This window comes from Hevea brasiliensis, chromosome 11 (assembly GCF_030052815.1).
Source record: "Hevea brasiliensis isolate MT/VB/25A 57/8 chromosome 11, ASM3005281v1, whole genome shotgun sequence".
Classification (NCBI taxonomy): Eukaryota; Viridiplantae; Streptophyta; class Magnoliopsida; order Malpighiales; family Euphorbiaceae; genus Hevea; species Hevea brasiliensis.
Window position 1 is genome coordinate 29,871,559 of NC_079503.1, and position 288,358 is coordinate 30,159,916.

At 35.7% G+C, this 288,358-nt stretch overlaps 1 non-coding gene across 1 annotated transcript; it reads left to right on the forward strand.

Moving 5' to 3' along the window:
• Positions 1-127,248: 127,248 nt before the first annotated feature.
• On the forward strand, positions 127,249-127,355 carry LOC131170976 (small nucleolar RNA R71). Its single transcript, XR_009141736.1, has one exon. It is a non-coding gene; the product is annotated as a small nucleolar RNA R71 (small nucleolar RNA).
• Positions 127,356-288,358: the final 161,003 nt, after the last annotated feature.

The following is a 288,358-nucleotide window of genomic DNA, read 5'->3' on the forward strand; positions in this document are numbered from 1 at the left end:
TTAAGATTATAAATTTATGAAATTGAATTAGGAAAAGAAAAGAAAAAAAGACTTATGAAATTTTTAAAATTTAAGTACAACATATATAGAATATATAAATACCCATAAGAAGACAAAACCCCACCAACTCATCTTCTTCTTCCTCTTCCTTTTCTCTTTCTCATTGCCGGCTCCATGTTCTTCCTCCCTCCATTTTTGTTCAAGCTTTGACCTTGATTCTTCCCTCTCTCCCTCACCAAAACCTTTAGCCCTCTTCACTAAAAGTCATCTCCACCCCATAAGCAAGCTTTAGATACCCATTAGAAGAAGGGAAATTTAAGTTTGTGAGTTGGGTCACAAAGGTAAGTGCAAGGTACCACTTTCTCTTCTTTAAATCTTATAAGAATGATTAGATGAGTGAGTATCACATGAAAATGAAAACAAATGATAAGAAAATGAAATGCCTAAATTTCGTTAGCCATGGAACCCTTGAGGTTTGATGCTTTTAAATTATGAAAAATGGTTCCATGATGATGTTTGAATAGTTGATATGATTAGAAGTGTAAATGAGTTGAGTTTGTGTAAATTGGGTGATTGGAATTAGGGTTTAGTACATGATTTGGGGACTTTATGTAAATGCTTAAAATTGAACTAATTGAGTTGAGATTGTTGCTTATAGAAGTGTTATGCATGCCAATTGAAGTAAAAAAGTTAGAGGAAATTGAAAATTGGGAGTGCTTGTTTTCTGTAGGTTTGGGACTCAATAAGTCCAGTGTGTTTGATGAACTATAACTGAAATTGTGTGACTCCAATTGGTATGAGGCTAATTGGAGGTGAAACTAAACCCAAAATAGCCCATTTTTCATGAAGAAACTATGCTCGAATTCTATTCAAAACTTGACCTAAACACTGCCCAAATCCGGATGACCCTGCACAAAACCCAGAAAATGACCAAATGAACAGTACATATTCATTTGGTCATAACTCCCTCTATACTGGTCCAATTGACCTGAAATTGATACCATTAGAAAGCTTAGATATAGGGCTACAATTTTCATGAAGACCACTAAACCCAGAAATGCAAAAACCAAACCAAATTGCTGGCCCAAATTGGGTCGCAAAACTGCCCAGAATTAGGTTGTCCAGAAACTGCTGGACATAAGCTCACCCGACCAGTTTTGGCAAAATGGCCATAACTTGGTTTACAATAACTCAAATGTAATGAGACCAGTGGAAAAATGTCCACAAGACATAGGCCTTGTTTTTTTACCAAAACCCAAAAATCAAGAAAACTTGGTCAAATAATTAGAAAAATTCATTGTATCAAAACTTGGAATCTGACCAAACTTCACTTGATCCCAGAACAATCTTTTAGTCATAACTCCCACTAGAAAAATCCAATTTGGATGAGTTATACCTTTCCAGAATCCTAAGAGATAGGGATACAACTTTGTTTTAGGAACCTTCCTTAAATTATGAATTTAAGAGCCTCAAAAAGTGACCTACAGTCACTGACCTGAACTGAACACTTGTTGGCACAGGGGACATGAGTCTAGGTCAGTAAATTTACCATAAATAATTCCACAAAACTTGAAAATTTGTGATTGAATATTCTAAGTGACCACAAGACATAGGGCAACAATTTCTATGAAGATCACTATGCTAAAAAGGGACTGCCACATGTTCCATTAATTAGGTAAACTTTAAGTCCAAAAGCTGCCTAGTTAAGGAACCAGAAATTGGAAATGAGTCAATTATGGTTATTTGACCATAACTTGAGTTCTATAAGTCAAATTGACATGATTCAAAAGGAAAAATAAAGATAAGACATAGGGGAATAACTTCCATGAAGGAAGTGTGGCCAAACAGTGGCTACAAGCAGATCAAATGGATAGGTAAATCTAAGACACAAAAATTGAACCTAAACAAAGGTTTATGAGATAAATTATCTTATGATAGGAATTAAACCCCAACAAGCCATTAAACACTAAAACGAACAGAGCTCCGACGAGATCTGCCATCGTCCAGAGTCACCTCACCAGTCTTTTATATTTTGGTAGGGTCCATGTATAAACTAGTATTTTGGTTCATTGTGTATAATCATGATGTATTTACTAGTTTGTGATGTAAATAAAAATTTTAATTACATATTTTGGATTGTAATTAAACTTTGAGATTGTAAGTAAACTTGTAATTTATTACTATGAATTTTTATATGAATGCAATAGATGATACTTTTTGAGATCTTATAAATAATTGTGAATGATATGATAAAAGAGAATATGATATGGAAATTTGTGAAATGAAAATGAATATGTTAACAGGTGGTTAGTGGAACTGTTAGATACGAAAAAAACAGAGGAGGCTCTGTCCGGGTGTCCACAGAAACAAGTTGCAACAAAAAAAAAAAAAAAATTCTACACATGGATTACCACTTTTAAATGATATTAAAAGTTTACAACAGACATGATAAAATAAGATAGGGTGCTCCGGCACCGAATGTGGCACTTCTTGCTCGGCTATATAGTGGACGGGTGCGGGGTGTCACAAGTAGCCCTAAGGTAAGTACCAAAGAGAGCATTTGCGTGGAGTTTACACGGAGCTAAAGCGAAGTAAGCCAAGGATATCATTGCCATACTAGAAGAGAAGACCCTTTTTTATGTGTAGCTTGCCCCAATGGCAACTGGAATTACTAACAAGTAATCCTAAATTCTTAGAATAACTATTAGCATGAATTATAGTAATAATAAGATTTTTATTTGGTAAATTAAAATTAACTTTATTTTTAATTTAATTAACTTTTGCATGTAATTAATTTAAATAAATACTTTGCAAATTAAAATTAATCTTGTTTGTAAATTAAACTAACATAGGCATGTAAAATAAATTTAATTTAATACTTTGTAATTATAAAATAAATTTACATGTTAGAAGTCTTTATTAGGTTATGTTTGTTTGGGCCTTATGTGATATTAGAATAAATTACATATGTACATAATTAATTTAGTTTAATTATCCTTAGGGTAACTTGGTGAAAAATTAATTAATTAGGTTAAATAGAAACTTAGGATTATTTGAAATTGAATTTGTTTGTAAATTAAATTTTCAATAATAAATTAATTTTAGTCATCTGGTAAATATCATTTAAATAATTAGCAAACCCATAGATAAGAATTACTTGTGTATGAAAATTATTTATAAACAATAGCCCTTTTATGAATTACTTGCGTGTGTAGGATTAGAATTGCATTTTTAGGATAAAGTTTGATAAAGGAATAATAAACAAGACTTCTACAAATATTAGTAGAGGACTGGCACTCAAATTAACGAGGTTAGACCAGGCGTAAGGGGTGCCTAACACCTTCCCCTTATGTACCCGCTATCCCAAACCTTGACATTGGGCTATGCTAATGATGGTTGTGGAAACTCTGCAAGGAGTAAGTTGCCATCCATGACCCTTAGAAGAAACACTGAATATGTCTCGGTTATTACCTGGGTGGTGACTCTTGTCTGTTTATGCCTTTGTGGCATAAATCCTTATTACCGTGGTAGTGTTATGGGAAGACGGTACTTACCAATGGTTTGATTCTATTAGGATTGTATGAAGTGCATGTCTAGGAAATGCTGTCTAAGGAGGTGATACTTAAGTGAGGCTATTGTGACTCCACCATCTTTCCTGGGCATTACCTAATACATTTTATATAATTCTAGTGGATGATATTTTGCCTCACACCCCCGCTCTACATAACCCTACAGTGAAGGATCCCAATACCAATGGTAATCAAATTCTGCCATGTCATTTAATAAGTGAATGGCATCCTTGTGGTTTCTTTGAAGAACATGATCACCGGTAGCCCAAGACCCATAATTTACCCAATTCCTTACTGCTTAATCCAAACCATTGTAGAAATTGAGAGTGAGTTCATGATTTGAAAGGTTATGAATGGGAAATTACTCTACCAATTCACTAAATATTCTCTAAGCATTGTAAAAAGGCTCACTGTGTTATTGAATAAAACTTTTTGATGACTTGTTGATGAAACATCTCAATGTACCTCACAAGAAAAACAAGTAAAAATAAAATTAGACAAGAAATAAACTATAAAAGAAATAAGAATGTCCAGAGTAATCAAATCATTAATCATTTGATATCAAGTATCGATCCCTGGCAATGGCACCAAAAACTTATTTGCTTGGTTTTACAACCACCACAAGTTCACGGATTGCTAACAAGTAATAAAGTGATGAGTAGAGTATCATTCCCATGAGGATCATGTTGAATACCAAACTATAGTGATTTTAATCATGTAGAAGATCGAATTGTATAGAAATAGTAATCAAATCTAAATTGAAAGAAATAAATCTAAACAATTAACTAAACTTGAATATTAATGGATAAAGGCTTTCTAGAGTTAGGGGTTCACAGTTCAATCAATTATAGAATCAATCTAATTCATTCAATAATTGAGAGATTATTACCTTGATGGAAATTAATCCTAAGTTATCTTAAGGCACTCAATGTGTATTTTAATTAACCTAATCCTACTTTCATGGTGATTAAATTAATTAAAACCCTTTAAGATCTTTGATTAATTTTGGAACTCCACAAAGGTCATCAGCCTATTTCTAGGTCAGATTTTTTGGGTTCAAAAATCTTGATTTTCTAATACTGATATTCACCTTTCAGTTCTTCAACTAGTATCTTAGATCATAACTAAGTGGGTACTAACACATAGCATGCATTAAGAACACAAGAGATTGAATTAAAGAACAAAACCCCCAATATATTAAATAAAATCAAATCAGATCCATAATTAAATTAAGAGTGCTACACCCTAACTCTAGAATAAAGAGATTACTCACACATAGTGAGTTTTACAATCAAGTTTATAAAAAGATAACGAGAAGATATGAGAAGAAAATAGAGTAAAAGAGCCCAGAAAGAGAGTTGCAGCCTTGGACTTTTGGAATTTCAGCTGAAAATCCCTTCTAACAATCTTGCAGATCTTGTGACATCCTCATTTTAGGTGGTTCTGTACGTTCTATTGTTCCGATGACTAACGTCTGTCTGGACAACTAGGATGTCTAGAACTACACTAAACTAGAGTGAGGAGTCATAAATTGATCAAATAAAGACCAAGAAAAATTTTTAAAAAAATAAAAATAAATAAAGTGCAAATAGTTTAAATGAGCCGAGGTTTCAGTGATGGGTAACCCTAACGAGAAGCGACTGTGAAGACAGTTGCCAACCCTAGACTCATGGAAAAATCCTGTGAAATAAATATTTGGAATGAAATTGAAGAATTTATGAGGATTAATGACAATCCAAATGTCAAAGGAATGACAAGAAAATTTATACTGATCAGTAAAGACAATTATAACTCGATGAGCACAACGAAGGGCATTTTGGTCATTTCACTCTCAGTGTTGAATCTTGACCTAAATGTCAATCAAAATGAGAGAGAATAAAACTTTAAAAATAAATTAAAGTCATGAATTTGTATATTAGAAAAGGGAAAGAAAGAAGAAAAAGAAAAAAAAATATAATGTTAATTATGACCTAAGCATGACATCAAAATGACATCATTAAAATTTATATCTAATAGAAATTAGACAACCACATATAAATAGAGACAAATTAATTTAATTAGCTAAAAAGCTCATCATATTCTTCTTGAATCCACCATGGCCGAACCCCATGAAAGAACCTCCACCATTTTTCAAGCTTTCAAGCTTTAATTTTCTCCCATTTACACAATAAAACCCATACTTGTCTTCACAAAAACTTGCTCCTACATCTTGAGGAAGCCTTAGGCAGCCAATAATTGAAGAAAATTTAAAGTTCTAGTAAATCAAGTTAGTTACAAGTGAGTTTAGTGCACTATCTAAGCTCTCTTTCTTCTCTAAGTATGGTTAGCATGTTAAACTAAGTTAAAATTTCATGAAATTAAAAAGAATACCATGAGTAAATAGAACCTTAAATTTCGGCAGCCATGGGGATAGTGATGGTTTAATGGTTTTAATTGTTTTAAACTTATTAGTGATGGCACGTGATGAGTATAAATGAGTTAGATCATGAATTACATGTGTAAAGTGAAATTATGAAATTGGAAGTTAGGGTTTTGACCTAAATTGGGAATTTTGTGTTGTGGCTTGAAATTGATATTGTTGAGGTTGATTGTTGACTATTTGAAGTGCTATGAATGTGATTGAAGTTTGGCAGTTGGGTAGATTTAAGATTGGAAGTGTTAAATTTCTGTGCAGGATTCTAGACATAAGAGTTCAGCAGGGTTATGTGGCCATAAGTAGAGCCACATTGCTTTAATTGGTGTGAGGCCAATTGGAGATGAAATTTAGTGAAGGAGCGGAAGCATGAAAATTATTAGATTAGAACATTAAATTCAAAAATTTTTTTCTAGGGTCTCATGCATCATGCAAGATTCATGATATACCTAATTGATTTCAATGTTCAATTGCATATTAAAACCCTTTAAATATGTATTAGGATCTACATTTGCCATTTAAGATTTTAGAATTAACAAATTAATTCATTAGAACCCTAGATTATTACAAGAACATGTGCACTAATATTTTGATACATTGTAGATGTGATTGGTACCCTTAGGAAGCACCTAGGACCCCAAATGTTGTCCCTCTAGTTTGTCCACACCAAGATCACCAATGGCAGCCCCTTGAACAGCTTCTCAAATCTTGCTAACCAATTAGAAATTAGTGATTTGCCTTTAGAAATGTTGTAGATGTACATAGGACACCAGAAAAAAATTTCTAGCAATTTTAATTCAAGAGAATATGGGCAATTCTCTTTGAATTGATAAGAGAAAAAGAAGAAGTGAGGAGAGGAGCTTAATGGGTAGCGGCGCCTTTGAGAAAAAAATCAGAATGTTGTGTCTTAGTTTTCATTCTTTCCCTTTTACTGCAACACCCTCACTACAGCCATTCCGTACATTTTACTATTCAGGTGACCGGTGTCAGTCTAGACAGCTAGAACATTTGGAAAAAAATATTTAGACTAAAGTGATGAGCCATAATTAACTCAAATATGAATAAAAAAAATTTGGAAAAAAATTTAGAAATAAAATACAACTAAGTTAAATGAGTCAGTGCCCTAGCAATGGGTAACCTAGTGAGAAGTTGCGGTCTTCGCAGCTAGGAGCCCTAAACTCGGGAGAAAATTCATAAAATAATTTTTGGGACTCTAGAGAAGAGTCATTGAGGTTTCTATGACATTAGAAAGCCAAGAAAAAGCTTAGAAAAGTTTTTCGATCGGTACAGATGATTTTGGCTCAATAAGCCAAATGGAGGGCATTTTGATCATTTCGTCTTCAGAGATGATTTTTAGCCAACTTGTCCAGTCAAGTAAATAATTATTATGATCTAAAATATGAATAAATATTGCTAAAAATTAAATTAAAATTTAATAGAAAAGAAAAGAAAAGAAAATGAATTAAATTACAATTTTGACGTCATGCTTATGTCACTAAAGCACTCCCACCCAATCACATTGTGATACATGTCTATAAACCACTTAAAATGAGTAAATGGGCAGAAATTAAAGAAAAACAAATCAGTTTCATCTTCTTTCTTCAACCAGCCGATTCCCACTTTCTCTCATTTCACCATTTTTATTCTAAACTTCTCACTAGAAATTGCTTGAAAAATCACTACAAAATCAAAAGCTTTCTTCACAAAAACTCTTCCTTACACCTTAAATTATCTCTAGGCAGCAATTAGAAGAAGAAGTTAAGGAGATTTATAAGCTAAAGTTAGCTCCCAAAAGAGGTTTGTGCCTAGTATTTCACCTTTCTTTTTAATTTCTTGTTTAAGAAAATGATTTAAGTTGAATTAGTAAGAAAAGAAATGAAAATTATGTATATATATATATATATATATATATATATATATATATATATATATATATATATATATTATGTCCCATGATTTCAGCAGCCATAGATGGGTTAGGGTTTGATGAATTCCTTTGAATTAAAAATGGCTTCATTGCTGCCCTTAACACTATTTTCATGATTAGAATAATGAAATGTAAGTTAATGCATGAATTGAAATTGTAGAGTTAGGGTTTAGGCCCAAATTTGAGATTTTGTTTATATATTGATGAAAAGAAGTTATAATGGTTAATTAGTGACCATTTAGTTATGTTTGAGTAGGAAATTGAGTGAATGGTGCCAAGGAATGGAAGTTAGGCATGCTGCCCAATGTGCCCTGCAAGTCTAGATGTGAGTCCAGCATATTTGGACAGTTATAATTTGAGTTGTGTAGGTTCATTTGGTGCAAGGCCAATTTGAACATTAAATTAGACATATAATGGCACAACTTTGATGAAGGAACCCTGTCCAGAAACTAAACTTAGGATGCCCAAAAAATTGACGAAATCTAGGTAGCACCAATTTTGCCTGGGCAAAATGACCAAATGAACAGTGTTCATTCATTTGGTCATAACTTAGTGTAGAAGTGTCCAACTGACCTGAAATTTATATCAATGTAAAGCTGAGGAAATTTAGAACAACTTTCATGCTGAACACAAACTCAAATTCTGAACTTAACTAAATGAAATTTGTAGCCAAAGTTGGACTACAAAATCTAGCAGAACCAAAAATTGCCCAGAAATTATGGGTAAAGGTAATCTGGCCAATTATGGTGCAGTAGCCATAACTTGTACTAGAAAACTCCAAATGGGGTGATTCAAAAAGTGAAATGTAACTAGACACAATAAAGAACAACTTTGATTAAGAACACTTGGCCAAATTCTCACTGTAGAATGGCTTGATGGAACAGTGAACTCTAGCACCCAAAAACTAAAATTTTGATTTATTCTCCATTGATTAGAAATATGGATTGGCAACTAATGCCAACACTTTTGGGAACGAAAATGTGGTAAATCTATGTGATTAAAACTCATGTAACTATTATATATGAGAAAGTTAATATTTTGACTTAAATAATCAAATGAATAGTAACCTTACATGTTAAGGACAAATATTTAAGAAATAACTTTGTAATATGCCCTAGTAGGTTTAGCATGATTGGTTTGGATAGGTTGGCATGCCAATAGGGTTTTGATGGCAGTACTGCGTATGATTTTTGCCATTTTATGATATGATAGCCTATGGCTATACTGATTATGATATTATACTTGGTTTTATTCCTTATTGCTTTTATGGCTTATTAGCCATTCTGTCTGTATACTAGGAAACACATTGTGACCGATGGTGTGATGGCCCGAGGTACATGGTATCCAGTGCTAGTTTACCCATTTATCCAATTCGGTCAATTTGTATAGGTTACTTGGGCATGGAAAAGTATAAAGGTAATTGAATTGATTATTAAAGGAAGTAAGAAAATTAAATATCAAGATAAAGAACAAGAATGATTTCAATAAAAAGAGGCTCAAAATCATAATGAGAACGATTAATAAAATGCTAGGAAGAGTTAATATCATAAGGTGCAATTAGCCTTCAACTAAACAATGAATTAGTAATTATTTATTTTTTTATAAGTACAAATACTAGGAAATTTTTACTTTTACTTGTATATTATATTTTATTGTATTATTAGCACCACTAAGCTTTATGCTTAACGTGTCACTGTTTGCAACGTGTAAGTGAAGATTTGGCCAGAGAACCCAGTAGACCATAGACAAGGAGATTAGAAATTTTGATCTGCATTTGGGTCCCAAGTGTCATCTCCTCAGCGGTGCATATTTTGGTAGTTTCTAGCAGCTTGTATTTTATTTTTTATCACTGTAATTAAATTTTGGATATGTAATGTAAATTATGTATTTTTGTACATTAAATGTGCATATGATGTAAATTAATACAGTTTTAAATTTCAAATTTGAATTGTGTATGTATGAAAATGATTTGAATTTCTTATATATTTATATGAGTAAAACTTATTGATGTTCTAAATGAGAAAACAAATTTAAGAATATATATAAAGATAATTGTAATTGTTTCACATAGGTGGGAAATCGTCAAATTATTAAGAAATGAGGGGAAACTCCGTCAGTTTCTCCACAAAAATTTAATGAAAATTGTATGTGATAATTAAGAAGTAATAAATTGAGATAAGATAAGATAGGGTGCTCTGGCACCGAGTGTGACATGCCTTGCTCCACTACGCTATAGACGGGTAAGGGGTGTCACATTTAGTGGTATCAGAGCACGGTTTAGGCGTTTTTGGGTCTAGATAAAGTCCATACCATGCATTCCATTTGTAAGAGTCGAGGTGACACTAATGCAGATCTGTTCGGTTTTCTTATTTTGATTAGGATATGGACCCCATGTCGCAGAGAGTAGTAGTTGAGGAAGTGGAGAGTCATGCTCCACCTGTAGCTGTGACTGGAGGCAGGGGAGAACCTGCTCCACCAGTACCAGAAGTGCCTATACAGCCTCCACAGGCCATGTTTTAGCAAATGGCTGAGTTTTTTAGACAAATGGCAGGGGTAATGCCACCACCGTCACCTCCACAGCAGAAATCCCATCTAGAAAAACTAAGAAAATTTAGAGCTGTGGACTTTATGAGTGAGAAAGAAGATAACTCGGTGGCGACTGAGAATTGGCTAGACCACACCATAAGGGTATTGAAGCAACTGCATTGCACCCCATAGTAAAACTTGGAGGGTGTTTTATCCCTACTTCAAGATGATGCCTATCAGTGGTGGGACACCCTATCTAGTGAGGTCTGACCAGAGTTGATAACTTGGGATTTCTTCCTCGCTGAATTTAAGAAGAAATGTGTGGGAAGTGTGTACCTGGAAGACAAAAGAAGAGAGTTTATTAGTTTAAGGCAAAGGCAGCTATTAGTAGCGGAGTATGAGAAGGAGTTTTTTAGACTAAGCCGCTACGAAAGAGAGATAGTGCCCACAGAAGCAGAGAGGTGTAGAAGGTTTGAAGAGGGGCTAAATGACAACATCGAAATAATGATCACTACCTTGGGGATTATGGACTTCACAAAATTAGTTGAAGCAGCACTAAAAAGTGGAAAGGGTCAGAGTAAGTGAACAGAATAGGAAAGATAAGCAGCGTGAGAGGGAATTTGGACCAGGGCAGTCAATTATACAGACTGATAAAAATAAGCATAAGGGTTCTAGTTCACAAGATCAGACACAGGGTTAGAGATGCCACATTGGGATATCTATAGCCAGCTCCCCGGGCACAATAACAAGGGGATTAGCCCCAGTGCCTGAATGTATGCGTTGTCGTAGGAGACACAGAGGGGAGTATCGACTGTTAACTGAAGAGTGTTTCAAGTGTGGGGCTACGAATCATTTCATAAGAGATTGCCCTTACAGGAGTGGTTCAACAACTCCAGGATAAGTTGATAGATCTGCCCCTACAGTTCAAAGGGGAAAAAGAATGGGTAGAGCAGAGACGGCTGACATTTCACAGAAGATTATTTCTGAGAGAGTCGAAAAGCCCGAAGTTAAGGTGGCACCACGGGTATATGCTATGGAAGCTCAGGAGGAGCCAAACGTAGACCTTTATGAGGCGATACAAGGAAGAGAAGAAGCAAAGAGGTAGCAACTCCACGATTTCTTAAGTTAGGTAAATTTCGAGGATGAAATTTAAATTAGAGGGGAAGAGTTGTAACACCCTCACTATAGCCATTCCATACATTATACTATTCAGGTGATCGGTGTCGGTCTGGATAGCTAGAACGTTTGGAAAAAAATATTTAGACTAAAGTAAGGAGCCATAATTAACTCAAATATTAATAAGAAAAATTTAGAAAAAAATTTAAAAATAAAATACAACCAAGTTAAATGAGACGGTGCCCTAGCGATGGGTAACCTAGTGGGAGTTGCGGTCTTCGCAGCTAGGAGCCCTAAACTCTGAAGAAAATTCATAAAATAATTTTTGGACTCTAGAGAAGAGTCATTGAGGTTTTTATGGCATTAGAAAGCCAAGAAAAGGCTTAGAAAAATTTTTCGATCGATACAGACGACTTTGGCTCAATAAGCCAAACAGAGGGCATTTTGGTCATTTTATCTTCAGATATGATTTTTAGCCGACTTGTCCAATTAAGTAAATAATTATTATCATCTAAAATATGAATAAATATTTCTAAAAATTAAATTAAAATTTAGTAGAAAAGAAAAAAAATGAATTAAAATTACAATTTTGACGTCATGCTTATGTCACTAAAGCATTCCCACCTAATCACATTATGACACATGTCTATAAACCACTTAAAATGAGTAAATGGGCAGAAATTAAAGAAAAACAAATCAATTTCATCTTCTTTCTTCAACCAGCCGATTCCCACTTTCTCTCCTTTCACCATTTTTATTCCAAACTTCTCACTAGAAATTGCTTGAAAAATCACCATAAAATCATAAGCTTTCTTCACAAAAACTCCTCCTCGCAAGTTAAACTATCACTAGGCAGCAATTAAAAGAAGAAATTAAGGAGATTTATAAGCTCAAGTTAGCTTCCAAAAGAGGTTAGTGTCTAATATTTCACCATTCTTTTTAATTTCTTATTTAAGAACATGATTTAAGTTGAATTAGTAAGAAAAGAAATGAAAATTATGTGTATATATATATATATATATCCCATGATTTCAGTAACCATATAGGTTAGGGTTTGATGAATTCCTTTGAACTAAAAATGGCTTCATGGCTGCCCTTAACACTAATTTAATGATTAGGATAATGAAATATAAGTTAATGCAAGAATTGAAATGGTAGATTTAGGGTTTGGGCACAAATTTGAGATTTTGTTTATGTATTGATGAAAAGAAATTGCAATGGTCAATTAGTGACCATTTGGTCATGTTTGAGTAGGAAATTGAGTGAATGGTGCCAAGGGAATGGAGGTTAGGCATGCTGCCCAATATGCCCTGCAGGTCTGGATGTGAATCTAGCATATTTGGGCAACTATAACTTGGGTTGTGTAGGTTCAACTAATGCAAGGCCAATTGGACATGAAATTAGATACATAATGGCACAATTTTGATGAAGGAACCCTATCTAGAAACTAAACTTAGAATGCCCTAAAAATTGACCAAATCTGGGTAGCACTAATTCTGCCTGGGCAAAATGACCAAATGAATAGTGTTCATTCATTTAGTCATAACTCAGTGTAGAAAGGTCCAATTGACTTAAAATTTATATCAATGTAAAGCTGAGGCAATTTAGAATAACTTTCATGTAGAACACAAACTCAAATTTCGGACTTAACTAAATGAAATTGCAAGCCAAATTTGGACTACCAAATCTGGCATAACAAAAAATTACCCAGAAATTATGGGCAAAGGTAATCCGACCAGTTATGGTGCAATAGCCATAACTTGAGTTAGAAAACTCCAAATGGGGTGATTCAAAAAGTGAAATGTAACTATACACAATAAAGAACAACTTTCATTAAGAACACTTGGCCAAATTCTCTCTGTATAATGGCTTAATGGAATAGTGAACTCTAGCACCCAAAAATTGAAATATTGATTTATTCTCCATTAATTAGAATATGGATTGACAATTAATGCCAACACTTTTGGGAACCAAAATATGGTAAATCTATGTGATTAAAACTCATGTAACTATTATATATGAGAAAGTCAATATTTTCACTTAAATGATCAAATGAATAGTAACCTTACATGTTAAGTACAAATATTCAAGAAATAACTTTGTAATATACCCTAGTAGGCCTAGTGTGATTGGTTTGGATTGGTTGGCATGCAAATAGGGTTCTGATAGCAGTACTGCATATGGCTTTATGCCATTCTATGATATGATAGCCTATGGCTATACTGATTATGATGTTATACTTGACTTTATGCCTTATTGCTTTTATGGCTTATTAGCCATTCTGTCTGCACACCGGAAGACACATTGTGACCGATGGTGTGACGACCTAAGGTACCTGGTATCCAGTGCTAGTTTACCCGTTTATCCAGTCCGGTCAATTTGTATAGGTTACTAGGGCATGGAAAAGTATAAAGGTCATTAAATTGATTATTAAAGGAAGTAAGGAAATTAAATATTAAGATAAAGAACAAGAATGATTTCAATAAAAAGAGGGTCAAAATCATAATGAGAACGATTAATAAAATCTTAGGAAGAGTTAATATCATAAGATGTAATTAGACTTCAACTAAATAATAATTAGTAATTATTTATTTTTTTTATAAGTACAAATACAAGGAAAATTTTTCTTTTATTTGTATATTATATTTTCTTGTATTATTGGCACTACTAAGCTTTACGCTTAGCGCGTCGCTGTTTGCAATGCGTAAGTACTGAAGATTTGGCCAGAGAACCTAGTAGACCATAGACTAGGAGATTAGAAGTTTTTATCTGCATTTGGATCCCGAGTGTCACCTCCTCAGCAGTGCATATTTTGCTAGTGTCCAGCAGTTTGTATTTTATTTTTGATCATTGTAATTAAATTTTGGATATATAATGTAAATTATGTATTTTTGTACAATAAATGTGCACATAATGTAAATTAACACAGTTTCAAATTTCAAATTTGAATTGTGTATGTATCAAAATGACTAGAATTTCTTATGTATTTATATGAGTGAAACTTATTGATGTTCTAAATGAGTAAACAAATTTGAGAATATATATAAAAATGATTGTAATTGTTGCACACAGGTGGGAAATCATCAAATTATTAAGAAATGAGGGAAAACTCCGTTAGTTTCTCCACAAAAATTTAATGAAAATTGAATGTGATAATTAAGAAGTAATAAATTGAGATAAGATAAGATAGGGTACTCCGACACCGAGTGTGACATGCCTTACTCCGCTACACTGTAGACGGGTAAGGGGTGTCACATTCATAATTAGGTTATTTTTCAAAACCCTAGTCACTTGTCATCTTCTGATTGCATGTTAGTTTAATTGACCTAATCACATTCAGCCAAGTGTCAAAGCTAGATTTAATCTTGACTTTGATCATCATGCATGATTAGAAGAAAAATGGCAAGCTTCTATGGTGCCATGTGTCACCATCTCATGGTGCCACATGTCACCTTTTGAAATGACCAAATTACCCTTGTGTTGTAATTTTGAGTTCTCAACCCAAAATAATTATTTCTTCTCTTCTAATCAATTTATATCAAAAATAAATAAATTAATTAATGTCTATTAATTAATTTCTCATAATTAAATTCATATTTAAGCACTTTAAATATAAATTTAACTTATATTATACATCCAATAACCTAGATTTAGTTTCAAGCCATGCTAGGGACTTTGCAATCTTATTGCAAACTAAACCCATTTAATTAATCAATTAAACTCTTTAATTAATTAATTAAATTACATTAAATTTTGTGTGTGACTCACTAAGCTCATTACTGATTGGCAATAAGATATGATATCAACTCTTAATATCATTAAAACTTTTTCTTACCATAAATGATTTCTCTAAATCATTTTAGGCATCTCATATACCAAGGCTAACACCTAGCATAGCATGCCATGGCCACTCAATCAGTAATAACGAATGCCTTAAATGAACCTATAACCATATGTTACCATGCACTAGAATCTCTCTATTACAAAATCCCAATTCGAGCCAGAGTAATGGTTTATGTCAAACTCCATTTGCTATGAATATTATGTTCTCTTTTAATTTTAATTCTTGATTAAAAAGATTTTCTCATCAGAAACTCTTTTCTGATTAAATCTGTCTGTCCTGCTAGGAACTTGAAATATCAAGAACAATTAAATGAACATAGGATTTTATCCCTATTTACTTAGGATAACAGATTCCATCTTGATCAACACCTACCTCCATATATAACTAGTAGGAGCCAACACATGCCCATATACCCATACATAGTACAAGTATGAAAGCAGTATAAAACTCAAACCACCTATACACAAGATAACTGTGCTATCTCAGGTTTAAAGATTATATGCACTGATATGATTTACGATAATGTATTAACAAGAGTAAACTTCCATGTGATTGTCATAAGTGTCACTGGTTTAGCCTATTTATCATGCATAATTGCCTATCATGTTTCTTATATGGCATGAGACTCATCATTCCATCTTATTTACATCTCTTATAAATAGCTTGTGAACAAATATGATTACAATCTTTCTGGATAAGTCATGTCGTTATTGTGAAGTATCCTCAATTGTGAACCAATTTATGATCCTTTGTGCTAGAAATACTATCACTCATATTCTTAACAACTTAAGAATAAAATTTCTAATAAAATATCAATGGACCTTTTTTATTACACATAAATATATTATGTAAATAGAAAAGTAAAATTTCCTTTTATTAATAAAACATGTACAAGATACATACTAAATGATATACTCTAGGGCATACTACTAAGAACCTTGGACCCATCTTCTCAAGATGTCGGTCTAACTGAGCTTGTGACATAGGCTTAGTGAATGGATCAGCTAGATTTTCAGCTGATGCTATTTTCTGCATGGCTACATCACCTCGTCCAACTATCTCTCTGATAATCTGGTAGCGCCTTTCTATATGTTTGGATTTCTGGTGAGACCGGGTTTCCTTAGCTTGTATGACTACTCCATTATTGTCACAGTAGAGTGGAACTGCTAACTCAATAGAAGGAACTACTGCAAGTTATATCATGAACTTCTTTATCTAAACAGCTTCCTTTGCAGCATCTGATGCAGCAATATACTCAGCCTCTGTAGTGGAATCTGCAGTAGTACTCTGTTTGGAACTCTTCTAACTGACTGCACCTCCATTACAAATGAACACATACCCAGAGGTAGACTTTTTATCATCGATATCTAATTGGAAATCAGAATCAGTATAACCATCCAATTGCAAGTCACTACCTCCATATATCAAGAATAAATCCTTAGTTCTTCTCAAGTACTTAAGGATATTCTTGACAGCTATCTAGTGTTCCAAACCTGGATTGGATTGAAATTTGCTAGTCAAACTAACAACATATGTGATATCCAGCCTAGTACACAACATTGCATACATCAAACTTCCAATAGTCGAAGCATATGGAATCCTGGCCATTTTATCTCTTTCTTCAGGTGTTTTTGGAGACATCTCTTTAGAAAGGTGGATACCATATCTCACTGGTAACAATCATCTCTTAGAATTAAGTATGTTAAACCCCTTTAATATCTTTTCCAACTATAGACTTTGGGATAAACTAATTATTCTTTCTGCTCTATCTCTATAGATGCGAATCCCAAGAATATAGGTTGCCTCCCCTAGGTCTTTTGTGGAGAATGCATTTGACAATCATACCTTTGCAGTTATCAACATACCTGTGTCATTACCCATCAATAAAATGTCATCCACATATAAAATAAGGAAAGTGACAGCACTATCACTAACCTTCTTATATACACATGGCTCATCCTCATTTTTGATAAAACCAAATGACTTAATGGCTTCATCAAAACGGATGTTCCAACTCCTCGAAGCTTGTTTCAACCCATAAATTGATCGCTTTAGCTTGCATACTTTGGAACTATCTTGGGATTCAAAACCCCAAGGTTGTTCCATAAAAATGTTTTCTTCAATTTATCCATTGAGAAAAGCTATTTTGACATCCATCTGCCAAATCTCATAATCATAGTATGCAGCTATTGCTAATAGAATCCCAATTGATTTAAGCATGGCAACAGGCAAGAATATACTTCTTTATAAGTAAGTGGATTATCTCCATAATCTACTTCTTCATGAGTAAACAACTCTTGTTCTTCTTCATGAAGAAAACCATATCTCACTGGTGGGTCAAATATCCTGGTTGATCTGCGAGGAACAGCTATAGATTTTTCATTAATAGGTGTAGGTTGACTAGATGGATCTATATCCATATGATCTGTTGGTTGGTCAAAATTCTCCAATTCTAACTCTATTTTCCTTCCTTTGCCTCCTTCTAGAACAAACTATTGTTCAAGAAATGTGGCATCTCTACTTACCACAACCTTTTGTGATGTAGGCAAATAAAAATAATATCCAAAACTCTCTTTTGGATATCCAACAAATCGATCTTTTTCTGATCTGGTTTCCAATTTATTAGTGTTTAGCTTTTTGATATAAGCTGGACAACCCCAAATCTTAACATGCTTAAGACTTGGTTTTCTTCCATGCATTCCTATTTAGTCATATGGAAATTTGTCACAAAATTCCCAAAGGACTCAGGAAGGGACTGAAGGATCAAATCCGTCTGTAGTTGGAAATCCATATTGAAGTCAAGATGTTCCAAATGCTCAATTAGCCGAATCATCTTGTGGACATGATCCCCAATATTCTGTCCCTCAGACATCCTCATGCGGAATAGCTGTCTAACTATCTCATACCTAGCATTCCTACTGTGCTCACCATACAACTCTTGTAGGTGAAGGAGGATCTCACTCGCACTCTACATGTTCTCATGCTGCTTCTGTAACTCATTACTCATGGAAGCAAGCATGTAACATTTAGCTCTCATATCATGCTCCTTCCACTTGTCCAAAGTTTCATATTCCTCTTGAGTGGCCTCTGGAGGTAAGGGACCAGGAACATTTGAATCTAGAACATATTCTATATGTTCAAGGTTCAGGACAAGTTTCAAATTTCTCAGCCAATCAGACAGATTAGGTCCTGTCAATCTATTGCGATCAAGTATGCTTGCAAGGATATTGGATGGTGGTAGTTGTTCTGTGCTCATTATTGTCAAAAAATTAACTGCAGAAAATAACCAGATTAATTAGTAAATGTATCATGTATTTAACCAAAATGATTATGGTCTTTTAATGAAATTGGTCCTCCCACTAACTTAGCGAATCCTACACTTCCCAAGTAGAAAACGAAAATCCTAGTTGGATAGATTTCTAGTGGGTGATTGAATTCTTATAATTCTATTGATCATCCTCAGGTACATCCATTATTGGAATTACAATAAACTATAAGTGAGCAACTCCTTGCCCATCACATCTCATGTGAGGTTCAATCCTTTACCTAGCCCCTAATGCTCAAAATCTCAGGTACATCCAATATTGACTTATCTTGCATTAGTTAAGTTGATCCCATTAAGCCAGTAATTATGCAAACAATTTTAATGTCCTCAGGTACATCCAGTATTGGCCACCAAACCATTTACATATTTACAACATCTCATGCTTAACAATTATTCTTAAGAAAATCTCTTAAATTAATTGCATCTTATGCAAATATTTAAAATTTCTTAAAATAATTACCCCAATGGAGGGCCTATGTTATAATTAGTTTAATTATGACATTTCCAACTTAATCATTTGTTTGGAAGATTTTGCAGTCGTCCTAATTACTATTAAGGTCTCACTTTGCACATTATCCATTTAGTATGCATATATCATATAGTTGCATACATTCCCATACATCTCATGTATTCATGGATAAACAATAAATATGGTATGATCATGGACTTTCTAAAGGATTCAATTCTGAGCCACCAAGAATTGAATTAGGGCATTCCTAGGTGTATTTCATTCATTCATATTACAAGAGTTGCTGAAGGAGTATATAATCAACACTTGATATTGAATTCCTCCCACTGGTCCCACCAATGCTCTTGACCTCCTTGATCGTCTTGCAATCCAATATTACATAGTAATCCTTAGCATACCAAGGCGAATTTACAAGAATTAAATAAATGAAATTACAATCCAAAAAATTATTACAACCTTAATAATACATGCCCAAAATAAATTAAATAAATTAATTAATTTACAATCTCAAAGAAACATAAAAGAAATAAATCCAATCACATTTGTCTTTTACAGTCCATGATCATCCATTATGCATATCACTATTTAACAATTAAATAAAACATACTACTTAAATTAAATTGAATATCTCATATTCAACTTAAAAATGCATATTTGAATATGTTTCAAACAAATTTAAAAATTCAGAATCGAATCACATTCAAACAACCTTAAAAATTTATATTTGAATCACATTCAAATATTTTTTAAAAAATTAGATCTGAATATTATTCAAATAACTTTAAAATTTCAGATTTGAATATGATTCAAACAACTTTAAAAATTCATTTTTGAATCACATTCAAACAACCTTTAAAATTCATATTTGAATCACATTCAAAAAATTTTTAAAATTCTGATTTGAATCAAAATTTAATTATGTGATTATAACTCTAATTAAACAATTTAATTAGACATAGGATTAGCTTTTAGAGCATACAACAATTGCAAAATAAAAGGCCAAACCTTGCGCACACCATGGGAGGAGCCAAACCATGCACACACATGGTGCACTCCACCATGCCGCCACCTTGCTCATTCCAACCAGCAATGATTTTTTCATCTCATGATCATACCACACAATTAAATCATATAAACAACAATCTAAATGGCAAATATAGTGGCTGTGGTACCAATTGTAGGAGCGAAAGCATGAAAAACATATGTTTATACCATTGAATTCAAAAATTTTCACCTAGGGTCACATGCATGATGCAAGATTTATTTTTAACTATTTGATTTCAATGATAAACAATATATTAAAACTATTTTAATATGTTTTTGGATTTGTATTTTCCATTTAAGATTTTAGAATTAATCAGATTAATTTTAGAACCCTGGATTAGAACAAAAATAAATACATTAACCTCTTAATGCACTGTAGCATATTTGCACCTTTGGGATGCGTCTTTAGGACACTAGATGTTGTCCCCCTTGCTTGTCCACACCAAGTTCACCTATGGCAGCCCTTGAATAGCTTCTAAAGCTTTTTCTATTAATTAGAAAATCAAGTTTTGCCTTTTGAGAGATTAGAGATGTAAATAAGACACTAGAAACGATTTCTAGTATTTTTAATTCAAGAGATTGTTTGCTAATCTCTTGGAATAGATGAGAGATGAAGAAGATGAGAAGGAAGAGGTAGCCTAGGGGTGGCGGCACCTTTGGGAGCAGCAGCTTGTATGTTTTATTTTTTTATAACAATACTTATATAGCTAGGTCACCATTTAAACCCTTACCACATGTCACCCTTTGATTGGTTATAGGTTTAATTGACCCAATCACATTGTGCCAAGTGTCAAACCTATATTTAATCTTGATTTTAGTCATGTTACGTGATTAAAATACATTTGGCAAGCTTATGTGTAGTGTTATGTGTCACCATCTCATGGTGTCACATGTCACACTGTGAAATGACCAAAATGCTCCTGTGTGTTAATTTTGAGTTCTCAATCCAAAATAATTATTTCTCTTCTTCTAATCAAGTTATATCAAATATAAATTAATTAATTAATCTCTATTAATTAATTTCTCACTAATTAAATTCATATTTAAATACTTTAAATATAAATTTAACTTATATTGTACATCCAATAACCTAGATTTAGTTTCAAGTCATGCTAGGGACTTTGCAATCTAATTGCAAACCAAACCTATTTAATTAATCAATTAAACTCTTTAATTAATTAATTAAATCATATTTAATTTTGTGATTACTTGTGTATGTGTGTGACTTACTAGGCTCATCGCTAATTGGCAATGAGACATGATATCAACTCTTAATATCATCAGAACTCTTTCTTATCATAAATGATTTTTCTAAATCATTTTATGCACCTCATAGACCATGGTTAACACCTAGTATGGCATGCCATGGCCACCCAATCAGTAATAAGGTTTACCTTAAATGAACCTATAATTATATGTTGCCATGCACTAGAATCTCTCTATTATAAAATCCCAATTCGAGATGGAGTCATGGTTTATGTCAAACCCCATTTGTTATGAATATTATGTTCTCTTTTAATTCTAGTTCTTGATTAAAAGATTTTTCTCATCAGAAGCTCTTTTCTGAATAAATCTATCTGTCCTGGCTCGGAACTTAAAATATCAAGAACAATTAAATGAACATAGGATTTTATCCCTATTTACTTAAAGAAACAGATTCCATCTTGATCAACACTTACCTCCATATATAACTAGTAGGAGCCAACACATGCCCATATACACATACACCGTACCAGTATGAAAGCAGTATCAAACTCAAACCACCTATATACGAGATAACTGTGTTATCTCAGGTCTAAAGATTATATGCACTGATATGATTTATGACAAGGTATTGACAAGAGTAAACTCCATGTGCACTGGTTTGACCTACTTATCATGTATAAGTGTCTATCATGTTTGTTATATGGCATGAGACTCACCATTCCATCTTATTTATATCTCATATAAATAACTTGGGAACAAACATGAATACAATCTTTCTGGATAAGTCATGTCCTTAATATGAAGTATCCTCGATTATGAACCTATTTATGATACTTTGTACTAGAGATACTGTCACTCATATTCTTAACAACTTAAGTATAGGGTTCAAGAGTCCAGGTCAGTTAATTAACTATAACTCATCCTACATAACTTGAAAAATTGTGATTTTTGAACCTGAGTGACCCTAAGACATAGGATAACAACTCATATGAAGGACATTAGGCCTAAAAATGACTATAGTATGCCCAAATGACTAGATAAAAATTGACTCCAGAATTTGCCTGGTTCTAGAATAGCTAAGAGTCAATGGACTAGTCTTGGAAAATTGACCATAACTTGAGTTCTAAAATTATGAATGACATGATTTAAAAAGGAAAATAAAGATAAGACATAGAGGAACAACTTCCATGAAGGAAGTATGGCCAAAAGAAAAATGCATCTTGACTAGATTGCTAAGGGAAGTAAAGACACAAAATCAGAAATTTATAAAAACCTTATGAATGACTTAAAATGTGATTTATACTTAACATATATGGTTTGATAAACTTATAATCCATATGAATACATCCATATGAATACCTATTTTGAACTTAGATTCCCATCATGAATGGAAGGAAAATGCTTTGAACATGAATAGTATAATGAATAATATATGAGTGAAATAATGGAATAATGGGAATGCTTAAAAATAGTAATTGCTCTAGCATGCGTAAACTTTATATATGGGTTGGATAGATTGGCATGCTAATAGGGTTCTAATTTATAGTATTGCTTATGGCTTCATGCCATTTTATTGTTATGGCTTTTAGCCATTTTGTTGCATGATGATTGATATGGCTTTATGCCTGATTGCTATCATAGCATTTTAGTCATTTTGTTGCATACCTAGTTGACATTATGTGTCCCATGGTATGACGGCTCGTGGTACAAGTGTGTCCACTTCTAGTTACCCACTTATCCAGTCCAGTCAATCTGTATAGGTTACTTGGGTTGTGAAAAGTATTAATGAAATTAAACATGCATTGAAACGAAGTAAAGGAATTAAACAATAAGACAAAGAAGGAAAAGAAAGATTTTAATAAAATAAATGTTCCCAAAGTTCAATAAAACTTAAAATAGTGTTTAAGATTATTAGAAGATCGACCCATAAAATACTAGGAAGAGTTGATACTATAAGTCTTAATTAGCCTTCAACTAATCTATAATTCATTAGTTATGCATTTTCCCTATAAGTATTATGACCTTGAAAATTTTAATGTTATTTTTATATTATATTTTCCTGCTATTATTGCACCACTGTGCAGAAATGCTTAGCGCGTTGGTTTTTCCATCGCTTAGGTACTGGAGATGGAGATAAAGCCCAGTAGACATCAGACTGGAATCTTAGAGTTCGGATCTACAGATAGTGTTCAATGTCACATCCTCAGAGCTGTGCATTTAGATAGGGTCCACAAGAGTCATATTGGCTATTTCTATACATTGTAAATATTCATTAAGTTGTAATGTAAATTATGAGATTGTGTAAAAGTTTGTATATGATGTAATTTAATAAAATTTGTATTTCATGTATATTAACAAATGTGATCATTTCTTGTATAATATTAGTGTGAAATTTGATATGAGCTAATATGAGGAATTTATTAAGATTATGCTACCAATGATTCAATGATTTGAATTAGAGAATGATAATGAGATTTTGAGTTGGAAAATATGATTATTGATGAGATACTAAATAGGTGATTAAATTAACATGTCACAATTTAATAAAACAGGAGAAACTTCGTCAGTTTCTCCACTTAAATATATTGAATATTAAAATCTAATGGGATTAAAATCAATAATAAATAAAGTAAAATAAGACAAGGTGCTCTGAGACGAAATATTGCATTCCTTGCCTAACTACACTGTAGACTGAGTAAGGGGTGTTACATTTAGTGGTATCAAAGCACGGTTTAGGCGTTTCTGGACCTAAATATAATGCATATCATGCATTACATTTAAAAGAGTTGAGGTGACACCAATGCATATCTGTTTCTTTTTTTGTTATAAGTTGAGGTATGGACCTAGAGTCCTAGAGAGCAGTAAAGGAGGAGGTGGAGAGTCATGCTCCACCCATGTCTAATGCTGGGGACAGGGGGGAACCTGCTCCACCCATGGCTGAGGGGCTTGGATAACCCCAATAGGCTTTGTCTGAGCAAATGATAGAGTTCTTTAGATAAATGACTGGGGCAATTCCAGAACCCCAACCACAACAGAAGTCCCCTTTAGAGAAAATAAGGAAGTATGGGGCTATAGACTTCAAGGGAAAGAAGGAAGATGACCCTTCAGCTGCTGAGTACTGGTTGGAAAAGACAGAGAGAGCCCTTAAGCAATTTCACTATAATGTTAGGGAGTGTTTAAAATGTACAGTATCTCTGCTCCAGGAGGAAGCTCATCTGTGGTGGGATACAGTCTCACATGTTGTTTAGCTAGAGCAGATCACTTGGGATTTCTTCTTGGCGGAGTTCAGGAAGAGATATATCGGTCAGATATATCTAAAAGTTAAAATAAGAGAGTTCATCAGTTTGAGATAGAGACAGTTGTCTGTAGCAGAGTATGAGCTTGAATTCATTGGATTGAGTAGATATGGCAGAGAAATAGCCCCCACTGAAGCTGAGAGATGCAGAAGGTTTAAAGAGGGGCTAAATGATAATATCAAACTTGATAATAGCCTTGAGGATCACAGACTTCACACAGTTGGCTAAAGCTGTGTTAAATGTGGAAAGGGTCAGAAATAATAAGTAGAGCTGGAGAGATAGGTAGCGTAAAAGGGAATTTGGATTAGGACAGTCAAGTATACCGACTGATAGTAAGAAGCCTAAGGGTTCACAGGACCAAACGCAGGGCCAGAGAGGCCAGTTTGAAGTATCTGTGGCTAGTTCCTTGGGTGCAATAATAAGGGGATCAGCCCTAGTGCCAGAATGCACACATTGTGGTAGAAGACACAGAGGGGAGTGTCGACTGCTAACTAGAGGGTGTTTCATGTGTGGGGCTACGGATCATTACATAAGAGATTGCCCCCAAAGGTGTGATTCACTAACTTTAGCCCAAGCTGATAGACCTACCCCTATAGTTTAAAGGGGTAGGAGACTTAGTAGGGCAGAGGCAGCTGATACTTCACAAAAGGCTACTTCTGAAATAGTTGAGAGGCTCAAAGCCAAGGTAGCACCATAGGTATATGCCATGGAGGCTCAGGAGGAGCCGGATCCAAACACTGAAGAGGCAACACAGAAAAGTGGAGAAGTAAGGAGGTAGTAAATCCTCGATGTAGACCCTTATTTTGTGATGAGTATGTGCATTGAGGCTGTGGGGAACCCGATGATGAAAAATTATATGACTATAAGATGTAATTGTAGGCATGGAGCTGAATTATTAATTCCGTGGCGTGATCTTGAAAAAAAAAATAATAATATGTTTTTTTTTTGTTGGAAAGCGAATTTAATTAAATTTAAATAAAATTTTGTTTTGTTTAAATTTAATATGGGTAATTTTTAAATGTACCTAATTAAGTTTAATTGGGCCCCATGGGCCTAAGAAAGAGTAGTTAGGAATTTTAAATAAAACTTATTTAATTTATTTTTAAAAATTTAAAATAAGAAAATATCTTTTTCTCTATCCTTCTCTTTCTATTGGTTGGAGCACCTCAGCCATATTCCAGTCTCACCCAAATTCCTTGATCCCAGTTGTTTAAGTTATCTGAACCTTATCACACTAAGACTTCAAACCCTACCACACCTCTTCCTCACTCCCTATTGGTGCCTTTCCCTTTCCTTCTCTTCCCATTGGTTGAAACACCTCATCCATATTTCAGTCTCACCCAAATTCTGCAATCCTAGTTGTTTAAGTTATCTAAACTTTATCACGCTAGGACTCTAAACCCTATCACACCTCTCTCCCAAACCCCTATAAATACCTCACTGATAAAAAATAAAAAAAAGGAGGAGAAAAAAAAAGGTGAAGGAGAAGACAAAAAAAGAAAAAAAAAATTAAAGAGAGGAATAGCCAAAATTCTTTCAGTTCTTTTTTTTTTTTTTTTCTAGCGATATTTCTTAAAGGTTAGTTCTTCTATTTTCTTTTCAGGATCTATGCCATGTAATGTTTAATTTTATATTCCTTGTTTTTAATTTATTTTATATGTTCATATAGATCATGTAATCATGTTTAATTTGAGGGGATACATAACTCTGCACATATTTAGTTTTCTGTCTCTTGTATTTTTATTATTTTTCGCTATTTTATGAATCTGTAAAATTTTTTTATAAATTATATTCATATTCTACACGAAATTATGTTAATTTTAAGATCAAGAATCACTAAAAAAGCTTTAATATTTTATAAGTTATGGCTATTTGAAGTTAGGGTTCCTGTAAAATCTGATTTGCAGGATACCTGATTTGTGGAGCCCATATCTCTCTTGTTTCTTAATATTTTTGTGTAAATCTAGTGTCTACAATTAATTTCAGAATCTTATGAATCTTTTCCAATTTGTTTTGCATTCATATCTATTGTGGTTAATGAGTTAAGAATTTTACAAAAAAACAGTACAATTCTGTCACATAGAAAATTTACGATTTATGTAGATCATTCGGCTAGGGTTTTGTTTGATTTATAAATTTTATGATCTTGTATGATATGTAGGTTGTCTTTTGTAATTTTTTTTTTTTATGATTTTTAGGCATGTCTAACTATTTTTAAAAAATCGGATTTCTTGCTACCATTAATATGCTAGAATTTGGAAATTATATATTTATGCATGTTCTTATATTTTCTTGGGTTTTAATTGATATTTGATCTATTTTTCTGTGTTCTTTTAATTTAAGAAGTGTTACGAAGTGTTTGGATCATGTTAAAAGACTTAGACCATTAGGTAGTTGTTAATAATTAGGAATCATAACCCTTTAGGAGACTAGAGTTAGAATCCAATATAAATTGTTATTAATATTTTCTTTTTTTCTTTTATTTTCTTTATTTTCTTTATTTTTTTATTACAAATAAAATTAGTAAGTAGCCCTAAGGTAAGTATCAAAGAGGGCATTTGCGTGGAGCTTACATTGAGCTAAATGAGAGTAAGCAAGGGATATCATTGTCATACTAGAAGAGAATACCCTTTTTTAAGGGTAGCTTGCCCCAATGGCAACTACAATTACTAACAAGTAAGTAATCCTAAATTCCTAGAATAACTATTGGCATGAAATTGTTGTAATAATAGAATTTTTATTTGGTAAATTAAAATTAACTTTTTTTTTTTTAATTTAACTGACGTTTTCATGTAATTAATTTAAATGAATGCTTTGTAAATTAAAATTAATCTTATTTGTAAATTAAACTAACATTGGCATGTAAAATAAATTTAAATTAATACTTGATAATTGTAAAATAAATTTGCATGTTAGAAATCTTTATTAGGTTGTGATTGTTTAGGCCTTATGTGATATTAGAATAAATTACACATGTACATAATTAACTTAGTTCAATTATCCTTAGGGTAACTTGGTGAAAATTAATTAATTAGGTTAAGTAGAAATTTAGGGTTATTTGAAATTGAATTTGTTTGTAAATTAAATTCTCAATAATAAATTAATTTTAGTTATCTATTAAATATCATTTAAATAATTAGTAACCCCATAGATAGGAATTACTTGTGCATGAAAATTGTTTGTAAACAACAAGCCTTTTGTGAATTACTTGCGTGTGTAGGATTACAATTGCATATTTTAGGATAAAGTTTAATAAATGAATAATAAACAAGACTTCTAGAAACATTAGTAGAGGACTAACACTCGAATCAATGAAGTTAGACCAGTCGTAAGGAGTGTCTAACACCTTCCCCTTACGTACCCACTATCCTGAACCTAGACATTGGGCTATGGTAATAACGGTTGTGAAAACTCTGTAAGGAATATGTTGACATCCATGACCCTCAGAAGAAACACTGAATATGTTCCGATTATTACCATGGTGGTAACTCCTGTCTATCTATGCCTTCGTGGCATAAATCCTTAGTACCGTGGTAGTGTTATGTAAAGACGGTACTTACCAGTGGTTTGATTCTATTAGGATTGTATGAAGTGCATGTCTAAGAAATGCTTTCTAAGGAGGTGGTACTTGAGTGAGACCATTGTGACTGCACCATCTTTCTGGGGCATTACCTGGTGTATTTTATATAATTCTAATGGATGATATTTTGCCTCATGCCCCCCTCCCACAGTTTGGAAACTCCACTGGGAACTAAATGGATAGTTACTCCAACATGTTTTTATTAGTCTAATATTATTCCTTTGTTAAACTTTTTGCATTGCACTACACTACCACACAGATCACCCTTACCCTTTTAGCCCCATTAGTACCAGCCAAGGATACCATAGTTCTACTCAAGCTATGATGAATTAGTGAATGCTAGCACCCCATGCCTGTACCTTCGAGTATATAAAAGAGCCACAGTGCCAGTCGTTGTGCTTAATGGACAATCTCTCGCATGGGTGACCCTTTTCCTACTCGATGAAACCCATAAGCCATAGATTTCAGCCCAAGATACCCCATAGATTTTTATTGTGCTAGATTTATAACCTTATTGTTGAAACCATAAGTTCTAGTGGTAGTTAAAATTAACTTAGGCCTATGCATAAGCCCAATGTGTGTATAGGCCGAAGTCCATTTCAAAACCCATGTTAAGCAAGAGGATGCTTACTTATGATTACACTTTAAGGATATAAATCCTTTGTTTGTGAGGGAAGGACCATCCTGGAGCACCCCCTATTGGTGTGTCCAGCGTACTGTAGCCTAGGATAGAATTTTTTCTTACTCTGTGCGTGAGGGTCAAAGGTATAAGGGGGCGAAGATTCAATTTACGAGATTTTTTTTTTTCAATTTTGATTCAGTCTTTAGTCTAATTTTAGTTCAGTTTCTATGGTCTGGTTTTAGTTCAGTTTTGGTTCTATTGGTATGGTTCAGTTTTGGTTTTGTAAAAGTAAAGGCAAAAAAAAGAAAAAAAAGGGTCCATTCATGCATTGCATTCATGTACATAGCATACTTAGGTTAACCCTTAAATCCTATTTTTTTAAGCAAACATAGCCTCAAAACACACCAAAGAGACTTCCAATCAGGTCAATTAGTTTAGGGAAGGGAAGAAACTGGTAAGGATTTCACCTGCACTACTTAAGATGGAAGAAACTATGGCGATGCTTGATGAAATATTGAACACCAAGATGTTTAAGCTAGAAGAGAAAATTTTGGTCAACTTAAGAAAGAGGCCTCGAGGTAGGCCAATTAAGTGGCATTAAAGTTATTGAGATTCAAATTGTGTCTCACACCCAAAGGAGATTTTTTCAATTCAACCAACCCTTATCCGAAGTTTTGGAGTGTCTCAAAGCTCAAGACCTCCTACAGCTGTTAGCACCCAAACCACTACCAAATCCACTCCCACCTAGCTATGATATCAACCAATGTTACTGGTTCTACCAATGCCCACAATCATGACACCGACTGATGCTTTCAACTTAAGCATGATATCTAAGACCTAATTGATGCCAAAAGGATAATTGACCCAAAAAAAAAAAAAAAAAACCCACACTAGCCCTATGCATAACCAAAATTTCCACGTACACCAGGTCTCTACATGATCTCCATCAGCCCAAATAACCCTAACAGAATTATTAACTTCATCCAACCCATCCAAAAGCCCAATGAACCTATCCAACCCATCCAAAAGCCTAATAAACCTCAGTTTATAATGGCTGTTGACATTTGTCATAATTCTAGCTATGATGAGGGTCCTTTAGATATTTGGAACAATTTTGATAAGGAGGTAGTTGCATTACAACTAGATGGTTTAGTTCCACTAGTGTCTAATTTTCAAGTTATTGGGATCTATAAAAACTAAATGGATCTAAAAGTGGCTACTATGAAGAAAGGGATGAAGTTTTTTCTTAGCATAGGCCTAGGAGAAAGTATAGATGGTCTGGTGACTTTTCTTGAGATGAAGGGGCAGATCACGAGTCATGGTTTGGGCTATGAGCCAACAAAAGAGGAAGAAGAGCCAAAGCCTCCTAAGTTCTTGAAATAGGGGACAATTACCTTAACATAAGATTAGGGGTTATCACATGTGAAAGAATTAGGGCGTAAATCAACACCATTGATCTAAAGACTGCATGGAAGCCAAGAACCTAAAGTTACACTCCTAAGTTTGAGTTTGTCTCTTGTAATGCTCACAGTAGTGATACTGATGTTTCCATTTCTGATGTACTTCATGAAGATTTCAAGGCAAAAATTACAATTATGACTAGTCCTTTTGCTTAATTATTTGATGTTTATTCTAATAGGCATATGCAAGGCATTCATAACCATTTAGAATAAATTTCTATTAATGCATCAAAATTGATCCCTATTAATTTGGGTACACCAAATAATCCTAAAGACATTGAGTTAGCTAAAGATTTAACTAAAGAAGAAAGAGACAAATTTATAGCCTTGTTAACAAAGTACCAATAATCATCTGCCTCGAGCTTAAAATCAGATGGCCGATTACCAAGCCACACTGGTATCCCCATAGGAAAGGAGTGATCAAAAGTTAACTTAGCTAGTTATCCTAATAAGGAGTAAAATTTCGTGCTATGAAGGATTAGTAACAGCACATGTGGACCTAGAGGAGAAGGAAAATGATATGAAGACATAAGGAGGTCTCTGGAAGTGAGAGAATACTCACAATAAGCTTATAAAATAGATAGAGCAACAATTCATTGATTAGCCACTCAACTTACTGTAGCTGGCGAGCAATTCTACAAACTCTTATGTGTGATATAAAAATAGGCTGAGCAAATAATGAAAGAAGTACATGCAGAAATGTGTGGTCCCCATATGAATGGAAAGGTTCTAGTTAGAAAAAAAAAATTGAAACACATAAGGATTGGCATGAAAAACTCCTTTATGTTCTTTAAGGTTATTGTAGTACTATAAAGAAATCCACGAGGGCAACCCCATTCTCTTTAGTGTATGGGACTAAAGTAGTGCTATCCATTAAGCAAGAGGTCAAATCCTTAAGAGTGATGCTAGAAGCTAAGATCCTAGAAAATGAGTGGGCTTAAAAGAGATATGAAGAACTAGCTTTGATTGATGAAAAGAAATTGTGAGCCTTGTATCATATGCAGGCTTATCAGAGGAAGATAGCTAGGGCCTTTAATAAGAAGGTGAAGTCAAGAAAGATCAAAGAGGGAAACATGGTTTTGAAACAAGCTCAGCCCATCTCTTTTGATTAAAGAGGAAAGTTTAACCCAAGCTAGGATGATCCATACATAGTCAAAAAGATCTTGCTACTATAAGAATATCAGACCTGGATGGGAATGAATTTCAAGAACTAGTCAATTTAGATAGACTCAAATGGTACTTTGTGTGAGACAGGCTCGCTAGGCTGAAAACCTATAAAAGGCAGTCTAGGCAAAAGTAAGGAAAAAAAAAAGAAAAGAAAAAAATGCTAGATTGAAAACCTGCAAAAGGTGGTCTAGGCAAAAGGAGAGATGAGAGAAGATCTGGATGGAAAACCTGAAAAGGCCATTCAGCAGGTTATAAAGCTTATTTCTAACTTTGGAAGATTGAAAATTTAGCAAAATTAAATGTAAAAGGGAGTAATGGTGTACCTGAATAAATAAAAAAGTTTTTATTGCATTAACTAGGAATAGATTTTATTTAATTATGATTGTGAATGTTTTGTGTCTTAATGGATACATAAAATGATTAGGTAATTGAACAGCATTGTTTTGATTTAATCTATGTCTTGTGAGCATGACAGAATAGGTGCTTGATATGACTGCCCTGGAAATTGTCCAATTTTTTAAAAAAAAAGAAAAAAAAAAAAGGAGCTTGCTAGGCAGAAAACCCAAAAGGGCCACTTAGGCAAAAGTTAGAGCAAGCCCGCTGAGATGAAAACCCAAAAGGGCATTTCAGGCAAAAGTTAAGGCATAGAGAATGGAGTTCATGGAAGAGAAATAAGTCAAGGCAGAAACCATGGGGGGAGAGAAGAAAAAGAAAAATTAGAGGGAAATTGTATTGTCACCTTAAGGAATTCTTTTTTGGTGAAAAGTTCTAAAAAATTTTGAGGTTATAAAAAAGTTTTTACAAAAAGAGGTCCCTAGAGGACTAAGTTTTTTTTAAAATCTCTAGCAAAATCAGCATGCCCATGATAGGAAGTAGCATACAAGAAGCACAAAAATCAGAAAAAGAGTTTTGAGACCCAGTCATATCAATTTTTTCAAATCATGAAATAGATATTTTTTGGTAAGTCCTTAAACGTTGTTTAGGGCGCACAACATAGTTGTGTAAGGCATAGAAGAATATGCATCAACATGTCACCTGTAGGTGTGTAAGGCATAGAAGAACATGCATCACTATACTTTCAAGTGTCGTACTACGAGGGGTTCTGATTCTTCCTCAGGATAGTGAGGGGGATACGTAAGTAGTTTAGGACTGTGGTCCTAAATATGAACGCATAACATTTCATGACAGATGTTTTTTGGCAAGTCCTTAGATGTTGTTTAGGGCATATGGCATAGTTGTGTAAGGCATAAAAGAACACGCATCAACATGTTACTTGTAGGTGTGTAAGGCATAGAAGAACATGCATCACCACAGTTTCAAGTGTCAAACTACGAGTGGGTCTGATTTTTTCTCAGGATAGTGAGGGGGATACGTAGGGGTGTTATAGTTGCCATTGTTATGAGACCGTAGCTAGTCTCATGACACAGAGTGTATCGACAGAGCTAGATGCACTCAATTTTCACATGACATAATTAACATTGTTATGAGACCGTAGCTGGTCTTATAACGCATAGTGTATCGACAGTGTAACACCCCGAAGTTCGGTAGTGCATTCTACTGCTCCGGTGACCAGTGTTGTCTGGACAGTTAGGATGCCTAGAACTACACTTTGACATGAGGGAGGAGACATAAAATAATGAAATACAAGAAAAGAAAATACAAGAAAAACAAAGGAAAAATAATAGCAAAGAAATGTAACCAAGTTAAGCGAGCCGGGAACCCTAGCGATGGGGGCCATAGGGAAGTCACGGCGTGGACCGTTGACTAGCCCTGGACTGCGGGGAACCCTGAAAAACATTTTTAGGACTTAAATAGACCCTTATTGAAGAATAAATATCATTAGAAAGATCAAAGAAAAATTAAATAATTAGTACAAAGAAAAGTGAGAAATCGAAAAACGGACAAAACCCGGTGATACCGAAAAATCGGGAATGCAACCCGAACAGGGGCATTATGGTCATTTGAATTTCCGAATTGTCTTTTGACCTAAATGTCCATTAAAAATAAATAATATTACACTTAGAAAATAAAATGAAAAATTAATTTGGTGGTACTTAAAGAAAATAGCAAAAACTATGGGTTTAATGTGGAATAAATGAAAATTAAACATATAAAATCAATTTCTTATGTGAGTGGACCACTAAGGGATTATAATATTCACTAATGGGCAGATTTAAACCCACCAAATACTTCATCATCTTCATTTCTTCTCCCATGCCGAAGTGAACTCCATTAAAGACTCCATAGCCAAAATTTGAGAAAGCTCCATTAACTCCTTTATTTCACCTCTAATCACTTAGGTTTCTTCATTAAGTTTTATCCCCACATCACAAGGAAGAGTTTGATACCAATTTTAAGAAGTTTAATCAAGGTTTGGCAAGTTTCAACCATAAGGTAAGTTAGTATTTTTGAAGATAGCTTTGTTAAGTTTTGTGTGCATGTTATGGGTGTTGGATTTGTGAAGAAAATTTTTGAGTTTGAAGAGTTATTGTTGTGTTCATTTTGGATAGCCATGGAGTCATGTAATTGATGAAATAATTGTGCATATATTTGATGAGAAATGATGTTGATCATGATGATTTAATAACCTAGTGAATTACTTCACATGTATATGGTGATTTTTGGCACTTGGATGGGAATTGATGAATTGTAGGACAATTTGGTGTTGAAGAAGATTTTCGGCAGCTTGGGGACACTTGAATAAATGTACGTATTTATGGAAGTGTTGGCAGAATATTGACATAGAAGGATTGATGGATATGTATATGAACTTGTTGTGTAAAGAGTATGTAAAAACTAGTAATGTTATGTGTATGTGTAATTGTGTTTGGACTTTGGGAATTACAGTTATATTTGGTGTATTGAAGATAATTGTAATCTGCCCAAAGTGATGTAAATGTAAAGTAATATATAGTTTTGGTAATGTACCAAAACAGATTTGGTAGGGAAGTAAACATATTGCAAGGTAAATGTGTGTAATTGATGTGTGTTAAGCAAAGTAACCAAGGGCAGTGTACATTTTAGCCAATAAGTTTAAATGTGTAACCTCAATTGGTATGAGACCAATTGGAGGTGGAACTAGGCACAAAATGTGCCAACTTTCATTGAGAAAACATACCAAAATTCTGCTTGCAAGGTGACCTAAGAAAATGACCAATTCGGATTAGGTACAATTAGGACCTGAAAAATGACCAATTGGGCAGCAGTGAGTGTTTAGGCCATAACTCACTCAAAACAGGTCCAATTGACCTGAAATTTTAACCATGAATAGTTAAGACCCATACCTACAAGTCTTATGAAGACACCAAAATCCAGAAATGACCAGAAGCAAGTCAAAAAGCTTGCACAAGTTCGGGTCCAAAAACTGGCCGAACCAAAGTTGACCAAATTGACCTAAAATGGACCTAATTTGATGCCATTTGACCAGAAATAGTATAATGAACATAACTTGGTCTACTTAACTCGGATTGACCTGAAATTTTGCCCCGCGTGCAATAAGACATAGATCTACAAGTTTGTAGTTTTGACCGAAACCCGAAAACTGAGGGAACTAGGTCGTTCTGCTAGGTCAAACTAGTATCCCGAAATCCAGCAATTTGCAATAAAATGCAAGAAAACGCAATATACATAGAATTGAGTTTGGTAACATGTACCAACCCTAAAACCCTATCGAATGTGACATATTAAGGACACCAAAACCTAATTTACCTTAAACGCATCGAGGGTCGGTATATTAGGTAATTGAGCAAATAATAGCCTTCAGTGAATTACTTATCGAACATTATCGTTAGAGACAGTTTAATTTAGTACTGAAACACTTCAAATTGTGTTTCTCAGTTACCAAAGACTCAGGAAAAGGGAAGGAAACACTGAGTCCAGACCAGGAGACAATTATCAGAGGTTTGTGTACAACTAGTTTTTAACTGATTTTGTTTTGAATATTTCATATGATTAAATGACATATTTTTCTTATGTATTATGTTCAGCAAGCATTGGATTTAATTCAATGATTATTGAAAATTGTTATAGTATGTATGAATTTAGCTTTGTGAAATGGTATTTCCACAAGTATTAAGCATTGTTATGGATTGAACAAAATATGTTTTGGAAAATTGTGATAGAACATGTTTTGAATTGTGATGGTAATTTTCATGGAAAAATGCAAATTTATGATTTGAATTGTGATGAGCATAAAAATTATTGGATAATAGAATTGACTTTGAATCGAATTATATTGTGATTTATGCTCACTAAATGGATTGTGATATTGTTTTATATCTCACTATAGATGCTTGACTAGGTTATTACCCGTCTCTCTCATTTGTTGAGAAGACAATGGAGTTAGTTGTGTTTTGATTACCATGGTACGTGCACAGGCTTAGATTTTCCCCTGATTTGAGGTTAGATCTAAGTTTATTTTATCGTTATGGCCCTTGCGGAAGATTCATTATTGTGATGGTACTGTGCACGATGATTCGACCTCCCCGACCATAGGGAGTTAGAATTTGATTCGACCTCCCCGACCATAGGGAGTTAGAATCACATCGAATATGGCCCTTTCGGATTAGTCTTGCATATTAGTGAGATAAAGATTGATTTTTGAGATACAGAATGGCTTTTGAATGGTAAGAAATTGTGATTTCAATTATGGTTTATGTATAATTGATTTTGTTAAATTACTTAAATGGTTAGTCATGGTTTGATGAATTGAATTTTGTGATCAAAGTCATTTATACAGATGATTTACATTATTGGCAACGAATATTTTGAGTTTTGAAATTTGATGAGTATTCAGATTCTAAATTTATTTACTGTAAATTTTGTCAATGTATATTGTACTATGTTTTGAATTATAGTTGTGCACCATTGAGTTCACCACTCAGTGATAGCTTTGTATGCTGTCGCAGGTAAGAAGAGCATAGAGCAGTAAGTAAATTTCCTTGAAGATATATTCAGATCAGCTCCAAGTATATCATAGGTATACCCATGTACATAGGTTTTGATGTATGCATGTAATAATATGTATGTAAATTATTTGAGCAGTTGTATAGAAACTCTTGTAAAATATTTTGGTATGTAATTAAATGTAAATTATTGTAAATGTAAATTTGAGATTTCATTTACTTGAATAGTTTTGTATTATATTTCTTGTATCTCAGTCTTTGAAAAATCACTGCGGATTTGAGTTGAGAAAAATGTTGTGTTGAGAAATATGTTAGAGTTGAGATTTGCAAATACATATTGAAGTGTTTTTTTTACAGGTTTTCTGAAGAACTGTTTTATCCAAAATACAGAGGGCACTCTGCCAAAATTTTTACAGAAATTCCAAATAATTCAAATGTGTTAATTCTATCACTTTAGTTCAAAAAGGTTTTAACACCTGTAAATAGTGCTCACCACTGTAAAAGAAGTAAGAAAAGTTTTGAAAATCCCTTGTAGTGTATTTAATGGGTTATCAGTAGACGGAGTTGGTAATTCATTAGGTATACTACGGGATCATGTTATGCCTTACAGAGGGGTAGGGTGTGACAGACAGAGCAAGATACACTCATTTTTCACATGACACAGTTATTACTGTTATGAGACCGTAGCTAGTCTCATAACATAGAGTATGTCGACTGAGCAAGATATACTTAATCCTTATAGCCAATGTCTCATAGTTATTAGAAATTGGAGTTTCACTTTGACCAAACTTGAGCAATGCTATCGCATTGATTTCAACTTTCGCCAAAGTGGGGGGCAATTGTAAACCCTTATTTTGTGATGAGTATGTGAATTGAGGCAATGGGAAACCCGATGATAAAAAATTTTATGACAGTAAGATGTAATTGGAGACATGGAGTTGAATTATTAATTCCATAGCATGATTTTGAAAAGAACAAATAATGTGTTTTTTTTTTAAGCGAATTTAATTAAATTTAAATAAAATTTTGTTTTGTTTAAATTTAATGTGGTAATTTTTAAATGTACCTAATTAAGCTTAATTGAGCCCCATGGGCTTAAAAAAGCCTAGTTAGGAATTTTAAATAAGACATATTTAATATATTTTTTAAAAATTAAACTGAGAAAATATCTTTTTCTCTATCCCTCTCTTCCTATTAGTTGGAACACCTCACCCATATCTCAGTCTCACCCAAATTCCTCGATCCCAGTTGTTTAAGTTATCTGAACCTTATCACACTAGGACTTCAAACCCTACCACACCTCTTCCTCACTCCCTATTGGTGCCTTCCCTTTTCCTTCTCTTCCCATTGGTTGAAACACATCATCCATATTTCAGTCTCACCCAAATTCTGCAATCCTAGTTGTTTAAGTTATCTGAACTTTATCACGTTAGGACTCCAAACCCTATCACACCTCTCTCCCAAAACCATATAAATACCCCACTGATAAGAAATTAAAAAAAAAAAAGAGGAGAAAAAAAAAAGGTGGAGGGGACAACAAAAAAAAGAAAAAAAAATTAAAGAGAGGAATAGCCAAAATTCTTTCAGTTCTTCTTTTTTTTTTTCTAGCGATATTTCTTAAAGGTTAGTTCTTTTACTTTTTTTTCAAGATCTATGCCATGTAATGTTTAATTTTATGTTCCTTGTTTTTAATTTATTTTATATGTTCATATAGATCATGTAATCATGTTTAATTTGGGGGGATACACAACTCTACACATGTTCAGTTTTCTGTCTCTCGTATTTTTATTATTTTTTGTTAAAAAATTTGTAAAAATTATATTCATATTCTACACGAAATTATATTAATTTTAGGCTCAAGAATCACTAAATATGCTTTAATATTTTATAAGTTATGACTGTTTGAAGTTAGGGTTCCTATAAAATCATATTTGCAGGATACTCGATTTATGGAGCCCATATCTCCCTTGTTTCTTAATATTTTTGTGTAAATCTAGTGTCTAAAATTAATGTCAAAATCTTATGAATCTTTTCCAATTTTTTTTTTTCATTCATATATGTTGTGGTTAATGAGTTATGAATTTTACAAAAAAGTAGTACGATTCTGTCACTTAGAAAAGTTACGATTTATGTAGACCATTCAGCTAGGGTTTTCTTTGATTTATAAATTTTATGATCTTGTATGATATGTAGGCTGTCTTCTATAATTTTTTATGATTTTTAGGCATGTCTAACTAATTTAAAAAATCAGAATTTTTGCTACCATTAATCTGCCAGAATTTAGAAATTGTATATTTATGCATGTTCTTGTATTTTCTTGAGTTTTAATTGATATTTGATCTATTCTTCTATATTCTTTTAATTCAAGAAGTGTTACAAAGTGTTTGGATCATGTTAAAAGACTTAGACCATTAGGTAGTTATAACTAATTAGGAATCTTAACTATTTAAGAGACTACAATTAGAATCTAATGTAAATTGTTATTAATATTTTCTTTATTTCTTTTATTTTCTTTATTTTCTTTATTTTTTTATTACAAACAAAATTGGTAAGTAGCCCTAAGGTAAGTACCGAAGAGGGCATTTGCGTGGAGCTTCCATGTAGCTAAACTGGAGTAAGTAAGGGATATCATTGTCTTATTAGAAGAGAAGACCCTTTTTTAAGGGTAGCTTGCCCCAATGGCAACTGCAATTACTAACAAGTAAGTAATCATAAATTCCTAGAATAACCATTAGCATGAAATTGTACTAATAATATGATTTTTATTTGGTAAATTAAAATTAATTTTGTTTTTAATTTAACTAACGTTTGCATGTAATTAATTTAAATAAATGTTATGTTAATTAAAATTAATCTTGTTTGTAAATTAAACAAACATTGGCATGTAAAATAAATTTAATTTAATACTTGATAATTGTAAAATAAATTTGCATGTTAAAAATCTTTATTAGGTTGTGATTGTTTGGGCCTTATGTGATATTAGAATAAATTACACATGTACGTAATTAACTTAGTTCAATTATCCTTAGGGTAAGTTGGTGAAAATTAATTAATTAGGTTAAATAGAAATGTAGGGTTATTTGAAATTGAATTTGTTTGTAAATTAAATTCTCAATAATAAATTAATTTTAGTCATCTGGTAAATATCATTTAAATAATTAGCAACCCCATTGATAGGAATTACTTGTGCATGAAAATTATTTGTAAACAATAACCTTTTTGTGAATTACTTGCGTGCGTAGGATTAGAATTGCATCTTTTAGGATAAAGTTTAATAAATGAATAATAAACAAGACTTCTAGAAATATTAGTAGAGAACTGGCACTCGAATCAACGAGGTTAGACCAGGCGTAAGGGGTGCCTAACACTTTCCCCTTACGTATCCACTATCCTGAACCAAGAATTGGGCTATGGTAATGATGGTTGTGGAAACTCTGCAAGGAGTAAGTTGCCATCCATGACCCTCGGAAGAAACACTGAATATGTCTCGGTTATTACCGGGGTGGCGACTCCTGTCTATCTATGCCTTCGTGGCATAAATCCTTAGTATCGTGGTAGTGTTATGGGAAGACGGTACTTACCAGTGGTTTGATTCTATTAGGATTGTATGAAGTGCATGTCTAGGAAATGTTGTCTAAAGAGGTGGTACTTATGTGAGACTATTGTGACTCTACCATCTTTCCTGGGCATTACCTGGTGCATTTTATATAATTTTAATGAATAATATTATGCCTCACGCCCCCCTCCCAGACTCGACTACTTACATTAGGTAAATTTTAATGACAAAATTTTATTTAGAGGGGAAGAATTGTGACATCCCCATTTTAGGTGGTTTTGTACATTTTATTGTTTCGATGACTAAAGTCTGCCTAGACAATTAGGATGTCTGAAACTGTACTTAAACTAGAGTGAGAAGCCATAAATTGATTAAATAAATACCAAGAAAAATTAAAGAAAGATAAAAGAAATGAAGTACAAATAGGTTAAAGGAGCCAAGTTCCCGGCGATGGGTAACCCTAACGGGAAGTGACTGTGAAGATAGTTGCCAACCCCAGACTCGTTGGGAAACCCTGTGAGATAAATACTTGGGACTAAATTGAAGAATTTATGAGGATTAATGACAATCCAAATGTCAAAGGAATGCCAAGGAAATTTATAATGATCGGTAAAGACAATTATAACTCGATGAAGACAACGAAGGGCATTTTGGTCATTTAACCCTCAGAGTTGAATTTTGACATAAATATCAATCAAAATGAGAGAGAACAAAACTTTAAAAATAAATTAAAATCACGAATTTGTGTAATGGAAATGGGAAAGAAAGAAAAGAAAGAAATAAAAATATAATGTCAATTATGACATAAGCGTGATGTCAAAAAGACATCATTAAAATTTATATCCAATAGAAATTAGACAACCACACATAAATACAGACAAATTAATTTAATTAGCTAAAAAGCACATCATCTTCTTCTTGAATCCACCATGGCTGAACCCCATGAAAGAACCCTCCACCATTTTTCAAGCTTTCAAGCTTGAATTTTCTGCTATTTACACACCAAAACCCATACTTGTCTTCACGAAAACTTGCTCCCACACCTTGAGGAAGCCTTTGGCAGCCAATAATTGAACAAAATTTGAAGTTCTAGTAAGTCAAGTTGGTTACAAGTGACGTCAGTGCACTATCTAAGCTCTCTTTCTTCTCTAAGTATGGTTAGCATGTTAAACTAAGTTAAAATTTCATGAAATTAAAAAGAACACCATGAGTAAATGGAATCCTAAATTTCAGTAGCCATGGGGATAGTGAAGGTTTGATGGTTTTAATTGTTTAAACTTATTAGTGATGGCATGTGATGAGTATAAATGAGTTAGATCATGAATTACATGTGTAAAGTGAAATTATGAAATTGGAAGTTAGGGTTTTGACCTATATTGGGAATTTTGGGTTGTGGCTTGAATTTGATGTTGTTAAGGTTGATTGTTGACTATTTGAAGTGCCATGAATGTGATTGAAGTTTAGCAGTTCGGTGGAATTAAGATTGGAAGTGTTGAATTTCTGTGCAGGATTCTGGACATATGAGTCCAGCAAGGTTATGTGGCCATAAGTGGAGCCACATTGCTCCAATTGGTGTGAGGCTAATTGGAGATGAAATTTAGGACATATAGCTACATTTTTCATGTAGAGACGCTGCCTAGAAACTGAACCTAACATGATATAAAGTTGGCTTGAATTCGGGTAACCACTTGTTGGACCTGGAAAAATGATTATATAAACAATAAATGTTCAAATGACCATAACTCACACTAGGAAGCTCAGAATGACTTGATTCTTGAACCATTAGAAAGGTTAGAAATAGGATCACATTTTTCGTGCAGAACATAGAGCCCAATTCTAACTCTAACCTAACCAATTTGCTAGAATAATTTTGGTTAACAATTCAAACCAGAACCAAAATTGACCTGGATTCTAGACTTAGACCTACCAGATTAGCTTTGGCAAAAATGTCATAACTTGGTCCACCAAACTGAAAATGCAATGAAACCAAAGCTAAAATTTTTATAATACCTAGAACTACACTTTTGGTGTTTTTACCAAAGTCCAGAACCTAATGGAACTTGACGAAATTGGTAGGAAAACTCAGTATCCCAAATCCTAAAATTGAGCTAAATAGCCATTTAACCCCAAAATAGTATTTAAAACATATATCCCACTAGGAAACTCTAATTGGGATGAGTCAAACTATTCTAGAAACCAAAGAAACAGGGCTCCAACTTTATTTTTGGAACTTTGCTCAAATTTTGAGTGTAGGAATCCTAAATTGGGAATCAAAGACACTGACCTGAACCTGAAATCCTGAAGGCACTGTGTTTAGGAGTCCAGGTCAGTTAATTGACTATAACTCACCCTAAATAACTTGAAAATTTGTGATTTTTTAACTTGAGTGACCCTTAGACATAGGGCAACAACTCATATGAAGGACATTAGGCCTCAAAATGATAGTAGCATGCCCAAATGAGTAGATAAAAATTAACTCTAGAATCTGCCTTGTTCTGGAACAGTTATGAGTCAATGGACCAGTCTTGGAAAATTGACCATAACTTGAGTTCTAAAATTGCAAATGACATGATTTAAAGAGGAAACTAAAGATAAGACATAGAGGAACAACTTCCATGAAGGAAGTATGGCCAAAAGAAAAATGCATCTTAACTGGATTGCCAAGGGAATTAAAGACACAAAATCTGAAATTTATGTAAGCCTTATCAATGACTTGAAATGTGATTTATACTTGACATATATGGTTTGATAAACTTATAATCCATATGAATACCTATTTGGAACTTAGATTCCCATCATGAATGAAAGGAAAATGCTTTGACCATGAATAGTATAAAGAATAATATATGAGTGAAATAATGGAATAATGGGAATGCTTAAAAATGGTAATTGCCCTTATATGCCTAAACTTTATGTATGGGTTAGATAGATTAGCATGTCAATAGGGTTCTAATTTGCAGTACTGCTTATGGCTTTATGACATTCTATTATTATGGCTTCTATCCATTTTGTTACATGGTGATTGATATGGCTTTATGCCCGATTGCTATCATAGCTTTTTAACCATTCTGTTGCATACCTTGTTGACATTATGTGTCCCATGGTATGACGGCCCGTGGCACAAGTATGTCTAGTGCTAGTTACCCACTTATCTAGTCCAGTCAATCTGTATAGGTTACTTGGGCAGTGAAAAGTATTAATAAAATTAAACATGTATTGAAATAAAGTATAGGAATTGAACAATAAGACAAAGAAGGAAAAGAAAGATTTTAATAAAATAATTGTTCCCAAAGTTCAAAAAAACTTAAAATGATGTTTAAGATTATTATAGGATCGAGCCATAAAATGCTAGGAAGAGTTGATATTATAAGTCTTAATTAGCCTTCAACTAATCTATAATTCATTAGTTATGCATTTTCCCTATAAGTATTATGACCTTGAAATTTTTAATATTATTTGTATATTATATTTTCCTAGTATTGTTACACCACTAAGCATAAATGCTTAGCGCATTGGATTTTACATCGCGTAGGTACTAGAGATAGAGATAAAGTCCAATAGACATCATACTAGAATCTTGGAGTTTGGATCTGCAGATAGTATTCAATGTCACCTCCTCAGAGCAGTACATTTTAGTAGGGTCCACATGAGTCATATTGGTTATTTCTGTACATTGTAAACATTCATTAAGTTGTAATGTAAATTATGAGATTGTATAAAAGTTTATATATGGTGTAATTTAATAAAATTTGTATTTGATATATGTGACATCCTTTACACGTCTACAGTATAGCCGAGTAAAGTATGTCACACTCGGTGCCGGAGCGCCTTAACTTATCTTATTACATTCCTAATTATCACATTTTATTTTATTAAATTTAAATCCAATTATTTTATCAGAGAAATTGACGGAGTTTCCCATAATTTATTAGTAATTTTGATGATTTCCCACCTATTAAAATTTTGAACAATATAATCTCAAAGGTATAAATTTTTCATAATCTCAATATTTCAGATCATTTATCTCAAATTCGCAGTCTTCATTCATACATAACAAATAAAAATTATGTGCTCCTTCATAATAAAATATTTAATTTCATTAATTTACATAGATTACAATAATTACATAGATTCATAAATTACAAAACAAAATGATAGTCTAGCTACAGAACATAAAATACAAAATATTTGATAAAGCCTGGTGGTCCTACCAAAATACCCTTCGTTTTGCTTATTGAGCTAAAATTATCTATACCGATTGATTTAATTTTTCTTGTATTTTCTTGGTAATCTATTGTCATTTAAGCCTCAATAATTCTTCATTGGAGTCTCAAAAATTATTTCACAGGGTTTCCCATGGATCTGGGGTTACTAATTGTCTTCACAGTCTCTTTCCATTAGGGTTACCCATCGCCGTAGCTCCTGCTCATTTAACCTTATTGCATTTCATTACTAAAATTTTTTCTTGATTTTTCTTATCATTATTTGGGTTATTTATGACTCCTCACTCTAGTTTAAATATAGTTCAAGACATTCTGGCTGTCTGGACGAACATTAGTCACCAGAACAGTAGAGTGTATGGACTAGCTAAAGTGAGGGCATTACAGCTTTTTCCCTCTAACAAAAATTTTGTCCTCGAAATTTACCTGATATAAACAGTTGAGGGAACTATTGCATCATTGTCACTTCACTTTCCTAGGTTGCCTCTTCAGTGTTGTGGCGCCTCTAAAGCAATTTCACCAGTGGAATCTGCTTGTTTCTCAATTCCTTCACTTCCCGAGCCAAAATTCTTATTGGTTCCTCTTCATATGTCAAGTCTAGTTGTATTTAAATCTCTTCCATGGAGATGACATGTGAAGGGTCTAATCTATACCTTCTTAGCATGGATACATGAAACACATTATGAATCTTGTACAGCTCTTGTAGTAAAGCTAGCCTTTAGTCCACTGGACCCACATGTTCAATGACTTCATATGGACTAATGAACCTAGGGCTTAATTTACCTTTTATTCCAAACCTCAATACCTTCTTCCATGGTGATACTTTGAGAAACATCTTATCACCAACTTCATATTCTATATCTTTTCTTTTCAAGTCAGCATAAGACATTTTTCTATCTAAGGCAACTTTCAAGTTAGCTTTTATCAACTTCAACTTTTCTTCAATTTGTTTCACCAGGTCTAGTCCCACAAGCTTATATTCTCCCAATTCAGTCCAGCACAATGGTGTTTTCCACTTCCTCCCATATAATGCCTCATAAGAAGCCATCTAAATGCTACTCTAGTAGCTATTGTTGTAAGCAAATTTTGCCAGCGGGAAGTATCTGTCCCAACTTCCCTCAAACTCAATAAGACAACTCCTCAGCATATCCTCAAGGACCTATCACATATTTCATGGTGTTATTATCATTTCAATTTAATGTTTACAATAATTCAATAAGTTTTAAGTTTTACCTGAATTACTCATGCTGACTGTCTATCCATTTGAGGATGAAAAGCTATGCTAAAATGGAGTTGTGTGCTTAAGGCTTCTTGCAACTTCTTCCAAAATCTTGATGTGAACCTCGGGTCTCTATCAGATATGATAGAAAGTGGGATTCCATGCAGTCTAACTATCTCACTAATATATAATTCTGCTAGCTACTCTAGTGGATAGTCAGTACTAACTGGCAGAAAATGGGCTGACTTGGTTAATCTATCTACTATCACCATACTGCATCATGTTTCTTCTGGGTGAGTGGTAGACCACTAACGAAATCCATGGTGAACCAGTCCCATTTCCATTCAGGTATGTTTATGGGTTGTAACAAACCTGATGGAACTTGATGTTCTGCCTTGACTTGCTAACATTTCAAGCATCTAGTCACATAGTTAGTTATATCCTTCTTCATACTAGGCCCCTAGTAATGAGGTTTCAGATCATGGTACATTTTGGTACTTCCTGGGTGCATAGCATAAACACTGTGATGTTCCTCTTTTAGAATGTTTGTCTTCAATGCCCCATCATCTGGTACACACTCTTCCTTTGCAATACAAACACCCAATCTCTTTCACCTCATATTTAATTTCCTTCCCCTCTATAATTCTGCCCATGATAGCTATCAGCTTTTCATTTATCTTTTGCCCATCCTGTATCTACTGTAGCAGGCTTGGCTTTTCTTACAACTCAGCTAAAATAGCTCCATCGTGAGCTAAGGACAAACGGGCATTCAAGGATCTCAATGCTGCAATAAACTTTCTGCTCAAAGCATCAGCAACTATATTTGCCTTTTCAGCACGGTAGTCTATCACACAATTATAGTCCTTCAGGAACTCAATCCATAACCTCTTTTTAAGGTTGAGCTCCTTTTGGGTTGGTAAGTCTTTCAGACTTTTGTGGTCTGTGTATATATAGCACTTTTCACCATACAAGTAATGCCTCTATTTCTTCAATGGGAAGATGAGTGCTGCTAACTCTAGGTCATCGGTAGGGTAGCTCTTTTTAAGTGGCCTTAGCTGTCTGGAAGCATAGGTGACCACTTTCCCCTCTTGCATCAAAACACACCCTAACCCATTATGGGAAGCATCACTGTAAACCATAAAGTCTTTTCCCAGCACTGGCTGTGTTAACACTGGTGCCTCTGTCAACATAGCCTTTAACTTCTCAAAACTGGCTTGACACTTGTCATTCTAGTCAAATTTAGCATTCTTATGCAGCAACTTAGTCAGTGGAGCAGCTATCAGAGAAAACCCTTTAACAAACCTTCTGTAGTGCCCAACTAGCCCCAAGAAACTTTTGACCTCCATTGCATTTCTGGGAGGCTTCCATTCCATCACTGCTTCTATCTTCTTGAGATCCACTCTTATCCCATTAGCTGATACTATGTGTCCAAGAAAAGAAATATAACTCAGCCAGAATTCACACATGGACAGCTTAGCGTACAGTTTCTCCTCTATCAATGTCTGCAGAATAATTCTCAAATGAACATCATGTTCCTCTTTGTTCTTGGAATACACCAGTATATCATCAATGAAGACCACTACAAACTGATCTAAGTATGGATGGAAGATACAGTTCATAAGGTCCATGAAAGCTGCTGGCGCATTTGTCATACCAAATGGCATCACCAGAAATTCATAGTGCCTATACCGGGTCCTAAATGTAGTCTTAGGCACATCTGCATCCTTTACCCTTAGCTGATGATATCATGATTTGAGATCTATCTTAGAAAATATGCTTGCTCCCTTCAATTGATTAAACAGATCATCAATTCCCAGCAATGGGTACTTGTTCTTCATAGTCACTTTGTTTAACTGCCAATAATCAATGTATAGCCTCAGTGTCTCATCCTTCTTCTTTATAAACAGCACCGAAGCTCCCCACGGTGACACACTGGGGCATATAAACACCTTATCCATAACTCCTACAGATAGATTTTTAATTCTTTCAATTCAGAAGGTGCCATTCTATAAGGGGCAATTGAGATCGGCATTGTACCTGGCCTTATCTCAATAACAAATTCTACTTCCCTTTCTGGTGGCAAACCAGGTAATTATTTAAGGAAGACATTGGGGAAATAACTTACAGTAGGTATGTCACACAGGTTAAGCTTAGCCTACCTAGTATCAACCACGTGTGCCAAATAGGCTTCATAGCCTTTTCTTATCAATTTCCTTGCGGTAGTGGTTGATATGACATTAGACAGAAAATCTGTCCTTTCCCCCATAACTGTTATCTTGTCATTCTCAGGAGTTTTTAATGTAATCCTCTTTAATATACAATCAACAATTGCTTGATGATGTGATAGCCAATCCATTCTAAGGATGACATCAAACTCGTGGGAGGGCAATTCAATTAGGTCTGCCAAGAACTCATACCCCTGAATCCTCAACGGGCAACCTTTGTACACTTTATTTACCACCACCCTGTTGCCTAATGGGTTAGTGACTAGAATATCTTCGTTACTTTCCTCTACTTGAATTCCCCTCTCCACGGGTAACTTAATACAAATGTATGAATGTGTGGATCCTAGATCCACCAATGCATGCACAGGTATGTCATAGAGAGAGAATATACCCCTAATGACATATAGAGCATTCTGCTCCTCCTAAGCCCTCATAGCATACGCCCTTGTTGGTGCCCTGGCCTCTAGCCTCTCAGCTGACTCTGATACCGGCCTCTGTAAAGTTCCAACTACCTCCGATTTACCCGGCCTTCTAACCCTTAAAGCTGCAGGGACAGGTCTATCTGCTTGTACTGAAGTAGCTGTAGCAGTCCTCTTTGGGCAATCTCTGATCTGGGGCTCAGTAGACCCACACTGGAAGTAACCCCCAGTCACTTGCTAACATTAACCTTGTGCCACTTATGGCAATGTGGACAAGCCGAAGAGACTGCTGGTGCTGGTTTCCTATACACCATCCCTAGAGAGCTGCCCACTGATGGTGTGGACTAGCCTCTCCTCAGTGTGAACTGAGATCTGGGCCTCTGACTGGCCCTGACCTTGTGGTTGACTAGAACCTTGAGTAGGAGGACCTTTAAACTTCTTACCATGTGCAGAGGATGAACTAGTCTAATCCAAACCTCTCTTTTACTGTCTATCCCTTCTGCTCTGCTCTTTAATTCTGACCCTTTCTACTTTTAGTATAGCTTTAATCAACTGAGCAAAGTTCGTGATCCTCAATACAGTAATAAACAATTTAATGTTGTCATTTAGCCCTTCTTCGAATCTTCTACACCTCTCAACCTCTGTGGGTACTATTTCCCTTCCATACTGGCTCAGTCTGAATAATTCACTCTCATATTCTGCCATTGATAACTGTCTCTACCTCAGACTGATGAATTCTCTTCTCCTCTCTTCCATATATACATTACTGACATACTTCTTTCTAAACTCTGTGAGGAAGAAATCCCAGTTGTTTCAGTCTAATTGCACCTCCCTGGATACTGTGTCCCATAACTGATAGGCATCATCCTGGAATAGGGACACAACACCCTTTAGGTTCTACTTTAGGGTGCAGTGAAGTTGCCTTAGTACTTGTTCTATTCTGTCTAGCAAGTTTTCGGCTGTTGGAGGATCATCTTCCTTCTTTCCTAGAAAGTCCGCAGCCCCATATTTCCTTAACTTCTCCATATGGGACTTCTATGGTGGCGTGTTTCACTAGTTTTGCAACCCCACAAGTGCACGGATCGCTAACAAGTAATAAAGTGATGAGTTGAGTATCGTTCCCATGAGGAATTTAATTAGTAACTATCAAACTATACAGTGATTTTGGCTGTTTAGGCTATCGAATAATGAGGGAATGAAAGTTGTTTATTTTAAAAACTAGAGTGATAAACTTAAAATGAAATAGTCTATTTTGAAACAATTTCGAAATTAAGATTTCACAATTGAATCTTACAATGGATGTTATCTTGTTTATTTATTAGATTGATAATCGTTTGCCTTGATGGAAATTAATCCTAAGGTATCCTAAGTCCTCTCTCAAGGCATCTAAGGTGTATTTTAATTAACTTAAACCCAACTTTCATGGCGTTCAATTTAATTAAAACCCTTTAAGGTCTTTGACCAATTTTGAAATTCCACAAAGGTAATCAGCCTATGTCTAGCTTAGAATTCCTAAGTTCAAAATCTTGATTTTCTAATATTAATCTTCACCTTTCAGTCCTTCAATTAATATCTATAATCAATACTAGAGGGGTAGCAACACATAGCATGCATTAAGATCACAAGAAATTAAATCAAGGAATAAATCTCAAATCTACTAAATAAAACTTAATGTTTATTCATAATATTGATTACAAGTATTACTCTCCCAATTTTAGAATATGAAAGTTACTCACTCATGGTGAGTTCAGTAAACATAATAAAAATGAAGTAAAGAACAATAAAAATCCATTTAAGAAAATGGAATGAAAGAACCAAAAGGGGTTGCAGCTTTGATTTTGTGGCACTTTAGTTGAAAAACTCCTCCTTGATACTGATATTCTTCTCCTCAAGATGGCTGAAGAAAGTGCAGAAGCGAGCACTCTTCTGAAACTCCTAAAAAGCTCTGCAAAAAGGTTGATCTTCTTTTCTTGATATTTTCTGCTTCTATTTATAATAGCTGCTCTAGCGTTAGGTCATTTTGAGTCCAAAAAGCCTTAGGAGTCTATTTCGAATGTGTAAACAAGAGTAGGAATTCGAGTTAGGAAACTGGCTGCTGCATGATACACGGCCCGTGTGTCGCTACATGGCCTCGGGTCGTGTAACTTATTGGAGCAGAATGGCAGAGTCTTTCATTAGCACAGAGGTTTACATAGGTCCATGTTGGCTACACGGGCCCAGTTACACTACTCGGGTACTTTTGTTCCCAGAAAATTCTTCAAACTTGTGCCCAGCAGAGACTTACAAAGGTCCCTACAGATTACACGGGTCCAATTACACAACCTGTGTACTTTTGTTCCTCCATTGGCTCTCTGGCTTTCATCTGGCAGAAGGTTACACGGGTCTATGGCTTTGTTTACACGACCCGTATAAGCTGTATCAGTAGCTTTTCTCAATCCTTTGACCTTTCCAAGTTTCCTTCCGGACTCATATGCCCTGGGGTTCACCAAAACACCTGAAATGATGCAGAAAACATGAAATTAAGAGCTTGATAATAGAAATTGCAAAAACTAATGAAATCAACTACTATGCATGAGATTACTTACCTAAATGCTATGAGATAGTATACAAATGTGCCTAAAAACATCTATACAATTCAAGTGTATCAAATGCCCCCAAACTCAAACTTTTGCTTGTCCTCAAGTAAAACAAGACTTTGTTTTAGAATGCACTTTAGGGAAAAACTCAGGAATATAACCAATAATTCGATAAGCGCATAATTGAACTCCTCCAATCCTTCATACCATTTACCCTCTTTAAAGGCATAAGGGTTCTAATAGCTACCTGTTTGGAACCTCACCTCCTTTCATGGTGTTTCGACTAGTTATTCCTCTCTGCAAGGCCATTAATAAGTCACAAATAACTTATTTTATTAGGATAAATTTGAGAAACACTTACTCCTCTAAATTTGCCTCTATTATGGATAATTGTAGTGAGTTTAATTTAATTCCACTCCATAGGCATATCTTAATTCTCTATCTCCACTAATGTGCCTACACTTTTTAAAAGATCGAAAGGTTTTTAAAAGGGTTGTAATAGGGCTAAAGGGATAATGACTTAGTTGTCAATGAAGGGTTTTTAGGGAATGCAAATATGAGGATAGCATGCATGAATAACATACCAAGTATACTAAGTTTATTCTACTGATTTTGTATGGAGAAATGGGGCTTTTGATTTTTTACAGTGCCAAGCATGCTTCCATGATACTTATCTTGGGACTTCTTCTCTTTTTTTTTTTTTTTTTTTAAATGTCCCTTTTGTTCTCTCCCACAAACTCATTGCTTTTTCTGGGTTAGAAAGGCAAATTTTGATTTGATTTCAATTACACACTTGCACTTTGAGTTCTACATCCTCTCTCCATTTTTTTTTTTACACTTAATATACTTTTTACTTATGCATTTAGCTTCCTCAAAAGGGTAAGGTATGTATTTAGGCTAGGGGCTAGGTCAATAATTATGGGTAAACAAGGAAAATCATATAGGTAAAAATATAAGCTCAAGTTGGGTGCAAGGGATATATTGTGACTAAGGGTGGCTAAGGCTTAATTAAGCTATATCAAAGAATGCCTTAATCATTTCTTCATCAAGCATATGCTAGGATTTTGCCTTAATAGGTCTAAGAGATATGTTCTAAAGCTAGTGAGGCATTTTCAGGTTTGTTTATATTTCAAGAAATTTCTCCTAACTTCACAAGTTAGATGTGACAAATTAATAGTTATGAAGTAAGAAAAACTAGTCTAGTTCCACTAAAGAGATTAGGTTTTTCATAGACAACATGCTAAAGTCCCTTTTTGCCTATCTAGATACATTCATTCCTCTATCTCGTGGAGTCCAATTATTAGATTACTAGGAATTGGTTATAGTTCTAAGTTTCACAATTCAAAGTTCAAATTTTTCAAAAAATTTTTCTGGAATTTTGATACACAAGAATAATATAGCTGAAATTAAGTAATGTAATGATATGCAAGACATGAAATACACTTGTACCCCCCCCCCCCCCAAACTCGAATCGGACATTGTCTTTAACGTCAACATAATATGAAAATTAAAGAAAACCGTACAAAAATAATAAGAAAGCATATTATGTATTAAGCATGGACAAGTTGGACAAAAAGCAAATAAAAGAGACCTATAATTGGAGTTTAGGACTAAGGTATGCAAGATTTTACAATAAAAAACCTATCCTATAGTCCTAGCACTAAAAGGTTTCTGATGGTAATGGTGGTGACGATTCATTGAGCCTCTCCATTAGCATGTCTAGCTTATTGTGGGCTTCCTAGAGGTTATCCTCGATTGCTCGCATCCTATTGTTGATGGTGGTCTCCATACACTGTAGGTATGCGAGGACTGAGTCTGTGGGTGTTGGCGTGTATAGAGGCACTCGAGTGGGGGACTCATGAAAGAATGGCTCTTGGGCTTTTGCCTGTGGTTGCGAGGTCTCGCCAGGCACTTCTTGTGCTTTATCTCTCCGAGAGATGCCATTCCCTTCAGCATCAAACAGGTAGCAGGTATTGCCGACCTTCTTACATATCTCCATGGATATGCAGATGGTTTGATCGATTTTTAATGTTCTGCTGATGGAGTGCAGCCTGTGATATCCTAGGACAAATCCAAAGTTGAGGACGATGGTTATGATGAGACCATTAAGCACGATGTGGTTCCACAAAAAGAAGCAGGTGCTACTGCACTTCCCAGTGACCATACACCACAGGAAAAAGAGCTCGTTGGCGTTTACCATGCCAAGGCTATCACCACGGCCCATGATGGTGTGGATGGCTAACCGGTCCAAGTAACGCAGCGCTGGATTAGTGATACCTGAGGATTTTGACTTGCTAGAGTTATAAGGCTCCATGTTCAGGGCTGTGGAATGCTAGAAGTCAATGTTGTTATAGAGCATGCGTTTTCAAGGGATCTCTTAGTGGTCGGTGCTGTCAAAGCCGAAGATGGCTTTGAACTCATCTACATTCATTACCTGGTCAACACTAAAGAGGCAAAATTCAATTATGCCTCTATCTTTCCTGTCAGTGGGCCATAAGGTGGCCTTAAAACTGCCCAAAAACTCTAGTGTGGTGTCCCAGTATGCGGGGAATTAGAGTTGGGGAAACCTTATCCACCCGATGCTATCGAGGAGTCCGTTGATCTCATCTTGTAGCTCGATTTGCTCCAGTAGAGTGAAATCCATGTATTTTGTGGAGCTAATTTTCTAGGTGTGAAGCCTAGTGCACATGGCCTTGTGGGCATAGTCACGGAATCCCTAAGGAATGGAGATTTTGGGTTATGGAGCGCCTTGTGGCTGGGGTTACAGTGGGGCTAGTTGAGAGGGTTGTGGTTGAGGAGGGGCTGGTTGAGGAGAGATTGCCATTGTTCTTGAGCGTTAGGGTGTCGGCTGAGGGGGAAAAGGTGAGGATTCTGCTCCTTGCCTCGAGGAAGACCACATTCTTCATGTAGATCATTTTGCAGGAGCCATTGATCAGTTTTGGGAAAGAGAAAACTAGGGTTTAGTGCAGGGAAAAGAGATTTGAGAGGTTTTTATAGGCTAGGAGAGGTGGAGATGGAGGGTTATGTCTTTAGGAACAATTTCAAGGTGAGGGGTGTATTTAAAGAGTCATTAGGACTATTCATTTCACGGGTTTCATACCCCAAGAGTTGCGTCTGTGACATGAAACACGGGTCATGCATCACTACACGGGTCTAGACATGTTGGGCCGTGTAATTTTTTGCCCGAAATGTCGTCACTACTCCTGAGTTACACAGGCCGTGTAATTTCATTCGGGGACCCATGTAACTTATTACCCAAACTTTTGTTACTCATGCTAAGATGCATGGGCTATGTAAATTGGCTCAAGGACCCGTGTAACCTACTGTCCTCCAAGTTACCTTGTTAACGATGTTACATGGATCATGCAATTTACCCGGGAGACCCGTGTAATTTCCTGTATCCTTTTTCTAAGTTTCAGAATGTTACATGGGGTTTGTAAATTATTACACAGGCCATGTAATTTTCTGGCTTTTCTTTTCTCTCTTGTTTTAAGTTCTTGATTCATACTAGAGAATTCCTATTTATACGAATGAGATGAATGCAAGGATTAAGTGCATGGTTACTTCCCTGATTGTGTTCAAATTCCTCTAGTGTGGAGTTGACTTGATGTTTCCTCTCCTTTCTTATTCTCTTCTCCCCTTTGCTTTTTCTGGATTTGAGATTTTTGCGGTTCCTACAATAGAAAATGTGCACAAATATTAACAAAATTAAAATAAGAAAGAAAGAAAGAAAAATTAGAAATTTTGGGTTGCCTCCCAAAAAGCACTTATTTATAGTCATTAGCTCGACTCTGCCTTCATTCTATCATGGTTTGTCTAGAGGATGGTCAAGGGTGCAGTTGACTCCCTTTTTTATGGGTTCTCCTTAAAAGTAAGCTTTAGCCTCTGCCCATTGACTTTAAATGCTCCTGAGGTTTGGCCCCACACTTCTACTGCTCCATCCGGGAAGACTTGAGTGACCTTAACAGGTCCAGATCATCTTGATTTTAGCTTCCTTGGAAAGAGTTTCAATCTAGAGTTGAATAACAGGACATGGTCTCCTTCTTTTATTTCTTTCCTTGCTATGCACCTATCATGCCATCTTTTGGTTTTATCTTTGAAGATTTTGGCATTTTCGTATGCATCCTGTTGGATTTCTTCCAACTCATTCAGTTGTAAGAGTCTTTTTTCACCAGCAGCTTTGAGGTCAAAGTTTAGGATCTGAATTCCCCAGTAAGCTTTATGCACAAGTTTGATAGGAAGATGGCATGATTGTCCATAAACCAGTCGAAAGGGTATTGTGCCAATTGGGGTTTTTTGTGTAGTGCGGTATGCCCACAGTGCATCATCTAACTTCATGCACTAGTCTTTCCTGGATCGATTTACAGTTTTCTATAGAATCCACATCAGCTCCCTGTTTGAGATTTTTACTTGGCTGCTAGTTTGAGGATGATAAGTTGTGGCCACCTTGTGAGTCACTCCATACTTTTTCAATAGTTTTTTGAATTGTTTGTTGCAAAAGTGACTTCTTCCATCGCTGATTATTGCTCGTGGTGTGCCAAATCTTGTGAAGATATTCTTCTTAAAGAACCCTGTGACCACTCTAGCATCGTTGGTTGGTGTGGTTATTGCTTCGACCCATTTTGACACATAATCAACACCAACCAGAATATACTTATTTCCATGGGAAGAGGGGAATGGACCTATGAAGTCTATCCCCCATACATCAAACAATTCTACCTCAAGTATACCATGCAGTGGCATTTCATTCCTTCTTGAATTGTTACCTGTTCTTTTGCATTGATCACAAGCTAGCACGAAGGATCTCACATCCTTAAACAGATTAGGCCAGTAGAATCCAACTTGTAAAATTTTAGTTACTGTTTTTGTGGTGCTAAAGTGTCCTCCATATAGTGATGAATGCAGTACTGGAGGATCCTTTCTATATCCTCCTCTGGTATGCATCTTCTTATTAGTCCATCATTGCATCTCTTGTATAGCAGAGGTTTATCCCATGTGTAGTATCTCACATCATGTAGGAATTTCTTCCTTTACTGGTAAGACATTGGGTGGCAAAACCCTAGATACAAGGAAATTAACAAAGTCAGCATACCATGGAGCTTGGGAAAAGTGCTAGTAATTGCTCATCAGAGAATGAATCATTGATTGGCAAATCTTCAATGTCCTCTATGTTTTCCAGTTTCAATCTGGAGAGGTGGTCAGCTACTATTCGAATCCCTTTTTGTCCTTGATTTCAAAGTCAAATTCTTACAGAAGTAGAATCCATTGAATCATCTTTGGTTTTGCTTCCTTCTTGTTCTCAAGGTACCGGATAGCAGTATGATCTATGAATAAAATAACTTTTGACTCAATTAAGTAGGATCTGAATTTGTTGATTGCAAACACTACTGCTAGGAATTCCTTTTCTGTGGTAGCATAATTTATTTATGAGTCATCGAGTGTCTTGTGGGCATAACAAATGGCATGGAACTTTTTATCTTTTCTTTGCCCGAGCACTGCTCTAAGTACATAGTCATTCGCATTGCACATCACCTCGAATGGTAGCTCCCAATCTAGTGGCTGCATTATTGGTGCTGAGATCAGGGCTTCTTTGATCCTGTTAAAAGAGACAAGACAATTCTCATCAAAATCAATGGGAACATCTTGACTTAATAGATTCATCAATGGTTTAGCTATTTTGGAAAAATCTTTGATGAATCTTCTATAAAAGCTTGCATGTCCCAAAAAGCTTCACACTTCTTTGACCGATGTTGGTGGTGACATTTTTTTGATGATTTCAACCTTTGCCTTGTCAACTTCGATCCCTCTTTTTGATATCAGATGACCTAGGACTACTCCTTCTCTTACCATAAAGTGGCATTTTTCCCAATTTAAGACCAGGTTTGATTTTTCACATCTTTGTAACCCTTTAGATAGATTAGCTAAACAACCATCAAAAGTAGTTCCATAGACAAAAAATCATCCATAAAAATTTCCATGATGTTTTTAATAAAATCGGAAAAAATAGCCATCATGCATCTTTGAAAGGTAGCAAGGGCATTGCAAATACCAAAAGGCATTCCCTTATATGCAAAGGTTCCATAAGAGCAAGTGAATGTGGTCTTTTCTTAGTCTTCTGGATGAATAGGAATTTGAAAGAATCCCAAGTACCTATCTAGATAATAGAAGTAAGAGTGTTTCGCTAACCTCTCTAACATTTGATCAATAAAAGCGAGAGGAAAATGGTCTTTTTTGGTGGCACTGTTTAATTTCCTATAATCTGTGCACATTCGCCAACCAGTGACTACCCTAGTAGGGATCAGTTCATTGTTTGCATTTTGGATAACAGTTGTTTCACCCTTCTTAGGAGCTACATGTACTAGACTAACCCATTTACTATCAGAAATTGGGCATATGATACATGCATCTAATAGTTTCAAAATTTCTTTCTTGACTACTTCTTTCATGTTTGGGTTAAGTCTTGTTTAGTGCTCGATAGTGGGTTTACTATTTTCTTCCATAGGTATCCTATGCATGCAAATCAAGGGGTTAATCCCTTTTAGGTCTTCTATTTTATACCCTATGGCCTTGTAATGGGTCCTAAGTCCTCTTACCAACTTTTCCACTTCTATCTTAGACAGGCTAGCATTGATTATAATAGGATATTTAGAGTTTGAGTCCAGAAATGCGTACCTTAGTAAGTAGGGGAGAGGTTTAAGCTCTACCTGTTCAGTGGTGCTCTCTGGTTTTCTTTTGGTTTGTTCCTCCTTCAACTTCTCCATCTCGGAAGCTTGAGCTAAGGGTAGGGGTGGATGAGCTGCTAACTATTGTGCACAGGCTGTTATTTTTGTGTTTTCATTATTCGCTATGTGGTTCTGCACAATGCACATAGGATTTTATCCCTATTTACCTAGAGGAACAAATTCCATCTTGATCAACACCTACCTCCATATATAACTAGTAGGAGCCAACACATGCCCATGTACCCATACACAGTACAAGTATGAAAGCAGTATCAAACTCAAACCACCTATATACAAGATAACTGTGCTATCTTAGGTCTAAAGATTATATGCACTGATACGATTTATGACAACGCATTGACAAGAGTAAACTCCTTGTGCTTGTCATAAACATCACTGGTTCGACCTACTAATCATGTATAAGTGCCTATCATGTTTGTCATATAGCATGAGACTTACCATTCCATCTTATTTATATCTCATATAAATAACTTGGGAACAAACATGAATATAATCTTTCTGGATAAGTCATGTCCTTATTGTGAAGTATCCTCGATTGTGAACCTATTTATGATACTTTGTACTAGAAATACTGTCACTCATATTCTTAACAACTTAAGAATAGAATTTCTAACAAAATATCAGTGGACCTTTTCTATTATATATAAATATATTATGTAAACGGAAAATTGTAAATGCCTTTTATTAATAAAAGATGTACAAGATACATACTAAATGATATGCTCTAAGGCATACTACTAATAATCTCCCACTAGCACTAGAGCCATTCATTATAATATCTTAGACCAATCTTCTCAAGATGTCGGTCTAGCTGAGTTTGTGACATGGGCTTAGTGAATGGATCAGCTGGATTTTTAGCTGATGCTATTTTCTGCATGGCTACATCGCCTAGCCCAACTATTTTTCTGATAATGTGGTAGCGCCTTTCTATGTGTTTGGATTTCTGGTGAGACCGGGGTTCCTTAGCCTGTATGACTACTCCATTGTTGTTACAGTAAAGTGGAACTGCTGACTCAATGGAAGGAACTACTGCAAGTTCTGTCATGAACTTCTTTATCCAAATAGCTTCTTTTGCAACATCTGATGTAGCAATATACTCACCCTCGGTAATGGAATTTGCAGTCATACTCTGTTTGGAACTCTTCCAACTGACTGCACCACCATTACAAATGAGCACATATCTATAGGTAGACTTTCTATCATCGATATCTGATAGAAAATTAGAATCAGTATAACCATCCAATTGTAAGTCTCCACCTCCATATATCAATAATAAATCCTTAGTTCTTCTCAAGTACTTAAGGATATTCTTGACAGCTATCCAGTGTTCCAAACCTGGATTGGATTGATACCTGCTAGTTAAACTAACAACATATGCAATATCTGGCCTAGTACACAACATTGCATACATCAAACTTCCAATAGCAGAAGCATATGGAATCCTGGCCATTTTATCTCTTTTTTCTGGTGTCTTTGGAGACATCTCTTTAGAAAGATGGATACCATATCTAACAGGTAACAATCCTCTCTTGGAATCAAGCATGTTAAACCTCTTTAACACCTTTTCCAAGTATAGACTTTGGGATAAACCAATTATTCTTTTCGCTCTATCCCTATAGATGCGAATCCTTAGAATATAGGTTGCCTTCTGTAAGTCTTTCATGGAGAATGTATTTGACAACCATACCTTTACAGTTGTCAACATACCTGTGTCATTACCCATCAACAGTACGTCATTCACATATAAGACAAGGAATGTGATAGCACTGTCACTAATCTTCTTATATACACATGGCTCATCCTCATTTTTTATAAAACCAAATGACTTAATGACTTCACCAAAACGAATGTTCCAACTCCTCGAAGCTTGTTTCAACCCATAAATGGATCGCTCTAGCTTGCATACCTTGAAACCATTTTAGGATTCAAAACCCCTAGGTTATTCCATGAAAATGTTTTCTTCAATGTATCCATTGAGAAAAGCTGTTTTGACATCCATCTGCCAAATCTCATAATCATAGTATGCAGCTATTGTTAATAGAATCCTAATTGATTTAAGCATGGCAACAGGCGAGAAAGTCTCCTCATAGTCGATTTCTTGACTTTGGCGAAACCCTTTTACTAATAGCCTTGCCTTATAGGTCTCTACCTTTCCATCAGAACCAATTTTCTTCTTGAAAACCCATTTGTTCCCTATAGGTACAATACCTTAAGGTGGGTCAACAAGATCCCAAACTTGATTCTTATACATGGAATCAATTTCGAATTTCATAGCATCAATCCATTTTGAATAGTCTATATCTGATATAGCTTCTTCATAGGTAAGTGGATCATCTCTATGATCTACTTCTTCATGAGTAAACAACTCTTGTTTTTCTTCATGAAGGAAACCATATCTCACTGGTGGGTGAGATATCCTAGTTTTTCTACGAGGAACAGCTGTAGTTGTTTCATTAACGGGTGTAGGTTGACTAGATGGATCTATTTCCATCTGATCTGTTGGTTGGTCAGAATTCTCCAATTCTAACTCTATTTGCCTTCCTTTGCCTCTCTCTTGAACAAACTGTTGTTCAAGAAATGTGGCATCTCTACTTATCACAACCTTTTGTGATGCAGGCAAATAAAAATAATATCCAAAACTATCTTTTGCATATCCAACAAATCGACCCTTTTCTAATCTGGTTTTCAATTTATCAATGTTCAGTTTTTTGATATAAGCTGGACAACCCCAAATCTTAACATGCTTAAGACTTGGTTTTCTTCCATGCCTATCCCATAAGGTGTGGAAGAAACTGATTTTGATGGAATCCTATTCAGAATATACAAAGCTAATTCTAATGCAAATCCCCAAAAGGAGATTGGCATATCAGTATAGCTCATCACACTATGTACCATATCCAATAGCGTACGATTTCTCCTTTCAGATACACCATTCAACTGTGGTGTTCCTGGAGGAGTCAGCTGGGAAACAATGCCGTGCTCGCTTAAGTATTCATCAAATTCAGTACTCAAATATTTACCTCCACGATCTGATCGAAGAGCTTTAATACTCTTTCCTGTTTGATTTTCTACTTCAGATTTAAATTCTTTAAACTTTTCAAAGGATTCATGTTTGTATTTCATCAAATACAAATACCCAAACCTTGATTTATCATCAGTAAAGGTAATAAAGTAATGAAAATCGCCTCTAGCCATTTCCTTAAATGGACCACATACATCACTATGTATTAGCTCTAAAATATTTTTAGCTCTTAGCCCTTGTCCAACAAAGGGTGATCTGGTCATTTTGTCCTGAAGACAAAATTCACAAGTTGGAGTAGGCTCAAAGCTTAATGAGGATAGAATCCCCATTTTCTCTAGTTTTGCAATCCTATCTTCTGCAACACGATATAACCTTAAGTGCCAAATATACTTCGAACTTGAGTTGATTTTCACCATGGCATTGCATTCATTTAGATCACTTACATTCATTTTGTGTTTGTCATTATTATCCAAATAACAAAGACCATCATTCATATAACATAAACCAACATATTTATTTCAAAAATAAATATTGCAAACATCGTCTGTGAACTAAAATTCATAGCCATTTCTAGTCAAACTAGATATAGAAATGATGTTCTTAAAAGCATCAGGTACATATAAAATATTATCTAAACACAAAATATGTCCAAACATGTAAAAAGATTTAGATCCTATGGCTAAAGCTTTAACAGTTGAGCCATCGCCAATCCGGAGTCTAACATCTCGAAAACTCAAGCTCCTACTATTTGCTACTTCCTACATATCATAAGAAATGTGAGAACTGTAAGAACGAAAGCGTGAAAAACACAAGTTTATACCATTGAATTCAAAAATTTTCACCTAGGGTCACATGCATCATGCAAGATTTATTTTTGTTCTCATAACAACACTTATATAGCTAGGTTAACACATTAAACCCTTGCCACATGTCACCCTTTGATTAGCTCTAGGTTTAAGTGACCCAATCACATTGTGCCAAGTGTCAAACCTATATTTAATCTTAATTTTAATTATCTTACATGATTAAAAATATTTGGCAAGCTTATGTGTAATACCATGTGTCACAATCTCATGGTGCCACATGTCACCCTATGAAATGACCAAAATGCCCCTGTGTCTTAATTTTGAGTTCTCAACCCAAAATAATTATTTCTCTTCTTCTAATTAATTTATATCAAATATAAATTAATTAATTAATCTCTATTAATTAATTTCTCATTAATTAAATTCATATTTAAATACTTTAAATATAAATTTAACTTATACTATACATCCAATAATCTAGATTTGGTTTCAAGTCGTGCTAGGGACTTTGCAATCTAATTGCGAACCAAACCTATTTAATTAATCAATTAAACTCTTTAATTAATTAATTAAATCATATTTAATTAGGTGATAACTTATGTATGTGTGTGACTTACTAGGCTCATCACTAATTGGCAATGATATATGATATCAACTCTTAATATCATCAGAACTCTTTCTTACCATAAATGATTTCTCTAAATCATTTTATACACCTCATAGACCATGGTTAACACTTAGCATAGCATGCCATGGCCACCCAATCAGTAATAAGTTTTACCTTAAATGAACCTATAATCATATGTTACCATGCACTAGAATCTCTCTGTTACAAAATCCAACTCAAGCTGAAGTCATGGTTTATGTCAAACTCCATTTGCTATGAATATTATGTTCTCTTTTAATTATAGTTCTTGATTAAAAGATTTTTCTCATAAGAAACTCTTTTCTGAATAAATCTATCTGTCCTGGCCAGGAACTTGAAATATCAAGAACAATTAAATGAATATAGGATTTTATTCCTATTTACTTAGAGGAACATATTCCATCTTGATCAACACCTACCTCCATATATAACTAGTAGGAGCTAACACATACCCATATACCCATACATAGTACAAGTATGAAAGCAGTATCAAACTCAAACAATCTATATACAAGATAACTGTGCTATCTCAGGTCTAAAGATTATATACACTGATATGATTTATGACAATGCATTGACAAGAGTAAACTCCATGTACTTGTCATAAATATCACTGGTTCAGCCTACTTATCATGTATAAGTGCCTATCATGTTTGTTATATGGCATGAGACTCACCATTCCATCTTATTTATATCTCATATAAATAACTTGTGAACAAACATGAATACAATCTTTCTGGATAAGTCATGTCCTTATTATGAAGTGTCCTCGATTGTGAACCTATTTATGATACTTTGTGCTAGAAATACTATCACTCATATTCTTAACAACTTAAGAATAGAATTTCTAACAAAATATCAATGGACCTTTTCTATTACACAAAAATATATTATGTAAACGGAAAAGTGGAAATGCCTTTTATTAATAAAAACATGTGCAAGATACATACTAAATAATATACTCTAGGGCATACTACTAACAATTTCCCATTAGCACTAGAGCCATTCATTATAATATCTTAGACCCATCTTCTCAAGATGTCGGTCTAGCTAAGTTTGTGACATAGGCTTAGTGAATGGATCAACTGGATTTTCAACTGATGCTATTTTCTGCATGGCTACATCACCTCGCCCAACTATTTCTCTGATAATGTGGTAGCGCCTTTCTATGTGTTTAGATTTCTGGTTAGACCTTGGTTCCTTAGCCTGTATGACTGCTCAGTTGTTGTCATAGTGTAGTGGATTTGCTGGCTCAATGGAAGGAACTACTGTAAGTTCTGTCACGAACTTTTTTTTCCAAACAGCTTCCTTTGTAGCATCTAATGCAACAATATGCTCAGCCTCGGTAGTGGAATCTGCAGTCGTGCTCTGTTTGGAACTCTTCCAACTGACTGCACCTCCATTATAAATGAACAGAAATCCAGAGATAGACTTTCTATCATCGATATCTGATAGGAAATCATAATCAGTATAACCATTCAATTGCAAGTCTCCACCTCTATATATCAAGAATAAATTCTTAGTTCTTCTCAAGTACTTAAGGATATTCTTGACAGCTATCCAGTGTTCCAAACCTGGATTGGATTGATACCTGCTAGTCAAACTAACAGTATATGCGATATCCGGCCTAGTACACAACATTGCATACATTAAACTTCCAATAGTCGAAGCACATGGAATCCTGGCCATTTTATCTCTTTCTTCAGGCGTCTTTGGGGACATCTCTTTAGAAAGGTAGATACCATGTCTCACTGGTAACAATCCTCTCTTGGAATCAAGCATGTTAAACCTCTTTAACACCTTTTCCAAGTATAGAATTTGGGATAAACCAATTATTCTTTTTGCACTATCTCTATAGATGTGAATCCCAAGAATATAGGTTGCCTCTCCTAAGTCTTTCATGGAGAATGTATTTGACAACCATACCTTTATAGTTGTCAATATGCCTGTGTCATTACCCATCAACAGTATGTCATCCACATATAAGATAAGGAAAGTGATAGCACTGTCACTAACCTTCTTAAATACACATGGCGCATCCTTATTTTTTATAAATCCAAAGGATTTAATGACTTTATCAAAATGGATATTCCAACTCCTCGAAGCTTGTTTCAACCCATAAATGGATAGCTTTAGCTTGCATACCTTGGAACCATCTTGGGATTTAAAACCCCTAGGTTGTTCCATGAAAATGTTTTCTTCAATGTATCCATTGAGAAAAGTTGTTTTGACATCCATCTGCCAAAACTCATAATCATAGTATGCAGCTATTGCTAATAGAATCCTAATTGATTTAAGCATGGCAACATGCAAGAAAGTCTCCTCATAGTTGATTCCTTGCCTTTGGCGAACCCCATTCGCTACTAGCCATGCCTTATAGGTCTCTACCTTTCCATCAGAAAAAATTTTCTTCTTGAAAATCCATTTATTCCCTATAGGCACAATTCCTTCAGGTGGGTCAACAAGATCCCAAACTTGATTCTTATACATGGAATCAATCTCGGATTTCATAGCATCAATCCATTTTGAAGAGTCTATATCTGATATAGCTTCTTCATAGGTAAGTGGATCATCTCCATGATCTAATTCTTCATGAGTAGACAACTCTTGTTCTTCTTCGTGAAGGAAACCATATCTCACTGATGGGTGAGATGCCTCGGCTGTTCTATGAGGAACTGTTGTATATGTTTCATTAACGGGTGTAGGTTGACTAGATGGATCTATATCCATCTGATCTGTTGGTTGGTCAGAATTCTCCAATTCTAACTCTATTTGCCTTCCTTTGCCTCCTTCTTGAACAAACTGTTGTTCAAGAAATGTGGCATCTCTACTTATCACAACCTTTTATGAAGTAGGCAAATAAAAATAATATCCAAAAATATCTTTTGGATATCCAACAAATCAACCTTTTTCTAATCTGGTTTCCAATTTATCAGTGTTCAGCTTTTTGATATAAGCTGGACAACCCCAAATCTTAACATGCTTAAGACTTGGTTTTCTTCCATGCAATATCTCATAAGGTGTGGAAGAAACTGATTTTGATGGAATCCTATTCAGAATATACAAAGTTGATTCTAATACAAATCCCTAAAAGGAGATTGGCATATCAGTATAGCTCATCATACTACGTACCATATCCAATAGGGTACGATTTCTCCTTTCAGATACACCATTCAGCTTTGGTGTTCTTAGAGGAGTCAGCTGGGAAACAATTCCATGCTCTCTCAAGTATTCATCAAATTCAGTACTCAAATATTCACCCCCATTATCTGATCGAAGATCTTTTATACTCTTTTATGTTTGATTTTCTACTTCATATTTAAATTCTTTGAACTTTTCAAAGGATTGATGTTTATATTTCATCAAATACAAATGCCCAAACCTTGATTTATCATCAGTAAAGGTAATAAATAATGAAAACCGCCTCTAGCCATTTCCTTAAATGGACCACATACATCACTATGTATTAGCTCCAAAATATTTTCAGCTCTTAGCCCTTGTCCAACAAAGGGTGATCTAGTCATTTTGCCCTGAAAGCAAGATTCACAAGTTGGAGTAGGCTTAGAGCCTAATGAGGATGGAACCCCATTTTCTCTAGTTTTGTAATCCTATCTTCTGCAACATGACTTAACCTTAAGTGCCAAATATATTTTGAACTTGAGTTTATTTTCACCATGGCATTGTATTCTTTTATATTGCTATGCTCTGGGTAGTTTTTTTTCCAGTGCCCATCCTTTTGGCAGTGGAAACACTATCCTTTGCCCCTATCAGCTTTAGTCTTCCCTTTCTGTTTAGCTATTTTCTTAGAAGGACCAAGAATCTGAGATTTCTTTTTCTTATTTCCTTTCTTCTTGTTGGACTTTCCAGTAAAAGAAGATGCAATCATAACTACCTATTTTCCTTTATTGCCCGGCATATTCTTTTGGGCAATAACCAGCATGTTGAGTAAACCAGCTAAGGTGCATTCCTATTTAGTCATATGGAAATTTGTCACCAAATTCCCAAAAAACTCAGGAAGGGACTGAAGGATCAAATCCGTTTGTAGTTGGTAATCCATGTTGAAATCAAGATGTTCCAACTGCTCAATCAGCCGAATCATCTTGTCGACATGATCCCCAACATTCTATCCCTTATACATCCTCACGCAGAATATGTCACACCCTACCCCTCTGTAAGGCATAACATGATCCCGTAGTATACCTAATGAAGTACCAACTTCGTCTACTGATAACCCATTAAATACACTACAAGGGATTTTAAAAACTTTTCTTACTTCTTTTACAGTGGTGAGCACTATTTACAGGTGTTAAAAACCTTTTTGAACTGAAGTGATAGAACCAACACATTTGATGTAACACCCCCGTTGCATAGCCTGGTAGATTTCACTGTTCCGGTGACCGGTGTCGGTCATGAAAATTAATAGGATTAGGGCCACACTTAAGACAACATGAGAAGCCATAAACACAAATAATTAGTAATGTTTAATTAGTTAACTATAAATAAGAAAAACAGAACATAAGAGGTTAAACGAGCCGAGAGTCACAGCGATGAGTGACCTCCTGAACGCATCTGAAGTCGTTTTAAACTCAAATTTCGAACCGTAAAAAGTGACGCTGCGGTCCTTAGGACCCTTATGGACACAGTGGAAAAGAGAAAATCACGAAAAAGAACTGTTAAGTCAGTCAAATAATTAGGTCAGGGAGCCGGAAGAACTATTGGATTATTTGCAAACCGGGATGAACCGGCGAGGGGCGATTTGGTCAATTGACCCCGAGAGCTGACTCTTGACCTAACTGTCAAATAAAATCGGAGAAAAGAAAATTTTGGAATTGAGAATTAAATTAAAGAACTAATCAAAAAATAAAAAAAAAAGAAAGAAGATGGAAAAGTCAAAGTGATGACATCATGTATGATGTCATAAAGGCTTAATTGATTTATTTTATTAATTTGGGAATTTTGGTCTTCCTAAGACATAAAAGAAAAGAAAATAAAAGAAAAGAAAATATAATAAAGTCATCTTCTTCATAAAAAACGTGACTCTCTCTCCCTCACCCTCTCCCTCACCCAAAACCTCCATTAAAGCTCATTTTGAGCTTGATTAAATCCCTAATTCCACCATAGAAAAATTAGCCACCATAGTTAAAGCTTATCTAGGCAACTTGAGAAGTGGATTGAGCAAGAAAGAAAGAAGGAAAATTTGAAGAAAAGGAGGAAGAAAATTCTGCTCAAGGTTGGTAATACAAGCCTTAATTTTTCTTTGTTTTATTAGTGTTTATATGGCATTAAGAGCTTGTAAATAACCTTAAAATGAAAAAAAAATGTGGGGAAGAACAAACTGAATTTTGGGGCAGCTTGAGAGGAGTATGGTTTGCATGAATATGATGCAATTGAATGAGTTTAGAAACCTTACTTAGTTAAATGATTAACATTAAAATCATTAGAAGTAGTTAAATGCAAGAGTTAGTGAGATTAGGGTTTCAATGCTAGGGTTTATGAACCAAAATTTGGAGAAATGCATAAATGACATGTTGGACCTATTGTGAAGTGAAATAATGGTTAATTATGACCAAATAACTTGTGTGGGAATGATAGGAATGAAAACTAAATTCGGAGGTAAATGGTCATGCTGCTGGCAGCATGACCAAACCCACTTTGAAGGACCAAAACTCAAATTTTACAAGCCTAATGGATATGCCACCAATTGGAGATGAAAATAGACATAAAAGAGCACAACTTTCATTAAGGAACCATGACAAAAAACTGACTAAAACTTGGTGAAACAATTGACCAAAGTGAGTTGATAGCAGTACTGCACCAAATCGACCAAATGAGCAAGAATCGCTTCATTTGGTCATAACTCGAGCTAGGTAGGTCAAATTGACCTGAAATTTTACCAGCAATTAGTATGATATAGACCTAAAACTTTCATGAAGAACATCAACCCAAATTAGGCCATTAACTCATTCAAATCATTGAGCAAAGTTAAAATTTATGTACTGAAATTCTGCAGATTTTTAGTTGAGCAGTAATGTTTGGATAGCTATAACTCTCTCTAGAAAACTCGGAATTAGGCGATTCTTGAACCGATGGAAACCTAAGACATAGTACAACATTTCATATGAAGAAAGTGAGACCAAATTATGAACTTAACTTGATCAAACAATTGACCAAAGTTGGACCAAAAATCTGCCAGCACCTAAATTGCAGTATGAACAGTGCATGTGAACAGTAAACTTATTTTGGCCATAACTTGAGCTACAAAACTCCGATTGAGGTGATCCAAAAATAAAATACACTTAAGACAATAAGGAACATTTTCTATGAAGGAAGTTTTGTCAAATTCCAACAGTAGATCGACCAATGGAATAGTGCAACTTCGGAGAACCAAAACCGAAAATTGGCAATTTTGCCAATTTGACCTAAGCTTTAAACAAATGACCAAAACCAACAAGTTTGGTGACCAAAATGTGGTATGTGGGTGAAGTTGAAGTTCCCATACCTATTAAGCCTTAGAAAGTCAATAATTTGACTTGAATAGTGCAGTGAATAGTAACCCGAAACACAAAATTTCGAGAACGTCGAATTTAACACGTTAGAGCTAGCTAAATGTGAAGTTAAGTTTATTTTGGATTTATTTTAAGTTCTAGTACTGAAACATTGTAAAATTATGTGTTTCAGTTGAAAAGAATATCGGGAAGGAACCCGAGGAACCGAGTCGAGGCTAAAGGACGACTCGTTTGAGGTTTGTGCACAACATATACTTTTATAATCATCTTTTGCATAATGTTTTGAATAATGTGAAATATTGGATTATAGCATTTTTATGATGTTTGATTTAAATTGTGAAAGTTATTGTGTATATTTAAAATGACAATGTTTAGCAAATTGTTAAGATAATTTTTGAAACCATAGTGTCATGACCATATATTTGAACGCCTCACTAGCACGACTAGTGGGGGTAATTAGTTTCGAATTTTGATTCCTTCTCTGGAGAAGTGTTGAGGTGTGCCAGTAGAAGAGGATGTGAATGGATATCCATATATTTGAGCTAGCTAGCCTGTGATATGATTTCTCTTTAGCCTCTGGCTATTGAGATTCATGTGATTTCTCTTTAGTCTCTGGCTATTGAGATTCTATTTGTTTCGAATGGCGTGATCTAACTGTGGGTTTTATGAAATGTGTTTTGATACTTTGAAATGAACTTGGTTTACATGTAAAATCTTACAATGCATAATTGTATTAAATTTTCATGTTTAGCCAAATTTTTGAATGAATGTGCTTTAAGTTTTGCATAAAGATTATTTTAGTATATTGTGCACCACTGAGTCCTAGTACTCGATAGCTTTATATTGCCGCAGATACAGAGACTAGAGGAGCAGCAGATCGAGTCACTTGAGGTGTGAAGCTACTGACCTAAAGTTTTGGGTATAATTTATACCCTAATCAGAATACTTCTTTTGATGTATATATTACACATAAATGTATGGACATGTAAAAATGGGTCTTGAGCAGCTTGTACACAAATTTGTATGAAGTTTGTAATAAAGTTTAGTTTGTGTTTCTTTTGATATAAATTTGTAAGGTTGTGTATAAATTATTTTGTTTTTAATGAAATATGAATGATATTGATTGACAGTATTTTGAGAAATTGATTGAGTTTGATTGTGAAACCGAAGTAGGGGTTGAGAAAAACTTTTAGAAGTGCTTTTTATAGGTATCTAAAGAACGGTTTTCTCAAAATACAGAGGAAACTCTGTCAAAATTTTTACAGAATTTGCGGAAAACTAAAATGGACCAAAAATATTAACTAGTTTTAATTTTAACTAAATGTTTTAAATACTTATTAGAAATGCTCACCACTTGTCAAAGATAAGAAAATTGTTTTAAAATCCCTTGTAGGGTACTTAATGAGTTATCGGTAGGTGAAGTTCGGTAGTTCATTAGGTATTCTACGAGATCATGTTACGCCTTACAGAGGGGTAAGGTGTGACATGTTTTAATGGTATCAGAGCAAATTTTTGAATTATGTTTTAAATTGTGAATTTGTGTCTTTTCTTTGTTAAGTACAACTGCTCAATGTCCATAATTGTTACATACAGTGCATTACATCATGAATGTGAACTAAAGGAGGGAAATCTCCTTGTGTTACTTGTTCAGGAGATACCCTAACTTCAGCCTGAAATGGAAGAAGGGGATCGCTCAGTTGAGCAAATCAAGCCGAGGCACAAGGAAGCCCCACTTACCGAATGTCGTGGGTCAAGAGCACCACAAATGCCCCATACAATGCAGATGGCTGCAATGTTTCAACAAATGGCTGGGGGTATGCCTGCTCAAGCTCCACCCCAACCACCTGTGACACAACCACTGCCTCCAGCCAGACAGTATGATAAGTTATTAAAGTATGGGGCTGCAGAATTTAAGGGTACGGTGGACCCTTTAGAGGCAGAGCAATGGCTTGAAAGGATGGACAGAGTGTTTAAGAAATTGCACTGCCCAGATGAGCTGAAATTTGAATACTCTGTGTCGCTACTGCAAGGGGATGCGTATGACTGGTGGAAGACCATCCCCCACAGCTTGGCTGAACCACCAGTGTTGACCTGGGATGACTTCATTAGAGAGTTCAGACAGAAATACATCCCAGATGCATATGTTGATCAGAAGTTGCAAGAATTTTTGAGTTTGAAACAAGGAAATCGATCAGTGGCAGAGTATGAGAGGGAGTTCTCCCGCTTAAGTCATTATGCTGAGAGTCTCCTTACTACCAGTAAGGCAAGATGCAAGAGATTTGAGACGGGTTTGAAGCCCAGCATAAGGATGCAAGTTGTGGGATTTCGACACAACAACTTCTCAGAACTTATGTCTCAAGCACTTGAACTGGAGAGAGTTGAAGCAGAAGCAACCCCAGTGAAGGAAAAAGCTGAGAAATTAGAAAAAGACAAGGGGGAAAAATCAGTTGAGCAGAGTTTTGGTGCTACCTCTGGAAAGAGAAAGAAGTTTAGTGGACCTAGCAGGGGTCGGGGAGGAAGATTTAGTAGAGGCAGATTTTCCGGACAGAGACCCCCTAGGTCTGGTCAGCAGTCGAGCAGGGGTTCACAGTCTGCCCGCCCCTGTGAGACTTGTGGCAAGATTCATGGAGGGGAATGCTATTGGGCCACTGGACCCTGTTTTAACTGTGGAGGCAAGGGCCATATAGCTAAAGACTGTACTAGTGCTCCGAGATATGGTCCAGCTCCTACTACTGCCGAGGGATCTATTCAGAGTCCTGCTCCCAGAGGTTCACGCCAAGGCGAGGAAGAGGCAGAGGTAGAGGCACTGCTTCAGGCAGTCAGGGCACAATTGGTCAGTCAGGACAAGGAAGTGCTTCAACCAGAATCTACGCAATGAGACAGCGTGAAGAGGCTGAGACTTCTGATATGGTAGCTGGTATATTCTTTATCTCTGATCAAGAAGTATTTGTATTGTTTGATCCAGGTTCAACCAATTCATATGTTAGTGCTAGCATAGTCAGTTCACTTGCTGTTCCATGTGTGCAAATGGGTTTTGAAGTGCTAGTAACTAGTCCGTTAGGACAAGAGGTCCAGGTCAATAGAATTTATAGAGACTGTCCTTTGGTAATCCAAGGACATGTTTTCCTGTCAGACTTGATTGAAATGCCCTTCAGAGAGTATGATATCATCTTGGGCATGGATTGGTTAGCTAGGCATCACGCCATGATTGACTGTAGACTGAAGACAGTCACTTTTGGTCTCCCTTTGTACGATGATGTGGTAATACATGGGGAGAGGCATTTATTGCCATCAAACATCATTTCGGCTGCATTAGCCTGAAGAATGATCAGAAAGGGGTGTGAAGCATACTTGGCACATGTGATAGACACCCAAGTGGGGAGTCCAACACTAAGGGACATACTTACGATATGTGACTTTCCGGATGTATTTCCTGATGAACTACCAGGATTACCTCCAGAAAGAGAAGTGCAATTTGAGATTAATGTTATGCCTGGTGTGGACCCAATCTCCATAACGCCATATAGAATGGCACCTGCAGAATTGAAAGAATTGAAAGTGCAGTTGCAAGAATTGCTTGACAAGGGCTTTATCCGCCCTAGTGTGTCACCTTGGGGAGCGCTAGTGTTGTTTGTAAAGAAGAAAGATGGCACTCTCCACTTGTGTATTGATTATCGGCAGTTGAATAAGGTGACAATAAAGAATAGATATCCATTGCCCCGCATTGATGACTTGTTTGATCAGTTAAGGGGTGCAGTTGTGTTCTCCAAAATTGACCTGAGATCAGGTTATTATCAGCTGAAAGTTCAAGAGCAGAGTATTTCAAAAACTGCCTTCAGAACCCCTATGGCCATTATGAGTTCTTGGTCATGCCATTCGGGTTAACTAATGCTCCGGCTGCTTTTATGGATCTGATGAACACTATCTTCAGACCTTACCTCGACCAGTTTGTTGTGGTATCCATTGATGATATATTGGTCTATTCGAGGAATGCAGAAGAGCATGATAGACATCTGCGGATTGTACTGCAGATTTTGAGGGAGAAACAGCTATATGCCAAATTGTCGAAATGTGAATTTTGGCTGAAGGAGATATCTTTCTTGGGGCATGTAGTATCAGAAGAGGGCATCAAGGTAGATCCAAGTAAGATTGAAGCTGTCCTTAATTGGAGGCCACCCAGAAATGTCACAGAAATTCGTAGTTTTCTGGGTTTAGCTGGATACTACCGTAGATTTGTGAAGGGATTCTCCATGTTGGCATCTCCATTGACCAAGCTGCTTAGAAAAGATGTAAAATTTCAGTGGACGGATAAATGCCAGCAGAGTTTTGATGAATTGAAGAGATGTTTGACTGAAGCTCCAGTCCTAACTTTACCTACTCCAGGTAAAGAATATACAGTATATAGTGACGCTTCTCACAATGGGTTAGGCTGTGTATTGATGCAAGATCGAAATGTCATTGTCTATGCATCACGCCAGCTAAAACCGCATGAGAGGAACTATCCAACACATGATATGGAGCTTGTGTTTGCTCTTAAAATCTGGAGGCATTATTTGTATGGGGAGAAGTGCTACATCTATACAGATCATAAGAGTTTGAAATATTTGGGCACCCAGAAAGAGCTGAATTTGAGACAGAGGAGATGGTTAGAGTTGATAAAAGACTATGATTGTCTGATAGACTATCAGCCAGGGAAAGCTAATGTTGTGGCTGACGCCTTAAGTCGCAAGACTATGGCAAGTCTACGAGTTACTCCTTTGTCTTTGGTACATGAGTTGAGATCATTACATGCCAGTTTAGAGATTAATGATGATGGGCAGACAGCAATTGCATGGCATGTACAGCCAGTGTTGATTGATCAGATTAGAATGGCTGCTCAGAATGATCAAAAGTATCAGAAGTTGATGGAAGAAGTCCGACAGGGTAAGAAACCAGAATTCTCAATCAGAGATGATGGTCTATTGCTACACCAGGGCAGAATATGTGTTCCTAATGATGTTGATTTGAGGCAGATCATTTTGAAGGAAGCACATGAGTCTCCTTTTGCCATGCACCCTGGTGGCACAAAAATGTATAGGGGGCTAAAGGAGCATTACTGGTGGATGGGTATGAAAAGAGATGTGGCAGAGTTTGTATCCAAATGCCTAACTTGTCAGCAAGTAAAGGCAGAGCATCAAGTACCCACTGGGTTGTTACATCCACTACCAGTACCAGAGTGGAAATGGGAGAGAATAACGATGGATTTTGTAATGGGACTTCCGAGGACACAGAAGAGTCATGATGCAGTTTGGGTCATTGTTGACAGACTAACTAAATCTGCTCATTTTCTGCCAGTCCGGATGGACTACAGTTTAGAAAGATTGGCCAAGTTATACATCGATGAGATTGTGAGATTGCATGGAGTGCCAGTATCTATCGTGTCAGACAGAGATCCTAGGTTCACTTCTAGATTCTGGGGTAGTCTTCAGAGAGCCCTAGGAACTAGATTGAACTTTAGTACTGCATTCCACCCACAGACAGATGGCCAGTCTGAGAGGGTAATTCAGATTTTGGAGGACATGCTACGGGCTTGTGTGATTGAGTTTGAGGGTAGTTGGGATACACACTTGCCTTTGATTGAGTTTGCTTACAACAACAGCTACCAATCAAGCATTGGGATGCCTCCATATGAAGCTTTGTATGGCAGAAAATGTAGAACCCCGTTGTGTTGGGATGACGTGGGTGAAAGAAAGATGATTGGACCCGAAATTGTTCAACAGACTGAAGAGAAAATCCGGGTGATCAGAGATCGACTTAAAGCTGCATCAGATCGTCAGAAGTCCTACATTGATCTGAAGAGAAGGGATATTGAGTATGCAGTGGGTGAGAAAGTTTTCCTCAAGGTTTCTCCTTGGAAGAGGATTATGAGATTCAGCAGAAAGGGGAAACTAAGTCCTCGTTTTATCGGGCCATATGAGGTTCTGGAAAGAGTGGGTCCTTTGGCATATCGGTTGGCACTACCTCCAGAGTTGGAGAAGATACATAATGTCTTCCATGTGTCCATGTTGAGGAGGTACCGATCAGACCCATCTCATGTACTACCAGTGGAAGAAATAGAAGTGAATCCAGACCTCACATATGAAGAAGAACCCATAAAGATTCTGGTTTATGAGGTGAAGCAGCTACGGAATAAGCAGATACCGTTGGTAAAAGTGCTGTGGAACCATCATTCGGGCCAAGAAGCTACTTGGGAACGAGAGGAGGACATGAGGAGACAACACCCACAGCTGTTCAGAGATTGATACCAGGTAAAAATTTCGAGACGAAATTTATTTAAGGGGGGGAGAATTGTAACACCCCCGTTGCATAGCCTGGTAGATTTCACTGTTCCGGTGACCGGTGTCGGTCCGGAAAATTAATGGGATTAGGGCCACACTTAAGACAACATGAGAAGCCATAAACACAAATAATTAGTAATGTTTAATTAGTTAACTATAAATAAGAAAAACAGAACATAAGAGGTTAAACGAGCCGAGAGTCACAATGATGAGTGACCTCCTCGGGAACGACTGCGAAGTCGTTTTAAACTCAAATTTCGAACCGTAAAAAGTGACGCTGCGGTCCTTAGGACCCTTATGGACACAGTGGAAAAGAGAAAATCACGAAAAAGAACTGTTAAGTCAGTCAAATAATTAGGTCAGGGAGCCGGAAGAAATATTGGATTATTTGCAAACCGGGATGAACCGGCGAGGGGCGATTTGGTCAATTGACCCCGAGAGTCGACTCGACCTAATCACAAATAAAATCGGAGAAAAGAAAATTTCGGAATTGAGAATTAAATTAAAGAACTAATCAAAAAATAAATAAAAAAAAGAAAGAAGATGGAAAAGTCAAAGTGATGACATCATGTATGATGTCATAAAGGCTTAATTGATTTATTTTATTAATTTGGGAATTTTGGTCTTCCTAAGACATAAAAGAAAATAAAAGAAAAGAAAAAAAAATATAATAAAGTCATCTTCTTCATCAAAAACGTGACTCTCTCTCCCTCACCCTCTCCCTCACCCAAAACCTCCATTAAAGCTCATTTTGAGCTTGATCAAATCCCTAATTCCACCATAGAAAAAGTAGCCACCATAGTTAAAGCTTATCTTGGCAACTTGAGAAGTGGATTGAGCAAGAAAGAAAGAAGGAAAATTTGAAGAAAAGGAGGAAGAAAATTCTGCTCAAGGTTGGTAATACAAGCCTTAATTTTTCTTTGTTTTATTAGTGTTTATATGGCAATAAGAGCTTGTAAATAACCTTAAAATGAAAAAAAAATGTGGGGAAGAACAAACTGAATTTTGGGGCAGCTTGAGAGGAGTATGGTTTGCATGAATATGATGCAATTGAATGAGTTTAGAAACCTTACTTAGTTAAATGATTAACATTAAAATCATTAGAAGTAGTTAAATGCAAGAGTTAGTGAGATTAGGGTTTCAATGCTAGGGTTTATGAACCAAAATTTGGAGAAATGCATAAATGACATGTTGGACCTATTGTGAAGTGAAATAATGGTTAATTATGACCAAATAACTTGTGTGGGAATGATAGGAATGAAAACTAAATTCGGAGGTAAATGCAGCATGACCAAACCCACTTTGAAGGACCAAAACTCAAATTTTACAAGCCTGATGGATATGCCACCAATTGGAGATGAAAATAAACATAAAAGAGCACAACTTTCATTAAGGAACCATGACAAAAAACTGACTAAAACTTGGTGAAACAATTGACCAAAGTGAGTTGATAGCAGTCGTCAAGATTAAATCGACCAAATGAGCGAATCGCTCATTTGGTCATAACTCGAGCTAGGTAGGTCAAATTGACCTGAAATTTTACCAGAAATTAGTATGATATAGACCTAAAACTTTCATGAAGAACACCAACCCAAATTAGGCCATTAACTCATTCAAATCATTGAGCAAAGTTAAAATTTATGTACTGAAATTCTGTAGATTTTTAGTTGAGCAGCAATGTTTGGATAGCTATAACTCTCTCTAGAAAACTCGAATTTAGGCGATTCTTGAACCGATGGAAACCTAAGACATAGTACAACATTTCATATGAAGAAAGTGAGACCAAATTATGAACTTAACTTGATCAAACAATTGACCAAAGTTGGACCAAAAATCTGCCAGCACCTAAATTGCAGTATGAACAGTGCATGTGAACAGTAAACTTATTTTAGCCATAACTTGAGCTACAAAACCCCGATTGAGTTGATCCAAAAATGAGAATACACTTAAGACAATAAGGGACATTTTCTATGAAGGAAGTTTTGTCAAATTCCAACAGTAGATCGACCAATGGAATAGTGCAACTTCGGAGAACCAAAACCGAAAATTGGCAATTTTGCCAATTTGACCTAAGCTTTAAACAAATGACCAAAACCAACAAGTTTGGTGACCAAAATGTGGTATGTGGGTGAAGTTGAAGTTCCCATACCTATTAAGCCTTAGAAAGTCAAAAATTTGACTTGAATAGTGTAGTGAATAGTAACCCGAAACACAAAATTTCGAGAACGTCGAATTTAACACGTTAGAGCTAGCTAAATGTGAAGTTAAGTTTATTTTGGATTTATTTTAAGTTCTAGTACTGAAACATTGTAAAATTATGTGTTTCAGTTGAAAAGAATATCGGGAAGGAACCCGAGGAACCGAGTCGAGGCTAAAGGACGACTCGTTTGAGGTTTGTGCACAACATATACTTTTATAATCATCTTTTGCATAATGTTTTGAATAATGTGAAATATTGGATTATAGCATTTTTATGATGTTTGATTTAAATTGTGAAAGTTATTGTGTATATTTAAAATGACAATGTTTAGCAAATTGTTAAGATAAGTTTTGAAACCACAGTGTCATGACCATATATTTGAACACCTCACTAGCACGACTAGTGGGGGTAATTAGTTTCGAATTTTGATTCCTTCTCTGGAGAAGTGTTGAGGTGTGCCAGTCGAAGAGGATGTGAATGGATATCCATATATTTGAGCTAGCTAGCCTTGTGATATGATTTCTCTTTAGCCTCTGGCTATTGAGATTCATGTGATTTCTCTTTAGCCTCTGGCTATTGAGATTCTATTTGTTTCGAATGGCGTGATCTAACTGTGGGTTTTATGAAATGTGTTTTGATACTTTGAAATGAACTTGGTTTACATGTAAAATCTTACAATGCATAATTGTATTAAATTTTCATGTTTAGCCAAATTTTTGAATGAATGTGCTTTAAGTTTTGCATAAAGATTATTTTAGTATATTGTGCACCACTGAGTCCTAGTACTCAGCGATAGCTTTTATTGCTGTCGCAGATACAGAGACTAGAGGAGCAGCAGACTGAGCTGCTGAGGTGTGAGAAGCTACCAGCCTAAAGTTTTCGGGTATAATTTATACCCTAACTGTAAATACTTCTTTTGATGTATATATTGCACATAAATGTATGGACATGTAAAAATGGGTCTTGAGCAGCTTGTACACAAATTTGTATGAAGTTTGTAATAAAGTTTAGTTTTTGTTTCTTTTGATATAAATTTGTAAGGTTGTGTATAAATTATTTTGTTTTTAATGAAATATGAATGATATTGATTGACAGTATTTTGAGAAATTGATTGAGTTTGATTGTGAAACCGAAGTAGGGGTTGAGAAAAACTTTTAGAAGTGCTTTTTACAGGTATTTGAAGAACGGTTTTCTCAAAATACAGAGGAAACTCTGTCAAAATTTTTACAGAATTTGCGGAAAACTAAAATGGACCAAAAATATTAACTAGTTTTAATTTTAACTAAATGTTTTAAATACTTATTAGAAATGCTCACCACTTGTCAAAGATAAGAAAATTGTTTTAAAATCCCTTGTAGGGTACTTAATGAGTTATCGGTAGGTGAAGTTCGGTAGTTCATTAGGTATTCTACGGGATCATGTTACGCCTTATAGAGGGGTAAGGTGTGACATTTGAATTATTTGGAATTTCTGTAAAAATTTTGGCAGAGTGCCATCTGTATTTTGGATAAAACAGTTCTTCAGAAAACCTGTAAAAAGCACTTCAATATTTTTCCAAATCTCAACTCCAACATATTTCTCAACACAACATATTTCTCAACTCAAATCCACAGTGATTTTCAAAGACTGAGATAAAAGAAATATAATACAATTTTTACAAGCCAAAAATAACTCATAATTATTTTACAATTTCAATGTACAATTTTAATTTACAACTGCTCAAAACCAAAAACAATATGTACATACAGTGGTCATACATTACAGTACAAAATGCAAAATGTTGGTATACTCATTATACCCGGTAATCTCTCGCTGGAGGTACTAGCAGCCTAGTCTGCTGCCCTATCTGTCTGTCTACCTGCGACAGCAATAAAAAGCTATCGCTGAGACAATGTCTCAGTGGTGCACAACATTAACCAAATACAATTTAAATCACAATTCATAAATGATATAAATAATGGATACTTAAAACCATAGTAAATTTCAAGACAGTAATTGTCCACAAGAATTTAAACTCCATTTCTCAATATCACAATAAATTTCAATAAGTCAGATCATGGTTGAATTCAAAAGACAGTATATGCCAATAAGAGTTTAAATTCATTTCACAATCTCACAATACATATCAATAAATCACACACAGCTTAATCATGTTCCAAAGTTCAATTCGTCCCAAAAGCCAATGGCTAATGAGGTATTCAATTCGTCCCAAAAGTCGATGACTAATGAGGAATAACATAGCTAGCCAGCAAAAATATGAGTACTCATCCAATTCGTCCTCAACAGGCACACACCTCAACACTTCAGCCAGAGAGGGAATTCAATTCGTCCCACTAGACAAGCTAGCGAGGAATACAATCAATATACATGATAGCTGTGGTTTCAAACCATTTCCAATACTTTTCAATCAATAAGTATCCATCAATATCATTCAAATAATTTCTCGCAGTTTTCAAATCATTTACAATGCTTTTCAAGCAATAAATATCCATTCAAACACATTTCCATAATTTAAAACAATAATGTACAAATAGTCATAATTCATTTCAATTGAAAAATTCAAATGAAATAGTTGTTGTGCACAAACCTTTGATGACTGTCTCCTAGTCTGGACTCAGTGTTTCCTTCCCTTTCCCTGAGTCTTTACTAACTGAGAAACACAATTTGAAGTGTTTCAGTACTAAATTAAATTGTCTCTATCGATAATGCTTGATAAGTAATTCACTGAAAGCTATTATTTGCTTAATCACCTAATATACCGACCATCGATGCGTTCTAGGTAAATTAGGTTTTAGTGTCACTAATATGTCACATTCGATAGTGTTTTAGGGTTGGTACACGTTACCAATTTCATTTCCTTGTTTAGTGCATTTTATTGCAACTTGCTGGATTCCGGTATACTAGTTTAACCTAGTCGGATGACCTAGTTCCCTCGGTTTTCGGATTTCGGTCAAAACTACAAACTTTTAGATCTATGTCTTATTGCACGCGGGGAAAAATTTCAGGTCAATCCAAGTTTTGTAGACCAAGTTATGGTCATTTTACTATTGCTGGTCAAATGGCATCAAATTTGGTCATTTTAGGTCAATTTTGGTCAACTTTGGTTCGGCCAGTTTTTGGACCTGAACTTGTGCAAGCTGTTTGACTTGCTTATGTTCATTTCTGGGCTTTGGTGTCTTCATAAGACTTGTAGGTATGGGTCTTAAATATTCATGGTTAAAATTTCAGGTCAATTGGACCTGTTTTGAGTGAGTTATGGCCTAAACACTAACTACTGCCCAAATGGTCAGTTTTCAAGTCTCAATTGTACTTAATCCGAATTGGTCACTTTTCATGCTACCTTGTAAGCAGAATTTTGGTATGCTTTCTCAATGAAAGTTGGCACATTTTGTGCCTAGTTTCACCTCCAATTGGTCTCATACGAATTGGAGTTACACATTTAGAGTTATAGGCCAAAATGCACACTGTCCTTAATTACCTTGCTTAAACATGTAGCAATTACACATTTACCATACCATAAATCCACTCCTCAACCCAATTCTGTTTTGGTACATTACCAAAACCATATACCACTTCACTTTAAAGTCACTTTGGGCAGATTACAAACATCCTGAATACACCAAATAAAACTCCAATTCATAAAGTCCAAATAAAACAATAATACACATGGACATTTCTAATTCTTACACATACTTTACACAACCAATTTACATACACACTCATCAATCCTCAATGTCACAATTCTGCCCATATCTTCATGAACACATACATTTATCAAAGAAGCCTCAAGGCTGCCGAAAAGCTTCACCATGCCAAAGTGTCCATAATTCATCAATTTCCATTCCAAGTGCATAATCACCATTTACATGTGGAATTAACTACTAGGACATCAATTTACCCTATTCAACATGAATTCCTATCAAACATATGTAAAATAAATCATCAAATATACAACTCCATGGCTGCCCAAAATTGATATATCAAGAAGTCCTCAAACTTGAAAATTTTCTTCACAATTCAAACACCCATAACAAGTATACAAACTTTAACAAAGCAAAGTTCAAAAATACAAACTTATCTATGGTTGGGGCTTGTTAAACCTTCACCAAACTTCTTGATTTTGGTATCAAGCTCTTCCTTGTGATGTGGGGACAATTTTTTATGAAGCAATCTAAGTGATTAGAGGTGAAATGGAGGAAAGGATCAAGCTCTAAGTGAAATGGCAATGGAGGATTTTCTTCCTTCTCAATTTGGCATGGTTGAATCTAAGTGAGGAAGATGAAATGCAGATGGGATAATGGGTGTACACCTGCCCCATTTAGCTTTTAATTAATCCTTTAGTGGCCCACTCACTCAAATAAATCATATAATAAGTTTAACTCCCACTTATTCCACATTAAACCCTTAATTGTTGCTATTTACTTTAGGTACCACCAAATTAATTTTTCATTTTATTTTCTAAGTGTAATATTACTTATTTTTAATGGACATTTAGGTCAAAAGACAATTCGGGATGTCAAATGACCACAATTCTCCTGTTCGGGTTGAATTCTCGATTTTTCGGTAACACCGGGTTTTGTCTGTTTTTCGATTTCTCACTTTTCTTTGTACTGATTATTTAATTTTTCTTTGATATTTCTAATGATATTTATACTTCCATAAGGGTCTATTTAAGTCCTAAAAATATTTTCCAGGGTTTCCCGCAGTCCAGGGCTAGTCAACGATCCATGCCGTGACTTCCCGGCACGGTCACCCATCGCTAGGCTTCTCGGCTCGTTTAACTTGGTTACATTTCTTTGCTATTATTTTTTCTTTATTTTTCTTGTATTTTCTTTTCTTGTACTTCACTATTTTATGTCTCCTCACTCATAACCAAGTGTAGTTCTAGGCATCCTAGCTGTCCGGACAGCACTGGTCATCGGAACAGTAGAACGCACTACCGAACTTAGGGGTGTTACAGAATAGCTGCCTAGATATCTCATACCTAGCATTCCTGCTGTGCTCACCATGCAACTCTTGTAGGTGAAGGAGGATCTCACTTGCACTCTGAATGTTCTCATGGTGCTTCTGTAACTCATTACTCATGGAAGCAAGCATGTAATACTTAGCTCTCATATCATGCTCCTTCCACTTATCCAAAGCTTCATGTTCCTATTGTGTGGCCTCTAGAGGTAAGGGACCAAGAACATTTGAGTCTAGAATATATCCTATATGTTCAAGATTCAGGACAAGTTTCAAATTTCTTAGCCAATCAGATAGATTAGGTCCTATCAACCTATTTCGATCAAGTGTGCTTGCAAGGATATTGGATGGTGGTGGTTGTTCTGTGCTCATTATTATCAAAAAATTAACTGCAAAAAAAAAAAAAACCAGATTAATTAGTAAATGATTCACGTATTTAACCAAAATGATTATGGTCTTCTAATCAAATTGGCCCTCCCACTAACTTAGCGAATCCTACACTTCCAAAGTAGAAAACGGAAATCCTAGTTGGATGGATTTCTAGTGGGTAATTGAATTCTTATAATTTTATTAATCATCCTCAGGTACATCCATTATTGGAATTATAATAAACAATAAGTGAGAAACTCCTTGCCCATCACATCTCATGTGAGGTTCAATCCTTTACCTAGCCCCTAATGCCCAAAATCTCAGGTACATCCATTATTGACCTATCTTGCATTAGTTAAGTTTATCCCATTGAGCCAGTAATTATGCAAATAATTTTAATGCCCTCAGGTATATCCAATATTGGCCACCAAACCATTTACATATTTGCATCATCTCATGCTTAACAATTATTCTTAAGAAAATCTCTTAAATTAATTGCATCTTATGCAACCTTTTAAAATTTCTTAAAATAATTGTCCCAATGGAGGGCCCATGTTATAATTACTTTAATTATATCATTTCCAACTTAATCATTTGTTTGGAAGATTTTATGGTCATTCTAATTACAATTAATGTCTCACTTTGCACATTATCCATTTAGCATGCATATATCATATAATTGCATAGATTCCCATACATCTCATGCATTCATGGAAAAGCAGTAAATATGGTATGATCATGGACTTTCTAAGGGATTCAATTCTAAGCCACCAACAATTGAATCAAGGCATTCCTAGGTGCATTTCATTCATTCATTTTACAAGTGTTGCTAAAGGAGTACATAATCAACACTTGATCTTGAATTTCTCCCACTGGTCCCACCAATGCTCTTGACCTCCTTAAACTTCTTGCAATCCAATTACATAGTAATCCTTGGCATACCAAGGCGAATTTATAAGAACTTAAATAAATGAAATTACAACCCAAAAATTATTACAAACTTAATAATACATGCCCAAAATAAATTAAAATAAATTAATTAATTTACAAACCCAAAGAAACATAAAATAAATAAATCCAATCACATTGGTGTTTTATAGTCTATGATCATCCATCATGCATATCACTATTTAACAATTAAATAAAACATACATACTTAAATTAAATTGAATTTCTCATATTCAACTTAAAAATCCAGATTTGAATATGATTCAAATAAATTTAAAAATTCATATTTGAATCTCATTCAAATAAATTTAAAAATTCAGATTTAAATCACATTCAAACAACCTTAAAAATTCAGATTTGAATCACGTTCAAATATTTTTTAAAAAATCGGATCTGGATATTATTCAAACAACTTTAAAAATTCAGATTTGAATTTGATTCAAGCAACTTTAAAAATTCAGATTTGAATCACATTCAAACAACTTTTTAAATTCAAATTTGAATTACATTCAAATTATTTTTAAAATTCTGATTTGAATTAAAATTTAATTGTGTGGTTAAAACTCTAATTAAAAAATTTAATTAGATATAAAATGGATCTTAGATGATACAACAATTGCACATTCACCATCCATTTACCTTTGCGCACCATTGTGGTGCATCAACCATGCGCACCATGGTGTTCATCAAATATGCTGCCACCTTGCTTTGCAACCCGCAATGAACTTTTGATCTCATGATTAAAACACACAATTAAATCATATAAACAACAATCTAAATGGCAAATATAGTGGCTCTGAAACCAATTGTAAGAATAGAAGCATGAAAATCACAAGTTTATACCATTGAATTAAAAATTTTCACCTAGGGTCACATGCATCATGCAAGATTTATTTTTTTTTTTCTCATAACAACACTTATATAGCTAGGTTAACACATTAAATCCTTGCCACATGTCACCCTTAGCTCTAGGTTTAAGTGACCCAATCACATTGTGCCAAGTGTCAAACCTATATTTAATCTTACTTTTAATCATCTTACATGATTGAAAACATTTGGCAAGCTTATGTGTAATTCGAAGTGTCACCATCTCATGGTGCTACATGTCACCCTGTGAAATGACCAAAATGCCCATGTGTCTTAATTTTGAGTTCTCAACCCAAAATAATTATTTCTCTTCTTCTAATTAATTTATATCAAATATAAATTAATTAATTAATCTCTATTAATTAATTTCTCATTAATTAAATTCATATTTAAACACTTTAAATATAAATTTAACTTATACTATACATCCAATAATGTAGATTTGGTTTCAAGTCATGCTATGGACTTTGCAATCTAATTGCAAACCAAATCTATTTAATTAATCAATTAAACTCTTTAATTAATTAATTAATTAAATCATATTTAATTAGGTGATAACTTTTGTATGTGTATGACTTACTAGACTCATCACTACTTGGCAATGAGATATGATATCAACTCTTGATATCATCAGAACTATTTCTTACGATAAATGATTTCTCTAAATCATTTTATGCACCTCATAGACAATGGTTAACACCTGGCATAGCATGCCATAGCCACCCAATTAGTAATAAGGTTTACCTTAATTGAACATATAATTATATGTTACCATGCACTAGAATCTCTCTGTTACAAAATCCCAACTCAAGCTGGAGTCATGGATTATGTCAAACTCCATTTGCTATGAATATTATGTTCTCTTTTAATTATAGTTCTTGATTAAAAGATTTTTCTAAGAAGAAACTCTTTTCTGAATAAATCTATCTATCCTGGCCTGGAACTTGAAACATCAAGAACAATTAAATGAACATAGGATTTTATCCCTATTTACTTGGAGAAACAGATTCCATCTTTATCGACACCTACCTCCATATATAACTAGTAGGAGCCAAAACATGCCCATATACCCATACATAGTACAAGTATGAAAGCAGTATCAAACTCAAACCACCTATATACAAGATAAATGTGCTATCTCAGATCTAAAGATTATATGCATTGATATTGTGACACCCCTTACCCGTCTACAGTGTAGCCGAGCAAGTTATGCCACTCCGTGTGTCGGAACACCAATTCATGTTTCAATTTCAATTAATCCCTTTTTATTCATTTATTTATAACTTTTGATAAATCTAAATTTTTTTGCAAATTTTTTATAGAAAATCCGGCAGAGTGCCGGCTATAAATTGGAAAACAGTTCTTCTGAACCTGTTTAAAAACACTTCCAATATAATTATAATCTCAATCTCAGTCAACCACCAACATTTTCAACAATTTCTCAAATCAATTCAGTATCTCAAAATTCACATTCATCTCATATCACACCCAATTCAATGAGAAATACTCATACTTATTTCTGAACACAGCTCATATGTAATTACAACAAAAATATGATTACATGAGTTTATAATATACATAACAAAAGTTTACAAATACAAAAGACTTAGGTAGCCCAATGTCCTACCAATGCACTGCAATTTGCGAGGTGACTTTGAACTCTGAGTGAAGATCTGAAAACTCACCCTGTATGAGGTCTGTTGGACTTCCCAGCTATGTCTCAAGTACCTGCGCATGGCAAAAGCGACGCGCTAAGTAATTCTGCTTAGTGGTGACAATATAAAATAAAATAAAATAAAATAATAATATGTATGCAGAATGTATGTTTACATTTTTGGGTAGACTTAATTTCAAATATTCATTGCAATATTATTCAATTAAAGTTTGGTAAGATTTATTAATATTGCTCGAGTAACCTATACTAGTTGACTGGACTAGATAAACGGGTAAACTGGTACTGGGTACTAAGTACCTCAGACCATCACACCATCGGTCACATAGTGTCTCCCGGTGTGCAACAGAACAGCTAATAAGCTGTAATAATTATCGGGGATTAAACCCGAGCATAACAACTCAATATCATAGCCAAAGGCTATTATGTCACAGAACGGCATGGAAAGCCATGAAATATAGAATGGCATTAAGCCATATGCAGTACTGCTAACAGAACCCTATTGGTATGCCAACCTATCCAAACTAATCACATTAGGCCTACTAGGGCATTTAAGACTTTTCATTTATGTAATTCTTTGAAATTGAATTTTTATGATTACTATTCATTTTATTGGTCAGCCAAAATGTTGACTTTTGCATTGGCTATAGGTAAATTAGTTTAAATATCATCAACATACCATATTTTTCATTTTAAACTTGTTGGTATTGGTTGCCAATACCATCTCTAAGCTTAATGTGAATTGGACAACATTTTCAGTTTTCAAGCTTTGGGTTTACTATTCCATTAGTTACTGTTGCAGTGGGAATTTGGAAAAATGATAAACATGAAAGTTGTTCCTTATTTCGTCTAGTTGAATTTCTTTTTTGAATGACTCCATTTGGAGTTTTGTAGCTCAAGTTATGGTCCAAAAACCACAACTGGCCGGATTGAAATTTTTCTGGACTGACCATATCTACAGTGCAGTGATCAGTTATTTCAACTCACTTGTTGGATAGGTTCTGATCATAATTTGGGTTAGGTTTCTTCATGAAAGTTGTTGGTATATATCTCAGCTTGTTGAGGGTAAAATTTCAGGTCAATTGGACCATTCTATACTGAGTTATGGCCAAATGACCAAATACTGTTCATTTAGTCATTCTGCAGAAACAGATTGCAGGTCATCCGGATTGGGGCAAGCTTTTGGTCCACTTGGTTTGGTCTTATGGGCATGGTTTCTTCACCAAAGTTGTGCCATTATGTGTCTAGTTTCATGTCCAATTGGCCAAACACCAATTGAACCTCTACAATTCAAGTTATGGCTGCCCAAACCTACTGGACTCATGTCCAATTCTGGAGGTCACCTAGGGCAGCCACACTAAACCTAAATCCCATCACTCAACACACTTCATTTTTGGTTTAAACAGAACTAAATGGTCACTAATTAACCATTAATACCCATTTTCATCATCACATGGTCAAAGTCCCATTTCTCCACCCCAAACCCTAACTCAAACATTACCATTCATGCATTTTCATTGCATTTCTTCAATCCACTTACAAAATGCACATTAAGGGCAGCCATAATAACCTTTTAACTTCATTAAATCATCAGAAACAAACCCTAACCATAGCTGCTAAAAATTTAGGGCTTACATACAATTGGTATTCAACAATTTTTCTTTGTAATTTACACTCATTTATACTTACTCAACATAAATTTGAAGAGAAACATAAGTTTAAGTCACTAACCTCTTTTAGCTCAAATCCAAGCCAATCAAAACTTTAATTTTTTCTTTAAAATTTTGCTGCCCAAAGCTTCCTCAAGGTATGGGGTGAATTTTTTGTGAAGATAACTAGGGCTTTTATGGTGTGTAAGCTAGGGAAAATCAAGCTTTAAAAAGCTTGTCCATGGAGGTTAGGAAAGGAATGGTTTACGGCAAGGAAGAAAGAAGAAATAGAAATCTGGTTTTTCTCTCATTTTTCAGCCCATTTGTCTCTTTTAAATATAGTTATGCAATGTCTCAACATTGGGTTGGGTGAAGGAACACTAATGACATCATGTGATGTCATAAATTCCCATTTAATTTATTTTTTTTTCTTTTCTTTTCTACTCATTTTCAATCCAATTTTTAGTAATATTTATTCACATTTTATGTCATAGTAATTATTTACTTAACTGGACAAGTCGGCCAAAAATCACCTCTGAAGGTGAAATGACCAAAATGCCCTCCGTTTAGCTTAACGGGCCAAAATTATCTGTACCAATTGAAAATTTTTTCTAAGAATTTTCTTGGCATTCTAATGCCATAAGAATCTCAATAACCCTTCTCTAGAGTCCCAAAAATTATTTTATAATTTTTCCCCCGGGTCTAGGGCTCCTAGTTGCAAGAACCGCAACTTCTCACTAGGTTACCCACTGCTAGGGCACCGACTCATTTAACTTGGTTGTATTTTATTTCTAAAATTTTTCCTAAATTTTTCTTATTAATAATTGAGTTAATTATGGTTCCTCACTTTAGTTTAAATATTTTTTCGGACGTTCTAGCTGTCCAGGCCGACATTTGTCACCGGAATAGTAAACTGTACGGAGTAGCTAAAGTGAGGATGTTACAGATATGATTTATGACAATGTATTGACAAGAGTAAACTCCATGTGCTAATCATAAATGTCACTTGTTTGGCCTACTTATCATGTATAAGTGTCTATCATGTTTGTTATATGGCATGAGACTCACCATTCCATCTTATTTATATCTCATATAAATAACTTGGGAACAAACATGAATACAATCTTTCTGGATAAGTTACGTCCTTATTATGAATTATCCTCGATTGTGAACCTATTTATGATACTTTGTGCTAGAAATATTATCACTCATATTCTTAACAACTTTAGAATAGAATTTCTAACAAAATATCAATGGACCTTTTCTATTACATATAAATATATTATGTAAACGGAATAGTGAAAATGCCTTTTATTAATAAAAACATGTACAAGATACATACTAAATGATATGCTCTATGACATACTACTAACAATCTCCCACTAGCACTAGAGCCATTCATTACAATATCTTAGACCCATCTTCTCAAGATGTCGGTCCAGCTGAGTTTGTGACATAGGCTTAGTGAATGGATCAGCTGGATTTTCAACTGATGCTATTTTCTGCATGGCTACATCACCTCGCCCAACTATTTCTCTGATAATGTGGTAGCGCCTTTCTATGTGTTTGGATTTTTGCTGAGACCGGGGTTCCCTAGCCCGTATGACTGCTCCATTATCGTCACAGTGTAGTGGAATTGCTGACTCAATGGAAGGAACTACTGTGAGTTCTGTCATAAACTTCTTTATCCAAACAGCTTCCTTTGCAGCATCTGATGCAGTAATATACTCAGCCTCGGTAGTAGAATCTGCAGTCATGCTCTGTTAGGAACTCTTCCAACTGACTGTACCTCCATTACAAATGAACACAAATCTAGAAGTAGACTTTCTATTATCGATATCTGATTGGAAATCAGAATCAGTATAACCATCCAATTGCAAGTCTCCACCTCCATATATCAAGAATAAATCCTTAGTTCTTCTTAAGTACTTAAGGATATTCTTGACAGCTATCCAATGTTCCAAACCTGGATTGGATTGATACCTGCTAGTCAAACTAACAACATATAAGATATCCGACCTAGTACACAACATTGCATACATTAAACTTCCAATAGCCGAAGCATATAGTATCCTGGCAATTTTATCTCTTTCTTCAGGTGTCTTTGGAGACATCTCTTTAGAAAGGTGGATACCATGTCTCACTGGTAACAATCCTCTCTTGGAATCAAGCATGTTAAACCTCTTTAACACCTTTTCCAAGTATAGACTTTAGGATAAACTAATTACTCTTTTCGCTCTATCTCTATAGATGCGAATCCCAAGAATATTGGTTGCCACCCCTAAGTCTTTCATGGAGAATGTATTTGACAATCATACCTTTATAGTTGTCAACATGCCTGTGTCATTACCCATCAACAGTATGTTTTCCACATATAAGATAAAGAAAGTGATAACACTGTCACTAACCTTCTTATATACATATGGCTCATCCTCATTTTTGATAAAACCAAAGGATTTAATGGCTTCATCAAAATGGATGTTCCAACTCCTTGAAGCTTGTTTCAACCCATAAATGGATCGCTTTAGCTTGCATACCTTGTAACCATCTTGGGATTCAAAACCCCTAGGTTGTTCCATGAAAATGCTTTCTTCAATGTATCCATTGAGAAAAGCTGTTTTGACATCCATCTGCCAAATGTCATAATCATAGTATGCAGCTATTGCTTTAGAATCCTAATTGATTTAAGCATGGCAACAGGCGAGAAAGTCTCCTCATAGTTGATTCCTTGCCTTTGGCAAACCCCTTTCGCTACTAGCCTTGCCTTATAGGTCTCTACCTTTCCATCAGAACCAATTTTCTTCGTGAAAACCCATTTGTTCCCTATAGGCACAATACCTTTAAGTGGGTCAATAAGATCCCAAACTTGATTCTTATACATGGAATCAATCTCGGATTTCATAGCATCAATCCATTTTGAAGAGTCTATATCTGATATAGCTTCTTCATAGGTAAGTGGATCATCTCCATGATCTACTTCTTCATGAGTAGACAACACTTGTTCTTCTTCGTGAAGGAAACCATATCTCACTAGTGGGTGAGATACCCTGGTTGTTCTATGAGGAACAATTGTAGATGTTTCATTAACGAATGTAGGTTGACTATATGCATCTATATCCATTTGATCTATTGGCTGGTCAGAATTCTCCAATTCTAACTCTATTTGCCATCCTTTGCCTCCTTCTTAAACAAACTGTTGCTCAAGAAATGTGGCATCTCTACTTATCGCAACCTTTTGTGAAGTAGGCAAATAAAAATAATATCCAAAACTATCTTTTGGATATCCAACAAATCGACCTTTTTCTGATCTGGTTTCCAATTTATCAATGTTCAGCTTTTGATATAAGTTGGAATACCCCAAAACTTAACATGCTTAAGACTTGGTTTTCTTCCATGCCATATCTCATAAGGTGTGGAAGAAATTGATTTTGATGGAATCCTATTCAGAATATACTAAGCTGATTCTAGTGTGAATCCCCAAAAGGAGATTGGCATATCAGTATAGCACATCATACTACGTACCATATCCAATAGGGTACGATTTCTCTTTTCAGATACACCATTCAGCTGTGGCGTTCCTGGAGGAGTCAGCTGGGAAACAATGCCGTGCTCTCTCATGTATTCATCAAATTTAGTACTCAAATATTCACTTCCACGATCTGATCGAAAAGCTTTAATACTCTTTTCTGTTTGATTTTCTGCTTCAGATTTAAATTCTTTAAACTTTTCAAAGGATTCATGTTTGTATTTCATCAAATACAAATACCCAAACCATGATTTATTATCAGTAAAGGTAATAAAATAATAAAAGCCGCCTCTAGCCATTTCCTTAAATGGACCACATACATCATTATGTATTAGCTCCAAAATATTTTCAGCTCTTAGCCCTTGTCCAACAAAGGGTGATCTAGTCATTTTGCCCTGAATGCAAGATTCACAAATTAGAGTAGGCTCAGAGCCCAATGAGGATAGAATCCCCATTTTCTCCAGTTTTATAATCCTATCTTTTGCAACATGACTTAACCTTAAGTGCCAAATATATTTTGAACTTGAGTTGATTTTCACCATGGCATTGTATTCTTTTATGTTGCTATACTCTGGGCAGTTCCTTTTCCAGTGCCCATCCTTCTGCCAGTGGAAACACTTTCCTTTGCCTCTATCAGCTTTAGTCTTCCCTTTCTGTTTAGCTATTTTCTTAGAAGGACTAGGAATATGAGATTTCTTTTTCTTATTGCCTTTCTTCTGAAGGAACGGAAGCGTGAAAAACACAAGTTTATACCATTGAATTCAAAATTTTTCACCTAGGGTCACATGCATCATGCAAGATTTATTTTTATCTATTTGATTTCAATGATAAACAACATATTAAAACTCTTTTAATATGTTTTTGGATCTGTATTTGCCATTTAAGATTTTAAAATTAATCAGATTAATTTTAGAACCCTAGATTAAATCAAGAACGATTACACTAACCTCTTGATGTCTGCAAATGTCTGCGCTTTGAGATTCATCTTCGTGACACGGATGTTGTCCTCTAGCTTGTCCACACCAAGAACACCTATGGAAGCCCTTGAACAGCTTCTAAAGCTTTTTCTATTAATTAGAAATTCAAGTTCTGCCTTTTAAGAGATTAGAGATGTAAACAGGACACTAAAAACAATTTCTAGCGTTCTTAATTCAAGAGATTGATGGCTAATCTCTTTGAATTGATGAGAGATGAAGAAAAATATATGAAAACCCTCAAAGTGGCGTGACAAAGGAGTGTGGCTGCTGGTTGTGTTTTATTTTCTCATAACAACACTTAAATAGCTAGGTTAACACATTAAACCCTTGCCACATGTCACCCTTTGATTAGCTCTAGGTTTAAGTGACCCAATCACATTGTGCCAAGTGTCAAACCTATATTTAATCTTAATTTTAATCATCTTACATGATTAAAAAAACATTTGGCAAGCTTATGTGTAATCCCATGTGTCACAATCTCATGGTGCCACGTGTCACACTGCAAAATGACCAAAATGCCCCTGTGTCTTAATTTTGAGTTCTCAACCCAAAATAATTATTTTTCTTCTTCTAATTAATTTATATCAAATATAAATAAATTAATTAATCTCTATTAATTAATTTCTCATTAATTAAATTCATATTTAAACACTTTAAATATAAATTTAATTTATACTACACATCCAATAATCTAGATTTGGTTTCAAGTCATGCTAGGGACTTTGCAATTTAATTGCAAACCAAACCTATTTAATTAATCAATTAAACTCTTTAATTAATTAATTAAAGCCAATTTAAAGACGTGATAACTTGTGTATGTGTGTGACTTACCAGGCTCATCACTAATTGGCAATGAGACATGATATCAACTCTTAATATTATCAGAACTCTTTCTTACCATAAATGATTTCTCTAAATCATTTTATGAACCTCATAGACCATGGTTAAAACCTAGCATAGCATGCCATGGCCACCCAATTAGTAATAAGGTTTACCTTAAATGAACCTATAATCATATGTTACCATGCACTAGAATCTCTCTGTTACAAAATCCCAACTCAAGCTGGAGTCATGGTTTATGTCAAACTCCATTTGCTATGGATATTATGTTCTCTTTTAATTCCAGTTCTTGATTAAAAAATTTTCTCATCAGAAACTCTTTTCTGAATAAATCTATCTGTCCTGGCCAGGAACTTGAAACATCAAGAACAATTAAATGAACATAGGATTTTATCTCTATTTACTTAGAGGAACAGATTCCATCTTGATCAACACCTACCTCCATATATAACTAGTAGGAGCCAACACATGCCCATATACCCATACACAGCACAAGGATGAAAGCAGTATCAAACTCAAACTACCTATATACAAGATAACTGTGCTATCTCAGGTCTAAAGATTATATGCACTGATATGATTTATGACAAAACATTGACAAGAGTAAACTCCATGTGCTTGTCATAAGTGTCACTGGTTCGGCCTACTTATCATTTATAAGTGCCTATCATGTTTGTCATATGGCATGAGACTCACCATTCCATCTTATTTATATCTCATATAAATAACTTGGGAATAAACATGAATACAATCTTTCTGGATAGATGTTTCATTAACGAATGTAGGTTGACTATATGCATCTATATCCATCTGATCTATTGGCTGGTCAGAATTCTCCAATTCTAACTCTATTTGCCATCCTTTGCCTCCTTCTTAAACAAACTGTTGTTCAAGAAATGTGGCATCTCTACTTATCGCAACCTTTTGTAAAGTAGGCAAATAAAAATAATATCCAAAACTATCTTTTGGATATCCAACAAATCGACCTTTTTTCTGATATGGTCTCCAATTTATCAGTGTTCAGCTTTTTGATATAAGCTGGACAACCCCAAATCTTAACATGCTTAAGACTTGGTTTTCTTCCATGCCATATCTCATAAGGTGTGGAAGAAACTGATTTTGATGGAATCCTATTCAGAATATACAAAGCTGATTCTAATGCAAATCCCCAAAAGGAGATTGGCATATCAGTATAGCTCATCATACTACGTATCATATCCAATAGGGTACGATTTCTCCTTTCAGATACACCATTCAGCTGTGGCGTTCCTAGAGGAGTCAGCTGAGAAACAATGCCATGCTCTCTCAAGTATTCATCAAATTCAGTACTCAAATATTTACCTCCACGATCTGATCGAAGAGCTTTAATACTCTTTCCTGTTTGATTTTCTACTTCAGATTTAAATTTTTTGAACTTTTCAAAAGATTCATGTTTGTATTTCATCAAATACAAATACCCAAATCTTGATTTATCATCAGTAAAGGCAATAAAATAATGAAAGCCCCCTCTAGCCATTTCTTTAAATGGACCACATACATCACTATGTATTAGCTCCAAAACATTTTCAACTCTTAGCCCTTATCCAACAAAGGGTGATCTAGTCATTTTGCCCTAAAGGCAAGATTCACAAGTTGGAGTAGGCTCAGAGCCGAATGAGGATAGAATCCCCATTTTCTCCAGTTTTGCATTCCTATATTCTGCAACATGACATAACCTTAAGTGCCAAATATATTTTGAACTTGAGTTGGTTTTCACCACAGCATTGCTTTCATTTAGATTGCTATACTCTGGCCAGTGGAAACACTTTCTAACTGGTAATGGAAACACTTTGTTATTGGCAATGGAAACACTTTCCTGTTGGCAGTGGAAACACTTTCCTTTGCGTTCATCAGCTTTAGTGTTCCTTTTCTGTTTAGCTATTTTCTTAGAAGGACTAGGAATCTGAGGTTTCTTTTTCTTATTGCCCTTCATCTTGTTGGACTTTCCAGCAGAAGAAGATGCAACCAAAGCTACCTCTTTTCCTTTATTGCCTGGCATATTCTTTTGGGCAACAACCAGCATGTTGAGTAAACCAGCTAAGGTGCATTCCTGTTTAGTCATATGGAAATTTGTCACAAAATTCCCAAAAGACTCAGGAAGGGACTGAAGGATCAAATCCGTCTATAGTTGGAAATCCATGTTGAAGTCAAGATGTTCCAACTGCTCAATCAGCCGAATCATCTTGTGGACATGATCCCCAACATTCTGTCTCTCAGACATCCTCATACGGAATAGCTGTCTAGATATCTCATACAACTCTTGTAGGTGAAGGAGGATCTCACTCACACTCTGCATGTTCTCATGTTGCTTCCGTAACTTATTACTCATGGAAGCAAGTATGTAACACTTAGCTCTCATATCATGCTCCTTCCACTTGTCCAAAGTTTCATGTTCCTCTTGTGTGGCCTCTGGAGGTAAGGGACCAGGAACATTTGAATCTAGAACATATCCTATTTGTTCAAGGTTCAGGACAAGTTTCAAATTTCTTAGCCAATCAGATAGATTAGGTCCTGTCAACCTATTGTGATTAAGTATGCTTTATTATCAGAAAATTAATTGCAGAAATAACCAGATTAATTAGTCAATGTATCATGTAATTAACCAAATATGATTATGGTCTTTTAATCAAATTGGTCCTCCCACTAACTTAGCGAATCCTACACTTCCAAAGTAGAAAACGGAAATCCTAGTTGGATGGATTTCTAGTGGGTGATTGAATTCTTATAATTCTATTGATCATCCTCAGGTACATCCATTATTGGAATTACAATAAACTATAAGTGAGCAACTCCTTGCCCATCACATCTCATGTGAGGTTCAATCCTTTACCTAGCCCCTAATGCTCAAAATCTCAGGTACCTCCATTATTGACTTATCTTGCATTAGTTAAGTTGATCCCATTGAGCCAGTAATTATGCAAATAATTTTAATGTCCTCAGGTACATCCAATATTGGCCACTAAACCATTTACATATTTACAACATCTCATGCTTAACAATTATTCTTAAGAAAATCTCTTAAATAAATTGCATATTATGCAACTATTTAAAATTTCTTAAAATAATTGCCCCAATGGAGGGCCTATGTTATAATTACTTTAATTATAGCATTTCCAACTTAATCATTTGTTTGGAAGATTTTATGGTCATTCTATTTACTATTAAGGTCTCACTTTGCACATTATCCATTTAGCATGCATATATCATATAATTGCATACATTCCCATACATCTCATGCATTCATGGATAAGCAGTAAATATTGTATGATCATGGACTTTCTAAGGGATTCAATTCTGAGCCACCAAGAATTGAATCAGGGCATTCCTAGGTGCATTTCAATCATTCATTTTACAATAGTTGCTGAAGGAGTACATTATCAACACTTGATCTTGAATTCCTCCCACTGGTCCCACCAATGCTCTTGACCTCCTTGAACTTCTTGCAATCCAATATTACATAGTAATCTTGGCATACCAAGGCGAATTTACAAGAACTTAAATAAATGAAATTACAACCCAAAAATTATTACAAACTTAATAATACATGCCCAAAATAAATTAAAATAAATTAATTAATTTACAATCCCAAAGAAACATAAAAGAAATAAATCCAATCACATTGGTCTTTTATAGTCCATGATCATCCATCATGCATATCACTATTTAACAATTAAATAAAACATACATACTTAAATTAAATTGAAAAGCTCATATTCAACTTAAAAATCCAGATTTGAATATGATTCAAATAAATTTAAAAATTCAGATTTGAATCTCATTCAAACAAATTTAAAAATTCAGATTTGAATCACATTCAAACAACTTTAAAAATTCAGATTTAAATCACATTCAAACATTTTTTAAAAAATCAGATTTGAATCACATTCAAATATTTTTAAAAAAATCAGATATGAATTTTATTCAATCAATTTTAAAAAATCAGATTTAAATATGATTCAAACAACTTTAAAAATTCAGATTTGAATCACATTCAAACAACTTTTAAAATTCAGATTTGAATCACATTCAAACAATTTTTAAAATTCTGATTTGAATCATAATTTAATTGTGTGATAAAAATTCTAATTAAACAATTTAATTAGACATAAAATGGATCTTAAATCATACAACAATTGCACATTCACCATCCATTTACCTTTGCACACCATTGAGATGCATCAACCATGCACACCATGGTGTTCATCATTTGTGCCGCCACTTTGACTTTGCAACCAGCAATAAACTATTGATCTCATGATCAAACACACAATTAAATCATATAAACATCAATCCAAATGGCAAATATAGTGGCTCTGACACGAATTGAAGGAACGGAAGCGTGAAAAATACAAGTTTATACCATTGAATTCAAAATTTTTCACCTAGGGTCACATGCATCATGCAAGATTTATTTTTATCTATTTGATTTCAATGATAAACAACATATTAAAACTCATTTAATATGTTTTTGGATCTGTATTTGCCATTTAAGATTTTAAAATTAATCAGATTAATTTTAGAACCCTAGATTAAATCAAGAACGATTACACTAACCTCTTGATGTACTGCAGCGTGTCTGCGCCTTTGAGATTCGTCTTCAGGACACCAGATGTTGTCCCTCTAGCTTGTCCATACCAAGAACACCTATGGCAGCCCTTGAACAGCTTCTAAAGCTTTTTCTATTAATTAGAAATTCAAGTTCTGCCTTTTAAGAGATTAGAGATGTAAACAGGACACTAGAAACAATTTCTAGCGTTCTTAATTCAAGAGATTGATGGCTAATCTCTTTGAATTGATGAGAGATGAAGAAAAATAGATGAAAACCCTCAAAGTGGCGTGACAAAGGAGTGTGGCTGCTGGTTGTGTTTTATTTTCTCATAACAACACTTAAATAGCTAGGTTAACACATTAAACCCTTGCCACATGTCACCCTTTGATTAGCTCTAGGTTTAAGTGACCCAATCACATTGTGCCAAGTGTCAAACCTATATTTAATCTTGATTTTAATCATCTTACATGATTAAAAAAACATTTGGCAAGCTTATGTGTAATCCCATGTGTCACCATCTCATGGTGCCACGTGTCACACTGCAAAATGACCAAAATGCCCCTGTGTCTTAATTTTGAGTTCTCAACCCAAAATAATTATTTTTCTTCTTCTAATTAATTTATATCAAATATAAACTAATTAATTAATCTCTATTAATTAATTTCTCATTAATTAAATTCATATTTAAACACTTTAAATATAAATTTAATTTATACTACACATCCAATAATCTAGATTTGGTTTCAAGTCATGCTAGGGACTTTGCAATTTAATTGCAAACCAAACCTATTTAATTAATCAATTAAACTCTTTAATTAATTAATTAAATCATATTTAAATAGGTGACAACTTGTGTATGTGTGTGACTTACTGTGCTCATCACTAATTGGCAATGAGACATGATATCAACTCTTAATATCATCGAACTCTTTCTTACCATAAATGATTTCTCTAAATCATTTTATGAACCTCATAGACCATGGTTAACACCTAGCATAGCATGCCATGGCCACCCAATTAGTAATAAGGTTTACCTTAAATGAACCTATAATCATATGTTACCATGCACTAGAATCTCTCTCATACAAAATCCAAACTCAAGCCGAGTCATGGTTTATGTCAAACTCCATTTGCTATGGATATTATGTTCTCTTTTAATTCCAGTTCTTGATTAAAAATTTTCTCATCGTAAACTCTTTTACGAATAAATCTATCTGTCTGGCCAGAACTTGAAACATCAAGAACAATTAAATGAACATAGGATTTTATCTCTATTTACTTAGAGGAACAGATTCCATCTTGATCAACACCTACCTCCATATATAACTAGTAGGAGCCAACACATGCCCATATACCCATACACAGTACAAGTATAAAAGCAGTATCAAACTCAAACTACCTATATACAAGATAACTGTGCTATCTCAGGTCTAAAGATTATATGCACTGATATGATTTATGACAAAACATTGACAAGAGTAAACTCCATGTGCTTGTCATAAGTGTCACTGGTTCGGCCTACTTATCATTTATAAGTGCCTATCATGTTTGTCATATGGCATGAGACTCACCATTCCATCTTATTTATATCTCATATAAATAACTTGGGAACAAACATGAATACAATCTTTCTGGATAAAGTCATGTCCTTATTATGAAGTATCCTCGATTGTGAACCTATTTATGATACTTTCGAAGGAACGGAAGCGTGAAAAACACAAGATTATACCATGGAATTCAAAAATTTTCACCTAGGGTCACATGCACCATGCAAGATTTATTTTTATCTATTTGATTTCAATGATAAACAACATATTAAAACTCTTTTAATATGTTTTTTGATCTGTATTTGCCATTTAAGATTTTAAAATTAATCAGATTAATTTTAGAACCCTAGATTAAATCAAGAACGATTACACTAACCTCTTGATGTCTGCCGCAGCGTCTGCGCTTTAAGATTCGTCTTGAGGACACGGATGTTGTCCCTCTAGCTTGTCCACACCAAGAACACCTATGGCAGCCCTTGAACAGCTTCTAAAGCTTTTTCTATTAATTAGAAATTCAAGTTCTGCCTTTTAAGAGATTAGAGATGTAAACAGGACACTAGAAACAATTTCTAGCGTTCTTAATTCAAGAGATTGATGGCTAATCTCTTTGAATTAATGAGAGATGAAGAAAAATAGATGAAAACCCTCAAAGTGGCGTGACAAAGGAGTGTGGCTGCTGGTTGTGTTTTATTTTCTCATAACAACACTTAAGTAGCTAGGTTAACACATTAAACCCTAGCCACATGTGACCTTTTGATTAGCTCTAGGTTTAAGTGACCCAATCACATTGTGCCAAGTGTCAAACCTATATTTAATCTTGATTTTAATCATCTTACATGATTAAAAAAAAAACATTTGGCAAGCTTATGTGTTATGCCATGTGTCACCATCTCTTGGTGCCACGTGTCACACTGCAAAATGACCAAAATGCCCCTGTGTCTTAATTTTGAGTTCTCAACCCAAAATAATTATTTTTCTTCTTCTAATTAATTTATATCAAATATAAATTAATTAATTAATCTCTATTAATTAATTTCTCATTAATTAAATTCATATTTAAACACTTTAAATATAAATTTAACTTATATTATACATCCAATAATCTAGATTTGGTTTCAAGTCATGCTAGGGACTTTACAATTTAATTGCAAACCAAATCTATTTAATTAATCAATTAAACTCTTTAATTAATTAATTAAATCATATTTAAATAGGTGATAACTTGTGTATGTGTGTGACTTACTAGGCTCATCACTAATTGGCAATGAGACATGATATCAACTCTTAATATCATCAGAACTCTTTCTTACCATAAATGATTTCTCTAAATCATTTTATGAACCTCATAGACCATGGTTAATACCTAGCATAGCATGCCATGGCCACCCAATTAGTAATAAGATTTACCTTAAATGAACCTATAATCATATGTTACCATGCACTAGAATCTCTCTGTTACAAAATCCCAACTCAAGCTGGAGTCATGGTTTATGTCAAACTCCATTTGCTATGAATATTATGTTCTCTTTTAATTCCAGTTCTTGATTAAAAGATTTTTCTCATCGTAAACTCTTTTCTCAATAAATCTATCTGTCTGCCAGAACTTGAAACATCAAGAACAATTAAATGAACATAGGATTTTATCTCTATTTACTTAAAGGAACAGATTCCATCTTGATCAACACCTACCTCCATATATAACTAGCAGGAGCCAACACATGCCCATATACCCATACATAGTACAAGTATGAAAGCAGTATCAAACTCAAACTACCTATATACAAGATAATCGTGCTATCTCAGTCTAAAGATTATATGCATCGATATGATTTATGACAAAACATTGACAAGAGTAAACTCCATGTGCTTGTCATAAGTGTCACCGGTTGGCCTACTTATCATTTATAAGTGCCTATCAAGTTTGTTATATGGCATGAGACTCACCATTCCATCTTATTTATATCTCATATAAATAACTTGGGAACAAACATGAATACAATCTTTCTGGATAAGTCATGTCCTTATTATGAAGTATCCTCGATTGTGAACCTATTTATGATACTTTGTGCTAGAAATATTATCACTCATATTCTTAACAACTTAAGAATAATATTTCTAACAAAATATCAATGGACCTTTTCTATTACACATAAATATATCATGTAAACGGAAAAGTGGAAATGCCTTTTATTATTAAAAATATGTACAAGATACATACTAAATGATATGCTCTAGGGCATACTACTAACAATCTCCCACTAGCACTAGAGCCATTCATTACAATATCTTAGACCTATCTTCTCAAGATGTCGGTCTAACTGAGTCCGTGACATAGGCTTAGTGAATGGATCACCGGATTTTCACCGATGCTATTTTCTGCATGGCTACATCGCCGCCCAACTATTTCTCCGATAATGTGGTAGCGCTTTCTATGTGTTTGGATTTCGTGAGACCTTGGTTCCTTAGCTCAGATGATCGCTCCATTGTTGTCACAAAGTGTAATGGAACCGTGACTCAATGGAAGGAACTACGTAAGTTCATCACGAACTTCTTTATCCAAAGCCTTCCTTTGCAAAGATCTCGATGCGAATATACTCGACCTCGATGAGTGGAATCTGCAATGCGTGCTCGCTTTGGAACTCTTCCAACCGATCGCACCTCCATTACAAATGAACACATATCCAGAGGTAGACTTTCTATCATCGATATCTGATTGGAAATCAGAATCAGTATAACCATCCAATTGCAAGTCTCCACCTCCATAAATCAAGAATAAATCCTTAGTTCTTCTTAAGTACTTAAGAATATATCCAGTGTTCCAAACCTGGATTGGATTGATACCTGCTAGTCAAACTAACAGCATATGCGATATCCGGCCTAGTACACAACATTGCATACTTTAAACTTCCAATAGCCGAAGCATATGGAATCCTGGCCATCTTATCTCTTTCTTCAGGTGTCTTTGGAGACATCTCTTTAGAAAGATGGATACCATGTCTCACTGGTAACAATCCTCTCTTGGAATCAAGCATGTTAAACCTCTTTAACACCTTTTCCAAGTATAGACTTTGGGATAAACCAATTATTCTTTTCGCTCTATCTCTATATATGCGAATCCCAAGAATATAGGTTGCCTCCCCTAAGTCTTTCATGGAGAATGTATTTGACAACCATACCTTTATAGTCGTCAACATACTTGTGTCATTAGCCATCAACAGTATGTCATCCACATATAAGACAAGGAAAGTGATAGCACTGTCACTAACCTTCTTATATACACATGGCTCATCCTCATTTTTGATAAAAACAAAAGATTTAATGGCTTCATCAAAACGGATGTTCCAACTCCTCGAAGCTTGTTTCAACCCATAAATGGATCGCTTTAGCTTGCATACCTTGGAACCATCTTGGGATTCAAATCCCCTAGGTTGTTCCATGAAAATGTTTTCTTCAATGTAACCATTGAGAAAAGCTGTTTTGACATCCATCTGCCAAATCTCATAATCATAGTATGCAGCTATTGCTAATAAAATCCTAATTGATTTAAGCATGGCAACAAAGTAGAAAGTCTCCTCATAGTTTATTCATTTCCTTTGGCGAATCCCTTTCGCTACTAGCATTGCCTTATTGGTCTCTACTTTTCCATGTTAAGCAATTTTCTTCTTGAAAACCCTTTTGTTCCCTTTAGGTAGATGACCTTCAGGTGGGTCAACAAGATCCCAAACTTGATTCTTATACATGGAATCAATCTCGGATTTCATAGCATCAATCCATTTTGAAGAGTCTATATCTGATATAGCTTCTTCATAGGTAAGTGGATCATCTCCATGATCTACTTCTTCATGAGTAGACAACTCTTGTTCTTCTTCATGAAGAAAACCATATCTCACTGGTGGGTGAGATACCCTGGTTGTTCTACGAGGAATAGCTGTAGATGTTTCATCAATGGGTATAGGTTGACTAGATGGATCTATATCCATCTGATCTGTTGGTTGGTCAGAATTCTCCAATTCTAACTCTATTTGCCTTCCTTTGCCTCCTTCTTGAACAAACTATTGTTCAAGAAATGTGGCATCTCTACTTATCACAACCTTTTGTGAAGTAGGCAAATAAAAATAATATCCAAAACTATCTTTTGGATATCCAACAAATCGACCTTTTTCTGATGTGGTCCCCTATTTATCAGTGTTCAGCTTTTTGATATAAGCTGGACAACCCCAAATCTTAACATGCTTAAGACTTGGTTTTCTTCCATGCCATATCTCATAAGGTGTGGAAGAAACTGATTTTGATGGAATCCTATTCAGAATATATAAAGCTGATTCTAATGCAAATCCCCAAAAGGAGATTGGCATATCAGTATAGCTCATCATACTACGTACCATATCCAATAGGGTACGATTTCTCCTTTCAGATACACCATTCAGCTGTGGCGTTCCTGGAGGAGTCAGCTGAGAAACAATGCCATGCTCTCTCAAGTATTCATCAAATTCAGTACTCAAATATTCACCTCCACGATCTGATCGAAGAGCTTTAATACTCTTTCCTGTTTGATTTTCTACTTCAGATTTAAATTCCTTAAACTTTTCAAAGGATTCATGTTTGTATTTCATCAAATACAAATACCCAAACCTTGATTTATCATCAGTAAAGGTAATAAAATAATGAAAGCCCCCTCTAGCCATTTCTTTAAACGGACCACATACATCACTATGTATTAGTTCCAAAATATTTTCAGCTCTTAGCCCTTGTCCAACAAAGGGTGATCTAGTCATTTTGCCTTGAAGGCAAGATTCACAAGTTGGAGTAGGCTCAGAGCCCAATGAGGATAGAATCCCCATTTTCTCCAGTTTTGCAATCCTATCTTCTGCAACATGACATAACCTTAAGTGCCAAATATATTTTGAACTTGAGTTGGTTTTCACCATGGCATTGTATTCTTTTAGATTACTATACCGCCATGGAAACACTTTCATCGGGCAATGGAAACACTTTCCTATTTGCAATGGAAACACTTTTCACGGGCGGTGGAAACACTTTCCTTTGCCTTTTCACTTTAGTCTTCCTTTTCTCGCTTAGCTATTTTCTTGGAATGACCAGAACTGAGGTTTCTTTTTCTTATTGCCCTTCTTCTTGTTGGACTTTCCACAGTAAGAAGATGCAACCAAAGCTACCTCTTTTCCTTTATTGCACGGCATATTCTTTTGGGCAATAACCAGCATGTTGAGTAATTCAGCTAAGGTGCATTCTGTTTAGTCATATGGAAATTTGTCACAAAATTCCCAAAAGACTCGTGAAGGGATCAAGGATCAAATCCGTTTGTAGTTGGAAATCCATGTTGAAGTCAAGATGTTCCAACGCTCAATCAGCCGAATCATCTTGTGGACATGATCCCCAACATTCTGTCCCTCAGACATCCTCATACGGAATAGCTGTCTAGATATCTCATATCTAGCATTCCTGCTGTGCTCACCATACAACTCTTGTAGGTGAAAGAGGATCTCACTCGCACTCTGCATGTTCTCATGTTGCTTCTGTAACTCATTACTCATAGAAGCAAGCATGTAACACTTAGCTCTCATATCATGCTCCTTCCGCTTGTCCAAAGTTTCATGTTCCTCTTGTGTGGCCTCTGGAGGTAAGGGACCAGGAACATTTGAATCTAGAACATATCCTATATGTTCAAGGTTCAGGACAATTTTCAAATTTCTTAGCCAATCAGACAGATTAGGTCCTGTCAACCTGTTGTGATCAAGTATGCTTGCAAGGATATTGGATGGTGGTGGTTGTTTTGTACTCATTTTTATCAGAAAATTAACTGCAGAAAATAACCAGATTAATTAGTAAATGTATCATGTAATTAACCAAAATGATTATGGTCTTTCAATCAAATTGGTCCTCCCACTAACTTAGCGAATCCTACACTTCCAAAGTAGAAAACGGAAATCCTAGTTGGATGGATTTCTAGTGGATGATTGAATTCTTATAATTCTATTGATCATCCTCAGGTACATCCATTATTGGAATTACAATAAACTATAAGTGAGCAACTCCTTGCCCATCACATCTCATGTGAGGTTCAATCCTTTACCTAGCCCCTAATGCTCAAAATCTCAGGTACATCCATTATTGACTTATCTTGCATTAGTTAAGTTGATCCCATTGAGCCAGTAATTATGCAAATAATTTTAATGTCCTCAGGTACATCCAATATTGGCCACCAAACCATTTACATATTTACAACATCTCATGCTTAACAATTATTCTTAAGAAAATCTCTTAAATTAATTGCATCTCATGCAACTATTTAAAATTTCTTAAAATAATTGCCCCAATGGAGGGCTTATGTTATAATTACTTTAATTATACCATTTCCAACTTAATCATTTGTTTGGAAGATTTTATAGCCATCCTAATTACTATTAAGGTCTCACTTTGCACATTATCCATTTAGCATGCATATATCATATAATTGCATACATTCCCATACATCTCATGCATTCATGGATAAGCAGTAAATATGTAATGATCATGGAATTTTTAAGTGATTCAATTCGAGCCACCAAGAATTGAATCGGGCATTCCTAGGTGCATTTCATTCATTCATTTTACAAGAGTTGCTGAAGGAGTACATAATCAACACTTGATATTGAATTCCTCCCACTGGTCCCACCAATGCTCTTGACCTCCTTGAACTTCTTGCAATCCAATATTACATAGTAATCCTTGGCATACCAAGGCGAATTTACAAGAACTTAAATAAATGAAATTACAACCCAAAAATATTACAAACTTAATAATACATGCCCAAAATAAATTAAAATAAATTAATAAATTTACAATCCCAAAGAAACATAAAAGAAATAAATCCAATCACATTGGTCTTTTATAGTCCATGATCATCCATCATGCATATCACTATTTAACAATTAAATAAAACTTACATACTTAAATTAAATTGAATATCTCATATTCAACTTAAAAATTCAGATTTGAATATGATTCAAATAAATTTAAAAATTCAGATTTGAATCTCATTCAAACAAATTTAAAAATTCAGATTTGAATCACATTCAAACAACTTCAAAAATTCAGATTTGAATCACATTCAAACATTTTTTTAAAAAATCAGATTTGAATCACATTCAAATATTTTTTTAAAAAATCAGATCTGAATTTTATTGAATCAATTTTAAAAAATCAGATTTAAATATGATTCAAACAACTTTAAAAATTCATATTTGAATCACATTCAAACAACTTTTAAAATTCAGATTTGAATCACATTCAAACAATTTTTAAAATTCTGATTTGAATCATAATTTAATTGTGTGATTAAAACAACTAATTAAAAACTTTAATTAGTCAAAGAATAGGCCTTAGATCATACAACAATTGCAGAATTAAAAGCCAAACCTTGAAACACCCAAGGAACCATTGTTGCCGCCACCAATGGTGGCTTCACCATGTGTGCCGCCACACCTCATGATCCAAGCAGCAATGAATCTCTTGATCTCATGATCAAACACACAATTAAACTATATAATCAACAATCTAAATGGAAAATATAGTGGCTCTGATACCAATTGAAGGAACGGAAGCGTGAAAAACACAAGATTATACCATTGAATTTCAAAAATTTTCACCTAGGGTCACATGCACCATGCAAGATTTATTTTTATCTATTTGATTTCAATGATAAACAACATATTAAAACTCTTTTAATATGTTTTTGGATCTGTATTTGCCATTTAAGATTTTAAAATTAATCAGATTAATTTTAGAACCCTAGATTAAATCAAGAACGATTACACTAACCTCTTGATGTGCTGCAGCGTGTTCGCGCTTTGAGATTCGTCTTGAGGACACGGATGTTGTCCCTCTAGCTTGTCCACACCAAGAACACCTATGGCAGCCCTTGAACAGCTTCTAAAGCCTTTTCTATTAATTAGAAATTCAAGTTCTGCCTTTTAAGAGATTAGAGATGTAAACAGGACATTAGAAACAATTTCTAGTGTTCTTAATTCAAGAGATTGATGGCTAATCTCTTTGAATTGATGAGAGATGAAGAGAAATAGATGGAGAGGCTCAAAGTGGCATGACAATTGAGAGGAGAGGCTGCTGGTTATGTTTTCTTTTCATAACCACACTTAAATAGCTAGGTTAACACATTAAACCCTAGCCACATGTCACCTTTTGATTAGCTCTAGATTTAAGTGACCCAATCACATTGTGCCAAGTGTCAAACCTATATTTAATCTTGATTTTAATCATCTTACATGATTAAAAAAAAACATTTGGCAAGCTTATGTGTTATGCCATGTGTCACCATCTCATGGTGCCACGTGTCACACTGCAAAATGACCAAAATGCCCCTGTGTCTTAATTTTGAGTTCTCAACCCAAAATAATTATTTTTCTTCTTCTAATTAATTTATATCAAATATAAATTAATTAATTAATCTCTATTAATTAATTTCTCATTAATTAAATTCATATTTAAACACTTTAAATATAAATTTAACTTATATTATACATCCAATAATCTAGATTTGGTTTCAAGTCATGCTAGGGACTTTACAATTTAATTGCAAACCAAATCTATTTAATTAATCAATTAAACTCTTTAATTAATCAATTAAATCATATTTAAATAGGTGATAACTTGTGTATGTGTGTGACTTACTAGGCTCATCACTAATTGGCAATGAGACATGATATCAACTCTTAATATCATCATAACTCTTTCTTACCATAAATGATTTCTCTAAATCATTTTATGAACCTCATAGACCATGGTTAACACCTAGCATAGCATGCCATGGCCACCCAATTAGTAATAAGATTTACCTTAAATGAACCTATAATCATATGTTACCATGCACTAGAATCTCTCTGTTACAAAATCCCAACTCAAGCTGGAGTCATGGTTTATGTCAAACTCCATTTGCTATGAATATTATGTTCTCTTTTAATTCCAGTTCTTGATTAAAAGATTTTTCTCATCAGAAACTCTTTTCTGAATAAATCTATCTGTCCTGGCCAGGAACTTGAAACATCAAGAACAATTAAATGAACATAGGATTTTATCTCTATTTACTTAAAGGAACAGATTCCATCTTGATCATCACCTACCTCCATATATAACTAGCAGGAGCCAACACATGCCCATATACCTATACATAGTACAAGTATGAAAGCAGTATCAAACTCAAACTACCTATATATAAGATAACTGTGCTATCTCAGGTCTAAAGATTATATGCACTGATATGATTTATGACAAAACATTGACAAGAGTAAACTCCATGTGCTTGTCATAAGTGTCACTGGTTCGGCCTACTTATCATTTATAAGTGCCATCAAGTTTGTTATATGGCATGAGACTCACCATTCCATCTTATTTATATCTCATATAAATAACTTGGGAACAAACATGAATACAATCTTTCTGGATAAGTCATGTCCTTATTATGAAGTATCCTCGATTGTGAACCTATTTATGATACTTTGTGCTAGAAATATTGTCACTCATATTCTTAACAACTTAAGAATAATATTTCTAACAAAATATCAATGGACCTTTTCTATTACACATAAATATATTATGTAAACGGAAAAGTGGAAATGCCTTTTATTATTAAAAATATGTACAAGATACATACTAAATGATATGCTCTAGGGCATACTACTAACAACTTTGTGCTAGAAATATTGTCACTCATATTCTTAACAACTTAAGAATAATATTTCTAACAAAATATCAATGGACCTTTTCTATTACACATAAATATATTATGTAAACGGAAAAGTGGAAATGCCTTTTATTAATAAAAATATATACAAGATACATACTAAATGATATGCTCTAGGGCATATTACTAACATCTTCTTGCTGGAGTTTCTAGTAGAAGAAGATGCAATCAAAACTACCTCTTTTCCTTTATTGCTTGGCATATTCTTTTGGGCAGTAACCAGCATGTTGAGTAAATCAGCTAAGGTGCATTCTTGTTTAGTCATATGGAAATTTGTTACAAAATTCCCAAAAGACTCAGGAAGGGACTGAAGGATCAAATCCGTTTGTAGTTGGAAATCCATGTTGAAATCAAGATGTTCTAACTGTTCAATCAGCCGAATCATCTTGTGGACATGATCCCCAACATTCTGTCCCTTAGACATCCTCATGCGGAACAACTGCCTAGATATCTCATACCTAGCATTCATGCTATGCTCACCATACAACTCTTGTAGGTGAAGGAGGATCTCACTCGCACTCTGCATGTTCTCATGCTGCTTCTGTAACTCATTACTCATGGAAGCAAGCATGTAACACTTAGCTCTCATATCATGCTCCTTCCACTTATCCAAAGTTTTATGTTCCTCTTGTGTGGCCTCTAGGGGTAAGGACCTAGAACATTTGAGTCTAGAACATATCCTACATGTTCAAGATTCAGGACAAGTTTCAAATTTCTTAGCCAACCACATAGATTAGGTTCTGTCAACCTATTGCGATCAAGTATGCTTGCAAGGATATTGGATTGTGGTGGTTGTTCTATGCTCATTATTATCAGAAAATTAACTGCAGAAAATAATCAGATTAATTAGTAAATGTATCATGTATTTAACCAAAATGATTATGGTCTTTTAATCAAATTGGCCCTCCCACTAATTTAGCGAATCCTACACTTCTAAAGTAGAAAACGGAAATCCTAGTTGGATAGATTTCTAGTCGATGATTGAATTCTTCTAATTCTATTGATCATCCTCAAGTGCATCCATTATTGGAATTACAATAAACTTTAAGTGAGCAACTCCTTGCCCATCACATCTCATGTGAGGTTCAATCATTTACCTAGCCTCTAATGCTCAAAATCTCAGGTACATCCATTATTGACTTATCCTGCATTAGTTAAGTTGATCCCATTGAGCAAGTAATTATGCAAATGATTTTAATGTCCTCAGGTACATCCAATATTGGCCACCAAACCATTTACATATTTACAACATCTCATGCTTAACAATTATTCTTAAGAAAATCTCTTAAATTAATTACATCTTATGCAACCTTTTAAAATTTCTTAAAATAATTGCCCTAATGGAGGGCCCATGTTATAATTACTTTAATTATAGCATTTCCAACTTAATCATTTGTTTGGAAAATTTTATGGTCATCCTAATTATTATTAAGGTCTCACTTTGCACATTATCCATTTAGCATGCATATATCATATAATTGCATACATTCCCATTCATCTCATGCATTCATGGATAAGCAGTAAATATGGTATGATCATGGCCTTTCTAAGGCATTCAATTTTGAGCCACCAAGAATTGAATTAGGGCATTCCTAGGTGCATTTCATTCATTCATTTTACAAGAGTTGCTGAAGGAGTACAAAATCAACACTTGATCTTTAATTCCTCCCACTGGTCCCACAAATGCTCTTGACCTCCTTGAACTTCTTGCAAATCAATTACGTAGTAATCCTTGGCATACCTAGGCAAATTTACAAGAACTTAAATTAATGAAATTACAACCCAAAAATTATTACAAACTTAATAATACATGCCCAAAATAAATTAAAATAAATTAATTAATTTACAAACCCAAAGAAACATAAAATAATTAAATCCAATCACATTGGTCGTTTATAGTCCATGATCGTCCATCATGCATATCTCTATTTAACAATTAAATAAAACATACATACTTAAATTATATTGAATATCTCATATTCAACTTCAAAATTCAGATTTGAATATGATTCAAATAAATTTAAAAATTCAGATTTGAATCTCATTAAAGCAAATTTAAAAATTCAGATTTGAATCACATTCAAACAACCTTAAAAATTCAGATTTGAATCACATTCAAACATTTTTTTAAAAAATCAGATTTGAATCACATTCAAACATTTTTAAAAAAATCAGATCTGAATATTATTCAAACAACTTTAAAAATTCATATTTGAATCACATTCAAGCAACTTTTAAAATTCAGATTTGAATCACATTCAAATTATTTTTAAAATTCTGATTTGAATCAAAATTTAATTGTGTGATTAAAACTCTAATTAAACAAATTAATTAGACATAAAATGGATCTTAGATCATACAATAATTGCACATTCACCATCCATTTACCTTTGCGCACCATTGTGGTGCATCAACCATGTGCACCATGGTGTTCATCAAATATGCCACCACCTTGGTTTGCAACTAGCAATGAACTTTTGGTCTCATGATCAAAACACACAATTAAATCATATAAACAACAATCTAAATGGCAAATATAGTGGCTCTGATACCAATTGTAAGAACGGAAGCGTGAAAAATATAAGTTTATACTATTGAATTCAAAAATTTTCACCTAGGGTCACATACATCATGCAAGATTTATTTTTTTTTCTTATAACAACACTTGTATAGCTAGGTTAACACATTCAACCCTTGCCACATGTCACCCTTTGATTAGCTGTAGGTTTAAGTGACCCAATCACATTGTGCCAAGTGTCAAACCCATATTTTATGGTAATTTTAATCATCTTACATGATTAAAAACATTTGGCAAGCTTATGTGTAATGCCATAAGTTACCATCTCATGGTGCCACATGTCACCCTGTGAAATGACCAAAATGCCCCTGTGTCTTAATTTTGAGTTCTCAACCCAAAATAATTATTTCTCTTCTTCTAATTAATTTATATCAAATATAAATTAATTAATTAATCTCTATTAATTAATTTCTCATTAATTAAATTCATATCTAAACACTTTAAATATAAATTTAACTTATACCATACATCTAATAATCTAGATTTGGTTTCAAGTCATGATAGGGACTTTGCAATCTAATTGCGAACTAAACCTATTTAATTAATCAATTAAACTCTTTAATTAATTAATTAATTAATTAATTCATATTTAATTAGGTGATAACTTGTGTATGTGTGTGACTTACTAGGCTCATCACTAATAGACAATGAGATATGATATCAACTCTTGATATCATCAGAACTCTTTCTTACCATAAATGATTTCTCTAAATCATTTTATGCATCTCATAGACCATGGTTAACACCTAGCATAGCATGCCATGGCCACCCAATCAGTAATAAGGTTTACCTTAAATGAACCTATAATCATATGTTACCATGCACTAGAATCTCTCTGTTACAAAATCCCAACTCAAGCTAGAGTCATGGTTTATGTCAAACTCTATTTGCTATCAATATTATGTTCTCTTTTAATTCTACTTCTTAATTAAAAGATTTTTCTCATAAGAAACTATTTTCTGAATAAATCTACCTGTCCTGGCTAGGAACTTGAAACATCAAGAACAATTAAATGAACATAGGATTTTATCCCTATTTACTTAGAGGAACTGATTCCATCTTGATCAATACCTACCTCCATATATAACTAGTAGGAGCCACCACATGCCCATATACCCATACATAGTATAAGTATGAAAGCAGTATCAAACTCAAACCACCTATATACAAGATAACTGTACTATCTCAGGTCTAAAGATTATATGCACTGATATGATTTATGACAATGCATTGACAAGAGTAAATTCCATGTGCTTGTCATAAATGTCACTGGTTCGGCCTACTTATCATGTATAAGTGCCTATCATGTTTGTTATATGGCATGAGACTCACCATTCCATCTCATTTATATCTCATATAAATAACTTGGGAACAAACATGAATATAATCTTTCTAGATAAGTCATGTCCTTATTATGAAGTATCCTCGATTGTGAACCTATTTGTGATACTTTGTGCTAGAAATACTGTTACTCATATTATTAACAACTTAAGAATAGAATTTCTAACAAAATATCAATGGACCTTTTCTATTACACATAAATATGTTATGTAAACAGAAAAGTGGAAATGCATTTTATTAACAAAAATATGTACAAGATACATACTAAATGTTATGCTCTAAGGCATACTACTAACAAGAACTGGCACCAGTATCTAAAACCCAAGCTGTAGATGAACTACGAGTATCATCAGAATCTAGAAAACAAGATATAGACATACCTTCCGAAGGTCTATCCTTCTTGTCCTTAAGAGAAGCAAGATACTCTGGGCAGTTCCTTTTCCAGTGCCCATCCTTCTGGCAGTGGAAACACTTTCCTTTGCCTCCATCAGCTCTAGTCTTCCCTTTCTGTTTAGCTATTTTCTTGGAAGGACCAATAACCTGAGATTTCTTTTTCTTATTGCCCTTCTTTTTATTGGACTTTCTAGTAGAAGAAGATGCAATCAAAGCTACCTCTTTTCCTTTATTGTCCGACATATTCTTTTGGGCAATAACTAACACGTTGAGTAAACTAGCCAAGGTGTAATCCTATTTAGTCATATGGAAATTTATCACAAAATTCCCAAAAGACTCAGGAAGGGACTGAAGGATCAAATTTGTCTGTAGTTGGAAATCCATGTTAAAGTCAAGATGTTCCAACCGCTCAATCAGCCGAATCATCTTGTGGACATAATCCTCAACATTCTGTCCCTCAGACATCCTCATGCGGAATAGCTATCTAGATATCTCATACCTAGCATTCCTGTTGTGCTCACCATACAACTCTTATAGGTGAAGGAGGATTTCACTCGCACTCTGCAAGTTCTCATGCTGCTTCTGTAACTCATTACTCATGGAAGCAAGCATGTTACATTTAGCTCTCATATCATGCTCCTTCCACTTGTCCAAAGTTTCATGTTCCTCTTGAGTGGCCTCTAGAGGTAAGGGACCAGGAACATTTGAATCTAGAACATATCCTATATGTTTAAGATTCAGGACAAGTTTCAAATTTCTTAGCCAATCAGACAGATTAGGTCCTGTCAACCTATTGCGATCAAGTATGCTTGCAATGATATTACATGGTGGTGGTTGTTCTATGCTCATTATTATCAGAAAATTAGCTGCAGAAAATAACCAGATTAATTAGTAAATGTATCATGTATTTAACCAAAATGATTAGGTATTTTAATCAAATTGGTCCTCCCACTAACTTAGCGAATCCTACACTTCCAAAGTAGAAAACGGAAATCCTAGTTGGATAGATTTCTAGTGGGTGATTGAATTCCAATAATTTTATTGATCATCCTCAGGTACATCCATTATTGGAATTTCAATACACTATAAGTGAGCAACACCTTACCCATCACATCTCATGTTAGGTTCAATCCTTTACCCAGCCCCTAATGCTCAAAATCTCATGTGCATCCATTATTGACTTATCTTGCATTAGTTAAGTTGATCCCATAGTAATTATGCAAATAATTTCAATGTCCTCAGGTACATCCAATATTGGCTACCAAACCATTTACATATTTACAACATCTCATACTTAATAATTATTCTTAAGAAAATCTCTTAAATTAATTGCATCTTATGCATGTATTTAAAATTTCTTAAAATAATTGCCTCAATGGAGGGCCCATGTTATAATTACTTTAATTATAGCATTTCCAACTTAATCATTTGTTTGGAAGATTTTATGGTTATCCTAATTACTATTAAGGTCTCACTTTGCACATTATCCATTTAGCATGCATATATCATATAGTTGCATACATTCCCATACATCTCATGCATTCATGGATAAATAGTAAATATGGTATGATCATGGACTTTCTAAGGGATTCAATTCTGAGCCACTAAGAATTGAATCAGGGCATTTCTAGGTGCATTTCATTCATTCATATTATAAGAGTTGCTGAAGGAGTACATAATCAACACTTGATATTGAATTCCTCCCACTGGTCCCACTAATGCTCTTGACCTCCTTGATCTTCTTGCAATCCAATTACATAGTAATCCTTGGCATACCAAGGCGAATTTACAAGAACTTAAATAAATGAAATTCCAACCCAAAAATTATTACAACCTTAATAATACATGCCCAAAATAAATTAAAATAAATTAATTAAATTACAACCCAAAGAAATATAAAAGAAATAAATCCAATCACATTGGTCTTTTATAGTCCATGATCATCTATCATACATATCACTATTTAACAGTTAAATAAAACATACATACTTAAATTAAATTGAATATCTCATATTCAACTTAAAAATCTAGATTTGAATATGATTCAAACAAATTTAAAAATTCAGATTTAAATTACATTCAAACAAATTTAAAAATTCAGATTTAAATCGCATTCAAACAACCTTAAAAATTCAGATTTAATTCACATTCAAATAATTTTTAAAAATCAAATTTGAATCAAATTCAAACAATTTTTTTAAAAATTCAGATTTGAATATTATTCAACCAACTTTAAAAATCCATATTTGATTATTCAAATAGCTTTAAAATTTCAGATTTGAATCATATTCAAACAACTTTTAAAATTCAGATTTGAATCACATTCAAACAATTTTTAAAATTTTGATTTGAATCAAAATTTAATTGTGTGATTAAAACTCTAATTAAATAATTTAATTAGACATAGGATGAGCTTTTAGATCATACAACAATTGCAAATTAAAAATCCAAACCTTATGCCACCCATGAAGCACAAAGATGGCGCACTAATGATGGTGTTCATCATCCAAGCCGCCACCTTTCTTACAACCAACAATGGATATATTATCTCATGATTATTCCACACAATTAAATCATATAATCAACAATCTAAATGGCAAATATAGTAGCTCTGATACCAATTGAAGGAGTAGAAGCATGAAAAACACAAGTTTATACCATTGAATTGAAAAATTTTCACCTGGGGTCACATGCATCATGCAAGATTTGTTTGATCTATTTGATTTTAATGATAAACAACATATTAAAACTCTTTTAATATGTTTTTGGATCTGTATTTGCCATTTGAGATTTTAGAATTAATCATATTAATTTTAGAGCCCTAGATTAGAACAAAAATAAATACACTAACCTCTTAATGCACTGCAGCGAATTTACACCTTTGGGATGCTTCTTTAGGACACCAGATGTTATCCCTCTAGCTTGTCCACACTAAGAACACCTATGGCAGCCCTTGAACAGCTTCTAAAGCTTTTTCTATTAATTAGAAAATCAAGTTCAGCCTTTTAAGAGATTAAAGATGAAAACAGAACACTAGAAACAATTTCCAATATTTTTAATTCAAGAGATTGTTTGCTCATCTTTTGGAATAGATGAGAGATGAAGAAGATGAGGAGAAGGGAGTCTCAAGGGTGGCAGCACAAAGGAGGCAGCAGCAGCTTGTGTTTTATTTTTTTTTTCATAACAACTCTTATATAGCTAGGTCACCACTTAAACCCTTGCCACATGTCACCCTTTGATTGGTTATAGGTTTAATTGACCCAATCACATTGTGCCAAGTGTCAAACCTATATTTAATCTTGATTTTAATCATCTTACATGATTAAAAGACATTTGGCAAGCTTATGTGTAGTGCCATGTGTCACTATCTCATTGTGCCACATGTCACCCTGTGAAATGACCAAAATGCCCCTGTATCTTAATTTTGAGTTCCTAATCCAAAATAATTATTTCTCTTCTTCTAATCAATATATATCAAACATAAATTAATTAACTAATCTCTATTAATTAATTTCTCATTAATTAAATTCATATTTAAACACTTTAAATATAAATTTAACTTATACTGTACATCCAATAACCTAGATTTGGTTACAAGTCATGCTAGAGACTTTGCAATCTAATTGCAAACCAAACCTATTTAATTAATCAATTAAACTCCTTAATTAATTAATTAAATCATATTTAATTTGGTGATAACTTGTGTATGTGTGTGACTTACTAGGCTCATCACTAATTGGCAATGAGATATGATATTAACTCTTAATATCATCAGAATTCTTTCTTACCATAAATGATTTCTCTAAATCCTTCTGCGCATCTCATAGACCATGGTTAACACCTAGCATAGCATACCATGGCCACCCAATCAGTAATAAGGTTTACCTTAAATGAACCTATAATCATATATTACCATGCACTATAATCTCTTTGTTACAGAATCCCAACTCAAGTTGGAGTCATGGTTTATGTCAAACTCCATTTGCTATGAATATTATATTCTCTTTTAATTCCAGTTCTTTATTAAAAAATTTTCTCATCAGAAACTCTTTTCTAAATAAATCTATTTGTCCTGGCTAGGAACTTGAAAAGTCAAGAACAATTAAATGAATATAGGATTTTATCCCTATTTACTTAGAGGAACAGATTCCATCTTGATCAACACCTATCTCCATATATAACTAGTAGAAGCCAACACATACCCATATACTCATACACAGTACAAGTATGAAAGTAGTATCAAACTCAAACCACCTATATATAAGATAATTGTGCTATCTCAGGTCTAAAGATTATATGCACTGATATGATTTATGACAACGCATTGACAAGAGTAAACTCCATGTGCTTGTCATAAACGTTACTGGTTCGACCTACTTATCATGTATAAGTGTCTATCATATTTGTCATATGGCATGAGACTCACCATTCCATCTTATTTATATTTCATATAAATAACTTGGGAACAAACATGAATATAATCTGTCCGGATAAATTATGTCCTCATTGTGAAGTGTCCTCGATTGTGAACCTATTTATGATACTTTGTACTAGAAATATTGTCACTCATATTCTTAACAACTTAAGAATAGAGTTTCTAACAAAATATCAATGGACCTTTTCTATTACACATAAATATATTATGTAAACGGAAAAGTGTAAATGCCTTTTATTAATAAAAGATGTACAAGATACATACTAAATGATATGCTCTAGGGCATACTACTAACATTGTGCACTTGAGTGTTCTGACCAATATGCTTGCTGGAATTGTGTTTCGTATTTTTAGAAGTGCTATGAATGAAAAATGAAGTTATGAGGAGGAGGAGGAATGTCAAATTGGAAGTGTAATTGTCTTGTGCAGGTTGTGTGTTGTTGGCAGTACCTAAATTAGGTTATAAGTGCAAAATTGTGAACCCAATTGGCATAAGGCCAATGGGGAGTGAAACTAGACACCACATAGGCCAACTTTCATTTAGAAATGTTGCCAAAATTCTACCTAGAAACTGACCTTAAAAATGACCAAATCCGGAATTGGTAAGTGCAGGCCCAGATTTTTGACCATATAAACAATAGTCATTAGGATGACCATAACTCACTCAAAACAGGTCCAATTGACCTGAAATTTTAACCATGGATAGCTTAGACATAGTGCTACAATTCTTATGAAGACACCAGAGTCCAGAAATTTCCAGAACTAAGTTAAATAGCTTGCACAAACTCGGATACCAAAACTGCCAGAACTAAAAGTGACCTAAAATTGACTAAATTTTGCACCAAAGATGCAATCCGTTTAGCTTTAGTAAATTTACCATTTCTTGGTCTATACAACTCAGAATGACTTGAAATTTTACCCAGAGTGCAATAAGACATAGAGCTATAATTCTTTTGAAGACACCAAAGCCCAGAAATGGCCAGAACCAAGTCAAATAGATTGCACAAGTTCGGACACCAAAACTGCCTGAACTAAAAGTGACCTAAAATTGATCAAATTTTGCACTAAAAATGCAATCTATCCAGCTTTAGTAAATTGACCATATCTTGGTCTATACAGCTCAGAATGACTTGAAATTTTTCCAGGGGTACAATAAGACATAGAGCTACAATTTTGCTTCTTTGACTAGAAGCTAAAAACTAAGAGAAATAAGACATTAAGCTAGACAAATCTAGTACACTAAAACTAAAAATTTGATATTTACATACAATGAAGCTTGAAGTAGTTTGGTAATAAATGTCAACTTGTGAAAAGCGAATTAAAGAAGAAATAATAAGAAACAATTTGATGAAGAGAATTTTGCTAATTTCATCCTATAGCTTGACCCAATGGAATAGTAACCAATGGCCATGAAATCTAAAAATTTGGAATCACATATAATTGGCCTTGAATAGATTTTGGAAATCAAGGCCAACGAGTATAAACTCAAAATGAGGATTCCTAGTGCAACTAAAACCAACATATCTGTTCAGTGTGGAAGAGTCAATGTTTATGTTTAACTAGTAATGTGAATAAGAAATATAATGATTTAATAAATCACATGAATGTATGAATGGAACATTAGTCCTTATTATTAGAGACAGGAAAAATGCTTTGAGCACAATGGTACTTCAGAATAATTGATATGAAATATGAATTGTCTAATGATCTACTGAATAATTGTGACATGTTGATATTAGAATCAACCTATCCATGATGCATAAAAAGGTCAACAATTTTATTGACTAGTGAAAGGCATAAAGATGTATAAACCCTATGAATAAAGAATTAAACATGTAACCTTATAATATGCCCTAGTTTGCCTAGTTAACTAGTTTAGATATGTTGGCATGCCAATAGGGTTCTGAGAGCTGTATTGTAAATGGCTTCACGCCACACTATGTTTTATGGCTCATTATGCCACACTATGATTTTAATAGCCTATGGCTACACGGATTATGTCATGATACTCGGCTTATTGCCTGATTGTTTATATGGCTTTTTAGCCCCACTGTTTGCACACCAGGAGATACTTTGTGACCGATGGTGTGACGGCCCGAGGTACTAGGTACCCAATGCTAGTTTATCCACTATTTGCACACCGGGAGATACTTTGTGACCGATGGTGTGACGACCTAAGGTACTAGGTACCCAGTGCTAGTATATCCATTTATCCAGTCTGGTCAGTGTATAGGCTACACGAGCAGTCAATTAAAATATTATTCAATTCAGGCAGTTAAGTTAAGTTAAGTATATGAAAATTTCAATATAACAAAATTAAGCATTGAATGAAATGAGTAGAAGAGATTAGCAACAAAAACATAACAAAGATACAATTTATCAGAACCTTAGAGACTTAAAATGCAATACAGTAAGAATAATTGATTCCTGGATATCCGAATTATGAGTTATTTCTTTCTTTATTTGTATATATTATTTCTTATTATACTATTTCACCACTAAGTAGAAATGCTTAGCAAGATGGAATTGCTTCCTCGTGCAGGTACTGAAGGTCAAACCAGTAGACTGTCGACAGAGATTTTTGGAGTCCAGATCTGCAGAAGTGTCAGAAGAGTTCAAGGTTGTCACCTCCTCAGCAATGCATGTAGATAGGGCTCATTTTAAGCATGTTTTCTAATCTGTACATTATAATTACTGCTTATATTGTAATGTGAATTAGTAACTGTAATTTCATTTGTATATCCTGTACGTGATAAATTTATGTACTTAATTGGCAAATTATATAAGTTAATAAAATATAAGAATTCTGATATTTGAATTGATTATCTAATCATAATGATTCTGAATGAGATTGAGTTTGTGAAATTTTGAGACTGAATATGAGTTTGAGAAACTGATGAGAATATTTTGAGATAATCTGAGTTATGAATTTGAGCGTAGATTGAAATTGTTTTTGGCAGGTTCAGAATAACTGTTAGTCTAGATTACAGCCGGCACTCTGTCGGATTATCCTTAAAAATTTTTAAAATTTTCAAATTAGTTAGATTTTGTTAAACAATAAAAATAGCCTAAACCTCAGATAAAGTTTTTAAACAAGTAAATCAAGAACTGTAATGAAATCAGATAAGATCAGGTGCTCCAGCACTCCGTGTGAGATACCTTACTTGGCTACACTGTAGACGGGTGAGGGGCATTACATTTAGTGGTATCAGAGCACGGTTTAGGCGTTCCTAGGCAAAGATAAGTAGAAAGAACTGGTGTGTATACACGCATTGCATTCATAAGATTCAAGGTGACACTATGCAGATTTGTTTACTTTTGATTATTCAAAGTTAAGATATGGACTCAGAGTCATAGAGGGCATTAGAAAAAGAAGTAGAAAACCTAGTTCATGCGGTTATAACGTAGTGACTATGTAATATTCTCGATGTTTGTATTATAAGCTGCAGATTATAGTACTGACATGAGATTATTGTGTAGAGCTACGTGCTTCCTCGTGGTACATTAAACTAAGAATATTTGTAAGTAATCTATAATTTGAGACAGTTACGCTCGAATAGAGTACTATTACAGGAAATAAATGTGACAATTTTAGTCAGAAATTTAAAACTTTAGAACTAGCCTATTGAAAGACTACACTTATAAGGTAGCTAGAGTTAATGACTCAGTTATACTAATGTGGACTACCATTACCACAAAAATTGCTATGAGCTTAGAGAATTCAATATGGCTATAAATTAGAAAGAACACCTTGAGGATGAAGATATCTAGACATCGATATGGAGTTTTATCAGTATTTTAATATTTTTGACAGAAAGGAATGATGTAGGTATTTGAGAATACATTTAGAAATTGTATTGATGCTCTCTCCGAAAGCAAGAATAGATAACTTCTACTGATAGGGTTTGTGTGTAGTGATAGTTATTAAATAAGCATGATAATAACAAGATATACGGTTTTGTATGAAACAAATGCAGAATACCTAGACAATGGCAAGTTAATAGAATTGGAATTGGTAAAAGAGACTGAAGGACTGGTAAAAAATCCTAGTATGAGAGATCAAGAAACTAATGAATAATAGAATTTCATGAGTAGGAATAGTAAAGGCAGAGGAAAACAATGATGGGAAAGTGAATAAATTATGAGATAACGATAAGCTCAACTGTTTGAATCCGATGAATTTCAAGGACAAAATTCCTTTTTAGAGGGGAAGAGTTGTAACATCCTCATTTTCGTAGTCCGTACGTCCTACTGTTTCGACGGCTAATGTCTGCCTCGGAAAGTTGGAATGTCTCGAACTACACTTAATTGATAGTGAGGAAGTATAAAATAATGAAATATGTGATGAGAAAAATTAAGGAAAAATAAAAGAGATAAAATGTGACTAAGTTAAACAAGCCGAACCCATAGCGATGGGTGACCGCACCAAGAATTTACGACTAGGACCGTTGACTAACCCTGGACCACGGGGAACTCGGGGAAATATTTTCGGGACATAATTAAAGGTCTAATGAGGTGTAATTGACATTGGAAATGTCAAAGAAAAATTAATAAGTTAGTATAAACGAAAAACGAAAATTAAAGAAATTGGTGGTACAAGGAGTAAATCGATAGTATCGAAAAATCTGAAATACAACCCGAAGAGGGGCATTTTGGTCAATTGACACCTAGAGTTGACTTTTGACCTAAATGTCCATTAAAAATAAGTGGTAATTAAATTGTTAAAATCACATGAAAAAAAAAAGAACTTATGTATAAAATGTAAATAGAGAAAAATGATGGTGTAATTAGAATTAAGTAAAGTTGAATTATTTTAATATTTAAACTATGCTTAGTGGAAAGTAGTGGAGACTTAGTAGGCATATAAAAGACAAGAGATCAACCATTTTTCACCATCTTCTTTCCATTTCCTTCACCTTGCCGAATTGAACTTCTCCCTAAAATCAACATGGCCGCCACCATGCATGAGCTCTAATTCACCATTTCAAACCATGGTTCTTATAACTCACTTCATTAAAAGTGGTCCACACACCTTGGGCAGATTATGTGGAACAAAAAGGAAGAGTTATGGTGAGGTTTAGCAAGCTCCAAATAAAGGTTAGTGCTTAATCTTCCCATTTTCTTTCACTAATCCTTGTGTTGAGCTTTGGGTAAGTTGAATTGCTAAGAAAAATTGAGGAAATGATTGAGTATTGGTGAACATTAGTTTTGGCAGCTATGAAAATGCATGGTTAGTGATTTGTTCTTATTTTTATATGGATGGGAATTAAGGTTGATTAACTCAATGGAAGTTATAGTAGGTTAATGTCCAAGTATATGTATGTTAGTGCTTGAATTAAGAGATTAAAAGTGGGACTTTGATGCTTTAATAAACTGCCATGTTGGGCAGCCTTAAAAATCATGAAATTGTATGTGAGTACATATAATTTATTGATGAGATGTCATAATGTTATATTGTGGGCAGCATGTGTAGTTGATATTGAGGTATGAGTATATGGAAGTGTATGTGTAAAATTGTTATTGAGGTACATTGAATTTTGGTGGAATTGAATGTTGTACTTTAATGGTGAATTGTGTGCATTGAGCACTTGAGTGTTCTATCCAATATGCTTGCTGGAATTGTGTTTAGTATTTGTAGAAGTGCTATGAATGAATAATGAAGTCATGAGGAGGAGGACGAATGTCAAATTGGAAGTGTAATTGTTTTGTGCAGGTTGTGTGTTGTTGGCAGTACCCAAATTAGGTTATAAGTGCAAAATTGTGAACCCAATTGGTATGAGGCCAATGGGAAGTGAAACTAGACACCAAATAGGCTAACTTTCATGTAGAAATGTTGCCAAAATTCTACATAGAAACTGACCTTAAAAATGACCAAATTCGGAATTGGTAAGTGCAGGCCCAGATTTTTAACCATATGAACAGTAGTCATTAGGATGAGCATAACTCACTCAAAACAGGTCCAATTGACTTGAAAAGTTTACCATGGATAGCTAAGACATAGAGATACAATTCTTGTGACGACACCAAAGCCCATAAATGGCCAGAACCAAGTCAAATAGCTTACACAAGTTCGGATACCAAAACTGCCAGAACTAAAAGTGACCTAAAATTGACCAAATTTTGCACCAAAGATGCAATCTGTCCAGCTTTAGTAAATTGACCATATCTTGGTCTATACAACTCAAAATGACCTGAAATTTAGCTGAGAGTGCAATAAGACATAGAGCTACAACACTTATGCAGACAACAAAGCCCAAAAATGGCCAGAACTAAGTTAAATAGCTTGCACAAGTTCGGATACCAAAACTGCCATAACTAAAAGTGACCTAAAATTGACCAAATTTTGCACCAAAGATGCAATCTGTCCAGCTTTAGTAAATTGACCATATCTTGGTCTATACATCTCAGAATGACCTGAAATTTTGCCAGGAGTGCAATAAGATATAGAGCTACAATTTTGCTTGTTTGACCAGAAGCTAAATACCAAGAGAAGTAAGACATTAAGCTAGACCAATCTAGCACACTAAAACTGAAAATTTAACATTTACATACAATGAAGCTTGAAGCAGTTTGGCAATAAATGTCAACTTGTGAAAAGGGAATTAAAGAAGACACAATAAGAAACAATTTGATGAAGAGAATTTTTCTAATTTCATCCTATAGCTTGACCCAATGGAACAGTAACCATTGGCCATGAAATCTAAAAATTTGGAATCACATATAATTAGCCTTGAATAAATTTTGGAAATTAACGCCAACGAATATAAACTTAAAATGAGGAATCCTAGTGCAACTAGAACCAACATATATGTTCAGTGTGGAAGAGTCAATGTTTATGTTTAACTAGTAATGTGAATAAGAAATATAATGATTTAATAAATCACATGAATGTATGAATGGAACATTAGTCCTTATTATCAAAGACAAGAAAAATGCTTTGAGCACAATAATACTTCAGAATAATTGATATGATATATGAATTGTCTAATGATCTACTGAATAATTGTGACATGTTGATATTAGAATCAACCTATCCATGATGCATAAAAAGGTCAACAATTTTATTGACTAGTGAAAGGCATAAAGATGTATAAACCGTATGAATAAATAATTAAATATGTAACCTTGTAATATGCCCTAGTTTGCCTAGTTGACTAGTTTGGATAAGTTGGCATGCCAATAGGGTTCTGACAGCTGTACCATAAATGGTTTCACGCCACACTATATTTTATGGCTCATTATGCCACACTATGATTTTAATAGCCTATGGCTACATGGATTATGTTATGATACTCGATTTATTGCCTGATTGTTTATATGGCTTTTAGCCCCACTGTTTGCACACCGAGAGATACTTTATGACCGATGGTGTGACGGCCCGAGGTACTAGGTACGCAGTGCTAGTTTATCCACTGTTTGCACACCGGGAGATACTTTGTGATCGATGGTGTGACGGCCTGAGGTACTAGGTACCCAGTGCTAGTACATCCGTTTATCCAGTCTGGTCAGTGTATAGGCTATACGGGCAGTCAATTAAAACATTGTTCAATTCAAGCAGTTAAGTTAAGTATGCGAAAATTTCATTACAGTTAAATTAAGCATTGAATGAAATGAGTAAAAGAGATTAGCAACAGAAACATAACAAAGATACAATTTGCAGAACCTTAGAATCTTAAAAGACAATACAGTTAGAATAATTGATTCTTGGATATTTGAATTATGAGTTATTTCTTCCTTTATTTGTATATATTATTTCTTGTTATACTATTGCAGCACTAAGCAGAAATGCTTAGCGCGATGGAATTGCTTCCTCACACTGGTACTGAAGGTAAAACCAGTACACTGTCGACTGAGATTTTTGGAGTCCAGATCTGCAGAAGTGTCAGAAGAGTTCAAGGTTGTCACCTCCTCAGCAATGCATGTAGATAGGGCTCATTTTAAACATGTTTTCTAATCCGTACATTATAATTACTGCTTATATTGTGATGTGAATTAGTAACTGTCATTTCATTTGTATATCCTGTATGTGATAAATTTATGTACTTAATTGGCAAATAATATAAGTTAATGAAATATAAGAATTCTGATATTTGAATTGATTATCTAATCATAATGATTCTGAATGAGATTGAGTTTGAGAAATTTTGAGACTAAATCTGAGTTTGAGAAACTGATGAGAATACTTTGAGATAATCTGAGTTATGAATTTGAGCATATACTGAAATTGTTTTTGGCAGGTTCGGAAGAACTGTTAGTTCAAATTATAGCCGGCACTCTGCCGGATGATCGTTAAAAATTTTTCAAATTTCTAAATTTGTTAGATTTTGTTAAACAATAAAAATAGATTAAACCTCAGATAAAGTTTTTAAACAATTAAATTAAGAACTGTAATGAAATCAGATAAGATTAGGGGCTCCAACACTCCGTGTGACACACCTTGCTTGGCTACACTGCAGACTTGTGAGGGGTGTTACGCACAGGATATTTAACAGATCAATCAGTCAATTGTAGTGAAATTGTAGTGGGCCTTAGTTTTCCGATCTCCAGCTTTTGGCCAATTAATATAGGCACTAAACTGACACTTAGCCCAAGATCATAGAGGACCTTGTCTATTTTTTTGTTGCCAATGAGGCAGGGTATGGAGAAGCTTCCTGGATCTTTCAAATTTGGAGGTAGTTTGTTTTGCAGTACGGCACTGCATTCCTCTGTTAGAACAACAGTCTCATAGTCTTCTAGTTTTCTTTTCTTTAACAAAATTTCATTAAGAAATTTAGCATAGGATGGAATTTACGAGAGTGCTTCAGTGAAGGGAATGTTGATATAAAATTTTTGTAAAACTTCTAAAAACTTCCCAAACTGCTTGTCCAATTTGGCTTTCTGAAATCTCTGAGGAAAAGGCAAGGGAGGCTGGTATGGCTCTAGTAACTTCTTTTTCTTCCTTACTTCCTCTTCATAATCTTTCTTGGCTTCTTCCTCCTTTTTCTCTGCTTGGCTTTCAGATTTTTCTGAGGTTTCCTCTATTGGTTCTTCCTCTGGTTGTACTAGAGTTCTCCCACTCCTTAATGTAACTACCTTAAAATGCTCCTTTGGGTTCATCTCTGGTTGGTTAGGTAGTTTACCAGTAGTCTTACTTGAAGAACTTGCTTGCTGAGCAATTTGATTCTCTAACATCTTATTATGGGTAGCAAGTTAGTCCATTCTAGAAGTCAGCTGTTTAATCAATTCATTCTGTTGTTGTTGAGCTGTTAGGAAACCTTCCATTATGGATTCCATGGTCATCTTTGGTTTAAGTTGCTGAGGTTGAGTAGCGGTGGTGGCTGTGCAATGTTTTGGCCTCTGTTCTAAAATCCATGGGGTGCTGGTGGTTTGTAACCCTATTGTTTGTTTATTGGCTGATTCTGTTGGTTTAACCATGACAAATTTGGGTGGTTCCTTCATCCAGGGCTGTAAGTATTTGAATATGTATTGTTGGGCTGCTTCTGGTTGAAGTTTCCCCCGTTATTGAGGTAGTTCATTTGTTCTATGGAGGGTTCATTGAAGCTATTGAATTCTGAGGTTGTATATCCTCCTCCATAGTTGTCGCAATGCTAGTTGCTTATACCAACTGTGTTGGCTTGCATTCTGTCAGGTCTCTTTATGAGTTGATCAAATTGAGCATTTATCATGCTCAGGGCATCCACTTCTAGGACCCTTGCTATTCTCTTTGCGGTTCCTCTTCCATTTGACCACTTATAATTATGATATGCGACCCTCTCTAAAAGTTCAAGTTCTTGTGTCACTGTTTTCTCCATTAGGTCACCTTCTGTAGCCGAATCTACTGTGCTCCTTGTAAAGGGTAGTAACCCATTATAGAAATTTTGTACTAGTAACCAATCCTCTACGCCATGGTGTGGACATTCCATCTGCAGGTCCTTATATCTTTCCAATGCATCATAGAGTGATTCACTTTCCTTTTGTCTTAAGGTGTTGAGCTCAAGCTTCAGTCTTGCAGTCTTTACAGGCGGGAAATACCTTGCTAGAAAAGCTTGTGAGAGGTTTTTCCAAGTGGTGAACTTTCCAGTTGGTTGAGAAAGTAACCACTTCCTTACTCTGTCTCGAAGGGAGAATGGGAATGCTCTGAGCCTTATGGCTTGATCAAACACTCCATTCATCTAAAACGTGTCACATAAGGCAAGAAAGCACTGGAGGTGATAGTGTGGATCTTTTGTTGGTGAACCTCCAAATTGGGTTTGTTGAATCATTTGAAGCCATGCTGGTTTTAACTCAAAGTTGTTGGCTTCCACTCTGGGTCTTGTGACACTGGGCTGAAATCCTTGGATAGATCGTAACACCCCTATTTACATAGCCTGGTATATTTCACTATTTCGGTGACCGGTGTTGGTCTAGACAAGTAAAAGGATTAGAACCACACTTAAGACAACTAGATAAGCCTTAAACACAATTAGTTAGTATTTTTCAATTAGTTAAGTATAAATAAGAAAAACAGAACTTAAAAAGTTAAATGAGTCGAGAGTCACAACGATGGGTGACCTTCTTGGGAAGGATTGCAAAGTCGATTTAAACTCAACTTTCTAACCGTAAAATGTGACGCTGCGATCCTTAGTACTATTGTGAACACAGTGGAAAAGAGAAAATCATGAAAAAGAATTGTTAAGCCAGTCAAATAATTAGGTCAGGGATCTGGAAGAAATATTGAATTATTTTCAAACCGGGTCGAACCGGCGAGGGGTAATTTTGTCAATTGACCCCAAGAGCTGACTCCTGACCTAACTGTCAAATAAAATTAAAGGAAAGAAAATTTCAGAATTGGAAATTTAATTAAAAAACTAATGTAAAAATAAATAAAAAAAAAGAAATAGGAAAACTAAAAAGTGATGACATCGTGCATGACCTCATGCATGATGCATTAATTATTATAATTAAAATTTATTTTATTTAAATTTTTGTCTTCCTAAGGGATAAACTAATAAAAGAAAAAAAAAAGAAGAAAACACTCATCTTCTTTCATTTGCCGTCCCTCTCTCTCCCAAGCTCTTTCTCTCAAAATCCTCCATGGAAGTTTACCCAAGTTTTCCAAAACCCTAAAAGTAACCATCAATTGTAGACTTTCCTTAACAAAAAATTATCCTTGAGTCTTGATTTGAAGATTGGAAACAAAAAAGAAAGGGGAAAATTTAAGAATTGGAGAAGATAGAAAAGCTTCATTGAGGTAAGCTTTCTTTTAAGTTAAATTAGTTATGTATGCATGGAAGTGGACTTTAAAATAAGGATTTAAATTTAGAAATCTCAAAAATTATGCTTTTCTTGTTAAACATGAATTTTGGTCAGCTAGGATTTAGGTTTAGAATGAGTAAATTTGATCTATTTAAATGGTTGTTTAGGTTGAATATTGAATATAAACTATGGATTGGTGTTCGGAATGTATACAAGTTAAATTGTATGAAAGTTAGGGTTTGGACCTAGGGTTTGGAAGACAAAAAAGTGAGAATGTGTTAAATGGTGTGTTGGACTTGGTTTGAGGTGAGAAATGGTCATTTGTGACCAATTGGAGTATGTTAGAAGTGTTGGAACCAAATGCAAATTCGGATTGCTTAGGGTCATACTGCAGGTAGCAAGACCAAGGTCCCTTTCAGAGTCTAAAACTAAAAATTTACAAGTCCAATTGGTGTGACACCAATTGAGAATGAAAATAGACACTAAATGGAACATTTTTCATTCAGGAATCATGCCCAAAAAGTGACCATAACTTAGTTAACAAATTGACCAAATCCGGATTAGGCAATCTGACCTGTACAAAAATGACCAAATGAATAGTATTTATTCATTTGGCCATAACTTGGACTAGGCAGGTCTAAATGACCTGAAATTTTACCAGTGAAAAGCTGAGATATAGACCTAAAACTTTCATGATGAACATAAACCCAAATTATGCCATTAACCAAGTTATTTGGCCACCCAAATTTGGTGACCTAAAACTGCCAGAACCAGTTTGGTGCTCAGAAATCTGGGTTAAGTCCAATCCGGTAGCCATGATTCAAATGGCTATAACTTAAGCTAAAAAACTCCAAATGGAGTGATTCAAAAAGGAGAATAAATTTAAGACAATAGGGAACATTTTCTATGAAGAAAGTGTTACCAAATTCTAACAGAAAAATGACCAATGGAACAGTGCAACATAAGACACCAAAACTGAAAATTTACAATTTTGCTTAAAAGACCTAAGTTTTGAGAAAACAACCAAAACCAACAAAATTGGTGACCAAAATGTGGTATGTGAGGATAGTTGGAGTTCCCATACCTATTAAGCCTTAGAAAGTCAACAAATTAACTTGAATAGTGTTGTAAATAGTAACCCCGAAGCACAAATTTTAAGGAACGTCAATTTTAGCATATTAAAGCTTCGTATAGGTGAATTTGAATTTATTTTGGATTTCTGATAAGTTATGATACTGAAACACTGTGAAACTGTGTGTTTCAGTTGAAAAGAACACTGGGAAAGGACCCGAGGAATCGAATCAAGGCTAAGAGGCGACTCGCTTAAGGTTTGTGCACAACATCAACATGCTTTAAAATTCATTAATAAGTGCATGAAATGTGTATTTTACTTTTGCTTTTAATTATTGAAAGTTTATTTGTGTATATTTGAAATGGCAATGTTTAGTAAATTGTTAAGATAAGTTTAGAAACCACAGTGTCATGACCATATATTTGAACACCTCACTAGCATGACTAGTGGGGGTAATCAGTTTCGAATTTTGGTTCCTTCTCTGGCTGAAGTGTTGAGGTGTGTGCCAGTAGAAAAAGAAATTGAATGGATATCCATAAATTTGAGCTAGCTAGCCTTGTGATGTGACTTCTCCTTAGCCTCTGGCTATTGAGATTATATTTGTTCCGAATGGCATGATATAACTGTGTGTTTTTATGAAATGTGTTTTGAGACTTTTGAAATGAAATTCTTTGGATTAAAATTTCATAAGTCATGTTTTGAATGTATTGCTCATGTTCAATTTAAATTTTGAATAAATGTGATTTAAATTCTGCATAAAGTTTATTTTAGTATGTTGTGCACCACTGAGTCCTAGTACTCAGCGATGGCTGTTATTGCTGTCGCTGATTTAGACACTAGAAGAGCAGTAAATTGAGCTGCTGAGGATTGAGGAGCTACCTGTTTGATGTTATCGGGTGTATTTTATACCCTGACTATAAAAATTTATTTTGATATGTAATATATGTAAATATATGGACATGTAAAACTGGTCTTGAGCCGTTTGTATAAAGTTTGTAATAAATTTTAGTTTGGATTTTTCCTAATGTAAATTTTTAATATGATGTATATAAATTATTTTACATTTAATTACATATGAATGGAAGTATTTTATTTTAATTTGAATGAAAGTAATTATTAATATTTTGGATGATATTTGAATTGGAAATTGTGGATTTGAATTTTTGGAAATTGATAAATGATGTAGAAATTGCTTGGGAGGATTGTTGTGGAATTGATAAATTATTAGAACTGCTTTTTACAGGTATTTGAGGAACTGTTTTCTCAAAATACAGACAGCACTCTACCGAAATTTCTAAAAAATTTGCGGCAAAATAAAATGGGACAAAAATTTTACTAGTTTTAAAAGTTTGTATTGTGACACCCCTTACCCGTCTACAGTATATCCGAGTAAAATATGTCACACGGTGTACCGGAACACTTTATTCTATCTCAATCATTTTTATTCTTCCTTAATTTATTTTTATCATAGTTTTGAATATAATTTATGAAATATAATTCATTTAAGTCATTTATTGAAATTATAATTTATTTGAGGTTTCGAAAATTTTATAGAAAATCCGGCAGAGTACCGGCTAAAAATGGAGAAAACAGTTCTTCGAAACCTGTGAAAAACACTTCCAATAATCATATTCAATCATCTCAAACTCCAATATCAAAATCTCAATATCTTTTAATTTCATTTCTCAATCATTCATCTCATGCGATAATCATATACAAGTCACAGATAAATATTCACTTTTCCATTCACCAACACAATTTTCATTATTTACATGAAAATCAAAATACATTACATAAGTTCAATTACATATGAGAAAATAAAAGTTAGTTACAAAATACCAAAATGAAACCTAGTGTCCTACCAATGCACTGTGGAGCGTGAGGTGACACGGACACTATGCAGAGCTGCAGGACGGTCTCACCCAGTCTGCGGTCTACTGGGCTCTCAATCAGTATCTCCAGAACCTACGCGTGGCAAAAGCAACGCGCTAAGTAATAATGCTTAGTGGTGCAATAATAAAATAACAGGGAATAGCAGAAAATAAATATGTATTGAATGTATATGTCTTATTTGTTTGTGTTTGTTATATTCATTTATTTCGTTAACTTTGTCAACTTTCATTCTTTTGGTTGCCCAAGTAACCTATACTGAACGACTGGACTGGATAAATAGGTAAACTGGCACTGGGTATCTAGTACCTCAGGCCGTCACACCATCGGTCACATATGCATCTCCCGGTGTGCAACAGAACAACTAATAAGCTGTAATAACATCAGACACAAGGCCAAATCTCAACACAAGGTCAGAATGGTTAAAAGCCATGAAATCACAGAATGGCATAATGGCATGTGCAGTATTGCTAACTGAACCCTATTGGCATGCGAAACTATCCAAACCAATCTTGTTAGGTATACTAGGGCATTTGATACTTTTGAATTCTTCAATTTTTGAATTTCAAGTTTTGGTGTCACTATTCACTTCATTAGTCAACAAAAATGTTGACTTTTGGATAGAAAATAGGTGCATTGGTTTTAACACTCCCAATGTACCACATTTTTCATTTAAAACTTGTTGGAATTAATCACCAATACCATTTCTAAGCTTAGCACTAAGGGGGCAGAATTTTCAGTTTTTGTACCCCAAATTTACTGTTCCATTAGTGACTGTTACAGTGAAAATTTAAGGAAATGGTAAACATGAAAGTTGTTTCTTATTTTGTCTAGTTGAATTTCTTTTTTTGAATCACTCCATTTGGAGTTTTGTAGCTCCGGATATGGTCCAAAAACCACAGCTGGCCGGGTTGCAAAACTGCAGAATTGACCATATCTACAGTGCAGTGAACAGTGACTTCCACTACCTTGTTGGATAGGTTCTGGTCATAATTTGGGGTAGATTTATTCATCAAAGTCGTTTGTCTATATCTTATCTTGTTGCTGTAAAAATTTCAGGTCAATTACGCCATTCTACAGTGAGTTATGGCCAAATGAACAGTTACTGTTCATTTGGTCATTCTGCAGAATTTAATTGCAGGGTATCCGGATTGGGGCCAATTTTTGGTCTACTTGCTTTGGTCTTTTGGGCATAGTTTCTTCAGCAAAATTGTGCAATTATATGTCTAGTTTCATGTCCAATTGTCCAAACACCAATTGAACCTACACAGCCAAATTTATGGCTGTCTAAGTGGGCTGGAATCACAGCCACCCTGCTGCACTCACTAGGCAACAATTTCATAAGCAAAGTCCAAGTTTCACTCCCAAACCCTAGCTCATATTCAAGGTTTACACAAATTACCTTAGTTAACTAACTAATTCATTATCCTTATGTTTATATACTTTAAACATGATTTCTAGTTCACTCCAAGTCCATCAAAAACACTCCATCTTATTCCTTCCTTAGGGCTGCCGAATTCCATGGGGTATATACACATAAATTTCATTCATTTGATTCACAAATTCCTACGTATATTACGTCTTTAACGTGGAATAAAAGAGGTATAAGTGTAAATAGGCACTAACCTCTTGTAGGGCAGAATTTTCCCAAGCTTGACTTCACTTTCTTTCCTTTTTTTAGGCTGCCTAGAGTTTCCTTAGAGTGTGTGGATAAATTTTTTGTAAAGGTGACTTAGGGTTTAGTAGTGGAATTTCATGGGAAACGGAAGTAATTAAAGGAAATTTTCATGGAGGGTTATGGAGGAGAGGTCACGGCTTGAGGAAGAAGAAGAAGAAGAGCAGAATTTTTTTGGTCTTCTTTTGTCTCTTTTATTAGTTAATTAGATGGTTGTTTAATTATGATTGGAGGGAGCTTTTAAATGACATCATAATATGTCATAAATGAGCCTTTTATCTCATTTTATATTCTTTACTTCTCTACTTATTTTCAATTTAATTTTTAGCAATATTTATTCACATTTTATGTCATAATAATTATTTACTCATCTGGACAAGTCGGCCAAAAATCGTCTCTGAAGGCGAAATGACCAAAATGCCCTCCGTTTGGCTTAACGGGTCAAAATTGTCTGTACCGATTGAAAAATTTTTCTAAATATTTTCTTGGCATTCTAATGCCATAGGAACCTCAATGACCCTTCTCTGGAGTCCCAAAATTTATTTTATGAATTTTTACCAGGGTCTAGGGCTACTAGTTGCGAGAACCGCAACTTCCCTCTGGGTTACCCATCGCTTGGGCACCGGCTCATTTAACTTGATTGTATTTTATTTCTAAAATTTTTTCTAAATTTTTCTTATTAATATTTGAGTTAATTATGGTCCCTCACTTTAGTTTAAATATTTTTCCGGACGTTCTAGCTGTCCGGACCGACACCGGTCACCGGAACAGTAGCATGTACGGAGTTGCTACCGGGAGGGTGTTACAACTCTTCCCCTCTAATTTAAATTTCGTCCTCAAAATTTACTTGATGCAAACAGTTGAGGGAACTATTGCCTCATCGTCTCTTCACTTTCCCAAGTTGCCTCCTCGGTGTTGTGGTGCCTCCAAAGCACTTTCACCAGTGGAATCTGCTTGTTCCTTAATTCTTTTACTTCTCGAACCAGGATCCATAGAGGTTCTTCTTCATATGTCAAATCCGACTATATTTCAATTTCTTCCCTGGAGATGACATGTGAAGGATCTGAACGGTATCTTCTGAGCATGGACACGTGGAACGCATTATGGATCTTGTCCAGCTCTGGTGGTAAAGCTAGCCTATAGGCCACTAGACCCACACGTTTAATGACTTCATATGGGCCAATGAACCTAGGGCTTAACTTACCTTTTCTTCCAAACCTCAATACCTTCTTCCACGGTGACACCTTGAGGAACACTTTGTCGCCAACCGCATATTCTATTTCTTTTCTCTTCAGGTCGGCATAAGATTTCTGTCTGTCTGAGGCAACCTTCAGATTAGCTTTGATTAGTTTCACTTTCTCCTCAATCTATTTCACCAGGTCTGGCCCCACCAGTTTGTCTTCGCCCAATTCAGTCCATCACAATGGAGTTCTACATTTTCTCCCATACAGTGCTTCATACGGGGCCATTTGGATACTAGCTTGGTAGCTATTGTTGTATGCAAATTCTGCCAGTGGGAGGTATTTATCCCAACTTCCCTCAAACTCAATGACACAACTCCTCAGCATATCCTCAAGGACCTGACATATTTTTCATGTTATTGTTATCATTTTAGTTCAGTAGTTGTATTAATTCAATTGGTTTAATTGTTTACCTGGATTACTCTTTCTGATTGCCCATCCGTTTGAGGATGGAAGGCTATGCTGAAGTGGAGTTTTGTACCCAAGGATTCATGCAACTTCTTCCAAAATCTCGATGTAAACCTTGGGTCTCGATCAGATATGATGGAAAGTGGAATTCCATGTAGTCTAACTATCTCACTGATATACAATTCTGCTAACTTCTCCAAAGGAGTAGTCACCCTAATCGGCAGAAAGTGTCTCGACTTCACAATCTATCTACTATCACCCATCTCGTATCATGTTTCTTCTGGGTGAGAGGTAGACCACTTACAAAATCCATGGTGACCCGATCCCATTTCCATTCAGGTATGCGTATAGGCTGTAGCAAACCTGATGGAACTTGATGTTCTGCCTTGACTTGCTGACATGTCAAGCACTTAATCACATAGTCAGCTATGTCTTTCTTCATACCAAGCCACCAATACTGAAGTTTTAGATCATGATACATCTTTGTACTTCCTGGGTGCATAGCATAAACACTGGCATGTGTCTCTTTCAGAATACTGGCTTTCAATTGCTCATTATCTGGTACACACAGTCTTCCTTTGTAATCTGCACACCCATCCGCTTTCACTTCATAATCGCTGCTTTTCCTCCGAGATTTTGCTCATAATAGCCATTAGCTTCTCATCTACCTTCTGCCCATCTAAAATCTGTAATGAGTTTGGCCTCACTTGCAACTCAGCCAAAATAGCTCCATGTCGAACCAAAGATAGACGGGCATTCAATGACCTCAAAGCTGTGATGGATTTTCTACTCAAAGCATCAGCAACTACATTTGCCTTCCCAGGATGGTAGTCAATTACACAACCATAATCTTTCAGGAACTCAATCCATCGTCTCTGTCTAAGGTTGAGCTCCTTCTGGGTTGGCAGGTATTTCAGGCTTTTGTGGTCCGTGTAAATGTAGCACTTTTCACCATACAAGTAATGCCTCCATATCTTCAGTGCGAAGATAATTGCTTCAAGCTCTAGATCATGGGTAGGGTAATTTTGTTCATGTGGCCTTAGCTGCCTGGAAGCATAAGCGACCACCTTCCCCTCTTGCATCAATACACACCCTAACCCATTATGAGAGGCATCACTGTAGACCACAAAGTCCTTTCCTGACACTGGCTGTGTTAACACTGGTGCCTCTGTCAACATAGCCTTCAACTTCTCAAAACTGGTCTGACACTTGTCATTCCAGTCAAATCTAACATTCTTGTGTAACAACTTGGTCATTGGAGCAGCTATTAAGGAAAATCCCTTCACAAATCTTCTGTAATACCCAGCTAGCCCCAAGAAGCTTCTGACCTCAGTTGTATTCCTGGGAGGCTTCCATTCCATTATTGCTTCTATTTTCTTGGGATCCACTCTAATCCCTGAAGGAACAGAAGCGTGAAAAACACAAGATTATACCATTGAATTCAAAAATTTTCACCTAGGGTCACATGCACCATGCAAGATTTATTTTTATCTATTTGATTTTAATGATACACAACATATTAAAACTATTTTAATATGTTTTTGGATCTGTATTTGCCATTTAATATTTTAAAATTAATCAGATTAATTTTAGAACCCTAGATTAAATCAAGAACGATTACACTAACCTCTTGATGTGCTGCAGCGTGTCTGCGCCTTTGAGATTCGTCTTCAGGACACCAGATGTTGTCCCTCTAGCTTGTCCACACCAAGAACACCTATGGCAGCCCTTGAACAGCTTCTAAAGCCTTTTCTATTAATTAGAAATTCAAGTTCTTCCTTTTAAGAGATTAGAGATGTAAACAGGACACTAGAAACAATTTCTAGTGTTCTTAATTCAAGAGATTGATGGCTAATCTCTTTGAATTGATGAGAGATGAAGAGAAATAGCTGGAGAGGCTCAAAGTGGCGTGACAATTGAGAGGAGAGGCTGCTGGATATGTTTTCTTTTCATAACCACACTTAAATAGCTAGGTTAACACATTAAACCCTAGCCACATGTCACCTTTTGATTAGCTCTAGGTTTAAGTGACCCAATCACATTGTGCCAAGTGTCAAACCTATATTTAATCTTGATTTTAATCATCTTACATGATTAAAAAACATTTGGCAAGCTTATGTGTTATGCCATGTGTCACCATCTCATGGTGCCACGTGTCACACTGCAAAATGACCAAAATGCCCCGGTGTCTTAATTTTGAGTTCTTAACCCAAAATAATTATTTTCTTCTTCTAATTAATTTATATCAAATATAAATTAATTAATTAATCTCTATTAATTAATTTCTCATCAATTAAATTCATATTTAAACACTTTAAATATAAATTTAATTTATAATACACATCCAATAATCTAGATTTGGTTTCAAGTCATGCTAGGGACTTTGCAATTTAATTGCAAACCAAATCTATTTAATTAATCAATTAAACTCTTTAATTAATTAATTAAATCATATTTAAATAGGTGATAACTTGTGTATGTGTGTGACTTACTAGGCTCATCACTAATTGGCAATGAGACATTATATCAACTCTTAATATCATCAGAACTCTTTCTTACCATAAATGATTTCTCTAAATCATTTTATGAACCTCATAGACCATGGTTAACACCTAGCATAGCATGCCATGGCCACCCAATTAGTAATAAGGTTTACCTTAAATGAACCTATAATCATATGTTACCATGCACTAGAATCTCTCTGTTACAAAATCCCAACTCAAGCTGGAGTCATGGTTTATGTCAAACTCCATTTGCTATGAATATTTTGTTCTCTTTTAATTCCAGTTCTTGATTAAAAGATTTTTATCATCATAAAATCTTTTATTAATAAATCTATCTGGCCTGGCCAGTAACTTTAAACATCAAGAACAATTAAATGAACATAGGATTTTATCTCTATTTACTTAGAGGAACAGATTCCATCTTGATCAACACCTACCTCCATATATAACTAGCAGGAGCCAACACATGCCCATATACCCATACATAGTACAAGTATGAAAGCAGTATCAAACTCAAACTACCTATATACAAGATAACTGTGCTATATCATGTATTTAGATTATATGCAATGATATGATTTATGACTAATGATTGACAAGAGTAAACTCAATGTGCTTGTCATAAGTGTCACCGGGTTCGACCTACTTATCATTTATAAGTTACTATCAAGTTTGAAATATGGCATAAGACTCACAATTAAATCTTATTAATATCTCATATAAATAACTTGGGAACAAACATGAATACAATCTTTCCGATAAGTCATGTCCTTATTATGAAATATCCTCGATTGTGAACCTATTTATGGTACTTTGTGCTAGAAATATTGTCACTCATATTCTTAACAACTTAAGAATAATATTTCTAACAAAATATCAATGGACCTTTTCTATTACACATAAATATATTATGTAAACGGAAAAGTGGAAATGCCTTTTATTATTAAAATATGTACAAGATACATACTAAATGATATGCTCTAGGGCATACTACTAACAATCTCCCACTAGCACTAGAGCCATTCATTACAATATCTTAGACCTATCTTCTCAAGATGTCGGTCTAACTGAGTCTGTGACATAGGCTTAGTGAATGGATCACCGGATTTTCACCGATGCTATTTTCTGCATGGCTACATCGCCGCCCAACTATTTCTCCGATAATGTGGTAGCGCCTTTCTATGTGTTTGGATTTCTGGTGAGACCTTGGTTCCTTAGCTCAGATGATCGCTGCTCCATTGTTGTCACAGTGTAATGGGCTGCGACTCAATGGAAGGAACTCCGTAAGTTACATCACGAACTTCTTTATCCAAGCGACTTCTTTTGCAACATCGATGCAACAATATACTCACCTCGATAGTGGAATCGCAATCGTGCTCTGTTTGGAACTCTTCCAACCGATCGCACCTCCATTACAAATGAACACATATCCAGAGGTAGACTTTCTATCATCGATATCTGATTGGAAATCAGAATCAGTATAACCATCCAATTGCAAGTCTCCACCTCCATAAATTAAGAATAAATCCTTAGTTCTTCTTAAGTACTAAAGAATATTCTTGACAGCTATCCAGTGTTCCAAACCTGGATTGGATTGATACCTGCTAGTCAAACTAACAGCATATGCGATATCCGGCCTAGTACACAACATTGCATACATTAAACTTCTAATAGCCGAAGCATATGGAATCCTGGCCATCTTATCTCTTTCTTCAGGTGTCTTTGGAGACATCTCTTTAGAAAGGTGGATACCATGTCTCACTGGTAACAATCCTCTCTTGGAATCAAGCATGTTAAACCTCTTTAACACCTTTTCCAAGTATAGACTTTGGGATAAACCAATTATTCTTTTCGCTCTATCTCTATAGATGTGAATCCCAAGAATATAGGTTGCCTCCCCTAAGTCTTTCATGGAGAATGTATTTGACAACCATACCTTTATAGTCGTCAACATACCGGTATCATTACCCATCAACAGTATGTCATCCACATATAAGACAAGGAAAGTGATAGCACTGTCACTAACCTTCTTATATACACATGGCTCATCCTCATTTTTGATAAAACCAAAAGATTTAATGGCTTCATCAAAACGGATGTTCCAACTCCTCGAAGCTTGTTTCAACCCATAAATGGATCGCTTTAGCTTGCATACCTTGGAACCATCTTGGGATTCAAATCCCTTAGGTTGTTCCATGAAAATGTTTTCTTCAATGTATCCATTGAGAAAAGTTGTTTTGACATCCATCTGCCAAATCTCATAATCATAATGTGCAGCTATTGCTAATAAAATCCTAATTGATTTAAGCATGGCAACAGGCGAGAAAGTCTCCTCATAGTCTATTCCTTCCCTTTGGCGAAACCCTTTCGCTACTAGCCTTGTCTTATAGGTCTCTACCTTTCCATCAGAACCAATTTTCTGCTTGAAAACCCATTTGTTCCCTATAGGTACAATACCTTCAGGTGGGTCAACAAGATCCTAAACTTGATTCTTATACATGGAATCAATCTCGGATTTCATAGCATCAATCCATTTTGAAGAGTCTATATCTGATATAGCTTCTTCATAGGTAAGTGGATCATCTCCATGATCTACTTCTTCATGAGTAGACAACTCTTGTTCTTCTTCATGAAGAAAACCATATCTCACTGGTGGGTGAGATACCCTGGTTGTTCTACGAGGAACACCTGTAGATGTTTCATCAACGGGTATAGGTTGACTAGATGGATCTATATCCATCTGATCTGTTGGTTGGTCAGAATTCTCCAATTCTAACTCTATTTGCCTTCCTTTGCCTCCTTCTTGAACAAACTGTTGTTCAAGAAATGTTTCATCTCTACTTATCACAACCTTTTGTGAAGTAGGCAAATAAAAATAATATCCAAAACTATCTTTTGGATATCCAACAAATCGACCTCTTTCTGATCTGGTCTCCAATTTATCAGTGTTCAGCTTTTTGATATAAGCTGGACAACCCCAAATCTTAACATGCTTAAGACTTGGTTTTCTTCCATGCCATATCTCATAAGGTGTGGAAGAAACTGATTTTGATGGAATCCTATTCAGAATATATAAAGCTGATTCTAATGCAAATCCCCAAAAGGAGATTGGCATATCAGTATAGCTTATCATACTACGTACCATATCCAATAGGGTACGATTTCTCCTTTCAGATACACCATTCAGCTGTGGCGTTCCTGGAGGAGTCAGCTGAGAAAAAATGCCAAGCTCTCTCAAGTAATCATCAAATTCAGAACTCAAATATTCACCTCCACGATCCGATCAAGAGCTTTAATACTCTTTCCTGTTTGATTTTCTACTTCAGATTTAAATTCTTTGAACTTTTCAAAAGATTCATGTTTGTATTTCATCAAATACAAATACCCAAACCTTGATTTATCATCAGTAAAGGTAATAAAATAATGAAAAGCCCCCTCTAGCCATTTCTTTAAACGGACCACATACATCACTATGTATTAGTTCCAAAATATTTTCAGCTCTTAGCCCTTGTCCAACAAAGGGTAATCTAGTCATTTTGCCTTGAAGGCAAGATTCAAAAGTTGGAGTAGGCTCAGAGCCCAATGAGGATAGAATCCCCATTTTCTCCAATTTTGCAATCCTATCTTCTGCAACATGACATAACCTTAAGTGCCAAATATATTTTGAACTTGAGTTTGTTTTCACCATGGCATTGTATTCTTTTAGATCACTTGCATTCAATTTGTGTTTGTCATTATTATCCAAATAATAAAGACCATCATTCATATAACCCGAACCAACATATTTATTTCCAAAATAAATATTGCAAACATCATCTGTGAACTGAAATTCATAGCCATTTCTAGTCAAACTAGATATAAAAATGATGTTCTTAAAAGCATCAGGTACATATAAAATATTATCCAAACACAAAACATGTCCAAACATGTAAAAAGATTTAGATCCTATGGCTAAAGCTTCAACAGTTGAGCCATTGCCAATCCGGACTCTAATATCTTGAGAACGCAAGTACTCTTGTTTGCTAGTTCACGCATATCATTAGAAATGTGAAGCGGCACGATAACTAAAACCCAAGCTGTAGATGAACTATAAGTATCATCGAATCTAAATAACAAGATATGGACATACCTTAGAAGGTGTATCCTTCTTGTCCTTGAGAGAAGCAAGATACTCAGGCGGTTCCTTTTCAAGTGCCCATCCTTTTGGCGGTGGAAACACTTTCCTTTGCCTCCATCGCCTTTAGTCTTCCTTTTCTGTTTAGCTATTTTCTTGGAAGGACCAGAATCGAGGTTTCTTTTTCTTATTGCCCTTCTTCTTGTTGGACTTTCCAGGGAAGAAGATGCAACAAAGCTACCTCTTTTCCTTTATTGCCTGGCATATTCTTTTGGGCAATAACCAGCATGTTGAGTAATTCAGCTAAGGTGCATTCCTGTTTAGTCATATGGAAATTTGTCACAAAATTCCCAAAAGACTCAGGAAGGGACTAAAGGATCAAATCCGTTTGTAGTTGGAAAATCCATGTTGAAGTCAAGATGTTCCAACTGCTCAATCAGCCGAATCATCTTGTGGACATGATCCCCAACATTCTGTCCCTCAGATATCCTCATACGGAATAGCTGTCTAGATATCTCATACCTAGCATTCCTGCTGTGCTCACCATACAACTCTTGTAGGTGAAGGAGGATCTCACTCGCACTCTGCATGTTCTCATGTTGCTTCTGTAACTCATTACTCATAGAAGCAAGCATGTAACACTTAGCTCTCATATCATGCTCCTTCCACTTGTCCATAGTTTCATGTTCCTCTTGTGTGGCCTCTGGAGGTAAGGGACCAGGAACATTTTGAATCTAGAACATATCCTATATGTTCAAGGTTCAGGACAAGTTTCAAATTTCTTAGCCAATCAGACAGATTAGGTCCTGTCGACCTATTGTGATCAAGTATGCTTGCAAGGATATTGGATGGTGGTGGTTGTTTTGTGCTCATTTTTATCAGAAAATTAACTGCAAAAAATAACCAGATTAATTAGTAAATGTATCATGTAATTAACCAAAATGATTATGGTCTTTTAATCAAATTGGTCCTCCCACTAACTTAGCAAATCCTACACTTCCAAAGTAGAAAACGGAAATCCTAGTTGGATGGATTTCTAGTGGGTGATTGAATTCTTATAATTCTATTGATCATCCTCAGGTACATCCATTATTGGAATTACAATAAACTATAAGTGAGCAACTCTTTGCCCATCACATCTCATGTGAGGTTCAATCCTTTACCTAGCCCCTAATGCTCAAAATCTCAGGTACATCCATTATTGACTTATCTTGCATTAGTTAAGTTGATCCCATTGAGCCAGTAATTATGCAAATAATTTTAATGTCCTCAGGTACATCCAATATTGGCCACTAAACCATTTACATATTTACAACATCTCATGCTTAATAATTATTCTTAAGAAAATCTCTTAAATAAATTGCATCTTATGCAACTATTTAAAATTTCTTAAAATAATTGCCCCAATTGAGGGCCTATGTTATAATTACTTTAATTATAGCATTTCCAACTTAATCATTTGTTTGGAAGATTTTATGGTCATTCTATTTACTATTAAGGTCTCACTTTGCTCATTATCCATTTAGCATGCATATATCATATAATTGCATACATTCCCATACATCTCATGCATTCATGGATAAGCAGTAAATATGGTATGATCATGGACTTTCTAAGGGATTCAATTCTGAGCCACCAAGAATTGAATCAGGGCATTCCTAGGTGCATTTCATTAATTCATTTTACAAGAGTTGCTGAAGGAGTACATAATCAACACTTGATATTGAATTCCTCCCACTGGTCCCACCAATGCTCTTGACCTCCTTAAACTTCTTGCAATCCAATATTACATAGTAATCCTTGGCATACCAAGGCGAATTTACAAGAACTTAAATAAATGAAATTACAACCCAAAAATTATTACAAACTTAATAATACATGCCCAAAATAAATTAAAATAAATTAATTAATTTACAATCCCAAAGAAACATAAAAGAAATAAATCCAATCACATTGGTCTTTTATAGTCCATGATCATCCATCATGCATTTCACTATTTAACAATTAAATAAAACATACATACTTAAATTAAATTGAATATCTCATATTCAACTTAAAAATTCAGATTTGAATATGATTCAAATAAATTTAAAAATTCAGATTTGAATCTCATTCAAACAAATTTAAAAATTCAGATTTGAATCACATTCAAATAACTTCAAAAATTCAGATTTGAATCACATTCAAACATTTTTTAAAAAATCAGATTTGAATCACATTCAAATATTTTTTAAAAAATCAGATCTGAATTTTATTGAATCAATTTTAAAAAATCAGATTTAAATATGATTCAAATAACTTTAAAAATTCAGATTTGAATCACATTCAAACAACTTTTAAAATTCAGATTTGAATCACATTTAAACAATTTTTAAAATTCTGATTTGAATCATAATTTAATTGTGTGATAAAAATTCTAATTAAACAATTTAATTAGACATAAAATGGATCTTAAATCATACAACAATTGCACATTCACCATCCATTTACCTTTGCACACCATTGTGATGCATCAACCATGCACACCATGGTGTTCATCATTTGTGCCGCCACTTTGACTTTGCAACCAGCAATAAACTCTTGATCTCATGATCAAACACACAATTAAATCATATAAACATCAATATAAATGGCAAATATAGTGGCTCTGATACCAATTGAAGGCAGGCGTGAAAAACACAAGATTATACCATTGAATTCAAAAATTTTCACCTAGGGTCACATGCACCATGCAAGATTTATTTTTATCTATTTGATTTCAATGATAAACAACATATTAAAACTATTTTAATATGTTTTTGGATCTGTATTTGCCATTTAATATTTTAAAATTAATCAGATTAATTTTAGAACCCTAGATTAAATCAAGAACGATTACACTAACCTCTTGATGTGCTGCAGCGTGTCTGCGCCTTTGAGATTCGTCTTGAGGACACGGATGTTGTCCCTCTAGCTTGTCCACACCAAGAACACCTATGGCAGCCCTTGAACAGCTTCTAAAGCCTTTTCTATTAATTAGAAATTCAAGTTCTGCCTTTTAAGAGATTAGAGATGTAAACAGGACACTAGAAACAATTTCTAGTGTTCTTAATTCAAGAGATTGATGGCTAATCTCTTTGAATTGATGAGAGATGAAGAGAAATAGCTGGAGAGGCTCAAAGTGGCGTGACAATTGAGAGGAGAGGCTGCTGGTTATGTTTTCTTTTCATAACCACACTTAAATAGCTAGGTTAACACATTAAACCCTAGCCACATGTCACCTTTTGATTAGCTCTAGGTTTAAGTGACCCAATCACATTGTGCCAAGTGTCAAACCTATATTTAATCTTGATTTTAATCATCTTACATGATTAAAAACATTTGGCAAGCTTATGTGTTATGCCATGTGTCACCATCTCATGGTGCCACGTGTCACACTGCAAAATGACCAAAATGCCCCGGTGTCTTAATTTTGAGTTCTTAACCCAAAATAATTATTTTCTTCTTCTAATTAATTTATATCAAATATAAATTAATTAATTAATATCTATTAATTAATTTCTCATCAATTAAATTCATATTTAAACACTTTAAATATAAATTTAATTTATACTACACATCCAATAATCTAGATTTGGTTTCAAGTCATGCTAGGGACTTTGCAATTTAATTGCAAACCAAATCTATTTAATTAATCAATTAAACTCTTTAATTAATTAATTAAATCATATTTAAATAGGTGATAACTTGTGTATGTGTGTAACTTACTAGGCTCATCACTAATTGGCAATGAGACATTATATCAACTCTTAATATCATCAGAACTCTTTCTTACCATAAATGATTTCTCTAAATCATTTTATGAACCTCATAGACCATGGTTAACACCTAGCATAGCATGCCATGGCCACCCAATTAGTAATAAGGTTTACCTTAAATGAACCTATAATCATATGTTACCATGCACTAGAATCTCTCTGTTACAAAATCCCAACTCAAGTGAGTCATGGTTTATGTCAAACTCCATTTGCTATGAATATTATGTTCTCTTTTAATTCCAGTTCTTGATTAAAAGATTTTTCTCATCGAAACTCTTTTACGAATAAATCTATTTGTCTGGCAGGAACTTGAAACATCAAGAACAATTAAATGAACATAGGATTTTATCTCTATTTACTTAGAGGCAGATTCCATCTTGATCAACACCTACCTCCATATATAACTAGCAGGAGCCAACACATGCCCATATACCCATACATAGTACAAGTATGAAAGCAGTATCAAACTCAAACTACCTATATACAAGATAACTGTGCTATCTCAGGTCTAAAGATTATATGCACTGATATGATTTATGACAAAACATTGACAAGAGTAAACTCCATGTGCTTGTCATAAGTGTCACTGGTTCGGCCTACTTATCATTTATAAGTGCCTATCAAGTTTGTTATATGGCATGAGACTCACCATTCCATCTTATTTATATCTCATATAAATAACTTGGGAACAAACATGAATACAATCTTTCTGGATAAGTCATGTCCTTATTATGAAGTATCCTCGATTGTGAACCTATTTATGGTACTTTGTGCTAGAAATATTGTCACTCATATTCTTAACAACTTAAGAATAATATTTCTAACAAAATATCAATGGACCTTTTCTATTACACATAAATATATTATGTAAACGGAAAAGTGGAAATGCCTTTTATTATTAAAATATGTACAAGATACATACTAAATGATATGCTCTAGGGAATACTACTAACAATCCCATCAGCTGACACTATGTGTCCAAGGAATGCAATCTCATTCAACCAAAAGTCACACTTGGACAACTTAGCATACAGCTTCTTTTCTCTCAGGGTTTGCAGAACAATCCTCAAATGTTCATCATGTTCTTCCCTGGTCTTGGAATACACCAAAATATCATCAATAAAGACCACTACAAACCGATCTAAGTGTGGATGTAAGATACGGTTCATAAGGTCCATGAATGCCGCTGGTGAATTTCTTAGGCCAAAGGGCATCACTAGAAACTCATAATGCCCATATCGGGTCCTGAAAGCAGTCTTTGGCACATCTGCATCCTTCACCCTCAACTGATGATACCCTGATATGAGATCAATCTTAGAAAATACTCCTGCTCCCTTCAACTGATCAAACAGATCATCAATTCTAGGCAACGGATATTTGTTCTTCACAGTCACTTTGTTCAACTGCCGGTAATCGATACATAGCCTCAAAGTCCCATCCTTTTTCTTTACAAACAGCACTGGAGCTCCCCATGGTGACACACTGGGGCATATAAACTCCTTATCAAGCAACTCTTGCAACTGAGTTTTCAACTCCCTCAATTCAGTGGGTGCCATCCTATAAGGAGCAATGGAAATGGGTGCTGTACCCGGCAGTGTCTCAATAGCAAATTCAACTTCCCTTTCTGGTGGCAAACCAGGTAACTCTTCAGGAAATACCTCTGGGAAGTCTCTTACTGTGGGTATATCACTCAGGTTTGACTTAGCCTGCCTAGTATCCACCACATGTGCTAGGTAGGCTTCGCAGCCTTTTCTCATCATTCGTCATGCAACTGTGGCTGAGATGACATTGGACAAGAAATCTGTCCTTTCCCCCACAACTGTGATCTCACTACCCTCAGATGTTTTTAGAGAAATTCTCTTCAATTTGCAATCAACTATTGCCTGATGACGTGACAACCAGTCCATTCCCAAAATCATGTCAAACTCGTGGAAGGGCAACTCAATCAGGTCTGCCAAGAATTCATACCCCTCCTTAATGGGCAACCCTTGTATACTTTGTTCACCACTACACTGTGGCCCAATGGATTAGTGACCAGAATGTCTTGGTCACTCTCCCCTACTAGTATCCCCCTTTCTATGGGTAGGTTGATGCAGATGTATGAATGAGTGGATCCTGGATCCACCAATGCATGCACAAATGTATTGTAGAGGGAGAACGTACCCCTGATGACGTCCGAGGCATCTTGCTCCTCCTGAGCTCTCAGGGCATAAGCTCTGGCAGGTGGTCTGTTATCTGGCTTCTCTGCTGGCTCAGATGCAGGCCTCTGTGATGGTCCTACTGCCTCAGATTTGCCAGATTTCCTACCCCTTTGTGGTGCAGGAGCAGGTCTGTCTGCTTGTGTTGGAACAGCTGTAGTAGTTCTGCGTGGATAGTTCTTCAACTGATGCTCTGTTGACCCACACCTTAAGCAGGCACCAGTCACTCTCCAACACTCCCCCTTATGCCATTTCAAACAGTGTGGACATGCAGAAGATCTTTGGGGCTGGTCCTGAACCCCATCCTCGAGAGGCGCCCACCGATGGTGTGGGTGACCTCTCCTAGGGGTAAAGCGTGGCTGGGCCCCGAGGTGACCCGACCATGTGGGTGACCTGAACTCTGTGCAGGTGGACCCTTGAACTTCTTCCCAAATGCAGGAGATGAACTAGACTGACCTGGGCCCCTCTTCTGCTGTTTTTCCATTCTAGCCTGCTCACTTATTCTTACTTTTTCAACCTTTATTGCAGCTTCCACCAACTTAGTGAAGTCAGTGATTCCCAAGGCGGTGATCTGGATCTTTATGTTGTCATTTAATCCCTCTTCAAATCTCTTACACCTTTCAGCCTCATTAGGGACTATCTGCCTTCCATAGCGGCTCAATCTTATGAATTCCTTCTCATACTCGGCCACTGACAGCTGTCTCTGCCTCAGATTAATGAACTCTCTTCTTCTCTCTTCCAGGTATACACTACCCACATATTTCTTCTTAAATTCAGAGAGGAAGAAGTCCCAAGTTATAACTTCTGGCTGCACTTCACTGGATACCGTGTCCCACCATTCATATGCATCATCTTGCAACAAAGATATGGCGGCTTCTAAATTTTGCTCTGGAGTGCAGTGGAGTTGTTTTAAAACTCTGCCTGTTCTGTTCAACCAATTCTCGGCTGCAACAGAATCATCTTCTCTCTTGCCAAAGAAGTCCACTGCTCCAAACTTTCTCAATTTTTCCAGGTGTGATTTTGGTTGTGGAGGTGGTGGTGGTGGTGGCATTACCCCAGCCATTTGTTTGAAAAATTCGGCCATTTGCTGGAACATGGCCTGTGGAGGCTGAGCAGGCTCTGCTTGAGCTGGCGGAGCAGGTTCTCCCATACCCCCAGTCTCAGCTGCTGCAGGTGGAGCATGACTCTCCACTTCCTCCTCAACTGCCCTCTGAGATGTAGGGTCCATATCCTATTCAAAATAAGAAAGACAAATAGATCTGCATTAGTGTCACCTCGACTCTTACAAATGCAATGCATGGTATGGACTCAATCTAGGCCCAGAAACGCCTAAACCGTGCTCTGATACCACTAAACACCAATTCAAGTTTTGGTGTCACTATTCACTTCATTAGTCAACAAAAATGTTGACTTTTGGATAGAAAATAGGTGCATTGGTTTTAACACTCCCAATGTACCACAATTTGCATTTAAAACTTGTTGGAATTAATCACCAATACCATTTCTAAGCTTAGCACTAAGGGGGCAAAATTTTCAGTTTTTGTACCCCAAATTTACTGTTCCATTAGTGACTGTTACAGTGGAAATTTGAGGAAATGGTAAACATGAAAGTTGTTCCTTATTTAGTCTAGTTGAATTTCCTTTTTTGAATCACTCCATTTGGAGTTTTGTAGCTCCAGATATTGTCCAAAAACCACAGCTGGCCGGATTGCAAAACTGCAGAATTGACCATATCTACAGTGCAGTGAACAGTGACTTCCACTGCCTTGTTGGATAGGTTCTGGTCATAATTTGGGATAGGTTTCTTCATGAAAGTTGTTTTACTATATCTTATCTTGTTGCTGTAAAAATTTCAGGTCAATTAGGCCATTCTACAGTGAGTTATGGCCAAATGAACAGTTGTCATTCTGCCGAATTTAATTGCAGGGTATCCAGATTGGGGCCAATTTTTGGTCTACTTACTTTGGTCTTTTGGGCATGGTTTCTTCAGCAAAATTGTGCCATTTTATGTCTAGTTTCATGTCCAATTGGCCAAACACCAATTGAACCTACACAACCAAATTTATGGCTGTCTAAGTGGGCTGGAATCACAGCCACCCTGCTGCACTAACTAGGCAGCATACCCATTTCAGTTTGCCATGCAATAGTTCACTCCAAATTATGGTCAACTTACCTTAAATGGTCACTAATTGACCATTAGAATGTTCTTTAACAATTTCATAAGCAAAGTCCAAATTTCACTCCCAAACCCTAGCTCATATTCAAGGTTTACACAAATTACCTTAGTTAACTAACTAATTCATTATCCTTATGTTTATATACTTTAAACATGATTTCTAGTTCACTCCAAGTCCATCAAAAACACTCCATCTTGTTCCTTCCTTAGGGCTGCCGAATTCCATGGGGTATATACACATAAATTTCATTCATTTGATTCACAAATTCTTACGTGTATTAAGTCTTTAACATGGAATAAAAGAGGTATAAGTGTAAATAGGCACTAACCTCTTGTAGGGCAGAATTTTCCCAAGCTTGACTTCACTTTCTTTCCTTTTTTTAGGCTGCCTAGAGTTTCCTTAGAGTGTGTGGATAAATTTTTGTGAAGGTGACTTAGGGTTTAGTAGTGGAATTTCATGGGAAACGGAAGTAATTAAAGGAAATTTTCATGGAGGGTTATGGAGGAGAGGTCACGGCTTGAGGAAGAAGAAGAAGAAGAGCAGAATTTTTTTGGTCTTCTTTTGTCTCTTTCATTAGTTAATTAGATGGTTGTTTAATTATGATTGGAGGGAGCTTTTAAATGACATCATAATATGTCATAAATGAGCCTTTTATCTCATTTTATATTCTTTACTTCTCTACTTATTTTCAATTTAATTTTTAGCAATATTTATTCACATTTTATGTCATAATAATTATTTGCTCAACTGGACAAGTCGGCCAAAAATCGTCTCTGAAGGCGAAATGACCAAAATGCCCTCCGTTTGGCTTAACGGGTCAAAATTGTCTGTACCGATTGAAAAATTTTTCTAAATATTTTCTTGGCATTCTAATGCCATAGGAACCTCAATGACCCTTCTCTGGAGTCCCAAAAATTATTTTATGAATTTTTACCCGGGTCTAGGGCTCCTAGTTTCGAGAACCGCAACTTCCCTCTGGGTTACCCATCGCTTGGGCACCGGCTCATTTAACTTGATTGTATTTTATTCCTAAAATTTTTTCTAAATTTTTCTTATTAATATTTGAGTTAATTATGGTCCCTCACTTTAGTTTAAATATTTTTCCGGACGTTCTAGCTGTCCAGACCAACACCGGTCACCGGAACAGTAGCATGTACGGAGTTGCTACCGGGAGGGTGTTACATGAATAAATGATTTTAATATCTATTTAGAAATGCTCACCACTTATAAAAGTAAGAAAATTGTTTTAAAATTCCTTGTAGGGTACTTAATGAGTTATCAGTAGGTGAAGTTCGGTAGTTCATTAGGTATTCTACAGGATCATGTTATGCCTTACAGAGGGGTAAGGTGTGACATGTTTTAGTGGTATTAGAGAAAATATTTGAAGTATGTTTTAATTTTTGAATTTATGTCTTTTCTTTGCTAAGTACAACTGCTCAATGTCCATATTTGTTACATACATTGTATTACATCATAAATATGAACTAACGGGGGGAAATCTCCTTGTGTTATTTATTTTGGAGATATCCTACTTCAAATTGATATGGAATAAGGGGATCACTCTGTTGAGCAATCTATTGAAGCTGAGGCACAAGGGGAAGCCCCAACTCTACATAATGTTAGTGGGTCAGTGGCACCAGCCCCACAAATGCCGCAGTTTCCTGCACAGTTTGCACAACAGATGGCTGCGATGTTTCAACAAATGGCTGGGGGTATGCCTGCACAAGCTTCACCCCAGAGACCTGTGATACAACCACAGCCTCCGACCAGACAGTATGACAAGTTATTAAAGTATGGGGCTGTAGAGTTTAAGTATACAGTAGACCGTTTAGAGGCAGAGCAATGGCTTGAAAGAATGGATAGTGTGTTCAAGAAGCTGCATTGCCCAGATGAATTGAAGTTTGAATACTCTGCATTGCTACTGTAAGGGGATCTGTATGATTGGTGAAAGACCATCCCCCACAGCTTAGCTGAACCACCAGTATTGACCTGGGTTGACTTCATCAGAGAATTTAGACAAAAATACTTCCCAGATGCATATGTGAATCAAAAGTTACAAGAATTTCTGAGTTTAAAACAAGCTAACAGAACAGTGGCAGAATATGAGAGGGAGTTCTCCCACTTAAGCCACTATGCTAGGAGTCTCCTTTCTACCAGCAAGGAAAGGTGCAAGAGATTTGAAACTAGTTTGAAGCCTAGTTTGAGGATGTAAGTAGTGGGATTCAGACACAACAACTTCTCTGAGCTCATCTCTCAAGCACTTGAGCTAGAAAGGATTGAATCAGAAGCAACACCTGTAAAAGAAAAATTAGGGAAGACTGAGAAAATAGAGAAAGATAAAGGTGAAAAGTCAGTAGAGCGAAGTCCTAGTGATACTTCTGGGTAGAGGAAGAAATTTGGTGGACCAAGCAGAGGTCAAGGTGGAAGATTTGGAAGTCGCAGATTCTCTGGACAGAGATCCCCTAGGTCTAGCCAGCAGTCGAGCAGGGTTTCATATCCTGCCCGCCCCTGTGAGACTTGGGGCAAGATTTATGGGGGAGAATGCTATTGGGCAACAGGAGCCTGTTTTAACTGTGGAGGCAAGGGCCATCTAGCTAAAAACTACACTAGTGCTCCCAGATATAGTCCAGCTCCTACGACTGCAGAAGGATCTACTTAGAGTCCTGCTTCCAGAAGTTCATAACTAGTTGGCAGAGGAAGAGGCAGAGGTAGAGGCACTACTTTTGGCAGTCAAGGTACTGTTGGTTAGTCAGCACAAGGAAGTGCTTCAGCTAAGGTTTATACGATGAGACAGCGGGAAGAGACTGAGACTTCTGATATTGTAACTGGTACATTTTCTATCTCTGATCAAGAAGTATTTGTTTTGTTTGATCCGGGTTCAACCCATTTATATGTTAGTGCTAGCATAGTCAGTTGACTTACTGTTCCGTGTGCCAAAAGAGATTTTGAAGTGCTAGTAACTATTCCGTTAGGACAACAGGTTCAGGTGAACATAATCTATAGAGACTATCCTTTGGTGATCCAAGGACATGTTTTTCTGTCATATTTGATTGAAATGCCCTTCAGAGATTATGATATTACCTTGGGCATGGATTGGTTAGCCAGGCATCACGCCATGATTGACTGTATACTGAAAACAGTCACTTTTGGTCTCCCTCTATCACACCTTACCCCTCTGTAAGGCATAACATGATCCCGTAGAATACTTAATGAACTACTGAACTTCACCTACCGATAACTCATTAAGTACCCTACAAGGGATTTTAAAATCAATTTTCTTACATTTTGGAAGTGGTGAGCATTTTGGCGGGAATTAAAAGCCTTTTATTTAAAGTTTAAATATTAGTAAAAATTTTTGTCCATTTAAATTTTGCCGCAAATTTTATAAAAATTTTGACAGAGTTCCATTTGTAATTAGAGAAAATAGTTCTTCAAATACTTGAGAAAAACACTTCCAAAAAATTTTCGCAACTCCCAACCTCCAATATACCTCAAATCAACTCAATTCAATTCACTTCAAAATAATTCCATAATCCAATCAAAATTTATCATCACAAAATATTTAATAACTTCACTCATAAGACATAAAGTATGAAATTCACAAGTACAAATATTAATTTACAGAAGGAAATCCAAAAATAATATTATTACAATTTATTACAACTACCCAACTTTACATTGATACATACAACATTACTATATTTACATCAAAATTAACTATAAGGGTATAAAATAATACCCGTACAAAAAGACCAGTGTAGTCCTCAATTCGATAGCAGCTCACTCTGCTGCTTTCTCCTTGCTCTTATCTGCAACAGCAAAATAAGCTATTGCTGAGTATAAAAATACTCAGTGGTGCATAATAAAAATTTGAAATACAATAGATAAATAATTCATTGATGAAACACAATTTAAATATTTCTCAAATTATCTAAGTTCATAATAACACAATTTAGTCAAATAATTTCATAAACACAGTGTTGCCAAAATCATACACAACTTAAGCCATGACACAAAATTTCCGATCAATGCCGTGTTGTACATCACGATAATGCAATCTACAACCCCATTAATCGAAATCAATGAGGGAGGTGGCTAGCTAGCTAATGAGTACTCATCTGATCTCAACCTCAACTGGCAAGCCAGAGAGGGAGGAAAATAAACGATCTCAACCCCATAAATGGAGGAGGAATAATGTGATACTGTCATGCTAAGTGTGAACACAAAAAGCTATTCAAAACAATTTATTCAAATAATTTATTAGAAATCTGGTAAATTTCTCAAAGTCATATCCACAATCATAAATGGAAACACAATTCATATTTAACTCAAAAAAATCAAATTTTCAAGAATCATATATTTAAAAAAAAAATTACTGTGCACAGACCTGACGTGAGTCACCTCTAAGCCTTGACTCAATCTCTCCGAGCTTCCAAGTCTTTTTTAGCTGAAACACACAGTTTCATAGTGTTTCAGTACCATATCTTAGCATAAATCCAAAAATAAATTTAACTTCACTTTTACCTAGCTTTATTGTGCTAAACTCGACGTTCTCGAAATTTTTGTGTTTCGGGTTACTATTCACTACACTATTCAAGTCAAATTATTGACTTTCTAAAGCTTAATAGGTATGGGAACTCCAACTTCACCCACATACCACATTTTGGTCATTAAATTTATTGGTTTTGGTCATTTTCTTAAAGCTCAAGTCCTTTAGGCAAAATTGTCAAATTTTCAGTTTTGGTGCTCCTAGTTGCACTATTCCATTGGTCATTCTACTGTTGGAATTTGGCAAAACGTCCTTCATAGAAAATGTTCCTTATTGTCTTAAGTGTATTCTCATTTTTGGATCACCCCAATCGGAGTTTTGTAGCACAAGTTATAGCCAAAATACAGTTACTATTCACATGCACTGTTCATACTGCAACTGCGGTTCTAGCAGGTTTTTTATCTAACTTTGATTAGCAATTTGGTCAAGTTAAGTTCATAATTTGGTCTAACTTTCTTCATATGAAATGTTATACTATGTCTTAGGTTTCCATCGGTTTAAGAATCACCTAAATCAGAGTTTTCTAGAGAGAGTTATAGCCATTCAAACATTACTGCTCAAATGGCAATCCTACAGTTTTGCAGGTACAGTAACTCAACTTTGCTCAATAATTTGAACGGGTTAATGGCATAATTTGGGTTGGTGTTCTTCATGAAAGTTTTAGATCTATATCTTATCTAATTTCTAGTAAAATTTCAGGTCAATTTGACCTGTCTAGCTCGAATTATAACCAAATGAACAGTTACTGTTCATTTGGCCAGTTTGGTGCAGTGGCAGCCTGCTCTCATTTCACTTTGGTCAATTGGTTCACCAAGTTTTAGTCAGTTTTTGGGCATAGTTCCTTAATGAAAATTGTGCCCTTTTATGTCTATTTTCATCCCTAATTGGTGGCATATCAATTGGGCTTGTAAAATTCCCGTTTTGGTCCTTCAAAGTAGGTTTGGTCATGCTGCCAGCAGCATTACCATTTGACCTACAAATTTGACTCCCATTCTAATAATTCCCACACATTTCCTTTGGTCATTATTGACCATTTTTCAGTCCACAATTGGTCAAAGATATCATTTATGCATTTCTCCAAAATTTTGTTCACAAACCCTAACATTCAAACCCTAATATCATTACTTTGTTGCAATCAATCACACTTGATGGTTTTAATGCTAATCATTCAACTAAGGAAGGCTTCTAACTCATTCAAACCCATTAAATTTATGCAATTCATACTCCCTTCAACCAGGCCAAAATTTCAGCATGGGTCCTTCCCCCATATTTGTCTCATTTAATCAAGTTCTAAGCTCATTTCAAACACTAATTATGCATTTAAATGGAAAAATAAGGAGTTAACATACTAACCTTAACTTAAAGCTTCAAATCTCTAGCTTTAGCCCTTCTTTCTTCTTATACTCTTCTTCCTAAGTTGAGATTACAAGTTCTAGTGAGGTATTTAAGGGAGTTATGAAGGTTAAGTGAAGAGAATTAAGCTTAAGTGTAAGCTTAAAGGAAGAAAATTCCATGGAGATTCATGGAGGAAGTGGGGCGGCAACCAAGGGAAAGGAAGAAGACAATTCTAATTTTTTTTTCTTTAATCTTATCCCCTTTATTGAAGACCAAAAATCCCAAATTAATAAAATAAATTAATTAATCCTTTATGACATCATGCATGATGTCATCACCTTTGACTTTTCCATCTTCTTTCTTTTTTTTTTTTCTATTCGCTCTTTAATTTAATTCTCGATTTTGAAATTTTATTTTCTCCGATTTTATTTGACAGTTAGGTCAGGAGTCAGCTCTCGGGGTCAATTGACCAAATTGCCCCTCGCCAGTTCATCCCGGTTTGCAAATAATTCAATATTTTTTCCGGCTCTCTGACCTAATTATTTGACTGACTTAACAGTTTTTTTCGTGATTTTCTCTTTTCCACTGTGTTCATGAGGGTCCTAAGGACTGCAGCGTCACATTTTACGGTTCAAAATTTGAGTTTAAAACGACTTCACAGTCCTTCCCGAGAAGGTCACCCATCGCTATGACTCTCGGCTCGTTTAACTTCTTATGTTCTGTTTTTCTTATTTATACTTAACTAATTGAACATTACTAATTATTTGTGTTTATGGCTTTTCTAATTGACTTAAGTGTGGTTCTAATCCCTTTAATTGTCCGAACTGACTCTGGTCACCAGAACAGTGAAATATACCAGGATATACCAATAGGGGTGTTACAATTCTCCCCCCCCCCCTTAAATAAATTTTGTCTCGAAATTTTACCTGGTATCAATCTCTGAACAGCTGTGGATGTTGTCTCCTCATGTCCTCCTCTCGTTCCCAAGTAGCCTCTTGGCCTGAATGATGATTCCACAGCACTTTTACCAATGGTATCTACTTGTTCCGTAGCTGCTTCACCTCATAAGCCAGAATCTTCATGGGTTCTTCTTCATATGTGAGGTTTGGATTCACTTCTATTTCTTCTACTGGTAGTACATGAGATGGGTCTGATCGATACCTCCTCAACATAGACACATGGAAGACATTATGTATCTTCTCTAACTCTGGAGGTAGTGCCAACCGATATGCCAAAGGACCCACTCTTTCCAATACCTCATATGGCCCGATAAAACGAGGACTTAGTTTCCCCTTTCTGCCGAATCTCATAATTCTCTTCCAAGGAGAAACATTGAGGAAAACTTTCTCACCCACTGCATACTCAATATCCCTTCTTTTCAAATCAACATAGGACTTTTGACGGTCTGATGCAGTTTTAAGTCGACCCCTGATCACCCTAATTTTCTCTTCAGTCTGTTGAATAATTTCGGGTCCAATCATTTTTCTTTCACCCACGTCATCCCAACACAACGGGGTTTTACATTTCCTGCCATACAAAGCTTCATATGGAGGCATCCCAATGCTTGATTGGTAGCTGTTGTTGTAAGCAAACTCAATCAAAGGCAAGTGTGTATCCCAACTACCCTCAAACTCAATCACATAAGCCCGTAGCATGTCCTCCAAAATCTGAATTACCCTCTCAGACTGGCCATCTGTCTGTGGGTGGAATGCAGTACTGAAGTTCAATCTAGTTCCTAGGGCTCTCTGAAGACTACCCCAGAATCTAGAAGTGAACCTAGGATCTCTGTCTGATACGATAGATACTGGCACTCCATGCAGTCTCACAATCTCATCGATGTACAATCTGGCCAATCTGTCCAAACTGTAGTCCATTCGGACTGGTAGAAAATGAGCAAACTTAGTTAGTCTGTCGACAATGACCCATACAGCATCATGACTCTTCTGTGTCCTCGGAAGTCCCATTACAAAATCCATAGTTATTATTTCCCATTTCCATTCTGGCACTGATAGTGGATGTAACAACCCAGTGGGTACTTGATGCTCTGCCTTTACTTGCTGACAAGTTAGGCATTTGGATACAAACTTTGCCACATCTCTCTTCATACCCATCCACCAGTAATGCTCCTTTAGTCCTCTATACATTTTTGTACCACCAGGGTGCATGGCAAAAGGAGACTCATGTGCTTCCTTCAAAATGATTTGCCTCAAATCAACATCATTAGGAACACATATTCTACCCTGGTGTAGCAATAGACCATCATCTCTGATTGAGAACTTTGGTTTCTTGCCCTGTCTGACTTCTTTCAACGACTCGATACTTTTCATCATTACGGCGACCATTACGATCGATCAATTAACACTGGCTGTACGTGCCATGCAACTGCTGTCGGCCCCTCATCATTAATCTCTAGACTGGCATGTAATGATCTCAACTCATGTACCAAAGACAAAGGAGTAACCTGTAGACTTGCCATAGTCTTGCGACTTAGGGCGTCAGCCACAACATTAGCTTTCCCTAGCTAATAGTCTATTAGACAATCATAGTCTTTTATCAACTCTAACCATCTCCTCTGTCTCAGATTCAACTCTTTCTGGGTGCCCAAATACTTCAAACTCTTATGATCTGTGTAGATGTAACATTTCTCCCCATACAAATAGTGCCTCCAGATCTTAAGAGCAAACACAATGGCTGTAAGTTCCAAGTCATGTGTCGGATAATTCCTCTCATGCAGTTTCAGCTAGCGTGATGCATAGGCAATGACATTTCGATCTTGCATCAACACACAACCTAACCCATTGTGAGAAGCATCGCTGTAAATTGTATATTCTTTAGCCGGTGTAGGTAAAGTCAGGACTGGAGCCTCAGTCAAACATCTCTTCAATTCATCAAAACTTTGCTGGCATTTGTCCGTCCACTGAAATTTCACATACTTTCTAAGTAGCTTGGTCAATGGAGATGCTAACATGGAGAATCCCTTCACAAATCGACGGTAGTATCCGGCTAAACCTAGAAAACTGTGAATCTCTGTGACATTTCTGGGTGGCTTCCAATTAAGGACAGCTTCAATCTTGCTAGGATCTACCTTAATACCCTCTGCTGATATTATGTGCCTCAAAAAGGATATCTCCTTCAGCTAAAATTCACATTTCGATAATTTAGCGTATAGCTATTTCTCCCTCAAAGTCTGTAGTACAATCCGCAGATGTCTATCATGCTCTTCTGCATTCCTCGAATAGACCAATATATCATCGATAAATACCACAACAAACTGGTCGAGGTATGGTCTGAAGATAGTGTTCATCAGATCCATAAAAGCAGCCGGAGCATTAGTTAACCCGAATGGCATGACCAAGAACTCATAATGGCCATAGCGGGTTCTGAAGGCAGTTTTAGAAATACTCTGCTCTTGTACTTTCAACTAATAATAACCTGATCTCAGGTCAATTTTGGAGAACACAGCTGCACCTCTTAACTGATCAAACAAGTCATAAATATGGGGCAATGGGTATCTGTTCTTTATTGTCACCTTATTCAACTGCCGATAGTCAATGCATAACCGGAGAGTGCCATATTTCTTCTTTACAAATAATACTGGCGCTCCCCAAGGTGACACACTAGGGCGGATAAAGCCCTTATCAAGCAGCTCTTGCAACTGTACTTTCAATTCTTTTAGTTCTGCAGGTGCCATTCTGTATGGTGTTATGGAGACTGGGTCCACACCAGGCATAACATCAATTTCAAACTGCACTTCTCTTTCTGGAGGTAATCCTGGTAATTCATCAGGAAACACATCCGGAAAGTCACATACAGTAGGAATGTCCTTCAGTGCTGGACTCCCCACTTGGGTGTCTATCACATGTGCCAAGTATGCCTCACACCCTTTCCTAATCATTTTTCTGGCCAGTGCTGCTGGAATGATGTTTGAAGGTAATAACTGCTTCTCCCCATGTATTACTACATCACCATACTGAGGGAGACCAAAAGTGAATGTCTTCAGTCTACAGTCAATCATGGCGTGATACCTGGCTAACCAATCCATGCCCAAGATAATGTCATAATCTCTGAAGGGCATTTCAATTAAATCAAACAGAAAAGTGTGTCCTTGGATCACCAGAGGACAATCCCTATATAGCCTATTTACCCTGAGCTCCTCGCCTAATGGACTAGTTACTAGCACATCATAGTCCATTGGTACACACTGAATAGCAGTAGAACACATCACACTAGCACTAACATACGAATGTGTGGAGCCAGGATCAAATAACACATACATATCTTGGTCAAGGATGGAGAAAATATCAACTACTACGTCTGATGTTTCAGCCTCCTCCCTCTAACGCATGGTATACACTCTAACTGGTGTGCCACTGGATGCTGGCTGGTTAATAGTGCTCTGACTTCCAGGGGTGTTACCAGGACCCCTACCTCTGCTTTTACCTCTAGCAACTGACGGTGACCCTCTAGGTGCAGAGACTTGGGTTGATCCTTCAGATGTGGCAAAAGATCCAGACCGGCGTGGACTAGTGCAATCCTTAGCGAAATGTCTGCTTCCTCCACAGTTAAAACATGCACCAGTAGCCTTGAAACAAACCCCACCATGAGTTCTACCACACGTTTCACACTGCCGGACCGATAATGATCCTCGAGAAGCTTGTTGGCCTACCGACTGCATCGAGGTGGTCTTTGGCCAGAAAATCTGCCTCTGCCTCTATGGGAGCTAGATCCCCCAAACTGTTTCCTCTTGCCATAACCACTTTCAGATGCTTGTCCAGTAGTCTTTTCAGCCTTCTCTTTCTCTTGTGAACCCTTCTTCACTGCCCCTTCGGATTCTATCCTTTCTAATTCCAAGGCTTGTGAGATCAATTCAACAAAATTCGATGTCAAACCCACAACTTGCATTCTCGGACTCGCGCCTTAGCCCGAACTCAAACCTCTTGCATCTCTCTGGGTGGAGACTAAGCTTCCAGCATAGTGGCTTAGCCTTGAGAAATCTCTCTCATATTCTGCTACAGTTCGGTTCCCTTGTTTCAAACTCAAGAATTCTTGCAACTTCATATCCACATATGCATCGGGAACCCATTTCTGTCGGAACTCCCTCAAAAAGTCTGTCCATGTCAGCACAGGTGGCTCAACCAGGCTGTGGGGGATGGTCTTCCACCATTCAAACACATCCTCTTACAACAAGGAAACAGAATACTCAAACTTCAGCTCTTCCGTACATTGCAGCTTTCTGAAAACTCGTTCCATTCTTTCCAACCACTGTTCTGCCTCCAGTGGATCCAGAGTGCCTTTAAACTCGGTAGCCCCAAATTTCATCAATTTTTCATATTGTCGAGCTGAGGGTTGTGGTTGTGCTACAGGTACTGGCATCTGAGCTTGGGGTGGCACATTACTCGCCATTTGCTGAAAGAAGGCAGCTATTTGCTGCATAAATTGAGCAGGAAACTGCGGTGCTGGAGCAAGAGCTGGAGTGGCTGACCCACTCACATTCTGGAGTGCTGGGGCTTCCCCTTGAACCTCAGCCTCAACAGTTTGTTCTTCGGAATGATCTTCTCCTTCCATTCCGTTTTCTCAAAATTTCTACTTCTTGAGATCAAACACAAGGAGGTTTGTAACACCCCTCACCCGACTACAGTGTAGCCGAGCAAAGTGTGCTACATTCAGTGCCGGAGCACCCTATCTTACCTTACTTTATTCCTTTCATAATTTGATCTCATTATATTTTAATATTAATTATTTTTTTGACGGAGAAACCAGTGGAGTTTCCCCTATTTTATTACCAGTTGACGTGTTTTACTATTTACCTGTTTGAAAGTTTCAACAATATTTTCAGAATAAAGTCTTATCCATGCTAATCATAATTATCTCATCAATCATTCTCATAATTTTCTCATATTTCAAATCTCATTCATACATTTCAATTTCATAATCATTTCCATGCATACTCAATTCGTATGTAAACATTCTCAAATTACATAAGCAAAATTTTCAAATTTCCTTAATTTACATAATTTACAAAATAATTACAAAATTTCATAATTTACATGATATACAAATTAATTACAATTTGCTAATTTATATTACAATATAAGAAATAATTAACATACACAAAATACATGATATGCTTAATGTGAGCCCTATCTACATGCATTGCTGAGGATGTGACAACCTTTGACACTCTGCAGATCTGAACTCTCAAAATTTCCAGTCAAACGTCCAGTGGGTTCTAGCTTGACTGCATGAGGAAACAATTCCATCGCGCTAAGCATTGCTGCTTAGTGGTGCAATAATATAACAAGGAAATAATATACAAATAAAGATAGACATAAAACATAATTCAAATAATCAAGATTTATTTATACTTCATGTAACACCCATCGCTCGACTACAATGTAGCCGAGCAAAACATGCTACATTCGGTGCCGGAGCACCCTAACTTATCTTTATTTCTTGAAAAAAATTTTGTTCTCGTTATATTTAATATCGATTATTTTTTTAACTGAGAAATTAACGGAGTTTCCCCTATTTTATTTTCATTTGACGTGTTTTACTATTCACCTGTTTGAAAATTCACCAATTTTTTCTATGTATAATCTCATCCACTCATATCATCATTTAAAAAAAATCATTATGTAATTCAAATCTATACTCATTTTTACAAATTCATTCATGCTCCATTCTTATAGCAAAATTCTCAAATTTGCATTAATTTACATCATTTGCAATAATTAAATAAATCCTTAATTTACATGATATACAAATTAATTACAATTTGCTAATTTATATTACAATATAAGAAATAAATAAGATACACAAAATACATGATATGCTTAATGTGAGCCCTATCTACATGCAGTGCTGAGGAGGTGACAACCTTGAACGCTCTGCAGATCCGAACTCCAAAATCTCTGTTTAGTATTCGCTGGGCTTTAACTTCAGTACCTGCACGAGGAAACAATTCCATCGCGCTAAGCATTGCTGCTTAGTGGTGCAATAATATAACAAGGAAATAATATACAAATAAAGATAGAAATAAAACGTAATTTAAATAATTAAGATTTATTTATACTTCACATGCGATTCTAAAATTTAATATGTTTTATCGTAATTTAGTCTTCTTTGGAAGTGTTTATTTCGCCAATGTACAGTAATAATGTACAAAGAAAAATGATCTAAAAATAATAAATATATGCTTATATTATCATGTAAGTCACATTTGCAATATTTATGTGTGTTATAATTTTCTTTGCTAATCTTTTAGCATTTTCTCAATACTTTCTAGGTTGTCTCAGATTATTTCATAATAAGTAAATTTTGATATCGGTCCAGTTCATTTCGATTCTTTTTGATAAATAACTATTTTAATTTATTTTAGGTCATCTTACTCATTTATTTTATTTAATTTCTAATATTTTTAATTGCTAGTATTCTTAACTTATTTCCATAAATTTCACTGCCCAAGTAACCTATGACAGGCTGACTAAACTGGATAACGGGTCGTTGGCACTAGACACCGCGGTGCCTCGGGCCGTCATACCATGAGACACGTAACGCCAACCACGATAACGATCGGTATGGCTAAAAAGCCATGATAACACATAATCGGGCATAAAAGCCATGAATGTTGGCATAAAGCCATTAATGCGGGCATAAAGCCATAAATACGGGCATAAAGCCATGAATACCGGCATAAAGCCTTTCGCAGTACTGCTAAAACAATACCCTATTGGCATGCCAAACTATCCAATCTGACACACATGTCTAGGCAATACAAAGGCACATAATATCATTAAATATTAATATATTGTGTTTTATGACTTTATTATTTCATGATAAATTTCAATTATAATTCATACATTCATTTGATCATTTATATGATCACAATTCACATCAATTATCCTTTTATACCATTGTACTCAAAATACTTCTCCTCTCTACAATAATGAGAACTAATGTCTCATTCATACATTAATATGGTTCATTTATTCATTCATTATGTTATTCATATTGATCACATTTCTAAACAATGGTTCACATGTACCATTGTATTCAAAACATTTTTCCTTTCTCATTTATACATTCAAGAATCTACTTATGTAATTACAAATTTTATATTTTAAGTTGAGTTACTAATATTTTATGAATTCCATTTGTGATGGGCATATAAGCCCTAACTATCTATTCACATCAATTAGGTGACTTATTTTTCATGTTTCAAGTAATCAATGAACATTTCATGGATTTCAAATTTATGGTCTTAATTTCCTTTTTACAATTTTGACTAAGATGCATAGTCCACATTTGTCATACAATTCTAAGCATTTAAGCTTAGAATTGGTTCTAAGTCTTTATCTTAGTTTGCTAATCATTTTGATTACTATTCACCTTACTAGTCAACCAAAATGTTGACTTTTTAATACATAATAATTTTATTGAACCTAAGTTCTCCAAGATACCACATTTTGCATTTAAAATTTGTTGGTATTGGTTGCCAATACCATTTCCAAGCTTAATATTAATTGGGCAGAATTTTCAGTTTTCATGCCTTATCTTTACTGTTCCATTAGTCATTTTTGCAGTGGGAATTTGGAAAAATGTTCAACATGAAAGTTGTTCCTTATTTTGTCTAGTTGAATTTCTTTTTTTGAATCACTCCATTTGGAGTTTTGTAACTTAAGTTATGGCCTAAAAACCATGACTGGCCGGATTGGGCAGAACCCAAAATTCTGGGTAAAATTGTTTCTGGCAGATTTGGTAACTCGAGTTTGGTTGGCCATTTGACTAGGTTATGGTCATAATTTGGGTCAGGTTTCTTCATGAAAGTTGTTGGTCTATATTTCAAATTGTTGCTGGTAAAATTTCAGGTCAATTGGACCTTGATACATTGAGTTATGGCCAAATGACCAAATACTATTCATTTGGTCATTTTGCCCAGGCAGACTGCAGGTCACCCAGATTAGGGCAAACTTTTGGTCCACTTGGTTTTGTTTTCTGGGCATGGTTTCTTCACCAAAGTTGTGTCATTATGTGTCTAATTTCATGTCCAATTGGCCTTGCACCAATTGAACTTATACATCTCCATTTATAGCTGCCAAACCTGCTGGACTCACAACCAGTCCTGCAGGTCACCAAGGGCAGCATGCCTATTCACTCAATTTCCTCATGTCACTCATTTCTAGACCAGAAATGGGCCTCCTCCTTATTAATTTCTACATGTAAATTCATCAAATCAAAGCATGCTTAATCATTTTTCCTCTAAAATTTCTAGCTCATGCAATATACATGTTACTAGAATGAATAGTGCACTCAGTGCACAATCAGCATGCAGAAACAGGGTGCAAAAATAATCACCATAATTTATAGAAACAAGATTTCAAGACCATATTTTCCAGAAATCAACCTTCATATGTTTAACTCAATATCCAATTGGAATCACATCAAAATCAGATCGGAAATTGCAGAACTAATTAAAAAGGTGCAACCTGTCCAGAATCCAGTACATACAGGATAGTAGTAAGGAAATGCAAAAATATCAACTAGCAGCTACCACAATTAGCTCTTGGCCATAAGTACAAGGTTTTAGAGCATTCAATAAGCGTTTCAAGGACTCAAGAATCACAGCATTTCAAGTTTTGTGGCTCCAGTTATGATTTATTCAAGGTGGCTGTCCTGTTGCAGGAAATCAGCAGAACAGAGTCCACATCTGAGCAATAAAATGTTTTGTCCTCAAACCCTAACCTAACATTAGAATCAGGTCTGTCATAAAACCACAAAGTTTTAGAACATTCCTTAAGGTTTCTTTTGACATAAAAATCACCCTGATCTGAGATCCCTAACTCCAGTTATAAATTTTTAAAATTTACTATTCACGCATATACTGTACAGATTCCAGATTTTCACTCATCTATAATTTCCTATGGCACCTAGTTGTAGGATTTACTAATTTTTTCATAAAACACAGAAATAACTATAAGTTAAAGCACTAACCTTTGTGTGTGTCAACCCAAGCTTGAAGAAAAATCTTTCTCTCCTTTTCTTTTGCTGCCTTAGGCTTGTTCTAGTTGCAAGGAGCAATTTTTGTGAAATCAACAAGTGACTTTATGGTGTGTTTACAAGGAACTTTTAGAGAGAAGTAAAAGCATCCATGGAGAATAGAGAGGGAGAGAGTTTCGGCCGGTTGAAGAAGAAGGGCAACAGATTGTTGTTTTTCATTTTAACTCATTTTATCCCTTTTTAATTAGTTTATAAGGTGTGTGTTGCAATATGATTGGTGGAGGACTTTTAATGACACAATAATGATGCCATAATTTATATTTTATTTCATTTTCTTTTCTACTCATTTTCAATTAAATTTTTAATAATATTTATTCATATTTTAGATCATAATAATTATTTACTTAATTGGACAAGTCGGTTGAAAATCACCTCTGAATGTGAAATGACCAAAATGCCCTCCGTTTGGCTTAACGGGTCAAAATTGTCTGTACCAATTGAAAAATTTTTCTAGGTATTTTCTTAGCATTCTAATGCCATAGGAACCTCAATGACCCTTCTCTGGAGTCCAAAAATTATTTTATGAATTTTTCCCCGGGTTTAGGGCTCCTCGTTGCGAGAACCGCAACTTCACTCTGGTTACCCATCGCTTGGGCACCGGCTCATTTAACTTGGTTGTATTTTATTTCAAAAATTTTTCCTAAATTTTTCTTATTAATATTTGAGTGAATTATGGTTCCTGAATTTAGTTTAAATATTTTTCCGGACGTTCTAGCTGTCCGGACCGACACCGGTCACCGGAACAGTAGAATGTACGGAGTTGCTACCGAGAGGGTGTTACACTTCACATGCGGTTTCTAAAATTTAATGTGTTATATCCTAATTTAGTCTTTTTTGAAAGTGTTTATTTGCCAATGTACAGTAATAATGTATAAAGAAAAATGATTTGAAAATAATAAATTTATGCTTATATTGTTATATAAGCACATTTGCAATATTTATTTATGTTATAATTTTCTTTGCTAATCTTTAAGCATTTTCTCTATACTTGCTAGGTTGTCTCAGATTATTTCATAATAAGTAAATTTTGATATCTGTTCAGTTCATTTCGATTCTTTCTAATAAATAACTATCCTAATTTATTTTAGGTCATCTTACTCATTTATTTTATTTAATTTCTAATATTTTTAATTGCTAATATTCTTAACTTATCTCAATAAATTACACTGCCCAAGTAACCTACGACAGGCTGACTAAACTGGATAATGGGTCGTTGGCACTGGACACCGCAGTGCCTCGGGCCGTCATACCATGGGACGCAGAACGTCAACCACGCATGTAGTTAGTATGGCTAAAAAGTCATGATAACACATAATCGGGCATAAAAGCCATGAATGTTGGCATAAAGCCATGAATACGGGCATAAAGCCATGAATACAGGCATAAAGCCTTTCGCAGTACTGCTAAAACAATACCCTATTGGCATGCGAATCTATCCAATCTGACACACGTGTCTAGGCAATACAAGGGCACATAATATCATTAAATATTAATATATTGTGTTTTATGAATTCATTATTTCATGAGAAATTTCAATTATAATTCATACATTCATTTGATCATTTATATGATCACAATTCACATCAATTATCCTTTTATACCATTGTACTCAAAATACTTCTCCTTTCTATAATAATGAGAACTAATGTCTCATTCATACATTAATATAGTTCATTTATTCATTCATTATGTTATTCTTATTGATCACAATCCTAAACAATGGTTCACATGTACCATTGTATTCAAAACATTTTCCTTTCTCATTTATACATTTAAGAATCTACTTATGTAGTCACAATTTTATATTTCAAGTTGAGTTATTAATATTTTATGAATTCCATTTGTGATGGGCATATAAGCCCTAACTATCTATTCACATCAATTAGGTGACTTATTTTTCATGTTTCAAGTAATCCATGAATATTTCATGGATTTCAAATTTATGGTCTTAATTTCCTTTTAACAATTTTGACTAAGATACATAGTCCACATTTGTCATACAATTCTAAGCATTTAAGCTTAGAATTGGTTCTAGGTCTTCATCTTAGTTTGTTACTCATTTTGATTACTATTCACCTTACTAGTCAACCAAAATGTTGACTTTTTCATACTTAAGGGATATGTTAATTCTAATGACAACAAGATCCCACATTTTGAGTTTTACATTTGCTAGTATTAATTGCCAATTGCAATTTAAAGTCCCCTAGATGCATTTCTAATTTCAAATATTGAATTTCAAGTTTTGGTGTCACTATTCACCTCATTGGTCAACAAAAATGTTGACTTTTGGATAGAAAATAGGTGTATTGGTTTTAACACCCCAAACATACCACATTTTGTATTTAAAACTTGTTGGAATTGATTGCCATTACCATTTCTATGCTTAAAACCAAGAGGGCAGAATTTTCAATTTTTGAAGCCTAATTTTACTGTTCCATTAAGCCCTGTTGCAGTGGGAATTTGAGGAAATGGTAAACATGAAAGTTGTTCCTTATTTTGTCTATTTGAATTTCCTTTTTTGAATCACTCCTTTTGGAGTTTTGTAGCTCCAGATATGGTCCAAAAACCACAGCTGGCCGGATTGCCAAACTGCAGAATTGACCATATCTACAGTAACATGAACAGTGACTGGAATCACTTTGTTGGATGGGTTCTGGCCATAATTTGGGGTAGGTTCCTTCATGAAAGTTGTTTATCTATGTCTTATCTTGTTGCTGTAAAACTTTCAGGTGAATTGACCATATCTACAGTGAGTTATGGCCAAATGAACAGTTACTGTTCATTTGGTCATTTCTGCAGGTGCTGTTGCAGGGTATCCGGATTGGGGCCAACTTTTGGTCCACTTGCTTTGGTCTTTTGGGCATGGTTTCTTCAGCAAAAATGTGCCATTATAAGTCTAGTTTCATGTCCAATTGGCCAAACACCAATTGAACTTACACAGCCAAAGTTATGGCTGTCCAAGTGGACTGAAATTTCAGTCACCCTGCTGCTGTCCCTAGGCAGCCTACACATTCACTTTGCATCACTCTAAATCTCTTCAAATTATGGTGAACTTGCCTCAAATGATTACTAATTCACCATTAAAATGTTCTTTCACAATTTCATAAGCTAAATCCAAGTTTCACTCCCAAACCCTAGCTCATTTTTAAGGATTACACCAATTACCTTAGTTAGCACACCAATTCATCATACATATATATATATATACCTTAAACATCATCTTTAGTCCACTCTAAGTCCATCAAAAACACTTAATCTTGTTCCTCCCTAGGGCTGCCAAAATTCATTGTATACATACACATAAATTCCATTCATTTAATTCACCAATTCTTGCTTATTTTAGGTCTCTAATCATGGAAAGAGAAAGATGTATGCATAATAGGCACTAACCTTGTAGGGCAGATTTTTCCAAGCTCAAACTTCACTTTCTTTCCTTTTTTAGGCTGCGAAACACTTCCCCAAGTTGTATGGACAAGTTTTAATGAAAGGTGTCTAGGGTTTAGTAGTGGAAATTCATGGGAAAATGGAAGTAATTGAAGAAAGTTTTCATGGAGGGTTATGGAGGAGAGGTTCACGTTTTAGCTGAAGAAGAAGAAGAAGAGCAGAATTTTTTTGGTCTTCTTTGTCTCTTTTATGTGATTTAAGAAAGCTTGTTGAATGGTGATTGGTTGGGAGAAAGTAAATGACATCATGTGATGTCAGTATCCTTAATTTCCACTATTTTTCTTTTCTTTTCTTTTCTACCACATTTCAATTTAATTTTTAGCAATATTTATTCATATTTTGAGTCATAATAATTATTTACTTAACTGGACAAGTCAGCCAAAAATCACCTATGAAGGCGAAATGACCAAAATGCCCTCCGTTTGGCTTAACGGGTCAAAATTGTCTGTACCGATTGAAAAATTTTTCTAAATATTTTCTTGGCATTATAATGCCATAGGAACCTCAACGACCCTTCTCTGGAGTCCCAAAAATTATTTTATGAATTTTTCCCTGGGTCTAGGGCTCCTAGTTGCGAGAACCGCAACTTCCCTCTGGTTACCCATCGCTTGGGCACCGGCTCGTTTAACTCGGTTGTATTTTATTTCTAAAATTTTTCCTAAATTTTTCTGATTAATATTTGAGTTAATTATGGTTACTGACTTTAGTTTAAATATTTTTCCGGACGTTCTAGTTGTTCGGACTGGCACCGATCACCGGAACAGTAAAATGTACGGAGTTGCTACTGGAAGGGTGTTACAACTCTTCCCCTCTTATTTAAATTTCGTCCTCGAAATTTACTGGGTGTAGGTATCTAAGATAATTCTTTTACCTTTCTATTGCTCCCTCTGTCTACTTCTTTTATATATATGGTACCATTTAGTCTTTCCTAATATATCATTATACACTTAGGCATATCATAAAGGAAATACTTTACCTCAAATTCACATCTGGGGCTTCTTGCTACTCTCTGGCTTGGGTGACATTTGGAAGTGGTGTTACTGTTGTACTTGGTCCTTCCACGGCCTCTGTCTGGGTCCGTGGTAAATTCCTCTTAGGACAATCATTCAGACGATGGTCTATGGCCCCACATCTAAAACAGGCTCCAGTCAATCGCCTACATTCACCTTTATGCCACTTGTTACAATGGCCACATTTTCTTGCTAATCCTAGCGCACTCACTACTAGTGTTTCTGGTTGATCTCTTCTGGGTATAGGCCTAGGTCTAGATCTCCTACTTTGATCAGATGTCTGACTTGACTGTTCTCTCGGCCTCTTATTACTAGACTGTCCAAATTTCTTCTTTTGCTGATCATCACTCCTCTTCCGTTCCTCTTCATAAACACAGCTAATATATTTCTTTCTGAACTCTATCAGAAAGAATTCCCAAGTTACGTCAGCTGGTGGCACTACCTTGATTACAACATCCCACCATCGATATGCAGCTTCTTGTAACAATGAAACTGCACACTCCAAACTCTGTTCTGGTGTGCAATGGAGCTGCTGCAAGACTCTTTTAGTCCTTTCTAGCCAATACTCAGCAGCTGCAGAATCGTCTTCCTTTCTACCATTGAAATCTACAGCTTCATACTTCCCAATTTTTCCTAGAGGTGATTTTTGCTGAGACAGTGGTGGAATAACCCCAGTCATCTGTCGAAAGAATCCAGTCATCTGCTCAAACAAGGCCTGTTGGGGTTGTACAGGCACCTCTTGCACTAGTGGAGCAGGATCTCCCCGATTTCCAATATCACTCCCAGTCGGGATACGACTTACTACTTCTTCTTCTACTGCCCTCTGCGATTCTGAGTCCATACCTTAACCTAAAATAACCAAGAAAATAGATCTGCATTAGTGTCACCTCGACTCATATGAATGCAATGCATGTCATGCACACAATCTTATTCTATCTATCTATGCCTAGGAACGCCTAAACCGCGCTCTGATACCAATAAATGTAACACCCCTCACCCGACTACAGTGTAGCCGAGCAAAGTGTGCTACATTCGGTGCCGGAGCACCCTATCCTATCTTACTTTATTCCTTTCATAATTTGATATCATTATATTTTAATATTAATTATTTTTTTGACGGAGAAACCAGTGGAGTTTCCCCTATTTTATTACCAGTTGACGTGTTTTACTATTTACCTGTTTGAAAGTTTCAACAATATTTTCAGAATAAAGTCTTATCCATGCTAATCGTAATTATCTCATCAATCATTCTCATAATTTTCTCATATTTCAAATCTCATTCATACATTTCAATTTCATAATCATTTCCATGCATACTCAATTTGTATGTAAACATTCTCAAATTACATAAGCAAAATTTTCAAATTTCCTTAATTTACATAATTTACAAAATAATTACAAAATTTCATAATTTACATGATATACAAATTAATTACAATTTGCTAATTTATATTACAATATAAGAAATAATTAACATACACAAAATACATGATATGCTTAATGTGAGCCCTATCTACATGCATTACTGAGGAGGTGACAACCTTTGACACTCTGCAGATCTGAACTCTCAAAATTTCTAGTCAAACGTCCAGTGGGTTATAGCTTCAGTACCTGCGCGAGGAAACAATTCCATCGCGCTAAGCATTGCTGCTTAGTGGTGCAATAATATAACAAGGAAATAATATACAAATAAAGATAAACATAAAACATAATTCAAATAATCAAGATTTATTTATACTTCACATGCGGTTTCTAAAATTTAATGTGTTATATCCTAATATAGTCTTCTTTGAAAGTGTTTATTTGCCAATGTACAGTAATAATGTATAAAGAAAAATGATTTGAAAATAATAAATTTATGCTTATATTGTTATATAAGCACATTTGCAATATTTATTTATGTTATAATTTTCTTTGCTAATCTTTTAGCATTTTCTCTATACTTGCTAGGTTGTCTCAGATTATTTCATAATAAGTAAATTTTGATATCTCATTCAGTTCATTTCGATTCTTTCTAATAAATAACTATCCTAATTTATTTTAGGTCATCTTACTCATTTATTTTATTTAATTTCTAATATTTTTAATTGCTAATATTCTTAACTTATCTCAATAAATTACACTGCCCAAGTAACCTATGACAGGCCTGACTAAACTGGATAATGGGTCGTTGGCACTGGACACCGCGGTGCCTCGAGCCGTCATACCATGGGACGCAGGACGTCAACCACGTATGCAGTCAGTATGGCTAAAAAGCCATGATAACACATAATCGGGCATAAAAGCCATGAATGTTGGCATAAAGCCATGAATACGGGCATAAAGCCATGAATACAGGCATAAAGCCTTTCGCAAGATCTTGCTAAAACAATACCCTATTGGCATGCCAATCTATCCAATCTGACACACGTGTCTAGGCAATACAAGGGCACATAATATCATTAAATATTAATATATCGTGTTTTATGAATTCATTATTTCATGAGAAATTTCAATTATAATTCATACATTCATTTGATCATTTATATGATCACAATTCACATCAATTATCCTTTTATACCATTGTACTTAAAATACTTCTCCTTTCTATAATAATGAGAACTAATGTCTCATTCATACATTAATATAGTTCATTTATTCATTCATTATGTTATTCTTATTGATCACAATTCTAAACAATGGTTCGCATGTACCATTGTATTCAAAACATTTTCCTTTCTCATTTATACATTTAATAATCTACTTATGTAGTCACAATTTTATATTTCAAGTTGAGTTATTAATATTTTATGAATTCCATTTGTGATGGGCATATAAGCCCTAACTATCTATTCACATCAATTAGGTGACTTATTTTTCATGTTTCAAGTAATCCATGAATATTTCATGGATTTCAAATTTATGGTCTTAATTTCCTTTTAACAATTTTGACTAAGATACATAGTCCACATTTGTCATACAATTCTAAGCATTTAAGCTTAGAATTGGTTCTAGGTCTTCATCTTAGTTTGTTACTCATTTTGATTACTATTCACCTTACTAGTCAACCAAAATATTGACTTTTTCATACTTAAGGGATATGTTAATTCTAATTACACCAAGATCCCACATTTTGAGTTTTACATTTGCTAGTATTAATTGCCAATTGCAATTTAAAGTCCCCTAGATGAATTTCTAATTTCAAATATTGAATTTCAAGTTTTGGTGTCACTATTCACCTCATTGGTCAACAAAAATATAGACTTTTGGATAGAAAATAGGTGTATTGGTTTTAACACCCCAAACATACCACATTTTGTATTTAAAACTTGTTGGAATTGATTGCCATTACAATTTCTATGCTTAAAACCAAGAGGGTAGAATTTTCAAATTTTGAAGCCTAACTTTACTGTTCTATTAAGCCCTGTTGCAGTGGGAATTTGAGGAAATGGTAAACATGAAAGTTGTTCCTTATTTTGTCTAGTTGAAGTTCCTTTTTTGAATCACTCCATTTGGAGTTTCGTAGCTCCAGATATGGTCCAAAAACCACAGCTGGCCGGATTGCCAAACTGCAAAATTGACCATATCTACAGTAACATGAACAGTGACTGGAATCACTTTGTTGGATGGGTTCTAGCCATAATTTGGGGTAGGTTCCTTCATTAAAGTTGTTTATCTATGTCTTATCTTGTTGCTGTAAAACTTTCAGGTCAATTGACCATATCTACAGTGAGTTATGGCCAAATGAACAGTTACTGTTCATTTGGTCATTTCTGCAGGTGTTGTTGCAGGGTATCCGGATTGGGGCCAACTTTTGGTCTACTTGCTTTGGTCTTTTGGGCATGGTTTCTTTAGCAAAAATGTGCCATTATAAGTCTAGTTTCATGTCCAATTGGCCAAACACCAATTGAACTTACACAGCCAAAGTTATGGCTGTCCAAGTGGACTGAAATTTCATCACCTATTTCTTGTCCTAGGCAGCTTACACATTCACTTTGCATCACTCTAAATCTCTTCAAATTATGGTGAACTTGCCTCAAATGGTTACTAATTGACCATTAAAATGTTCTTTCACAATTTCATAAGCTAAATCCAAGTTTCACTCCCAAACCCTAGCTCATTTTCAAGGATTACACCAATTACCTTAGTTAGCACACCAATTCATCATACATATATATATATACCTTAAACATCATCTTTAGTCCACTCTAAGTCCATCAAAAACACTTAATCTTGTTCCTCCCTAGGGCCGCCAAAATTCATTGTATACATACACATAAATTCATTCATTTAATTCACCAATTCTTGCTTATTTTAGGTCTCTAATCATGGAAAGAGAAAGATGTATGCATAATAGGCACTAACCTCTTGTAGGGCAGATTTTTCCAAGCTCAAACTTCACTTTCTTTCCTTTTTTATGCTTCCAAACACTTCCCCAAGTTGTATGGACAAGTTTTAATGAAAGGTGTCTAGGGTTTAGTAGTGGAAATTCATGGGAAAATGGAAGTAATTGAAGAAAGTTTTCATGGAGGGTTATGGAGGAGAGGTTCACGTTTTGGCTGAAGAAGAAGAAGAAGAGCAGAATTTTTTTGGTCTTCTTTGTCTCTTTTAAGTGATTTAAGAAAGCTTGTTGAATGGTGATTGGTTGGGAGAAAGTAAATGACATCATGTGATGTCATTATCCTTAATTTCCACTATTTTTCTTTTCTTTTCTTTTCTTTTCTACCACATTTCAATTTAATTTTTAGCAATATTTATTCATATTTTGAGTCATAATAATTATTTACTTAACTGGACAAGTCGACCAAAAATCACCTATGAAGGCGAAATGACCAAAATGCCCTCCGTTTGGCTTAACAGGTCAAAATTGTCTGTACCGATTGAAAAATTTTTCTAAATATTTTCTTGGCATTCTAATGCCATAGGAACCTCAATGACCCTTCTCTGGAGTCCCAAAAATTATTTTATGAATTTTTCCCCGGGTCTAGGGCTCCTAGTTGCGAGAACCGCAACTTCCCTCTGGTTACCCATCGCTTGGGCACTACTGCTTAACTCTGTTGTATTTTATTTCTAAAATTTTTCCTAAATTTTTCTTATTAATATTTGAGTTAATTATGGTTACTGACTTTAGTTTAAATATTTTTCCGGACGTTCTAGCTGTCCGGACCGACACCGATCACCGGAACAGTAGAATGTATGGAGTTGCTACTGGGAGGGTGTTACAAGGTTGACCTCTGTTAGTGCATATTCATGATGTAAATACGTCATATACATCAATTAAAGACACTTGAGCAGTTGTACTTATCAATAAAATATTCATACACAGTCAAAATTTATTGAAAAACCATGCTCTGATACCATTAAAACATGTCACACCTTACCCCTCTGTAAGGCATAACATGATCCCGTAGAATACTTAATGAACTACCGAACTTCACCTACCGATAACTCATTAAGTACCCTATAAGGGATTTTAAAACAATTTTCTTCCATTTTGGAAGTGGTGAGCATTTTGGCAGGAATTAAAAACCATTTATTTAAAGTTTAAATATTAGTAAAAATTTTCGTTCATTTAAATTTTGCCGCAAATTTTATAAAAATTTTGACAGAGTTTCGTTTGTAATTAGAGAAAACAGTTCTTCAAATACCTGAGAAAAACACTTCCAAAACATTTTCGCAACTCCCAACCTCCAATAAACCTCAAATCAACTCAATTCAATTCACTTCAAAATAATTCCATAATCCAATCAAAATTTATCATCACAAAATATTTAATAACTTCATTCATAAGACATAAAGTATGAAATTCACAAGTACAAATATTAATTTACAGAAGGAAATCCAAAAATAATATTATTACAATTTATTACAATTGCTCAACTTTACATTGATACATACAACATTATTATATTTACATCAAAATTAACTACAAGGGTATAAAATAATACCCGTACAAAAAGACCAGTGTAGTCCTAAATTCGATAGCAGCTCACTCTGCTGCTTTCTCCTTGCTCTTATCTGCGACAGCAAAATAAGCTATCGCTGAGTATAAAAATACTCAGTGGTGCATAATAAAAATTTGAAATGCAATATATAAATCATTCATTAATGAAACACAATTTAAATATTTCTCAAATTATCTAATTTCATAATAACACAATTTAGTCAAATAATTTCATAAACACAGTGTTGCCAAAATCATACACAACTTAAGCCATGACACAAAATTTCCGATCAATGCCGTGTTGTACATCACGACAAAGCAATCTACAACCCCATTAATCGAAATCAATGAGGGAGGTGGCTAGCTAGCTAAGGAGTACTCATCCGATCTCAACCTCAACTGGCAAGCCAGAGAGGGAGCAAAATAAACGATCTCAACCCCATAAATGGAGGAGGAATAATGTGATACTGTCATGCTAAGTGTGAACACAAAAATCTATTCAAAACAATTTATTCAAATAATTTATTGGAAATCTGGTCAATTTCTCAAAGTCATATCCACAATCATAAATGGCAACACAATTCATATTTAACTCAAAAAAAATCAAATTTTCAAGAATCATATATTTAAAAAAAAAAATTACTGTGCACAGACCTGACGTGAGTCACCTCTAGGCCTTGACTCAATCTCTCCGAGCTTCCAAGTGTTTTTCAGCTGAAACACACAGTTTCATAGTGTTTCAGTACCATATCTTAGCATAAATCCAAAAATAAATTTAACTTCACTTTTACCTAGCTTTATTGTGCTAAACTCAACGTTCTCGAAATTTTTGTGTTTCAGGTTACTATTCACTATACTATTCAAGTCAAATTATTGAATTTCTAAAGCTTAATAGGTATGGGAACTCCAACTTCACCCACATACCACATTTTGGTCATTAAATTTGTTGGTTTTGGTCATTTCTCAAAGCTTAAGTCCTTTAGGCAAAATTGTCAAATTTTCAGTTTTGGTGCTCCTAGTTACACTATTCCATTGGTCATTCTACTGTTGGAATTTGGTAAAACTTCCTTCATAGAAAATGTTTCCTATTGTCTTAAGTGTATTCTCATTTTTGGATCACCCCAATCGGAGTTTTTTAGCTCAAGTTATAGCCAAAATACAGTTACTGTTCACGTGCATTGTTCATACTGCAACTACGGTTTTGGCAGGTTTTTGATCCAACTTTGTTCAGTAATTTGATCAAGTAAAGTTCATAATTTGGTCTAACTTTCTTCATATAAAATGTTCTACTATGTCTTAGGTTTCCATCGGTTTAAGAATCACCTAAATCAGAGTTTTCGAGAGAGAGTTATAGCCATTCAAACATTACTGCTCAAATGGCAATCCTACAGTTTTGCAGGTACAGTAACTCAACTTTGCTCAATAATTTGAACGGGTTAATGGCATAATTTGGGTTGGTGTTCTTCATGAAAGTTTTAGATCTATATCTTATCTAATTGCTGGTAAAAGTTCAGATCAATTTGACTTGTCTAGCTCAAATTATGACCAAATGAACAGTTATTGTTCATTTTGGTCAGTTTGGTGCAATGGCAGCCTGCTCTCATTTCACTTTGGTCAATTGGTTCACCAAGTTTTAGTCAGTTTTTGGGCATGGTTCCTTAATGAAAATTGTGCCCTTTTATGTCTATTTTCATCCCTAATTGGTGGCATATCAATTGGGCTTGTAAAATTCCCGTTTTTGTCCTTCAAAGCAGCATGACCATTTGACCTACGAATTTGACTCCCATTCTAATAATTCCCACACATTTCCTTTGGTCATTATTGACCATTTTTCAGTTCACAATTGGTCAAAGATATCATTTATGCATTTCTCCAAAATTTTGTTCACAAACCCTAACATTCAAAACCCTAATCTCACTACTTTGTTGCAATCAATCACACTTAATGGTTTTAATGCTAATCATTCAACTAAGGAAGGTTTCTAACTCATTCAAACCCATTAAATTCATGCAATTCATACTTCCTTCAACCAGGCCAAAATTTTAGCATGGGTCCTTCCCCCATATTTGTTTCATTTAATCAAGTTCTAAGCTCAGTTCAAACGCTAATTATGCATTTAAATGGAAAAATAAGGAGTTAACATACTAACCTTAACTTAAAGCTTCAAATCTCTAGCTTTAACCCTTCTTTCTTCTTATACTCTTCTTCCTAAGTTGGGATTACAAGTTCTAGTGAGGTATTTAAGGGAGTTATGAAGGTTAAGTGAACAGAATTAAGCTTAAGTGTAAGCTTAAAAGAAGAAAATTCCATGGAGATTCATGGAGGAAGTGGGGCGGAAACTAAGGGAAAGGAAGAAGACAATTCTAATTTTTTTTTTCTTTAATCTTATCCCCTTTTCTGAAGACCAAAAATCCCAAATTAATAAAATAAATTAATTAATCCTTTATGACATCATGCATGATGTCATCACCTTTGACTTTTCCATCTTCTTTCTTTTTTTTTTTTTTTTATTCGCTCTTTAATTTAATTCTCGATTCCGAAATTTTTTTTTCTCCGATTTTATTTGACAGTTAGGTCAGGAGTCAGCTCTCGGGGTCAATTGACCAAATTGCCCCTCTCCAGTTCATCCCGGTTTGCAAATAATTCAATATTTCTTCCGGCTCTCTGACCTAATTATTTGACTGACTTAACAGTTTTTTTCGTGATTTTCTCTTTTCCACTGTGTTCATGAGGGTCCTAAGGACTGCAGCGTCACATTTTACGGTTCGAAATTTGAGTTTAAAACGACTTCACAGTCCTTCCCAAGAAGGTCACCCATCGCTGTGACTCTCGGCTCGTTTAACCTCTTATGTTCTGTTTTTCTTATTTATACTTAACTAATTGAACATTACTAATTATTTGTGTTTATGGCTTCTCTAATTGACTTAAGTGTGGTTCTAATCCCCTTAATTGTCCGGACCAACTCTGGTCACCGGAACAGTGAAATATACCAGGCTATACCAATAGGGGTGTTACACCCTCTGTACGGTGATGTGGTAATATATGGGGAGAGGCATTTACTGCCATTAGACATCATTTCGACTGCACTAGCTAGAAGGATGATCAGAAAGGGGTATGAAGCATACTTGGCGCATGTGATAGACACCCAAGTGGGGAGCCCAGCACTCAGGGACATTCCTACAGTATTTGACTTTTCGAATGTGTTTCCTAATGAATTGCCAGGATTACCTCCAGAAAGAGAGGTGCAGTTTGAGATTGATATTATGCCTGGTGTGGACCCAATCTCTATAACACCATATAGAATGGCACCTATAGAATTTAAAGAGTTGAAAGTACAATTGCAAGAGTTGCTTGAGAAGGGCCTTATTTGCCCTAGTGTGTCACCTTAGGGAGCACCAGTGTTGTTTGTCAAGAAGAAGGATGGCACTCTCCGCTTGTGTATCGATTATTGACAGTTGAATAAGGTGACAATAAAGAATAGATATCCATTGCCCCGCATTGATGACTTATTTGATCAGTAAAGGGGTGTAGCTGTGTTCTCCAAAATTAACCTGAGATCAGGTTATTATGAGCCGAAAGGACAAGAGCAGAGTATTCCTAAAACTACCTTCAGAACCCGGTATGGCCATTATAAGTTCTTGGTTATGCCATTTGGCTTAACTAATGCTCCGGCTGCTTTCATGGATCTGATGAACACTATCTTCAAACTATACCTCGACCAGTTTGTTGTGGTATTCATATATGATATATTGGTTTACTCAAGGAGTGCAGAAGAGCATGATAGACATCTGCGGATTGTACTGCAGACTTTAAGGGAGAAACAGCTATACGCCAAATTGTTGAAGTGTGAATTTTGGCTGAAAGAAATATCTTTCTTGGGGCATGTAGTATCAGTAGAGGGCATCAAGGTAGATCCAAGTAAGATAGAAGCTATCCTTAATTGGAGGCCACCCAGAAATATCACAGAGATTCGCAGTTTTCTAGGTTTAGCTGGATGCTACCGTCGATTTGTGAAGGGATTTTCTATGTTGGCATCTCCATCAACTAAGTTACTTTGAAAAGATGTGAAATTTCAATGGACGGATAAATGCCAGTAGAGTTTCGATGAATTGAAGAAATGTTTGACTGAAACTCTAACCCTGACTTTATCTACTCCGGGTAAAGAATACACAGTTTACAGTGAAGCTTCTCATAATGGGTTAGGTTGTGTATTGATGCAAGATTGAAATGTCATTGCCTATGCATCACACCAGCTAAAACCGCATGAGAGGAATTATCCAACACATGACTTGGAGCTTGCAGCTATAGTGTTCGCTCTTAAGATCTATAGGCACTATTTGTATAGGGAGAAATACTACATATACACAGATCATAAGAGTTTGAAGTATTTGGGCACTCAGAAAGAGTTGAATTTGAGATAGAGGAGATAGTTAGAGTTGAAAAAAGGCTATGATTTTCTGATAGACTATCAGCCAAGAAAAGCTAATGTGGTGGCTGACGCCTTAAGTCGCAAGACTATGGCAAGTCTACGGGTTACTCCTTTGTCTATGGTACATGAGTTGAGATTATTACATGCCAGCTTAGAGATTAATGATGAGGGGCAGACAACAATTGCATGGCATGTATAGCCAGTGTTGATTAATCAGATCAGAATGACTGCTCAGAATGATCAGAAGTATCAAAAGATGTTGGAAGAAGTCCGGCAGGGTAAGAAACTTGAGTTCTCACTAAGAGATGACGGTCTATTGCTACACCAGGGCAGAATGTGCGTTCCTAATAATGTTGATTTGAGGCAGATCATTTTACAGGAAGCACATGAGTCTCCTTTTGCCATGCACCCTGGTGACACAAAAATGTATAGAGGGCTAAAGGAGCATTACTGGTGGATGGGTATGAAAAGAGATGTCGCAGAATTTGTTTCCAAATGCCTAACTTGTCAGCAAGTGAAGGCAGAGCATCAAGTATCCACTGAGTTGTTACATCCACTACCAGTACCAGAATGGAAATGGGAGAGAATAACAATGGATTTTGTTATGGGACTTCCGAGGACATAGAAGAGTCATGATGCAATATGGGTCATAGTTGATAGACTAACCATGTCTGCTCATTTTTTACCAGTCTGGATGGACTACAGCTTAGAAAGATTGGCCAAGTTGTACATTGATGAGATAGTAAGACTGCATGGAGTGCCAGTATCCATCGTATCAGACAGAGATCCTAAGTTCACTTCTAGATTCTGGGGTAGTTTTTAAAGAGCCCTAGGAACTAGATTGAACTTTAGCATGGCATTCCACCCACAGACAGATGGCCAGTCTGAGAGGCTAATTTAGATCTTGGAGGACATGCTACGGGCTTGCGTGATTGAGTTTGAGGGCCGTTGGGACACACACTTACTTTTGATTGAGTTTGCTTACAACAACAGCTACCAATCAAGCATTGGGATGCCTCCATATAAAGCTTTGTATGGCAAGAAGTGCAGAACTCCCCTATGTTGGGATGAGGTAGGTGAAAGAAAGATGATTGGGTCAGAAATTGTTCAGCAGACTGAAGAGAAAATCAGATTGATTAGAGACCGACTCAAGGCTGCATCAGACTGTCAGAAGTCCTATATTGATTTGAAGAGAAGAGATATTGAGTATACAGTGGGTGAGAAAGTATTCCTCAAGGTTTCTCCTTAGAAGAAAATCATGAGATTCGGCAGAAAGGGGAAACTAACTCCTCATTTTATTGGGCCATATGAGGTTCTGGAAATAGTGGGTCCTTTGGCATATCGGTTGGCGCTACCTACAGAGTTGGAGAACATAACGTCTTCCATGTGTCTATGTTGAGGAGGTATCGATCTGACCCATCTCATGTATTACCAGTTAAAGAAATTGAAGTGAATCCAGACCTCACATATGAAGAAGAACCCATAGAGATTCTGGCTTATGAGGTGAAGTAGTTACGAAATAAGCAGATCCCGTTAGTGAAAGTATTGTGGAACCACATTCGGGCCAAGAAGCTACTTGGGAACGAGAGGAGGATATGAAGAGACGGCACCCACAGCTGTTCAGAGATTGATACTAGGTAAAATTTTGAGACGAAATTTATTTTAAGGGGGGGAGAATTATAACACCCCTATTTACATAGCCTGGTATATTTCACTATTCCAGTGACCGGTGTCAGTCTAGATAAGTAAGAGGATTAGAACCTCACTTAAAATAACTAGATAAGCCTTAAACACAAATAATTAGTAATTGTCAATTAGTTAAGTATAAATAAGAAAAACAGAATATAAGAAGTTAAATGAGCCGAGAGTCACAGCGATGGGTGACTTTCTCGGGAAGGATTGCGAAGTCAATTTAAACTCAAATTTCGAACCATAAAATGTGAGGCTGCGGTCCTTAGGAATATTGCGAACACAGTGGAAAAGAGAAAATCACAAAAAAGAATTGTTAAGCCAATCAAATAGTTAGGTCAGGGATTCAGAAGAAATATTAAATTATTTTCAAACCGGGTCGAACTGGCGAGGGGCAATTTGGTCAATTGACCCCGAGAGCTGACTCCTGACCTAACTGTCAAATAAAATCGAAGAAAAGAAAATTTCAGAATCGGAAATTTAACTAAATAACTAATGGAAAAATAAATAGAAAAAAAAAAGAAAAAAGAAAAGTAAAAAGTGAGGACATCATGCATGACCTCATGCATGATGCATTAATTATTATAAGTAAAATTTATTTTATTTCAATTTTGGTCTTTCTAAGGGATAAACTAATGAAATAAAAAGAAAAAAAAATAAGAAAACACTCATCTTCTTTCATTTGCCGTCCCTCTCTCTCCCAAGCTCTTTCTCTCAAAATCCTCCATGGAAGCTTACCCAAGCTTTCCAAAACCCTAAAAGTAACCATCAATTGTAGACTTTCCTTAACAAAAAATTATCCTTGAGTCTTGATTTGAAGATTGGAAGCGAAAAAGAAAGGGGAAAATTTAAGAATTGGAGAAGATAGAAAAGCTTCATTGAGGTAAGCTTTCTTTTAAGTTAAATTAGTTATGTATGCATGGAAGTGGACTTGAAGATAAGGATTTAAATTTAGAAATCTCAAAAATTAGGCTTGTCTTGTTAAACATGAATTTTGGTCAGCTATGGTAAAAAATTATGCTTGTCTTACTTGGAAATTGTGGATTTGAATTTTTGGAAATTGAGAAATGATGTAGAAATTGGTTGGGAGGATTGTTATGGAATTGATAAATTATTAGAAGTGCTTTTTATAGGTATTTGAAGAACTATTTTCTTAAAATACAGATGGCACTCTACTGAAATTTCTATAAAATTTGCGGAAAAATAAAATGGGGCAAAAATTTTACTAGTTTTAAAACTTTGAATAAATGATTTTAATATCTATTTAGAAATGCTCAGCACTTATAAAAGTAAGAAAATTATTTTAAAATCCCTTGCAGGTTACTTAATGAGTTATCGGTAGGTGAAATTCGATAGTTCATTAGGTATTCTACGGGATCATGTTATGCCTTACAGAGGGATAAGGTGTGACATAGATAGAGTTGTAGTTCATTAGGTATTCTACGGGATCATGTTATGCCTTACAGAGGGGTAAGGTGTGACATAGATAGAGCTCTGTAGTCTCTCAAGAGTCTTGGCCTGTCATTATTATCTGCCACGGTTGGAATTTTAGGACTTTTTTGATCATGCTCTTGATGTTTCCTTTCCCTCCTGATGACTCTCAGAGTTCTATCTATTTCAGAATCATTGTCCAAGATTTCTTCTTCTGGCTTTGTTTTGGTCATATACCAGGTCAGGCACCTGAGAGAAAAGAAAAGATATAAAATAAATCAAATAAAATTAGATAATAAATATAATTGCCTAAATCAGCTAAATTGTCTATAGCTCGATATTACTAAAGCCAAATTCCCCGGCAATGACGCTAAAAACTTGTTTCGCTAGTTTTGCAACCCCGCAAGTGCATGGATCGCTAACAAGTATTAAAGTGATGAGTAGAGTATCGTTTCTATGAGGAATTTAATTAGTAACTATCAAACTACACAGTGATTTTGGCTATTTAGGCTATCGAATAATGAAGAAATGAAAATTGTTTATTTTAAACACTAGAATGATTAACTTAAAATGAAATAGTCTATTTTGAAACAATTCCGGAATTAAGATCTCACACTTGAATCTTATTATGGATGTTTTCTTGTTTATTTACTGGATTAAGAATCATTTGCCTTAATGGAAATTAATCCTAAGGTATCCTAAGTCCTCTCTCAAGGCACCTAGGGTATATTTTAATTAACTTAAACCTGACTTTCGTGGCGATCAAATTAATTAAAACCCTTTAAGGTCTTTGACTAATTTTGAAATTCTACAAAGGTAATCAGCCTATGTTAAGGTCATAATTCCTAGGTTCAAAATCTTAATTTTCTAATATTAATCTTCGCTTTTCAGTCCTTCAATCAATATCTATAATCAATACTAGGTGGGTACCAACACATAGCATGCATTAAGATCACAAGAAATTAAATCATGGAATAAATCTCAAATCCAATAAATAAAACTTAATGTTTATCCATAATAATGATTACAAGCATTATTATCCCAATTCCAGAATATGAAAGTTACTCATGGTGAGTTCAGCAAACATAATAAAAATGAAGTAAAGAACAATAAAAATCTGTTTAAGGAAATGGAATGAAAGAACCAAAGAGGGGTTGCAACTTTGATTTTGTGGAACATTGGCTAAAAAACTCCTCCTCGATACTGATATTCTTTTCCTCAAGACGGCTAAAGAGAGTGCAGAAGCGAGCACTCTTCTGAAACTCCTAAAAAGCTCTATAAAAAGATTGATCCCCCTTTCTTGTTATTTTCTGCTTCTATTTATAATAGTTGTTCTAGGGTTAGGTCATTTTGAGTCCAAAAAGTCTTAGGAGTCTGTTTTGAATATGTAAATAAGAGCGAGAATTCAGGTTTGAAAACTGGCTGCCGCTGTAACATCCTCACTTTAGCTAGTTCGTACAGTCTACTGTTTCGGTGACTAATGACGATCCAGGCAACTAGAATGTTTGAAATTATAATTAGACTAAAGTGGAGAGTTATAAAGAAACCAAATAATGCTCATAAAAATTAAGAAAATTTTATTGGAATGAAATACACTAAGGTTAAACGAGCCAAAACCCCATGGATGAGTAACTTGAAAGGGAAGTGACGGTGAAGGCCGTTAGCAACCCTCATCCCGGGGAAAACTTCATGAAATAATTTTTGGGACCTTAGAGAAGGATTATTGGGGTTCCAATGACAATAAAATGTTAAGAAAACGCAAGAAAAATTTAATCGATCAGTATACACAATTTTAGCTCGTTAAGCCAAATGGAGGGCGTTTTGGTCATTTCATCTTCAAAGATAATTTTTGACCAACTTGTCCATTTATGTAAGTGAATTATATGACATAAAATATGAACAAATATTGATGAAAAATTTATTAAAAATGAATAGCAAAAGAAAGGAAAGAAAATGAAAATAAATGAGATTTATTACCTAATGCGTATGTAAGCATGAGGTAATTAAAGTTTATGGCCAATCAAAACAAAGAACTACAATTAAAATAGATTAAAAATAGAGAAAAGGAGGCAGAAATTAGGAACAAACCAGCAGCCCTCTCCCCCTTCTTCAAGCCACCCCCTTTGTTTCTCCATTGTCAAGCTTACCAAAGCTTGATTTCTTTGATTTTTTAACCAACTAAAGCCTAAGTTCCCAACATAAAATCTTGTTCTTTCATCTTGGTGAAGCTTTTGGGAGCAAAAAGAAGTAAAAAGGAAGAGTTCTTACAAGCATAGGATTAGCTCCATTAGAGGTTAGTGACTAAATTTGATCTCTTTCCATTCATGTTGGAGGAGTGAAAATGAGTGTAAATTTACAAAGAAACTTAATAAACATCATGTGTATGCCAATCCAAAAATTTTGGCAGCCTTGAACTTGGTAGGGTTTTGAAGATTTCTTAGAATTAAAATGATATTGTGCCTGCCTTTAACATCAATATATTGCTTAGGATAATGAAAGGTAAGTGAATGCATGATTGGTGATAGTAGGGTCAGGGTTTGAGCATGAATTTGAGACTTTGATCATGTAATGGTGAAAGTAAGTTTTAATGGTCAATTAATGACCATTTGGTTAAGTGTAAATAACAAATGAAGTGGTTTGCTTAGTGGGAATTGAAGTTAGTGTTGCTGCCTTGGCTGACCTGCAGGAATAAGCATGAGTCCAGCAGGTTTGGGCAGCAATAACTGGAGTTGTAGAGGTTTAATTAGTGCAAGGTCAATTATACATGATGCTAGACACATAATGGAACAACTTTGGTGTAGAAACTCTTCCCAGAAAGCCAAACTAAGTTGACATAAAAATTACCCTAATCTGGGTGACCTGCATTCTACCTGGGTAAAATGACTAAATGAACAGTATTTATTCATTTGGTCATAACTCAGTGTAGAAAAGTCCAATTGATCTGAAATTTTACCAAAACATATCTGAGACATAGACCTACAACTTTCATGAAGAAATCTAACCCAAATTTTGACCATAACATGTTCAAAAAGTGACCTACAATTACCGCACAAAACACTGAAATTTTGGTCACTCCAAAAAATCTGGACAGTTTTCCATCTAGCCAGTTATGGTGTTTAGGCCATAACTTAAGCTACAAAACACCAAATGGAGTGATTCAAAAAAACAAATGTAACTAAACACAATAAGGAACAACTTTCAAGTTGACAACTTTGCCAAATTTCCACTGTAAAAATGACTAATGGAACAGTAAATATAAGGTTTGAAATTTGAAAATTTTGAACAACTAATATTAAGCTTAGAAATGGTATTGGCAACCAATAGCAACAACTTTTAAAAATGAAAAATGTGGTATGTTGGGAGTATTAGAACCAATGTACCTATTGCCTATGCAAAAGTCAACATTTTAGTTGACTAATGAAATGAATAGTAACACCTAAACTTAAATTTCAAGAATTGTACAATTTAAAAGTGTAACATGCCCTAGTACACCTAGCAAGATTGGTTTGGATAGGTTGGCATGCCAATAGGGTTCTGTTAGCAGTACTGCATATGGCTTCATGCCATTCTGTGTTTTATGGCCTCACGTGCCATTCTGTGACATTATAGCCTTTGGCTATGTTGATTGAGTTGTTATACTTGGGTTTTACTCCTGATAATTGTTACAGCTTATTAGCTGTTCTGTTGCACACCGGGAGATACAATGTGACCGATGGTGTGATGGCCCGTAGCACTTGGTACCCAGTGCCAGTTTACTCGTTTATTCAGTCTAGTCGATTAGCATGGGTTACTCGGGCAATTAAAATAAATCTTGCCAAACTTTAATCGAATAATACTGCAACCCATGTCAAAAATTAAATATAAACATACATTCTACATATTTATTTTATTTTAGCTAAATTATTTTATATTGTCACCACTAAGCAGAATTGCTTAGCGCATCGCTTTTGCCACGCGCAGGTACTGGAGACATAGCTAGGGAGCCCAGCATACCTCAGACCGGGTGAACTTTTAGAGCTGCATACAGAGTCCAGAGTCACCTCACATCTGCAGTGCATTTGATAGGACATTAGGACTTTGGGAAGTATTTTGTATTTTGCATTTTGTATTAGTTTATATTGTAACTATAAACTCTTGCCTGTTATAACTGTGGAGGCGTAGGACACTTTGCCAAGGACTGCACCAGTGCCTGTAGAGTTGGACCACCTTCTACTACTGCTGAAGGGTTAGTTCAGAGCCCTGTCACTAGAGGTTCACAACCACCTAGCAGAGGTAGAGGCAGGGGTAGAGATAACCCAGCAGGCAGCCAAGGCACTGTGAAACAATAGGAGCAAGACAGTGCTCCGGTCAGAGTCTACGCAATGAGAAAGAGAGAAGAGGCCGAGACATCTGATGTTGTGGCTGGTACCTTCTCAACTTTTAATCAAGATGTGTTTGTGTTATTTGATCCGGGTTCTACCCATTCTTATGTGAGTGCTAGCATCATTGATTGCATTGCTGTTCCATGTACAAAAGTGGACTTTGAGGTGTTAGTAACAAGTCCGTTAAGACAAGAGGTCAGGGTTAATAGAATGTATCGGGATTGTCCTTTGGTGATCCAAGGACATACTTTTTTGTCTGATCTCATTGAAAAGCCCTTCTGAGATTATGATATCCATCTTGGGCATGGCTTGGTTTGCTAGGCATAACGCCATGATTGACAGTAGACTGAAGACAGTCACTTTTGGTCTCCCTCAGTACAGTGATGTGGTAATACATGGGGAGAGGCAGCTATTGCCATCAAATGTCATTTCGGCTGCACTAGCCAAAAAAATGATTAGAAAGGGGTGTGAAGCATACTTGGCACATGTGGTAGACACCCAAGTGGAGAGTCCAGCATTGAGGGACATCCCTACAGTATATGACTTTCCAGATGTGTTTCCTGATGAATTGCCAGGATTACCTTCGGAAAGAGGGGTGCAATTTGAAATTAATGTTATGCCTGGTGTGGATCCAATCTCCATAACACCATGCAGAATGGCACCAGCAGAGTTGAAGGAGTTGAAGGTACAGTTGCAAGAACTACTTGAAAAGGGCTTCATTTGCCCTAGTGTGTCACCATGGGAAGCGCCAGTATTGTTTATTAAGAAGAAGGATGGCACTCTTCGTTTATGTATTATTTGACCTGGGGTCTGCATACTTTTATGTTAGTGTTAGAACTATATGTTCTGTTGTTATTTCTTTACAAGGGAATAAATTTTGATGCATTAATGATTAGTCCTTTAAGATAAGGATTGTGATAATATGTGAAATTAGTTTTGAAAAAGTTTATCGTCGAAAAGTATTTTCTAACGCACCATAAATTATAAAGCTAAATGGCAAGCCTACTTAATGTAAGGCGGACGTAAAAGTAAGTTACAGTAATAAAATTGCTTTAGATGACGGCAAAGATGTTACAGTTAGTAATTGTCAGTGAATATTGTAATCAGAATAAGTTTTGGATATTAGTGAATTCGAAAAGGATAAAAGGATAGGAAAGTTTAATCTATTGGGATGTATCATAGTAACTATGCAATGTTCTTGATGTTTATATTGTAAGCTACAGATTACAGTACTGACTTGAGATTATTGTGTAGAGCTACGTACTACTCGATAGTACACCAAGATGAGAATAGTTGCCTACGGCATCTGTTTTGGTATAGTTATGCCAGGATATAATTTAATTGGTAGAAATAAGTTTGAAAATTCTACTTAAGGATTTAAAACTCAAAAGTTAGAATATCGAAAGATTATAGTTTAGTACAAAAGGAAGTAAGTTATAAGATATTGATAGATAAAAAGAGTCATGGAAGTAAAAATTTGAACAGTTGGTTCAGATATAACAAAGAAATGTTACGAATGTGAGGAAGACTATTGACTAGAATGGTCAGAGGACCAATGACTAGATAAATCATTCTAACACGACCTTAAGGGCCATTCAAGAAGGAACGTGAACCGAAATATTAGACAGCACAATAGTAAGAGAAGATTGGTGTTATACAAACAAATTAAATGTTGTATTTGATTGTTAAAAGTCTTATACAAATTTGAGGGAAAGAAAATTATACGATCATATAGAAAGGAGAAAATAAACATATGACTATTGTAAGATAGCTATTGAGTAAAATTTCGCAAACAAAATTTATTTTAAGGGGGGGAGATTTGTAACACCCCTATGTTCGGTAGTGCGTTCTACTGTTCCTATGATCAGTGCTGTCCGGAAAGCTAGGATGCCTAGAACTACACTTAGATATGAGTGAGAAGACATAAAATAATGAAATACAAGAAAAGAAAATACAAGAAAAACAAAGGAAAAATAATAGCAATGAAATGTAATCAAGTTAAACGAGCCGAGAACCCTAGCGATGGGTGACCGCACCGGGAAGTTGCGGCGTGGACCATTGACTAGCCCTAGACCGCGGGGAACCCTAGAAAATATTTTTAGGACTTAAATAAAGACCTATTGAAGTATAAATATCATTAGAAATATCAAAGAAAAATTAATTAATTAGTACACAGAAAAGTGAGAAATTGAAAAATGGACAAAATTCGGTGTTACCGAAAAATAGGGAATGCAACCCGAACAGGGGCATTGTGGTCATTTGACAACCCGAGTTGTCTTTTGACTTAAATGTCCATTAAAAATACATGATATTACACTTGGAAAATGTCATGAAAAATTAAATTAGTGGTACCTAATGTAAATGGAAAAAATGGGAAGCTTAATGTTGGAAATGAAACTTATGAATAAACTAATATTAAACAACCCTTAGTGCTCCACTCACCCACCAAAGTGGACCACTTATTCAACAATTTGGACACCAGATTCAACTTCATCCTCAAGCACTCATACTCAGCCGAAATTGCTCCCAACAACCTTCATTGTCGCATGACTTGAAAGCTCCATGCAAGTGAGATTCAAGCTCCTTTCTTGGCACTTTCCTTCATTAAAAGTTGTCTATACACCATGGGCAGTAGATAGGCAGCAAGAAGACCAAGTTTTGGTGAAGTTTTGAAGAGTTTCTGAAGTGGTAAGTAGGTGTTTTTGATGCTTGCTTCATTAAAGATTGTGTGGATGTTATGGGTACTTTAAATGTGGAGAGATTTTTGGAGTTTAATGTTTAAAGGGAGATGTGTATTTTTGGCAGCCATGGAAACTCCTTAAGGGCGGTTTATTCTTGCTTGTAAATGGTAGATTAAAGGGTTGATTATGTGTTTATATGTGTAGGAATAAATTGGGTGATGTATACTAAGTATATTGTAAATGTATACTTGAAATTGGAAGCTTGGACATTAATGGAGAGAGGTGTATGAATTGGTAGCTTGAATGGTGAACCATAAAAATTTTATTTCATGTTTGGTTTATAGAATATAAATGTTGAATTGTGGTACTTGTTATGGCAGCTTGTGTATTGTATGATGGTGTGAGGTTGGACATGTAAATGAGCTAGGTTAGGTGATTGAATTGTTATAATTTGAGCTTGAAAAATTCAGTACTATACGGTGCATATTGAGTCTGATTATAAGCTGCCAAAATGACCAACAGTATGTTGTGAAATGTGTTTATGTTATGGTACAAAACAGAAATGGCATGAATGTGCAACATGGCAAGTGTTAAAAGTGTATTGGTATGTAATAAAGAGTGTTGCTATAGGGCAGTGTGCATTTTGGCCTAGAAATTTAAGTGTGTGGTTCCAATTGGTATGAAACCAATTGGAGGTAAAACTAGGCACAAAATGTGCCAATTTTCATGAAGGAAGCTTACCAAAATTCTGCTTGTAAGATAACTTGAAAAATGTCGAAATCCGGATTAGTGCATTTAAGGCTTGAAAATTGACCATTTGGGCAGCAGTTAGTTTTTTGGCCATAACTCACTCAAAACAAGTCCAATTGACCTAAAATTTTTACCATGAATAGTTGAGACATATATCTAAAAGTCTTATGAAGACACCAAAGCACAAAAATGACCATAACAAGTCAAATAGCTTGCACAAGTTCGGGTCCAAAAACTGGCTGAACCAAAATTCACCTAAAATGACTTAAAGTGACCAATTTTGGTACATTCTGACCAGTAAGAGTAAAATGACCATAAATTGGTATAGTAAACTTAGAATGACCTAAAATTTTGCCCCGCGTGCAATAAAACATAGATCTACATGTTTGCAGTTTTGACCGAAACCCAAAAACAGAGAGAACTAGGTCATCCAGCTAAGTCAAATTAGTATACTGGGATCCGCCAAATTGCAATAAAACGCAATATTTATGGAAATGAATTGGGTAACATGTACCAACCCTAAAAGGCTACAAATGTGACATATTGGTAACATTAAAACCTAATTCACCTAGAATGCATCGAGGGTCAACATCTTAGGTTGAATAAGGAAATAATAGAACTCAATGAATTAATTATTAAGCATTATTGTTAGAGACAGTTTAAATGAGTACTGAAACACTTCAAATTGTGTTTCTCAGTTAGCAAGGACTCAAGGAAAGGGATGGAAACAGTGAGTTAGAGCCAAGAGACAGTTATCAGAGGTTTGTGCACAATAGTTATTTCTTTTGATCTTTTCAATTGAAATAAATTATGCTTAATTGTATGTTATTGTTTTAAATTGTGTTTGTGCACAATAATTTTGACTTCTTATTTTCTACTTAAAAGTTTATTTGAACATTAGAGTTTTAAATTGTGTCTGTGCACAATACTTTTTATATTCACTGCTTTTACTAGAAAATTTATTTGGAGAAATGAGTTATGAATAATTTTTTATTATTTTGGCTTTGAGAATCTTTTTTAGAAATTATTGTGTTGCCTACTTTGCAAATGGAAATTTTGAGATAAATATGATTTGTGGTTTGTATGAAATATTTAAATATTGTGATTTGGAATTGTTTTGATTCACAATTAGCATGACACTGCTACTATGCTCCTCCTCCATTTATGGGTGAGTGTGATTATATTCCTCCCTCTTTGACTTATCAGTCTGGGATGAGTGTGATTATTTTCCTCCCTCTCTGGTTTACCAATTGAGGTTGTAGATCACATGAGTCCTCATTAGCTAGCTAGCCACCTCCCTCATTGATTTCGATTAGTGGGGTTATAGATTGCTTTGTCGTGGTGTACAACACGGCATTGATCAGAAATTTTGTGTCATGGCTTAAGTTGTGTATGAATCGGCAACACTGTGTTTATTAAATTATTTGACCCAAAATTTTTCTATAATGAGCTTTGATAATTTGTGAAATGTAATTGTGCAGCATTTAAATTGTGTTATTGATTTGCAAAACAGTATTATTCAGTTATTTGATCAAATTGTGTTATTGATTGGCAAAACTGTATTCTTCAGTTATTTGATCGAATTGTGTTATTGATTTGCAAAATGGTATTATTCAGTTATTTGATCAAATTGTGTTATTGATTGGCAAAACTGTATTATTCATTTATTTGATCAAATGGTATTATTGATTGGCAAAACTGTATTATTCAGTTATTTGATCAAATTTGTGTTATATGAACTTTGTAAATTGTAAAATGGAATTATGAACTATTTGATTTGTGAATTGTCAATAAAAGATTTATGTATCGCATTTCAAATTGTTATTGTGCACCACTGAGTAAATTTTACTCAGCGATAGCTTTTCATTGTCAGAAAGGTAGATCGATCGACAGGCGTGACCAGCCGCTAATGCTATATTGAGAGTTCATCGGGTATAATGAGTATACCATATTTTGCATTTTGTATTGTAATGTTTGTTCACTGTATGTATATAGTGTTCTTGGTTTTGAGCAGTTGTAAATTAAAATTGTACGTTGAAGTTGTAAAGTAAATTATAAATTATTTTGGTTTGTAAATATTGTGGTATATTTCTTTTATCTCAGCATTTGAAAATACTGAAAATTTTTTGGGGATTTGGGTTGAGAAACACATTGTGCTAATTAAATGTTGGAGTTTGAGATTGAGCAATATGATTGAAGTGCTTTTTTACAGGTTTTTGAAGAACTGCTTTATTCAAAATACAATTGGCACTCTGCCAAAATTTTTATAGAAATTATTATTTCTTCAAATGTGTTAGCTGTTTCACTTCAGTTAAAAAAAAAAAAATTAACACCTATAAATAACGCTCACCACTGTAAAAAGAAGTAAGAAAAGTTTTAAAATCCCTTGTAGTATATTTAATGGGTTATTAGTAGACGAAGTTGGTAATTCATTAGGTATACTATGGAATCATGTTATGCCTTGCAGAGGGGTAGGGTGTGACACTTCAAATATATTTCTCAATCTCAAACTCTATAGTAATTTTTCAATATTTCCAAAGGCTGAGATAAAAGAAATATAGTACAAATTTTACAAGCTAAATTAATTTATAATTTATTTTACAACTTCAATGTACAATTTTAGTTTACAACTGCTCAAAACTAAGAACACTATATACATACAGTGAACATACTACAATACAAAATGCAAAATATGGTATACTCAATATACCCGATGATCTCTCACTGAATGCACTAGCAGCCTAGTCACGCCTACATCTGTCTACTGCGATGACAATAAAAAGCTATCGCTGAGCCATTGTCTCAGTGGTGCACAACATTAATCAAATACAACTTTAAAACACAAATCGTAAGTCATATAAATAGTGGATACTTAAACCCATAGTTAAATTCAAAGATAATGAATGTCATAAAGAATTTAAACTCCATTTCACAATATCACAATAAATCTCAATAAATCAAAACATGGTTAAATTTAAAAGACAATGAATGTCAATAAGAATTTAAACTCCATTTCACAATCTGACAATACATATCAATAAATCACACACACCTTAATCATGTTACAAAATTCAATTTGTCCCAAAAGCTGATGTCTAGTGAGGCATTCAATTCGTCCCAAAAGCCGATGGCTAATGAGGAATAACATAGCTAACTAGCAAAAATATGAGTACTCATTCTATTCGTCCTCAACAGGCACACACCTCAACACTTTAGCCAGAGAGGGAATTCAATTCATCCCACTAGACAAGCTAGCGAGGAATTCAATCAATATACATGATAGCTATGGTTTCAAACCATTTACAATGCTTTTCAATCAATAAGTATCCATCAGATATCAATAAAAAAAATTTCACAGTTTCAAACCATTTACAATGCTTTTCAAGCAATAAGTATCCATTTAAACACATTTCCACAATTTAAAACTGTAATAAACAATTTGTCATAATTCATTTCAATTGAAAATTCAAAAGAAGTAGCTGCTGTGCACAAACCTCTGATAACTGTCTCTTGGCTCTGACTAAGTGTTTCTTTCCCCTTCCCTGAGTCTTTGCTAACTGAGAAAAACAATTTAAAGTGTTTCAGTACTCATTTAAACTGTCTCTAACGATAATGCTTAATAATTAACTTACTGAATTCTATTATTTCCTTAGTCAACCTAAGATGTTGACCCTCGATGCATTCTACGTGAATTAGGTTTTAATGTTGCCAATATGTCACATTTGTAGCCTTTTAGTATTGTTACATGTTACCAAATTCATTTCCATGTATATTGCATTTTATTGCAATTTGTCGGATCCCGGTATACTAATTTGATCTAGCCCGATGACCTTGTTCCCTCGATTTTCGGGTTTCGATCAAAACTAGAAACTTGTAGGTCTATGTCTTATTGCACGCGGAGCAAAATTTCAGGTCATTCTGAGTTTACTAGACCAAGTTATGGTCATTTTACTATTACTGGTCAAAATGCATCAAAATTGGTCACTTTAGGTCATTTTAGGTCACTTTTGGTTTGGCCAGTTTTTGGATGCAAACTTATGCAAGCTATTTGACTTGCTTATGGTCATTTCTGGGCTTTGATGTCTCCATAAGACTTGTAGATATATGTCTCAACTATTCATGGTAAAAATTTCAGGTCAATTGGACCTGTTTTGAGTGAGTTATAACCAAAACATCAAATGCTGTCCAAATGGTCAATTTTCAGGCCTTAAATGCACTAATTCGGATTTGGTCATTTTTCAAGTTACCTTCCAAGCAGAATTTTGGTAAGCTTCCTTCATGAAAGCTGGCACATTTTGTGCCTAGTTTCACCTCCAATTGGTCTCATACCAATTGGAGCCACACACTTAAGGTTCTAAGCCAAAATACACACTGCCCTATTGCACATTGTTCATCACTCATCCAAGGACACATTTAACATTATCAAGTTACACATTCATGCCATTTCTGTTTTGTACCATAACCTAAACACATTTTACTTTACATTGTTGGTCATTTTGGCAGCTTATAATCACACTCAATATGCATCTTATAATACAGAATTTACCAAGTCCAAATTACAAACAATTTAGCCACATAACCTAGCTCATTTACATGTCCAAACTCACACCTTTATACATATGTAAAAGCTGCCATAACAAGCACCATAATTCAACAATAAAATTCCATAAACCAAACCATGAAACAAAATTTTTTTGGTCCACACTTCAAATTGCCGAATTGTAATCTTCTTCAATTAGCTTTCCAAGCTTCCAAAGTCAAGTGTACATTCACATATACATTTAATATACATCACCCAATTTATTCCTACACACATAAACACTTCATCAAAAATTTAATCTACCATTTACATACAAGGATAAACTATTCTTATGGAGTTTCCATGGCTGCTAAAAATATACATCTCCCTTAAAACATCAAACTCCAAAAATCTTTCCATAATTCAACTACCCATAACATCCACACAAACTTTAATGAAGCAAGCATCAAAAATACCTACTTACCACTTTGGAAACTCTGTAAAACCTTGACTAAACTTGATCTTCTTGCTGCCTATCTACTGCCCAAGTGGTCTAGAGCAATTTTAGTGAAGGGAGCTAGTGGAAAAATGGCTTGGATCATGCTTGCATGAAGCTTCAAGGTAGACGGCAATGGAGGTTCTTCTCTCTTCCATTTTTGGCTGGATTTTGAGAGGTTTAAGAAAGTGAATTTCTGTTGTCCATAATGAAGATTAATGGTCCACTTTAGGTGTTAGTGGACCACTAAGTGGAGATTTAAGTATTTAATATTCTAAAGATTTCAAATTCCACATTTAACTCTCAATTTTTGCTATTTAAACTATGTACCACCAATTTAATTTTTCATGATATTTTCCAAGTGTAATATCATGTATTTTTAATGGACATTTAGGTCAAAAAACAAGTCGGGGTGTCAAATGACCACAATGCCCCTGTTCGGATTACATTCCCGATTTTTAGTTAACACCGAGTTTTGTCCATTTTTCGATTTCTCACCTTTTCTTTGTACTAATTAATTAATTAATTAATTTTTATTTGATATTTATTTAAGTCCTAAAAATATTTTCCAGGGTTCCCCGCAGTCCAGGGCTAGTCAACGGTCCACGCCACAACTTCCCGGTGCGGTCACCCATTGCTAGGGTTCTCGGCTCGTTTAACTTGGTTACATTTCATTGCTATTATTTTTTCTTTCTTTTCCTTGTATTTTCTTTTCTTGTATTTCATTATTTTATGTCTCCTCACTCATATCTAAGTGTAATTCTAGGCATCCTAGTTGTCCGGACAACACTGGTCACAGGATTAGTAGAACGCACTACCGAACATAGGGGTGTCACAATTCTCCCCCCCTTAAAATAAATTTCTTCTCGTAATTTTAACTGGCATTAGTCTTTGAACAGCTGTGGGTGTTGTCTCATCATATCATCTTCACGTTCTCAAGTAGCATCCTGGCCTGAATGATGATTCCATAGCACTTTAACTAGGTGTATCTGTTTGTTCCTCAGCTGCTTCACCTCATAAGCCAGAATTCCTATGGGTTCTTCCTCATATGAGAGGTCTGGATTTACCTCAATCTCTTCAACTGATAGTACATGAGATGGGTTAGATCTGTACCTCCTCAACATGGACACATGGAAGACACTATGTATCCTTTCTAGCTCTGGAGGTAATGCCAACCGATATGCCAAAGGACCCACTCTTTCCAGAACCTCATATGGTCCAATGAAATAAGGACTCAGTTTCCTCTTTCTGCCAAATCTCATAGTCCTCTTCCAAGGAGAAACTTTGAGGAATACTTTATCACCCACTGCATATTCAATCTGATCTTTTCCTCTATCTGCTGAACAATTTCTGGCCCATTCATTTTCCTTTCACCAGCTTCATCCCAACATAGGGTAGTTATGCACTTTCTGCAATACAAAGCTTCATATGGAGGCATCCCAATGCTTAATTGGTAGCTATTGTTATAAGCAAACTCAATCAAAGGCAAGTGTGTATCCCAACTACCTTCAAACTCAATCACACAAGCCCGTAGCATATCCTACAATATCTGAATTACCCTCTCATATTGGCCATCTGTCAATGGATGGAATACTGTGCTGAAGTTCAATCTAGTTCCGAGAGCTCTCTGTTGACTACCCCAGAATCTAGAAGTGAACCTAGGATCTCTGTCAGATACAATCGATACTAGCACTCCATGCAATTTTACAATCTCATATAGTACAATCTGGCCAATCTTTCCAAGCTATAGTCCATTCGAACTAGCAAAAAGTAAGCATACTTGGTCAGTCTGTTAACTATAACCCATACTGCATCATGATTATTCTGTGTCCTCGGAAGTCCTGTAACAAAATCCATAGTTATCCGTTCCCATTTCCACTCTGGTACTTGCAAAGGATGTAACAAACCAGCTGAAACTTGATGTTTTGCCTTTACTTGCTGACAAGTTAGGCATTTCGAAACAAATTCAGCTATATCCCCTTTCATACCCATCCACCAGTAATGCTCTTTCAGCCCTCTGTACATTTTAAATCCACCAGGGTGCATGGCAAAAGGAGACTCATGTGCTTCCTTCATAATGATTCGTCTCAATTCCACATCATTAGGAACGCACATTCTGCCCTGATGTAGCAATAAACCATCATCTCTCACAGAGAATTCAGGTTTCTTGCCCTGCTGGACTTCTTTCAGTAGCTTCTGATATTTTTCATCACTCTGAGCAGCCATTCTGATCTGAACAATCAACACTGGCTGTACATGCCATGCAACTACTGTCTGTCGCTCATCATCAATCTCTAAACTGGCATGTTGTGCTTTCAATTCATGTACTGTGGACAAAGGAGAAACTCTAAGACTTGCCATAGTCTTGTGACTTAAGGCGTCAGCCACCACATTTTCTTTCCCTGGTTGATAGTCAATTAAGCAATCATAGTCTTTAATCAGTTCTAACCATCTCCTCTACCTCAAATTCAATTCCTTCTGGGTGCCCAAATACTTCAAGCTCTTGTGATCTGTGTAAATGCAGCATTTCTCCCCATACAAATAGTGTTTCCAGATCTTCAGAGCAGAAACAATAGCTGCTAGCTCCAAATCATGTGTTGGGTAGTTCCTCTCATGTAGTTTCAGCTGGCGTGATGCATAAGCAATGACATTCTGATCTTGCATCAGTACACAGCCTAACCCATTGTGAGAAGCATCACTATAAATTGTGTATTCTTTAGCCGAGGTAGGTAAAGTAAGGACTGGAGCTTCAGTCAAACACTTATTCAACTCATCGAAACTCTACTGACATTTATCTGTCCACTGAAATTTTACATATTTCCGAAGCAGCTTGGTCTGTGGAGAAGATAACATAGAAAACCCTTTCACAAACCGGCGGTAATATCCAGCTAAACCCAGAAAACTGTGAATTTCTGTGATATTCCTAGGTAGCTTCCAATTAAGGATAGTTTTTATGTTGCTGGAATCTACCTTGATCCCTTCAGCGGACACAACATGTCCTAAGAAGGAGATTTCTTTCAGCCAAAATTCACATTTCGACAATTTAGCGTATAGCTGTTTCTCCCTTAAAGTCTGCAGTACAATCCGCAGATGCCTGTCATGCTCCTCTGCATTCCTCGAATATATCAAAATGTTATCAATAAACACCACCACAAATTGGTCGAGATATGGTCTGAAGATAGTGTTCATCAGATCCATAAAAGTAGCTGGAGCATTAGTTAGCCCGAATGGCATTACTAGAAACTCATAGTGGCCATACCGAGTTCTGAAAGCAGTTTTTCGAATACTCTGCTCTTGCACCATCAACTGATAATAACTAGATCGTAAATCAATTTTGGAGAATACAGCTGCACCCTTCAACTGATCAAACAGATCATCAATGCGAGGTAATGGATATCTATTCTTTATTGCCACCTTATTCAACTACCGGTAGTCAATACATAAGCGAAGGGTACCATCTTTCTTCTTAACAAACAATACTGGCACTCTCCAAGGTGACACACTAGGGCGGATAAAGCCCTTTTCAAGTAGTTCTTGCAATTATGCCTTCAACTCCTTCAACTCTGCTGGTGCCATTCTGTAGGGTGTTATGGAGATTAGATCCACACCAGGAATAAAATTAATTTCAAACTGCACTTCTCTTTCTGGAGGTAATCCTGGCAATTCATCAAGAAACACATCTGGAAAGTCATATACTATAGGGATGTCCCTCAATGCTGGACTCCCTGCTTGGGTGTCAACCACATGTGCCAAGTATGCTTCACACCCCTTTCTGATAATTTTTCTGGCTAGTGTAGCCGAAATGATGTTTGATGGCAATAGCTGCCTCTCCCCATGTATCACCACATCACTGTACAGAGGAAGGCTAAAAGTGACTATCTTCAGCCTACAGTCAATCATGGCATAACGCCTGGGTAACCAATCCATGCCCAAGATGATATCATAATCTCTGAAGGGCATTTCAATGTGATCAGATAGAAAAGTGTGTCCTTGGATCACCAAAGGACAATCTCTATACATTCTGTTAACCCTGACTTCTTGTCCTAACGGACTTGTTACTAGCACCTCAAAGTCCATTTTTGTACATGGAACAGCAATGCAATCAATGATGCTAGCACTCACATAAGAATGGGTAGAACCCGGATCAAATAACACAAATACATCTTGATTAAAAGTTGAGAAGGTACCAGCCACAACATCAGATGTCTCAGCCTCTTCTCTCTGTCTCATTGCATAGACTCTGACTGGAGCACTGTCTTGCTCTGATTGTTTCACTGTGCCTTAGCTGCCTACTGGGCTACCTCTACCCTTGCCTTTACCTCTGCTGGGTGGTTGTGAACCTCTGGTGACAGGGCTCTGAACTGACCCCTCTGCAGTAGTAGGAGGTGGTCCAACTCTGTGAGTATTGGTCCAATCCTTGGCAAAGTGTCCTGTGCCTCCACAGTTATAACAAGCTCCAATAGCCTTGTAGCACACCCCACCATGATTTCTTCCACATGTTTCACATTGGCAGGGAGGGTAGGAACCTCTGGTACTCTGCTGACTAGATAGAGGAGGTTTCTATCCTCAATATCTTCCCCTACCGGACTTCTTACCACCTCTGCTGTGTCCCCCATGGTTCTTTCTTTTTCCAGTAGGACCACTGGAACTCCGTTCTACTGACTTTCCCTCTTTTTCTGTCTTCTCTAATTTCTTTTTCTTAGGGGCCGCTTCAGATTCAATTCTTTCTAACTCTAATGCTTGAAAAATAAGCTTAGAGAAGTTGTTATGTTTGAATCCGACCACTTGTAATCTGATACTGGGCTTCAAGCCGGTTTCAAACCTTTTACATCTCTCCCTGCTGGTAGCAAGTAGACTTATTGCATAATGGCTTAGGCAGGAAAATTCCCTTTCATATTCAGCCACCGATCTACTCCCTTGTTACAGACTTAGGAACTCTTGTAGCTTCTGGTCCACATAAGCATCAGGGACATATTTTTGTCTGAATTCCCATAGAAAATCATTGCATGTTAGCAGTGCAGGTTCTACTAGACTGTGGGGAATGATTTTCCACCAATCATATGCATCCCCATATAGCAGAGATACTGAATATTCAAACCTGAGCTCCTCTGTACAATGTAGGTTCTTGAACACCCTATCCATTCTCTCTAACCACTGTTCTGCCTCTAGAGGATCTATTATTCCCTTGAACTCTATAGCCCCATATTTCATTAATTTGCCATACTGCATAGCAGAAGACTGTGGTTGTACCACTGGTGTTTGTAGTGGGACTTGAGTAGGCTTATTACCAGCCGTTTGTTTGAACATTGCAGCCATCTGCTGAGAAAACTGAGTAGGAAACTGTGGTACTGAGGGGGCTGGTGCTGCTGATCGACTGAACGATCACCCTCTTCCATAGTCAATGCGAGGATCTTAGACCTCCTGAACAAATAACACAAGGAGATTTTCTCCTGTTAGTGCATATTTATAATGTAATATACTGTATGTATCAAATAATGACATTGAGCAGTTGTACTATGAAGAAAGAATATTCAAATTACAGGTGAAAACATAATTTAAAGACTAGCTCTGATACCACTAAAACATGTCACTCCCTACCCCTCCGTAAGGCATAACATGATCCCGTAGTATACCTAATGAATTACCAACTTTATCTACTGATAACCCATTAAATACACTACAAGGGATTTTAAAACTTTTCTTACTTCTTTTTACAGTGGTGAGCACTATTTACAGGTGTTAAAAAAAAATTTTTGAACTGAAGGGAAACAACTAACACATTTAAATTATTAGAAATTTCTGTAAAAATTTTGGCGGAGTGCCATCTGTATTTTGAATAAAGCAGTTCTTCCGAAAACCTGTAAAAAGCACTTCAAATATATTTCTCAATCTCAAACTCCATAGTAATTTTTCAATATTTTCAAAGGCTGAGATAAAAGAAATATAGTATAAATTTTACAAGCCAAATTAATTCACAATGTATTTTACAACTTCAATGTACAATTTTAGTTTACAACTACTCAAAACTAGGAACACTATATATATACAGTGAACATACATTACAATACAAAATGCAAAATATGGTATACTCAATATACCCGATGATCTCTCACTGAATGCACTAGCGACCTGAGTGCGCACTGCAGTCGATCTGTCTACTGCGACAAAGAATGAAAAGCTATCGCTGAGCCATTGTCTCAGTGGTGCACAACATTAATCAAATACAACTTTAAAACACAAATCATAAGTCATATAAATAGTGGATACTTAAAACCATAGTTAAATTCAAAGACAATGAATGTCATAAAGCATTTAAACTCCATTTCACAATATCACAATAAATCTCAATAAATCAAAACATGGTTAAATTCAAAAGACAATGAATGTCAATAAGAATTTAAACTCCATTTCACAATCTCACAATACATATCAATAAATCACACATAGCTTAATCATGTTCCAAAGTTTAATTCGTCTCAAAAGCCAATGGCTAGTAAGGTACTCAATTCATTCCAAAAGTCGATGGCTAATGAGGAATAACATAGCTAGCTAGCAAAAAATATGAGTACTCATTCTATTCATCCTCAACAGGCACACACCTCAATACTTCAGCCAGAGAGGGAATTCAATTCGTCCCACTAGACAAGCTAATGAGGAATTCAATCAATATACATGATAGCTGTGGTTTCAAACCATTTACAATGCTTTTCAATCAATAAGTATCCACCAGATATCATTCAAACAATTTTTCACAGTTTTAAACCATTTACAATGCTTTTCAAGCGATAAGTATCCATTCAAACACATTTCCACAATTTAAAACAATAATAGACAATTTGTCATAATTCATTTCGATTGAAAATTCAAAAGAAGTAGCTGTTGTGCACAAACCTCTGATAACTGTCTCTTGGCTCTGACTCAGTGTTTCTTTCCCCTTCCCTGAGTCTTTGCTAACTGAGAAACATAATTTGAAGTGTTTCAGTGCTCATTTAAACTATCTCTAATGATAGTGCTTAATAATTAACTTATTGAATTCTATTATTTCCTTAGTCAACCTAAGATGTCGACCCTCGATGCATTCTAGGTGAATTAGGTTTTAATGTTACAAATATGTCACATTTTTAGCCTTTTAGTATTGGTACATGTTACCAAATTCATTTCCATGTATATTGCGTTTTATTGCAATTTGTCAGATCCCGATATACTAATTTGACCTAGCCAGATGACGTAGTTCCCTCGGTTTTTGGGTTTCAGTCAAAACTAAAAACTTATAGGTCTATGTCTTATTGCACGCGGAATAAAATTTCAGGTCATTCTGAGTTTACTAGAGCAAGTTATGGTCATTTTACTATTGCTGGTCAAAATGCATCAAAATTAGTCACTTCAGATCATTTTAGGTCACTTTTGTTTCGGCTAGTTTTTGGGCCCGAACTTGTGCAAGCTATTTGACTTGCGTATGGTCATTTTCTGGGCTTTGGTGTCTTCATATGACTTGTAGATATATGTCTCAACTATTCATGGTAAAAATTTCAGGTCAATTAGACTTGTTTTGAGGGAGTTATGGCCAAAACATCAACTACTACCCAAATGGTCAATTTTCAGGCCTTAAATGCACTAATCCGGATTTGATCATTTTTCAAGTTACCTTCCAAGCAGAATTTTGGTAAGCTTCCTTCATGAAAGTTGGCACATTTTGTGCCTAGTTTCACCTCCATTTGGTCTCATACCAATAGGAGCCACACACATAAGTTTCTAAGCAAAAATACACACTGCTTTATTGCACATTGTTCATCACTCATCCAAGGACACATTTAACATTACCAAGTTACACATTCATGCCATTTTTGTTTTGTACCATAACCTAAACACTTTTTACTTCACATTGTTGGTCATTTTGGTAGCTTATAATCACACTCAATATGAACCTTATAGTACAGAATTTACCAAGTTCAAATTACAAACAATTTAGCCACATAACCTAGCTCATTTACATGTCCAAACTCACACCTTACACATATGTACAAGCTGCCAGAACAAGCACCATAATTCAACAATAAAATTCCGTAAACCAAACCATGAAACAACATTTTTTTGGTCCGCACTTCAAATTGCTGAAATGTAATCTTCTTCAATTAGCTTTCCAAGCATCCAAAGTCAAGTGTACATTCACATATACATTTAATATACATCACCCAATTTATTCCTACACAAATAAAAACTTCATCAACACTTTAATCTACCATTTACATACAAGGATAAACTGTTCTTATGGAGTTTCCATGGCTGCCAAAAATATACATCTCCCTTAAAACATCAAACTCCAAAAATCTTTTCACAATTCAACTACCCATAATATACACACAAACTTTAATGAAGCAAACATCAAAAATACCTACTTACCACTTTGGAAACTCTTCAAAACCTTGACTAAACTTGGTCTTCTTACTGCCTATCCACTGCCCAAGTGGTGTAGAGCAATTTTAGTGAAGGAAGCTAGTGGAAAAATGGCTTGGATCATGCTTGCATGAAGCTTCAAGGTGGACGGCAATGGAGGTTCTTCTCTCTTCCATTTTCGGTTGGATTTTGAAAGGTTGAAGACAGTGAATTTCTGCTATCCAAAATGAAGATTAATGGTCCACTTTAGGTGTTTGTGGACCACTAAGTGGAGATTTAAGTATTTAATATTCTAAAGATTTCAAATTCCACATTTAACTCCCAATTTTTGCTATTTAAACTATGTACCACCAATTTAATTTTTCATAACATTTTCCAAGTGTAATATCATGTATTTTTAATGGAAATTTAAGTCAAAAGACAACTTGGGGTGTCAAATGATCACAATGACCCTGTTCGGGTTGCATTCCCGATTTTTCGGTAACACTAAGTTTTCTCTGTTTTTTGATTTCTCACTTTTTCTTTGTACAAATTAATTAATTTTTCTTTGATATTTCGAATGGTATTTATACTTCAATAGACATTTATTTAAGTCCTAAAAATATTTTCTAGGGTTCCCCGCGGTCCAGGGCTAGTCAACGGTCCACGCCGCAACTTCGCGGTGTAGTCACCCATTGCTAGGGTTCTCGACTCGTTTAACTTGGTTACATTTCATTGCTATTATTTTTTCTTTGCTTTTCTTGTATTTTCTTTTATTTTCTTTTATTGTTTTATGTCTCTTCACTCATATCTAAGTGTAGTTCTAGGCATCCTAGTTGTCCGGACAACACTGGTCACAGGAACAGTAGAAATGCACTACCGAACATAGGGGTGTTACATGTACACCACGACAAAGCAATCTACAACCCTACTAATCGAAATCAATGAGGGAGGTGGCTAGCTAGCTAATAAGTACTCATCTGATCTACAACCTCAACTGGTAAACCAGAGAGGGAGGAAAATAATCGATCTCAACCCCATAAATAGAGGAGGAATAATAAGGTACTGTCATGCTAAGTGTAAATCCGAAATCAATTTAAAGCAATTTGTTCAAATATTTCATGCAAATCACACTAAATTTCCAAATTCACCTTTTCATTCACAAGTGGCAACACAAAAATTCTTAAACTCATAATTAATACAAAAATTTCATAATGCGTACTAAATCAATTTGTCGATGATAAAATGCTTAAATAAGGTTTATTGTGCACAAACCTGACGTGAGTCGCCTCAAGACCTTGACTTAGTCTCTTAGACCTTTCGGGTCTTTTTCAGCTGAAAAACGAAATTTATAGTGTCTCAGTATCTTTAACTCACAATAATTCCAATAATTAATTCATATATGTTCAATTCTAGCACCAATGTGCTTAAACTTACATTCTTGAAAATTTTCATGTTGAGGTTACTATTCATGGTACTATTCAAGTCAAAATATTGACTTTCTTATGCTTAAATGGTATGGGAAATCCAACTATACTCATATACCACATTTTGGTTACCAATTTTGTTGGTTTTGGTTGTTTTCTCCAATCTTAAGTCTTTAGGCACAAATTTCAAATCTTCAATTTTAGTGTCCTGTTTTGTACTGTTCCATTGGCCTTGTTGCTGTTAAAATTTGGCTATGTTTTCTTCATAGAAATTGTTCCTTATTGTCTTAACTTTATTTCTCTTTTTGAATTACTCCATTTGGAGTTTTTTAGCTCAAGTTATAGCCATTTGAACATGGCTGCCGGATTGGTCTAACCCAAATTTTATGGGCACCAAACTTGGTTCTGGCAGTTTTAGGTCACTAAATTTGGGTGGCTAAATGACTTAGTTAAAGGCATAATTTGGGTTTGTGTTCTTCATGAAAGTTGTTGTACTATGTCATATCTTTCTAATGCCACAAAAATCAGGTCATTTGGACCTGCCTAGACCATGTTATGGCTAAATGAACAAACACTGTTCATTTGGTCATTTTTGTATAGGGCAGAACACCTAATTTCAGATTTGGTCAATTTGTTCACTAGGTTTTGGTCACTTTCTAAGCATGATCCCTAAATGAAAAATGTGTCATTATGTGTCTATTTTCATTCCCAATTGGTATCAGACCAATTGGGTTGGTAAATTTTCAGTTTTGGTCCCTGAAAGGGACCTTGGTCATGCTGCCTGCAGAATGTCCATAACCAATCCGAATTTCCATTTTATTCCAACACTTTCAACATACCACAATTGGTCATACATGACCATTTTTGAGGTCAAACAAGGTCAAACATGCCATTTGACTAATTCTCAAAATTTTGTCTCCCAAAACCCTAGGTCCAAAACCCTAACTCACTAATTTTGTTACATTTTACTAAATCAAAACATATAAACATAATTTCTCAACTCATTCAAGCTCATGTACACTTTTAATTCAATCAAACTCATGCAAATCATACCCCCACCTAGGCTGGTCAAATTTTACAATTAGTCGCACAAATTTGTTTTGTTTCCATTTTTCATAATTTCTAAGTTTATTCAACTATAAACACAATAATTAAACTAGAATTTCAAGTTTAGCTTACTAACCTTTCTCTTTGAAATTCAAACACTCAAATCCTTCACTTTTCTTTAAAAATTTCTTGATCAATCTTCTTTTCTAGTTGCCCAAACAAGATTTAACAAAGGATTTTTCCCATTCTATGGCTGAATTATGGTTTCTTCAAGCTAAAAAATGAGCTTTCATGGAGGTTTTAAAAATGGAGAGGGAGAGAGAGAGTTGGCTAGCTTGGTGAGGAAGAAGAAGACTTTTGTTTTTTTTTTTTTTTCTTTTATGTGTTTTTAATCTATTTTTAATTCACAATTATCCAATGATAATTTCAAATTTTTAATTATTAAGTATATTGCATCATGCATGATGTCATGCATTATGTAATAACTTTTTCACTTTTTCAACTTTTTCCTTTTCTTTTTTTTTGTCGTTTATTTTCTTTAGTTCTTTAATTTAATTCTTGATCCCAAAATTTTCTTTTCTCTGATTTTGTTTAACAGTCAGGTCAGGAGTCAGCTCTGGGGTTAATTGACTAAATTGCCCCTCGCTAGTTCGATCCGGTTTGCAAATAATTCAATATTTCTTCCGGATTCCTGACCTAATTATTTGACGGGCTGAATAATTTTTTTTTTTGTGATTTTCTCTTTTCCACTATGTTCGCAATAGTCTTAAGGACCGCAGCGTCACATTTTACTTTTCGAAATTTGAGTTTAAATTGACCTTGTAATCCTTTCTGAAAAGGTCACCCATCACTGTGACTCTCGGCTCATTTAACTTCTTGTGTTCTGTTTTTCTTGTTTATACTTAAATATTTGGAAATTACTAATTATTTACGTTCAGGGATTATCTAGTTGTCTTAGATGTGGTTCTAATCCCATTAATTATCCAGACCGACACCGGTCACTGGAACAGTGAAATATACTAGGCTATGCAAATAGGGGTGTTACAATTCTCCCTCCCTTAAAATAAATTTCGTCTTTAAATTTTACCTGGTATCAGTCTCCAAACAGTTGTGGGTGCTGTCTCCTCATGTCCTCCTCTCATTCCCAAGTAGTCCCCTGGCCCGAATGATGGTTCCATAGCACTTTCACTAATGAGATCTGCTTATTCCGTAGCTGCTTCACCTCATAAGCCAGAATCTCTATGGGTTCTTCTTCATATGTGAGGTCTGGATTCACTTTAATCCCTTCTACCGGTAGTACATGAGATGGGTCTGATCAATACCTTCTCAACATGGGCACATGGAAGACGTTATGTATCTTCTCCAACTCTGGAGGTAGTGCCAAATGATATGCCAAAGGACCCACTCTTTCTAGCACCTCATACAGCCCAATAAAACGAGGACTCAGTTTCCCCTTTCTACCAAGTCTCATAATTTTCTTCCAAGGGGAAACCCTGAGGAATACTTTCTCACCCACTATATACTCAATATCCCTTCTCTTCAGATCAATATAAGACTTCTAACGGTCTGATGTAGTCTTAAGTTGATCTCTCATCACCCTGATCTTCTCCTCGGTCTGCTGAATAATTTCTAGTCCAATCATCTTTCTTTCACCTACCTCATCCCAACACAGGGGAGTTCTGCATTTTCTGCCATACAAAGCTTCATATGGAGGCATCCCAATGCTTAATTGGTAGCTGTTGTTATAAGTAAACTCAATCAAAGGCAAGTGTATGTCCCAACTACCCTCAAACTCTATCACACAAGCCCGTAGCATATCCTCTAAGATCTGAATTACCCTCTCAGACTAGCCATCTGTCTGTGGGTGAAATGCAATGCTGAAGTTCAATCTAGTTCCTAGGGCTCTCTAAAGACTACTCTAGATCTAGAAGTGAACCTAGGATCTCTGTCAGATATGATGGATACTGGCACTCCATGTAGTCTTCATATCTCATCAATATACAACTTGGCCAATTTTTCTAAACTGTAGTCAATCTGGACTGGCAGAAAATGAGCAGACTTGGTTAGTCTATCAACTGTGACCCATACTGCATCATGACTTTTCTGTGTCCTCGGAAGTCCCATAACAAAATCCATTGTTATTCTCTCCCATTTTCATTCTGGTATTGATAGTGGATGTAACAACCCAGTAGGTACTTGGTGCTCTGCCTTCACTTGTTGACAAGTTATGCATTTGGAAGCAAATTCTGCCACATCTCTTTTCATACCCATCCACCAATAATGCTCCTTTAGCCCTCTATACATTTTTGTGCCACTAGGGTGCATGGCAAAAGGTGACTCATGTGCTTCCTTCAAAATGATCTGCCTCAAATCAATATCATTAGGAACACACATTCTGCCCTGGTGTAGCAATAGAACGTCATCTCTTATTGAGAATTCTGGTTTATTGCCCTGTCGGATTTCTTCCAACAGCTTCTGATCATTCTGAGTAGCCATTCTGATCTGATCAATCAACACTAGCTGTACATGCCATGCAACTGCTATCTGCCCCTCATCATTAATCTCTAAACTGGCATGTAATGTAACACCCCTATGTTCGGTAGTGCATTTTACTGTTTTGGTGACCAGTGTCAGTTCGGACAGCTAGGATGCCCAGAACTACATTTAATTGTTAGTGAGAAGACATAAAATAATGAAATAAAAAATAAGAAAATACAATAAAAACAAAGGAAAAATAATAGCAATGAAATGAAACTAAGTTAAATGAGCCAGCAACACAGTGATGGGTGACCGCACAAGGAAGTTACGACGCAGGCAATAGCCAACCCCAGGACTGCAGGGAACCCTCAGAATTTAGTTTCGAGATATAATTAAAGACTTATTAAAGTATCAAAGAAAAATTAATTAATTAGTACAAAGAAAAATAAGAAATCGAGAAAATGACAAAACTCGGTGTTACTAAAAAATCGGGAATGCAACCCGAATAGGGGCATTGTGGTCAATTGACATCCTGAGTTGCCTTTTGACCTAAATGTCCATTAAAAATAAATGGTAATAAGGTTTGAAAATGCCATGAAAATGAGAAACTTGACACATAATGTAAATAGTGAGATATTTGTGTGTTAATTGCAAATTAAGAAACCTAGGGTTATTTAAATGTTAGTTAAGGTAAGTGGAGTACTAAGTGGATTATTTAAATTTTAGTGGACATGTAGGGTAGCACTAACCATCACCTTCAACCTTCATCTTCAACATAGCTGAATGGTTCTCTCAAGCTCTCCATCCATGGCCGTTTCATGCAACCTCCCTAAACTCCACCATTTTCAACTTAAAACCTAAAGCTTGCTTCACTAACTTTGCTCCCCACATCACAAGGAAGAGTTAGATAGCAATTTTAAGAAGTTTAGTGAAGTTTTGGTCAAGCTTTAAAAGAGGTAAGTGAGTATTTTTCAATCTTGTTTCATTAAACTTTGAGTGGATGTTGTAGGGAGTTGTTTTGTGGAATAAATTTTGAAGTTTGATGGATTAATGGAGAACCACCATTTCGGCAGTCATGGAAACTCACTATTTGTAACTTGTTTTTACTTGTTAATGGTAGTTTAAGATGATGCTATAAGTGTTTATGTGTATAGAAAAAATTTAGATAATGTATTGTAATACCCCTATTTGCATAGCCTGGTATATTTCGCTATTCCGGTGATCGGTGTTGGTCCGGATAATTAACGGAATTAGAACCACACTTAAGATAACTAGATAAGCGATAAACACAAATAATTAGTAATTGCCAATTAATTAAGTATAAATAAGAAAAACAGAATATAAGAAGTTAAACAAGCCGAGAGTCACAGCGATGGTTGACCTTCTCGGGAAGGGTTGCGAAGTTAATTTAAGCTCAAATTTTGAACTGTAAAATGTGACGCTGCGGTCCTTAGGACCATTACGAACACAGTGGAAAAGAGAAAAACATGAAAAAAATTATTAAGTCAGTCAAATAATTAGGTCAGGGAGCCGAAAGAAATATTGAATTATTTGTAAACCGGGTTGAACCGGCGAGCGGCAATTTGGTCAATTGACTCCAAGAGCTGACTCCTGACCTTACTATCAAATAAAATCAGAGAAAAGAAAATTTCGGAATCAAAAATTAAATTAAGGAACTAATGGAAAAAAATAAATAGAAAAAAAAAAAAGAAAAATGAAAAAGGTGAAAAGAGATGGCATCATGCATGACATCATGCATGATGCCATAAATATTATAATTAAAAATTAAAATTATGGTAATTTATGGTCTTCCATAAGACATTAAAAAAAAAGAAAAGAAAAAAAAAAAGAAAAAGGAAAAGTTTATTACGTCACCCTTATGACATCATCATGATGTCAAAATTCATTTTAATTTAATTACTTCAATTGACTAAGTCAAATTATGGATAAATATACACAAATGAAAAAAATAATAGAGAAAGAAGATCATTTTGGGTCTTCATCTTTACCATTGCTGTCTCTCATCTCTCCCTTGTCTCTCTCTCAAAATTTCCTCCATGAAAGCTTATTCTTAAGCTTTCTAAACACTAAATGTCACCATAAATCCTTTAATTTTCTTGAAGAAAAATTATAAGCAAACCTTGGAAAGAAGGTTAAAGGAGAAAGAAAGAAGAAAAAGTTGAGGGAATTGAAGATTGAAGTGCTTCATTCAAGGTTAGTAGCTAAACTTGGAATTTATAGTTTAATTATTGTATTTATAGGTTAACTAACTTAGAATTATGCTTAAAATGAAATGAAAATAATTGTTGGAGGACTAGAAGTAATTGGGCCAGCTAGGGTTTGATATGAATATAAATGTATTTTGATGGAATTAAAATTGTATCCAAGCTTGATTGAGTTGAGGAAGTATGTTATAGGTGTTGATTTGGTTAACTATAACAAATTGCATGAACTAGGGTTTTGCCATCTAGGGTTTTGGAGAAAAAAATGTGAGAATGTATTAAATGGTGTGCTAGACTTGGTTTGAGGTGAGAAATGGTCATTTGTGACCAATTGGAGTATGTTAGAAGTGTTGGAACCAAATGCGAATTCGGATTGCTTAGGGTCATGCTGCAGGCAGCAGGACCAAGGTCCCTTTGAGGGACCAAAACTAACAATTTACATGTCCAATTGGTATGAGACCAATTGGGAATGAAAATAGACACAAAATGACACAATTTTCATTTAGAAATCATGCCCAAAAAGTGACCATAACCTAGTGAACAAATTGACTAAATCTGGATTTCTACAGTCTGACCTGTACAAAAATGACCAAATGAACAGTGTTTGTTCATTTGGCCATAACTTGGGCTAGGTAGGTCTAAATGACTTGAAATTTACCAGTGGACAGCTGAGATATAGACCTAAAACTTTCATGAAGAACACAAACTCAAATTATGCCCTTAACCAAGTCATTTGGCCACCCAAAGTTGGTGACCTAAAACTGCCAGAACCAGTTTGGTGCCCAGAAATCAGGGTTAAGTCCAATCCGGCAGCCATGATTCAAATAGCTATAACTTGAGCTACAAAACTCCAATTGGAGTGATTCAAAAAGGAGAATGAAGTTAAGACAATAGGGAACATTTTCTATGAAGAAAATTTTGCTAAATTCTAATATCAAATTGACCAATGGAACAGTGCAACATAAGACACCAAAACTGAAAAATTGCAATTTTGCCTAAAAGACCTAAGTTTTGAGAAAACAACCAAAACCAACAAATTTAGAGAACAAAATGTGGTATGTGGGTGAAGTTGGAGTTCCCATACCTATTAAGCCTTAGAAAGTCAACAAATTGACTTGAATAGTACCATGAATAGAACCTCAACATAAAATTTGCAAGAATGTAAGTTTAAACATATTGGAATTAGTTATTGAAATTGTTATGAAGTAAAGATACTGAGACACTATAAATTTTGTGTTTCAGCTGAAAAAGACTTGGAAAGTCTAAGAGACTGAGTAAAGGCCTAGAGGTGACTCACGTAAGGTTTGTGCACAATAAACCCTATTTAAGCATTTTATCCTTGAAAAATGGATTTAGTATGCATTATGAGTTTAAGAACTTTTGTGTTGCCACTTTGTGAATGAAAATGTAACTTTGGAAATTGATTTGATTTTTGTATGCAATATTTGAGTAAATTGTTTTAATTTGATTTCGGAATCACACTTAGCATGACAGTACCATATTATTCCCCCATTTATGGGGTTGAGATCGATTATTTTCCTCCCTCTCTGGTTTACCAGTTGAGGTTGTAGATCGGATGAGTACTCATTAGTTGGCCAGTCACCTCCCTCATTGATTTCGATTAGTGGGGTTGTAGATTACTTTGTCGTGATGTACAACGCGGCATTGATTGGAAATTTTGTGCCATGGCTTTAGTTGTGTATGAATTGGCAACACTATATTTATTAAATTATTTAACCCAAAAAAAAATTTTGCTATAATGAGTTTTGATAATTGGAGAAATGTAATTGTACAACATTTAAATTGTATTTTGTTAATGAATGATTTATGTATTGTATTTTAAATTTTTATTGTGAACTACTAAGTATTTTTATACTGAGCGATAGCTTGTATTGCTATCACAAATAAGAGCAAGGAGAAAGCAGCAGAGTGAGCTGCTACTGATATTAAGAACTTCTTGATCACTTTTGTACGGGTATTTATTTATACCCTTGTAATTATTTAATTTAAATATTTTAATTTGTATGTATCAATGTAAAGTTGAGCAATTTTATAACAAATTGTAATAATATTATTTTTGTATTTATTATATGTAAATTAAACTTGTGAATGTAAATTAGCTTTATTGAATGGAATGATGAAATATTTTGAGATGACAAACTGGGATTAAATTGTGGAATTATTTTGAAGTGGATTTGACTTGAGTTATGTTGAATTGAGATTATTTTGAGGTTGGGAGTTGTGAAAAAATTTATTGGAAGTGTTTTTATAGGTTTTTGAAGAACTGTTTTCTCCAAATACAGACGGCACTCTGCCGAAATTTTTATAAAATTTGCGGAAGAAATAAATGGACAAAATTTTTTTTATTAATTTTGAGACTTCAATTAAATGTTTTTAATTCCTACCAAGACGCTCACCACTACCAAAATGTAAGAAAATGGTTTTAAAATCCCTTGTAGTGTACTTAATTAATCATCGGTAGGTGAAGTTTGGTAGTTCATTAGGTATTCTATGGGATCATGTTATGCCTTACAAAGGGGTAAGGTGTAACATGTTTTAGTGGTATTAGAGCATGGTTTTCCAATAAATTTTGAATATGTATGTGAATATTTCTTTGATAAGTACAAATGCTCAAGTGTCTTTAATTGATACATATGACATATTTACATCGTGGATATGTACTAACGGAGGTCAACCTCCTTGTGTTTGATATTACGAAGTAGAAATTTTGGGAAAATGGAATGGAAGAAGGAGATCATTCCGTGGAATAATCTATTGAGCCTGAGGTCCATGGGGAAGCCCTAGCACTCCAGAACGTGAGTGGCTCAGCCACTCCAGCTCCTATTCCAACACTGCAGTTTCCTGCTCAGTTTGCACAGCAGATGGCTGCGTTTTTCCAACAAATTGCGGGAAATGTGCCACCCCAAGCTCAGATGCAAGCACCTGTAGCACAACCACAGTCCTCAACTCGACAATATGAAAAATTGATAAAATTTGGGGCCACCGAGTTTAAAGGCACTGTGGATCCACTGGAGGCAGAACAGTGGTTAGAGCGAATGGAACGGGTTTTCAGGAAGTTACAGTGTGCAGAAGAGCAGAAGTTTTAGTATTCTGTTTCTTTGTTGCAAGGGGATGCGTATGAATGGTGGAAGACCATCCGCCACAGCCTGGTAGAACCTCCAGTCCTTACCTAGTCAGACTTTTTGAGAGAGTTTCGATAGAAGTGGGTTCCCGATGCTTATGTGGATATGAAATTGCAAGAATTCTTTAGTCTGAAACAAGAGAACAAAACCATAGCAGAATATGAGAGAGACTTCTCTCGATTGAGCCACTATGCTGGAAGCTTAGTCTCCACCCCTAGAGATAGATGTAAGAGGTTTGAGGCCGGGATAAGGCTGAATCTGAGAATGCAAGTTGTGGGTTTCTGACATCAGAATTTCTCTGAGTTGATCTCACAGGCCCTGGAACTGGAAAGGATAGAATTAGAAGGGGCAGTGAAGAAGGGTACACAAGAGAAAGAGAAGACTGAAAACACTACTGGTCAAGCACCTAAAAGTGGTTTAGGGAAAAGCAAACAGTCTGGGGGATCTGTTCTCATTTCTAAATCACTCCAATTGGAGTTTTGTAGCTCAAGTTATATCCAAATTATGGTTACTGTTCATGCTACAGAATTTAGTTATATAGATTTATTGATCCAAATTCGTTTAGCAATTTGATAAAGTTAAGTCCATAATTTGGTCTAATTGTCTTCATATGAAATATTCTACTATGTCTTAGGTTTCCATCGGTTCAAGAATCACCTAAATCAGAGTTTTCTAGAGAGAGTTATAGCCATTGAAACTTTACTGTTGATATGGCAAATTTGCAGTTCTGCTGGTTCAGTTATTCAACTTTGCTCAGTAATTTGATTGGGTTAATGGAATAATTTTGGTTTGTGTTCTTCATGAAAGTTTTAGATCTATATCTCACCTAACCACTGGTAAACTTTCAATTCATTTTGACCTGCCTAGCTCGAGTTATGACTAAATGAACAAATACTATTCATTTGGTCAGTTTGTGTAGGGCAGCCTACAATTTTTCAACTTTGGTCAATTTATTCACTAGGTTTTAGTCACTTTTTGGGCATGCTTCCTGAATGAAAATTGTGTCATTTAGTACCTATTTTCATCCCCAATTGGTCCCATATCAATTGGACTTGTAAAATTTCATTTTTAGTCCTTCAAAGTTAACTTGGTTATGCTGCAGCAGCATGACCACACTCCCTCCTAATTTGACTTTAATTCCAACACTTCTAAGACACTTAATTAGGTCAGAAATGACCATTTCTCACTTCACATTAGGTCAAAGACACCATTTACAAGTTTCTCACATTTTTTATCTCTAAACCCCAATGTCCAAAACCCTAATTCATGTCATTTGTTGTATTTAGGTAATTAAACACCTATAAGCATGCTTCCTTAACTCTATTATGCTTCCTAACATGTTTAGCTCAAACAAATTCATACTTTATCCAACCAAACCCTAGCTGGCCAAAATTCTATATAATCCCTCAACAAGTATTTTCTTTTCATTTTAAATGAATTTCTAAGTAATTCAAGCTAAAAACACAACAATTAAATCTCAAACTTTCAAATTGATGTGCTTACCTCACTTTGTAGATTCCCTAGTTCTTTAATTCTCCAAGTTTTCTCTCCCTTCTTGCTCCCAAAGTGTTTATCTAGATCTAAGGGTAAGATTTAATGTTGGGATTCAGGGGATTTATGGAAAGGAACCAAAGAGTTCAAGCTTTTGTTCCTTAAAAATGGTGGAAGAAAAAATGAGAAAGAGAGGAGAGAAAATTGGGGCGGCACTTAGGAAGAAGAAGACCAAAAAAAATGATTTTTTTCATTTCTTTTTTGTTATTTTATGTCTCATTAACAAGAATTTACTTGGTCAATTTGAGTAGGCAAATTAAAATTGTATTTTGACATCATGATGATGTCATCCAATGAGGTAAGCATGAGTTAATAAACTTTTTAAAATTTTTTTTTCTTTTATATTTATTTTTTTTCATTAGTTCTTTAATTTAATTCCCGACTTTGAAATTTTTCTTTTCCGATTTTATTTGACAGCTAGGTCAGGAGTCAGCTCTCGGGGTCAATTGACCAAATTGCCCCTCGTCGGTTCATCCCAGTTTGCAAATAATTCAATATTTCTTCTGGCGCCTTGACCTAATTATTTGACTGGCTGAACAGTTATTTTTCGTGATTTTATTTTTTCCACTGTGTTCATAATGGTCCTAAGGACCGCAGCGTCATATTTTACAACTCGAAATTTGAGTTTAAAATGGCTTCGCAGTCGTTCCCGAGACGGTCACCCATCGCTGTGACTCTCAGCTCGTTTAACTTCTTATGTTCTGTTTTTCTTATTTATACTTAACTAATTGGCAATTACTAATTATTTGTATTTATGGCTTCTCTAGTTGCCTTAAGTGTGGTTTTAATACCCTTCATTATTCGGACCGACATTGATCACCGAAACATTGAAATATACCATGCTATACAAATAGGGGTGTTACAATTCTCCCCCCCTTAAATAAATTTCGTCTCCAAATTTTACCTGGTATTAATCTCTGAACAGTTATGGGTGCTGTCTCCTCATGTCCTTCTCTCATTCCCAAGTAGCCTCCTGGCCCGAATGATGGCTCCACAGTACTTTTACCAATGGTATCTGCTTGTTCCATAGCTGCTTCACCTCATAAGCCAGAATCTTTATGGGTTCTTCCTCATATGTAAGGTCTGGATTCACTTCAATTTCTTCCACTGATAGTACATGGGATGGGTCTGATCGATACCTTCTCAACATAAACACATGGAAGACATTATGTATCTTCTCCAACTCTAGAGGTAGTGCCAACCGATATGCCAAAGGACCCACTCTTTCTAGAACCTCATAAGGCCCAATGAAGCGAGGACTCAGTTTCCCCTTTCTGTCGAATCTCATAATTCTCTTCCAAGGAGAAACCTTGAGGAAAACTTTCTCACCCACTGCATACTCAATATCCCTTCTCTTCAGATCAATGTAGGACTTCTGATGGTCTGATGCAGTCTTAAATCGATTTCTGATCACTCTGATTTTCTCTTCAGTCTGTTGAACAATTTCGAGTCCAATCATCTTTCTTTCACCCATGTCATCCCAACACAACGGGGTTCTACATTTTCTGCCATACAAAGCTTCATATGGAAACATCCCAATGCTTGATTGGTAGCTGATGTTGTAAGCAAACTCAATCAAAGGCAAGTGTGTATCCCAACTGCCCTCAAACTCAATCACACAAGCCCATAGCATATCCTCCAAGATCTGAATTACCCTCTTAGACTGGCCATCTGTCTGTGGGTGGAATGTAATACTGAAGTTCAATCTAGTTCCTAGGGCTCTCTAAAGACTACTCCAGAATCTAGAAGTGAACCTAGGATCTCTGTTTGATACAATGGATACTAGCACTTGATAAAGTCTCACAATCTCATTGATGTACAACCTGGCCAATCTGTTTAAACTGTAGTCCATCCGAACTAGCAGAAAATGAGCAGATTTAGTCAGTCTGTCAATAATGACCCAAACTGCATCGTGACTCTTCTGTGTCCTGAGAAGTCCCATCACAAAATCCATTGTTATTCTTTCCCATTTCCATTCTGGCACTGGTAGTGGATGTAACAACCCAGTGGGTACTTGATGCTCTGCCTTCACTTGTTGACAAGTTAGGCATTTGGAAACAAATTATGCCACATCTCTTTTCATACTCATCCACTAGCAATTCTCCTTTAGCCCTCTATACATTTTTGTGCCACCAGAGTGCATGGCAAAAGGAGACTCATATGCTTCCTTCAAAATGATCTGTCTCAAATCAATATCATTAGGAACACATATTCTGCCCTGGTGTAGCAATAGACCATCATCTCTGATTGAGAATTCTGGTTTCTTACCCTGCCGGACTTATTCTAATAGCTTTTAATACCTTTCATCACTCTGAACAGCCATTCTGATCTGATCAATCAACACTGGCTGTACATGCCATGCAACTGCTATCTGCCTATCATCATTAATCTCTAAGCTAGCATGCAATGATCTTAACTCATGTACCAAAGACAAAGGGGTAACCAGTAGACTTGCCATCGTCTTGCGACTTAAGGCATCAGCCACAACGTTAGCTTTCCCTGGCTGATAGTCTATTAGACAATTATAGTCTTTTATCAACTCTAACCATCTCCTCTGTCTCAAATTCAGCTCTTTTTAGGTACCCAAATACTTCAAACTCTTATGATCTATGTAGATGTAGCACTTCTCCCCATACAAATAATGTCTCCAAATCTTAAGAGCAAACACAATGGCTGCAAGCTCCAAGTCATGTGTCGGATAATTCCTCTCATGCAGTTTTAGCTGGCGTGATGCATAGGCAATGACATTCTGATCTTGCATCAACACACAACCTAGCCCATTGTAAGAAGCATCGCTGTAAACTGTATATTCTTTACCTGGTGTAGGTAAAGTCAGGACTGAAGCCTCAGTCAAACATCTCTTCAATTCATCAAAACTCTATTGGCATTTTTCCGTCCACTGAAGTTTCACATCCTTTCTAAGCAGCTTGGTTAATGGAGATGCCAACATGGAGAATACCTTCACAAATCTACGGTAGTATCCAGCTAACCCCAGAAAACTGCGAATCTCTATGATATTTTTGGGTGGCTTCCAATTAAGAACAACTTCTATCTTGCTAGGATCTACCTTAATACCCTCTGCTGATACTATGTGCCCCAAAAAGGATATCTCCTTCAGCCAAAATTCACACTTCGACAATTTGGCATATAGCTGTTTCTCTCTCAAAGTCTATAGTACAATCCGCAGATGTCTATCACACTCTTCTGCATTCCTTAAATAGACCAATATATTATCAATAAATACCACAACAAACTGGTCAAGGTATGGTATGAAGATAGTGTTCATCAGATCCATAAAAGTAGCTAGAGCATTAGTTAACCCGAATGGCATAACGAAGAACTCATAATGGCCATAGCGGGTTCTAAAGGCAGTTTTAGAAATACTATGTTCTTGTACTTTCAGCTGATAATAACCTAATCTCAGGTGAATTTTGGAGAACACAGCAGCACCCCTTAACTGATCAAATAACTCATCAATGCGGGGCAATGGGTATCTATTCTTTATTGTTACCTTATTCAACTGTCGATATTCAATGCATAACCAGAGAGTGCCATCCTTCTTCTTTACAAACAACACCGGTGCTCCCCAAGGTGACACACTAGGGCCGATGAAGCCCTTGTCAAGCAACTCTTGCAACTGTACTTTCAATTCTTTTAGTTCTGCTGGTGCCATTCTGTATGGCGTTATGGAGATTGTGTCCGCACCAGGCACAACATCAATTTCAAACTGCACTTCTCTTTCTAGAGGTAATCCTGGCAATTCATCAAGAAACACATCCGAAAAGTCACATACAGTGGGGATGTCCTTCAGAGCTGGACTATCCACTTGGGTGTCTATCACATGTGCCAAGTACGCCTCACACCCTTTCCTAATCATTTTTCTGGCCAGTGCAGCTGAAATGATGTTTGAAGGCAATAACTGCCTCTTCCAATGTATTACTACATCACCATACTAAGGAAAACCAAAAGTGACTGTCTTCAGTCTACAGTCAATCATCGCATGATGCCTGGCTAACCAATCCATGCTCAAGATAATATCATAATCTCTGAAGGGCATTTCAATCAAATCAGACAGAAAAGTGTGTCCTTGGATCACCAAAGGACAGTCCCTATATAGTGTATTTACCCTGAACTCCTGGCCCAATGGACTAGTTACTAGCACATTATAGTCCATTGGTACACACTGAATAGCAGTAGAACACATCACACTAGCACTAACATACGAATGTGTGGAGCCAGGATCAAATAACACATGTACATCTTGGTCAATGATGGAGAAAATACCAGCTACTACGTCTGATGTTTCAACTTCGTCCCTCTGACGCATGGTATACACTCTGACTGGTGCACTACTGGATACTGGCTGGTTAACAGTGCTTTGACTCCCAGGAGTGTTACCAGGACCCCTACCTCTACCTCTACCTCTAGCAGCTGATTGTGACCCTCTAGGTGTAGAGACTTGGGCTGATCCTTCAAATGTAGTAGAAGGTCCAAACCGGCGCGGACTAGTGCAATCCTTAGCAAAATGTCTGCTCCCTCCACAGTTAAAACATGCACTGGTAGCCTTGAAACAAACCCCACCATGAGTTCTACCACAAGTTTCACACTACCGTACTGATAGAGCTCCTCGGGGTGCTTACTGGGTCTGCTGACCAGACTGGGGTTTTACAAGTCAAAATACTCATAATTTACTTTACAACTTCAATGTACAATTTTGATTTACAACTGCTCAAAATCAAGAACAATATATACATACAGTGAACATACATTACAGTACAAAATGCAAAATGTGGTATACTCAATATACCCGATGATTTCTTGCTGAATGTACTAGCAGCCTAGTCTGCTACCTTGTCAATCTGTCTACCTGCGACAGCAATGAAAAGCTATCGCTGATACAATGTCTCAGTGGTGCACAACATTAACCAAATACAACTTTAAATCACAATTCATAAATCATATAAATGATGGATACATAAAACCATAGTTAAATTCAAGATAATGAATGTCATAAGGAATTTAACACAATATCACATTAAATCTCAGTAATCAAAACATAGTTAAATTCAAAAGACAGTGAATGTCAATAAGAATTTAAGCTCCATTTCACAATATCACAATAAATCTCAATAGTCAAAACATGGTTAAATTCAAAAGACAGTGAATGTCAATAAGAATTTAAACTCCATTTCACAAATTATCAAATCGCATAATAACACAATTTTGTCGAATAATTTAAGAATACAGTGTTGCCAATTCATTCACAACTTAAGCCATGACAAAAAATTTCCGATCAATGCCGCTTTGTACACCACGACAAAGCAATCACAACCCCACTAATCGAAATCAATGAGGAAGGGAGCTAGCTATATAATGAGTACTCATCCGATCACCTCAACTGGTAAACCAGAGAGGGAGAAAAATAAATGATCACGACTCCATAAATGGAGAAGGAAAATAAACGATCACAACCCCATAAATGGGGAAGGAATGTATGATACTGTCATGCTAAGTGTGAACACAAAATAAATTCCAAACATTTTATTCAAATGATTCGTAAGAATCCAATAAATTTCTAAAGTCATAAATTCATTCACAAAATGGCAACACAATTCATAATTAACTTCAAATTTTCACAAATCATACTAAATCAATTTTTCCACAGTTTCAAACTATTTACAATGCTTTTCAAGCAATAAGTATCCATTCAAACATATTTCCATAATTGAAAACAATAATATACAAATAGTCATAACTTATTTCAATTGAAAAATTTAAAAGAAATAACTGTTGTGTACAAACCTCTGATAACTGTCTCCTGGCCTTGACTCAGTGTTTCCTTCCCTTTTCCTGAGTCTTTGCAAACTGAGAAACACAAATTGAAGTGTTTCAGTACCTAATTAAACTGTCTCTAACGATAATGCTTAATAAGTAATTTACTGAATGTTATTATTTGCTTAATCAACCTAATGTATCGACCCTCGATGCGTTTTAGGTAAATTAGGTTTTAGTGTTACTAATATGTCACATTCGATAGTCTTTTAGCGTTGGTACATGTTACCAATTTCAGTTCCGTGTATACTGCATTTTCTTGCAATTTGCTGGGTTCTGGGATACTAGTTTGACGTAGCCGGACGACCTAGTTCCCTCAGTTTTCGGGTTTTGGTCAAAACTAAAAACTGGTAGATCTATGTCTATTTGCACGCGGGGCAAAATTTCAGGTCATTCTGAGTTATGTAGACCAAGTTATGGTCATTTTACTATTGCTGGTCAAATTGCACCAAAATTGGTCATTTTAGGTCACTTTAGGTCATTTTAGGTTCGGCCAGTTTTTGGACCCGAACTTGTGCAAGCTGTTTGACTTGCTTATGGTCATTTCTGGGCTTTGGTGTCTTCATAAGACTTGTAGCTATGGGTCTTAGCTATCCATGGTTAAAATTTCAGGTCAATTGGACCAGTTTTGAGTGAGTTATGGCCTAAAAACTAACTGCTGCTCAAATGGTAAATTTTCAGACCTCAATTGCACTAATCCGGATTTGGTCACTTTTCAAGTTACCTTACAAGCAGAATTTTGGTAACCTTCCTTCATGAAAGTTGGCACATTTTGTGCCTAGTTTCACCTCCAATTGGTCTCATACCAATTGGAGCCACACACTTAAAGTTATAGGCCTAAAACACAAACTGCCTTATTGCATTTCTTTCATACACATCAAGCATCACTTTTAACACTTACCAAACTTAACATTCAAGCCAATTCTGGTTGTACCATGACCTAAACATAATTCACAACACATTATAGGTCATTTTGGCAGTTTACAATTACATTCAATGTGCACCAATAAGTGCAGAATTTGTCCCAAGTCAATTTACAATAATTCAATCACCAATTCATGCTCATTTACATGTCCAACTTCACACCATCATACATGCACTCAAACTGCCATAACCACTATCACAATTCAACACCATTATTTCATAAACCAAGCATGAATTCCAGCATTCCTCAAGAGTTAACAAACTGCCACAATGGTACATTTACATTCCATTAATTTCCAAGCTTCCAAATTCAAATACACATTCACAATATACTTAGTATACATCACCCAATTTATTCTTACACATATAAGCAAATAATCAACCCTTTAATCTACCATTTACAAGCAAGAATAAACTGCCCTCAAGTAGTTTCCATTTCTGCCAAAAATAAACATCTCCCTTAGAACATTAAACTCCAAAATTCTTTTCACAATTCAAGTACCCATAACCTCCTTACTAACTTTAATGAAGCACTAATCAATAACACAAACTTACCACTTTGGAAACTCTTCAAAATCTCTCCAAAACTTGGACTTCTTGCTGCCAATCTACTGCCCAAGTGGTGTAGACTAACTTTGATGAAGGAACTTAGGAAGAAATTGGCTTACTTCATGCATGCATGGAGCTTGGCCATGGAGGAACTTGAGAGAAAAAGAAGAATTCGGCTGGTTCTGGTTTGGGAGGTTGAAGACAGTAGTCTCAGTCCACTAATTCTTAATATGGGTCCCTTAAGAGGTCACTAGTGGAGCACTAACTTGGTTAAATAAATCATAAATCTTAATTTCCTTAATTTTGCTCATTTGCCACTAATCTTTTACTATTTACATAATGTATCTCAAATTAATTTTTCATGTCATTTCTAAAGTGTTATATCATTTATTTTCAATGGAAATTGAGGTCAAAAAGCAACTCGGGGTGTCAAATGACCACAATGCCCCTGTTTGGGTTGTATTCCTGATTTTTCGATAACACCGGGTTTTGTCCGTTTTTCGATTTCTCACTTTTCTTTGTACTAATTAATTAATTTTTCTTTGATATTTCTAATGGCATTTATACTTCAATTGATGTCTCTATAAGTCTTAAAAATTTTTTCTAGGGTTCCCCGCAGTCCAGGGCTAGTCAACGGTCCACGCCGTGTCTTCCTGGTGTGATCACCCATCGCTAGGGTTCTCGGCTCAATTAACTTGGTTACATTTCTTTGCTATTATTTTTCCTTTGTTTTCTTGTATTTTCTTTTCTTGTATTTCATTATTTTATGTCTCCTCACTCATATCGAAGTGTAACTCTAGGCATCCTAGCTGTCCGGACAACACTGGTCACCGGAACAGTAAAACGCACTACCGAACTTAGGGGTGTTACATGGATCCCCCAAACTGTTTCCTCTTCCCATAACCACTCTCAGGTGCTTGTCCAATAGTTCTTTCAGTCTTCTCTTTCTCTTGTGTACCCTTCTTCACTGCCCCTTCTGATTCTATCTTTTCCAATTCTAAGGCCTGTGAGATCAACTCAAAGAAATTCTGATGTCGGAAACCCACAACTTGCATTCTCAGATTCAGCCTTAACCCAAACTCAAACCTCTTACATCTATCTCTGGGGGTGGAGACTAAGCTTCCAGTGCAGTGGCTCAGTCAAGAGAAGTCGATATGACAGAGTTCTGTCCATTTTAATTTTACCGTAAATTTTATAAAAATTTTGACAGAGTTCTGTCTATATTTTGAAAATCAGTTCTTCAAATACCTGTGAAAAACACTTCCAATAATTCTACACAACTCCCAACCACCAAATAATTTTAAGTCAACTCAAAATTTTGAAAACAAACCATTTAAAATAATTCCATCAACATTGTATGCACAAATTAAATTTACAGATATAAAATCCAAAAATAATGTTATTACAATTTATTATACAACTGCTCACTTTACATTGATACTTATGACATTACAGTATTTACATCAAAATAATTACAAGGGTATAAAACAATACCCATACAAAAGGGATCAAGAAGTTCTTGTCAATCCCGCAGCTCACTCTGCTGCTTTCTCCTTGCTCTTATCTGCAACTGTAAATTAAACCATCGTTGAGTGTAAAAATACTCAGTGGTGCACAATAAAAATTTAAAATACAATACATAAATCATTCATTGACAAAAACACAATTTAAATATTTCTCAAATTATCAAAACTCATAATAACACAATTTGGTCAAATAATTTAAGAAACACAGTGTTGCTAATTCATACACAACTCATGCCCTGACACAAAATTTCCGATCAATACCATGTTATACACCATGACAATGCAATCTACAACCCCACTAATCGAAATCAATGAGGGAGGTGGCTAGCTAGCTAATGAGTACTCATCCTATCTATAACCTCAACTGGTAAACCAGAGAGGGAGGAAAGATAACCGATCTCACTCCATAAATGGAGGAGGAATAATAAGATACTGTCATGCTAAGTGTGAATCAAAAATCAATTTCAAACATTTTATTCAAATGATTCGTGAGAAATCCAATAAGTTTCCAAAGTCATAATTTCATTCACAAGATGGCAACACAATTCATAATTAACTTCAAATTTTCATAAATCACACTAAATCAATTTTTCAATGACAAAAGGCTCAAATAAAGTTTATTGTGCACAAACCTGACGTGGGTCGCCTCTAGGCCTTGACTCAGTCTCTCCGAGCTTCCAAGTCCTTTTCAGTTGAAACACACAGTTTCATAGTGTTTCAGTACCATAACTTAGCATAAATCCAAAAATAAATTTAACTTCACTTTTACCTATCTCTAATGTGCTAAAATCGACGTTCTTGAAATTTTTGTGTTTTGGGTTACTATTCACTATACTATTCAAGTCAAATTGTTGACCTTCTAAGGCTTAATAGGTATGGGAATTCCAACTTCACCCAAATACCACATGTTGGTCACTAAACTTGTTGGTTTTGGTTATTTTCTCAACACTTAAGTCTTTTAGGCAAAATTGTCAATTTTCAGTTTTTGGTGTTTAAGGTTGCACTGTTCTATTGGTCACTTTTCTGTTGGAATTTGGCAAAAATTCCTTCATAGAAAATGTTTCCTATTGTCTTAAGTTTATTCTCATTTTTGAATTACTCCAATTGGAGTTTTGTAGCTCAAGTTATATCCAAATTACGGTTACTGTTCATGCTACAGAATTTAGTTCTACAGATTTATTGATCCAAATTCGTTTAGCAATTTGATAAAGTTAAGTCCGTAATTTGGTCTAATTGTCTTCATATGAAATATTCTACTATGTCTTAGGTATCCATCGGTTTAAGAATCACCTAAATCGGAGTTTTCTAGAGAGATTTATAGCCATTGAAACTTTACTGTTCATATGATAAATCTGCAGTTCTGCAGGTTCAGTGATTCAACTTTGCTCAGTAATTTGATTGGGTTAATGGCATAATTTGGGTTTATGTTCTTCAAGAAAGTTTTAGATATATATCTCATCTAACCACTGGTAAAATTTAAGGTCATTTTGACCTACCTAGCTCGAGTTATGACCAAATGAACAAACACTGTTCATTTGGTCAGTTTGTGCAGGGCAGCCTGCAATTTTTCAACTTTGGTCAATTTGTTCACTAGGTTTTAGTCACTTTTTGGGCATGCTTCCTTAATGAAAATTGTGTCATTTTGGTGCCTATTTTCATCCCCAATTGGTCCCATATCAATTGGACTTGTAAAATTTCATTTTTTGTCCTTCAAAGTTGACTTGGTCATGCTGCAGCAGCATGACCACACTCCCTTTGAATTTGACTTTAATTCCAACACTTCTAACACACTTAATTAGGTCACAAATGACCATTTCTCACTTCACATTAGGTCAAAGACACTATTTACAAGTTTCTCACATTTTTGGTCTCTAAACCCTAATGTCCAAAACCCTAATTCATGTCATTTATTGCATTTAGCTAATTAAACACCTATAAGCATGCTTCCTTAACTCTATTATGCTTCCGAACATGTTTAGCTCAAACAAATTCATACTTTATACAACTAAACCCTAGTTGGCCAAAATTCTATATAATCCCTCAACAAGTATTTTCTTTTCATTTTAAATGAATTTCTAAGTAATTCAAGCAAAAAACACAATAATTAAATCTCAAACTTTCAAATTGATGTGCTTACCTCACTTTGTAGATTCCCTAGTTCTTTAATTCTCCAAGTTTTCTTTCCCTTCTTGCTCCCAAAGTGTTTATCTAGGTTTAAGGCAAGATTTAACGTTGGGATTTAGGGGATTTATGGAAAGGAACCAAAGAGTTCAAGCTTTTGTTCCTTAAAAATGGTGGAAGAAAAAATGAGAAAGAGAGGAGAGAAAATTGGGGTGGCACTTAGGAAGAAGAAGACCAAAAAAAATGATTTTTTCATTTCTTTTTTGTTATTTTATGTCTCATTAACAAGAATTGACTTGGTCAATTTAGGTAGGCAAATTAAAATTGTATTTTGACATCATGATGATGTCATCCAATGAGGTAAGCATGAGTTAATAAACTTTTTTCAATTTTTTTTCATTTACATTTTTTTTATCAGTTCTTTAATTTAATTCCCCACTCTGAAATTTTTCTTTCTCTGATTTTATTTGACGGCTAGGTCAGGAGTCAGCTCTCGGGGTCAATTGACCAAATTGCCCCTCGCCGGTTCATCCCGGTTTGCAAATAATTCAATATTTCTTCTGGCTCCCTGACCTAATTATTTGACTGGCTTAATAGTTCTTTTTTGTGATTTTCTTTTTTTCACTGTGTTCGTAATGGTCCTAAGGATCGCAGCGTCACATTTTACGGTTCGAAATTTGAGTTTAAAATGGCTTTGCAGTCGTTCCCGAGACGGTCACCCATCGCTGTGACTCTCGGCTCGTTTAACTTCTTATTTTATGTTTTTCTTATTTATACTTAACTAATTGGCAATTACTAATTATTTGTATTTATGGCTTCACTAGTTGTCTTAAGTGTGGTTTTAATTCCCTTAATTGTCCGGACTGACATCGGTCATCGGAACAGTGAAATATACCAGGCTATACAAATAGGGGTGTTACAGCTGAAACATTAGAAGTAGTAGCTGGTATCTTCTCCATCCTTGACCAAGATGTATATGTGTTATTTGATCCTGGCTCCACATATTCGTATGTTAGTGCTAGTGTGATGTGTTTTACTGCTATTCAGTGTGTACTAATGGACTATGATGTGCTAGTAACTAGTCCATTAGGCCAGGAGGTTAGGGTAAATAAATTATATAGGGACTGTCCTTTTGTGATCCAAGGACACACTTTTCTGTTTGATTTGATTAAAATGCCCTTCAGAGATTATGACATTATCTTTGGCATGGATTGGTTAGCCAGGCATCATGCAATGATTGATTGTAGACTGAAGACAATCACTTTTGGTCTTCCTCAGTATGGTGATGTAGTAATACATGGGAAGAGGCAGTTATTGCCTTCAAACATCATTTTAGCTGCACTGGCTAGAAAAATGATTAGGAAGGGGTGTGAGGCATACTTGGCACATGTGATAGACATCCAAGTGGGTAGTCCAGCATTGAGGGACATCCCTACGATATGTGACTTTTCGGATGTATTTCCTGATGAATTGCCAGGATTACCTCTAAAAAGAGAAGTGTAGTTTGAAATTGATGTTATGTCTAGTGTGGACCCAATCTCCATAACGCCATACAGAATGGCACCAGTAGAATTAAAAGAATTGAAAGTGCAGTTGTAAGAGCTACTTGACAAGGGCTTTATCCGCCCTAGTGTATCACCTTGGGGAGCGCCAGTGTTGTTTGTAAAGAAGAAAGATGGCACTCTCCGGTTATGCATTGACTATCGGCAGTTGAATAAGATGATAATAAAGAACAGATACCCATTGCCCCGCATTGATGACTTATTTGATTAGTTGAGGGGTGCAGCTGTGTTCTCCAAAAATGACCTGAGATCAAGTTATTATCAGTTGAAAGTACAAGAGCAAAGTATTTCTAAAACTGCCTTCAGAACCCGTTACGGCCATTATGAGTTTATGGTTATGCCATTCGGGTTAACTAATGCTCTGGCTGCTTTTATGGATCCGATGAACACTATCTTTAGACCATACCTCAACCAGTTTGTGGTTATGTTTATAGATGATATACTGGCTTACTCGAGGAGCATAGAAGAGCATGATAGACATCTGCAAATTGTCCTACAAACTTTGAGGGAGAAACAACTATACGCCAAATTGTCGAAATGTGAATTTTGGCTGAAGGAGATATCCTTTTTGGGGCACATAGTATCAGCAGAGGGTATTAAGGTAGATCCTAGCAAGATAAAATTTGTCCTTAATTGGAAGCCACCCAAAAATATTACAGAGATTCGCAGTTTTCTGGGGTTAGCTAGATACTACCGTCGATTTGTGAAGGGATTCTCCATATTGGCATTTCCATTGACCAAGCTGCATAGGAAAGATGTGAAATTTAAGTGGACGGATAAATGCCAGCATAATTTTGATGAATTAAAGAGGTGTTTGACTGAGGCTCTAGTCCTGACTTTATGTGCACCAGGTAAAGAATATACAGTTTATATTGATGCTTCTCATAATGGGTTAGGCTGTGTATTGATGCAAGATCAGAATGTCATTGCCTATGCATCACGCCAGCTGAAACCGCATGAGAGGAATTATCCGACACATTACTTGGAGCTTGCAACTATTGTGTTTACTCTTAAGATCTGGAGATATTATTTGTATGGGGAGAAGTGCTACATCTACACAGATCATAAGAGTTTGAAGTATTTGGGCACCCAGAAAGAGTTGAATTTGAGACAGAGGAGATGGTTAGAGTTGATGAAAGACTATGATTTTCTGATAAACTATCAGCCAGGGAAAGCTAATGTGGTGGCTGATGCCTTAAGTCGCAAGATTACGGCAAGTTTACGGGTTACTCTTTTGTCTACGCTAGCTTAGAGATTATTGATGAGGGGTAGACAACAGTTGCATGGCATGTACAGCCAGTATTGATTGATCAGATCAGAATGGCTGCTCATAATGATCAGAAGTATCAGAGGCTGTTGGAAGAAGTCCAGCAAGCAAGAAACCAGAATTCTCACTAAGAGATGATGGTCTATTGCTACACCAGGGCAGAATGTGTGTTCCTAATGATGTTGATTTGAGGTAGATCATTTTGAAGGAAGCACATGAGTCTCATTTTGCCATGCACCCTGGTGGTACAAAAATGTATAGTGGGCTAAAGGAGCATTACTGGTGGGTGTGTATGAAGAGAGATGTGGCAGAGTTTGTTTCTAAATGTCTAACTTGTCAGCAAGTGAAGGCAGAGCATCAAGTACCAACTGGGTTGTTACATCCATTACCAGTACCAAAAAGGAAATGGGAGAGAATAACAATGGATTTTGTGATGGGACTTCCGAGGACACAGAAGAGTCATGATACAGTATAGGTCATTGTTGACAGACTAACCAAGTCTGCTCATTTTCTGCCAATTTGGATGGACTACTGTTTTGGAAAGATTAGCCAAGTTGTACATTGATGAGATTGTGAGACTGCATGGAGTGCTAGTATCCATCGTATCTGATAGAGATCCTAGGTTCACTTCTAGATTCTGGGGTAGTCTTCAGAGAGCCCTAGAAACTAGATTGAACTGCAGTACAACATTCCACCCACAGACTGATCGCTAGTCTGAGAGGGTAATTCATATCTTGGAGGACATGCTACGGGCTTGTATGATTGAGTTTGAGGGCAGTTGGGACACAAACATGCCTTTGATTGAGTTTGCTTATAACAATAGCTACCAATCAAGCATTGGGATGCCTCCATATGAAGCTTCTATGGCAGAAAATGTAGAATCCCATTGTGTTAGGATGACGTGGGTGAAAGGAAGATGATTAGGCCTGAAATTGTTCAGTAGACTGAGGAGAAAATCAAGTGATCAGAGATCAATTTAAGACTGCATCAGATCGTCAGAAGTCCTATGTTGATCTGAAGAGAAGGGACATTGAATATGCAGTGGGTAACAAAGTATTCCTCAAGGTTTCTCCTTGGAAGAAAATTATAAGATTCGGCAGAAAGGGGAAACTGAGTCCTCGTTTCATTGGGCCTTATGAGGTTCTGGAAGGAGTGGGTCCTTTGGCATATCGGTTGGCACTACCTCTAGAGTTGGAGAAGATACATAATGTCTTCCATGTGTCCATGTTGAGGAGGTATAGATCAGACCCATCTCATGTACTACTGGTAGAAGAAATTGAAGTGAATCCAGACCTCGTATATGAGGAAGAACCCATAGAGATTCTGGCTTATGAGGTGAAGCAGCTACGAAACAAGCAAATACCATTGGTGAAAGTGCTGTGGAACCATCATTCAGACCAGGAAGCTACTTGGGAATGAGAGGAGGACATGAGGAGACAGCACCCACAGTTATTCAGAGATTAATACTAGGGAAAATTTCAAGACGAAATTTATTTTAAGGAGGGGAGAATTGTAATACCCCTATTTACATAGCCTGGTATATTTTGCTATTCCAGTGACCGATGTCGGTTCGGATAATTAAGGGGATTAGAACCACGCTTAAGACAACTAGATAAGCTATAAACACAAATATTTAGTAATTGCTAATTAGTTAAGTATAAATAAGAAAAAACAGAACGTAAGAAGTTAAACGAGCCGAGAGTCACAGCGATGGGTGACCTTCTCAGGAAGGGTTACGAAGTCAATTTAAACTCAAATTTTGAACCGTAAAATGTGACGCTGCTGTCGTTAGGACCATTACGAACACAGTGGAAAAGAGAAAATCATAAAAAAGAATTGTTAAGTCAGTCAAATAATTAGGTCTGCGAGCCGGAAGAAATATTGAATTATTTGCAAACCGGGTTGAACCGGCGAGGGACAATTTGGTCAATTAACCCCGAGAGCTGACTCCTGACCTAACTGTCTAATAAAATCAGAGAAAAGAAAATTAAGGAATCAGAAATTAAATTAAAGAACTAATGGGAAAAAAATAGAAAAAAAAAAAGGAAAATGAAAAGGTGAAAAGAGATGACATCATGCATGATGCCATAAATATTTTAATTAAAAATTAAAATTATGGTAATTTATGGTCTTCCATAAGACATTAAAAAAAAAAAGAAAAGAAAAAAAAAAGAAAAAGGAAAAGTTTATTACATCAGCCTTATGACATCATAATGATGTCAAAATTCATTTTAATTTAATTACTTCAATTGACTAAGTCAAAATATGGATAAATATACACAAATGAAAAAAAAAAATAAAGAGAGAAAATCATTTTGGGTCTTCATCTTTACCATTGTCGTCTCTCATCTCTCCCTTGTCTCTCTCTCAAAATTTCCTCCATGAAAGCTTATTCTTAAGCTTTCTAAACACTAAATTTCACAATAAATCTTTTAATTTTCTTGAAGAAAAATTATAAGCAAACATTGGAAAGAAGGTTAAAAGAGAAAGAAAGAAGAAAAAGTTGAGGGAATTGAAGATTGAAAAGCTTCATTCAAGGTTAATAGCAAAACTTGGAATTTATAGTTTAATTATTGTATTTATAGCTTAACTAAATTAGAATTATGCTTAAAATGAAATGAAAATAATTGTTGGAGGGCTAGAAGTACTTTTGGCCAGCTAGGGTTTGATATGAATATACATGTATTTTGATGGAATTAAAATTGTATCCAAGCTTGATTGAGTTGAGGAAGTATGTTATAGGTGTTGAATTGGTTAACTGTAACTAATTGCAGGAACTAGGGTTTTGGCATCAAGGGTTTTGGAGAAAAAAAAGTGAGAATGCATGAAATGGTGTGTTGGACTTGGTTTGAGGTGAGAAATGGTCATTTGTGACCAATTGGAGTATGTTAAAAGTGTTGGAACTAAATGCAAATTCGGATTGCTTAGGGTCATACTGCAGGCAGCAGGACCAAGGTCCCTTTAAGGGACCAAAACTGAAAATTTACATGTCCAATTGGTATGAGACCAATTGGGAATGAAAATAGACACAAAATGACACAATTTGCATTTGGAAATCATGCCCAAAATTTTACCATAACCTAGTGAATAAATTGACCAAATCTGAATTTCTACAATCTGACCTGTACAAAAATGACCAAATGAACAGTGTTTGTTCATTTAGCCATAACTTGGGGTAGGCAGGGCTAAATGACCTGAAATTTTACCAGTGGACAGCTGAGACATAGACCTAAAACTTTTATAAAGAACAGAGAACCAAATTATGCCCTTAACCAAGTCATTTGACCACCCAAAATTGGTGACCTAAAGCTGCTAGAACTAGTTTGGTGCGCAGAAATCTGGGTTAAGTCCAATCCGGCAGCTATGATTCAAATGGCTATAACTTGAGCTAAAAAACTCCAATTGGAGTGATTCAAAAAGGATAATAAAGTTAAGACAATAGGGAACATTTTCTATGAAGAAAATTTTGCCAAATTCTAACAACAAATTGACCAATGGAACAGTGCAACATATGACACTGAAACTAAAAAATTGCAATTTTGCCTAAAAGACCTAAGTTTTGAGAAAACAACCAAAACCAACAAATTTAGAGGCCAAATGTGGTATTGAAGGAACGAAAGCGTGAAAAATACAAGTTTGTACCATTGAATTCAAAAATTTTCATCTAGGGTCACATGCATCATGTAATATTTATTTTTAACTATTTGATTTTAATGATAAACAACATATTAAAACTCTTTTAATATGTTTTTGGATCTGTATTTGCCATTTAAGATTTTAAAATTATTTAGATTAATTTTAGAACCCTAGATTAAATCAATAACGATTACACTAACCTCTTAATGCACTGCAGCATATTTACGCCATTGAGATTTGTCTTCAGGATACCAAATGTTGTCTCTCTAGCTTGTCCATACCAAGAACACCTATGGCAGCCCTTGAACAGCTTCTAAAGCTTCTTCTATTAATTAGAAATTCAAGTTCTGCCTTTTAAGAGATTAGAGATGTAAACAGGACACTAGAAACAATTTCTAGTATTTTTAATTCAAGAGATTGATGGCTAATCTCTTTGAATTGATGAGAGAATAAGAGGAAGAGAGGGAGAGCTTCAAAATGGCGTGACAAAGGAGTGTGGCTGCTGGTTGTTTTATTTTCTCTTCATAACATCACTTATATAGCTAGGTTAACACATTAAAAACTTGCCACATGTCACCCTTTGATTGGTTCTAGGTTTAATTGACCCAATCACATTATGCCAAGTGTCAAACCTATATTTAATCTTAATTTTAATCATCTTACATGATTAAAAAATATTTGGCAAGCTTATGTGTAATCCCATGTGTCACCATCTCATGGTGCCACGTGTCACACTGCGAAATGACCAAAATGCCCCTGTGCCTTAATTTTGAGTTCTTAACCCAAAATAATTATTTCTCTTCTTCTAATTAATTTATATCAAATACAAATTAATTAATTAATCTCTATTAATTAATTTCTCATTAATTAAATTCATATTTAAACACTTTAAATATAAATTTAACTTATACTATACATCCAACAATCTAGATTTGGTTTCAAGTCATGCTAGGGACTTTGCAATCTAATTGCAAACCAAACCTATTTAATTAATCAATTAAACTCTTTAATTAATTAATTAAATCATATTTAAATAGGTGATAACTTGTGTATGTGTGTGACTTACTAGGCTCATCACTAATTGGCAATGAGATATGATATCAACTCTTAATTTCATCAGAACTCTTTCTTACCATAAATGATTTCTCTAAATCATTTTATGCACCTCATAGATCATGGCTAACACCTAGCATAGCATGCCATGGCCACCCAATTAGTAATAAGGTTTACCTTAAATGAACCTATAATCATATGTTACTATGCACTAGAATCTCTCTATTACAAAATCCCAACTCAAGCTGGAGTCATGGTTTATGTCAAACTCCTTTTTCTATGAATATTATGTTCTCTTTTAATTCTAGTTCTTGATTAAAAAGATTTTCTCATAAAAAACTCTTTCTGAATAAATCTATCTATCCTGGCCAGGAACTTGAAACATCAAGAACAATTAAATAAATATAGGATTTTATCTCTATTTACTTAGAGGAACAGATTCCATCTTGATCAACATCTACCTCCATATATAACTAGTAGGAGCCAACACATGCCCATATACCCATACACAATACAAGTATGAAAGCAATATCAAACTTAAACTACCTATATACAAGATAACTGTGCTATCTCAGGTTTAAAGTTTATATACACTGATATGATTTATGACAAAACATTGACAAGAGTGAACTCCATGTGCTTGTCATAAGTGTCACTGGTTCGGCTTACTTATCATTTATAAGTACCTATCATGTTTGTCATATGGCATGAGACTCACCATTCCATCTTATTTATATCTCATATAAATAACTTGGGAACAAACATGAATACAATCTTTCTGCATAAGTCGTGTCCTTATTATAAAGTATCCTCAACTGTGAACCCATTTATGATAATTTGTGCTAGAAATAATGTCACTCATATTCTTAACAACTTAAGAATAATATTTTTAACAAAATATCAATGGACCTTTTCTATTATACATAAATATATTATGTAAACGGAAAAGTGGAAAAGCCTTTTATTAATAAAATATGTACAATATACATACTAAATGATATGCTCTAGGGCATACTATTAACAATCTCCCACTAGCACTTGAGACATTCATTACAAAATATTAGACCTATCTTCTTAAGATGTCGGTCTAACTGAGTCTGTGACATAGGCTTAGTGAATGGATCAGCTGGATTTTCAGTTGATGCTATTTTCTGCATGGCTACATCACCTCGCCCAACTATTTCTCTGATAATGTGGTAGCACCTTTCTATGTATTTGGATTTTTGGCGAGACCTTAGTTCCTTAGCCTGTATGGCTGCTCCATTGTTGTCACAGTGTAGTGGAACTGCTGACTCAATGGAAGGAACTACTGCAAGTTCTGTCACGAACTTCTTTATCCAAACAGCTTCCTTTGCAGCATCTGATGCAGTAATATACTCAGTCTCTGTAGTAGAATCTACAATCGTGCTCTTTTTGTAACTCTTTCAACTGACTGCACCTCCATTACAAATGAACACATATCCGGATGTAGACTTTCTATCATCGATATCTGATTGGAAATCAGAATCAGTATAACCATCCAATTGTAACTCTCCACCTCCATATATCAAGAATAAATCCTTAGTTCTTCTCAAGTACTTAAGGATATTCTTGACAGCTATCCAGTGTTCCAAACCTGGATTGGATTGATACCTGCTAGTTAAACTAACAGCATATGCGATATCTGGCCTAGTATACAACATTGCATACATTAAACCTCCAATAACCGAAGCATATGGAATCCTGACCATCTTATCTCTTTCTTCAGGTGTCTTTGGAGACATCTCTTTAGAAAGATGGATACCATGTCTCACTGGTAACAATCCTCTCTTGGAATCAAGCATGTTAAACCTCTTTAACACTTTTTCTAAGTATAGACTTTGGGATAAACTAATTATTCTTTTTGGTCTATCTCTATAGATGCGAATCCCAAGAATATAGGTTGCCTCCCCTAAGTCTTTCATGGAGAATGTATTTGACAACCATATCTTTACAGTTGTCAACATACCTGTGTCATTACCCATCAACAGTATGTCATCCACATATAAGACAAGGAAAGTGATAGCACTGTCACTAACCTTCTTATATACACATGGCTCATCCTCATTTTTGATAAAACCAAAGGATTTAATGGCTTCATCAAAATGGATGTTCTAACTCCTCGAAGCTTGCTTCAACCCATAAATGGATCGCTTTAGCTTGCATACCTTGGAACCATCTTAGGATTCAAAACCCCTAGGTTGTTCCATAAAAATGTTTTCTTCAATGTATCCATTGAGAAAAGCTGTTTTGACATCCATATGCCAAATCTCATAATCATAGTATGCAGCTATTGCTAATAGAATCTTAACTGATTTAAGCATGGCAACAAGCGAGAAAGTCTCCTCATAGTCAATTCCTTGCCTTATAGGTCTCTACCATTCCATCAGAACCAATTTTCTTCTTGAAAACCCATTTGTTCCCTGTAGGTACAATACCTTCAAGTGGGTCAACAAGATCCCTATAACACCCCTATGTTCGGTAATGCGTTCTACTGTTCCGGTGACTAGTGTTGTCCGGACAGCTAAGATGCCTAGAACTACACTTCGATATGAGTGAGGAGACATTAAATAATGAAATACAAGAAAAGAAAATATAAGAAAAACAAAGGAAAAATAATAGTAAAGAAATGCAACCAAGTTAAGCGAGCCGGGAACCCTAGCGATGGGTGACCGCATGGGGAAGTCACGGCGTGGACCGTTGACTAGCCCTGGACCACGGGGAACCCTGGAAATTAATTTTAAGACTTAAAGAGACATCAATTGAAGTATAAATATCATTAGAAATATCAAAGAAAAATGAAATAATTAGTACAAAGAAAAATGAGAAATCGAAAAACGGACAAAACCCGGTGTTACCGAAAAATCGGGAATGCAACCCGAACAGGGGTGTAACTCCCTCCCGGTAGCAACTTCGTACATTCTACTGTTTGGGTGACCAGTGTCGGTCCGGATAGCTAGAACGTCTGGAAAAATATTTAAACTAAAGTGAGGAACCATAATTAACTTAAATATTAATAAGAAAAATTTAGGAAAAATTTTAGAAATAAAATACAACCAAGTTAAACGAGCCGGTGCCCAAGCGATGGGTAACCCAGAGAGAAGTTGCGGTTCTCGCAACTAGGAGCCCTAGACCAGGGGGAAAAATTATAAAATAATTTTTGGGACTCCAGAGAAGGGTCATTGAGGTTCCTATGGCATTAGAATGCCAAGAAAATATTTAGAAAATTTTTTCAATCAGTACAGACAATTTTGACCCGTTAAGCCAAACGGAGGGCATTTTGGTCATTTTGCCTTCAGAGACGATTTTTGGCCAACTTGTCCAGTTAAGTAAATAATTATTATGATCTAAAATATGAATAAATATTATTAAAAATTAAATTGAAATTTGGTAGAAAAGAAAAGAAAGAAAAAGGAGCTAAGTTAGGAATTATGATGTCATGCTTAGGTAATTAAAAATGCTATGGCCAATCAAATTAAAGCAAGACAATTAAAATACATTAAACTAAAGAAAAGGAGGCAGAATTATAGAAAAAAAAAAAAATAGCAGCCCTTTTCTTCTTCTTCAAAACATTTTACACCTCCTCCCTCAGTCCTCCATTAACAAACTTTCTAAATCTTCATTTTCCCTAGCTTTCTTTCAACAAAAACCCTAAGTATCAACATAAAACATTGATATTTCAGTTTGGTGAAGTTTTTGGGAGCAAAAAGAAAGATAAAAAGTGAAGTTTAAGCTTGGAAAATTCTGCCCTACAAGAGGTTAGTGCCATAACTTTTGCTTTTACATCTTTCTAATCTTGAATTTGAGCTAAGTTAAGTTAAAAATTTGGCAAAAATTGAATTAATGAAGCATGGTTATATTCCATGAAGTTTTGGCAGCCTGGACATGAGTTAGGGTTAGGAGAAATCTTTGGTTTAAAGTGACATATTGCTGCCCCTCTTATAAGTTATATTATTAGTATAGCAAATTAGGAGTGGAATGCATGAATTGGAGGCTTGGTCAATTAGGGTTAGGGTTTTGGGAAAGAAACTTGGATTTGCTTATGAAATGGTGAGTGCACATTCTAATGGTCAATTAGTGACCATTTGAGGTAAGTTGACCATAATTTGAAGTGAATTAGAGTGTTACAAACCAAATTGGTAGGCTGCCTAGTGACAGCAGCAAGGAGGCTGTGAGTCCAGCCTGTTTGGACTGCCATATCTTTGGCTGTGTAGGTTCAATTGGTGTTTGGCCAATTGGAAATGAAACTAGACATAAAATGGCACAATATTTCTGAAGAAACCATGCCTAAAAGACCAAAGCAAGAGGACCAAAAGTTGGCCCCAATCCGGATACCCTGCAAATAGGTTCAGCAGAATGACCAAATGAACAGTTCATTTGGCCATAACTCACTGTAGAATGGCTCAATTGAGCTGAAATTTTTACAGCAACAAGATAAGATATAGACAAACAACTTTCATGAAGAAACCTACCCCAAATTATGACCAGAACCTATTCAACAAGGCAGTGACAGTCACTGTTCATTGTACTGTAGATTTGGTAAATTCTGCAGATTGGAAATCCCGCCAGCTGTGGTTTTTGGACCATATCTGGAGCTAAAAAACTCCAAATGGAGTGATTCAAAAAAAGAAATTCAACTAGACAAAATAAGGAACAACTTTCATGTTTACCATTTCCTCAAATTCCCACTGCAACAGTGCTTAATGGAACAGTAAAGTTAGGCTTCAAAAATTGAAAATTCTGCTCTTTTGGTTTTAAGTTTAGAAATGGTAATGGTGATCAATTCCAACAAGTTTCAAATGTAAAATGTGGTACATTGGGAGTGTTAAAACCAATGTACCTATTTTCTATCCAAAAGTCAACATTTTTGTTGACCAATGAGGTGAATAGTGACACAAAAACTTGAAATTCAAAATTTGAAGAATTCAAAAGTATCAAATGCCCTAGTATACCTAACAAGATTGGTTTGGATAGTTTGCCATGCCAATAGGGTTCAGTTAGCAGTACTGCACATGGCATTATGCCATTCTGTGATTTTATGGCTTTTAGCCATTTTGATATTGTGTTGAGACTTGGCCTCGTGCCTAATACTATTCTGACTTGTTGCATTGTTCTATTACTGCCAGGAGATGCATATGTGACCGATGGTGTGATGGCGAGGTACTAGATACCCAATGCGGTTTACGTTTATCGATCGATTAAATGCAGTATAGGGTACTTGGGCAACCAAATGAATGAAAATGGACAAAGTTAAAGAAATAAATAAATATAACAGATACAAAACAAATAAGACATATACATTAAATACATATTTATTTTCTGCTACTTTCTTTTATTTTATTATTGCACCACTAAGCATCATTGCTTAGCGCGTTGCTTTTGCCACGCGTAGGTTCTGGAGATACTGAACGTGAGCCCAGTAGACCGCAGACTGGGTGAGTCCATCCTGCAGCTCTGCACAGTGTCCGTGTCACCTCACCTTCTACAGTGCATTGGTAGGACACTAGGTTTCATTTTGGTGTTTTGTAACTAAATTTTTATTTTCTCATATGTATTTAGATTTATGTAGTGTATTTTGATGTTCATGTAAATAATGAAAATGGTGTTGGTGAATGAAAAATGTGAATATCTATCTGTAAATTATACTGGATTATCACATGAGATGAATGATTGAGAAATTAAATTGAAAAATGTTGAGTTTGTGATGATATGGGAGTTTGAGAGTGATGAGATATGAATATTGGAAGTGTTTTTAATAGGTTCCGAAGAACTGTTTTCTCTATTTTTAGCCAGACTCACGGATTTTCTTTAAAATTTTCGGAACCTCAAATAAATTATAATTTCGATAAATGGCTCAAATATATTATATTTCACAAGTTATATTCAAAGGCATGATAAAAATTAATTAAGGTATATTAGAGTGTGCCGGTACATCGTGTGACATTGCTTACTCGGGTATACTATACACGGGTAAGGGGTGTCACATTTAGTGGTATCAGAGCACGGTTTAGGCGTTTCTGGGCCTAGATTGAGTCTATACCATGCATTGCATTTGTAAGAGTCGAGGTGACACTAATGCAGATCTGTTTGCTTCTTATTTTGAATAGGATATGGACCCTACATCTCAGAGGGCAGTTGAGGAGGAAGTGAAGAGTCATGCTCCACCTGCAACAGCTGAGACTGGGGGTATGGGAGAACCTACTCCGCCAACTCAAGCAGAGCCTGCTCAACCTCCACAGGCCATGTTTCAACAAATGGCCGAATTCTTCAGACAAATGGCTGGGGTAATGCCAGCAGCAGCACCACCACCACCACCTCCACAACCAAAGTCACACTTGGAAAAATTGAGAAAGTATGGAGCAGTGGACTTCTTTGACAAGAGAGAAGATGATTCTGTTGCAGCCGAGAATTGGTTAAACAGAACAAGCAGAGTTCTAAAACAACTCCACTGCACTCCTGAACAAAACCTAGAGGCTGCCATATCTCTATTGCAAGATGATGCATATGAGTGGTGGGATACGGTGTCCAGCGAAGTACAGCCAGAAATAGTAACTTGGGACTTCTTCCTCTCCGAATTTAAGAAGAAATATGTGGGTACTGTATACCTAGAAGAGAGAAGAAGGGAATTCATTAACCTGAGGCAGAGACAGCTGTTAGTGGCCGAGTATGAGAAGGAATTTGTCCGATTAAGCCGCTACGGAAGGGAGATAGTCCCTAATGAAGCTGAAAGGTGCAAGAGATTTGAAGAGGGACTAAATGACAATATAAAGATCCAGCTCACTGCCCTGGGAATCACAGAATTTACCAAGTTAGTGGAAGCTGCAATAAAGGTTGAAAAAGTAAGAATCAAGGAGCGCACTGTATGGGATAGACAGCAGAAGAGGGGCCCGGGTCAGTCTAGTTCATCTCCTGCACCTGGGAAGAGGTTTAAGGGTCCACCTGCACAGAGTTCAGGCCAGCCACATGGTCAGGGTCAGTCTCAGGGGCCCAGGCCACAGTTTACCCCTAGGAGAGGTCAGTCCACACCATCAGTGGGCAGCTCTCCAGGGATGGGGTTCAAGGGACCAGCCCCAGCATCTTCTGCATGTCCACACTGTTTGAAATGGCATAAGGGGGAGTGTAGGAGAGTGACGGGTTCCTGTTTAAGGTGTGGGTCAATAGAGCATCAGTTGAAGAACTGTCCACGCAAAACTACTACAGCTACTCCAACACAAGCGCATGCACCTACTCCCGCACCACGAGAGGGTAGAAAACTGCAAACTGAGGTGTGGGACCATCACAGAGGCTCAGATCCGAGCCACAGAGAGGCCGATAATGCACCACCCGCGAGCTTATGCCCTGAGAGCTCAGGAGGAGCAAGATGCCCCGGACATCATCAGGGGTACGTTCTCCCTCTACAATACACCTGTGCATGCATTGGTGGATCCAGGATCCACTCATTCATACATCTGCATCAACTTACCCGTAGAAAGGGGGATACTAGTAGGGGAGAGTGACCAAGACATTATGGTCACTAATCCATTAGGCCATAGTGTAGTGGTGAACAAAGTATACAAGGCTTGCCCATTAAGGATTCAGGGGTATGAATTCTTGGCAGACCTGATTGAGTTGCCTTTCCACGAGTTTGACGTGATTTTGGGAATGGACTGGTTGTCACGTCATCAGGCAATAATTGATTGCAAATTGAAGAGAATTTCTCTGAAAACTTCTGAGGGTAATGAGATCACAGTTGTGGGGGACAAGACAGATTTCTTGTCCAATGCCATCTCAGCCACAGTTGCAAGAAGAATGATGAGAAAAGGCTGTGAAGCCTACCTAGCACATGTGGTGGATACTAGGCAGGCTAAGCCAAACCTGAGTGACATACCCACAGTAAGAGACTTTCCAGAGGTATTTCCTGAAGAGTTGTCTGGTTTGCCACCAGAAAGGAAAGTTGAATTTGCTATTGAAACACTGCCGGGTACAGCACCCATTTCCATTGCTCCTTATAGGATGGCACCCACTGAATTGAGGGAGTTGAAAACTCAGTTGCAAGAGTTGCTTTATAAGGGGTTCATACGCCCCAGTGTGTCACCATGGGGAGCTCCAGTGCTGTTTGTGAAAAAGAAGGATGGGACTTTGAGGCTATGCATGGATTACCGGCAGTTGAATAAAGTGACTGTGAAGAATAAATATCCGTTGCCTAGAATTGATGATCTGTTTGATTAGTTGAAGGGAGCAGGAGTATTTTCTAAGATTGATCTCATATCAGGGTATCATCAGTTGAGGGTGAAGGATGTAGATGTACCCAAGACTGCATTCAGGACCCGATATGGGCATTATGAGTTCTTGGTAATGCCCTTTGGCCTAACAAATGCACCAGCGGCATTCATGGACCTTATGAACCGTATCTTCCATCCATACCTAGATCGGTTCGTAGTGGTCTTTATTGATGATATTTTGGTGTATTCCAAGACCAGTGAAGAACATGATGAGCATTTGAGAATTGTTCTGCAAACCCTGAGAGAAAAGAAGCTGTATGCTAAGTTGTCCAAGTGTGACTTTTGGCTGAATGAGATTGCATTCCTTGGACACATAGTGTCAGCTGATGGGATTAGGGTGGATCCCAAGAAAATAGAAGCAGTGATGGAATGGAAGCCTCCCAGAAATACAACTGAGGTCAGAAGCTTCTTGGGGCTGGCTGGGTATTACAGGAGGTTTGTGAAGGGATTTTCCTTAATAGCTGCTCCAATGACCAAGTTGTTACACAAGAATGTCAGATTTGACTGGAATGACAAGTGTCAGACCAGTTTTGAGAAGTTGAAGGCTATGTTGACAGAGGCACCAGTGTTAACACAGCCAGTGTCAGGAAAGGACTTTGTGGTCTACAGTGATGCTTCTCATAATGGGTTAGGGTGTGTATTGATGCAAGAGGGGAAGGTGGTCGCTTATGCTTCCAGGCAGCTAAGGCCACATGAACAGAATTACCCTACCCATGATCTAGAGCTTGCAGCAATTATCTTCGTGATCAAGATATGGAGGCATTACTTGTATGGTGAAAAGTGCTACATTTACACGGACCACAAAAGCCTGAAATACTTGCCAACCCAGAAGGAGCTCAACCTTAGACAGAGACGATGGATTGAGTTCCTAAAGGACTATGATTGTGTAATTGACTACCATCCTGGGAAGGCAAATGTAGTTGCTGATGCTTTGAGCAGAAAATCCATCACAGCTTTGAGATCATTGAATGGCCGTCTAACTTTGATTCGAGATAGAGCTATTTTGGCTGAGTTGCAAGTGAGGCCAAACCTGCTACAACAGATTTTAGATAGGCAAAAGGCAGATGAAAAGTTAATGGCTATTATGAGCAAAATCCCAGAGGGAAAAGCAACTGACTATGGGGTGAAAGCATATGGGTGTCTGTATTACAAAGGAAGACCGTGTGTACCAGATAATGGGGAATTGAAGGCCAGTATTCTGAAAGAGGCACACACTAGTGTATATGCTATGCACCCAGGAAGTACAAAAATGTATCATGATCTGAAGCTTCAGTATTGATGGCCTGGTATGAAGAAGGACATAGCTGACTATGTGACTAAATGCTTGACACGTCAGCAAGTCAAGGTAGAACATCAAGTTCCATTAGGATTGCTACAGCCTATACGCATACCTGAATGGAAATGGGATCGGGTCACCATGAATTTTGTAAGTGGTCTACCACTCACTCGGAAGAAACATGATGCAGTATGGGTGATAGTTGATAGATTGACTAAGTCAGCACACTTTCTGCCAGTTAGGACTGACTACTCACTGGAAAAGTTAGCAGAATTGTATATCAGTGAGATAGTTAGACTGCATGGAATTCTACTTTCCATCATATCTGATCGAGACCCAAGGTTTACTTCGAGATTTTGGAAGAAGTTGCATGAGTCCTTGGGTACACAACTCCACTTGCCTGACTTTCCATCCTCGAGCGGATGGGCAATCCGAAAGAGTAATCCAGGTAAACAATTGAAACCAATGGAATTGATACAAATATTGAATTAAAATGATAATAATAACATGAAATATATGTCAGGTCCTTGAGGATATGCTGAGGAGTTGTGTCATTGAATTTGAGGGGAGTTGGGATAGATACCTCCCAGCGGCGTAATTTGCATACAATAATAGCTACCAAGCTAGTATCCAAATGGCCCGTATGAAGCAATCGTATGGGAGAAAATGTAGAACTCCAGGTGTCTTTGGTGAATTGGGCGAAGACAAACTGGTGGGGCCAGACCTGGTGAAACAGACTGAGGAGAAAGTGAAACCAACCAAAGCCAATCTGAAGGTTGCCTCAGACAGACAGAAATTTTATGCCGACCTGAAGAGAAAAGAAATAAAATATGTGGTTGGCGACAAAGTGTTCCTCAAGGTGTCACCGTGGAAGAAGGTATTGAGGTTTGGAAGAAAAGGTAAGTTAAGCCCTAGGTTCATTGGCCCATATGAAGTCATTGAACGTGTGGGTCCAGTGGCCTATAGGCTAGCTTTACCACCAGAGCTGGACAAGATCCACAATGTGTTCCACGTGTCCATGCTCAGAAGATACCGCTCAGATCCTTCACATGTCATCTCCAGGGAAGAAATTGAAATACAACCGGATTTGACATATGAAGAAGAACCTATACGGATCCTGGCTCGGGAAGTAAAAGAATTGAGGAACAAACAGATTCCACTGGTGAAAGTGCTTTGGAGGCACCACAACACCGAGGAGGCAACTTGGGAAAGTGAAGAAACGATGAGGCAACAGTTCCCTCACCTGTTTGCATCAGGTAAATTTCGAGGACGAAATTTAAATTAGAGGGGAAGAGTTGTAACACCCTCCCGGTAGCAACTCCGTACATTCTCTTTGTTTGGTGACGATGTCGGTCCGGACAGCTAAAACATCCGGAAAAATATTTAAACTAAAGTGAGGAACCATAATTAACTTAAATATTAATAAGAAAAATTTAGGAAATATTTTAGAAATAAAATACAACCAAGTTAAACGAGCCGGTGCCCAAGTGATGGGTAACCCAGAGGGAAGTTGCGGTTCTCGCAACTAGGAGCCCTAAACCCGGGGGAAAAATTATAAAATAATTTTTGGGACTCCAGAGAAGGGTCATTGAGGTTCCTATGGCATTAGAATGCCAAGAAAATATTTAGAAAATTTTTTCAATCGGTACAGACAATTTTGACCCGTTAAGCCAAACGGAGGGCATTTTGGTCATTTCGCCTTCAGAGACGATTTTTGGCCGACTTGTCCAGTTAAGTAAATAATTATTATGATCTAAAATATGAATAAATATTGTTAAAAATTAAATTGAAATTTGGTAGAAAAGAAAAGAAAGAAAAAGGAGCTAAATTGGGAATTATGATGTCATGCTTAGGTAATTAAAAATGCTATGGCCAATCAAATTAAAGCAAGACAATTAAAATACATTAAACTAAAGAAAAGGAGGCAGAATTCTAGAAAAAAAAAACAGCAGCCCTTTTCTTCTTCTTCAAAACGTTTTACACCTCCTCCCTCACTCTTCCATTAACAAACTTTCTAAATCTTCATTTTCCCTAGCTTTCTTTCAACAAAAACCCTAAGTGTCAACATAAAACCTTGATATTTCAGTTTGGTGAAGTTTTTGGGAGCAAAAAGAAAGAGAAAAAGTGAAGTTTAAGCTTGGAAAATTCTGCCCTACAAGAGGTTAGTGCCATAACTTTTGCTTTTGCATCTTTCTAATCTTGAATTTGAGCTAAGTTAAGTTAAAAATTTGACAAAAATTGAATTAATGAAGCATGGTTATATTCCATGAAGTTTTGGCAGCCTGGACATGAGTTAGGGTTAGGAGAAATCTTTGGTTTAAAGTGACATATTGCTGCCCCTCTTATAAATTATATTATTAGTATAGCAAATTAGGAGTGGAATGCATGAATTGGAGGCTTGGTCAATTAGGGTTAGGGTTTTGGGAAAGAAACTTGGATTTGCTTATGAAATGGTGAGTGCACATTCTAATGGTCAATTAGTGACCATTTGAGGTAAGTTGACCATAATTTGAAGTGAATTAGAGTGTTACAAACCAAATTGGTAGGCTGCCTAGTGACAGCAGCAAGGAGGCTGTGAGTCCAGCCTGTTTGGACTGCCATATCTTTGGCTGTGTAGGTTCAATTGGTGTTTGGCCAATTGGACATGAAACTATACATAAAATGGCACAATTTTTCTGAAGAAATCATGCCCAAAAGACCAAAGTAACAGGACCAAAAGTTGGCCCCAATCCGGATACCCTGCAAACAGGTTCTGCAGAATGACCAAATGAACAGTTCATTTGGCCATAACTCACTGTAGAATGGCTCAATTGACCTGAAATTTTTACAGCAATAAGATAAGATATAGAAAAACAACTTTCATGAAGAAACCTACCCCAAATTATGACCAGAACCTATTCAACAAGGCAGTGACAGTCACTGTTCATTGTACTATAGATTTGGTAAATTCTGCAGATTGGAAATCCGGCCAGCTGTGGTTTTTTTACCATATCTGGAGCTACAAAACACCAAATGGATACCCAGTGCCAGTTCACCCGTTTATCCAGTCCAGTCGTACAGTATAGGTTACTTGGGCAACCAAATGAATGAAAATGGACAAAGTTAAAGAAATAAATAAATATAACAGATACAAAACAAATAAGCATATACATTAAATACATATTTATTTTCTGCTACTTTCTTTTATTTTATTATTACACCACTAAGCATCATTGCTTAGCGCGTTGCTTTTGCCACGCGTGAGTTCCGAGAGATGCGAGCGTGAGCCCAGTAGACCGCAGACTGGGTGAGTCCATCCTGCAGCTCTGCACAGTGTCCGTGTCACCTCACCTTCTACAGTGCATTGGTAGGACACTAGGTTTCATTTTGGTGTTTTGTAACTAAATTTTTATTTTCTCATATGTATTTGGATTTATGTAGTGTATTTTGATGTTCATGTAAATAATGAAAATGGTGTTGGTGAATGAAAAATGTGAATATCTATCTGTAAATTGTACTGGATTATCACATGAGATGAATGATTGAGAAATTAAATTGAAAAATGTTGAGGTTGTGATGATATGGGAGTTTGAGAGTTATGAGATATGAATATTGGAAGTGTTTTTAACAGGTTCCGAAGAACTGTTTTCTCCATTTTTAGCCGGTACTCTGCCGGATTTTCTTTAAAATTTTCGAAACCTCAAATAAATTATAATTTCGATAAATGGCTCAAATATATTATATTTCACAAGTTATATTCAAAAGCATGATAAAAATTAATTAAGGTATATTAGAGTGTGCCGGTACATCGTGTGACATTGCTTACTCGGGTATACTACACACGGGTAAGGGGTGTCACAAGGGGCATTGTGGTCATTTGACACCCCGAGTTGTCTTTTGACCTAAATGTCCATAAAAAATAAATAATATTACACTTAGAAAATATAATGAAAAATTAATTTAGGGGTACCTAATGTAAATAGCAAAAATGGGGAGTTAAATGTGGGAAATTGAAACTTTTGAATAAATTAACATTAAACTTGCAATAGTGCTCCACTAACTCATTAAAGTGGACCATTTAATCTTCATCTTGGACCAGCAGATTGTCATCTTCCTCATTTCTCAAAATTCAGCCAAAAATGGAGAAGGGAAGAACTCCATTGCCGCATGGTTTTGGAGCTCCATGCAAGGGTGATCCAAGCTTCTTTCTCTCCACTTCCCTTCATTAAAGTTAATCCTCACACCATGGGCAGTAGATAGGCAGCAAGAAGATCAAGTTTTGGTGAAGTTTTGAAGAGTTTCCAAAGTGGTAAGTATGTATTTTTTATTAGTGCATCATTAAAGTTTGTGAGGAGGTTATGGGTGTTTGATTTATGAAGAAAATTTTGAGGATTGATGTTGAATGGGAATGTGTACTTTTGGCAGCCATGGAAACACCTTGAAGATAGTTTACTCTTGCTTGTAAATGGTGGATTAGAAGGTTGATTAATTATTTATGTGTATGGGTAATCATTTGGGTGATGTATATTTAGAATATGTAAATGTGAAATGAAATTTAAAGCTTGGAAATTAATGGAATGTAAATGTACCATTGTGGCAGTTTGTTAGCTCTTGAAGAATGCTGGAATTCATGCTTGGTTTATGGAATAATGATGTTAAAATGTGTTGGTTGTTATGGCAGTTTGAGTGCATGAATGATGGTGTGAAGTTTGACATGTAAATGAGTATGAATTGGTGATTGAATTGTTGTAAATTGAGTTGGACAAATTCTGCACTTGTTGGTGCACATTGAATGTAATTGTAAGCTGCCAAAATAACCTATAAAATGTTGTAAATTATTTGTAGGATGTGGTACAACCAGAATTGGTTTAAATGTTAAGTTTGGTGAGTGTTAAAAGTGATGCTTGATGTGTATGCAAGAATTGCAATAAGGCAGTTTGAGTTTTAGGCCTATAACTTTAATTGTGGCTCCAATTGGTATGAGACCAATTGGAGGTGAAACTAGGCACAAAATGTGCCAAATTTCATGAAGGAAGCTTGCAAAAATTCTGCTTGCAAGGTAGCTTGAAAAAATGACCAAATCTGGATTAAGTGCAAGTAAGGCCTGAAAATTGACCATTTGGGCAGCAGTTAGTATTTAAGCCATAACTCACTCAAAACAGGTCCAATTGACCTGAAATTTTAACCATGAATAGTTAAGACCCATATCTACAAGTGTTATGAAGACACCAAAGCCCAAAAATGACAATAAGCGAGTCAAACAGCTTGCACAAGTTTGGGTCCAAAAACTAGCCGAACCTAAAATGACCTAAAGTGACCTAAAATGACCAATTTTGATGCAATTTGACCAGCAATAGTAAAATGACCATAACTTGGTCTACATAACTCAGAATGACCTGAAATTTTGCCCCGCGTTCCATAAAACATAGATCTACAAGTTTGTAGTTTAAACTGAAACCCGAAAACTGAGGGAACTAGGTTGTTCGGCTAGGTCAAACTAGTATCCTGGAATCCAGCAAATTGCAAGAAAATGCAGTATACACAGAAACGAACTTGGTAACATGTACCAACCCTAAAAGACTATCGAATGTGACATATTAGTAACGTTAAAACCTAAATTACCTAAAACGCATCGAGGGTCGATATATTAAGTTGATTAAGCAAATAATAGCATTCAGTGAATTAATTATCAAGCATTATCGTTAGAGACAGTTTAAATGAGTACTGAAACAATTCAAATTGTGTTTCTCAGTTAGCAAAGACTCAGGGAAAAAGGAAGGAAACACTGAGTCAAGGCCAGGAGACAGTTATCAAAGGTTTGTGCTCAACTAGTTTTTAACTGATTTTGTTTGAATATTTCATATGATTAAATGACATACTTTTCTTATGTATTATGTTTAATAAGCATTGGATTTAACTCAATAATTATTGAAATTGTTATAGTATGTATGAATTTAGCTTTGTGAAATGGTATTTCCACAAGTATTAAGCATTGTTATGGATTGAATAAATTATGTTTTGGAAAATTGTGATAGAACATGTTTTGAATTGTGATGGTAATTTTCATGGAAAAATGCAAATTTATAATTTGAATTGTGATGAGCATAAAAATTATTGGATATTGGAATTGACTTTGAATTGAATTATATTGTGATTTATGCTCACTAAAAGGATTGTGATATTGTTTTATATCTCACTATAGGTGCTTGACTAGGTTATTACCCATCTCTCTCATTTGTTGAGAAGACAATGGAGTTAGTTGTGTTTTGATTACCATGGTACGTGCACAGGCTTAGATTTTCCTCTGATTTACGGTTAGATCTAAGTTTATTTTATCGTTATGGCCCTTGTGGAAGATTTATTATTGTGATGCTACTGTGCACGATGATTTGACCTCCCCGACCATAGGGAGTTAGAATCTGATTCGACCTCCCCGACCATAGGGAGTTAGAATCACATCGAATATGGCCCTTTCAGATTAGTCTTGCATAGGTAGTGAGATAAAGAATGATTTTTGAGATAAAGAATGATTTTTGAGATAAAGAATGATTTTGAGATAAAGAATGATTTTTGAGTTACATAATGATTTTTGAGATACAGAATGGCTTTTGAATGGTAAAGAATTGTGATTTCAATTATGATTTATGTATAATTGATTTTGTTGGAATTACCTAAATGGTTAGTTATGATTTGATAAATTGAATTTCATGATCGAAGTCATTTTATACAAATGATTTACATTATTGGCAATGAATATTTTGAGTTTTAGAATTTGATGAGTATTCATATTTCCAAATTATTTACTGTAAATTTTGTCAATGTATATTGTACTATGTTTTAAATTATAGTTGTATACCACTGAGTTCACCACTCAGCAATAGCTTTGTATGCTGTCGCAGGTAAGAAGAGCATAGAGCAGTGAGTAAGTTTCTTTGAAGACACTTTCAGTTCAGCTCCAGGTATATTATAGGTATACCCATGTACATAGGTTTTGATGTATGCATGTAATAATATGTATGTAAATTATTTGAGCAGTTATATAAAAACTCTTGTAAAATATTTTGGTATGTAATTAAATATAAATTATTGTTAATATAAAGTTGAGATTTCATTTACTTGAATAGTTTTGTATTATAAATTTTGAGTCTTGTAATCAATGAAATGTTTCTTTATGATGAGAGTAGTTTGAAAATGAATTGATTGTTTATTGAGAATTGAATTGTGAATTGAAATGAAGTTATTGAAGTTGTATTTGAGAAAACATATTGGGAGCATTTTCTTTTGCAGGATTGAAGAACTGTTTTCTCAAAATACAGCCGGCAGTTTGCCGAAATTCTGAAAAAAAAAAAAAAATTATAACACAAGATTTTAACCGATGATTTAAATTTCACGAAAATTGTTTTAAAATCCCTTGTAGTATATCTAATGGGTTATTGGTAGGCGAAGTACGGTAATTCATTAGGTGTACTACGGGATCATGTTGCATCTTACAGGGGAGTAGGGTGTGACATGTTTTGTGGTATCAGAGCAATGGTTTTAAAGTGAATTTCGAACTATGAATTTGAAATCTTTTTTTTGGTAACTACAACTGCTCAAATGTTTGATACATATAGTACATTTACATCATAAATATGAACTAATGAAGAGGAATCTCCTTATGTTGGTTGTACAGGAATAGAAAATCTTGTGAAAAGATATGGAAGAGAATAATGAGACAATAGAACAGTCTGTGATGGCAGAAGAACAAGTTGAGGCCCCAGCTCCACAAAATGTCGAAGGCCTGACTGTACCAGTTTTGCCGGTACAAATTACTGCACAAATGGCCCAGCAAATGGCCACTTTCTTTCAACAAATAGCTGATAATCTGTCAGCCCAAGCCCAAGTACAGACCTAACCCCCACAAGGGCAACATGAAATAGAGAAGAGGGAGAAACCTATGGGTCAGAGCTCAAGCAGTAATTTGAGAAAGAGAAAAGAAATTGAGGAGCCCCGAGCTCAGGGATATAACAGGGGCGGATCATCAAGGCAGAGACCACCAAGGTCCAGTCGTCGAACAACTAGAAGTTCCTACCCTTCTCGTTAATGTGAAGCTTGTGGAAGATATCATGGTGGGATATGCTATAAGGCTATTGGAGCCTGTTATAACTGTGGAGGCATAGGACACTTTGCCAAGGACTGCACCAGTAGTCGCAGAGTTGGACCACCTCCTACTACTGCAGAAGGGTCAGTTCAGAGCCCTGTCACTAGAAGTTCACAACCACCTAACAGAGGTAGAGGCAGGGGTAGAGGTAGCCCAGCAGACAGCCAAGGCATAGTGAAACAATCAGAGCAAGACAGTGCTCCGGTTAGAGTCTACGCAACGAGACAAAGGGAGGAAGTCGAGACATCTGATGTTGTGGCTGGTACCTTCTCAACTTTTAACTAAGATGTGTTTGTGTTATTTGATCTGGGTTCTACCCATTCTTATGTGAGTGCTAGCATCATTGATTGCATTGCTATTCCATGTACAAAAATGGACTTTGAGGTGCTAGTAACAAGTCCGCTAGGACAGGAGGTCAGGGTTAATAGAATGTATAGAGATTGTCCTTTGGTGATCCAAGGACACACTTTTCTATCTGATTTCATTGAAATGCCCTTTAGAGATTATGATATCATCTTGGGCATGGATTGGTTAGCTAGGCATCATGCCATGATTGACTGTAGGCTGAAGACAGTCACTTTCAGTCTCTCTCAGTACAGTGATGTGGTAATACATGGGAAGAGGCAGCTATTGCCATCAAACATTATTTCAGCTGCACTAGCCAGAAAATTATCAGAAAGGGGTGTGAAGCATACTTGGCACATGTGGTAGACACCCAAGTGGGGAGTCTAGCATTGAGGGACATCCCTACAGTATATGACTTTCCAGACGTGTTTCCTGATGAATTGCCAGGATTACCTCCGGAAAGAGAGGTGTAGTTTGAAATTAATGTTATGCCTGGTGTGTATCCAATCTCCATAGAACCATACAGAATGGCACCAGCATAGTTGAAGGTACAGTTGCAAGAACTACTTGAAAAGGGCTTCATCCGCCCTAGTGTGTCACCATGGGGAGCACCAGTATTGTTTGTTAAGAAGAAGGATGGCACTCTTCGTTTATGTATTGTTTGACCTAGGATCTGCATACTTTTATGTTAGAGTTAGAACTATATGTTCTGTTGTTATTCCTTTACAAGGGAATAAATTTTGATGCATTAGTGATTAATCCTTAAGATAAGGATTGTGATAATAAGTGAAATTAGTTTGGAAGAGTTTATTGGCGAAAAGTATTTTCTAACACACCATAAATTATAAAGCTAAATAGCAAGCCTACTTAATGTAAGGCAAGAGGACGTAAAAGTAAGATGCGATAATGGAATTGTTCTAGGTGAAGGCAGAGATGTTCTAGTTGTTAATTGTTAATGAATATTGCAATCAGAATAAGTTTCAGGTATCGGTGAATTCGAAAAGGATAAAAGATAGGAAAGTTTGATCTATTGGGATGTATCGTAGTAATTATGCAATATTCTTGATGTTTATACTGTAAGCTGCAGATTACAGTACTGACTTGAGATTATTGTGTAGAGCTACATACTACCCGATAGTATACCTAGATAAGAATAGCTACCAATGGCATTTGTTTTGGTATAGTTATGCCAAGACAGAATTTAATTGTTAGAAATAAGTTTGAAAATCCTACTTAGGGATCTAAAACTCAAAGGTTAGAATATCGAAAGGTTATAGTTCAGTACAAAAGGAAGTAAGTTATAGAATATTGATAGATAAATAGAGTTATGAAAGTAAAAAAAAAAAATTCGAACAATTGGTTCAAATATAACAAAGAAATGTTACGAATGTGAGGAAGACTATGGACTAGAATGGTCAGAGGACCAATGACTAGATAAATGATTCTAACATGACCTCAAGGGTCATTCAAGAAGAACATGAATCGAAATATTAGATAGGACAATAGTAAGAGAAGATTGATGATATACAAACAAATTAAACATTGTATTAGATTGTTAAAAGTCTTATACAAATTTGAGGAAAAGAAGATTATACGATCGTATAAAAAGGAAAAAAATAAACGTATGACTATTGTAAGATGACTATTGGGTAAAATTTCGTGGACGAAATTTATTTTAAGGGGGGGGAGAATTGTAACACCCCTATGTTCGATAATGTGTTCTACTGTTCCGGTGACCAGTGTTGTCCGGATAGTTAGGATGCCTAGAACTACACTTCGATATGAGTGAGGAGATATTAAATAATGAAATACAAGAAAAAAAATACAAGAAAAACAAAGGAAAAATAATAGTAAAGAAATGCAACCAAGTTAAGCGAGCCGGGAACCCTAGCGATGGGTGACCGCACGGGGAAGTCAAGGCGTGAACCATTGACTAGCCCTGGACCGCGGGGAACCCTGGAAATTAATTTTAAGACTTAAAGAGACATCAATTGAAGTATAAATATCATTAGAAATATCAAAGAAAAATTAAATAATTAGTATAAAGAAAAGTGAGAAATCGAAAAACGGACAAAACCCGGTGTTAGCGAAAAATCGGGAATGCAACCCGAACAGGGGCATTGTGGTCATTTGACACCCCGAGTTGTCTTTTGACCTAAATTTCCATCAAAAATAAATAATATTACACTTGGAAAATATAATGAAAAATTAATTTAGGGGTACCTAATGTAAATAGCAAAAATGGGGAGTTAAATGTGGGAAATTGAAACTTTTGAATAAATTAACATTAAACTTGCAATAGTGCTCCACTAACTCATTAAAGTGGACCATTTAATCTTCATCTTGGACCAGCAGATTGTCATCTTCCTCATTTCTCAAAATTCAGCCAAAAATGGAGAAGGGAAGAACTCCATTGCCGCATGGTTTTGGAGCTCCATGCAAGGGTGATCCAAGCTTCTTTCTCTCCACTTCACTTCATTAAAATTAATCCTCACACCATGGGCAGTAGATAGGCAGCAAGAAGATCAAGTTTTGGTGAAGTTTTGAAGAGTTTCCAAAGTGGTAAGTATGTATTTTTTATTAGTGCTTCATTAAAGTTTGTGAGGAGGTTATGGGTGTTTGATTTATGAAGAAAATTTTGAGGTTTGATGTTGAATGGGAATGTGTACTTTTGGCAGCCATGGAAACACCTTGAAGATAGTTTACTCTTGCTTGTAAATGGTGGATTAGAAGGTTGATTAATTATTTATGTGTATGGGTAATCATTTGGGTGATGTATATTTAGAATATGTAAATGTGAAATGAAATTTAAAGCTTGGAAATTAATGGAATGTAAATGTACCATTGTGGCAGTTTGTTAGCTCTTGAAGAATGCTGGAATTCATGCTTGGTTTATGGAATAATGATGTTAAAATGTGTTGGTTGTTATGGCAGTTTGAGTGCATGAATGATGGTGTGAAGTTTGACATGTAAATGAGCATGAATTGGTGATTGAATTATTGTAAATTGAGTTGGACAAATTCTGCACTTGTTGGTGCACATTGAATGTAATTGTAAGATGCCAAAATAACCTATAAAATGTTGTAAATTATGTTTAGGTTGTGGTACAACCAGAATTAGTTTAAATGTTAAGTTTGGTGAGTGTTAAAAGTGATGCTTGATGTGTATGCAAGAATTGCAATAAGCTAGTTTGAGTTTTAGGCCTATAACTTTAATTGTGTGGCTCCAATTTGTATGAGACCAATTGGAGGTGAAACTAGGCACAAAATGTGCCAACTTTCATGAAGGAAGCTTGCAAAAATTCTTCTTGCAAGGTAGCTTGAAAAATGACCAAATCCGGATTAAGTGCAAGTAAGGCCTGAAAATTGACCATTTGGGCAGCAGTTAGTGTTAAGGCCATAACTCACTCAAAACAGGTCCAATTGACCTGATATTTTAACATGAATAGTTAAGACCCATATCTACAAGTGTTATGAAGACACCAAAGCCCAGAAATGACCATAAGCGAGTCAAACAGCTTGCACAAGTTTGGGTCCGAAAACTGGCCGAACCTAAAATGACCTAAAGTGACCTAAAATGACCAATTTTGGTGCAATTTGACCAGCAATAGAAAATGACCATAACTTGGTCTACATAACTCAGAATGACCTGAAATTTTGCCCAGCGTTCCATAAGACATAGATCTACAAGTTTGTAGTTTAGACTGAAACCCGAAAACTGAGGGAACTAGGTCGTCCGGCTAGGTCAAACTAGTATCCCGGAATCCAGCAAATTGCAAGAAAATGCAGTATACACGGAAATGAACTTGGTAACATATACCAATCCTAAAAGACTATCAAATGTGACATATTGGTAACATTAAAACCTAAATTACCTAAAACGCATCGAGGGTCGATATATTAAGTTGATTAAGCAAATAATAGCATTCAGTGAATTAATTATCAAGCATTATCATTAGAGACGGTTTAAATGAGTACTGAAACACTTCAAATTGTGTTTCTCAGTTAGCAAAGACTCAGGGAAAAAGGAAGGAAACACTGAGTCATGGGCAGGAGACAGTTATCAAAGGTTTGTACACAACTAGTTTTTAACTGATTTTGTTTGAATATTTCATATGATTAAATGACATACTTTTCTTATGTATTATGTTTAATAAGCATTGGATTTAATTCAATGATTATTGAACTTGTTATAGTATGTATGAATTTAGCTTTGTGAAATGGTATTTCCACAAGTATTAAGCATTGTTATGGATTGAATAAATTATATTTTGGAAAATTGTGATAGAACATGTTTTGAATTGTGATGGTAATTTTCATGGAAAAATGCAAATTTATGATTTGAATTGTGATGAGCATAAAAATTATTGGATATTGGAATTGACTTTGAATTGAATTATATTGTGATTTATGCTCACTAAAAGGATTGTGATATTGTTTTATATCTCACTATAGATGCTTGACTAGGTTATTACCCGTCTCTCTCATTTGTTGAGAAGACAATGGAGTTAGTTGTGTTTTGATTACCATAGTACGTGCGCAGGCTTAGATTTTCCTTTGATTTGAGGTTAGATCTAAGTTTATTTTATTGTTATAGCCCTTGCGGAAGATTCATTATTGTGATGGTACTGTGCACGATGATTCGACCTTCCCGACCATAGGGAGTTAGAATCACATCGAATATGGCCCTTTCGGATTAGTCTTGCATAGGTAGTGAGATAAAGAATGATGGCCCTTTGTATGCTGTCGCAGGTAAGAAGAGCATAGAGCAGTGAGTAAGTTTCTTTGAAGACACTTTCAGTTCAGCTCCAGGTATATTATAGGTATACCCATGTACATAGGTTTTGATGTATGCATATAATAATATGTATGTAAATTATTTGATCAGTTGTATAAAAACTCTTGTAAAATATTTTGGTATGTAATTAAATGTAAATTATTGTAAATATAAAGTTGAGATTTCATTTACTTGAATAGATTTGTATTATAAATTTTGAGTCTTGTAATTAATGAAATGTTTTTTTATGATGAGAGTAGTTTGAAAATGAATTGATTGTTTATTGAGAATTGAATTGTGAATTGAAATGAAGTTATTGAAGTTGTATTTGAGAAAACATATTGGGAGCATTTTCTTTTTCAGGATTGAAGAACTGTTTTCTCAAAATATAGCCGGTACTTTGTCGAAATTCTGAAAAAAAAAAAAAATTTATAACACCAGATTTTAACCGATGATTTAAATTTCACGAAAATTGTTTTAAAATCCCTTGTAGTATATCTAATGGGTTATTGGTAGACGAAGTACGGTAATTCATTAGGTGTTCTACGGGATCATGTTGCATCTTACAGGGGAGTAGGGTGTGACAATCCCAAACTTGATTCTTATACATGGAATCAATCTCAGATTTCATAGCATCAATCCATTTTGAAGAGTCTATATCTGCTATAGCTTCTTCATAAGTGAGTGGATCATCTCCATGATCTACTTCTTCATGAGTAGACAACTCTTGTTCTTCTTCATGAAGGAAACCATATTTCACTGGTGGGTGAGATACCCTAGTTGTTCTACGAGGAACATGTAACACCCTCCCTGTAGCAACTCCGTACATTATACTGTTCCAGTGGCCAGTGTCGGTTCAGACAGCTAGAACATCCAGAAAAATATTTAAACTAAAGTGAGGAACCATAGTCAACTCAAATATTAATAAGAAAAATTTAGGAAAAATTTTAGAAATAAAATACAACTAAGTTGAATGAGCCGGTGCCCTAGCGATGGGTAACCCAGTGGGAAGTTGCGGTTCTCGCAACTAGGAGCCCTAGACTGGGGGGAAAATTTATAAAATAATTTTTAGGACTCCAGAGAAGGGTCATTGAGGTTCCTATGGCATTAGAATCCCAAGAAAATGCTTACGAAAACTTTTCAATCGGTACAGACAATTTTGGTCTGTTAAGCCAAACGGAGGGCATTTTGGTCATTTCACCTTCAGAGGTATTTTTTGCCGACTTGTCCAGTTAAGTAAATAATTATTATGACATAAAATATGAATAAATAATGCTAAAAATTAAATTAAAAATGAGTAGAGAAGAGAAGAAAAGAAAATGAAAGAAAATACCAATTATGACATCATATGATATCATTAAACACTTACACACCAATCATATTTAATCAACACATAAATTAACTAATAAAATGTGGATAAGAATAGAGCAAAAACTCAAAAAACTCAGCAGCCATCACCTTCACAAAACTTCAGCCGTATCCCCCAAACTCAATACCCATTCCACCATTAAAAGCTTACCAAAGCTTTATAACCCACCCAAATCTCACTTAAAACCCTAAGTCCACTTCAATAAAATTTGTCTCTACATCTTGAACAAGTGTTTGGCTGCCAAGAAAGCCAAAGAAAGTGAAGGAATTTTGAGTGAAAAAATTCTGCTCACATGGTTAGTGTCCAATCTCCTCCTTTTCTTGCTTAATTCATGTTTAAGGCCATGAGCCAAGTGGAAATTGTCATAAAAACATAATATAATTTATGTGTATTTATCTATACAATTTCTGCAGCTTAGGGATGTTAAGGGTTTCATAAATTTCCTTGAAACAAAATGGTATGCGAGCTGCCTTGACATGAGATGAGTGTTTAAACATTTAAGTGCAAGTGAAGTGTTGTATGGAACTAGAAAAGTTGGAGACTTGAACAAAATTAGGTTTTGCTCATATAATGGTATATGAAAATTTTAATGGTCAATTAGTGACCTTTTGACTATATGTGAGGAGAAATTGAAGTGATTTAGGACAATGGAATTGAGGTTAGGCAAGCTGCCCTTGGTGACCTGCAGGGCTAGGCATGAGTCCAGCAGGTTTAGGCAGCAATAACATGAATTGTAGAGGTTTAATTGGTGCAAGGCCAATTGGACATGAAACTAGACACATAATGGCACAACTTTGGTGAAGAAACCATGCCCATAAAACCAAACAAAGTGGACCAAAAGCTTGCCCTAATCCGGGTGACCAGCAGTCTGCCTGGGCAAAATGACCAAATGAATAGTGTTTGGTCATTTAGCCATAAATCAGTGTAGAAAGGTCCAATTGACCTGAACTTTTACTAGCAACAAGCCGAGATATAGACCAACAACTTTCATGAAGAAACCTAACCCAAATTATGACCAGAACATATTCAAAAGGTGAGTTGAAATAACTATTCATTGCACTGTAGATATGGTCAGTCCAGAAATTCTGGACAGAATTTCAATCCGGCCAGTTGTGGTTTTCGGACCATAACTTGAGCTACAAAACTCCAAATGGAGTGATTCAAAAAGGAAATGAAACTAGACAAAATAAGGAACAACTTTCATGTTGATCAGTTTGCCAAAATCCCACTGAAAAATTGACCAATGGAACAGTAAATACAAGGCATAAAAAGTGAAAATTCTACCCAACTAACATTAAGCTTAGAAATGGTATTGGCAACCAATACCAACAAATTTTGAATGCAAAATGTGGTATGTTGATGATATTAAAACTAATGTACCTATTGCCTATGCAAAAGTCAACATTTTTGTTGATCAATGAATGGAATAGTAACACTAAAACTTAAATTCCAAAAATTGTGAAACTTAAAAGTGTGAAATGCCCTAGTATACCTAGCAAGATTGGTTTGGATAGCTTGGCATGCCAATAGGGTTCAGTTAGCAGTACTGCACATGGCATTGTGCCATTCTGTGATTTCATGGCTTTTAGCCATTCTGACATTGTGTTGATGTTTGGCCTTATGCCTATTATTATTACAGCTTATTAGCTGTTCTATTGCACACCAGGAGATGAATATGTGATCGATGGTGTGACGGCCCGAGGTACTAGATACCCAGTGCCAGTTTACCCGTTTATCCAGTCTAGTCATCTAGTATAGGTTACTTGGGCACCCAAAATTGAAAGTGAACAAATTTAATGAATTAATGAATAGAACAAGTACATAATAAATAAGATTACCAATAATGAAAAAAAAAATTTATCTGCATAAGACATCAAAACATGCACTGCATATTTACTTCCTGTTATTTCTTTTTATTTTATTATTGGCACCACTAAGCATTATTGCTTAGCGCGTTGCTTTTGCCACGCATAGGTTCTGGAGATACTGACCGAGAGCCCAGTAGACCACAGACTGGGTGAGACCTCCTGCAACTCTGCATAGTGTTCGTGTTACCTCACCATCTTCAGTGCATTGGTAGGACACTAGGTTTCATTTTGGTATTTTATAACTAACTTTTATTTTCTTTTGTGTAATTGAGACTTATGTAATGTATTTTGATGTTAATGTAAATAGTGAAAATTATGTTTATAAATGAAAAATTGAGTATTTATTTATTGCTTATATATGAATACCATGAGAAATGAATGATTGAGAAATAGAAATATTGTTGAAAAATATTGAGATTTTGATGATTATTGGAGTTTGAGAATGATTGGAAATGATTATTAGAAGTGTTTTTCACAGGTTCCGAAGAACTATTTTCTCCTTTTTTAGTCGGTACTTTGCCGGATTTTCTATAAAATTTTCGAAACCTCAAATAAATTATAATTTCAATAAATGACTTAAATGAATTATATTTTACAAATTATATTCAAAACTATGATAAAAATAAATTAAGGAAGAATAAAATGATTGAGATAAAATAGAGTGTTCCAGTACACTGTGTGGCATATCTTACTTGGATATACTGTAGACGGGTAAGGGATGTCACATTTAGTGGTATCAGAGCACGGTTTAGGCGTTTCTGGGCCTAGATTGAGTCCATACCATGCATTGCATTTGTAAGAGTCGAGGTGACACTAATGCAGATATGTTTGTCTTTATTATTTTGAATGGGATATGGACCCCACATCTTAGAGGGCAGTTGAGGAGGAAGTGGAGAGTCATGCTCCACCCGGTACCGAGACTAGGGTAGGGGAGAACTCGCTCCGACTCCATTAGAGCTGCTTTCGGCCTACGGGGCGTGTTCCAGCAAATGGCCGAATTCTTCAAACAAATGACTGGGGTAATGCCACCACCACCACCACCTCCACAATCGAAATCACTCCTGGAAAGATTGAGAAAATTTGGAGCAGTGGACTTCTTTGGCAAGAGAGAAGATGATTCTGTTGCAGCTGAAATTTGGTTGAACAGAATAGGCAGAGTTTTAAAACAACTCCACTACACTCCTGAATAAAATCTAGAAGCTGTTGTATCTCTGTTGCAAGATGATGCATATGAATGGTGGGATACGGTGTCCATTGAAGTACAGCCAGAAGTAATAACTTGACACTTCTTCCTCTCCGAATTCAATAAGAAATATGTGGGTAGTGTATACCTAGAAGAGAGAAGAAGGGAATTCATTAACCTGAGGCAGAGACAGTTGACAGTGGCCGAGTATGAAAAGGAATTTGTCAGATTGAGCTGCTACAGAAGGGAGATAGTCCCTAATGAAGTTGAAAGGTGTAAGAGATTTGAAGAGGGATTAAATGACAATATAAAGATCATGATTACTGCCTTGGGAATCACAGACTTCACCAAGTTAGTGGAAGCTGCAATAAAAGTTGAAAAAGTAAGAATAAGTGAGCAGACTAGAAGGGAGAGACAGCAGAAGAGGGGCTCGAGTCAGTCTAGTTCATCTCCTACACCTGGGAAGAAGTTCAAAGGTCCACCTACACAAAGTTCAGGTCAACCACAAGGTCAGGGTCAGTCTCAGGGGCCCAGGCCATAGTTTACCCCTAGGAGAGGTCAGTCCACACCATCAGTGGGCAGCTCTCTAGGGATGGGGTTCAGGGGACCAGCCCAGCATCTTCTACATATCCACATTGCCTGAAGTGGCATAAGGGGGAGTGTTGGAGAGTGACTGGTGCCTGCTTAAGGTGTGGGTCGACAGAGCATCAGTTAAGGAACTGTCCACGCAGAACTACTACAGCTGCTCCAACACAAGCAGATAGACCTACTCTTGCACCACAAAGGGGTAGGAAATCTGGCAAATCTGAGGTAGTGGGACCATTACAGAGGCCTGCATCTAAGCCAGCAGAGAGGCCTGAGGGCAGACCACCTGCCAGAGCCTATGCCATGAGAGCTCAGGAGGAGCAAGATGCCCCGGACGTCATCAAGGGTACGTTCTCCCTCTACAATACATCTGTGCATGCATTAGTGGATCCAAGATCCACTCATTCATACATTTGCATCAACCTACCCATAGATAGAGGGATATTAGTAGGAGAGAGTGGCCAAGACATTCTAGTCACTAATCCATTGGGCCACAATGTAGTGGTGAACAAAGCGTACAAAGGTTGCCCGTTAAGGATTCAGGGGTATGAATTCTTGGCAGACCTGATTGAGTTGCCTTTCTATGACTTTGACGTGATTTTGGGAATGGACTGATTATCACGTCATCGGGCAATAGTTGATTGTAAATTGAAGAGAATTTTTTTGAAAACTCCTAAGTGTAATGACATTACAGTTGTGGGGGAAAGGACAGATTCCTTGTCTAATGTCATCTCAGCCACAGTTGCAAGAAAACTGATGAGAAAAGGCTGTGAAGCCTACCTAGCACATGTGGTGGATACTAGGCAAGCTAAGCCAGATCTGTGTGACATACCCACAGTAAAAGACTTCCCAGATGTGTTCCCTAAAGAATTGCCTGGTTTGCCACCAGAAAGGGAAGTTGAATTTGCTATTGAGATACTACCGGGTACAGCACCAATCTCTATTGCTCCTTATAGGATGGTGCCTACAGAATTGAAGGAACTGAAAATCCAGTTACAGGAGTTACTGGATAAGGGGTTCATACACCCCAGTGTGTCACCATAGGGAGCTCCAGTGCTATTTATAAAGAAGAAAGATGGGACTTTAAGGTTATGCATTGATTACTGGCAGTTGAATAAAGTGACTATGAAGAATAAGTATCCATTACCTAGAATTGATGATCTGTTTGACCAGTTGAAGGGAGTAGGAGTATTTTCCAAAATTGATCTCAGATCAAGGTATCATCAGTTGAGGGTGAAAGACGCAGATGTGCCAAAGACTGCATTCAAAACTCGATATGGGCATTATGAGTTTTTGGTGATGCCCTTTGGCTTAATAAATGCACCAGCAGCATTCATGGACCTTTTGAACTGTATCTTCCATCCATACCCAGATCAGTTCGTAGTGGTCTTTATTGATGATATTTTGGTGTATTCCAAGATCAGTGAAGAATATGATGAGCATTTGAGGATTATTCTGCAAACCCTAAGAGAAAAGAAGCTGTATGCTAAGTTGTCCAAGTGTGACTTCTGATTGAATGAGATTGCATTCCTTGGACAAATAATGTCAACTGATGGGATTAAGGTGGATCCCAAGAAAATAGAAGCAGTGATGGAATGGAAACCTCCCAGAAATACAACTGAGGTCGGAAGCTTCTTGGGGCTAGTTGGGTATTATAGAAGATTTGTGAAGGGATTTTCCTTAATAGCTGCTCCAATGACCAAGTTGTTATAAAAGAATGTCAGATTTGACTGGAATGACAAGTGTCAGACCAATTTTGAGAAGTTGAAGGCTATGCTGACAGAGGCACCAGTGTTAACACAGTCAGTGTTAAGAAAGGACTTTGTGGTCTACAGTGATGCCTCTCATAATGGGTTAGGGAGTGTATTGATGCAAGAGGGGAAGATGGTCACTTATGCATCCAGGCAGCTAAGGCCACATGAACAAAATTACCCTAACCATGATCTAGAACTTGCAGCAATTATCTTCCCACTAAAGATATGGAGGCATTACTTGTATGGCGAAAAGTGCTACATTTAAACAGACCACAAAAGCCTGAAATACTTGCCAACCTAGAAGGAGCTCAACCTTAGACAGAGGCGATGGATTGAGTTCCTGAAGGACTATAATTGTGTGATTGACTACCATCCTGGGAAGGCAAATGTAGTTGCTGATGCTTTAAGCAGAAAATCTATCACAGCTTTGAGATCATTGAATGCCCGTTTATCTTTGGCTCGAGATGGAGCTATTTTGGCTGACTTGCAAGTGAGGCCAAACCTGCTACAGCAGATTTTAGATGGGCAAAAGGCAGATGAAAAGTTAATGGCTATTATGAGCAAAATCTTAGAGGGAAAAGCAACTGACTATGAGGTGAAAGCAGATGGGTGTATGTACTACAAAGGAAGAGTATGTGTACCAGATAATAGGGAATTGAAAGCCAATATCCTGAAAGAGGCACATACCAGTGTCTATGCTATGCACCCAGGAAGTACAAAAATATATCATGATCTGAAGCTTCAGTATTGGTGGCCTGGTATGAAGAAGGACATAGCTGACTATGTGACTAAATGCTTGACATGTCAGCAAGTTAAGGCAGAACATCAAGTTCCATAAAGTTTGCTACAGTGGATTTTGTAAGTGGTCTACCTCTCACCTATAAGAAACATGATGCAGTATGGGTGATAGTAGATAGATTGACGAAGTAAGCGCACTTTCTGCCAGTTAGGACTGACTACTCACTGGAGAAGTTAGTAGAATTGTATATCAGTGAGATAGTTAGACTGCATGAAATTCCACTTTCCATCATATTTGATCGAGACCCAAGGTTTACATCGAGATTTTGGAAGAAGTTACAAGAATCCTTGGGTACACAACTCCACTTCAGCACAACTTTCCATCCTCAAACAGATGGGCAATCAGAAAGAGTAATCCAGGTAAACAATTGAAACCAATTGAATTAATACAAATACTAAACTAAAATGATAGTAATAACATGAAATATATGTCAGGTCCTTGAGGATATGCTGAGGAGTTGTGTCATTGAGTTTGAGGGAAATTGGGATAGATATCTTCCACTGGCAGAATTTGCATACAACAATAGCTACCAAGCTAGCATCCAAACGGCCCCGTATGAAGCACTGTATGGGAGGAAATGTAGAACTCCAGTGTGCTGGACTGAATTGGGCGAAGACAAACTGGTAGGGCCAGACCTGGTGAAACAGACTGAGGAGAAAGTAAAACTAATCAAAGCCAATCAGAAGGTTGCCTCAGATAGACAGAAATCTTATGCCGACTTGAAGAGAAACGAAATAGAATATGCAGTTGGCGATAAAGTGTTCCTCAAGGTGTCACCGTAGAATAAGGTACCGAGGTTTGGAAGAAAAAGTAAGTTGAGCCCTAGGTTCATTGGCCCATATGAAGTCATTGAACGTGTGGGACCAGTAGCCTACAGGCTAGCTTTACCACCAGAGCTGGACAAGATCCACAATGTGTTCCACGTGTCTCTGCTAAGAAGATACCGCTCAAATCCTTCACATGTCATCTCCATGGAAGAAATTGAAGTACAACCGGATTTGACATATGAAGAAGAACCCATAAGGATCCTGGCTCGGGAAGTGAAAGAGTTGAGGAATAAGCAGATTCCACTGGTGAAACTGCTTTGGAGGCACCACAATACCAAAGAGGCAACATGGGAAAATGAAGAGACGATGAGACAACAGTTCCCTCAACTGTTTGTATCAGGTAAATTTCGAGGACAAAATTTAAATTAGAGGAGAAGAGTTGTAACACCCTCCCTGTAGCAACTCCGTACATTATACTCTTTCGGTGACCAGTGTCGGTCTAGACAGCTAGAACATCCAGAAAAATATTTAAACTAAAGTGAGGAACCATAATCAACTCAAATATTAATAAGAAAAATTTAGTAAAAATTTTAGAAATAAAATACAACTAAGTTGAATGAGCCGGTGCCCTAACGATGGGTAACCCAGTGTGAAGTTGCGGTTCTCACAACTAGGAGCCCTATACTTGGGGGAAAATTCATAAAATAATTTTTAGGACTCCAGAGAAGGGTAATTGAGGTTCCTATGGCATTAGAATGCCAAGAAAATGCTTAGGAAAACTTTTCAATCGGTACAGACAATTTTGATCTGTTAAGCCAAACGGAGGGCATTTTGGTCATTTCGCCTTCAGAGGTATTTTTGGCCGACTTGTCTAGTTAAGTAAATAATTATTATGAAATAAAATGTGAATAAATAATGCTAAAAATTAAATTGAAAATGAGTAGAGAAGAGAAGAAAAGAAAATAGAAGAAAATACCAATTATGACATCATATGATGTCATTAAACACTTACCCACCAATCATATTTAATCAACAATTAAATAAACTAATAAAATGTGGATAACAATACAACAAAAACTCAAAAAACTCAGCAGCCATTACCTTCACAAAAATTCAGCCGTATCCCCCAAACTCAATACCCATTCCACCATTGAAAGCTTACCAAAGTTTTATAACCCACCCAAATCTCACTTAAAACCCTAAATCCACTTCAATAAAATTTGTCTCTACATCTTGAGCAAGTGTTTGGCTGCTAAGAAAGCCAAAGAAAGTGAAGGAATTTTGAGTGGAAAAATTCTGCTCACAAGGTTAGTGTCCAATCTCCTCCTTTTCTTGCTTAATTCATGTTTAAGGCCATGAGTCAAGTGGAAATTGTCATAAAAACATAATATAATTTGTGTATTTATCTATACAATTTCTGCAGCTAAGGGATGTTAAGGGTTTCATAAATTTCCTTGAAACAAAATGGTATGTGAACTACTTTGACATGAGATGAGTGTTTAAACATTTAAGTGCAAGTGAAGTGTATGTATGGAACTAGAAAAGTTGGAGACTTGAACAAAATTAGGTAAGGGTGTCACAGAACAGCTGTAAATGTTTCATCAATGGGTATAGGTTGACTAGATGGATCTATATCCATCTGATCTGTTGATTGGTCAGAATTCTCCAATTCCAACTCTATTGGCCTTCCTTTGGCTCTTTCTTAAACAAACTGTTGTTCAGGAAATGTGGCATCTCTACTAATCACAACCTTTTGTGAAGTAGGCAAATAAAAATAATATCCAAAACTATCTTTTGGATATCCAACAAATCGACCTTTTTCTTATCTGGTTTCCAATTTATCAGTGTTTAGCTTTTTGATATAAACTGGACAACCCCAATTCTTAACATGCTTAAGACTTGGTTTTCTTCCATGCCATATCTCATAAGGTGTGGAAGAAACTGATTTTGATGGAATCCTATTTAGAATATACAAAGTTGATTCTAATGCAAATCCCCAAAAGGAGATTGGCATATCAGTATAGCTCATCATGCTACGTACCATATCCAATAGGATACGATTTCTCCTTTCAGATACACCATTCAGCTGTGGCGTTCCTGGAGGAGTCAGCTGGGAAACAATGTCGTGCTCTCTCAAGTATCCATAAAATTCAATACTCAAATATTCACCTCCACGATCTGATCGAAGAGCTTTAATACTCTTTCCTATTTGATTTTCTACTTCAGATTTAAATTGTTTGAACTTTTCAAAGGATTCATGTTTGTATTTCATCAAATACAAATACCCAAACCTTGATTTATCATCAGTAAAGGTAATAAAATAATGAAAACCACCTCTGGCTATTTCCTTAAATGGAACACATACATCACTATGTATTAGCTCCAAAATATTTTCAGCTCTTAGCCCTTGTCCAATAAAGGGTGATATAGTCATTTTGCCCTGAAGGCAAGATTCACAAGTAGGAGTAGGCTCAGAGCCAAATGAGGATAAAATCCCCATTTTCTCCAGTTTTGCAATCCTATCTTCTGCAACATGACATAACCTTAAGTGCCAAATATATTTTGAACTTGAGTTGGTTTTCACCATGGCATTGCATTCTTTTAGATCACTTGCATTCAATTTGTGTTTGTCATTATTATCCAAATAATAAAGACCATCATTCATATAACCCGAACTAACATATTTATTTCCAAATTAAATATTGCAAACATCATCTACGAACTGAAATTCATAGCCATTTCTAGTCAAACCAGATATAGAAATGATGTTCTTAAAAGCATCAGTTATATATAAAATATTATCCAAACACAAAACATGTCCAAAACATGTAAAAAGATTTAGATCCTATGGCTAAAGCTTCAACAGTTGAGCCATTGCCAATCCGGACTCTAACATCTTGAGAACGCAAGCTGCTGCTACTTGCTAGTTCCTGCATATCATTAAAAATGTGAGAACTGGCACTAGTATCTAAAACCCAAGCTGTAGATGAACTATGAGTATCATCAGAATCTAAATAACAAGATATGGACATACCTTCCGAAGGTGTATCCTTCTTATCCTTCAGAGAAGCAAGATACTCTGGGCAGTTCCTTTTCCAGTGCCCATCTTTCTGGCAATATAAACACTTTCCTTTGCCTCCTTTAGCTTTAGTCTTCCCTTTCTTTTTAGCTATTTTCTTAGAAGGACCGGGAATCTGAGGTTTCTTTTTCTTATTGCCCTTCTTCTTGTTGGACTTTCCAGTAGAAGAAGATGCAATCAACGCTACCTCTTTTCCTTTATTGCCTGGCATATTCTTTTGGGCAATAACCACCATGTTGAGTAAACTAGCTAAAGTGCATTCCTATTGAGTCATATGGAAATTTGTCACAAAATTCCCAAAAGACTCAGGAAGGGACTAAAGGATGAAATCCGTCTATAGTTGGAAATCCATGTTGAAGTCGAGATGTTCCAACTGCTCAATCAGCCGAATCATCTTGTGGACATGATCCCCAACATTCTGTCCCTCAGACATCCTCATGCGAAACAACTGCCTAGATATCTTATACCTAGCATTCCTAGTGTGCTCACCATACAACTCTTGTAGGTGAAGAAGGATCTCACTTGCACTCTGCATGTTCTCATGCTGCTTCTGTAACTCATTACTCTTGGAAGCAAGCATGTAAAACATAGCTCTCATATCATCCTCCTTCCACTTGTCCAAAGTTTCATGTTCCTCTTGAGTGGCCTCTGGAGGTAAGGGACCAGGAACATTTGAGTTTAGAACATATCCTATATGTTCAAGATTCAGAACAAATTTCAAATTTTTTAGCCAATCAGAGAGATTAGATCCTGTCAACCTATTGCGATCAAGTATGCTTGCAAGGATATTGGATAGTGGTGGTTGTTTTGTGCTCATTTTTATCAGAAAATTAACTGCAGAAAATAACCAGATTAATTAGTAAATGCATCATGTAATTAACCAAAATGATTATGGGCTTTTAATGAAATTGGTCCTCCCACTAACTTAGCGAATCCTACACTTCCAAAGTAGAAAACGGAAATCCTAGTTTGATGGATTTCCAGTGGGTGATTGAATTCTTATAATTCTATTGATCATCCTTAGGTACATCCATTATTAGAATTGCAATAAACTATAAGTGAGCAACTCCTTGCCCATCACATCTTATGTGAGGTTCAATCCTTTACCTAGCCCCTAATGCTCAAAATCTCAGGTACATCCATTATTGACTTATCTTGCATTATTTAAGTTGATCCCATTGAGCCCGTAATTATGCAAATAATTTTAATATCCTCAGGTACATCCAATATTGGCCACCAAACCATTTACATATTTACAACATCTCATGCTTAACAATTATTCTTAAGAAAATCTCTTAAATTAATTGTATCTTATGCAACTATTTAAAATTTCTTAAAATAATTGCCCCAATGGAGGGCCCATGTTATAATTACTATAATTATAGCATTTCCAACTTAATCATTTGTTTGGAAGATTTTATTGTCATCCTAATTACTATTAAGGTCTCACTTTGCACATTATCCATTTAGCATGCATATACCATATAATTGCATACATTCCCATACATCTCATGCATTCATGGATAAGCAGTAAATATGGTATGATCATGGACTTTCTAAGGGATTCAATTCTGAGCCAACAAGAATTGAATCAGGGTATTCCTAGGTGCATTTCATTCATTCATTTTACAAGAGTTGTTGAAGGAGTACATAATCAACACTTGATCTTGAATTCCTCCCACTGGTCCCACCAATGCTCTTGACCTCCTTGAACTTCTTGCAATCCATTATTACATACTAATCCTTGGCATACCATGGCGAATTTACAAGAAATTAAATAGATGAAATTACAACCCAAAAATTATTACAAACTTAATAATACATGCCCAAAATAAATTAAAATAAATTAATTAATTTACAATCCCAAAGAAACATAAAAGAAATAAATTCAATCACATTGGTCTTTTATAGTCCATGATTATCCATCACGCATATCTCTTTTTAACAATTAAATAAAATATACATACTTAAATTAAATTGAATATCTCATATTCAACTTAAAAATCCAGATTTGAATATGATTCAAATAAATTTAAAAATTCAGATTTGAATCTCATTCAAACAAATTTAAAATTTCAGATTTGAATCACATTCAAACAACCTTAAAAATTCAGATTTGAATCACATTCAAACAATTTTTAAAAATTCAGATCTGAATATTATTCAAACAACTTTAAAAAATCAGATTTAAATATGATTCAAACAATTTTAAAAATTCAGATTTGAATCACATTCAAACAACTTTTAAAATTCAGATTTGAATCACATTCAAACAATTTTAAAAATTCTGATTTGAATCAAAATTTAATTGTGTGATTAAAACTACTAATTAAATACTTTAATTAGTCAAAGTATAGGCCTTAGATCATACAAAAATTACAGAATTAAAAGCCAAATCATGCGCACCATTGATGGTGTTTTTCAAGCATGCCGCCACACCTCTATTGCAACCAGCAATGGATAAATCATCTCATGATCAAAACACACAATTAAATCATATAATCAACAATCTAAATGGCAAATATAGTGGCTCTAATACCAGTTGAAGGAACGAAAGCGTGAAAAACACAAGTTTATACCATTGAATTCAAAAATTTATTTTTAAATTTTTGATTTCAATGATAAACAACATATTAAAACTCTTTTAATATGTTTTTGGATCTGTATTTGCCATTTAAGATTTTAAAATTAATCAGATTAATTTTAGAGCCCTATATTAAATCAAAATCGATTACACTAACCTCTTGATATACTGCAGCATATTTGCGCCTTTGAGATTCGTCTTCAGGATACCAAATGTTGTCCCTCTAGCTTGTCCACACCAAGAACACCTATGGCAGCCCTTGAAAAGCTTCTAAAGCTTTTTCTATTAATTAGAAATTCAAGTTCTGCCTTTTAAGTGATTAGAGATGTAAACAGGACACTGAAAACAATTTCTAGTATTTTTAATTCAAGAGATTGATGGCTAATCTCTTTGAATTGATGAGAGAAGAAGAGGAAGAGAGGGAGAGCTTCAAAATGGTGTGACAAAGGAGTGTAGCTGCTGGTTGTTTTATTTTCTCTTCATAACATCACTTATATAGCTAGGTTAACACTTTAAACCCTTATCACATGTCGCCCTTTGATTGGTTCTAGGATTAATTGGCCCAATCACATTGTGCCAAGTGTCAAACCTATATTTAATCTTAATTTTAATCATCTCACATGATTAAAAAATATTTGGCATGCTTATGTATAATCCCATGTGTCACCATCTCATGGTACCAAGTGTCACATTGCGAAATGACCAAAATGCCTCTGTGCCTTAATTTTGAGTTCTTAACCCAAAATAATTATTTCTCTTCTTCTAATTAATTTATATCAAATATAAATTAATTAATTAATCTCTATTAATTAATATCTCATTAACTAAATTCATATTTAAATACTTTAAATATAAATTTAACTTATACTATACAACCAGTAATCTAGATTTGGTTTTAAGTCATGCTAGGGACTTTGCAATCTAATTGCAAACCAAACCTATTTAATTAATCAATTAAACTCTTTAATTAATTAATTAAATCATATTTAATTAGGTGATAACTTTTGTATGTGTGTGACTTACTAGGCTCATCACTAATTGGCAATGAGATATGATATCAACTCTTAATATCATAAGAACTCTTTCTTACCGTAAATGATTTCTCTAAATCATTTTATGCACCTCATAGACCATGGTTAACACCTAGCAGGAGCTTAACCTTAGACAGAGACGATGGATTGAGTTCTTGAAGGACTATGATTGTGTAATTGATTACCATCCTGGGAAGGCAAATGTAGTTGCTGATGCTTTGAGCAGAAAATCCATGACAGCTTTGAGATCATTGAATGCCCGTCTAACTTTGATTCGAGATGGACCTATTTTGGCTGAGTTGCAAGTGAGGCAAAACCTGCTACAGCAGATTTTAGATGGGCAAAAGGTAGATGAAAAGTTACTGGTTATTATGAGTAGAATCTCAGAGGGAAGAGCAACTGACTATGAGGTGAAGGCAGATGGGTGTCTGTATTATAAAGGAAGACTGTGTGTACGGATAATGGGAATCAAGGCGATATTCTAAAAGAGGCACACACCGGTGTATATGCTATGCACCGGGAAGTACAAAGATGTATCATGATCGAAGCTTGATATTGGTGGCACGGTATGAAAAAGGACATAGTGACTATGTGACTAAATGCTTGACATGTCAAAAGTCAAGGCAGAACATCAAGTTCCATCGAGATTGCTCTGACCTATACGCATACCTGAATGGAAATGGGATCGGGTCACCATGGATTTTGTAAGTGGTCTACCTCTCACCCGGAAGAAACATGATGCAGCATGGGTAATAGTGGATAGATTGACCAAGTCAGCACACTTTTTGCCAGTTAGGACTGACTACTCACTGGAGAAGTTAGCAGAATTGTATATCAGTGAGATAGTTAGACTGCATGGAATTCCACTTTCCATCATATCTGATCGAGACCCAAGGTTTACATCGAGATTCTGGAAGAAGTTGCATGAGTCCTTGAGTACACAACTCCATTTCAGCACAGCTTTCCATCCTCAGACGGATGGGCAATCAGAAAGAGTAATCCAGGTAAACAATTGAAACCAATGAAATTGATACAAATATTGAATTAAAATGATAACAATAACGTGAAATATATGTCAGGTCCTTGAGGATATGCTGAGGAGTTGTGTCATTGAGTTTGAGGAAGTTGGGATGAGATACCTCCCAGCGCGGAAATTTGCATATAACAATAGCTACCAGGCTAGCATTCAAATGGCCCCATATGAAGCACTGTATGGAAGAAAATGTAGAACTCCAGTGTGCTGGACTGAATTGGACGAAGATAAGCTGGTAGGGCCAGACCTGGTGAAACAGACTGAGGAGAAAGTAAAACTAATCAATGCTAATATGAAGGTTGCCTCAGACAGACAGATATCCTATGCCGACTTGAAGAGAAAAGAAATAGAATACACAGTTGGCGACAAAGTGTTCCTCAAGGTGTCACCGTGGAAGAAGGTATTAAAGTTCGGAAGAAAAGGTAAGTTAAGCCCTAGGTTCATTGGCCCATATGAAGTCATTGAACGTGTGGGTCCAGTGGCCTATAGGCTAGCTTTACCACCAGAACTGGACAAGATTCACAATGTGTTCCACGTATCCATGCTCAGAAGATACCGCTCAGATCCTTCACATGTCATCTCCAGAGAAGAAATTGAAATACAACTGGATTTGACATATGAAGAAGAACCTCTACGGATCCTGGCTCGGGAAGTAAAAGAATTGAGGAACAAACAGATTCCACTAGTGAAAGTGCTTTGGAGGCACCACAACACTGAGGAGGCAACTTGGGAAAATGAAGAGACGATGAGGCAACAGTTCCCTCAACTGTTTGCATCAGGTAAATTTCGAGGACGAAATTTAAATTAGAGGGGAAGAGTTGTAACACCCTCCCGGTAACTACTCCGTACATTCTACTGTTCCGGTGACCGGTGTCGGTCCGGACAGCTAGAACGTCCGAAAAAATATTTAAACTAAAGTCAGGAACCATAATTAACTCAAATATTAATAAGAAAAATTTAGTAAAAATTTTAGAAATAAAATACAACCAAGTCAAATGAGCCGGTGCCCAAGCGATGGGTAATCAGAGGGAAGTTGCGGTTCTCGCAACGAGGAGCCCTAGACCCGGGGGAAAAATTATAAAATAATTTTTGGGACTCCAGAGAAAGGTTATTGAGGTTCCCATGGCATTAGAATGCCAAGAAAATACCTAGAAAAAATTTTCAATCGGTACAGCCAATTTTGACCCGTTAAGCCAAACGGAGGGCATTTTGGTCATTTCGCCTTCAGAAGTGATTTTTGGCCGACTTGTCCAGTTATGTAAATAATTAATATGACATAAAATATGAAGAAACATTACTAAAAATTAAATTGAAATTGAGTAGTGATGAAAAGAAAAAAAAATCCATAAAAATGACAAATATGACATCATTATGATGTCATTTGAAAGTCTCCACCAATTATAATTAAACAACCATATTATTAACTAATAAAAGAGACGAAATGAAGACCAAATTAACCAAAAATACAGCAGCCACCTCCTTCAAACCAGCCAAAACGTAGAGAGAGAGAAGATAGGGTTTCCACCATAGCCATTCTTTGCAAGCTTTCATTCTCATGCTTCCTCACCATATTTCCTCAAGACCCCAACACTAAAATGAATCCTTGGACCTAGTGGAAGTGTTTGGCAGCCAAGAGAGTACAAGAAAAGTGAATATTAAACTTGGGAAAAAAGTGCCACTTAAAGGTTAGTGCATTAGATACCTAAAACTCTTTATTTTCATGATTAGTAACTTGAATTGAGTAAGAATTTGTAACTAAAATGAACAATAATTATGTGTATACATACCATAAATTTCGGCTGCCCTATTGAAGAAATAGAAATGAGTGTTTTGTTAGACTTAGAGTGGATTCGAAATGATGTTTAAGGTACATATACACAAGTATAATGAATTGGTATGCTAACTAAGGTAATATGGGTGAAACTTGAACTTGGGCTAGGGTTTGGGAGTGAAAATTTTGATTTGGCTTATGAAATGGTTAAAGAACATTCTAATGGTCAATTAGTGACCATTTGAGGTATGTTAACCATAATTTGAGGTGCATTAAAGTGTTACAAACTGAAATGGTAGGCTGCCTTGTGAGTGCAGCAGGGCGGCTGGAATTGTAGTCCACTTAGACAGCCATAACTTTGGCTGTGTAGGTCCAATTGGTGTTTGGCCAATTGGACATGAAACTAGGCTTATAATGGCACATATTTGCTGAAGAAACCATGCCCAAAAGACCAAAGCAAGAGGACCAAAACTTGGCCCCAATCCGGATACCCTGCAACAGCACCTGCAGAAATGACCAAATGAATAGTAACTGTTCATTTGGCCATAACTCACTGTAGATATGGTCAATTGACCTGAAATTTTTACAGAAACAAGTTAAGACATAGACAAACAACTTTCATGAAGGAACCTACCTCAAACTATGGCCAGAATCCATCCAACCAAGTGATTCCAGTTACTGTTCATGTTACTGTAGATATGGTCAATTCTGCAGATTGGCAATCCGGCCAGCTATGGTTTTTGGACCATATCTAGAGCTAAAAAACTCCAAATGGAGTGATTCAAAAAAGGAAATTTAACTAGACAAAATAAGGAACAACTTTTATGTTTACCAATTCCTCAAATTTCCACTGTAACAGTTCCTAATGGAACAATAAAGTTATGGTACAAAATCTGAAAAATCTGCTCCTCTGGCTTAATGCTTAGAAATGGTATTAACGCTTAATGCCAACAAGTTTTAAATACAAAATGTGGTATGTTGGGAGTGCCAAAGTCAATGTACATATTTTCTATCCAAAAGTCAACATTTTTGTTTACCAATGAGGTGAATAGTAACACTAAAACTTGAAATTCACAAATTGAAGAATTTAAAAGTTTCAAATGCCCTAGTATACCTAACAAGATTGGTTTGGATAGTTTGGCATGCCAATAGGGTTCGATTAGCGATCGCACATGGCAATATGCCATTCTGTGATTTCATGGCTTTTAGCCATTCTGACCTTGTATTGAGATTTGGCCTTGTGCCTGATGTATTTACAGCTTGTTAGCTGTCCTGTTGCACACCAGGAGATGCATATGTGACCGATGGTGTGACGGCCCGAGGTACTTGGTACCCAGTGCCAGTTTACCCATTTATCCAGTCCAGTCATCTAGTGTAGGTTACTTGGGCAACCAAATGAATGAAAGTGGACAAAGTTAATGATATACAAATTCAAAACAAATGAAATATATACATTCACTACATGTTTATTTTCTTGCTATTTCTTTTATTTTATTATTGCACCACTAAGCATTATTGCTTAGCGCATTACTTTTACCACGCGTAGGTTCTGGAGATACAGATCGTGAGCCCAGTAGACCACAGACTGGGTGAGTCCATCCTGCAGTTCTGCACAGTGTCCGTGTCACCTCAACTTCTGCAGTGCATTGGTAGGACACTAGGTGTCATTTTGTCATTTTGTAACTAAATTTTTGTTTTCTCATATGTATTTGGAATTATGTAATGTAATTTGAGCTTTATGTAAATAATGAAGATTTATGGTTATGTATGGAAGTAATTTGAGTATTTATTTGTTGCTTATACATATGAATACCCTGAGAAATGATGATTGAGAACTGAAATTTAGAATATTGGAGTTTGAGATGATGAGACATGAATATTGGAAGTGTTTTTCACAGGTTCCGAAGAACTGTTTTCTCCATTTTTAGCCGGTACTCTGCCGGATTTTCTTTAAAATTTTTGGAACCTCAAATAAATAATACTTTTGATAAATGGCTTAAATAAAGTATATTTCATAAATTATATCCAAAAGCATGATATAAATTAATTAAGGTATATTAGAGTGTGCCGGTACACCATGTGGCATTACTTACTCGGGTATACTGTACACGGGTAAGGGGTGTCACATTTAGTGGTATCAGAGCACGGTTTAGGCGTTTCTGGGCCTAGATTGAGTCCATACCATGCATTGCATTTGTAAGAGTCGAGGTGACACTAATGCATATATGTTTGTCTTTCTTATTTTGAATAGGATATGGACCCTTCATCTCAAAGAGCAGTCGAGGAGGAAGTGGAGAGTCATGCTCCACCTGCAGCAGCGGAGACTGGGGGCATGGGAGAACCTGCTCTGCCAGCTCAAGCCGAGCCTGCTCAGCCTCCACAGGCCATGTTCCAGCAAATGGCCGATTTCTTTAGACAAATGGCTGGAGTAATGCCAGCACCACCACCACCACCGGCTCCACAACCAAAATCACACCTGGAAAGGCTAAGAAAGTTTGGAGCAGTGGACTTTTTCGGTAAGAGAGAAGACGACTCTGTTGCAGCCGAGAATTGGTTGAACAGAACGGGCAGAGTTCTAAAACAACTCCACTGTACCCCAGAGCAAAACCTAGAGGCTGCCATATCTTTGTTGCAAGATGATGCCTACGAATGGTGGGACACGGTGTCTAGTGAAGTGCAGCCAGAAGCTGTAACTTGGGACTTCTTTCTCTCCGAATTCAAGAAGAAATATGTGGGTACTGTATACCTAGAAGAGAGAAGAAGGGAATTCATTAACCTGAGGCAGAGACAGTCGTCAGTGGCTGACTATGAGAAGGAATTCGTAAGATTGAGCCGCTATGGAAGGGAGATAGTCCCTAATGAAGCTGAAAGATGTAAGAGATTTGAAGAGGGACTAAATGACAACATCAAGATCCAGCTCACTGCCTTGGGAATCACAGAATTTACCAAGTTAGTGGAAGCTGCAATAAAGGTTGAAAAAGTAAGAATCAATGAGCAGACTAAATGGGGAAAGACAGCAGAAGAGGGGCCCAGGTCAGTCTAGTTCAGCTCCTGCATTTGGGAAGAAGTTCAAGGGTCCTCCTGCACAGAGTTCAGGGCAACCACAAGGTCAGGGCCAGTCTCAGGGGCCCAGGCCACAGTTCACCCCTAGGAGAGGTCAGTCCACACCATCAGTGGGCAGCTCTCCAGGGATGGTGTGACACCCCTTACCCGACTACAGTGTAGCCGAGCAAGTTATGCCACTCAGTGTGCCGGAGTACTCTATTTTATCTTAATACATTTTTATCATAGTTTTGAAAATAACTTGTGAAATATAATTCATTTATTGAAATTGTAATTTATTTGAGGTTCCGAAAATTTTATAGAAAATCCGGCAAAGTACCGGATAAAAATGGAGAAAACAGTTCTTCGGAACCTGTGAAAAACACTTCCTATGATCATATTCAATCAATCCCAACTCCAATTATCAACAAAGTCTCAGAATAATTTCATCAATTTCATTTATTTCTCAATCATTCATCTCATGGTACTCATATACAATTCACATTTTGTATCACATCAAGTTACAGCAATTTCTTAACGATTCCTCTATTTATCATTTCACATCATCATTAGACTCAAATCATAAATAAATTCTCACATGTGATTTATAATCACAAATTACAAGTACTTACATTAATACAAAATTATATTACATTTGTTCAAATACATATGATAAAATAAGAGTTTAATTACCAAATTTACAAAAATCTCAAAATACAAAATGGGACCTAGTGTCCTACCAATGCACTGTAGACGGTGAGGTGACACGGACACTATGCAGAACTGTGAACTGCCTTACCGAATCTGTGGTCTACTGGGCCCTCTGTCCAAATCTTCAGTACCTACGCATTGCAAAAGCGACGCGCTAAGCATAAAGCTTAGTGGTGCCAATAATACAAGAAAATATAATATGCAAATAAAAATAATATTTTCCTTGCTATTGTGTTCATAAGAAATGAGTAATTACTAACTTTTTGTTTAGTCGAGCGCTAATCATGTTTTATGATATTAACTTCTTCATGCATTTCGTTAATTATTTTTTTTTCTTCATGATCTTGAGCTTCCTTGTATTTTTGTAATCATTCATGATACTTAATTTTCGTATTTTCTTTAATAATCAGTTCACAGTTATGCTTTTCCATTCATTTGGTTGCCCAAGTAACCTATACTGGATGACTGGACTGGATAACGGGTCATTGGCACTGGGCACCGCGGTGCCTCGGGCCGTCATACCATGGGACGCAGAACGTCAACCATGTATGCAGTCAGTATGGCTAAAAAGCCATGATATCACATAATCGGGCATAAAAGCCATGCATATGGGCATAAAAGCCATGAATACGGGCATAAAGCCATGAATACAGGCATAAAGCCTTTCGCAGTACTGCTAAAACAATACCCTATCGGCATGCCAATCTATCCAAACCAATCACATTAGGCCTACTAGGGCATTTTGCACTTTTAAGTTTCACAATTTTTGAATTTCAAGTCTTGGTGTCACTATTCACTTCATTGGTCAACAAAAAGTTGACTTTTGCATAGAAAATAGTTGCATTGGTTTTAACACTTCCAATGTACCACATTTTGCATTTAAAACTTATTGGCATTAAGCATTAATACCATTTCTAAGCTTAAACCAAGAGAAGTAAAATTTTCAATTTTTGTAACTCAACTTTACTATTCCATTGGGCACTGTTGCAGTAAGAATTTGAGGAAATGGTAAACATGAAAGTTGTTCCTTATTTTGTCTAGTTGAATTTCCTTTTTTGAATCACTCCAGAGTTTTGTAGCTCAAGTTATGGCCAAAATAATTTTACTTGCTCACGCAATCGCTCATGCTGAGATTTTGGGTCTAGCAGATTTTTGGTCCAAATTTGGTCAGTAATTTGATCAAGTTAAGTTCATAATTTGGTCTAACTTTCTTCTAATGAAATGTTCTACCATACCTTAGGTTTCCATCGGTTCAAGAATCGCCTAAATCCGAGTTTTCTAGAGAGAGTAATAGTCCTCCAAACATTACTGCTCAAATGAAAATCTGCAGAGTTGCAGGTTTGATAACTCAACTTTGCCCAATAATTTGAATGGGTTAATGGCATAATTTGGGGTGATATTCTTCATGAAAGTTGTTTTTCTATATCCTATCTTGTTGCTGTAAAAATTTCAGGTCAATTTGACTATTCTATAGTGAGTTATGGCCACTGTTCATTTGGTCATTTCTGCAGGTGCTGGTTGTAGGGTATCCGGATTGGGGCCAACTTTTGGTCCTCTTGCTTTAGTCTTTTGGGCATGGTTTCTTCAGAAAAAATGTGCCATTATAAGCCTAGTTTCATGTCCAATTGGCCAAACACCAATTGGACCAACACAGACAAAGATATGGCAGTCCAAGTGGGCTGGAATCATAGCCTCCCTACTGGTTACCCTAGGCAGCATACCAATTCAGTTTGCATCACTCTAAATCTCTTCAAATTATGGTGAACTTACCTCAAATGGTCACTAATTGACCCTTATAAGGTTCACTTACCACTTCATAAGCCAAAACCAAATTTCACTCTCCAAAACCCTAGTTTCCCACTGTGATTCACACTAGTTACCCTAGTTAATACACTAACTCATTATCCATGTACATAAATACCTTAAACATCATATTTAGTCCACTCTAAGTCCATCAAAACAATCAATCCTATTCCTTCCTTAGGGCAGCCGAAATTCATGATATAGATACACATGAGTTTAGTCCATTTAATTTACAATTTCATACTAAGTTCAAGTCCCTAACATAGAAATAAAGAAATATTTGTAAAAGTAAGCACTAACCTCTTGTAGGTAGATTTTTTCCAACTCAAAAATTCACTTTCCTTCACTTTCTAGGCTGCCAAACACTTCCCAAGAGGTAGAGACAAGCTTTTAGTGAAGGGACTTAGGGTTTTATAGTGCAAATTCATGGGAAAATGGAAGTAATTAAAGAAAACTTCCATGGAGGGTTATGGAGGAGAGGATCACATTTTGAAGAAGAAGATGGCTGCTTGTTTTTGGTCTTCCTTAGTCTTTATTTATCTCTTTTATTAATTAGTCAAATGGTTACTTAATTGTGATTGGTGGACAATTTTAAATGACCTCATAATATGTCATAATTGGCATTTTATTGTATTTTCTTTTCTTTTTTCTTCTACTAACTTCAAATTAATTTTTCATCAACATTAATTCATATTTTATGTCATAATAATTATTTACTCAACTGGACAAGTCGGCCAAAAATCGTCTCTGAAGGCGAAATGACCAAAATGCCCTCCGTTTGGCTTAACGGGTCAAAATTGTCTGTACCGATTGAAAAATTTTTCTAAATATTTTCTTGGCAATCTAATGCCATAGGAACCTCAAGGAACCTTCTCTGGTGTTCCAAAAATTATTTTATGAATTTTTCTCCGGGTCTAGGGCTCGTCGTTGCGAGAACCACAACTTACCTCTGATTACCCATCGCTTGGGCACCGGCTCATTTGACTTGGTTGTATTTTATTTCTAAAATTTTTACTAAATTTTTCTTAGTAATATTTGAGTTAATTATGGTTCCTCACTTTAGTTTAAATATTTTTCTAGAAGTTCTAGCTGTCCAGACCGACACCGGTCACCGGAACAGTAGAATGTATGGAGTTGCTACCGGGAGGGTGTTACAGATGGGGTTCAGGGGACCAGCCCTAGCATCTTCTGCGTGTCCACACTGTCTGAAATGGCATAAGGGGGAGTGTTGGAGAGTAACTGGTGCCTGCTTGAGGTGTGGGTCAACAGAGCATCAGTTGAGGAACTGTCCACGCAGAACTACTACAGCTGCTCCAACACAAGCAGACAGACCTGCTCCTGCACCACAGAGAGGTAGAAAATCTGGTAAATCTGAGGCGGTTGGACCATCACAGAGGCCTACATCTGAGCCAGCAGAGAGGCTAGATAATAGACCACCTGCCAGAGCTTATGCCTTGAGAGCTCAGGAGGAGCAAGATGCCCTGGATGTCATCAGGGGTACGTTCTCCAGCTACAATACTCCTGTGCATGCATTGGTGGATCCAGGATCCACTCATTCATACATATGCATCAACTTACCCGTAGAAAGGGGGATACTAGTAGGGGAGAGTGACCAAGACATTCTGGTCACTAATCCATTGGGCCATAGTGTGGTAGTGAACAAAGTATACAAGGGTTGCCCGTTAAGGATTCAGGGGTATGAATTCTTGGCAGACCTAATTGAGTTGCCCTTCCATGAGTTTGACGTGATATTGGGAATGGACAGGTTGTCACGTCATCAAGCAATAGTTGATTGCAAATTGAAGAGAATTTCTTTGAAAACTTCTGAGGGTAATGAGATCACAGTTGTGGGGGAAAGGACAGATTTCTTGTCCAATGTCATCTCAGCCACAGTTGCAAGAAGAATGATGAGAAAAGGCTGTGAAGCCTACCTAACACATGTGGTGGATACTAGGCAGGCTAAGCCAAACTTGAGTGACATATCCACAGTAAGAGACTTCCTAGAGGTATTTCCTGAAGAGTTGCCTGGTTTGCCACCAGAAAGGGAAGTTGAATTTGCTATTGAGACACTGCACAAAGACCCATTTCCATTGCTCCTTATAGGATGGCACCCATCGAATTGAGGGAGTTGAAAACTTCGCTGCAAGAGTTGCTGGATAAGGGGTTCATACGCCCAAAGGTGTCACCATGGGGAGCTCGATCGCTTTGTGAAAAAGAAGGATGGGACTTTGAGACTATGTATCGATTACCGGCAGTTGAATAAAGTGACTGTGAAGAACAAATATCCGTTGCCTAGAATTGATGATCTGTTTGATCAGTTGAAGGGAGCGGGAGTATTTTGTAAGATTGATCTCAGATCAGGGTATCATCAGCTGAGGGTGAAGGATGTAGATGTGCCCAAGACTGCATTCAGGACTCGGTATGGGCATTATGAATTTCTAGTGATGCCCTTTGGTCTAACAAATGCACCAGCGGCATTTATGGACCTTATGAACCGTATCTTCCATCCACACTTAGATCGGTTCGTAGTGGTCTTTATTGATGATATTTTGGTATATTCCAAGACCAGGGAAGAACATGATGAGCATTTGAAGATTGTTCTACAAACCCTGAGAGAAAAGAAGCTGTATGCTAAGTTGTCCAAGTGTGACTTTTGGCTGAATGAAATTGCATTCCTTGGACACATAGTGTCAGCTGATGGGATTAGGGTGGATCCCAAGAAGATAGAAGTAGTGATGGAATGGAAGCCTCCCAGAAACACAACTGAGGTCAGAAGCTTCTTGGGGCTAGCTGGGTACTACAGAAGATTTGTGAAGGGATTTTCCCTAATAGCTGCTCCAATGACCAAGTTGTTACACAAGAATGTCAGATTTGACTGGAATGAGAAGTGTCAGACCAGTTTTGAGAAATTGAAGGCTATGTTGACAGAGGCACCAGTGTTAACACAGCCAGTGTCAGGAAAGGACTTTGTGGTCTATAGTGATGCCTCACATAATGGGTTAGGGTGTGTATTGATGCAAGAGGGAAAGGTGGTCGCTTATGCTTCCAGACAGCTAAGGCCACATGAACAGAACTACCCTACCCATGATCTAGAGCTTGCAGCAATTATCTTCGCACTGAAGATATGGAGGCATTACTTGTATGGTGAAAAGTGCTACATTTACACAGACCACAAAAGTCTGAAATATTTGCCAACCCAGAAGAAGCTTAACCTTAGACAGAGACGATAGATTGAGTTCTTGAAGGACTATGATTGTGTAATTGATTACCATCCTGGGAAGGCAAATGTAGTTGCTGATGCTTTGAGCAGAAAATCCATGACAGCTTTGAGATCATTGAATGCCCGTCTAACTTTGATTCAAGATGGAGCTATTTTGGCTGAGTTGCAAGTGAGGCCAAACCTGCTACAGCAGATTTTAGATGGGCAAAAGGTAGATGAAAAGTTACTTGTTATTATGAGCAGAATCTCAGAGGGAAGAGCAACTGACTATGAGGTGAAGGCAGATGGGTGTCTGTATTATAAAGGAAGACTGTGTGTACCAGATAATGGGGAATTGAAGGCCAGTATTCTAAAAGAGGCACACACCAGTGTATACGCTATACACCCAGGAAGTACAAAGATATATCATGATCTGAAGCTTCAGTATTGGTGGCCTGGTATGAAAAAGGACATAGCTGACTATGTGACTAAATGCTTGACATGTCAGCAAGTCAAGGCAGAACATCAAGTGCCATCAGGATTGCTACAGCCTATACGCATACCTGAATGGAAATGGGATCGGGTCACCATAGATTTTGTAAGTGGTCTACCTCTCACCCGGAAGAAACATGATGCAGCATGGGTAATAGTAGATAGATTGACCAAGTCAGCACACTTTCTCGCGATTAGACCGACTACTCACCGAGAAGTTAGCGTAATTGTATATCGCTGAGATAGTTAGATCGCATGGAATTCCACTTTCCATCATATCCGATCGAGACCCAAGGTTTACATCGAGATTACGGAAGAAGTTGCATGAGTCCTTGGGTACACAACTCCATTTCAAAGATGTGACTTTCCATCCTCAGACGGATGGGCAATCAGAAAGAGTAATCCAAGTAAACAATTGAAACCAATGAAATTGATACAAATATTGAATTAAAATGATAACAATAACGTGAAATATATGTCAGGTCCTTGAGGATATGCTGAGGAGTTGTGTCATTGAGTTTGAGGGAAGTTGGGACAGATACCTCCCACTTGTAGAATTTGCATAAAACAATAGCTACCAGGCTAGCATTCAAATGGCCCCATATGAAGCACTGTATGGAAGAAAATGTAGAACTCCAGTGTGCTGGACTGAATTGGGCGAAGATAAGCTGGTAGGGCCAGACCTGGTGAAACAGACTGAGGAGAAAGTAAAACTAATCAAAGCTAATCTGAAGGTTGCCTCAGACAAACAGAAATCCTATGCCAACTTGAAGAGAAAAGAAATAGAATACACAGTTGGCGACAAAATGTTCCTCAAGGTGTCATCATGGAAGAAGGTATTAAGGTTCGGAAGAAAAGGTAAGTTAAGCCCTAGGTTCATTGGCCCATATGAAGTCATTGAACGTGTGGGTCCAGTGGCCTATAGGCTAGCTTTACCACCAGAACTGGACAAGATTCACAATGTGTTCCACGTATCCATGCTCAAAAGATACCGCTCAGATCCTTCACATGTCATCTCCAAAGAAGAAATTGAAATACAACCGGATTTGACATATGAAGAAGAACCTCTACGGATCCTGGCTCGGGAAGTAAAAGAATTGAGGAACAAACAGATTCCACTAGTGAAAGTGCTTCGGAGGCACCACAACACTGAGGAGGCAACTTGGGAAAATGAAGAGACGATGAGGCAACAGTTCCTGAAGGAACGGAAGCGTGAAAAACACAAGTTTATACCATTGAATTCAAAAATTTTCACCTAGGGTCACATGCATCATGCAAGATTTATTTTTATCTATTTGATTTCAATGATAAACAACATATTAAAACTCTTTTAATATGTTTTTGGATCTGTATTTGCCATTTAAGATTTTAAAATTAATCAGATTAATTTTAGAACCCTAGATCAAATCAAGAACGATTACACTAACCTCTTGATGCAATCGCAATGTCTGCGCCTTTGAGATTCGTCTTCAGGACACCAGATGTTATCCCTCTAGCTTGTCCACACCAAGAACACCTATGGAAGCCCTTGAACAGCTTCTAAAGCCTTTTCTATTAATAAGAAATTCAAGTTCTGCCTTTTAAGAGATTAGAGATGTAAACAGGACACTAGAAACAATTCCTAGTGTTCTTAATTCAAGAGATTGATGGCTAATCTCTTTGAATTGATAAGAGATGAAGAAAAAGAGATAAAAACCCTCAAAGTGGCGTGACAAAGGAGTGTGGCTGCTGGTTGTGTTTTATTTTCTCATAACAACACTTAAATAGCTAGGTTAACACATTAAACCCCTGCCACATGTCACCCTTTGATTAGCTCTAGGTTTAAGTGACCCAATCACATTGTGCCAAGTGTCAAACCTATATTTATTCTTAATTTTAATCATCTTACATGATTAAAAAACATTTCGCAAGCTTTTGTGTAATCCCATGTGTCACCATCTCATGGTGCCATGTCTCACACTGCAAAATGAGCAAAATGCCCCTGTGTCTTAATTTTGAGGTCTCAACCCAAAATAATTATTTTCTTCTTCTAATTAATTTATATCAAATATAAATTAATTAATTAATCTCTATTAATTAATTTCTCATTAATTAAATTCATATTTAAACACTTTAAATATAAATTTAACTTATATTATACATCCAATAATCTAGATTTGGTTTCAAGTCATGCTAGGGACTTTGCAATCTAATTGCAAACCAAACCTATTTAATTAATTAATTAAATTCTTTAATTAATTAATTAAATCATATTTAATTAGGTGATAACTTGTGTATGTGTGTGACTTACTAGGCTCATCACTAATTGGCAATGAGACATGATATCAACTCTTAATATCATCAGAACTCTTTCTTACCATAAATGATTTCTCTAAATCATTTTATGAACCTCATAGACCATGGTTAACACCTAGCATAGCATGCCATGGCCACCCAATTAGTAATAAGGTTTACCTTAAATGAACCTATAATCATATGTTACCATGCACTAGAATCTCTCTGTTACAAAATCCTAACTCAAGCTGGAGTCATGGTTTATGTCAAACTCCATTTGCTATGAATATTATGTTCTCTTTTAATTCCAGTTCTTGATTAAAAAGATTTTCTCATCAGAAACTCTTTTACGAATAAATCTATCTGTCTGCCAGAACTTGAAACATCAAGAACAATTAAATGAACATAGGATTTTATCTCTATTTACTTAGAGGAACAGATTCCTTCTTGATCAACACCTACCTCCATATATAACTAGTAGGAGCCAACACATGCCCATATACCCATACACAAAGACAAGTATGAAAGCAAGATCAAACTCAAACTACCTATATACAAGATAACTGTGCTATCTCGTGTCTAAAGATTATATGCATCGATATGATTTATGACAAAACATTGACAAGAGTAAACTCCATGTGCTTGTCATAAGTGTCACCGGTTCGCCTACTTATCATTTATAAGTGACTATCATGTTTGTTATATGGAATGAGACTCACCATTCCATCTTATTTATATCTCATATAAATAACTTGGGAAAAAACATTAATAAAATCTTTATTTATAAGTCATGTCCTTATTATGAAGTATCCTTGATTGTGAACCTATTTATGATACTTTGTGCTAGAAATATTGTCACTCATATTCTTAACAACTTAAGAATAATATTTCTAACAAAATATCAATGGACCTTTTCTATTACACATAAATATATTATGTAAACGGAAAAGTGAAAATGCCTTTTATTAATAAAAATATGTACAAGATACATACTAAATGATATGCTCTAGGGCATACTACTAACAATCTCCCACTAGCACTAGAGCCATTCATTATAATATCTTAGACCTATCTTCTCAAGATGTCGGTCTAACTGAGTCTGTGACATAGGCTTAGTGAATGGATCAGCTGGATTTTCAGCTGATGCTATTTTCTGCATGGCTATATCACCTTGCC